This window comes from Carcharodon carcharias, chromosome 26 (assembly GCF_017639515.1).
Source record: "Carcharodon carcharias isolate sCarCar2 chromosome 26, sCarCar2.pri, whole genome shotgun sequence".
Classification (NCBI taxonomy): domain Eukaryota; kingdom Metazoa; phylum Chordata; class Chondrichthyes; order Lamniformes; family Lamnidae; genus Carcharodon; species Carcharodon carcharias.
This window is the reverse complement of record NC_054492.1, coordinates 28,692,572-28,958,536: the sequence shown is the minus strand read 5'-3', so window position 1 is coordinate 28,958,536 and position 265,965 is coordinate 28,692,572. Positions and strand designations below refer to the sequence as shown.

The window sequence follows — 265,965 nt, the reverse complement described above, 5'->3', positions numbered from 1 at the left end:
TCCTTCAATACTGCACTGAGAATGTCAGCCTGGATTTTAAGCTCAAGTTTATGAAATGGGGCTTGTGATCTGTTGTCTATGGTCTGTGGCAGGCTTCCATCTCACAAGATGATGGTTGTGCCATGGTTGTCAACTCTAAGCATCGCCTGGTGTGGCTCAGGAATCCCATCCTGCATGGCAGTCTCTGCATTTGCTGCAGAGAAAGACATTGGGCAAGAAAGTGAACGATTCGCCGGCTTCTGTTCTCTCTGGGCCCTCTTCTTGGCCAGCTGAGCTTTGTGTTTCTGCTCGTCTCTTCCAGTGCCCTTCAAACAGTCAGCCTCCAGAGGCCACGGCTGTCAGAGACTGTCTCTCAGTTGTCAATGTTCACCATCTTCATATCTCGCTTTCAGTTGTCCTTGTAGTGGAGGTATGGAAATTACAGGAGGTCATGACCCATTGGCCAGTTCACCACACAGAAGGTCTCTGGGTATATGGCCGTCATGCATCTGACGAACATGGCTGAGGCCATAGATGTTGTTGCCGTAACAATGAGTGTAAGAATGCTCTAGGACTGTCAAGGAATGTTGATGATATGTCTGAGGCAAGGGGGGCTTAAAACCACGACCTTCTGATTCTGAGGTGAAAGTGAAAAAGTAAAAGTAACCGGTTAGAGGAACCCGTTGAAGTTACCGCTGGATCTGCTGGTTTAGTGGGAATGCTGCCGAAGAGGATCACTAACGGCTGCCAGAAGATGTGAAATTTTACGTATGCAAAATGCCACTTATGGCTTTGATTTGCTACTAACTGCAGCAGTATGTGCAGAGAATGATGTCTTGCCAATCTTGTTTAATTGCTTTGCAGCCTGGCTGTGGAAGCTTGTAACTTAACAAAGACTAGGTGCTTGACCCTCACAGGAGTTTTGTTGGCTTCTTAAGTCATCAACCACTTTTTAAGTAAAAAAGCTACAACGTTCCCCTTTAAAAAGCGGCCAATGCCCAAGAAAAGATCCACAGTGAGTTAAAAACAAAGGCCCCAATAATCTGTGGCATTAAACCAAGCTGGAGCTCTTGCTAGGTCAACACTTCAGCTTCCTGCAGCTATTGGGTCGTAATCATTTTCCTTTCACTCAGCATTTTTTCCAGAACAGGAATGGATCATTCAGCCCCTCAACCTGTTCTGTCATTCAATTAGATCACAACTGTTCTGTAACTTAACTCCATCAACCTGCCTTGGTTCTGTAACCTTAATATCCTATCAGTTTAGCGGTGCCATTTGCCCTGTGATCCTCTGCTCAAGTGGGTACTCTTCACACATGGGGCAGTGAAGAGGTAGCAGGCTATTTGACTATGGAGGGCTTGATTGTCATTGACCACCACTTATACCTTTACTGGGAGGAATGGCAGTCAGTGCTGGGAACCTTGGGTTGCTTTCTTTGCTTCGTAAAGCCGAAGATCTGGGGGAATATGCAGGTCTCTCTTTCCACATTCCCCTCTCCCCCCACTGAAAAAACATCATTCTTATCCCCAGTGTCACTGTGCAGAACTGTAGCTCATAGGCTGAATCATTTCACCTGGATCGCAATATAGTGAACAAATTACTAAGTGACATAAAAACTTCCCATTCAGTGGAGCCTGCCAACTTGCATATGCAAAACAGTTCTTTAAAACTATGGAGATAAATTAAGGTCATCCCGAGTTTGGCTTGGAGAACAGGTTCTAATACAAGAATATAAAATTTAATAAGTGTTGATTACTGGTGGATTGAATTCATTAAGTTTGAATAGAGCACATTGTATATTCTGCCCTTGTTACGAAGGCATCTCATCCCTGATAATGACCTTCAATTCAATAACAGTAGCTTTTTTCTGCCTGACTTTCCCCTCATTATCTTCCTGTGACACTGGGTCAATCTTCCACTGGTGCTGACGGTCCCCACTGCTTCACCCACTTGTTCATTCTTTAAACTTCAACCTGCTCAGTCACTGTTAGCAGGTGCAGTTGTGGCAAGACAGAGTTAACGTGTCGAGTCCGTATGACTCTTCATCAGAACTGGTGAAGGGTTCTGATGAAGAGTCATTCGGACTCGACACGTTAACTGTGTTCCTCTCTGCAGATGCTGTCAGACCCGCTGAGTTTTTCCAGCTATTTTTGTTTTTGTTTTAAATAAACCAGACTAGCTTGAATTCAAAAGAGGGTATGAAATGTTTCACTTAACCAGGAGAAGTTAAGAAACAGTGGAAAAGTATCAGCACCTCTTTTAGCCCTTATCACTATCATTAACACTCCCTTTGTCTTTTTGCTCATGACATCTTTGTCAATCTCTCCTTTGCCTCCACCTATCGCTGGCCTTCTACCCAGCTTCACCTGCCCCACCCACCTTAAACAGTGTAAATTTCATCACATTTCCACTTCTCTGTAGCTTTGAAGAAGGGTCATACATACTCGAAATGTTAACTCTGTTTCTCTCTCCACAGATGCTGTCAGACCTGCTAAGTTTTTCCAGCATTTTCTGCTTTTGTTTCAGATTTCCAGCATTCGCAGCATTTTACTTTTATCATTTTGAATTCGACTGTTCAGGGTATTGTGTTACTTTGCCTGGGTCTTCTAAAATATATGTGTTTTTACTGTTGCCCTAAAGGAGGTGTAACTGGGAGTTAGATTAATCAGGGGAGCTAGGAGCTATTATAGCAGTAATTTGTAAACCTATGTATGTGCTTAAAATCATGTATTTTATTAAATAAAGGTTTAATTTAGTTTTTTAAGAAACCTATAAGGCTTGATGGCCTTCTTTTTATTGAATTCAAAGCCTGCATCTCGGAATAAGCACAAATCGCAAATAGTTACGGCAGCTGCTTCAGGTTTCTCTCTGGGATTGGGGCAGCTTGGCATTTACAACCCACCTGTCACAACAACAGATACTGATAGGGGCCGTTAAACTCCTGTAATGTCCAAAACTCATTCCTGGTAGGCAAAGCAAAAATGAAACATTGGCTTCTGATGTGGGTGACCTGATTAAAAAGAAAGAAAGACTTGTATTTATACAGCGTTTCCCATGAGTAACAAACATCTCGAAGTGCTTTACAGCCAATGAAATACTTTTTGAACTGTAGTCACTGTTGTAATGTAGAAAATGTGGTAGCGAATACTTTTTAAAAATTCATTTGCGGGATGTGGGCATCGCTGGCTAGGCCAGAATTTATTGCTCATCCCTAATTGCCCTTGAGAAGGAGGTGGTGAGCTGCCTTCTTGGACCATGTGGTGTAGGTACACCCACAGTGCTGCTAGGGAGGAAGTTCCAGGATTTTGACCGAGCGACAGTGAAGGAACGACGATATATTTTCAAGTCAGGCTGGTGAGTGGCTTAGAAAAGAACTTCCAGGCGGTGGTGTTCCCATCTATCTGCTGCTCTTGTCCCTCTAGGCGGTAGCAGTTGTGGGTTTGGAAAGTGTTGGTGAGTTTCTGCAACGCATCTTGTAGATGGTACACGCTGCTGCAACTGTGTGTCGGTGGTGGACGAAGTGAATGTGTGTGGATGGGGTGCCAACCAAGCAGCCTGCTTTGTCCTGGATGGTGTCAAGCTTGAGTGTTGTTGGAGCTGCACTCACCCAGGCAAGTGGAGAGTATTCCATCACACTCCTGACTTGATATGTGCTCAGCTATGTGATAATGGTCAGATAAACTGTTTTTCTGATGTTGATTGGGGGATAAACATTGGCCACGTCTCCCGAGGGAACTTCCCTGCTCTTCAAAATAGTGTCACAAAACCTTTACACCTACCCAAGTAGGCGGCTGGGGCATTGGCTTAATGTCTCATCCAGACTGCACCTCTGACAGTGCGGGCCGTTTTGGAGCCTTTATTCACCTCTTGAACTGAAGTCATTTTCCTTTTTTAAGAGTGTGCGTGTGTGTGCGCGCGTGCATGCATGTGTGTGTGTGTGTGTGGAGTTAAACTTAAAACATTGACTGCACTGACTGTTCTGTGAAATAAATGGTTTAAAGAACATCACCACTTCTCCTGTAAACAAATCCATGGATCATCTGCTGCTCAGTTATAAATATATAATGCAATCATATAACTTGCCTGACTGATGGAATGAAGGTTTATTCCCCCGGCACCTGTGTAAAATATTTGGGGCTTCTCAACCCAATTATGTCAATAAAACATTGTTGTATCATTTATACATGGTAACCTGGTGACAGAAAACCATGCTTGACACTGGTAATCTAATTCCACAAAACATGTAAAACAAATCCTGAAGTTATCTTTTGAAATAGCTTGTCTACCTCGATTACCTTTCTTAAATGAAAAAATCTGCTAATAAGGTATGACTTTCTTTCAATTTTCGTTATCTATACCCAGTTGGAAGGTGCAAATAGTAAACTTCCTTCCTTCCTTTCTGTTCTGTTGAAGAGTCATACGGACTCAAAACGTTAACTGTGTTCCTCTCTGCAGATACTGGCAGACCTGCTGAGTTTTTCCAGGTAGTTTTATTTTTGTTTTTTCTTCCTTCCTTTGCCCAGCATAGATATCAAGATAACCCTCGAGTAGGTTTTCCAGCAAGTTGAAATGTTTGAGCACTAGAATCGCACTTCCTCTCTAGACCCAGAACTGTCCATCAACTAAAACCTTCCGGCCTCAGTTTGTGCGGCTCTCTTTGATGACACTGAAAAACATTCTCAGTCAAAGAAAAAACATTGACATCAAAATCCTTGCTTTCTGAAATTGTAGCTCCTTCTGACTGATCTTCAAATATTTGAGTTCAACCTCCATGTCGTATCCAAATGCCCAGAGAGGTCTTTTGTTAATGTTTGTTAGCATTGCAGTCAAGGCCAATATTTATGGTCCACTCCTATTTACCCTTGGGCTAGTGGTGATGAGCCATTTTCTTGAAGCGCTGCACTCCATGTGGCAGGGGGTCACTTTTCTGTAGTGGTAGATACAACTGAGTGGCTTTCTAGGCTATTTCGGAGGGCAGTTGAGTCAACCACATTGCTGTGGGTCTGGAGTCACATATAGGCCAGAGCTGGTAATGACTACAAATTTCTTCCCCTGAAGGATATGAGATAGTTATGGTAATGTAAACATGAAGAGGATCCAAACAATTCAGGCCTTAGATCATGAGTTCAAATCCCAGCAAGACAAGTTGTGACTAAAAGTTGTGGATTAATAAGGTCTATAAAAATTATCCAAAAAAACCCATTTAACATCCTTGAAGAAAGGGAACCTTATATCCTAGTTTGGTTTATATATAATTCTAGTTCATGCTGCAGTTGACTCTTAATCTCCTCTGAAGCAGCCTAGCCAATCAGTTATACTAGAGAGAGACACTAAATGTGGCCTTGCCAGTATTGCCCATGTTCAGAGAACCAGTTTAAATCAAAATTAATTCCTGAATATTCCTCCTTAGCATTCACAATGCATGGTTGAAGGACCTAGGAAACCTGGCAGAATAGATTGGGACATTTCAGATCTATAGTATCTTTGACAGAAAGAGAAAATATGTATGATCATATGGATCTGCAAATGTACAGGAAACAGAATGAAATTCTGGTAGGAGACAACTGTAACTAATAAAAAGTTATACTGAATTAGTGGGCAGTAAAATAATTGGTTGAGGTTTTAGATCCCAGTCAAAAGTTTGCTTGTCGTTTTAATTCTCCACCCCAATCCCACTCTGACTCTCTGTCCTCTGCCTCCTACATTTTTGCAATGAAGCTCAATAGAAACTCGAGGAACAGTTCCACCTCATTCAATTAGGCACTTTACAGCATTCCAGGCTCCAAATTGAGTTCAACAATTTCAGATCATAATCTCTACCCCTATTTTTTTGGATGGTAGCTGTTGGTGATAATTTGGCACGTCTCAGTTACACCCCCTCTAGACCCATTCTTTGTCCCATGGCCATCTCCTTTTTGCCTCACATCTTCACCCATTTTGTCATTTAATCTCTCCTGCCTTCTACCCTATCATAGACCTTTCCTTTGTTCGTCCTTCCCCTCCCTCTTTCCCTGCCTCTGTACTTGCTTAAGATCTGTCACATCTCAAACTTTTTCCAGTTCTGACAAAAGGCCATTGACTTGAACCATTGGGCCCAATTTTAACTCTGTGCAAGTGAATGAGCTTTGAGCAAGTTAAAATCTCACTTGCTAACTTCGTTTCTTGTTGTATGTTGGTTGTTACTAAGGAATGTTTGCAGAGGCATAAATATTTCTGAACAGTAGCTTGTTTATTGGAGGAATCTGTAAATTTGTTTCTTCGATCCTCTCAGGCTCAACGGATCCTATTGGTACTTCCAAAGCACAGAGAGTTCCTTTCACATGTGGTGTAGACTCCAATGGGAATGCTTTCACCCTCTTTCGGGTTCCATTGCATGCACTCCTACTATCCCTCCCCTCCAAGTTCAACAATATGAAAGTCAACTGTCAGGAAGCTTCTCAAAATCAGGATGTTGGGCAGGGCTAAATTCAACACCAACATCAACATCAGCTTCCTGCTGTGTAAAGGAAAAAAATTGGGGCCTTGTTAGTAATTCTGCTTTTTCTTCCAACGTGTCTTCTTTTGATGGGTTTTCTTCTTGGCAGCGCTGAGTTTAATCTCGGCCTTCTTTTCACTTTCCCTATTGGCCAGACTAGGCTCAGGTATGAGCTCAACTTGAGTGAACTCAGTGGTTAAATCTTCCATCATTTCCTCACCTGTCAGCTCCTTTGGAAACTCAGGGGTCTCTATTTTTAAAACTTCTTGGCTTCCACGTAACTGTTTCTTCAGCTCTTCCATTTCTTTTTTATGTTTGTTAGTTGTTTCCTGGAGAATTAAGCATTGTTGTGTTTTGTCGGCTAATTGATTCTTTATCTCGGCCAGAGATTTGCTGAATTCTTTCTGTTCTTCCTCAAACACCTTTTTAGTGGTGCAAACTGGGATCTGAGGGAATCTTGAAATATGTGAAAGTCCTTCAGCAGGTTTCCTTTTTCTTTTTGGAGGTTACTGACTTCAACTTGAGCTCGGTCCTGAAACATCACCTCTATGAATTGCTTTTGTTGAGCCTTTACATACTCCTTTCTCCAAACAGTAACATTTCCTGCTTCTGATTGAGTTGTCAGTAGTCTCTCAAGATTAATCTCTCTTAATTTCTGCCTGATATCACTATTAGGGGTAGATTGACAGACTGATTTCCACACTATACTGGAACCTCTCACTCGTATGTCTTCATCAGTTTGCGTCTTTAATTTAGCATCTGAATTTTCCAGATTTAATGAGCGGTCTCTTCCATTCAGATATTTGAACTTACGTTTCCCTATAACTATTATGGATGCCGCTGTACCCACCTCCATTCGGATAGGTTTTCTGTTGACTTCCAATGTCATGTAGATTGGCTCTGTTTTACCCATTTTTAAGCTGTGTAGTGAGTAAGTATTTGACCCTGTTTCTCCTGGTTCCTCTATTATGTGGATTTCACGATTTCTACCTTTTTGCTTAAAGCTTTGTCTTAATCTGTCTTTACGATATCGCATAATGTGTCCATTACAATGGCAGAAGAAACACCCAACTCGTTAAAATTGTTGTTCGTTTGTAGGGTGTCTGGTTCCATTTCTGATGTTATTATTGTAGGTTTTCTCTGTTAAACCATTGCTTTTTGCTGGCCTGTTAATGGTGGTTGTTTCCTGCCTTTCCGCGGTGCCCAGAGTTTCTGCGCCATTTCTAGCCAGTTCTTCCCTCCCGATGTGATGGACGGAGCCATTTTGTGCTCCCTTGATTGCTTCTGAATCCCTGACTGCACTCTCCATTGTGAGCGCCAACTCCTGCGCCTTGGTGAAGTCTAAATTCATTTCTGACAACAACCATTTTTGAATAGTGTCTTCATTAATCCCACATACTAATCGGTCTCTTAACATGTCGTTAATCGAAATCCCGAATTTACAGTGCTCTGTCAGTTGTTTTAAAGCTGCTACTTAGCAAGTGACTGTCTCTCCAGCAGCGCGACACCTTGAATGAAATTTCAAATGCTGCGTTGTTACTGAGGATTTTGGTTGAAAGTGGCTTTCCACAAGGTTTACCAACTCATCAAAGCTCTTGGAATCTGGGGTGCTGAGTTCCGTTAGACTACGAATTAAGCCGTATGTTTTACTGCCACACGTGAGTAAGAGGATCCCTCGCCTCTTCTCTTCCCCCGATATGTCGTTGGCCAAAAAGAATAACATTCAATATAATATGACCAGACATCGGTGGTCTGATCAAATGGTTCGATACAGCCAAACTGTGGCATACTGGAGGGAGATAACTTCGATGACTGTGATGAAGGCTGTACTTACAATCAGGCTACAAGACACAGGCGATCTACTTCTGGTTAATTTCTATGGCTTTCTTTGGTATCGTCAACTGGTCACATTTTGCTTCGTTGCCAGCTGTTATGTTCCTTCTATCAGGTCACATTGCTCAGCGAACATGGTTTCAAGCCTATTTACTGGTGAATGAGATACTGCAGACACAGAGGCCAATGTGAGATGAAGCACATGCTGTTTATTAACACAAGTAACAGAGCACTAATGCAATATGTGCTTCTCCATCCAGACCCTATTCTAAACTACTGATTAACATTGTAGCCCACGCTACACAGCAATTGGGTAACACAGTCATGTGGTCAACCTGCTCACATTCTCTTAAAGGTGTATTGCACCTCAGATTACCACAATAAAAGAATAAATATACCATAATGTATCAGTCTTTGTTATTCTGTGGATTTTTTTTTGAGACAAGTGTCATGAAGGTGTAGATCTGTTGACCTGTAACAGTCATGAGGATGTAAACTTTGCAAATTGATTATTCCATTCAATCAGTTTCAGGTGTAAGAAAAGAACATCAGAACAGTGGAGGCAATGGCGTAGTGGTATTATTGCTAGACTAGTAATCCAGAGACCCAGGGTAATTCCCTGGGGACCAGAGTTTGAATCCTACAGCGGCAGATGGTGGAATTTGAATTTAACAAAAAAATCAAAATAAAAGTCTAATCATTGTTGTAAAAACCCATTTGGTTCACTCATATCCTTTAGTGAAGGAAATCTGATGTCCTTATCTGGTCTACACATGACTCCAGACCTACAGCAATGTGGTTGACTCTGAAATAGCCTAACAATCCACTCAGTTGTATCAAACCGCTACAAAGTCACAAAAAATGAATGAAAGCGGATGGACCATCCGGCATCGACTAAGGCACCAGAAGCGACAGTGGCAATCTCAGTCCTGTCGATCCCTGCAAAGTCCTCCTTACTAACATCTGAGGCCTAGTGCAAAAATTGGGAGAGCTGTCTCACTGACTAGTCAAGCAACAGCCTGACATATTCATCCTCACGGAATCATACCTTACAGATTATGTCCCAGACAGCAACATCACCATCCCTGTGTATGTCCTGTCACACCAGCAGGACAGGCCCAGCAGAGGTGACGGCACAGTGGTGTACAGTTGGGAGGGTGTTGCCCTGGGAATCCTCAACATCAACTCTGGACCCCATGAAGTCTCATTGCATTAGGTCAAACATGGGCAAGGAAACCTGCTGATTGCCACCTACTGCCCTCCTTCAGCTGATGATTCAGTACTCCTCCATGTTGAACACCACTTGGAGAAAGCACTGAGGGTGGCAAGTGTGCAGAATATAATCTGGGTGGGGGATGTCAGTGTCCATCACCAAGAGTGGCTCTGTAGCACCACAATTGATCGAGCTGGCCGAGTCCTAAAGGACATAGCTGCTAGACTGGGTCTGTAGCAGGTGGTGAGGGAACCAACAAGAGGGAAAAACATACCCGACCTCATCCTCACCAACCTGCCTGCGGCAGATGAATATAATCATGACAGTATTGGTAGGAGTGACCACCGCGTGGTTCTTGTGGAGATGAAGTCCTGCCTTCACATTGAGGATACCCTCCATCATGTAGTGTGGCACTACCACTGTGCTAAATGGGATAGATTTCAAACAGATTTAGCAACTCGACTGAGCATCCATGAAGCGATGTGGGCCATCAGCCGCAGCAGCAGAATTGTACTCAAATACAATCTGTAACCTCATGGCCTGGCATATCCTTCACTCTACCATTACCAGCAAGCCAGGGGATCAACTCTGGTTCAATGAAGAGTGCAGGAGGCATACCAGGAGCAGCACCAGGCATACCTAAGAATGAGGTGTCAACTTGGTGAAGCTATAAAACAGGGCCACTTGCATGCCAAATAGTATAAGCAACAAGTGATAAACAGGTCTAAGCAATCCCACAATCAACGGATCAGATCTAAGCTCTGCAGTCGTGCCACATCCAGTCATGAATGGCGGCGGACAATTAAACAACTCACTGGAGGAGGAGGCTCCACAAATATCCCCATCCTCAATGATGGAGAAGCCCAGCACATCAGTGCAAAAGATAAGGCTGAAGAATTTGCTACAATCTTCAGCTAGAAGTGCCAAGTGGATGATCCATCTTGGCCTCCTCCAGAGGTCCCCGACATCACAGATGCTAGTCTTCAGCCAATTCAATTCACTCCATGTGATATCAAAAAACGGCTGAAGGCACTGGATAATCCAAAGGCTATGGACATTGACAATATTCCAGCAATAGTCATGAAGACTTGTGCTCCAGAACTTGCCGTACCCCTAACCAAGCTATTCCAGTACAGCTACAACACTGGCATCTACCCGGCTATGTGGAAAATTGCCCACGTATGTCGTGTACACAAAAAGCAGGACAAATCCAACCCGGCCAATTACTGCCCCTTCAGTCTATTCATTATCATCAGTAAAGTAAAGTGATTGCACAATGTTCAGCACCATTCACATCTCCTCAGATACTGAAGCAGTCCATGTCCAAATGTAGCAAAGCCTGGACAATATCCAGGCTTGGGCTGAGAAGTGGCAAGTAACATTCACCACACAAGTGTCAGGCAATGACCATCTCCAACAAGAGAGAATCTAACCATCACCGTTTGATATTCAATGGCATTACCATCACTGAATCCCCCACTATCAACATCCTGGGGGTTACCATTGACCAGAAACTGAACTGAACTAGCCATGTAAATGAGTTGGCTACAAGAGCAGGCCTGGGGCTAGGAATCGTGCGATGAGTAACTCACCTCCTGACTCCCCAAAGCCTGTCCACCATCTACAAGGCACAAATCAGGAGTGTGATGGAATACTCCCCATATTGGAGCAGTGTCCAATACTGGATGAGTGCAGCTCCCACAATCAAGAAGCTTGACACTGTCCAGGACAAAGCAGTCCACTTGATTGGCACCACACCCACAAACATTCATTCCCTCCATCACCAACACACAGTGGCAGCAGTGTGTATAATCTACAAGATTCACTGCAGGAACTCACCAGGGGTCCTTCAACAGCACCTTCCAAATCCATGACCACTACCATCTAGAAGGACAAGGGCAGCAGATAGATGGGAACACCACCACCTGGAAGTTCCCCTCCAAGTCAGTCACCATCCTGACTTGGAAATATATCGCCGTTCCTTCACTGTCGCTGGGTCAAAATCCTGGAACTCCCTTCCTAACAGCACTGTGGGTGTACCTACAGCACAGGGACTGCTGCGGTTCAAGAAGGCAGCTCACCACCACCTTCTCAAGGTCATCTAGGGATGGGCAATAAATGTTGGCCCAGCCATTAAAGCCCACATCCCGTGAATGAATAAAAAGAAAACATGCACTAGGAGGCTTCTTAGTCAAACAAAACAAAGTTTATTTACTGTGGCTGCCTGTATCCAGCCAGCCCTTCATACAGCCATCTTTTTTAGGAAACCCCTCGCTAGAAGTTATTCCTCTGCACTAGCCAAACATTGGTTGAACAAATCACATGACCCCCTACTCAGTTGAACTGATCTTAAAGTGACAGTTGTCATATCCAGTTTGTTGTGTTGGAACAATTTGCATTATATTTATAATTTAAGAATATAGGATTAGAACAGTAGGATCTAGGATTGGAGTTGTGATTGCTGTGCTTATATAGGTCTTCAATTAATAATTTGGAAAGTCAACCCAATTTTTATTTCAGCATGTACCCACAGCCCAAACTGTTTAGAATTCATCAGTGTCAACAAAAAATTTCAAATTCTGCTCTTAATTGTATACTAAAGCCTGGAGTTTCTGTTTGGCTGCTGCCGAGATATCATCAGACTCAAAGTTATGCAGAAGATCCCGGAATTTAAAATGTAAATGAGATATGCCTGCAGCCGGTTAGGTTTGAGTTTCCATGATTTTCCATACTGGTTTAAGGTCAATTTGCTCTAAGCATCCCCCACCCACAAAATGGTTGGGACCTCGAGTTTCTGCCCTTGAGTTGCTTTCTGAAATAAGAATTCAGAATAATTTCAGAAACAAATAGCCATAAAGTACTGTGACCAATTGATAGCACTCACCTTTGAACCAGAAGGTTGTATGTTGTAGGTTCAAGTCCCAGTCTAGGATTTGTGTACCCAGTCTTCAGTGGCATACTGAGGGAATTCTGTATCATCAGCGATTATGTTAAACTGAGACCCTGTAAAAGATATACACAGTATTATTCAAAGTTGTGTTGGCCTTCCCTAGTTGGAATTGAACCACATTTAGTTTGGAGCAAGCAATTGTTCAAGGGTTTCTTCTAGGTCTCCTGCAGTTTATAAATAAGATGATGCCAAGGTGTGTGAGCAGGCAAGGAAGATTTGTGACAACTTCTAAACTGATCTGAACAAATTGCATATAAAGACTAAAATAACAGATAGCATTAAGTGTGGAAAATGTTGAGTAATCACATTAGTAAAGGAAAACTGGAGCATGTTACATATAAATGAAGGTTATCAGCCTTAGGTGGAATGAATAAAGATTTTTTGGTGCAATTAGTCAGCATTTACGAAGATATCCAGCCAATTCTACGCTGCTACCAGCAAGACTGATTGAGTAATGGGATGCATGTCAAAGGGATTGAAATGCAAGTTAAAAGAGGCTGCATTAACCTGTAGGATGTGCACTTTTGGGCAGCCATTATAGATAGGGTATTAGAGCCTTCACAAAGAAGTAGCACAGATTCTCTTTATGACACCAGGAATAAGATGAATAGTTTTGATGAGAAACTTGAAACTGGAGCTGCATTCGCTGGAGCTGTGGAGGTTAAGGGGATTGAATACAATAGAATGTCCACTGGTTTGGAACGTAAGTAGAAATATGTAATTTCTATTGGTTGGTGAGTCAGCTGTAAGAATGTGTAAATTGTATGGATGGATAGGTAAAATTTTTGACAAGCAAAACTTCTGTAGTATCAGAGGTAACTGTCCAGCGAATGGAGTTAGTCATATCTCGTCCTGTATAGAGCAGGGAAATTGGGACATGGTAGGGGGGTGGGGGGATTAAGCTGCTATCTCTAATGCTGAGTCATTGATAACTATGATTACCTTGGGGAGTTGGGGAGGATGTCCCAGTTTTTCATGAAAGTGGCCATAGGATCTTTCCTTGGTTTTGTGCCTCTGAAAAAGTTAACACTCCTATTGGTGGTGGTGGGGGCCGATGATGCATCAGGTTCTATTGTTATGAACGGGCTGCGCACTGATGGGTCCACTTCTCTCATTGTCCTTTCTCTATGTTTGTAGAAGCTTAGGAATAGTGTGAGAAATATAAAGGAGGAAGTTAGAATTCTTTCAACCAGTTATTGGATTATTGAAAACTTTACCACAAGTGGTTATTGAAAGAGGTTTGTCACTGAGAATGAAGCACTGTCCTGAATAGGGGAAAAACTGGGGACATTGTTTTACCTGTTGTATCTTCAAAGATTCTGCAGGGGTCTCTAAGCCATTTGAGAAATTATTGTGTATCTATCCCAGTGCTGTACCTGCTCTGGGAATCTATGATGCAAATGTTCCAGAGCAGGTACAACACTGGAAAGTATTGAAAACCCAATCTACAAAGCGCCATCATGAGTATTCTATGAGTATTATTCACCATTACATATATTATTGCACGGGGCAATTATGGCTCAGAGGATTATTTAGCAAGACTTGTATCTTCAAAGCTAACTGTTTGGTTGTCTGTATTATTTCCGAAGGAGTATGAGGTGGAGACACTAAATGAATAAGCAGGAAGGTGCAAATCACAAATGTATCTGCCAGTCCTTGCGTAACTGGTCCTATAGAAATGAATACACTTGACTTGCCTGTGCCCCCTAACGCTTTGGCGAACAGAGCTGCTTACCTTCGGATCTGTTGAGTACTGGCTGAACAAAATCTTCTAGGATTTTATTGCCAGCTCGCACATGTCAGCCGTCGTGACCTTCTTCAAAGAGTTTTTTTTTAAATTCTCTTATGAATCTGTTGAAGAGAAGGGAGTTTGTTGCCTGATCAGAGAGTGCTCAACAGGCTGGGTTCCTTGAACATATCAAGAACAGTCTGTGCTGCTGCTGGTCTGACAGGTTGAAGAGTGAAAGGGAGCTTGTGTAACAGCAGGGGTAGTGTCTCCAGTAACAAGAATTTTTAAAATACATTGATTCCATTTTCTTTTGAGTAGAGTTCTTTTTTGTTATTTTTCTTCCCAAAAAAAATTGAAGTAAGTATTTGATACCAGACACAGCAATCATACAGCACAGAACGAGGCTATTCAGCCCATCGTGCCTGTACCGGTTCCTTAGTAGCACTCACCAATTAGTTCCACTCCTCCTGCTGTTCCCCCATAGTCCTGCAAATGCTTTTCCTTTTTCATGTATTTATCGAATTTCCTTTCAAAGGTTAGTATTGAATCTGTTTCCACCACCCCTTCAGGCAGCACACGTCAAATCACAACAACTGGCAGTGTAAATGAAACATTCTCCTTCTGGTTCTTTTGACAATCATGCCACAGATCAAGTGGCCCTCAGTTCATAAGCTTGCCAAGACCCCATTTCCTCATGAGTAAGCTATCTCTTACTTCTGTTCATCTACGCCACTTTCACACCCAAAGGTTTTTGTGGTTGAACCAGGGGAAAATCAGTCAGGGTCTCAAAGAACAGACAGAACCTCAATTTAACATCCCAGTCAAAGGATGGCACCTCCTACAATGCAGACCTCCCTCAGTACTGTATTTAGGAATGTCAACCTTGATTTTGTGCTCAACTCCCTGGAGTGGGACTTGAACCCACAACCTTCTGACTCTGAGGCAAGAGTGTCACCCAACTGAGTCAGAGCAGATGCTACTGAATTGGTGCCTTGCAACTCTCTGTCCTGCGAATAATAATAATTAATTTTGCATGATATATTTTCCAATGGTCAGAACCTATTATAAAGAGTTGAATCACCTAACCTGTTTTAAAAAATAATAGGCAATAGGCTGGTCAAAGGTTCATGATAGGGCTTACAAGAGAGGAATACTCATCTGACATCAATATTGCTTTAAAATTAAATGAAATGACTCATAGGTCAATGTTTTTCTTATGAACCTTTGGCTGCAGCATTTTACATCCCATATGGTGATTATGTAGGATTTACTTCTAGTAAGCCTTTGGAAATTGCATGTTTACTTCAGAAGTACAATAACACTCCAGTATTTTCCTATATATAATCGGATATGTACAACGTACATATCGGCTCAAGAATTCCCAATCCACTAGGATTGTCCTGGAGTCTCCCAAAATTAAAGATTGATTCCCTCAGCACTGCTGCTATCAACTTGGAAGAAAAATATCTTAAAGCTTTTTAAAAAACTATCCTTTTCCCTCATTTTCTTCAAACACATTCATTTGTTACCTATAAAAATATTGGAAATGGAAGAGAAAAATGCTGTTTAACTGCACGGGGCTGTTGGAGACAGGAGGTCATCTGAAGAAATCATCTAACCAGAGCTGGTAACCTGAATCTCGTCACTTAATTAATGGGGAAATTCTGGGGGACACCATTTTTTTTTCAAGCTACCCTCATATTTTAAGTGACAGAAAATTAGATTTGCATTTGATTAAAATTGCCAGATTCCTGAGCAACCCCAGAGATCCACTTGGTTGGTCCCACTCTCTCAATAAGGCCAATCCATGACATCACTAATGCCCATACAGGGGGGTGAGAAGCCAGACGTCTTGTTTGATAGTTAATAGCCTGCTGTCATAGTGTCTAGTTGAGTTGTTTACTGTTTGCAGTGCATCTCATGGAAGGACAAAATGATGGATGCAGCAGGCCTCTTAAAGGCAAATCTCCCAAGTATGTTGGCACTCATCAAGCAAAGGCGACTTCTCAGGCTTGGGCACGTTTACAGGATGGAACATGGACGTATACCCAAGGATTTCCTGTATGGTGAGGCAGCTGGAGCCAGAAGATGGGTAGGATGCCCAAAGCTAAGCTTCGGGGAGGCTTGCAAGAGTGAGATCAAGGCCCTGAACATTGGTTTTTTGCACCTGGGAGACACTAGCTGATGGTGGAATTAGTATGCGGGTTCAGCAAGTGATTAGGAAGGCAAATGGCATGTTGGCATTTATTGCAAGGAGAATGGAATATAAAAAAATAGGAAGTTTTACTAAAGCTGTACAGGGCCTTGGTGTGACCAAGGATTTTACTTATGGTGGGTGGCTGGGCAGGAGCGGGCGCGGAGCCAATTGCCGTCTGCGATGGGCTGCGTGCTGTCATTTTATGCGGGTGGACCAATTAAGGCCTGGCCGGCATCATGCGCTGCTGGTAGTGCTCAGCGGTACCTGTGCGGGCGGGGGGGCTGGGCTAGGAGGGAGAGTCGGAGTCCGCACTCTTTCGCGCTTGCGCATGAAAGACTGCAGAAATCTCCCTGAGGCACGGAGCTGCCTCGGTGAGATTGAACATGTAATGAAACATTTTAATAAATGACGTTAAAATTGATTTAGACATGTCCCCTCATGTGACAATGTCACGTGAATCGGGGCATGTATGCGAAGGTGGGAATATTAATTTATTTGATTTATAAAAGCTTCAGGAAACTTCAACCCGCCCATGGCTGAGGTTTCCTGAAAAGCACGAAGGCCATTTGGGCTTTTTGGCTTAAGGTTGGATGGACAGCATTCTTAACTAGTTTAATTACTTTCTTAATGGCCTCGATAGGCAGCTGACATTTCGGCAGCCACGCAGCCACCTCTAGCCCATGCCTGCCAAGCAAAATATTCAGATGACGCATGTCGTTTTACACGTTGGCGTGTCGGGCCTGCCCCTGTTTGCCGACAGGAAGATTCAGCCCCTGGAGTACTGAATACAGTTTTGATCTTCTTATTTGATAAAGGATATAATTGTGTTTGAAGCAATTCAGAGAAGGTTTACCCAACTAATTCCTGGGATGAAGGGCTTATCTTATGAAGAAAGGTTGAGCAAGTTGGGCCTAAACCCATTGGAGTTCAGAAGAGAGAGGTGATCTTATTGAAACATATAAATTCTGAGGAGATTTGACAGGGTGGGTACTGGGAGCATGTTTCCTCTCATGGGGGAGACTAGGACCAGGGGACACAGTTTAAGAATAAGAGGTCTGTCGTTTAAGACAGAGATTAGGAGAATTTCTTTGCTCAAAATGCCGTTAGTATGTGGAATTGTCTTCCCCAGAAAGCAGTGGAGGCTGGATCATTGAATTTATTCAGGGCAGAGTTAGACAGGTTTTTGATAGATAAGGGAGTCAAGAGTTATGGGGGTCAGATGGCAAGGTGGGGTCTAGACCACAACCAGATCAGCCATGTTCTTATTGAATGGTGGAGCAGGCTTGAAGAGCTGCATGGCCTACTGCTGCACCTACGTCTTGTGTTCCTATGTTCAGAGGGATTTGGCAGCATCCCCCATGGGCTGGCATGTGCCATCATGATGAACTTTGGCTAGAGTGACTAGGCGACCGGTGTCAACACCAGAAACAATAACCAACGACGACACCTGAAAACCACTTCATCTGCGGCACTTGTGGCAATACCTAGCTTCTCACAGATTGGTCCCTTCAACCATCAATTAAATTGCACCATATGAAGCTACCCTAACCCTAATGGATTTGATTTTCTGTATGTCCATTATCTTACACAGATGGAAGGATGCTGATGACATGGTGCCTGGAAGCTAAGGCTGGCTCTTGTCCCTGATCTATGTCAAGGAATTAACCAAATGACATCAATCAATATTTGTAAGTCTATCAGGGTCACCTTAACCTGGACGAGCCAGTCAGTAACCCGTTTTACACCAGCCTTGAAGTGATGGCGGGTAAAATTGGGATTGTTGTAATTGCATAACCTTCCTTCTTCACTTAATAACAAAATGTTTGATCTCCCATTTACATTTGAGAAACTTCTAGATAATCCACTCAAAAAAACAAGACTGGCTGTAAAATAATTGAAATATTTTATATACAACTTCTCAACATAAACCTTCCTGCCACTATTCTGTTCTACCTTAATTTTGCCACTGTCCTCCCTAAACCTGTTCCTGCCCTATTCCTAATTTGTCCCTATTTTCTCCAACTGTGATTTTACCAATTTTACCCTTGCTCTGCCTTTATCTTTTCTCTATCCTGCCCTTGCCATGCTCCTACCTCTACCATATACCTATCCTGTCTCTCTTCAGCTTGGACTTAGGAAAAGATGGTTACCCCAATTTGAAAACACACAAGTTCTCCAACCTGAAAGGGCGACAACAGCTATTGAGATATGGCACATGCACAAAAAGCTGGATAGATTGCACCTATTTAGGTATAACCCATGGCTTCTAAATGTAAATTGTTCAGGGGTATTGACTGATGTTTGTAAGCAGAAAATGTTGGAAATACTTAGCAACTCAACAAGATCTGTGGAGAGAAACAGAGTTAACAACATTTCATCAGGCCAATGAAGCTGGCTTTTGGTTTTAAAAAGATGTGAAGTTTATTCACTGCACCCAATAAATACTAAAGTCGTTCACAGTCCTTCAGCAGTTATAGAAAGCTGTTAATGCTTCCTCTAATAATCTTGCCTGACAACAAGCATAACCTCCTTAATATAAATCAGGACTTCAGTCACTGGCAACCTGTGCTGCTCTCTATCTATTGGAGCTGGTATTTGTCATCAGCCAAACATTACCGTTAACTGTCCCCAAAACTGAGACAAAATCTAGGATAGTATCCATTGCTGTATCAGATAATCTTCATTCTCACTTTTTCAGTCTTTGACATTGCCTCTTGTGAATTTAATTTTAATATTGAAGGAGACAGCTTTGTTTTTGCCAGTCTCATTATCAGTTATCAAGTTGATAGAACAGTTTCTAACTATAATTAAATATCTTCCTCAGAATAAGTTCAAAGCATTACCTTCTTCCAAACAAACAATATACGAAGGCGGGATATAAAGCAACATAAGGAGGGAGGAGTCAGGCAGGTGAGATCACTGCTTGTGGTTGTTCTTTGTTTCTGATGAACATACCTTACCGGTGATTAGAAAGAAATTGCTTTATATTTTAGTTATCGGGTTTCTGTGTGCAGTTTACATTTACCGTCTGGGCAGACCACACAAAAACAGGCAGGTAGCAGCATAGTTCAACTGTTCTTGCTGTATCCAGCTTTGTTAAAATCTTTTTCTTTCCTATGTTCTTTCAGTGCTATTATAACATAATTCAACTAAAGTGGGAGAGGTTGGTACTTAGAATAAAGGGCATCCTTCAGGAAAACTGATCAAATGCTCAGGAGCAGACAGAACAATGGTTAGGGCAATAAACAACATAAACGAACTATGTGTATATAAAATAGGAAACTTATAACAGCCATCAAATTAGATCACTTGATTAACTAAGTGGTGATGTTCAGCACTCATATATGTGATTAACTAGCTATGATTTGTGCAAGTAGTGAGCTACAGTGCCAAGTATTTCCACAGCTGCTTAATAGAATCAGCCATTGACAATTGGGATCGGTAAAGAGTGAAATAAGATAGAGAATAAGAGTAAGGGTGAGGAAAGTGGAATTAGAGGAAAGAGAGAAACAAGGAGAAGGATAGGGACTGGGAAGGTGGAGGAAAAAACAGGGAGAGGTGGATTAGAAAGAAAGGGAAGAGGGGGTAGAAGAGTGAGGGAGGAGGGAAAGGGGGAAAAGACAACCAGATGGCCTCGATGGGCAGCTGACATTTCGGCAGCCGCGCAGCCACCTTTAGCCCATGCCTGCCGAGCAAAATATGGAGATAACGCACGTCGTTTTACACAATGGCGTGTTGGGCCTGCCCCTGTTTGCCGACTGGAAGATTCAGCCCCTGGAGTACTGAATACAGTTTTGGTCTCCTTATTTGAAAATGGATATAATTGTGTTTGAAGCAATTCAGAGAAGGTTTACTCAACTAATTCCTGGGATGAAGGGCTTATCTTATGAATAGATTAAAATGTAAAACAAGGAAATACATACTGGGCCATCCAGACTGGCCCATAGGGGAATGAGGAGAACAGGTTGTGTTAGTTTGTGCAAGTGGAGGTTTTCTTTTCCATTCATTGGATTTAGGTGTTGCTAGCTAGGCCAGTGTTTATTACCAATCCATTATTGCCCTTGTTCACAGGGCATTTAAGAGTCAACTACATTGCTATGGTTCTGGAGTCACTTCCTTCAAGAGCATTAAGGAACCAGATGGGTTTTTATAATAATTGGCAATGGTTTCATGGTCATCATTTTTCCTTTCAATTCCAGATTTTTTATTAAATTCAAATTTCACTATTTGCTGTGGTGGGATTTGAACCTGGGCCCCCAGAGTGTTATGCTGAAATACTAGCCCAGTGACAATACCACTATGCCACCACCTCCCCACTAAAGTGAGCAGAAGAAAGAAGATTATGGCAACTGTAGCCTACAAATGGTGAATTCGATACCTTATTAATACTGAGCATCTTAATCAAGGCTCTGCACTTGAAAAGCTCCATCATGTTGCACTCAATGTGGGTGGTGTGCTAGTGGTTGGGTGGCTCATCCAGAACTAGAATCAGATTTGCTTCACACGAGCCACTGTTGCTGCATTAGGGTTGAAAACTGTGCAATTCTTATGTCAGTGTAATGACTTGAGAGAGTTTGCAGCCTGGCATTTAGCTTCTGCTGCTTTGCTAGCAGGTCAGACCCCAGGTGTCAACTCTCTCTCTGTTTACCTCAATGACAGGGTTAATTCACAGCACAGGATGGCAATCTGAGGCTGAACTACACTAGCATGAATCTCCTCTCTAAATGGCCGGTATATGTGAGGTACGATTAAAGAGACTGCTTCGGTTTAAAGAGTTCTTAAAAAGGAGGGGAGGTACAGAATCCTTAGCTTGTTCTGTATGTCTGATACTAGGATGCATGGATGTCAGGTTTATCCAATTCATACACAGGTGGGAGCAACCCATGGGAACAGGAAGGGATTTGGCTCTCTTTAGGGGGCAGTACCATTGGATTGGTTTCAAAATGAATTCTTCATGTAGTTTAGTAAACAGCCCTTGTGAGCTTTGCAGAATAACATTGGCATTTTCTATGAATAAATGTCTCAAAATAAAATTCCCCAGTGAATAACTCTTTGAAATGCAGTGACTTATGTAGGTAAATGTAGTCACTGATTGTGCAAATTGAGCTTTCTCTATTTCTTGTATTATGACACAGCCAATGGCAAAGGCTGAGTTGTTCAAATCCCAGAGGGAAATTTGAAACAACTGTTATAACCCATTTTGCAATTTGTATGTTTTGAGATGCAGGCTTTGGAATTCAGTAATAATAAGACCACTGAGCCTCAAGAGATTTTTTATAGAACTAAATTAAACATTTATTAATACGATCTTTCTTGTAAGCACATACATAGGTCTACAAAATTACTACTATAATAACTACAAAATCCCCTAATTAACCTGACCCTCAGTTAGTCCCCCAGTAAGGCAATAAAAAACACACAGATCCTAGCAAAGGACACCCTGGACAGTCACATTCAAAATGAGTTCCTTTCAGCTCTGGGTCCTTGCAGACAGGCTTGAGGCTTACAGGCTAGAGTATATAGATCTTAGAACCCCACCTCCTTTTACCAACAACCTTCTCTTCCTTTACAAAAAAATTCCCTTTTGAATGCAAATTCTCATTGCCACTAGGTTTTTTTTAACTTTAAATCTTCTAACACTAAAACCCTTTCGTAATGCACACTTTACTAATAAGCTTTTAAAAAATAAATACATTGTTTCTGAGCTTCACCTGGTTAGGTGTAATATTTCACCCACTCTTTTGAATGGTCTATTTAAAAATGCAAATTTCCCCCTTTACACCTCACTTTCTATTTCCCTATGTTTATCTAATTATCATTTCAAACCTACTCCTCTTCTACACATCAAAGCTTCTAGACCTGCTGGCTTTAATTGAATTAAGACACACACACTTGGACACAGACACCACTAAGCTCTATTTTAAAATAATTTCCAATAACATTATAGACTTTAGTATATCTTTTTGACACTTGGGATATCCTGAGGTTGTGAAAGGCTGTCTGAGATATTCTTGTTCAAACCTACTCCTCGCAGAAGTTCACAGTCATGTCCGTTCATTGACACAAAAACATGGTCAAGCACTTTCACATTTTAACATGCACTGTCCCACAAACAATGGGGTAAATTGAATCTTTTATGTGACACTGACAGCGAGCTGGCACCAAGTTCTACACCTTCCTCCATCTTTATTTCTATTGTATTCTGTAGATGGTGGAACTTTGGCCTAGGAATTAGTTTGTATCGTGAACTTAGTGTGGGTTCTGATCTCTGATCTGGAATAGGTAGACTTGAGGTTCTTTATGTAGCTTTTATATTCTCCTGTGTTTCCTGGTTTGAACCTGTTGTTTCTGGTTTTGTACCTAAACATTTTGCATGCTTTGAGCAACTGGCTTCTGTCGGTTGTCTCCATTTGTGTATTTGAACAAAGTATATGGATTAGTGATCCAACAAATAGGTAGGAATTGAAGATCCCAGAATATTTTTGAAACAGTTACCAACCTGTTCAACATTTCACACTTTTAGGTAGAAGGACCACCTTTATTATGTTTAAAATCCATTACCCTTAGAGTTTAGAATTAATCAGCGGCTGAAACCAAGGAGATTGAAACTTGGGAGCTTGCTAATTTGTTTGCTTAATATTTAATATACTTAAGTATCAATTACTGGGTCAATTTAACAAATCAGTACTCCTGCATCATTTTCCATCCATTAACTATGCAAATCAGTCACCATACTGAATCTCACAACTTTGCACAATGCTCTGTCCAAGGCAGACTGCTGCCCATATGGAATGGACATGTAGGGCATTGAAGACATGGCCTGCTCAAGTAGTCCTTTTAACAGGCAATGACCCATTTAATTGCTGTTCTTTTCCCTGCTGTTCTAATTATATTTTGCTGTGTGCAACCGTTTATTTTGTTGGATAGACCACCCTTTTTGCATTTCAATGTTATTTTCTTCTGTGTTAATGCTTTTTTTCATTATTCTTAGTGCTTCTGACACTTTTGCCACTCAGTGGGGTGGATATTGACTTTGAGCAGTCATTGATAGTGAGTCTGTAGCCTGTTTTACATCTCTTAACGATTGTTATTTCCATTGACTTCAACAGGCTACACTGTGGCCTACCATTAATCATGAGGCAACATCATGGAGACTTTACTTCTGCAGGCCTTAGATACAGTCGAAATTTCCCTCAACACTGAGCCTCTGGAGGCTTTGGGTCCAAGATCCAATATGGAGCCAATTTCCTCGGAGTCGGGTGCTGTTCATCCCCAGAGATGACTCCTTAATGCTTCCTCAGTTCTCTGACATCTTTGGTGTGAAAGCTGAAAATTTGCTGTTGACTAGAAGACATCTAACTGCTCAAGTGTACTTGGATTCTGAGCCCCTTGGATCAGGTATTTTCCTAATTGTGTGCCTGTTGAAAAGGAGGTGTTACAAGCTCAAGGATCACCTTAGTTCCTAAACATTATCATGTTTATTTCCTTGAGTGATTACAAGCAACCAGCACAGAATAATTCTGAAACTTCATAGACAAGCCTTGCTCTGTGCTCACATTGATCGTTCGGCATCATGGAAAGGTGGCTTCCTTCAGCACATCTATAGAAGAGCACCGCAGCATATAATTGTCAGTGGCAGTTCTGTACCATCAGGTGATCCTGTACAAGTGCCAATAGATGCCAATGGAGTGCTGCTTTGTCAGAAGTGAGGTACAATAACTTCAGCATCATCTACCTGTTCAAATGAATGTTAAAGTTCCCATGGCATTAGAAGACCAAATAGGTCTCCTGTGTTAATGGCATATTAATTGTATTGTTAAGATACACAGGTGAAGGCATTGTTTAATTAAGTACTTAGAGCACTTCTAAAGAGAGACTACTTCCATGACCAGGGGGCACTGCAAGGGCTGGAGTGCATCATTGAACCCGCCCCCTTCCAAAAACATTTTGCTTTAGTTTAAGTTTCCTTTAAATTCTCCCCTTTCATTACAGTGCCCTTTAAAGAGCAGTCAATTTGGTAATTTCAGTGAATTTGAGTAGTCTGGTTAATTTCTCAGGTGCTCAAATGAGTATTAAGAGAGACTGGTGGGACACTGGGTTAGTGGGTAGGAGGCTGACATATATAATGCTGCATTCTGTACATAAACAACTTTCAAGAAAAGGATTTGCACCTGGTTTTATATTTCACCATCTAGCTTGGGAACTATTTATTATCCTGGTACCCTGGTTCCTCCCTCAACCAACACTAACAAAACAAAGTAACTGTTTGTGGGATCTTGTTTGCAAAATGGCCACATCCATTTGCCTGCATAATAGTCATTTTACTTCATTGTATGTGAACCACTTTGAGATGCTCGGAAGAGATGCAATATAGTGTCATATAACTGCAAGACATTTTTTCTTTTAATAATCTTAAGTAATCAGAGTATTAAAAACTGAGAAAACAACATTTTATTAATGTTACCGAATGCAGTTCATGTGATTTTTAGAAAGGTAAAATCACAGTAACCAGGATTTTATTAGTTGAAGACATGGGTATTCACATTACACAATGATGGCGGAGTAGAACATTATACATAGGCAAAAATAAAAATATACATACATATCACAGGGTCTTTAAATACCATCTATTCAGAACATTTCACATGAAGGGGTGTCTAAGTCATTGGCCCACCATATGAGAAGGCATCAACATTATCTAACTTACCCACCCCACTAAGTCAGGTCAATTAGCATTGCTTCGTTCAAGAGTCCCTGTCTGTTACCTGTGTTAGCTATCTTAGATCCTGGTGTTTCAACATGTTCTACTACTTCAGTATCTATTGACTCACTAAAAAGTTTTTTCTGCTCATGTTTCCTTTCCAGGATCATTCTGGGATTGAGATGTTACTGTGACTTTCCTACAAAGTCTTAATTTTTCTGCACGTCACTATTCCCAAGCGAATGTTTGCCCCATCAATAATCTCAACAACATGCACTTGATGCTAGGCACACAGATTAAAATAAGTATATTTTTCCCCAGCCTTCCTCCAGCAAGAATATAGTCCCACAGAAATAAACAGACTTCCATAACCGAGGCAAAATGGGATGACCGAGAAAGTCGACAATGAATCAATGAGATTGTGTCACCTTCAGTTAGATAAGGGCCATAGTTCCTCTGAAAGCATGTTAGATGTGAATCTTTTTACATTAGCAGATTACTTCTACATGCTTTTAATTGTTACTCAACACAGAACATGAAAGCTGGCGTGTGTGTAATACAATGTAGTAATAGATTGCTGGAGTGGCGGTTTCACAGTATGTCTTGTGGTCTCCCAGGCTTCCTCTCACAGAGGGACTAAGCTTTGGCCTCAGCCTTAAGGACAAGTCCAGAATCAGCTCTAACTGATTCAGAAATCCTTGGTGCAACAGTGTTGGATGATTCATTTTTTTTAAATAGTGCTATTAGCTGGTGACACTGACAGTCATGATCAAACCTTTGGGTGAAACAAGGTGGAATGGTAGTGCGTTAGTTGGATCAGGGTTAATTCAGTTCCCATTCTGTCTTCATTTTCATATTTCCATTGTAAAATCCTCAGTCCATATTTATCATGGGAACTGCCTATGAAAATCTGTCCACTGGTGGAAGGGTATAATTGCAATGTGGCAGGTTTACATAGGCAGTTCTGATTATAAATGGAGGTATAGAAATTTATCATGCAAAAGGCTAACAGGTGTAAGATTTTCATATTATACAGATATGATGAGTGGTACTAAGTAAATGGTTGGGGGCTTCTACATGCCTAAATCATGTAAACAGAAAATGCTGGAAATACTCAACAAGTCTGGCAGCAACTGTGGAAAGAGAATCAGCTTTGATATTTCAGGTCGATAACCTTTCATCAGAACCGTTTTGAGTATTTCTGCTATTTTCTCTTTTTATTTCCAACGTCCAGCATTTACAATATTTTGCTTTTGAGTTTAATAAGTGTTCTGTGCATGAACATTTTGTGAAGCTAGAAAAATGATTTAAGTTTCATTACTGTGCCAGTACCTATTTAAAATAAAACCTTGATTTCAAAGTGCTGTGTGGATGGATGTGCTTTGGAGTGTTGCACAGAGGAAGACAGACCAGGGACAATGAACGTCCAACTCCAAATTTGTGTCAGGTTATTTGGCGGTTTAGGGGCATGATTCCCACATGTATATTCAACATGTTATCCAACATTCCCGCTGCTGATCACTGTCTAGAGATCTCTCTCTATGTGTGTGTGTGTGTGTGTCTGTACATGTAAATTCTTTAGGCTTGGGTAAGATGGAGTTTTGGCAGGATTTTCTACCATGTGGCAATCACAAATCCACCCATTCTTGATCTTGACTAAAGTGCTCTCAATCTTGCACACAGACACTCACATGCTGACAGACACATACATGCTTACAAATGTACACACACACTTGCAGGTACACATACACTCATAGTCACACACATGCCCCCACTCAGACACCCCCACACCCACACACACTTGCATGCACACGCGTGAACACATGTGCACGCACACACATGTGCTCAGACACACACTCTTGTCCATGCACACTTGTGCATTCACTCTCACGACTCACACACAAGTTTTGACAAAAATGATGGAATGGTGAACAGGAATAAAATTCCAGGCTCTCTTTTCCACTCTTCCCCCTGGATGATAGCCATGCCCCAGTTACAGCCCATGCTCAAGCTGTCCGTGTCCAAACTATTTCCTGCTCCACAGTTTCTGCCTACATCCGCACTACTGCTTCTGTCCAAACTATTGCCTGTACCTTTAAATGCTGGCCATGCCCCAAATCTACCCACACCCTAAGTAGCAACTACAACCCAATTAATGCCCACACCCAACTATTGCTTGTACTCCAACTGCTGCCAGGCAAGCTCTGCACAGACAGATGATCCAACCAGAATTTTTTCCGACCTGTGTGATTCAGTTCTGTGCCAACCAAGGTAACTGCCAAATTCAGGGTAGTCATATTTCTCCTCACCCTTTTTTTGAAAAAATAAAATCAAGTTTAAAGGCAATAAATTCATTGCACCAGGTGAGCTTGAAAGCGGCCACATATCACTGAGCCGTCCTCTGCTCTGCCCACACCTGGTAAAGGACACGGGGCTGACTGGTTTTCAGCTGGGCAGTCCGGTTGTGTTGGTGGTAATATTTGAACATTGGCCCGGCTTTGAAATCCTTGGACTGAAAACGATCCGCCCGTGCCCCCGAGAATTTGAACAAGCATGTATAAATGCAGATTGGGCCCCTTCATCTCATACACGTGTGTCTGGGTGCACCCTGTTGCGTAATACCTGACTCATTGAAGAAATGTGCCCGTTCTAGGATTGTTCTTGATCAATCAGCCTTTTTTCCTACTTGGCACAGAACTTGTCTCAGTGACTCTGCCCCTATAAACACTTCCTGCGTTCAATACTTTAATAATTGCTGCCTTAGCTGATACAATTTTTGTTTCATTCTCCCCAGCGACAGACAATGATGCTACATTTATTCAGCTGGAGGAGTATTTGTGTACTGCCATCTGTTGGTTTGGCCAAGAATGGTTTCCAACAGCTGATCTGGCAGTCAAACATGGGACTCCTGTATCTTGGACCTATAGGGAGCTACTAGCAGGATTGCCATCACTGTACTATACCACAGTGACCTGTGCAAGGAGCTGACATAAAACATACGCAGCCTCTGGCATTTGTGAATGTCAAAGTCGGACTGCTGAGGGAAAGAATATGTTTATATCCATTATTATTTATGAGGACACACAAGATAGTGATGGTTTTAAATCACTTTATCACCCCTGTGGTGCACTGTGACAACGGCGCCTGTTTGTTTGATGTGCAGGTTCTCTGGTGTTGTTTTGAAGATGAAACAGTGCCCCCTGAGCTGGAAACCAAACGTGTTGTTCAACTTATTTCAGAGTTCGAGGCAGGAGCCCAGTCTTACTGGGGTTACCTTTTAACCTGTAAATTAACAATGAAGAGGATACCCTCTAGTGTGATATGGCGTTTTGCAGGTGTTGTAATGGTGAAGTGAAATCAGCCCTGCACTAGATGGAGGGTGGGTGGGGGGGGGGTGTTGGTTGCGGGGGGAATAAGACCTCAGATCTAGGACTGAACGCTTGTGCGAATTTATGTTGGGGAAACAAATGATTCGGTCCCACAAACAACAGAATAAGAAAAGAGTAAATGAGCCATCGAGCCAGCACCTTCTGTGCTGTGTCATAGACTCCACTACAACCTCCTGAGGGAAAGTTTGGCAAAGCTTTGCTCCGTCCATCCGAAGAATATCCAGCAAAACTCCCTATCCAGCCATGTATCCACCATTTTACACACACGATCCTTAGCGCAACATTCCCATGGCCCCAAACCTTAAGGACTGTCTCCTTCCCAAACCAAATTCTATCACCCCTACCGGAGCCTAGCTTTATAATTCTCAGATAAAAGCAAAAAACTGCAGATGCTGGAAATCTGAAACAAAAACAAAAATACCTGGAAAAACTCAGCAGGTCTGACAGCACCTGCGGAGAGGAGCACAGTTAACGTTTCGAGTCCGTATGACTCTTCACCAGAACATACAGACTTGAAACGTTAATTGTTTTCATCTCCGCAGATGCTGTCAGACCTGCTGAGTTTTTCCAGGTATTTTTGTTTTTGTTTATAATTCTCAGATCCATTTCTAATCAGTTTAGAGATGTGTGAACCAACACCAAACTGACTACTTTAGCTGGGAATCGATTCCAAAGGAGGAATCTTCTGTCAATGCCCTCCCTGTAACAGAGCCTCACCTGCCTGGAGTTCACTGGGTACACTCCTGAATTCCCATGTCTGCTCCTGGGCGGTTGAGGCCACTTCATAAAATGACCCATTGCGCAGGTTTGGGAAGCAAACTTATTTCGATTTCAGGAGAATGGGGGTTTGAACCCCACTCCAGGACTTCAGCAACACTTCATCTAGGCTGATGCCACTGAGGATAGCGCTTCCTGGTGGAAGTGCCACTTTTTGGATGAGACAGTAAACTGAAAGGTTCCCAATTCTGGTTGGAACTCCCGAACATTCATTACCTGAGCTCCTGGCTCCTACTATCCCACACTATCAAACAGACATTTTGCTTCCCATCTCCAATATATTTACAACTAATACTAAGAAATGTTTAAAGAAAATGAAAACGAGCACAATTTTTAAAATGTTTTTCCTTGATAAATGTTTTTTTTTACAGCAATGTGCAGGAGGTTAATATTTAACTCCTGAAGACGTCACCCACAGTCCTGGAGGGATTGGTCATCCTACATTGAACTGGAGATCCTATGGATATAAAAGATCACATGGCAATATTTAAAGCAAAAAGTTCTTAGCCGATACCGCCCTCTGCAGCCAACATCACACACAAAAAAAATCACACATCATTCACCTCCCTTACTGTTTCTGGGATCTTGCTGTGGACAAAAGATGCGCTACTGTTTTTGCTTCCATAGCAACAGTAACTTCACTTCAACAAAGCTGCGAATTGGACATGAGAAATTTTGGGACTTCATGAGGACTTGACAAGACGAGATATAAATGCAATTGATCTCTCACTGACCTCCTCATGTGCCTTTGAAATCACAGGACAAAATGATGGTGGCTGAGGTGTGGGAGCCAGTAGCACAAGTATGCAAAATAAGTATTCTTGGAATTACCTTTCATTTCTCTCTACTGTACAACCTTGACTGACTTTGTCGCAAGAGGTGCAAATGAGACCCATTTAACAGATAGACTTACTCAGATGCTGTACACTGTGGGAAGCCATTATGATGGATTATTTATTAGACTCATTCCGCTAGTCACATTTGGAGCTGTTATGCCAAAGGCATTAATGTGTGTCTGTACCTTGATCCTGTTAAATATGTTAATGTATGTTAAGTGCAGAGTTATTCGTCTAATCCTATCCCTGGTAGCTAACTAGAGAAACCGTAATGTTGGCAGTCACAGGCTGTTCAAAGTATTTGGAGCTGATCAATAGGGTTTAGCCACCCATTCAATTCAAGTATCCTTTTGTGACTGATGGCCTGCTGATTTTGCAAGTGATCGGCTGGATTGGCAGCTTGGAGTTGGAACAGCAGCTGGGTAGATCTTGACTTTGTGCGATTATAACAAGCTGCAACATTTTTCAACTCCCCCGCGTTTTATTTCTATTGACTTCTACCACTCCTTTGACAATGCCAAGGTCTACACCACACGGTATTAATGCTCTTTGTTCAAGAATTTCTGCCAAGCAATTGGGGTTATGTATTGGCAGAAATCCAGCCAGTTGCTCAGTCGGTCTAAGACTGGGAACATGAAGATAATCAAAGGATCTGTGATAGAGTTTCACTGTGAAAGGTGTTTTATAAAACAATTTTCTGTTAAAGGGCTTGCACAGAAGTGGCTTTGTTTTGCATTTTTAGAAGCAGAATAAATCTTATAATTACTGCAAATACTGCTGAGAAGAGAGGCATATTGTCGAAGCCTTTTGTCTTGCGCTCATCGGGGCAAATGCAAGAATGCCAAATTTCAAATGATCACAACAATTATTACTAGAGGAGAAGAAGCTGATGATTGGTGGGCAAGTTAACTCTAATTGGCTGAAGCACTGCCATGGAGAAAGCAACAGGGGACTTGCACCTTGCACCTTTTTTGAATTACCCGGGAGCTTGGGGAGCACATAATTCCTGGTTGCTTTCTCCATGACAACGCCTTAGCCAATCAGAGTCGTCGACCAATCAGCACCCTTTTCTCCTGTAGTATAAATTGTTGTGATCATTTGAAACTTGGCATTCTTGCATTTGTCCTGTTGCGTGCAAGATGAAAAGCTTCAGCGACATGTCTCCCTTTTCAGCAATATTCAAGTTCTATGCTACCAAGCAATTTAAATATCTAGTCTGTAGTGTTCATTTACCTGTTTAATCTTATCTATAGCCTAAGTCTTGCCTAGGTCAAGTGTTTGAGGATGCAAAGATAAAAATACTTTATTGCAGTTATCTGGAGCAGTGAAGTTGTGGGGGGGTGGGGGGGGGTCTCTCATCTTCTTACATTTTCCTAGATATTGGGGTGAAAGGGATGGGAGGATATTTTCGCCATCTACTGAGGGTAGTGGGGGAGCGCTGGCATAATTTTAATAACCAACAATCAACATTCAAACTTCAACTCATTTTCCCAAGCTTTGCAGTTTTACGCCTTTGCAATGTGATTGGCACCATTCTTGCAAAAAGTTCATCAAGTGCAGCTCCGTGCGGAGTAACGTTCCCTTCACTCTTACCTCAACAATGTGTCTCAAGCACCAACCTCAAAGAACATCCCTCAAAGAACAGCCTCCAAGAAAAAGCACTAGAGTTTCATTATTTCCATTGTCCAGACTGGTCTTCCCAAGGCCTGTCTGAATGACATTGCCAATTAGTGTCAAAATAGGGCCAGTATTGAGTCCATAATGATTTGAAACAGGTCTGAGACAGCCCAAACTCATGTCATGTTAGGGCCCTCATAACTGGCAGACAGAGGAAATGATAATCCATTAGATCTTTGAGGTGAAAGACCCATCTGTAGTATCCAGTTGCCCCAACTCACTTTTCTCCTCAAATGTTTTATGTGCGTGTCGACCCTTGCAATGGTATCACATTTGCCATTTACAAGTGTTCTTTTCCCCACATGCACAAACATTCATAAGACAGACTTCACGGTGGGTCTGGTCTACATTTCAGGCAGAACCTACCTCCCAGTGGTGGTTTTCAGCAGAGCAGTCTGTACCTGACCATTACTGAAGATAAATCTCGCTGCCCAAAGTGAGGTGGAAGTGCCCTCTTTAAAGGAAACTCAAGGCTTTACCAAAAACCTTGAACAAATGCCATGGCGAAAGATCACCATTGCCAGCCCCAGCCTGGTGGTCGGCGTTCACTAAGGTTAAAAATTGGGTGGACTAGGATTTTTTTGTGCCCATTGTGCAAGTACTGTGTGCTTGGAGAGTGGAATCTTTTTGCCATCCTTTTCACCCCATTGCCTGCATCTCAAACTCCCAGCTCAGGTACAGCACACCCATCCAGCTGGCACGATAAACTAAGAATATGCCTCAAGGCTAGGCTCAGAAAAACATTTTACTGTTTCAGGTTGAACATTCTGACTTCCCACACTAGACAAGCCTGAAGCCTTTGGAGTCCTGCAAGTGACTAATTGATGATCAATTTATGGACAATTTTGTGCTGTGGGTTCACCGCAAAAGTCAGGGAGGATCTGACTGAGCACAACAGAGGGGGTACTTCCATCTCATCAGTAGTAACTGGAATTGAAATCAGGCCACAGAGGTGAAGGGGCATTGTTTAGATGACTCACCCGAGATGGAGCAGAAATTTTCCATTCTAATGCTCCAATATTTAACCTGGATATTGAAAAATCTGCTATCGTCAGTGCTTTGCCTGCTGTAAGGACACTTGACTTTGAAACAGTGCCTAGCCCAGTATGAAAGTCAGAGTGACTGAGCATTCAATGTTCCTACATCAGCCTAAGTACCATCATTATCCCGATACAATGGTCAGAGGTTAAAATGGTGGAATATAGCTAACATAACAATGGTTAAATTGAGGGGTGGCGAGGAGGGAGCGTCCACGATTGAGGTAGTGATGCATGGACTGTACAAGGAGTTGACTGGATGGGCCTAATGGCCTGCTTTTTTTCTTAGCTCACATTTTTAAACTTAGCTTGAACCCCAGCAGCTGCATGGGCCAAAGCTCACAAAATACACTATTTGTGAGGCACCGTGAATTATTTAGTGTAAAACAATGTTAAAATGGTTCACTAGCACAGAATTTTTAAAATATATATGTCTCTAAGCTGTTGATGAGAACAGGAGTTTAGCTTGCCAGGTACCTGCTGAGACACAGTGTATGGACCATCTAGGGTCTTGCATTAAGTTGTGCACATAACTGAACATTTTTTTTTAAAAAACCAGACATGTGACTTCCAGTTTATCTTTTCTTTTGTGTTGGTGGGGAAGGATTCTGAGAGTTTGTTTTTTTACAGGTCCTATAGGATTGGGGTTCTTATAGTCTGCACGTAACGGTTGCTGATAATTCTGTGATATGTTGGAGGGATGAGGAAGGGTGTGTGTGCCTGTCGGGTCAGGTGCTCTTCGGGATGTTTCGCAGGTTTTTCAGCTCTAATTCCAGTTGGCGTATTTTCACGTCTTTCTGTGTCAGCTCTTCCTTTAATCTCCGGATCTCATCCTGTTGCCGGAAGAACATTCGGAGCAGCTAAAACAAATAACATTTCAAATAAATCAGCCACAGTGACAAGGAGAAGGTGCATTTGTTTCTTATTTATTTATTCTGTTCATCCCCCTCCTACTCTCCTCTCTCCCTCTACACTCCTCTCCAAACCTCCTCAACCCTCCTTTCTCTCTCCCCACCCTTTTTTTTATTCTTTCATGGGATGCGGGTGTCACCAGCTATGCCAACATTTTAATTGCCCATCCCTAATTACCCTTGAGAAGTTGGTGATGGGCTGCCTTCTTGAACTGCTGCAGTCTGTGTGGTGTAGGTACACCCACAAAGCTGTTACGGGGGGGGAGTTTGAGGATTTTGATCCAGCGACAGTGAAGGAACAGTGATATATTTCCAACACAGGATGGTGAGTGGCTTGGAGGGGAACTTCCAGATAGTGGTGTACCCGTCTGCTCCCCTTTATCCTTCTAGGTGGTGGGGGTTGCAGGTTTGGAAGCTGCTGTTGAAGAAGCCTTGGTGAGTTTCCACAGTGCATCTTGTAGATGGTACACACTGCTGCCACCGTGCGTCGATGGTGGAGGAAGTGGATGTTGAAGTTGGTGGATGGAATTCTCTTCTATCTCCTCCTTCCTGTCCCCAGGATGCAGACACTTGATGGCATTCCATAAGTGTTGGCTTGCTTCTGATACCCTTACCCAGGTGCCACTCTTCCTGTGCCAGCCTAGTCAGTGAGTATCTGCTCCCTATTCAGCATCACAGTTGAACCCATCCTCAGTATCACCCAATGTCCATATACTTGCACTTTCTAGCAAGGTACAGTACAACAAATTTCCCTTTTCCTAGCCTGGAGGCATTGAGACAAGTTGTGATAGTTGAAATGTGCCAACTGTGACCAAACACTAAGGAGTGAAACTGGCATCAAATCTGATTGAGTAAAGGTCAGTCTGTTTAGAAGGGAAAAAAGAACAACTACTCGTTCAGCAGCTTTCATAACCTCAGCCAGTGGAGTACATTTGAATTGTAGTCACTGTTGTAACGTATGAAATGCAGAAGTCAATTTTGTGCACAGCAAGCTCCCACAAACAACAATGTGATAGTGACCAGATAATTTTTTTTTATGATGTTTATTGAGATAAATGATAAATATTGAGCCACTGGCGAGAACTCCACTGCTCTGCTTCACCATAGTGTCATGGGATCTTATACACACACCTGAGAGGGCAGGTGTGGCTTCACCTCAACAGCTCATCTGAGAGCCACACCCTATGTGGGTGTAGCACTCCTTCAGTACTGCACTGGAGTGTCAGCCTTGACTTCTGTGCTCAAGCCCTGAAGGGGGACTTGAACCTACAACCTCTAACTCGGAGGTGAGAGCGCTACCAACTGAGCCACAGTTTACATGACCGGTTGATCAATTTTAGTGATTTCAGTTGAGGGAGAAATACTGACCAGGACTCTTTGAAATAGTGCTATGGGCCTTTTATATTCACCTGAGAGGGCAGACGGGGCTTTGGTTTTAGTGTCTTATTCGCAAGACAGGAGAAGCAAACATTTGGGAAGAAATTAAAGTGCGAGTGTAAACTGATGCCTCAGGCTTTCTCCAGACCCACCTCATTCTCTGTCCGAGGTGGCACATTTTCTAATAGATCGATTCCGTTCACTACAACACTTTTCTTGTCCTTTTTAGGCACCTTGAAAGCAATGTTTGTAGATTTGTAGCCTTCCTTCAAAGACATTAGAATTGGATCTGCAACAAAAAGGCACAGGACATAAGAGCTTGTAAAAATGGCAGACTTAAAATATTGAACTTCTGGTAAACCTGGAGTGTGTCACATTCAGATCATGAAACACCTAAGAAGAAATTAATTGACAGGCTTTTCTCTCACAGCCTATTTGTTGAAGAAAATCAATGTAATGTTTCATATCAAACTGTAAATTATTTTTAATGGATAAATTTAGGACATTAGCTTAAACAACAATAGTGTGCATTTATATAGTGCCTTTAACATAGCAAAACATCCCAAGGTGTTTCACAGAAATGTAATCAAATAGAATCTGACACTGAGCTATATAAGGAGTTATTAGGACAGGTAACCAGGAACGTGGGTAATGGGGTAGGTTTTAAGAGACACCTTATAGGAGGAGAGAGAGGCAGGAAGGTTTAAGGAGGTAATTCCAGAGCTCAGGGATGAGATTGCTGACATATTAAATCCTAATAGTTGGATAAAGGATAGAAGTTCAAACACAGTTGAAGGACTGAGATCAGCATTCTCTTCACACAAGTGTGGTCAACACATGGAATAGATTTTGGGCTGAGTAGCAATGGAAGAACCTTAGAATTGTTTAAGAAACAACTGGATAGTGTGATTGGAGGACGGTAGGTTTATTTAATACATGGATAATAAAGGATGGGTCAAATGGCCTACTCCATCTATGACAACTGCTCATTGTATAAACTAAAATTAAGTATATGCAGCTGGAGGGCATCTATTGGATGATTATTTGAGTATATATAAAGAGATACTTATTGACACTGGTGTTGGGTAGTAGAGCTATACATTTGTAATGTTTCACTTGGTGAATAAATATTGACTTCCGGTCATCTCTTTCACCAAACTGGCTGTCTGGAGTTTAACAATGCAGTCTTCCTTGATGCAATTTTCATGACTTGAAGGATACAAAATCCTGCCCCCAAGCAGGAGAGTGTAAGGAGGGGGAAACACACTGCAATTGAGATGCAAAAGAGTGGAGTGTGCAAATTGGAACATGGAGCTGGAAAAAGTCACCGTGGAAGGATAGGGTAATACCATGGAAGGATCTACCTGACATTCCTGCTCCCAATTTCCATCCAGCGAAGGTAAACAAATGTGGGTTTCAGATGAGGACAGGAGCTGATTTGAACACAATACCCTGCATAGTTGAAGATCCTGTTAACACTAATCTCCAGGCTGTCACAATTAGCCACTTGAGTGAGGTGTCATAAGACAGCATGTAAGTGTTTCTCACGTGTTGGTGCAGACTCGATGGGCCGAAAGGCCTTTCCTGCACTATGTGATTCTGTGATTCTGTGCACCACAGCAAGAGTCAGCACAGGGGATTCAGCAGCCTCCTGGTTGGACAGGAGATGTATTTAAGGGGAAGGTGGGGGAGAAAGTAATGGAAGTAAATGTTGGCAGGGAGAGACACAGTAAGGTGGGAGGGAGGCTCATGTGGAGATAATCACAAGCTTAGATCTGTTGAAAGAAAAAAATGACCTGCATTTCTATAGCACTTTCCACAACCCCTAAGGTCTCCGAGAACTTTACAGCAAATGTAGTCGCTGTTATCATATAGGAAACATGGCAACCAATTTGTGCACAGCAAGCTCCCATAAACAGAAATGTGATAATGGCCAGATAACCTATTTTTAGTGATGTTGGCTGAGAGATAAATATTGGCCATAACAGCAGGGAGAACTCCGCTGCTCTTCAAATTGGGGCCATGGGATCTTTTACATCCACCCAAGTAGGCAGATAGAGGCTCATCAGAAAGCTGGCACCTCTGACAGTGTTGCATTCCCTCAGTACTGCACTGGAGTGTCAGCTTTGATTTTGGTACTCAAGCCCTGGAGTGATTCAGAGGAAGAGTGTTACCAACTGAACCATGGCTAACATTTGGGCTAAACTGTTTCTGTGCTGTATATTCTATGCATTTGACCTCCTTGTCAATAAAGGCACTTTTAACTTTTCTATCAGTGTGTGAGCAAAAGTCATTTGGGTCACAAGCAAGCAGGTAACATTGCTGTTGAAGTCATAAAATGTTAAGATGCACATCTAATCTGTGAATGCGAACAGGCACAGATGGCTGATTAAGTCACAATCTGTCCATTGAATAAATGCTATGCCTTCTCATTGTAAAAGCAGGGGTGTACCTCAATGTGTTGTGCTGAACAAAATGTTAGCTGGTAAATTGACACTGGTATTCTTTCTGAATTGCTGTTTCTGTCGCTACCTCCTGGTTGTTAATCATTTAGTATGGGAGCAGAGAAAGAAAAATCTGGCAGCAAGGGTCACCCATCACTGGGTTTTCTTTCTGTCCTTCCTACCTGATATTCCTTTCATAAGAAATATGAGCTAGAGTAGGCCATTGAATCCTTGAACCCATTCCGTCATTCAAGAAGATCATGGCTGAATCTTCTACCTCAGCTTCACTTTCCTGCCTTATCCCCATATTCCTTAATTCCCTTCATGCCTAAAAACCAATCAACCTCTTTCTTGAACATGCTCAAGTTTGAGTATCCACAGCACTCTGGGGTGGAGAATTCCAAAGAGTCACAACTATTCAGTTGCCTAGGCCTCAAACTCTGGAATTCCCTCCCTACACCTCTCCACTTCTCTACCTTGCTTTTCTCCTTTAAGATGCTCCTTAAAACCTACCTCTTTGACCAAGGTTTTGGTCATCTGACCTAATATCTCCTTATGTGGCTTGGGGTCATACTTTGTTTTATAACGTACTGATGAAGTGCCTTGAGTTGTTTCATTATGTTAAAGGTGCTATATAAATATAAGTTGTTGTCGTTGTTTAGCAAAGAAATTTCTCCTCATCACAGTCCTGAATGGCTGACCCTTGGTTCTGAGAGTGCAACCCCTATTGCTGGACTCCCCAGTCAGGGGATGTATCCTCACAGCCCCTCAAGAATTTCATTTATTTCAGTGAGATCACCTCTCATTCCTCTAACTTCCAGGAAATATAAGCCTAGTCTACCCAGTCTCTCCTCCAAGGACCATTCTCCCATTCCAGGAATCAGTTGAGTGCCTTTAATGCACTCCCTCTAAGGCAAATATATCTCTCTTTAAGTATAAGGAGACCAAAACTATACAGAGTATTCCTGATGTGGTCTTTCCAAGGACCTATATAATTGCAGTAAGACTTCTTTACTTTCCTACTCTAATCCTTTTGTAACAAAGGCTAACATACCCAGACTGGGCCCAGTATAATGTCCATATGATAATGACAAAAATCTACCATGCCATGTTTTTATAATGTGTGGTCTGATGTGAGGTGGTCCAATATGAGCAGAATTACAATTCCAAAATGGGACAAGAGGCAAAAGTGAGGACAAGGATGCAATTATGACTAAGGATCTGACATTTGCCTTGTTCCTGATTATAATTCTTTACAACCCTGTCAGACAAATTCACAGATCACAAGAGTCAGAAGTGAAAAATTATAGACCAGTGATTTCCTGGATTCTTCTGGCATTGATAACTTGGACTTTCCCATGGAAAGGGGTGGAGTCAGGAATTTTACAAGTATCTGCCAATCCATAGACAAACTTCTCTCAGCAATTAGCCTCTGACTGACCACAAGGCATAGCTATTTACAACAAAAATGAATAAAGGAATGTACAACATTAAAGACAGCTCCAGTTTAGCAGAAGATTAATATGTTGCATTTAAGGGGATGCTAAATAAGCATATGTAGGATAAGGGAATCAAGGGTTATAGAGAAAGAAAGACTTGCATTTATATAGTGCTTTGCACAACCACCAGGTGTCTCAAAGTGCTCTACTGACATTGAAGTGTAGTCACTGTTGTAGCATAGGAAATGTGGCAGCCAATTTGCACGTAGCAAGCTCCCACAAAAAACAATGTGATAATGACCAGATAATCTGTTTTTGTGTTATGATTGAGGAATAATTATTGACCAGGATACTGGGAGGACTCTCCTACTCTTCTTCAAAATAGTGCCATGGGATCTTTTACATCCACTCAAGTGGGCAGATGGGGTCTTCGTTTAATTTCTCATCTGAAAAATAGTGCCTTCAGCAGTGCTGTAAACCCTCAGTACTGCATTGGAGGGTTAGCGCTGATTTTTGAGCTCAAGCCCTGGAAATGAACTTGACCCCAGAATCTTGTGACTCAGAGGTGAGTGTGCTACCAACTGAGCCATGGCTGACATAGTTTACACTGATTGAGTTAGATGAGGAGGCTTGAGTGGGGCATAAACATTGCCATAGACTGGTTGGGCCAAATGATCTGTTTCTCTCCTGCGTATTTTATGAAGTGCGATGCACGGTGCATTCAGCTCCAGTCCTTAAAATATATTGCATCCTGCAGTGTGAACTGTGAGTATCACCATGGGGATGCTGCTAATAATTAACATTTATTTTTCTCTGATGTGGGCCTGAACCCTAATGTAGACCTTTGAGGTTCATCAGCAAATAATTTAGAAATAGGATGAATGACAATTGTAGTGACAAAGAGTTCTAGGTTGGTAAATTGATACTCAGTTGTTCCTTTAACCTGGTCTGCAATTGTCCTCAGAATGCCATGAATTGAGGTGAAAAGCTTCTTGGGTATGATTGCTGGCAACGCCAGTTGGTATAATTGACACAGCACATAACGCTTTGAATATTAATGGTAAATATTAGGACCTCTGTTCATGCCGCTCAGCCACTCTTCTGCTGTGAGTGCAGGCTCAGTCCCTGGTGTCATCGGGTAGATATCTTCCTGATATGTTTCAGACTGAAATAAAAGAGGAGTCAAACTCAGTAAAATTGAAAGTAATCGCAAAGTGGATGATTTTATTTTGCTGCCTGCTGCTGGTTTTTCAGTGAACAGGATAGAGGACAGATTGATTCTACTTTTTCATTCATTCACAGGATGTGGGTGCCACTGGCAAGGCCAGCATTTATTCCCATCCCTGATTGAACACAATGGAATGGCTTGCTAGGCCATTTCAGAGGGCAGTTAGGAGTCAACCACATTGCAGTGGATCTGGAGTTACATGTAGGCCAGACCAGGAAAGGATGGCAGATTTCCTTCCGTGAAGGAAATTAGTGAACCAGATGGGTTTTTATGACAACCTGTTAGTTTCATATTCACCATTACTCTTATTAGCTTTCCAATCCAAATTTACTAAATTTGCTGAATTCATAATCCTTACTGCCATGGTGAGATTTGAACCCACGTTACCAGATTATTAGTCCAGTAACATAATCAATATGCTACCATACACCTAGCCTTTTAAGAAATCAACTGCATTGCAATTGCCACCAATCTCTGTCAGGTTCAATCTTCCAGCGTAAATCAAACTCGGTAACCTGGAACAGCTAGGAGACTCATTAAAACATTCAAATAATGCCGTGTTACATGGAAGCAAGAGGAGGCCATTCAGCCCATTAGTGCCCGCTCAGCCATTCAATTAAATCTAGGCTGATCAGCACCTCAACTCTATTTATCCACCTTGCTTTCATATCCCTTCATACCCTTACATGACAAAAATCTCTCAGTTTTGAAATTTTCAGAACTCATCAGCTTTTTGAGCAGAGAATTTCAGATTTTAACCACCCTTTTGTGTGAAGAAATGCTTCTTGACATCATCCCTGAATGGCCTTGTTCTAATTTTAAGGTTATGGCCCTTTGATTCATCCCACCAGAGTGAATAGTTTCTCTCCATCTATCCTACCCAATCCGTCATCTTCGATTCTCCAGTTTCACTGGGCTTTTTATCTTGGTCTCTGATGGAATATTCTTTGTTAGAGCAAGGGTTTCTTCTCAAAAGGAAAGAAAAATTGAGGGAGGTGCCATTTAATGCCTGATTTCTTAACCTTTCTCTTAGTCACTTCAGACTGAGTGAAGAAGCTGAGGAACAGGCTGGCAAGTGGACTAGGAGAAGAGCATTGCAGCTGTTCCCCTGCATGTTCTAGAGAGGTGATGGGGATCAAAATTAGGGGAAAACATTACAGGTTACATTCCCACAAAAAATTGCAACCCTCTCTTTCTCACAGGTTTTCTTTTAAATGAAAATTTCCCCATCCTCCATCCCTCTCCCAAGTTTTCTTCATTCCTCTCCTGAAGGTGTTGCTTCAGACTGTTATACAGGGGCCAGCTGCGATTCCATAAACAAGGCGGCCTCAATCTTCATGCGTGGGCTGACAGAAGGCCTGTTGCTTGACCATGTGGAGCATCACTCCTGACATCCACACGCACTTTCCAACATGAAGCCCAGGCTTGTAACCCACCTCCCAACGCAGCTGTATCGGAGCTGATCGTAGTCGGGATGTGTCCCCTTGGCATCATGTGTTAATTTTGCCATGGATAAGAAATCCTGGCCTTGGTTACTTGTCATCTTTACCAACTGGGACATCAGGGAGTTTAACGGAAGCTTATTTGTTTAATTTTGTTGGAGAAAGCTCAGGCACAAGGTGGCTTGTGGGGATTTTCAGAGAAACAGAGCCCAGAGGGACATGCTATTCAGGAAATGATTACCCTGAAGATTAACAGAGAGAGAAATCAATCTGAATACACTTGAACACAGCTTTTGTTTCAATTGGTGTGTTGATATGGCAACAGATTAGAGAGATCCTTTCTTCAGTTGATCAGATAATGTGAATGTCCGTGCAGCAATGGGTTGTACAGATTTCTGGCTCTTAGTGTTCAACTCACTTTAGGACTTTGGCCAAAATCACTGTTAGACAGAGTCTGACCATTAGCATTCCAACAACAGTAACAACAAATTCCATTTATACGATGCCTTTAGTATGATAAAATCTTCCAAGGCACTTCACAGGAGTGTTAGCAAACAAACTGTGACTACAAATGAAAAATCAAATCACCAAATAAAGAAGTAGGATTTATTTGAAGACATTTTTCTTTGAATATTCACTCTAAAAGGAGTTTATTTTCCCTATGTAAATTGTTAAGCTTGATGATGTCATCAGGGGAGCTGTCTTGCAAAAGCTATGGTGCAAAGGGGAACAGGATTTATTTGAGAGGTTTATTGGCTTATCTGGCTGCATGAAGTTGAGTGTTACGGATTGAAAGGTACCAAGTATGTGTCTCCATTGTCTGCTCAGATGCTTCTAAGTCAAGTAATTGTAGTTGTGGTATCATTGAAATCATGCCCCTGGGATACGGGAAGCACATTTTAGCCAGGGTACTGTCACCTGACCAATATTCACCGGCCACTACTTGAAAATATTTATCCATGGACGTTAAGGGATAATCATTGTATTATTAAGGTTAAGGATATACAGATGGAAGGTATTGATTGATTAAGTACCTTGAGCGCATATAAGGAGAGGCTTTCCCCTACCCTTTTTTCGTTAGTTTGATTTATTGATCATTTGTTTTATTCAAAAGAGTCTATGAGGAGAGACTTTTGCGCATCACCAACTGGAAGTTCCTCTCCAAGTCACTTACCATACTGACTTGGAAATATATCGCTGTTCACTGTCGCTGGGTCAAAATCCTGGAACTCCCTCCCTAACAGTGCGGTGGGTGTACCTACACCACATGGACTGCAGCAGTTTAAGAAGGCAGCTCACCACCACCTTCTCAAGGGGCAACTAGGGATGGGCAATAAGTGCTGGCCCAGCCAGCGAAGCCTACATCCCGTGAATGAATTAAAAAAAAATCGGTAGATGTCCAGCTCCCAGCCAAAGCCATTCAGAGCTTTAAAAATGTGGCCCCCGACCCCAACTGCATTCAATGTGCCAAAGGCGGCTCAAGCTTGCTGTGGACTCCCAACCGAGTTGATCCCTGTTTGGACGGAATTTCACATGGGTCCTAGGTCCTGAAACCTCCCTTGGGAACCTCAGCTCCACAATTTGAGCCATCTTGCAGAAATTCCCTCTGTGCTTTTACATTCTGCAAGGGCTTCTGCTGCTCACCCTTCACTTCCTAACCCTCATCAACTGCCCAGACAAGACGTGGCATTCGGTCCTGCTGTCTGGCAGTGGAGGGGGAGGGGGGGTCACGGTGGATTGCTCTCTACATGGGAGTCCTTCCCTTTTCCACTGGGGACTTAGCGTGGAGGGTGTTGCATCCAGCAGTCCTGTGCAACTGCAAGCTGAGATGGTTCACGGACTTCCAGGCCATCTGTATTTTCTGCAGCCTTGAGGAATCGGTGTTCCATGTTTATGGAGATTGCACAGTTGCAGCCCCCCTTTGACTATTTGAAGGGGCTGCTTCTCAAATTTTGATTGCACTTCAGCCCTTTGCTCCTGATCTTTGGTCACCTGGTACAGAGAGGGGGCAGGGAGGGATGAGGACCTCATAGCAAGCCTGCTCCTGGGCCTGGTCATAAGTGGCCATTAATAGGTCCAGACAGTGGGCGGTCGAAGGGGTTGTCCTGTCTGACTGTCTGCCCCTCTTCAGTGGCTATGTTTGTGGCCGGATGGCCCTGGAGAGGGAGCATGTGATGTCCACTGGTATGCTTGAGGATTTTAGTGACCAATGGACACCGCGGGGGCTGAGGTGTCAGTCCCTGGAATGATATTTTAATTTAATTAGCCCTGTTTCCTTTTCAAGTTTTCTTTTTGTTACTTTGTCCCTTTAAGGGGCTGTCACCCCCATTTATTAATTAGCTTATTTCATTGCATGGGTCTTTTTTTTTTTCAAAAGAGCATAAAAGGAGAGACTTTGTGAGTCAGTAGATGTCCAGCTTGTGACCGAAGCCATTCCGGATCATAACAATGGATCTTCCTAGCAAGGGATTAGCAGCATGGATTTCACTTACCCTTCTTGGCACTATCATGGAGATTGGTTCGATCACTCCTTTCAGTGTAACCAGCTTGTAAAATCTGAACACCTCACAGATGGACACGTCCAGCCCGTGTTTTGGCATCACACCTGTAACAGGTGCAAAGAAGCTGTGAGCAAACTCACATTATTCTCAAACTAAATATGAATATGAAAAAAACAAAGTGCCTCCCTAGGGGAAGGTAATGGTATAGTAGTATGGTCGCTGGACTAGTAATCAGAGACCTAGGGTAACGCTCTGGGGACCTGGGTTTGAATCCCACCACAGCAGATGGCAATAAAAATCTGGAATTAAAAGTCTGATGATGACCATGGAAATCATTGTTGATTGTTGTAAAAACCCATCTGGTTCATTAATGTCCTTTAGGGAAGGAAATATGCTGTCCTTACCTGGTCTGGCCTACATATGACTCCAGACTCACAGCAATGTAGTTGACTCTTAAATGTCCTCTGAACAAGGGCAATTGGGGATGGGCAATAAATGCTGGCCTAGCCAGTGACACCCGCATCCCATGAATGAATAATAAAAAAAAGTGCACAGTCTATGAAATGGAGCAGTAAGCCTAAATATTACAGATTGACAGATTTGTACTTTTGGTAGTGTCTTTTCCTGCTTCATGTCTGCCTCGGCCCTGAACTCTGGAGTTCCCTCCCTAAACCTCTCCTCCTCTAAGTCCATAGTAAAACCTACCTCTGTGAACAAGCTTTTGGCCACCTGTCTTACTATCTTCTTATCTAGCATGATGTCAAACTTTGTTTGATAATTGCTCCTGTGAAGCAATGAAATGTTTGGTTACTTTAAAAATGCTATATAAATGCAATTTATTTTTATTCTTTGATGGGATGTGGCAAGGCCAGCATTTGCTGCCCATCCCTAATTGCCCTTGAACTGAGTGGCTTGCTAGGCCTTCCTGAGGGCAGTTAATATTGCTGTGTGTCTGGAGCCACATGCATGCCAGATTGTAAGGACTGCAGATTTCCTTCCCTAAAGAACATCGGTGAACCAGATAGGTTTTGCAACAATCAATGATAGTTGTCACAGTCAGTATTGCTAAGGCTAGCTTTCAATTGCAGATTTAATTAACTGAATTTAAATTCCACCTACTGCTGTGGTGGGATTTGAATTTATGTCCCCAGAGCATTAGCTTGGGACTCTGGAGTACTAGTCTAGTGGCATTACCACTATGCCACCATCTCTACCACCTCCCAATGAAAGTTATTGTCCTATGTAGTGGACAGGGAATTGTGGGGATCATTGCTAGCTTCACAATGCTATTGGGTATGGTTTCATACCCTGCAGCAGTTCAAGAAGGCGGCTCACCACCACCTTCTCAAGGGCAACAAATGCTGGCCTAGCCAGTGACGCCCATGTCCTGTAAATGAATTTTAAAAAACTAATGCAGGCCTTGAGAAATGTTAAGTTCCTGGCAAACAATATAATTCTGGGTGCTTGGTGTAAGGAGACACCAGCTATTATTCAAAGCACTCTGTGATGACAAGAGATACTAATGGTACATCACAGGTAGTTTGGCTGCCAATTGGCTGCTTGCCGGCAACAACCACCTCATGCACCCTTTACATTCAGCCTCGTGGCCATATTTAGAGTTTTGTTGAGTTAAGGAACAATTGTACTCTGGCTTTTTCCAGTGTATTCACTTGCTCCAGGGATCTCAGCTGAAGCTTGGACCACTCACCCTTTTACTGAGCAATGGGGATGCATTATTAGGCAATGGGGATAGAATGGGCACTGGTTTCATTAACCAATGTGGGAAAGCCTCACTGCTTTTCATTAACGTTTATCACAATCATTTATGAAATGACTGGTAATAATGTGAGATCTTACCCATCCCTTTCTGTGGAGCAGGTGAGCGATATTCCATCAAATAGTGGAGGTATGGTTTCTCGGTGCTAATTTCATAATATCTAATATTCCCATCGCCCTGTGAGAAAGAAAACTAGGTAATAGAAGTGAAAAACGCTCATTCTGTTGGGGGTGGGTGCGGGATTTTCAATGTCACTGATTGGTCGGTAACCTGACAGACTGGGTCATTCGTCCCATTTCTGCCATCTTCATTTCATTTGGATGATAGCCGGGCAGGTGAACCACTCTTCCAGGTTACTGTCCAGGCAACATTGAAAATCACACACCATCATCACTGCACAAGTCAGCCACGGTTGAACGTATGATAAGTAATGTGCAAAATAGGAACAGGGAAAGCCGTTCAGCCCCTCATGTCTGCTCCGCCATTCAATTCGATCATATATCATATCATACGCTTCAGCTGCACTTACCCACCTTTCACTCCATATCCCTTGTCCTTACCCAACAAAAAATGATCAATCTTAGCTTTAACATTTTCAATTGACTTCACGTATCTGCAGCTTTTTGGTAGATAGAGTTCCAGGTTTACACCTTGGTTTGAAAAATTGCTTCCTGACTTCTCTCCAGATCTGATTTTAAGTTTCCCTTCCCTTGTATTTGACTCCCCAACCTGGGGAAATGGTTTCTCCGTATCTGCTCAATTTAAACCTGTGTATGCAAACTCAGGGCTCCACATAAAAGCAGAAAAATCATTTCCCCATATATTTTTCCATTTGACAATTAGGTTTTAAAATTCCAATCGGGTAATCCCAGTCCCCCACTGCTATTCTGTCCAGAGACCAACAGAACCCCCAAGCTGACCCCAGGGGACTCTCGCTGCTCACCTGCCAGAGCTACAGCAGGACATTGACTGTGAGAGACCCATGGGTCTAATTGCTCAAAGAAAATCCATCTAGAAATGATGTTGTGACATTAGCAGGTTAATACTTGCCTGGTGATGAGAGCCCTGATACCAGAGAAAGGTTAAGAATCGCCCCTTTAAATTATAATTGAAAGGGTTGCCTTATGAGGAAAGGTTGAACAAGTTGGACCAAAACCCACTGGAGTTTAGAAGATTGAGAGGTGAGCTTATTGAAACATATACAATTCTGAGGAGGCTTAAGAGGGTAGACATTGAGGATATTTCCACTCATGGAAACTAGAACTAAGAACTAGAACTAAGGAGCATAGCCGCAAAATAAGCGGTCACCCATTTCAAACAAAGATGAGGTATTTTTTTCTCTGAGGGATGTGGATCTTTACTCTCCACCTCAGAGAGCTGTGGAGGCTAAGTCATTGAAAATATTCAAGGCGGAGTTGGACAGATTCTCGAATTATAACGGAGTCAAGAGTTCTGGGGAACAGGTAGGAAAGTGGAGTTGAGGCCAAGATCAGATCAGCCATGACCTTATTGAATGCTGGAGCGGGCTAGAAGGGCCGAATGGCCTACTCCTGGGCCAGAAATTTCTCCCCGTCGCGCGGGGGGGTGGACGTGAATCCGATCAAAGCCGCCATTTTATGTGGGCGGGCCAATTAGGGCCCTCCCACTGTGACGCTCGCCCGGAAGCGCTGAGCGCTCCCTGTGCAGGTGGGGGGTGGATTCCCTGAGTGGTTCCCTGTGCTCTTTTGTGCATGCGCATGAAAGAGCGCAGAGATCTCCCTGAGCCACAGAGGTGCCTCAGTGAGATTTGTTTCCATGTTAAACTTTTTAATAAAGGATTTTTAAACTTTTGAAATATGTCCCCTCGTGTGACCGTGTCACATGGGCTGGGACACATTAATGAAATTTTGGAAAAAATTTTACTGATTTTTTTTTTAAACACTTCATGAAACCTCATCCGGCCCATGGATGAGTTTCCATGAAAAATGCAGAGGCCGCCTGGGCTCTTCACCTGCCCCCCTCCAACCTTACGGTTGGACAGGTCAGCTCATTAGATTGTCTTAATTAGTTTTTAACAGGCCTTCGTAGGCCTTTGACAGGTCAGCGGGCGTGCAGCCAAGAACTGACAATCTAAACGACGCGCGGTGACATTGGGACACACACCTGACTTCACCGCACATCATTTTACGCATTGGCAAGCGGGCCCCACCCCTGCCCTCACCCCCGGCTCACCGCCTGCTCACCAACAGGAAAATGCTACCCCGGTTCCTAATTCTCATGATCTTATCTGGAATGAGAGGAGACTTTCCCCACATGGCCACGTGGGTAGAGCTGAAAGATGTGCTGCGTGGTATTGCTTGGTGTTATTACATTAATAGCTCCTCCCTCCACATCATAATTTGTTGTTAAATGACTGATAACCTACCTTTCCAGCTAAGTAAAGCATGTGAGTATCAACATCATAGAAAGGGAATAGGAGCCCAGAGAGTCCATCGATTTCCTCTTCCTTTATTGGCATCGATAAGTCTTCCTGAAGAAAGAAAGAGAATCTGAGTTAAATGAAAGCCTGAGGCCTGGACTAAAGACCTGGAGACATGAGTTCAAATCCCACCACAACAGCTGGGGCATTTCAATTCAGTTAATTAAATATATCAGGACTTAAAAAGCTGGTATAAGTGAACCCCTTGGATCCATTGTAAAAATCCATCTGGTTCACTAATGTCCTTGGGGCATGAAATCTGTTGTCCTTACCTCGGTCTGGTCTATATGTGACTCCAGATCCACAGCAATTAACTCTTAACTGCCCTCTGAGGTTGTTTAGCAAGCCAGTCATCAGTTGTGTGAAAATAAATGCTGGTCTTGCCAGTCCCATGAATGAATGAAATGAAGAAAAAACTTATCACATCTCTCAGAAACACCTGGAAGCATTATCCACTCTGAAGTACAGTAACCCTCGGAAAACACAACTGCAATTTTAACAACAGGAAGATTCCCCAAACAGCAATGTGACAAAATGCCTGGTTAGTGGTGCTGGTTGAGGGATGAATGTTGGCCAAAGGGGAAAGAGAGATGACCCATCTCATGCCACCCTCACATGCCCATTGCTGGTTAATTAAGAATTGTTGGAGAATTGGGCACAGCTCATCTGTACAAATTTTGTTTGATGCCCAATCCTTACCCCTTGGATATAACTCACTGGTAGTCAGTTTAATTTAACCCTTTATTAACCTAAATTTAGAAAAAGTAATTCATTCTCAGGATATGGGTGTCACTGGTAAGGCTGATATCTGATACCCTTCCCTGGGAAAGTGGCACTGGGGTTTTGCCTTGATCTGCTGGTGGCAATTTCGATACAATCAACACTCCCGAGGGCAGGTAAGACTCAATCACCTTGATGTGGGACTGAGGTCAGATATAGGCCACAGTGGGTGAGGACAGCAGATTTCCTTCCCTAAAGAACATTAGCGAGTAGCTTAGAGGCTGGCGGTCACGTGATGAAACTTCCAGGAGTATGACCAACCAGAGTTGGCGGCTCTAATCCCATTGCTCTTTGACCTTGGCACTGAGCAGCCACATTCAGTTCTTGATGCCATTCATCACTTCAAACAATCGCATTGCACAGAAAGCTTCATCCCTACTTCCTGGATTTCCAGTACATTGAAGGCTTGAGAGATTCTGTTGAATGTTATTTTTGTTGCACTGACCTGATCCCAGAGAGCAATTTGTCTGGTGTTCCATCTGGACACGCCTGTGGTAAGCAACCTCTTTGTATTCCCAAGGATCACCACCCGGTTCACTTTGTGGTTCTTGCAGTTTGCTTCCTGCAGAGACAGGGGAGATCACTTCAGTTATGTTTTATATTGTCTTGCAGTAAAATGGACTTGCTTGGATTCTTATTAACCCTTTCAGCTCTTCCCCATATTGGGTATTGTTGAACAGTGCAGAGTATAAACCAGGAAGTGTTGGTTACAATAATGGACTAAATGTCAAATCTGGCTTAGAAAGAAAAATAGAGAGAAAGAAGGATTCAGTTTACTGAGAGAGAAAAATAGAGACAGAGAGAAGTAAAAAATAAATAATTTAATATTACAAAGAAACTCCAGTAACAATTAAAAGATGAAGGAATGAGACTCCACACTTATAAAAATTAATTTTCCGTATCAGAGAGGCAGTTTGGCAGTAATTAAGATTTATGATGTTAAAATGGACACGTTCACCGAAATGGACAATTCCTAACATTCTACAGCAAGTTCAGTCTATATCTATGCTGTCAGTACAGCAACTTTACACCATTCAATACATTTAAATGAGGGGGCCAGACAGTGAGATGCCGTTTTCACACTGTTTACCAAGGAGTAGTGCATCTTGACAGTTACTTCCAATTTTTACGTTTCACCATGCATTTACACTCAGAGGAAGTTGCTGTCCAATTTGTGCTTAAATAATGGTGAGCACCATTTGCTTTACCATGATTTTTGCAGTAAATTCTGATCCAATAATTCTCACTATTATGTGCCGCTGTCTGTTTTTGATGTCTCAAGACAGTCATAATTCACATATAAATATAAAAAGGGGTAAGAGTTGCATGGAGCCTTGCATAGATACAAGTGCAAGGGCTGCTGACTTGGAGCTTCAATGTTGTAGTCTATCTCCAACCTGCATTTCCATCCCCTTCGCCTTTCAGCTTATAATGTTGTCTTATACTTTCTTCTCTAAAGTATATCTACTAAATGAATATTTTTTAAATGTAATATTGAAAAGTTTTTACACTGATACAGGCTACATTCTCCAACATGTTAACACATGCAAAGGCTTCAAGGAGAAATGACCAGCTGAGATACATCTGATATTTGAACCTCCTTGAGTGGTTGCATTATTCATGGCGTAATGTAATAGAGATGCCAAGTGGCAGTTTAAATATTTAACTCTCTGAAATATATCTGCATTGCTTTTTCTGCAAAAATCGAACCAATCAAGAACAACTTGTGGGCTCAGCAATCACAGTTTGACCTCACAAGACATCAGCAATTGGGATGGAGAGGGTTCCTCAAGCTCACTGGGAATGTGGGTAAATATGTCAAGCTGCCCTTCTGAAAGCTGTCAATGACCTTGGTCAGTGACATCAACCCCATTATCCTCCCTGCTGCTTGTATTATATTTGGATCATTCACCCATGGATTCTGCTATTTCTTTTCTAATTTGCTGACTCATTCGGGTTCTAGTGAATATCATAGTTGCTTTCCAATAACTTTAAAATGCCATTCTCAGACAGTGATTCCAGGCATCCTGCTGTTTATCCTCCATAAACTTCAACCCATATGAAACTGTGCAAAGTCTTTCCAGTCCTGTCTCATGTGTTGCTCACTCATTACCCCTACACTGGCTTACAGATGGGGTTGCCAACCCATAGGGACATAGGAACATGGGACTTAGGAGCAGAAGTATGCCATTTGGCCCTTCGAGCCTGCTCTGCCATTCATGGTTGATCTGGTTGTGGACTCTACTCCACTTTCCTGTTTGCCCCCCATAACCCTTGACTTTCTTGTCTATCAAAAATATTTCTAACTCAACTTTCAATAAATTCAATGACCCAGCCTCCACTGCTTTTTGGGGAAGAGAATTCCACAGACTAATGACCCTCTGGGAAAAAAATTTCCCCTCATCTCTGTCTTAAAAAGGAGACCTGTTATTCTTAAACTGTATCCCCTGGTTCTAGTCTCCCCACTGAGAGGAAACATCCTCCCAGTATCTACCCAACAAGTCCTTCATGATCTTATATGCTTCAATAAGATCACCCCTCATTCTAATAGACTTCAATGGGGAAAGGCCCAACCTGTTCAACCTTTCTTCATAAGATGAGCCCTTCACCTGAGGAATGAGTCGAGTGAACCTTCTCTCAGCTGCCTCAAACGTAATGATGTCCTTTTTCAAATGAGATCAAAACTGTACACAAGTGCTCCAGATGTGGTTTTGCCAATGCCCGGTACAACAGTAGCAAAACTTCCCTAGGTTTATATTCCATTGCCCGTGCAATAAGTGTCAACATTCCATGTGCCTTCCTAATCACTTGCTATACCTGTACCAGACACCCAGATCCTTTTGTACCACTGTCTACAATTTCTCTTCATTTAAATAATTTGCTGCTTTTCTATTCTTCCTTCCAAAGTGGACTAGTTCACATTTTCCCCACATTATACTGCATCTGCCAAAATTTTTCCCACTCACTCACTTAACCTATCTATATCCCTTTAGGGGCTCATTACCTCCTTTTGACAATTTACTTTCCTACTTATCTTGGTGTCATCAGGAAATTTAGCTACCTTCGTCCAAGTCACTGATATAGATTATAAATAGTTGAGGCCCTAGCACTGATCCCTGTGGGACTCCACTACTTATAGCTTGCCAACCCAAAAAATTTATCCTTACTCTCTGTTTCCTGTTAGCTAACTAATCCTTTTTCTGTTAAAATATTACCTTCACTTGTTGGATGTATTCCTGGAGCTTTCAACACATGGCCTCCTACCTTTATCCATTCCTCCCAATCAAACAGCCATTTTACCCATCTCCAATATTTTTATAATTAATAAATTGAAGTTAAAGCGAAATGGAAAAAAAACATTTAAAAAATAAAATCTATGATTTTTCTCCTGGGTGTTGCAATGTGTTGGAGATAATCTCTAATTTCTGGAGACTCCTGAAGGTTGGCAACTGTTTCCCAGACCACTTAAAAAATTAAGTATTCATCCTTGTATTTAAACCTCTCTGTAGTGTTCAATAGCTCAATTGTTCTGTGTTTGATTATGCCAGTCTGGTAACTGATCTATGCTCATTGTGCTTAATTGGTTAAGCCTGGGTGATGACCCAGAACTTGAGTAAACACAAGCTGCTAGCAACTAGAAGCTGAGCTGTGAGCATGAGTGCAGACAGTTTGTGATTACAGAGATACTTTGAAGGACTGTAAATAATCCTGTTGCACACTTAGAAACAAGTGTTATCTCTGCATTGCACTGAGATGTATAAAATATACAACACCCTCCATGGGCTTGATAGAGGAGATGGTGGCATAGTGGAATTGTCACTAGGCTAGTATTCCAGAGGCCCAGGCTAATTCTCTGGGGCACATGGGTTCAAATCACACCATGGCAGCTGATGGAATTTAGGCTCAATGAATAATTCTGGGAGTGAAAGCTAACCTTAGTAATGGTGACCATAAAACCATCATCAGCTTTGCTGTTAAAAACCCATCTGGTTCACTAATGCCCTTTAGGGAAGGAAATCTACTATCCTTACCTGGTCTGGTCTACATGTGACTCCAGACCCACAGCAATGTGGTGGACTCTTAGCTGCCCTCTGAAATGGCCTAGCAAACCACTCAGTTCAAGGGCAATTAGGGATGGGCAACAAATGCTGACCCTGCCAACAATGCCTGCACCCCAATAAAGATAAAGAATACTCTCTACCTCTGACATCTTCTTCAGCCCTACAACCACCTATACCCAATTTCACTGAATCCAGGCTTCTGCGTGTTTTCTTCTCGCCTCCCCCACCAAGTCATTCTTTTTAGTCTTTTGTTTGTGGGTTTTCAGGAAATGTCAGTAAATACTATATTTTTTAAAAAAAACAAAAATTGGTAACTTGAATGTGTGTTCTTTGGAATTTGTCTCAAATCAAATGCCCCTGTAAAACAGACTCAACCCACCCTATTACATTTAAATATTTTGCTGTTTTATTTCATAGGAAATATTTTGCTGAACTTGAAAATAAATTAAAAGGAACATTTGTCCTAAGTTCTTAATTGAAAAAAAAAGAAAGTAAGTGACTGTGCGGAGTTCTATGCCAAGATTTGCTGGCTTTCATTGTTTTGGCCTTGAATTCTGAAACTACAGTCACACTGTGACCTTTCACCGGGTAGTTTTATGCACAGAGGTATACTGACAACTAATCTTCCCCCTAGCAACAATAAATAAATTGAATTATTGATACACCCCTTTGCCTGCTGGTCCCCACACTCTGGAATTCCTTCACTAAACCTTCCCACTGTCACACTTCTCCTTTAAGACTCTCCTTGGATCCCATCTCTTTGGCCAAACCCTGTCCTAACCTCTCCTTCATTGGCTCAGATTCATTTTCCTCCCATCCTCCTGTGAAGCATCTTGGGACATTTTCTATGCTAAAGGTGCTATACAAATGCAGGTTTGTGCAAGTTTAGTTCTAAGTTGTAGACAGAAATCTTAAGAAACATAGCAACTGCCTTTCTCCGACAAGCTGTATGTCTGGTTATGCCACAGTTATCAAAATGTTGCAAGCAAAGGAATTTTAAGCACTAAGCACGAAGCTGCCAAGGGAAATTACAACACTGACTGACTATTGGCAAGGCTGCTTTACCAGGAACAGCTTCATACTGGAGCCAGGCAAAAGGCAGAAAGAACATCTCCTTGACCATCTTGCAGAAGGGATCACAGGCTTTCCAGCTTCAATTAATGTTCTGCTCTGAATTACCTGATTTCTGCCATGACAGCAGTTGTGATATTAAATATTTACAACCTACGAGACCCTGCGGTAAGAAGTGACAATTGAACTAGGTTAATAATCCCTGATTGCTGTAAAACTGGAAAGTGCATGAGAACAGGACTGGGCTTGACTGTGTCATTGATCATAGATCTGTATTGTGCAGAAAGAGGCCATTCAGCCCATTATGCCTGTGCCAGCTCTTTTAAAGGGTTATCCAATATTTCCACTCTCCTCTTTCTCCAGTGCCCTTTTTTCTCTTCAACTGTATAATCAATTCCCTTTTGAAAGTTACTACGTCCCTCCTGCACCTTTCAGGCAGTACATTCCTCAACATAACATCTCACTGCATATACTTAAAAAAATTCTCTTCATCTCCTTCCTTGCTAATTTTGCCAATGATCTTAAATCTGTTTCCACTGCTTACCAACCCTCCTGCCACTGGAAAAAATTTATTTTTATGGCTTTTCCAAAATCCATCATAATTTTGAGTGCCTCTAATAAATGCCCCCTTAGCCTTCCTTGTTCTAAGACACAAAACCCCAGCTTCTCACGTGTCTCCACATAGTTGAGGTCTCTTATCATTGTAGGGAATCTCCCCTGTACATCACACGACCCCCCCATACCCCCCCCCCCCCCCCCCCCCCCCCCCCCCCCCCCCCCCCCCCCCCCCCACCCCAAACACCCATCCATCGTGAGGGGGTGGTGGCATGGCAGGAATGCCACTGGACTAGCAATCCAGGGGCCCAGGCTTTAATGCTCTGTGGCTAGGGGTTCAAATCTGATCATGGCAGCTGGTGTAATTTAAATTCAATTAATTTAAAAAAAACCTCTGGCTTTGAAAGCTAGCTTCAGTAATGGTGACCACGGAACTAATATTGATTGTCATAAAAACGCATCTGGTTCACTGGTGTCATTTAGGGAAGGAAACCTGTCCCTATGTGACTCCAAACCCACAGCAACGTGGTTGACTCTGAACTGCTCTCAAAAGGACAAATTCAGGCCGTCTACATCCCCTGAATGAACAAAGAACAATACACCTTGACATCCTACCTAAACTGTGGCACTCCAGCTGGGGCCTAACCAGTGTATTATAAAAGTCCAGGATAACTTCCTTTCTTTAATACTCTGTGGTTCAATGGTCAAAATAGCCTGAGTCAGGCACACAGAACGGTTGCTAGGAGGCCTGAAAAGCTGACTGTTTCTCTCTATGGATGCTGCCATAACCTGCTGAGTGTTTCCAGCATCTTCTGTTTTTACTTCAGATCTCCAGCATTTGCAGTATTCTGCTTTTCGATTAGGGATATTTAGGGTCTCTGTCCTCCATCAAGATGTTAAAATCACGGGCCTAAGCTATGGTTGCCAATCCACTCGGATTGCCCTGGAGGTTCCAGAAATTAAAGATTAATCTCCTGGAGATGCTGCCAGCGAAGCCCATGAGACGAGCTACAGGCAGGGGTATGAAGAAAAATGGGGTGTTTTCCATTTTCATTTTTATGAAAGTATTGGAGCTGTGGGAGGTCTTGTGCTGCAGTGCTGGTGTCTCTACCTCTGGGCCAGAAACTCCAGGTTCACATCACTTCAGGACTTGATGGCCACGGAAGGAGCATTCATAATGCGGCCAAACAGATTGATCATCAGCCTGTACATCTTTCCAATAGGCCTGATGGCAGGCGGTAAGAGCAGGACAGTTTCTTGATTAGCCAGACTGCAGAAGACAAGGGCGAACCTCTGCAGTACTTTGTCAAGTATAATCATGGACCAGTCCTGAAGAAAAAGGTTTGGAGTTGTGAAAAATGGCTCTTTGATTGGGTGGGGCAGTTAGAGATAGGAGATCATGTGATGAAACCTCTAGGAATATGTCCAACCGGAGTTGGCAGCCCTGCTTTCAGGAAGGGAGAAAAGGATTTGCTTAATAAGAGTCTGCTCAGTGCATGAGGTGCAACAAGTAACAGATTGTGTTGACAGAAAATGTGGATGATGTGCACGACAAGACAATGAACGGTGAACACGTTTCACACCATCTATCTCGTGGAAAACATAAGCACCGTTACACCATCCAAAATGTTTGCTGAGATTCAAATTACCTGTCCTAAGAAAGTTGGCAACTGTTCGTTATTGTCCAAGGTTGACACAGCAGCAAGTGCCATCATATTACCCCTGCGAATTCTGAAAGACATGTATCCACAAACATGGAAGGCCTTGGCAAAACGCACTACTGCACAACTTTCATTGTACAACAGTTCGCTAATTCCATGTGCAGGATCCATAGTCCTGGAGAGCAAGTACAACCACAGATGCTCTACAGCGTGGAGGCTAAAGGCCCAGAAATCGCAGGTCTACCGACATGCCGTGACCTCACACTAGTGACAATCCATGGAATCAGTCAGACCTCACACGGCAGATCAAGCTCGGAAACTACTCCTGTCACCTCAGTTCATGACCTAACATCGAAATATCCAGAATATTTTTTCAAAAATTGGCAGTTTCAAGGGAGCTGCAACATGACACTTGCATGGGAATGCAAATCTGTCAATTGATCTGGCACATTTTGTGCAGTGCAAATACCAGCAGCGACAAGAAACGGTGAAAGATTCTACACTGCAGAGACTGTGGAAAACCATTATTGATGGATAGTCTAATTCAATTCAGCATGTCCATGAACACAAGAAACCATTTTGGCTTTATTGGGATGAGTTAGGCATCTCCCAGGGAGTCATTTTAAAGTCAGGCAGGTCACCATATTGGAATCTTTGTAACCTGTTTTCTTCAACACCTTCATCATCACTGACACATAGGCATAGATTGGGCAAGAAGATGCGAAGACGCCAAACCCATGACTGCTACCATCTAGAAGGACAAGGGCAGCAGACACATGGGAACACCACCACCTGGAAGTTCCCCTCCTAAGTCACTCAGCATCCTGACTTGGAAATATATCGTCGTTCCTTCACTGTTGCTGGGTCAAAATCCTGGAGCTCCCTCCCTAAACGCACTGTGGGTGTACCTACACCACATGGACTGCAGCGGTTCAAGAAGGCAGCTCACAACCACCTTCTCAAGGGCAATTAGGGATGGGCAATAAATGCTGGTCTAGCCAGCGATGCCCACATCCCATGAAATAATTTAGAAAAAGCTATTTACAATGCATGTTCATGCTTAGTTACTATTACAAGAGTGTACAGAACTGATGAATCTATGAGTCTCTAAAGCATGGAGGAAATCTACTGCTACACCCAGGTCTTGTGAAGGTAACCTTGTCTGGAGATTTCTTTAATTGCTCACAGTGATCTGTGGGATATTGTTCCCGATTTCATTCAGGACTGCACAGTAGTTCAGGAGCTGGAATGGATCTAATTAATCCTCGGTTATGTCTCACCATTGTGCCTTTGTGTGTAATGATTTCACAGGGCCTTGGTTCCAAGCAGATCATTGTCACCTCGGCTGTAACAATGTATCTCCTATGGGATCCTGGATGTGAACTTATTGTCCCAACTGTAAACTTGGAAATTCTGTACTCACATTTTTATTGTGCACGTTGGGCACATTCTCTTGCAGTTTTAAAAGTTTCCCTATAGATAATTAGATTCTCTCTTGTTGGAGATGGTCATTGCTTGGCACTTGTGTGGCATGAATGTTATTTGCCACTTGTCAGCCCAAATCTGGATATTGTCCAGGTCTTGCTACATTTGGACATGAACTGCTTCAGTATCTGAGGAGTTGTGAATGGTGCTGAACATTGTGCAATCATCAGTGAACATCCCCACTTCTGACCTTGTGATAGAAGGAAGATCATTGATGAAGCAATTGAAGATGGTTCGGCCTAGGACCAAGAAGTGGTGGGGGGGGGGGGGAAGTATCTTTAAAAGGAAAGCAGGATTTTGTAACATGCCTTTAAGGGATTGCAGCAGGACATCACTGGAAGGGAAGTGTGTCATGTGATCCAGTTTTATCTTCACTTTGACCTGTGAGCAGAGCACAGCAGACACAGCCCCGCTGCTGATATCTTCAAGATTTCTATTCATGTATATATGTTCTCGTGCCTAGTTTAAATAAATAAACCTACCAGATGCTTACACGGTCCCTTATGAGTGATTAGTGCTTTATATCATTATAAAAACACACTACCCACATTCAGCAATGCATTACTTTGATGCAGACTCCTGGCCTGGATGTGGATGGATTCTAACTCCTGGTTATATTCTGTAACCTTAAACTATTTTCTGCTTCTTTACACACTTTGATTCTGTGGAGTAACTGAGAAGAAAGGCTGAACCTTTCAAATTAGAGTAGGGCCTGTCCAAGAGGAAGTGCGAAGAATATCATGAATAATCAATGAGCACAGGATCGATTGTAAACCCTGGACAGGAGACCATGTAACAGCTCAAGATTCAGCCTCCACTCTTGAAAACTGAGTGTTTATTCATTTTAATTCCTGTTTAATGAGAACGATTCACTAGGTCTCTGTTTTCTCTGGGCTCTCTTCTCATTGAGCTGAGTTTCTCATTTCAACTCCCCTCTTCCAATGCCTTGTCAAACAATTCGCCTCCAGATGTCACAGCCAGCAGCCACTGTCTCCCAACCTTCTCAACCCATCTGTCTTCCTCTGCAGCAAATGAAGTGTCTGCCATGCCGGAATGGTGTTCTTGAACCACATCAGGCGATGCTTAGCACAGAGTTAACCACCACGGACGCACATCATCAAGTTACAATGCAGGAGACTGCCACCAAGACCTTTTCTTAATGATTGTAGCATGTAATGATACTTATTTACAGCACCAAGTGTTTGATAGGGTAGGCATAGAGAAGACGTTTCCACTTGCAGGTGAGGCCAAGGGCGGAATCTTCCAGGCCCACCAGCAGCCGGAAGCTTGGTGGATGGGGAGGTTAATTTGGCGTGAAGCCAAAAATCAGATTCCTGATGGTGGGATGAACTTAAGCAATTAAGTTCTTAGGTCGACATTCACGATGAACGATGTCAGGAAGTCTTTTTGCAATGCTCATTAAAAGGTCACCTCAATGGAATTAAGTGCCCCATCCAAATTACGTTCCCTGCCAGCGAGAATTTAGAACGTTCATATTCACGATTGCACATAGGTGGTATGCACCTGGCGAGATAGACTTCTTCCATGATTAACAGTGAGTTGCTGCTGCATTATCCTCTTTGGGGAGGGTCTGTAAATGCCAGCCTCTGCTTGAGAGTGGGTGGTGGCAGTGCAAGGTGCGTGAAGGATGATCAAGGAAGGGGGGGAATGGTTAGTGGGAAAGGGTGGAGCATTGGCCGGGCAAAGTGGAAAGGGATAGTGTAGGGTGCCCTTTAAATGTGGTGCCTGGACCTTCGACCCCATGAGGTAATGGTGGGGGCGGTGACTTCCTGCCTGCCCCACCGCGGGAATCAGTAAACTCCATGCGAATGCTTATGTAACAAACTGGACAGCATAAGAGCACATGTGGTCAGCCGTCCTACCTCTCCCAGCGGAAATCATTCCCACCTCTGTGCCCGCCACCAAACTTAGACTTCATAATGGAAGATTCTGGCCCCAAAACTGGGGGCCATAAATAATAGTCACTCACAAATCCAACAGGAATTCAGAATTCTTTATCCCGAGAATGGCAAGAATGTGGAACTCGTTACCACAGGGAGTAGTTGAAGCAAAATAGTGTAAATGCATTAAAGGGGAGCTAGGCAAACACATGAGGGAGAAAGGAAAAGAAGGATACGGTGATTTATGCTCTGAAATAGAAGCAAGGAGAGGCTCATGTGGAGCGTAAAGACCAAGACAGACCACTCGTGCTGCTTTCCGATTTGTACTGTAAAACGTATGTTCCATCTACTTCTGTGGGATTCCCACCCAATAAGTTAAGCAAAAGTGACCTCCTTTTGAGATGTCAGGTTCTAAGGAGGTTCATTCAGCCAAATGTGCCTGTGCTCCCCAGTTAGTCCCACTTCCCCCACTGTTTCCCTAAAGCCCTACACATTTTTCCTTTTTAAGTATATATCCAATTTTCTTTTGCAAGTTAATATTGAATCTGCTTCCGCCACCCTTTCAGGCAGCACATTCCAGGTGAAATTTTTTTTTAAAATACTTATTTGTAGTTCGAATAAAATTGATGGATCTCCCTTAGTATGCTAAGAATTATGCTGACAACCAGTTTAAGATTGTCAGTTGCGCTTGCAATGTGGCACATTTGCGTGTACTGGAAGCTACATATATTAATACACAGGGCCCTGTTCTTTGCAGACGGAAAGAACATGTTCATACATCGCGCCTGTTTCAGCTAAACAAAACAAGTGCCAGCCATTCCCTGGTTCATTCCTCAGGGCAATGCCTTGACCAATCAGAGTCAAGCTGCCTGGCTTAAATTTTAAACAATATTTGGCAGTTAACTGTCATTCACCATCAACTGGTGCATTATCCATGGCAACACCTCTACCAGGGTGCACTTGCCAACCAATCAGCAATTCCTTCTCATACAGTATAATTTTTTTTGTTTTCCCTTATATTGTATTCTTGCTAATTGTCCTGATGAGGCAAGACAAAAAGCTTCAACAAAATGTTTCTTATTTCATCAACACAAAAGTGATGATGAAGAATGACCTCTACAGATTCTGAAGCAATCTGTATCAACTAGCTTTATGAATGAAACAGCAACCCTAGAAAAACTCCACACAGAAAAGTCTGTTGAGAAAACAAGACCCGACAGTCCAGCAGGTGTTGCTAGGGATATCTCCTTGGCAACAGAGAATATCTTAACAAGTGAATATCTGTTTTTTTTTTTGCCATTTTCTGGCAATGTTGTCTTTAGAGTAGATTTTTATCTGGCTTTTCTCCCAGTAGTGTGGTGAGGCCCATGGAATCTGGAATGATTCTTGGCACCAAATAATTAGTGTATTCAATTTACTGTCATTATTGTGCTACCTCCATATAGCTTTTCCTCTCTCAGTAGGTAGTACTCTTGCCTCTGAGGCAGAAGGTCATGGCTGACAGTTATATGCCCACTGCAGCAACTCGCCAAGCCTCTTTCAACAACATCTTCCAAACCCACAACCACCTAGAAGGACAGGGGCAGTGGACGCATGGTAACACCACCAGCTGCAGGTTCCCCTCCCAATCGCACACCACCCTGTCTTGGAAATATGTCGTCGTTCTTTCACTGTCGCTGGGATTCCCTTCCTATCAGCATTGTGGGTGTACCTACACCACATTGCCTGCGGTGGTTCAAGAAGGCGGCTCACCATCACCTTCTCAAGGGGCAATTAGGGATGGGCAATAAATGTTGGCCCAGCCAGTGTTACCCACGTCCCATGAATGAATAAAAAATCGAGTTTCCCAGTCACAGGTTGTCACTGTCACGTATTGTGCGGATAGTAATTCATTGACAATTGAAGCCCTTTTAGCAGTTGCTTATTAAAAATATCCTTTTTAAGAGAAAACACAGCATTGCACTGTGCGAAGCATAACACCATGTTAAATAGGAGCAGGAGTAGACCACCCAGCTCCTTGAGTCTGCTCTGCCTTTTAATAAGATTATGACTGATCTTTGACCTTAACTCCATTTACCCGCCCGATCTCCATATCCCTTTGATTCTCCTAGATTAAAATATCTGTGTATTACAACTTTGAGCATACTCAATGATGGAGCACCCACAGCCCTCTGGGATAGAGAAATTCCAAAGATTCACAACCCTCTGAGTGAAGAAATTTCTCATCTCCATCAGAAATGGCTGCCCTCTTATGCCTCCTATTTCTGGACCCTAGAGCTGAGGGGAACAGCCTTTTGACATTTACCCTGTGGAGCCCTCCCAGAATCATGTACTTCAATGAATTTTCTCTTCTAAACTTCAGGGCCCTTTCTACTCGATCTCTCCTCATAGGCCAATCCTGTCATCCAAGGGACCAGTCTCGTCAACCTCAGTTGCACCCCCTTGAAGACGAGGATGTCCTTTCTTAGATACCAAGGCCAAAACTGTAGACTGGCCTCCAGGTTTTGTCTGACAAAAAGCTGAGCATTTGCAGCAAGATTTCCTTACCTCTGTACTCCAATCCTCTTACAATGAAGGACAACATATCATTTCCCTTCCCAATAGCTTGCTGCACCTGCATGTTACTTTATGGACCCTCCCGCAAATCCCTCTGAGTAGCAACATTTAACGGTTTCTCACCATTTCTAAGTTACTCAGATTTTGTAAGAAACATTTAGTTGTTCACCTGAAGTACTCGGCCGGAGCGTGGTTCAATCACCCTCAGCTTCTTGTCCTTACAGGTGGTGGCAAACAGGCTTCCGTCCGTGTTAAAGGACATGCAGAGGATAACGTCTGAATGACAGTCTATCATCTTCACAGGCTCACCGGTGTCGAGGTTCCAGATCAAGATCTAGGAAAATGAAGCGGTTGCATTGAGATACACACAATCATCTTAAGTTTCAGTGCCTGAACTTGCTTTAGTTGGCATGTATGTCTGGCATCTTCCTTTCCTACTCACTGTGTTTATAGCTGAGATTCCCCATAGACTTTATCAGATGTGAATTACATTTTAGAATTAGATATTGGCTCTATCCTTTTACACAGGCCTCCCCGGGGTTTTGCTGTCCTTTTGAATTAGTGAGGGTTTCTCCCCTTTTTTCAATGTTTTGTTGTTGTTATGAGGGTTAGGCTCATCCAGTAAAGGGCTGTCAGTGTAAAAGAAAGGAAAGTTTTCTATTTCAGACGCTGTATCAAACAATCCCTCGCCGAGTCAACAATAGTTCGAAGCCGAGGCGAGTGGCCTCTGCCCTGCCTTGACAACAAGTCTCAGGACCAACATCAGGAGATCACCAGCCTACTCCATTTACCACACCAATCAGCGGTTTTGCTGAGTGTGGTTGCCAACTGCTACCACACTAGGGCATTCTGCCACTCAAAATAAAATGCCCGACACACGTTCTATAAGATGTCAGAGGAGATTTTCACTCCATCAGTCTGCTGGCTTCATACTCTGGCCGCAGGTTGAAAGGCCTAATTCCCCAGCCCCGGAGAGCAACATTTTACATTTCCCCATGACCAGTTTCAATTTTGTGGAACAATCAATCATTTGTACATGCATTTCTTCATCCAGCCAGTCATGTTGTTCTCTGAGGTGCCACAGAATGCTCCAGGATGGCCCATATTATTGCAGAGTGGTTGAAGTGTCTATGGACAGTTACTGCACGAGATGCAGATAAGGCAAAACTCCTGTTGCCCTGCACCAATGGTGTGGCTGTCATATTTGATTACATAACACAAAGACAATGCTTCATAAATAATCCATTGGCTGAAAAGCACTTGGTGACCTTGAAGATGTGATAAAGCTTTTAAGCAAGAAAGACTTGCATTTACATAGCGTCTTTCACAACCTCAAGATGTGCCAAAGCACGTTACAACCAATGGGGTACTTTTGAAGTGTAGTCACTGTTGTAATCCAGGAAACTTGGCAGCCAATTTGAGCACAGCAAGATCCCACAAACAGTAATGAAATAAATTGAAACATAATCAGGGTTTTGTGATATTTGTCGACGGATAAATATTGCCGAGGGCACTCAGAAGAATTTCTTTGCTCTTCTTTAAATTATGCCATGGAATCTTTTATCCACCCCCCCCGCCCTCCACCAACCAGAGGGCAAACATGGCTTCAGTTTAAATCTCATCTGAAAGACGGCTCTCACTACAGTGCAGCATTCCCCCGTACAATCTTTACTCAGATGTGTCCCAGAACGAAGTGAAGCAGAAGATGGAGAGGAAACTTGTGGAATCTTTTACCTTATAATCATAACCTGCACTAAATAAGATATTATTGGTTGTGGGGTGCCACTCAATAAGGCCCACTCGTCGACTGTGTCCATACAGTTCTAGAATGGATTCTGTCATATTCCGCTTCAGACCACCTTCCGGAATCTCCCATAATCTCACCTGGGAAGAAAAACAAAATAAATCATTTGAGACACAGTGGTTATAAGATTTTAATAAAATATAATGAATTCTCCCTTTTAAGACTGAGATGAGAATGTTACCAGGGCTTGAAAATTGCAGCGATGAGGAGAGATTGGATAGGCTGGGGTTTGTTTCGCTTCGAACAGAGGAGGCTAAGGGGTGACCTGATTGAGGTGTACAAAATTAGGAGGAGCCTAGCTAGGGTGGACAGAAAAGATTTGTGCCCCCTAGCTGAGGGGCCTATTACCAGGGAGCATAGGTTTAAGGTGATTGGCAGAAGGATTAGAGGGGACATGAGGAAAAACTTTGTCACCCAGAGGATGGTGGGCATCTGGAATTCACTGCCTAAGTTGGTGATTGAGGCTGAAACGCTCAACTCATTTAAAAGATGCCTGGATCTATATCTGAAGTGCTGTAACCTGCAAGGCTATGGACCAGGTGCTGGAAAGTGGGATGAAAATTGAGCAGCTAGCTTTTTTTCCCCTTTTTATGGCCGGCACAGACATGATGGGCTGAATGGCCTCTTTCTGCTCCGTAACGTTTCTATGGTACTATGAGGAGAAATGTTTTCTCTCAGGGTGTTGTTAGTATGCAGAATTCTCTTCCTCAGAGAGCAGTAGAGGCTGGCCCATTGAATTTATTCAAGGCCGGTTAGATTTTTGACAGACAAGGGATCAGTTACTGTGGGGGACAGACAGGAATGCGGAGTTGAGACCACAACCAGATCAGCCATGATCCTATTGAATGGCAGAGCAGGCTCGCATGGCCAAATGACCTACTCCTGCTCCTAAGTCCCATGTTCCTATGAGACCACTCAGTGAGTCACCAGGAACAAAACTCTGGCTTTCCTAAGTCCTGAAAGAGAAAAACTAATCAAACTGAGTCCATCCGAGAGACCAAGCAGAATTTGTACTGTCCCCAAATGAGAGTAACCCAAGACAAAGCTTCCATACTGGGGGACTCCTGAAGGGACTTCGGTAATAATTCAGGGACAATATAATCTTATAATGTTGTTAATCAGTTGTGACCCATTGGATTCCACACACCACAAATGGAGATGGGCCTTCCGCCCGATTGTAGCTCATCCCTCCTGAAAGCCATCTTCCTGTTACAGCAGCTGGCTGTTTTACTTCTAATGAGTCCAATATTCTGGCCTGAACAACCCCCCCCCCCTTTCCTTGCAAGAACCGTCCCAGCTGTTGACCATCTCTTCCGTAAAGAAACGTTTCTTGGCACCTGACCTAAAACTTGTCCTCTATCTTGTGCCCTCTTGCCCACCCCCATTTTTCAACCCCCTGAGACCTCTGCACTCCTCCAGTTTTTGCCTCTTGTGCACCTTGCTTCACCGTTGGTGGCTGAGCCTTCAGCTGCCAAGGTTCCAAGCTCCGGGTTTCCCTAACCTTAACCTTCCCATTCCTCTACCTACCTCTCCTCCTTAAAACCTGTTGCCATTAGCTGATAGTACAAGGGGTAAGGGGCACAGATGTAAGATTTTGGGCAAGAGGAGCCGGGGGGGGATGTGAGGAAGAACGTTTTCACACAGCGAGTGACAATGACCTGGAGCTCACTACCTGTGAGGGTAGTGGAAGTGGGGGCATTCAATGATTTCAAAAGGAAATTGGGTGACCACTTGTAACCTGCAGGGCTATAAGGATACAGCAGGGGGGTAGAACTGACTGGATTGCTCTGTAGAGAGCCAGCATGGACTGAATGGTTCAAATGGCCTCCTTCTGTGCTGTAATAATTCTATGGCCTTAAAGTTTTGATCACCTGTCCTAACATCTCCTTGTTTGATCTTTGCCCTTATGAAGCATCTTGGGACGATCCACTATGTTAAAGGTGCTATATAAATGCAAGTTGTTGTTGTTGGGATAGGTGAAGTTTATTGGAACAGAAGAGAGACGGAGAATGTTTCCGTCTCTGAATCAAACGTAAAAGCAGTAAACAGTAAACAAAATGCAAGTGTTGGCAATGCTGCTCTTTCTGCTGTTGTTGTAAACTCCAGCTGATTCCTATTCAGAACAGGTTCCATGAAAAAAACTGACTTGTCACGGGGAATGACCCTGTTAGGAGGTCACCTCCTCACTCTGACTGACTGATGCCAGACCTTAAACAGAGGGTAAACTGCTTCCAAGTCACATGCTTTATAAATAGGTCCCTGCAAAGTAACTTGGAATATGCTCTGCTTCTGTTTGTAGGGGCAGGATGCAAATAAATCAACGTAGCAGGACAGCAGAAAAATAAAGAGGGGACTGAAACAGCCTAACCACAGTGTTAGAAGGCTGGTAATATGGCATGACCGCAGACTGACGTCTCACCTGAGAGATATGCTGCACAGAACACATTATATTAGTGAAACGTCAATGTGATTTTCGAGAAAGTGGCTGCTGGGCCGATAATTTCGCCAACTTATGTTTCCCTGTTCGTATATGTGGTTCCTCTCAGTAACATTTGAATGCATTCACTGGCGGTGTTAGAGAGAATAGTGAGCCATTCTGAGCCTTGACATCGAGCAAAAGGGGCATCCGACTGACTACCTTGGGAAAACAAGGTGATGGCGATGAACTCTCCTCTCCCTAAAACCAGGGGTGGTATTGTCCCAGATTTGCGCTAGGTGTGGTAGCGGGCGGTTAAAACGACATCACTGGGAAACATGCCGTTTCCATGGCGGGCGGGCTCTCATTCGCCCGCCACGCCATCACCTCATCACACTGGGCGCCATATTTAAAGTCGAGCCGCGCGCACACCTCTCAGTGCCTCGTGCCTCCAGCCCACGACTGCTACAAAGAAGACAATGGGGCAGGATTTTTAGTTCAGCGGACGCCCGCAGTCGGCGTTCCCGAGAGTGGCCGGGAAACAGACCGCCAACCGCAATTTCACGCTGGCTGGTCAGTTAACGGCCGGACGGTGTGAAACCCACATTGATAAGCTCAGTGCTGGGCAAGCGCTGAGGTCAGTGTGGGGGGGGGGAGTGCGGAACGAAAGCTCCCTGAAGGCGGAGAGCTGTCACAGGGAGCTGAAGAACTCAAAAACAATAAATAAAGATTTTAAACAATGTCCTGGCATCAGAATCAGTCACCTGAACATACGGATGATGAAAATTCTGTCCAAACGTGTTTATGTTTTTTAAAATTAATATTGGAAACCTCATCCATCTCTTAGATGACGTTTCCTCAGAAAAGGTAAAGGCTGCCTGGCCGATTTGCCCGCTCGCCAAACGTAACATTGGACGGGCAACAAAAACGCTCTGTTAATTACAATGTTAATGGCCTTAATGGGCCTCTTAGTTGTGGCCAGGCGCACTGCCGACTCTCACCTGCGCCCGAAATATCGCGCGAGTGCACGATGACATCGGGACGCTGGCCCAATGTTGTCACGCGCTTTTTCACGCTCAAGCAGGTCAGGCGCGCGCCCGCAAAACGGGTGAAAAATTCTGCCCATGGCCCCAAAAGGCAAAATGACTGCAGCCCCCAGGTTCAATGATGCATCCCTCGAGCGCCTTTTGGACACAGCGGAGTCTCGCCGTGATGTCCTCTAGCCCCCGCTCTGGCTGCAGGATGGGCAGCAATCTCGCTATTCTCGGGCTTGGGAGGCAGTGGCAGTGCTGGTCAGTGCCAATGTCTACAAAAGAGGACAGCCACCCAGTGCCACTACAGGATGAATGGTCTCACCCCTTCCGCCAGGGTAACTCACTCTTCTCATCCCTCTCAACTCTCACACTCACAAACCCATCACACATCCACAGGGATCTCACACCTCAAGGGACAACACCACTAACTCTCACACACACCCTCACATCTCCATCAGGCTCATATCCTCTCGAGCTTGTGTCCTCATCCCATCCATGGCTCCGCTCACCAAACAAGCATTGCACCCAGTGCCATGTGTCCTGCTCACACTCTCTCCATCTGTTTTCCAGCAGGAGAAGCCGGCTCACAGCAGCAAGAAGAGGTCTGAGATCGGGGGTGTAGTGGCCTACATTAGGCCCCTCACTCACTTGGAGAGTGTGCCATTGCACTGACTGGTGAGGACATGGACCATGCCTGTGGTGATGATGAGGTCAGCGGTGAACACCCACGTGAGGATCCTGCACCACATCATCCCTCCCTCGACGCAGCTGAGTGCTCTCTCTCCTGCTTTTGACTCTGCTGCCATGCACTAATTATCTCTACTCTGGTTCACAGGGAGCTCTGCCAAGTGACCAACACCCTCAGCCAGCCAATCCCTCAGCTCCATCCAGGTCCTCACCTCCAGCCAAGAGGACACCTCCTCCATTGAAGAGCTGGAAATAAGCAGCCTGGAAGACCCGTCACAGCGCTTACCCACACCCTCCACCAGCGCAGAGACACACACCTCAGTGGGACCTAGATCTAGGGCAGGCTCCGGTTCACAATCTGATGGTCACCACACGGACACATGTCCAAAGCAGCAGGAGGCAGGTTTGTGTGAGCTCTCCGGGACTCAGAGAACTGGTGGGGATCAGGCATCTGTGAGGCCCGATCAGATGACAAGCCTCTGGATTTGGCCTTCCAACTCATCCTGGAGAGTCAGTGGAAGGCCTGGGAACATCAGGCAGAGCTGTTAGAAGCCTTCAGCAGAGTGGCACATGTGTCAGAGAAATGCATCCACCTGCTCTCTGATGAAGCGGTGCCCACATGTGCGTGCATGGAGGTCTCCATAGGTAGGGTGGCAGATGCCATGGAGACCCTGGTCGAGCAGAAGGCGGAGATGTGCCCAGACCTGCCCTCCATCATGGGAGCCATGGGTGAGTTCCTGCAGTGGCAACATGAGAGGGAAACCTTGATGTCCCTCTAGATGCTCCTTCCCCTCAAGGAGTCAGGCCGGGGTCCAAGGTGCCCGAGGGGAGGAGGAGTGGCAGCTGAATGCCCCGAGGCATCCACTCAGGAATCTCAGAGGCTGACCTCTCCCTCCGATTCCACTTTGCCTGTGACCCCCTCAACCTCGGCCTGTCACCGCTGAGGGAGAGCTGGCCAATGAGTGATACTGGAGGGAGCCATGTGTGTGTGGCAGGGACTTTGGGAGCCCAGTGCAAGCACCTCCCACACACACGAATCCTTCATCCATCATGCTCATCTCAATGTCCCGAGCAGTTTCAGTGCTGCCGGCTGGGGTTTGCTTTCAGTTGTCCATCTGAGCCGACCTGCATCTCCACCCACCCACTGATCGCACTCCCATGCAGCACCTGATCTTGCCCACCACGACTGTCCTTTCACTTTCAATTTGGACAACATGGTCTGGATTGGCTTTTTCATCAGCTCCCCCCTCTTTTCCCCTCCCCCAATAACCCATTTCCTTTCCCCATCACTGTTGAGCACCCACGACATCACCTTCCACCTCCCCTCCCGTGACCTACCAGACACAACCCTTTCCCTTTGGGGATGTCCAGGTGAACATGTACATTCCCTTCCTTCCTGAAAATCTCACCCCCATCCACATTCACCTCCTGACCCCCTCCTTCCCACCCCCAGGGCCCATGTCTGCCTACAAGTCCCCACCAACCACCCTTGCCATCCGTACTATCTCTACCACCAAACCCTCACCCTCCCACCTTCCCGCCTCACTCAAACCCTCAGTCATTCTCACCATTCCCTCATACTACACCCACCCTCAGCTTGCTCCCCAGGAGGCAGTCATGGACCCATCAGACCCCTCTCTTGCACGTTCACCTGGACATCCCACCACCCCTCTTCCCCCCTCCGGGAACCCCCCCTCCGGACCCCTTCCCCCACTGGAACCCCTTTCCCCCTCTGGACCCCTTCTGCCCCCCCTGATGCCCTGCCCTCTCTGCACTCCTTCCCCACTTCGAACTCCTTCCCTTACACCTCCCACCCCTCCTTACACCTACCTCCCCAGTTGCCCTCTTCTCCCGTTACCCCCTCCTCCTCTGTATTTCCTACCCCCTCCCAATCTCACACCCCTGACACTTTCATTCCCTCCCTCCTAACCTCACCCCCGACACCTTAATTCCCCCACTCCCAACCTACCTCCCCCCGACAATTTTTTCTCTCCCAGTCGATCCTAGACCTCCTTCTCCCACCCACTCAACCATCATCCATTGTGAGCATCAACGGTGACCTGCCAACTTCCGTGAGCTGCTTCGCAGCAGAGCCACTTCCATGAGAATCCACCCAGTATGTCATGGGTGTTCCTCCAGTGTGCCGCTGCTGTCGGGCTCCAGCATCTTCTGCTCCTTGGATGTCCGCGATGTAAGCAAGGCCCTGGCGGTTCTGCACATCACAGTTGTCAAGACGTGTTCTACATCGGCGTGTGTTCCCGCCGATGTGGGCAGACGATCCAGACCAGGTGGGAGCAAGTGGTATTGTATTGGGCTGATACATTATACATCACATTATGTCGTCACATTATAGGAAGGATGTGATTGCACTGGAGGGCATGAAGAGGAGATTCACCAGGATGTTGCCTGGTATGAAACATTTAAGTTATGAAGAGAGGTTGGATAGACTTGGGTTGTTTTCGTTGGAGCAGAGAAGACTGAGGGGCGACCTGATCGAGGTGTACAAGATTATGAGGGGCATGGACAGGGTGGATAGGGAGCAGCTGTTCCCCTTAGTTGAAGGGTCTGTCATGAGGGGACAAAAGTTCAAAGTGAGGGGCAGGAGGTTTAGGGGGATGTGAGGAAAAATATTTTTACGCAGAGGGTGGCGACGATCTGGAATTCACTGCCTGGGAGGGTGGTGGAGAGCGGGTTGCCTCACATCCTTTAAAAAGTACCTGGATGAGCACTTGGCACGTCATAACATTCAAGGCCATGAGCCAAGTGCTGATAAATGGGATTAGGTAGGTAGGTCAGGTGTTTCTCACGTGTCGGTGCAGACTCGATGGGCCGAAGGGCCTCTTCTGCACGGTGTGATTCTGTGATTATAATGAGGTTCCCAATGTCCGATGGCTGGAAATGCGGCCCTCCATCGATGGACTGAGCGGACGATCACAAACTGGTTTCGTGACACTGTGAAGCCGATTTTTGGCCTTCTTGCCATATTGTCCACTGACGCCACCAAGCACAGCCGGCACCAACGGGCACAGAAAACCGTGGCTCGGGATTCTGCAGAGAACGGGACAGCAGGTTCGATAAAGCTGCTGAGAGGCCTGTCAGTGTATTGCTGGTTGGAAACACTGTCAAACCACGAGCCAATTTCCACAAATGCGCACTTGGCAGCCGGAGAGCAGTCAAGGCCAGAAACTCCTTCCAACCCCTGAACATAAAGAGACTGAAATAAAATGTGGCACCCCTTGCTGCCCCAAGTTCAATTTAACCAACACAGCACTGTCTGAGGAAGCAAAGTCTAAATACGTTGGTTCGAAGGCTCTATGAGCACCCTGAATGTTTTATAATCTCAGATGTTGCAAGTTCTGGCACCATATTTCTTTTTGGCCTAACTAACACTTTGGATCAAACCTATTACTGGAAAAGTTTACCCTCAGCATTTAATGAAAGTGGGAACAGTGAGGTGGAGCTTGTTGTGAACTCTTTCAAATACAGGGTTTTGTTAGAAAAAAAAACTTACCAATTCACGACCTTTTCTTTGGAGCAGGAATCATGCCTCAAAGATCGGTTAGCTAGGCCGGGCCCACCATATAAAAAAAGACCAGGAGGATTTAAAGGGGCCTTGCAGCTGTTGGCATTCAGCACCAGTGCGGCCGTTGCTATCTCTGAGCTCGCACCCCTGAAACCTCAGTTCACGACCCCACTGGGGGCTCTGACCCACAGATTGAGAAACCCTGCGATAGGCCTCGGTGCCTGCACCTGGGAAGCGGGATTTAAAAAAAAAACAAATGAGGCAGACGTTTCTCTTCACCGTTTTAGTGTCCAGTGTCTGCTGCTGAAAAGTAGACTGGATGGAGCTAGGCTGTAACCACCCCCTCCCCCATTCAAACTATCTTAGTGATCACCAGGGCAAGGGGGCCCTCCATTTAGCAGTCGGCGTCTGTGGGAGGAAAAGGGAAGGTTTGCTTAAAAATGCCAGAAATGCAGGTTAGTGAGCTTGCGGAATGTGTTGTGGGTTCTGACTCTGTTGGAAACTACCTGCAGGACTATGGATTTAGTGCAGGGATATGGGATTAGGCTGGGAGGCTCTTCATTGACCAGCACAGACGTGATGGGCTGAATGGTCTCATCTTGCCTTTTAAAGTTACTATGACAACTAATTCCAGACTTTTATCAAATTTAGATTTCACCATCTGCCTTGGTGGGATTCAAACCTGGGTCCCCAGAGCATTACCCTGGGTTACTGGTCCAGTGACAATATCACTATGCCACTGGAGAAGCGGCAGGGCTGGGGGGGGAGGGGGGGAGGGGGGGAGGGGGGAGGAGCGGCAGGGGGGCGGGGGGTGGCAGGGGGTTGGTGGGGTAGGGGGGGTGGACAGTGCGAGTATTTAGTCACAATCTTTTAGTTATCTTGGTACAGACAAGCCCGACAGATCAACTGGTCTTTTCCTGTCTGTGAACCTTGTATGTTTGTATGTAAATACTTCATGTAAATGGCCCAGATACAGACAGGAGATACTAATTCCTTCCTCCCTTCCCCAACTCCTGTGGCTGTTGGAAGTGATGATGCCAAGCGCTCACAAGAGCAACTTGTTTTAAAGAGTGGGGGGGGGGGAGCAGATGTCACCTGTTACTCATGCCTAGGATTTCCAAAAACACATTTTTTTACGTTGGGGTTCTCAGTACTGGCTGGAAGGTGGTCAGCGGTGAAATGAGGCGGGCGGTGTGCAGTGAAGCTGAATCACTTCACGGGAAGACGTCATTACTTCAGGGAGTTTTACTGATCTTGTCATTTCAGCTGTGTACTTTAATTAAACTGTCTCGCGTTAGGCTGACTAAGAAACTCCCACAACCTGCGATTGCAGACTTTTCAATACCCTTCCGGAGGAGAAAGCCACATTTATTTAACGCATTCACTGGAGTTTTGTGCTGAAAAACATTCCTTTATATTTTTCCAGTAATGACTGCCCTCGAGAGTAACCTTTCCTCATTAACCCCTCTCCTTCTCCTCCCCCTCATGCACTCAGGGTATATTCTCACAGCTGCTCGAGTGCTTTGTGGAACTGGTCATTCTTGTGTGACCCTAGACAGTGCAGACTATTTAGCTTTCGACAATGTCTCAATGAAGCCCAAATATCCACAAAGACAGGGTTTCTCAATCTGTGGGTCAGAACCCCCAGTGGCGTCGTGAACTGAGGTTTCAGGGGTGCGAGCTCAGAGATAGCAACGGCCGCACTGGTGCTGAATGCCAACAGCTGCAAGACCCCTTTAAATCCTCCTGGTCTTTTTTTATATGGTGGGCCCGGCCTAGCTGACCGATCTTTGAGGCATGATTCCTGCTCCAAAGAAAAGGTCGTGAATTGGTAAGTTTTTTTTTCTAACAAAACCCTGCATTTGAAAGAGTTCACAACAAGCTCCACTTCACTGTTCCCACTTTCATTAAATGCTGAGGGTAAACTTTTCCAGTGATAGGTTTGATCCAAAGTGTTAGGCGGAAAAGAAATATGGTGCCAGAACTTGCAACTATGTCAATGAGGTACAGAGGACAGAGCTCCTCTATTGCAACAGTGAGTATACATCAAAAAGTACCTAACTGGCTGTGAAGCAAGTTGGGACTTCCTGCGGGTGTGAAAAGCGCTATATCAATGAAAGTTTTTCTTTCCTGCTATTGCCACAGTTTGGAGCAGGGCTTGAACTGGGAAATTCTGGTCTTCAAGGCTGAGTGTTCCACCAGTTCCTACTGAGCTACTGAATGCACCTCAAATACATCTTGGCAGAGTGCGTCACTAGGGTACGCGTGTGTGAAAGCTCTTGGATTTTCCATTAGACCCTGGGCAGGCCACCCCATGGGGACAAAAAGGAAACCCATTACTCAATGAAGGAATGAAAAACTTGCATTTATGTGAGTCGGAAGGTTATGGGTTCAAGCCCCACCCCGGAGATTGAGCACAACATCCCAGGCTGACATTCCAGCACCATACTGCGGGAATGCTGCACTGTTGGAGGTGCCGTCTTTCAGGCGAGACTTTTAAACAGAAGCCACTTGCGCCCTCTCAGGCGGATGCAAATGATCATTTGGCACTATTTCGAGGAAGAGCAAGGGAGTTATCCCAGTGCCCTGGCCAATAATTATTCCTGCAACAGCACCTGAAGGGGATTATCTAGCTGCCACCACATTGCTGTTTGTGGGAGCTTGTTGTGAGCTTGGCTGTCGCATTCCCTACATAGCATCTACACTTCAAAAGCACGTAACAAGGGTGGGAATTTTAAAATTGAGGTATGGCTCAATGTATACAATGTAGGTCAGCAAGCACAGAGGTGATGGGTGAATGGCAAATAGGACTTGGTGCGAGTTAGGATCCATGTCATCTTGTTTTAGATGAGTTCAATGTTTCAAAGGGTAGGATGTGGGAGACCAGCCAGGAGTGAGTTAGAACCATCAACAAGAAAACAACTGCAATTTCCTTTTGGACAAAGATTCACCCATTTCACAAATTAATGCAGCCTCCCCTCCCCCACAGGAGCTGTGCTTAGGGCAAACATTGAGATATGACAGAAGGGGATGAGGGAGCCTAGCATGAATCTTTTATTGTGAGAGACTGAAAGGAAGATGATTAGGAACTCTTTGTCTAATGCACCGAGACTTGAAAACTAGGTCATCGGGTAATTAATAATGAGACTCCATTTTAAGCCAAATAGGGATCAGCCAATTGAAAAAATTCAGGAAATTAAGAGCCGGCATGATCTGTTTTCCAATAATTGTAGCTAAAATCCCAGGAGATCTGTGAGCAAGTGATAAATACCAAAAGGAAAATGGGGCAAAAAATGTTCAGTTCCCTTGTTGAGGAAGATTGCAAGCAGCAAATATGAACCACCAGTTGAAAATTCACTTTCAGATTCATTTTTCAGCTTTTAATAACAACAGGATTATCATTCGGACTTAAAAACGCTGAAAACATTGCAAAATCAACAGCTGACTATCTAATTGTTCAGCGCCTCTTCATTCTTTAACAATAGCTGGTTGTTGCTGACAGTTTGCAGCAGAACAATAATGAGCTTCACCGCACTCAGATACAGGCAGACAGAGAGAACAAGAGCAATGTGAGGATGACCTGATTCTGTGATATTGGTTGAGGGATTACTGGGGAGAACTCCCCTGCTTTTCTTCAAAATAGTGTAGTGGGATCTCTTCAGTCCACCTGAGAGTGCAGACAGATTTAACATCTCATCCAAATATAGTAGAGCATTCCCTCATTACAGTCCCTCCCAAAGTGCAGCAATCCCTCAGTACCGCTCCTTGGACAGCATGACGCTTCTTAGGCACTGCTCCAACAGTGCGGCATCCTCGAACAGTGCAGCACTCCCTCAGTATGGACCCTCTGACAGTGTAGCGCTCCCTCAGTACTGACCCCTTACAGTATAATACTCCCTCGGTATGCACCCTCCAACAGTGCAGCGCTCCTCAGTGCGGACCCTTTAACGGTACAGTACTGACCCTCCGATAGTGCATCACTCCCTCAGTACTGGTCCTCTTAATAGAAAAAATCCTCAGAAGCTGCTCCCACTCTTTCGATATTACTATGGTGAAAATGTGCAGAACCTGCTTTCTGATGCATTTGTGGAGGAGTGGGAGCAACTCAGAGGGAGTTCCCAGCCTGTAGAATTCAGATGGAGAAGGTGTAATTACACTTCTGTTTAAATTTAGTTCCTGTGCACTGAATTATTAATGTGGAAAAGCTTCTTTTAGGAACTGCAATATTTATAATGACATTACTCACTGAAGTGTCTTCTGAACAGGAAGCTAAGATGTTGTCCACGAATGGGTTCCATTTAATGTCCAGTACGTTTCCCTGGTGACCACAGACTTTTGGGTAAAGAGGGTCAATTCGGCCAGTCTAAGGGAGAAAAAGAAAGGGTGGTTATTCCGGAAATGATTCTATGAAAGATTTTGCATTTATGTAACGCCTTTCATATCCTCAGGGTATCGCAGAACCCTTTGCAGCCAATCGAGTACTCTTGAACTGTAGTCACTGTTGTAATGTAGGCAAAACAGCAGCCAATTTGTGCACAGCAAACTCCCATAAGAGGCAATGTATTAATGACCATATTTTAGTGATGCTGATTGAGAGATAAATATCAGCCAGGATAACAGGGAGAACTCCTCCTTCTTCTTTGAAATAGTGTCTGGGATCTTTTACAAACACTCGAAAGGACAGATGGGGCCCTCAGTTTAAGGTTGCATCCAAAACAGCCCCTACAACGGCGCAGCACTCCCTCAGGTCTGCACATAAGTGTCAGCCTAGATTACGCGTTCAAGCTCCTGGTGTAGGTCTTGAACACACAACCTTCTGACTCAGACCCTGGAATGCTACCCACTGAGACACAGCTGAAACCTAAGAGTAGATTTTGGTTTCTAAAGCAGGCAGCAGGTGTAATTTCCCTGTAAAATCTATTCAGAAAAAGGCTGGAGTTAAATTGGCTTCAGTCATGTTGGCTGCTCCACTGACTCCGAGGATAACCCCGCTCCCGTCCCCAGGGATAACCCTCCCCTCCCCGCGGATAACCACCTCTCCCCTCCCTGGGGATAAACATCTCCCCCCACTAGCAATAGCACCCCCCACCCTACATTTTTTCAAGATAGTCACATGGGTCCTTTTATGTCTGCTTACGAGGAGGTGATGGTGTAGTGGTATTGTTGCTAGGCTAATAACCCTGAGACCCAGGGTAAAGCTCTGAGGACTTGGGTTTGAATCCTGCTACAGCAGATGGTGGAATTTTGAATTCAACTTAATTTGAATAAAAACCTGGAATTAAAAATCTAATGATCTAAAAAGTCAATTGTTGTAAAAACCCATCTGGTTCACTAACGTCCCTTGGGTCATCCACACCTGGTCTGGCCTATGTGTGACTCCAGACCCACAGCAATGTGGTGGACTCTGAAATGACCTAGAAAGCCACTCAATTGTAACAAACTACTACAAAGTCACAAAAAAAGGGAACAAAACTGGACGGACCTCCCGGCATTGACCTAGACCTTCACTGTCGCTAAGTCAAAATATTGGAACTCCCTTCCTAACAGCACTGTTCATGTACCTACACAACATGGACTGCACCACCATCTTCTCAGGGGCAACTAGGGATGGGCAATAAATGCTGACCCAGCCAGCGAAGACCACAATCCATGAATGAGTTAAAAAAAAATCTTGAGAGGGCAGACGTTTAATGTTTCATCTGAAAGTTGGGCACAAGAAAGGAAGACCAAAATTTGTCAAAAAATAGTTAATTATACAAATCCTGTGCCTCTGAAAGTAACTTTTTAAAAGGAATGCAGCAGGGAAAGGAATGTTCAGTGTGTTTATAGAGACGAAAGCTGGGGATTTGCAATGAAACGTGTTGTTGCAGACTCTGATGCCAGGTGGAGCCAAAGAGCTAGAGTTAGTCAGGGTGTAGCTGGGAGTCAGTGCAGCATAAACAAGGCAAAACTCTCAAATTAGGTGGGGAGTAACACAGTTGGAAGTGGATTGGCCCCACCCAATCGATCTCAACGCAAGCAGAGTGCATAACCGGCAGCTGATTCGTTACAGCCAGCTTTATCTTCAAGGCTTCGCCCTGTAATCCAATCCTTTCTTCACTCCCAATAATGTCCTTCCTCAGCAACCCTCTCCAACCCCAGGGCTGGTATCACAACCTGCTGCATATAGCACGTCAGAAACAATGAAATGCCCCACTTGTGTATTCTGGCTAGAGCAGGCAGCCTGCCACTGGCATATTTTATGACTGTGACACAGACGGATGACAGACACAACTTGGGGAGGGAGGGATTGGGTAGGTAAATTGGGGGGGTGGGGGGGTGGGCAGGGAGGTGGGGGTGAGAGTGGAGAATAGAGACTGGGCATGAGGGGGGGAGGGAGGGGGATAGCAATGAGGCTTAAGGGGGCAACAGGGATAGGTCACGACCCTGCAGAGAGGGTGAGGGAGAGGGAGGGACAGGGCATGGGTTTTGGGGGGGTAGGGTCAGGTGCTGGGAAGGGGCAGGGGATTTGACCATGATTCCAGTTCTGAACTTAACGTTGGCACCATTGAAAACTATAAACATAAAAATAAATGGGATCCTCGCTCCTCAGGCCAGGAGCTGCTTCATTTTTTGATTTCAGGGACAAGTGCAGATTTTTGCGAAGGGATTTTTTTTCTTCCGCCAAGGGTGAGACAACTTGGTGCATGAGGGGAGAACATTTCTCCTGAATTACTATTTTCTCCATCCTGCACTCTGGGGTCAGATTCAGGGGTCAGACATGGGTTAAAGCTCTCACCTCAATGCCCCAGCAACGTGCATGAATGAAAACCTCATGAGAGGTCCTGTGTGGTAATCTGAGGTGCAGTACACCTTTAAGAGAATGGAAACAGATTGACCATGTGATTGTATTACCCAATTTGTTATGTAGCGTGGGCTACAATGTTAATCAGTAGTTTTAGAATGGGTTAAAAGCAAAATACTGCGGAAGCTGGAAATCTGAAACAAAAACAGAAAATGCTGGAAAAACTCAACAGGTCTGGCAGCATCTGTGGAGAGAGAAACAAGGTTAATGTTTCAAGTCCGTATGACTGCAAGGTTCCAGGACAGTATGGAAATCAGTCTGTTAATCTACCCCTATTGGAAAAGCAGGCAGAGGACTGAGTCTACTCGGAAGAAACCAGTTAAGAGAGATTAATCTTGAAAGACTACTGAGATCTCAATCGGAAGCAGGAATTATTACTTTTTGGAGAAAGGATTGTGTAAAGTATCAACCTCGTAGAGGTGATGTTTCAGGACAGAATTCGAGTTGAAGTCAGTAACCTCCAAAAAGAAAAAGGAAACCTGCTGAAGGGCTTTCACATATTGCAAGATTCCCTCAGATCCCAGTCTGCACCACTAAAAAGGTGTTTGAGGAAGAACAGAAAGAATTCAGCATATCTCTGGCCAAGATAAAGAATCAATTAGCCGAGAAAACACAACAATGCTTAATTCTCCAGGAAACAACCAACAAACATAAAAAAGAAATGGAAGAGCTGAAGAAACAGTTACGTGGAAGCCAAGAAGTTTTAAAAATAGAGACCCCTGAGTTTCCAAAGGAGCTGACAGATGAGGAAATGATGGAAGATTTAACCACTGAGTTCACTCAAGTTGAGCTAATACCTGAGCCTAGTCTGGCCAATAGGGAAAGTGAAAAGAAGGCCGAGGTTAAACTCAGCGCTGCCAAGAAGAAAACCCATCAAAAGAAGACACGTTGGAAGAAAAAGCAGAATTACTAACAAGGCCCCGAAATTTTTCCTTTACACAACAGGAAGCTGATCATACCGTGTTGAATTTAACCCTGCCCAGCATCCTGATTTTGAGAACCTTCCTGACAGTTGACTTTCATATTGTTGAACTTGGAGGGGAGGGGCAATAGGAGAGCATGCAATGGGACCCGAAAGAGAGTGAAAGCATTCCCGTTGGAGTCTACACCACATGTGAAAGCAACTCTCTGTGCTTTGGAAGTACCAATAGGATCCGCTGAGCCCGAGCCGAAGAGACAAACTTACTGGAGAGCCTAGTGGGCAGATAACTCCTGAGAGGGAGGCCTCGGATAAACCATCTGAAGTCATAGGACTATGATGTTTGACATGTTTGAAGAAGCCTCCAGAGAGACTGAATTTGTAAATAATTTATTTATGTAAATAGTTGATATATTGTAAAGATTGTAACTTGTACCTTCAAGTAAAGGGGGAGGGATGTGGTAATCTGAGATGCCATACACCTTTAAGAGAATGTAAGCAGATTGACCACATGACTGTGGTCATTAATCAGTAGTTTTAGAATGGGTTTTGGTTTGAGAAGCACACACATGTTAGTGCTCCGTCACTTATGTGAATAAGCAGCATGTGTTTCATTTTACAGTGTTCTCTTTGTCTACATCATCTTGATTACTACTCACTTATCAGTCGATAGGCGTGCAACAGTGTTCGCTGAACAAGCGACCTGATAGAAGGAACATAACATCCTGCCACTGCTCGATGAGCGACACTTTGTTCCAGATCCCACCCTGAGCTAAGTTGTCTATAAGAACACTCTCCTCATACATTCTGTTTTAAAAAGTATTGCCGCAAGACACTTAACACTCTGCTAAACCTAAACAGGGAGCCCTCTAATGTTCAACTACAAGAACAACAGCCTGTATTTTTAACGTGCGTTTAACAGAATAAAATGCCCCAAGATGCTTCACAGAAGCATTATTGTTGAATCCTTGGTCACTGGTTTAGTTGGACCAATGGATCTGGGTTGTGTGCTTGTTTTGGGATGACCGGGTTGGTACTATAGATATAGCAGATCAGCAGACAGTTCTTATGTAGAACACATTCCATTTATATACAAAGGAACTCAGCAGCTACACTTGTGTACTTTCAACTAAAACCAAGTCTCTGCATTACGGACTCTTACCCTAGACTACTAACTACAGACTATTAAGGTAGCCTGTGCTACTCTGTCATTGGATAATAAGATCAGATTACCAGTTGGGGAAGTGGTGGTGTCACTGGACTGGTATTCTAAAGACCTCAGTTAATGACGTGGGTTCAAATCCCACCATGGCAGATAGCAGAATTTGTAATTCAATAAATATCTGGAATTAAAAGTCTAATAATGACCATGAAACCCATCTGGTTCACTTTAGGGGCATCCTTACCTGGCTGAGTTAGGTCTTAGAAATGCCCTCTGGACAAGAGGGCAACACCCACAAAAAATAATTCCTCCCCCTTTACTCAAACGCATATTAAAACTTTTCTCAAATTATTTACCCAGATCAGTAGTTTACAAATTCAGTCTTTCTTTGTGTAGAACGTCTCAGTTCAACAGCTTCAGGTATTTTGTGAGGAACTTGCTTTTTCTGGTGTTGTCCGAACATCAGGTTCTTTGGTGGGCACCTGAAAATCCGTTTCCTCAATTCTTGCAGGTACAGCCGATCCTTCAGACACATCTGTCCTCAGTTGCTTTCTTTCAACAGGAGATGTTGACAGAGTCGTGAACATTGGAAGAATCATTTCCTGATATTTTATTTTTCTCCTCCTTATATGACCTATATGTCTCCGTACGATTCAGTTTTCTACTTTCATGTGATAAGAAGGAGGTCCAGTCACTGCACTTATTTCACCTGATAACCAGTTAGGTCTTTCTCCACAATTTTTCACATACACCTCCTCTCCTACGGTAAACTTTCTGTCACAACTATGCCAGTCATGAACAATTTTCTGACTTCCCTGACTCCTTTCCACCTACCTCCCTACACTAAATTTGGCGTTACTATGCTCAATCTCACTCTGAGACAGCGATTTATCAACAATTCCGCAGGTGTGACACCTGTTGTCATGTGAGGGGTAGTTCTATTATGGAAAAGAAAACTTGCTAACTTGGTCGCTATGGAGTCTCCAGTTAATTTCTTCATACCATTTTTGAATGTTTGAATTGCTCGCTTGGCCAGTCCATTCGAAGAAGGGTGGTGTGGTGAAATTTTTACATGAGTAATACCATTGAGGCTGATAAACCAATGAAATTCAGCGCTCGTAAATGCCGGGCTGTTGTCTGATACAACCTCTTCTGGTATTCCGTTGATAGCGAAACTTTGACATAGCTTGTCAGTTGTAGCAAAAGATATTGGTGACTTCACCTCATATATATGCACTCATTTTGAGTGAGCATCAACAATAAGGAGAAATATTGTTATCATAAAAGGTCCCACATAGTCAATATGCAATTGCAAGCGTGGCTTTCCTGGCCACTCCCATGGGTGTAACGGAGCTGTTGGAAGTAACTTGTGCACTTGCTGACACTGCATAAAACTTTTCACTAAGCTCTCTATTTCTCCATCGATTCCAGGCCACCATAGATAGCTGCATGTTATGGTCTTCATTTGGGAAATACCTGGATTGGTGCTATGTGGTTCAGTCAACAATGGCTCTCGTCCTTTTGGAGGAACAATCACTCGAGCTCCCTACAATAAGATAATCCTGGCTGGTTATCTCATATCTTCTGTGAAAATACGGTTTCATTTCATCAGATTCCTGTTCTTGTGACCAACCTAGAAAAATTTGTTCTCATATTCTGTATAAGATCGGGCCTTGACTTGTCCAATCTCTGATCTGTCTAGCACATACCGGGGATGAATCTAAGAAGTTCAATAATAAAATGAGTTCTTGAGGAACTGGAACATCCTCATCGTTTTCTTTCAAAGGCAAACGACTAAGTGCATCAGTGTTTGCAGTCTGATTCCCAGGGCTGTGGATGAAAGTATACTCATACGCTGCCAGAATCAATGCCCATCTCTGTATTCTTGCTGAGGCTATGGTTGGTATAGCCTTGTCCTTGCTGAACAATCCTAGCAAAGGCTTGTGGTCCAAAATGAAAGTAAAATGACGAATGTGTACAGACTGGTGACATTTCTTGACACCAAAGATGATTGACAAGCCTGTTTTTTCTATCTGTGGGTATCCCTTTTCTGCTGCATTGAGCGTTCTTGATAGATACCCAATAGGTCATTGAGCCATAAGACCATAAGACTTAGGAGCAGAAGTAGGCCATTTGGCCCATTGAGTCTGCTCCTCCATTTAATGAGATCCTGGCTGATCTGATAATCCTCAACTCCACTTTCCTGCCTTTTCCCCATAACCCTTGATTCCCTCACTGATCAAAAATCTGTCTATCTCTGTCTTGAATATACTTAAAGACCCAGCTTCTATAGCCCTCTGCGGTAAAGAATTCCACAGGTTAACTACCCTCTGAGAGAAGAAATTCCTCCTCATCTCTGTTTTAAATGAGTAACCCCTTACTCTGAGATTATGCCCCCTGGTCCAAGACTCTCCCACAAGGGGAAACAACCACTCACCATCTACCCTGTCAAGCCCCTTAAGAATCTTACATGTTTCAATAAGGTCACGTCTCATTCTTCTCAACTCCAATGAATACAGGCCCGACCTACTCAACCTCTCCTCATAAGAAAATCCCTCCATACCCAGGACCAACCTAGTGAACCTTCTCTGAACTGCCTCTAATGCCAGTATATCTTTCCTTAGATAAGGGGACCAAAACTGTTCACAGTGTTACACTAGTGCCCTGTATAGTTTTAGTAAGACTTCCCTATTCTTATACTCCATTCCCTTTGAAATGAAAGCCAACATTCCATTTGCCTCCATATTACCTGTTGAACTTGTATGTTAGCTTTTCTGGGATTCATGCAAGAGGACCCCCAAATCCCTCTGTGCTGCAGCTTTCTGCAGTCTTTCTCCATTTAAATAATATTCAGCTCCTCTATTCTTCCTGCCAAAATGCATAACCTCACATTTTCCCACATTATATTCCATATGCCACTTACTAAACCTGTCTATATCCTTCTGTAGACTCCTTGTGTCATGCACACCACTTGCCTTCCCACCTATTTTTGTATCATTCGCAAATTTAGCGATAGTACATTCACTTCCCTCATCCAAGTGATTAATATATATTGTAAATAATTGAGGCCCCAGCACTGATCCCTCTGGCACTTCACTAGTTACAGGTTGCCATCCTGAAAATGCCCCCCCTTATCCCAACTCTCTCTCTTCTATTAGTTAGCCAATCCTCCATCCATGCTAATATACTACCCCCAATACCATGAGCTCTTATCTTATTAAGTAGCCTTACATGCGGTGCCTTATCAAATGCCTTTTGGAAATCCAAACATATTACATCTACTGGTTCCCCTTTATCTATCCTACTTATTACCTCCTCAAAGAATTCTAATAAATTTGTCAGGCATGATTTCCCTTCATGAAGCCAAGCTGATTCTGCTTGATTATATTATGCAATTCTAAATGCTCTGCTATTACATCTTTCATAATAGACTCGAACATTTTCCCAATGACAGATGTTAAGCTAACTAGCCTATAGTTACCTGTTTTTTGTCTCCCTCCCTTTTTGAATAAGGGTGTTACTTTGGCATTTTTCCAATCCTCTGGGACTTGTCCAGAATTGACAGATTCTTGGAAGATTACTACCAGTGCATCCACTATCTCTGTAGCCACTTCCGTTAATATCCTAGTTTGCAACCCATCAGGTCCAGGGGACTTATTGGCCTTTAGCCCCATTAGTTTTCCTAGTACTTTTTCTCTAGTGATGGCTATTGTATTTTTTTCTTCCCCCTCTTTTGCTCCTTGATTAATTAGCATTGGCCATTCAATGGGAGAGCACTGCTCCCACTCCATAAGGAGATGCATCACATGTCAGAACTAACTTTATTCATTAGTCAAAATGTACTAATAGGGTGGATGAATACAACAGCTGTTTCACTTTTGTGAAAGCTTCTTTCAGTGGTGTTTGCCAAGACCAGTGTTGGATTTTCTTGAGTAGTTAATAAAAGGGTGCCAGTTCTGTCGACAAATTAGGAAAAAAGTGTCCATAGTAATTGATCATCTCCGAGAATGATTTGAGCTCGGAGGTGTTCCTTGGTGCTGGTGCCTCTTTATTGGCTCTCACTTTTTCTTCAACTGGGTGCAGGCCCTGTGCATCTACCCTGTGATCTAAATAGACTACCTCTTTCACTTGGAACGTGCACTTCTCTTTTTTTAAACACACTCCCGCCTGTGAAAAACACTTCAAAACTTCTTGCAAGTTTGCCAAATGTTTCTTTTTAGTGAGTCCTGTCACTAACTAAACTACAACACGAGGCAATCATTGCAGTAAATTTTCTACTGTCCTCATGTAATATGGCACAGGCAGAGAATACACCAAAAGGCAAATGGGTATATTGGTACAACCCTTTGTGTGTGTTAATTGTGACAAACATCTGGGAGGCTTTCCCTAACTCCAATTGTTGATAAGCATAGCTCATATCAGACTTCATGCAGACAGTTTCACCTGCCAACTTAGCATACAGGTCATCAATTTTTGGTATAGGGTATCTGTCCAACTTAGCCACTTTATTGACAGTCAATTTGTAATCTTCACAAATTTGAACACTTTGGTGGGGTTTAGTACAGTGACCACTGGCGCTGCCCATTCCAAGAACTGCACAGGTTGTATCACTCCCAGTTTCTCTACTCTATCCAATTCAGTGTCTACCTTTTCCTGCATTACATAAGGTACTGGTCTTGCCTTCATAAATTGGGGGGTAGAGTCTGGATCAACATGATTTTTTGTTTGTAGCCTTTGGATCTTCCTGAGTTTATCTTGGAAAACTAAAGTGTATTTTTGTAGTAGCTCAGGTAACCCAGTGGCTCTCAGTTGGAAGATCTCAGTCCAACCCAATTTAATTTCTTTCAGCCAGTTTTATCCAAGGAGGCTTGGCCCCTCAGCTGCTACCACCATCAAGGGTAATTTCACTGACTGACTTCCGTACTGTACAGTAACCCTGCTTATGCCTTTGATTTCGACATCTTCTTCTGTGTAAGTTTTCAATATGGCTTGTGTTTCTTTGAAGTTTAAATTACATTCCCCATAATTCAGGTATTTAAAAGTATGCTCACCTATCACTGTAGTGGAAACTCCTGTATCCACCTCCATTCTGATAGGCCTATTATTCACCCTCACTGTTACATAGATTGGTTCTGTTCTTCCTACCTTTAAATTATACAATGAATAAATATCTGAATCTGTTACTTCAGGGTCTTCTATGTTATGAATCTCACAGGGTTTTTTCTTTTGATTAAATCTCTGCTTGATTCGATCCTTGCAATGTCTCATGAGGTGTCCATTTCAATGACAGTAAAAACATTCGATGTTTTTAAACTTTGACTCATTACAAGGTTGTCTGCTTCCACCTCTGTTACCATTATTTTGCATTTTTGCTGCTAAGTCATTTCCTTTTATTTGTCTGTAAGCTGTGGCTGCTTCCCGCTTCTCATCAGAGCTGTACATTTTCACACCCTTTCAGGTTGGGACTTCCTGCCCAATATGGAGGACGGTGCGATTTTGCACTCTCTGTATGACTTTCGAGTCCCTCACTGCCCCTTGCATAGCCAGCCTATTTCCTGTGCCTTCTGAAAATCCAAATGCGTTTCAGACAGGAACCTCTTCTGAATTGAATCTTCATTTATACTGCACACCAAACAACCTCTAAGAATTTCAATAATGGATGTACCAAACTCACAATATTCTGTTAATTGTTTTAGACTTGCCAGATAACAAGCCACTGTCTCCCCTGGGGCTCTATTTCTTGAGTTAAATTTGAACCATTGCATCGTTACCGAGGGCTTGCGCTGGTAATTATTCTTTACAAGGTTCATTAAATCATCAAAACTTTTCAAGTCCGGGGCACTGGGTGCCATTAAACTTTGGATCAATCCATAAATCTTACTTCCATACATGGATAAGAGGATCGCTCGCCTCTTCTCCTCCCCCGCAATGTCAGTAGCTTGGAAAAAGAACATGAGGCGTTCAACATAATGAGACCAATCATCCACCATTGGGTTGAAAGGATCAACTCTTCCAAACTGAGGCATGCTTCAAGAGGATTGCTTCGACAATTAGGTCTGAAATTCTACTTACAATTACCATGCGAGGTATACTTTCAGCTTCTGTTTCTCGGTACAATTTCGGTTCATTTGATTTCCTTCCTCACTTTTTCTTGCTTTTTTCACCTTGTTGCCAGTTTGTTGGATCACTAGTTTAGTTGGATTAGTGGCTGCACACTTGTTTTGGGATGACCGTGTTGGTATGTGCAAATCAGCAGATGGTTCTTATGTAGAACACATCCTATTTATTTACAAAGGGACTCAGCAGCTACATTTGTGCATTTACAACTAAAACCAAGTCTCTAGATTACAGACTCTTACTCTAGACTACTAACTACAGACTACTAAGGTAGCCTACGCTATTTTGTCACTGGATAATAAGATCATGTGACCTTCTATTATAACATTCTTCTTAAAGGTATATTGCATAATCAGATTACCACAATTATAAAACAAAATACGTCTCTGCAACATAAGGAGATGATAGGGCAGGTGACCTCAGTTTAAGAAGCATCTTAAAGGAGGAAAGTGGGGTAGAGTGGCAGAGAGGTTGAGGGAGGGCAACCCAGAGCCTAGGGCCTAGACATCAGAAGGTATGGTCGCTAATGGTAGAGCAATTAAAATCAGGGTGCTTACTAGCCATAATTAGAGGAACACAGATATCTCGAAAGGTTGTGAGGCTGAAGGAAATGACAGAGATTGCAACGGGTGATGCCAGGGAGGGATTTGAAAACAAGGGTGGGAATTTTAAAATTGAGGACTTGCTTAACTGGGAGCCAACACAGGTCATCGAGCATGGCCGGGGGTGGGGATGGACTGCAGAGTTGTTGAAAACCTCAATTTACAGAGTGTAGCATGTGGGAGGCCAGCCAGAAGTGTGCAGGAATAGTCAAGTCTTGAAGTGACCAATAACAGGCTAGTGAAATACATATGATTTTCCCCCACAATATTTTAAAGTGAGAACAATGAGTACCAATAATAAACCTGGTGAACAGGTACGAAACATTGAGTAAAAAAATACAGCAACTTTGTCATATAAAACTGCATAAGCAAAATAATCTAAATATTATTCTTCTCACTGCTGCAATGTTTAAATTAGAACTCCAGTTGGTGTGGCAATATATGGCTTTTGGTCCCTGATCCAAACTCCAATCCCTAGTTACTGACTCCATCCCTCTCCTTGGCAACAGCCCGACATTAAGCCAGTCTGCTCACAACCTTGGTATCAAGTTTGACTCCAAGATGAGCTTCTGACCTCATAATTGCACCAGCTCTAAGATCGCCTATTTTCATCTCTGTAACATTGTCTGTTTTCGTTCCGTCTCAGCTCATCGGCTGCTGAAACCCTCGTTCATGCCTTTGTTCCCTCTGATTTAACTATTCCAAAGCACTCCCAGCTGCTCTCCCACATTCTACTCTCCGTTAGACTTGAGGTCATCCAAACCTCTGTTTTAACTCATCCAGTTCCGTTCACCTATCCCACCTGTGTTCGCTGATCTACATTAGCTCCTGGTCAAGAAACATTTAGATTTTAAAATTCTCATCTTTGTTTTCAAATCCCTCCATGGCCTCGCCCCTCCCCACCTCTGTAATCTCCTTCAGCCCCATAACCCTCCGAGATCTCTGCACTCCTCTAATTTGGACCTCTTGAGCATCCTCGATTTTAATCGCTCCACCATTGGTGGCTGTGCCTTCAGTTGCCTAGACCCCTAACTCTGGAATACCCTCCCAGCACTCCTCCACCTCTCCGCCCATTTCGTCCTTCAAGACACTCCTCAAAACCAACCTCTTTGATCAAACATTTGGCCATCAGACCCAATATTTCCAAATATTTTATAATGCTCCTATGAAGCATCTTGGCACACTACATTATGCTAAAGGTGCGATATAAATATAGGGTGTTGTATTTCAGATTCTGCAGCTGTACATGAAAAATACACTATTCACTAGCTTGAGTTACTAGAACACTCTTAACTACCAATAACCTGTTTCTAATAATACATTTATTGTTCTTTAATTCACTATGCTTCAATAGAACTTCATTGGTTGTAAGTACTTGGGATGTCCCGAGGTTGTGGAAGGTGCTATATAAATGCAAGTCCCTTCCTTACTGAAAAAAACAAGCGCAATACATATTGTTAGTAGGCTATTCGGCCCATTGTCCTTGTTCTGGCTCTTTGAAAGAACTATCCAGTTTGTCTCCAGTTCTTTTCACTCCAGTCCTGCGGATTTTTTTACATGACCAAGGCTAGCTTTTCAGCGTTAAAGCTAGCTCTGCTTAGAAGGTATAAATTGGGGTGAGAGTGTTTTCGAATCAATTTTCTAAGAAGATATATAAATATCTTATTTACACCGATTCTGAGTTTGGAACATAATGGGCAGAATTTTGCCCTTGTCAGGCGGGCGAGACTGGGACCGGTCGCACAATCAGACTGTAATTTCACGCTGACTGGCCAATTAATGGGCAGCCAAGTGTGAAACGCACTCTGCAGCGCTCAGGGCCGCCGGGGTGAGGGCGGGAGGAGCGCGAGCGCTGGTGTTCGGGCATGTGCGCGGGTGCATGCATAGTAAAAGCTCCCTGAGGGCACAGAGCTGCCTCAGGGAGCTGAAGATTTCTAACCATAAAAATGAAGATATTTAAAATTATGAAAACATGTCCCCTCGTGCGACTCTGTCACACGAGCAGAGACGTGTTAAATAGGAGTGTAAAAAGTTGTTATTTTTTTTTAAAATCCCGCCCGTGGATGAGGTTTTGCCAAAAGTGCAAAGGCCACTTGGCTTCTCGACCGCCCGACAACCGAACCGTCGGACGGGCAAATAAAAATTCTGCTCAATTAATTGATTAGGGGCCTTAATAGGCCGCTTCATTGTCGGTGGGTGCGCTGCTGACCTCCGTGCGCGCCCGCCGACTGAAATATCGCGCATCATTTTATGCTCGTTCGGGTCGGGCATGTGCCAGCCGATGAGAGAAAAATTCTGCCCAATGGCTCCAGTCCATTAAGATCAGTTGGTAACACTGTGGTTGTTTGCATAACTGCTATTTATATTTCTTCCACAGGGTGGTGGTGTTGCCCCTATAACCAACACTTCATGTACTCCTTGCTTGGTCCAAAGGCAGCGCTCGAATCTCTCTCATCCTCTTGCAAGAAACAGCAATAAACTAGTATTAATTTCCAGCATTCCCATTCGCCTGTTTTCATCCCGTCAATTTTACTGGAATGAAAATTTCATTGATTATACAATGGGTGGGCAGTCTGCTCTTTCAGGTTACTGCCTAACTCGTAATCACCCCTGCCAGTTTTGCATCTTTCAAATTTAAGCCTTGGGAGGTTCCCTATCTGCTCTTGATTTTAATGTATTACTAATGCTCTCCCATTGCATCCATCCATTCGAATCAATGGTGATGGTAACTGCTGTTGTTCTTACTTGCTCCAGAGGTGGTGCTACAACCTTCAACTGATAACGCCTGGAAAAAAGACTTGCATTTATATATCACCTTTCATAACCACTGACGTCCCAAGAGCTTCACAGCCAACGAAGTACTTTTTGAAGTGAAGTAGCTGTTCTAGTGCAGGAAACGCAGCAGCCAATTTGCACACAGCAAGCTCCAACAAAGAGCAATTTGATAACCAGATCTTTCGTGACGTTGATTGAAGGATGAATATTGGCCAGGACACTGGGAAGAAGTCCCCTGCTCTTCTTCAAAATAGTGGCCCTGGGATCTTTTACATCCACACTAGCAGGCAGGTGGGCCTCAACTTAATGTCTCATACAACAAATGGCATCTCAGGCAGTGCTGCACTCACTCAATAGTGCACTGCAGTGTCAGTCTAGATTGTTATGCTCAAATCCTGGAGTGGGACTTGAACCCACAACCTTCTGACTCAGAGATGAGAGTGCTACTCATTGAGCCACAGCTAATCTATTATTAGTTAGCCCTGCGGTAGAACTGAACCCCCTGTCTCAGCCTGTTCCACCCAATTTCAGAAGCACGCACGCCATGATACCTAACTACTAATCAGGAACAAGGCCAGAGGAGATTCGTTAACATGTCTATGGCTGTCACACTACAAGCTTCATATTTTGTCACAATCCCAAATTCTGAGTTGCCCATCTTTTTTTTAAAAAAAAGGAATCAGTCATTTCCTATTAGTATTTTGAGAAGAATTTGCCGATGAACCTCTAATGTCCTCAGGATGGCACAGCAAATTTACCTCATGTCCTTCAGGAGTAGGTTAACATCACTCACTATTATGTAAGGAGCTGGTACAGACAGCAGCAGAGCCACAATCAAATAGTGAGCAGTACAGTGATGTTTTTCCTTGTAGATGGGTTGAAAGGGTTAGTGGTAAGGGTTGAGCGCAAGGTCACTCAGTGCCCCTGTAATTTTTCAGTGTCAATCCCCAATATGAGACCATAATTAGTGTACAAACAACTTGCTTGTTCCTGAGAATAAACTTTTATCAACCTCCACATTTATTATTCTGACCCAACCCTGCCTCTGCCTTGAAATCTTTGCGATGCAACTGGTGTCAATCTTCTAGCACTGCCTCCCCCTGCTCCCTATTCTGAAAGCTGCACTCACTGATAATCAACCACCCACATTCCAATTCACTCTGCTCCAAACAATTACCTAACTGAACCAGTAAATACAGGCCGGCAGTGCACTGTGAATTACAGCCGTTTTCAGATGTCTCACTATCTCTGGCAGCTGCAGCTAACAGTTTTCTGCAGCCTCTGTCCCCCAGCAGTATCGATCTAACAGAGAGCTAAGACCTTGGCTCGCAGATTGGCAATGCCCCTTTGCTGAAGCAGCAGGATCCCTGGCATCAGGAGCCACCTGGCAGGCACCGAGACCCAGATCCTCTCCGCACTGCCACGCTCACACTCAGAGGACCACCAGCCTAGAAATCCCATTGCATAATTGCCCCTTTCTTAAAGAGCAGGTCTGCGAGTATCCAACATGGTGGTTTGCATTTCTTGCATTGGTGTTCATTTGGCACTGAGAGAAAGACTTGCATTTCGATAGCATCTTTCACAGCCTCAGGTCTTCCCAAAGTACTACACAGGCAATGAAGCACATTTGAAATGTGGCCACTATTGTTGTAATGTAAGAAACGTGGCAGCCAATTTGTGCACAGCAAGCTCCCACAAACAGCAATATGATCATGACCAGATTATCTGTCATTTTGTGATGTTGATCGAGGGATGAGTATTACCCAGTTACTGAGGGAAAATTTCCCTGATCTTCTTCAAAATTGCATCATAGCACCTCTTACACCTGCCTGAGGCCTTGGTTTCTCATCTGAGAGATGGCGCCTCCAACAATGCAGCACTCCCTCAGCAGCACTGAAGTATCAGCCTGAAGCTTTGTTCCCAAATCTCTGGAATGAGATCTGAACCCCACAATCTTCTGACTCAGACATGAGAATACCCACTGAGTACAACAGACACTCAGGGTGGACCGCACATCTTATTAATTAGGGTGCCCTGTACTTGCCCAAGATGTGTGACTGCAGCTGGCATATCAGAACCAGTGCTTATGCAAATCAGGGACCTAATTTCTAAGGTTGCCAACCCTCCAGGGTTACCCAAGAGTCTCCAGGAGTTGAAGATTAATCTCCTGGACATTGCTACCGGTAGCAGAAATATCGCATGTCACCATTTGAAGATGACCAGAGAGGTCTCTCAACTGACATTTTGCCTTCATCACAGTCTACCCCTAAATACACAATCCTAAAAACAGGCTACCTGGTCATTTATCTCAGTGCTGTGTGTGCTGTGTGCAAATTCACTGCTACATTTGCCTACATTAGTGGCACTACACCCCGAGCTATGTCATTGGCCGCAAGTCACTTTGAGACCTCCTTAGGATCTGAAAGGTGCCCCATATAAATGCAAGTTTTTTTCTTTACCATTAATTAAAAAGACTGTGGGGGTTACAGTGCAGAGAAGGATGTGGTAGGAGTATGTTAAATGTACAATGTGAGCACAGTGTGATTGTAATTCCAACCCTTTCATCTTTATACAGATCCTGCCATCCTTAACTTCTGTTCTTAATTAGCCAACCGCCCAGTTTCTGTGCTGAATATTTTCACCTGTTTGAACTCTGACTTTTCAACAAATGTATGTGGCACTTCAGGGCAATTTTAATCTCGAGAGACAATCAATTTCTAGGGAGTTTTGAAAACACTAAATTCATATTGGCTTAGCAAAAGAACATGAGGGGAGATGTGGAGAATTCATTGGACACAGCAAATTGTTATAAACTGGAACATGCTGCCTGAAAGGGCGGTGGAAGCAGATCCAGTAGTAACGTTCAACAGAGAATTGGATAAATACTTGAGAAGGTTAAAAAAATACAGGTTCCTGAGGGAAGAGCAGAGGGGGCAGTGTGACTAATTGGGTAGTTCTTTCAAAGGCACGATGGGCTGAATGGCTGTAAGTCTCTATAATTTTTAAACAAGCTGTTATGTCGTTTTACAACTTGCAACAACAGAGGGCAGGGCTTGAAATCTCAATTTTTTTTTATCAGTTAGGCCGTATGTTTACACAAGAGCTGTGAATCTCACTGAGTGGCCGTTGTTACAGTTGCCAACCCTCCAGGATTGCCCTGGAGTCTCCAGGAATTAAAGATTCATCTCCAGGACACTGCTGGAAGTAAATACCCAGGAGACAGATCATAGGATCATGATAAAGAAATAATGAGTGGAATTTTACGCTGGCGAGATTTTACGGTCCTGGCGAAGTCAATGGACTTTTGATTGGCTCGGCGCATTTTACTGCCCCACCCGCATCACGAGGGGGCTGTAAAATTCCGCCCAGTGTTTCTTTTTGCAATTTCCTTTGAATAGTTTTGTGTGTCAGTTACTAAAAAATATTGGAAATGGCCAGTGACTGAGAGTGAAGAATTATCCAATGGGTAGCGAGAACGTTGTTTGCTTTCCCATTGGTTGGAAAGGCAGACACAGCCAATGATGCATGTGTTGGGTGAATAATCGTAGAATGGGATTGGTTGGTGACAGGACATCATGTGATTTCTAAAATTAATCATTCAAGGGATGTGGGTGTCACTGGCTGGGCCAACATTTATTGCCCATCCCTAAATGCCCTTGAGAAGTTGGTGGTGAGTCACCTTCTTGAACCTCTGCAGTCCATGTGGTGTAGATACACCCACAGTGCTGTTAGGAAGGGAGTTCCAGGATTTTGATCCAGCAACAGTGAAGGAACGGCGATATATTTCCAAGTCAGGATAGTGAGTGGCTTGGAGGGGAACTTCCAGGTGGTGGTGTTCCCATGTATCTGCTGCTCTTGTCCTTCTAGGTGGTATTGGTGGTGTGTTTGGAAGGTGCTGTCTAAGGAGCCTAGGTGAGTTCCTGCAGTACATCTTGTAGATGGTACACACTGCTGCCACTGCGTCGGTGGTGGAGGGAGTGCATGTTTATGGATGTGGTAGTAATCAAGTGGGCTGCTTTATCTTGGATGGCATCAAGCTTCTGGCCTGCTGTGGGAGCTGCACTCATCCAGGCAAGTGGAGAGTATTCCATCACACTCTTGACATGTGCCTTGTAGGTTGTGGACAAGCTTTGGGGAGTTAGGAGATGAGTTACTCGCTGCATTGTTCCTAGCCTCTGACCTGCTCTTGTAGCCACAGAATCTATATGGCTAGCCCTGTTCAGTTTCTGGTCAATGCTAACCTCCGGGGTGTTGATATTGGGTGATTCAGCGATGGTAATGGCATTGGATGTCAAGGGGCAATAGTTAGATTCTCTCTTTTTGGGGAGGTTCATTGCCTGGCACTTGTGTGGTGTGAATGTTACTTGCCCTTTGTCAGCCCAAGCCTGGATGTTGTCCCGGTCTTGCTGCATTTTGACATGGACTGCTTCAGTATCTGAGGAGTTGCGAATGGTGCTGAACATTGTGCAATCATCAGCGAACATCCCCATTTCTGACTTTATGATGGAAGGAAGGTTATTAATGAAGCAGCTGGAGATGCTTGGGCCTAGGACACTACCCTGAGGAACTCCTGCAGTGATGTCCTGCAACTGGGATGACTGACCTCCAACAACTACAACCATCTTCCTTTGTGTTGGATATGACTCCAGCCAGCAGAGAGTTTTCCCCCTTAGTCCCATTAACTCCAGTTTTGCTAGGGCTCCTTGATGCCACACTCGGTCAAATGTGGCTTTGATGTCAAGGGTAGTCTCTCTCACCTCACCTTTGGATTTCAGCTCTTTTGCCCATGTTTGAACCAAGGCTGCAATCAGGTCAGGAGCTGAGTGACCCTGGTGAAACCGAAACTGTGTGTTAGTGAGCAGGTTATTGCTAAGCCAAGCACCACTTGATAGCACTGTTGATGACCCCTTCCATCACTTTACTAATGATCGAGAGTAGACTGATGGGGCAGTAATCTACCAGGTTGGATTTGTCCTGTTTTTTGTGTAAAGGGCAATTTTCAACATTGCTGGGTAGATGTCAGTTGTCAGTGTTGTATCTGTACTGGAACAGCTTGGCTAGGGGCACAAGTCTTCAGTACTATTGCTGGAATATTGTCAGGGCCCATAGCCTTTGCACTATCCAGTGCCTTCAGCCGTTTCTTGATATCATGTGGAGTTGGCTGAAAGCTGGCACCTGTCATGTTGGGGACCTCTGGAGGAGGCCGAGATGGATCAGCCACTCAGATTAAACTGCCCAATCCGATCTGGGGCACCTATTTGTTAATACTCCCCAGTGCTCCCACAATTTCACAAAAATGCCTGTTGCCCTCTCAGTAAACACTCTCAGGCCCCTCTTCTGTGTGGTCACACCAGACAATCAACACCAGGGCTCAGCGGGCAGTGCAAGATACCACTGTGTGTTATGTGAAAGTCCCAATGTTGGAGATGACCGAGGGAACTGCTCTGGACCTCTCCCTCCCTTGGGCGGCCCCTTTAAATGGATCAGAATCCCTGAATTTTTTTTCCCCAGGAGCGATCCCTGTCATTTGGTCCCAGCTGCCAGCTCACTGAGTCTAAATAGGAAAACATGTGGAGACAGTGGAAACTGGCATAGGTGCCAATCAGGAAACTTTCAGCAATTGTGTTTTATGTACACTTTCACATCATCGAGGAGAAGACTTAAAATGGTTCTTAAAGTGCACTGTACCTCATTTATAAACTTGTTGGTAGTCCTCTTGCCCCTGAGGCAGAAGATCAGGGGTTCAAGTCCCACTCTGGTGAGCTGAACGCAGACAGTCGGCTGACACTTCTGGTGCAGTACTGGGGGAGTGCTGCACTGTCAGCCTTTTGGATGAGGTTCTGCTCTCTCGGTTGGGTGTCAAAGATCTCATAGCACTATTTCGAAGACGAACGGGGGGGTTCTCCCTTGTATCCTGAGGCCAATATTTATTCCTTAATCAATATCACTAAAGGAAGATTATCTTGTCATTATCATATTGTTTTTGTGGGATCGAGTTTGCTGTGTGCAAATTGGCTGCTGTGTTTCCTATATTCCAACAGCAACTGCACTCCTGAAGTGCCCCATTGGCTGTAAAGCACTTTGAATCTCCAGAGGTTGTGAAAAGCACGCTCTCAATGTATATCTTTATTTATTGCTCATCCCTAAATGCCCTTGAGAAGTTGGTGACAATCGACCTTCTGGCATACAAAGGCTTGCTAGGCCATTTCAAGGGGTAGTTAAGAGACAGTTACATTGATGTGGGTCTGGAAGTGCTAGTAGGCCAGGCCTAAAGGACATTACTGAACCAGATGGGTTTTTACAACAATCTGGTAGCTTCCTGGTCACCATACTGAGACTAGCTTTTTAATTCCAGATTTATTTAATTAATTCACCGTAAATCTCCCAGTGGTCATGATGAGTTTTAAACCCTTGCCTCCCGATCACTAGTCCCAGTCTCTGGATTAATAGCCCAGTAACATTGTCACTGTACCATCCACACCCCTTGCCCTTATGGGTCATGGAGTTTGGTGGGTTGTTAAGGTTTTTGTTGAAAACTATAGCGTGTGATTAACACAAACTGCATGAAGAAATGAAAGCGCTTTTCCCCCATCACTGTGAAAAATTACAGGCTAGCGAGAACTGCAGATGAAATAAATGACCGATTTCAGACAACTGGCATTGTGGGTTGACTGCTTGTTGCCATGGGATCGCTGGGCCTGTTGTTTACACCTCCCTGCTGGAGAATTCATTGAACTTGACATACTTTCCATTAAAAATTGGGGCACCTGTGTAGATAATTTCATTCTTTTGGCCTAGTGCCATCAATGACAGACTGCTCGCAGACTCCAAGTATTAGGTTGTTATTTTCGCTCAGTGTGGATTATGAAGTGGCGGGTTGGTGCGGTGGGGGAGGGGGTGGGAAATGGTGGGGGGAGGTGGAGGGGAGGTGGGGGGAGTCTTTTAATTAAACCAAAGTGCTTGAAATGTTTTTAAGGGGCGTTGCGTTGTGCTGTGTAAAATCTGCTGGATAGTCTCAGCATGGGGGGATTATAATGTTATCCACTAACTGGGATGTGGGCACTGGACAAGAGTGAGCCAATCTGCGGGCACATGGTGATGACCTGTTCTCCTTCAACATCCTCAGAACGTTTCATCGAAGTTGGTCTTTTCCCCCCCAATTTTAATGCCCCCCTCAACCCCACCCCAATCATCCTTTTCTCAGCCGCGCTCTGTGCCCCCTCCCAGCTGTGAAGACTTTGCTTCCCGGTTCTTTGCTTTGTGAGACAGTGGAGCAGGGTCTGTGTTCCCACACTGTCAGGTTAACCTGCCTCACAGAGCTGACAGCTGTGCCCTGTAACTGCTGGCTGGACCCCGGGGGCAGAGACCCAGCCAGATTGCTTCATCCAGCAGCTGGCCCGAGACGTTTGACATCTCTCACATGGTACATTTGCTAGAAATTTCCTGTCGTTCTTAAAGCAGACACTGTGGGCCCCACGTTCTGTGAGAAAAGCGAAATCACAGAACTGAGCCTTTTAGCAAAAGAAAGAACCTGCATTTATATAGCACCGTTCACAACCAGCTGACCTCTGAAAGTGCTTTTCAGCTAATGAAGTGTTTTTGAAGTGTCGTCACTGCTGTAACAAATCTGCACATAGCAAAATCCCACAAAGAGCAAATATTTTTCTTTTTTTTTTTCCCCTCTTTTGCTGTTCTCCTCTCACCATTACCACATTCTGTTGCTCCAGTAATCCCCCTAACAGGAACGCCAGCCTCAATCCCCTCTTTACATCTATAATACTGTTTAATCGTATTTGTGATATCAGGAATGTTTCCAAGCAGAAACATTTGAGGCTTTAGAAATATTCCCAGCCCCCTGTTTAATTTATTTATTTTTCCTTTTTGTTCGGGGGTCTGAGAAAGGGTTTGGCAGTGAATCCTACTTCCTGCACAATCTACAACTCGATCCTGCCTATGCTTGAGGTTGCCATGGCTTCACATTGCCATGGAAATGCTTCTTACTTGTTCCAGCGGAATGACTAGAAAGGAACCTCCACCAGCAGTCTCAGTGACAATGGCGAGGAACTTGGGGTTGATGGCACAGAAGTGGTTGTCATGGACGTTCTTGGTGATGGAGATGCCATCGAAGCAGTGCTCCCGACTCGCAGCCTTCCCGTAAACATTCCGAAACTTGGAGCTGCGATACTGTGGGCGCCATGACATCTGCAAAGCAAGCGGAACAAAGGTGTTAATTTAGATCTCCAAGGGGGCAGCTAACGTTCAGTGGCAGCAAGCACAAGGCAAAGCAAATCCAGCTACAGTCCCCTCTGGTGGCCCATGTCCGTCTGACCATAAACCGTTGGACGTCCAACACCTTTTGCCTCACCAAAGCTGCTCCCTTAACCTGGAGGTGGGCAGACAAAGAGGAGAATTCCCTTGGTTCCCACCTGTAGTGACACTGTAAACCCAATCACCAAGAATTCCCTCCTTGTGACAAAATCATAACTACACACAAACTAACAAGCAAACCGAATCTTATCCCTTAAATCATTGAATCATACAACGCAGAAGGAGGCCATTTGGCCCTTCATGCCTGTTCCAGCTCTTTTAGAGAACTAACCAATGACTCCCAGTCCCCCGCTCTCTCCCCATAGCACTTCAATTGTTTCCTATTCAAATAAACACCCAGCTCTCTTTTGAAAATCACTGTGAAACTCCTTCCACCTCACACCCTTCACCTCTGAAAGAAAATAAATGTTGTCACCCATACAGAGGATTGTGAGAAGCAAGTGTGGGCACCGAGGCAACGAAACCACCTTGCAGCACCGACTGCACTCGTGCCTCACGAGTGTCTTGTGATTTCTGCACTTGTATCTACTGTGATGACATTATCTCTGGTGTGAATGATCACTGCCACCAGATTCAAGGAAATCCCTTAAATCAAATCGGAATAATGTGAACAATTATTGCAATTCTAGTTTAACGATTTCAAGGCTTTAAACTAATCTCCGGGTTGAGGCACCAATTATAAACTGCTTAAGCTTTGCTCTGCCAGCTCTAATCCCATGTTGGAATCCCACACAGGATTAATACCACATAACAGTCCCCAGACATCCACAATATTAGACAACCTTTAGGAGCTTTATGTGTTTATCTCAGCTTTCTGTGTGCCTCCTCTTGCAGCAACTGCAAAATAAATAAAATTCTTCAGCATTTTTCACTCCCTTAGGATTTTCCAAAGTGCTTCAAATCCAATTAAGGACTTTTTGAAGTGTAGTCACTGTTGTAATGTAGGAAATGCAGTGGTCAGTTTATACACAGCAAGACCCCACAAATACTAGAAAATCTATTTCCGTGACGTTGGTTAAAGGATAAATATTGATCAGGACACCAGGGAGAGCTCCTCTGCTCTTCTTCATCCAGTGGTCATGGGATTTTTTTTACATCTACCAAAGAGGGCAAGTTCTGTTTAACTTTTCATCTTAAAATTAGCACCCCCGGCAATGCAGCAGTCCCTCGGTAATACACTGGGAGTGACAGTTCGGAATATGTTTTCAAGTTCCTGGAGTGGGACTTGAACCCACAACCTTCTGACTCAGAGGCGTGAAGATAGCTGTATGGATATAGTACTTCAATGATAGTGAACTAGCTAATTATACAGTAGCATGGAGCTGTGGCTGACAAATTGACCTGCAAGAACTCAACAAATTACCTATAAGCTTATGTTTCCTCAGGGGCAATATTTAGCCTGACAATATGGTGGAATATCTTCATCTGCTAAATCAGCTGCTGAAAATTACTTTTTCTTTTTATTAGTGAAATGTAACAAAAGTGTGTAAAAAAATGACGATAACTGAAAAGAGAGACACATTGCCAAATCTTTTTGTCTTGCATTCCTTGAAACGTTCAAACGATCACAACGATTTATACTGCATGAGAAAAGGGTGCTGACTAGTTGGCAAGTCAACTCTGATTGGCCGAGGCATTATCTTGGAGAAAGCAATGGGTAGGTATAGGCTCTCTAAGCTACATGGCAATGCCTCCGCCAATCAGAATCGACTTGCTGACCAATCAACATCTTTTTCTCCTGTGATATAAATTGTTGTGACTGTTTGAAATTTGGCATTCTTGCATTTGTCCTGATGAGTGCAAGATGAAAAGCTTTGGTAACATGTCTCCCTTTTCGGCAATACTCAAGTTCTGTACTACCAAAGGACTGTAAGTAATGTTAGATGCATTCCTGGCCTGTAGGCCAGTGATGGTACTATGGCGGTTGACACCACTCAGTAATATGGGCAGCTACCTTTGACTCTTGAGGTGGTACCTCACTCTGTTTGAGGGCATGATTGCAGCCGTGGTTACAGTATATGGTTGCCGATATGTAGCAGGGCTGAGATCAAAAGGTAGAGTAAAATAATCATTTACTGCAGATGTCAGGATAACTCCTCACAATGCTGCTAACCAACTTTAAAGAGCTGTTGAAGGAAAATATTTGGCAGTCAAATATAAAAAAATAATTGCCATGCACGTTTCCCTGAAGACAGCCCTCCTCTACCATAACTGTTCTTTCTCGCAATCATGTTACATGTGGAATGTGAAGTTCTATTTGTTCGCAGATGACTTCATTCCTCATGATTTACAGGGTAAATTAGATCAGTTTACAGACAAGAGGGAAACCTATTCTTTTCGACACAATGTCGAGGATTTTCAGTTCCCTGGGATCCGCTTTTATTGGACACAGTGTTGTACAGACAGGCTGACCTGACACTGGACCCCAGTGAACTCAGAGAGCACTCTTCCTGCATGAAGGAGGCAGTCCAAGAGAAAACAACAGTCCCACTCTTCCTGCCGTTAAAAAAAGCCAAAAAAACAGCAACAGGCAAGCGTTGGACTCTCAAAAGTGTTGGACAGCTGGTTCTACAAGAATCCTTTATAGGTTCGATCCCCTAACATTTAAAACATTCACATTTGAAATAAGCACTCATTTATACCAGACAATAAGTGAGAACCATTATCCATTTATGTTAATGTCAACCTCAAAGTTGCCCCTTGTAGCATCTGAAGTGACCCATTTATTTTGGGCAGAAACAGCTGTGTGTGTACTCCTGAGTTCACACCTCATTAAAAGATGCCAGTGATGGCTCAGTGATCGTAGCCTTGTCACTGTGTCAGAAGATCATGGGGTTTATGCACCACTCCAGAGACTTGAACACAATAATTTAGGCTGACACGACAGTGCAGTACTGAGGGAGTGGCCTTTTGATATGTTAAATTGAGGCGCTCTGCTCTCTCAGGTGCACATAAAAGATCTCACGCTGCTATTTTGAAGAGAAGGGCTTTATGGGATATGTGGAACATTCCTTGTTCCAGTCCTACTCCGGCCCCCTCCCACAACTCTTTCTCTGGTACATCGATGATTACTTCAGTGCTGCTTTATGCTCTCATCTGGACCTGGAAAAATTTATTAATTTTGCTTCCAATTTCCACCCCTCCATCATTTTCACATGGTTCATCTCTGACACTTCCCTTCTCTTCCCTTCCTTGACCTCTCTGTCTCAATTTCTGGTGATAGACTGTCCACCAATATTCATTACAAGCCTACCGACTCCCACAGCTACCTTGACTACAGCTCCTCACACCTCGCTTCCTGTAAGGACTCCATCCCATTCTCTCAGTTCTTTTGCCTCCATTGCATCTGTTCTGATGATGCCACTTTCCAAAACAGTTCCTCTGACATGTCTTCCTTCTTCCTTAACCGAGGTTTTCCACCCACGGTGGTTGACAGGGCCCTCAACTGTGTCCGGCCCATCTCCCTCGCATCCGCCCTCACACCTTCCTCTCCCTCCCAGAACCACGATAGGGTCCCCCTTGTCCTCACTTATCACCCCATCAGCATCCGCATTCAAAGGATCATCCTCCGCCATTTCCAGCATGATGCCACCACCAAACACATCTTCCCTTCACCCTCCCCAGCGGCATTCTGCAGGGATCGTTCCCTCCGGGACACCCTGGTCCACTCCTCCATCACCCCCTACACCTCAACCCCCTCCCACGGCACCTTCCCATGCAATCGCAGAAGTTGCAACACCTGCCCCTTTACTTCCCCTCTCCTCACCATCCAAGGGCCCAAACACTCCTTTCAAGTGAAGCAGCATTTCACTCACACTTCCCTCTATTTATTCTACTGCATTCGCTGCTCCCAGTGCGGTTTCCTCTACATTGGAGAAACCAAACGCAGATTGGGTGACCGCTTTGCAGAACACCTTTGGTCTGTCCGCAAGCATGACCCAGACCTCCCTGTTGCTTGCCATTTCAACACTCCACCCTGCTCTCATGCCCACATGTCCATCCTTGGCCTGCTGTAATGTTCCAGTGAAGCTCAACCCAAACTGGAGGAACAGCACCTCATCTTCCGACTAGGCATTTTACAGCCTTCTGGACTGAATATTGAGTTCAACAATTTTAGATCATGAACTCTATCCTCCATCCCCATCCCCATTCAGATTCCCTTTTTTCCAATAATTTATATATATTTTTCTTTTCCCACCTATTTCCATTATTTTTAAATCCATTGTTTTATCTCTACCTTTTAACCTATTTTGATCCCTTCCCCCCACCCCAGCCCCCACTAGGGCTATCTGTACCTTGCTCGTCCTGCTTTCTACCCTTAATGTCACCTATTAGCACATTTCTTAACTAATATCACCACCGTCGACACCTCTTTGTCCTTTTGTCTATGACATCTCTTGGCAATCTCCACCTATCACTGGCCCTCTATCCAGCTCTACTTGTCCCACCCCCCTTAAACCAGCTTATATTTCACTTATTTTCTATTTTTCCTTAGTTCTGGTGAAGAGTCTTACGGACTCGAAACGTTAACTGTGTTCCTCTCCGCAGATGTTGTCAGACCTGCTGAGTTTTTCCTGGTATTTTTGTTTTTGTTTCGGAGTACTTCCTGGTTTCCTGGCCAATAATTACCCCTCAACCAACATCATTGCCACATAGATTATCTGACTTTGTGTGGGAGCTTGCTGTGCGCAAATTTACTGCTGTGCTTCCTACAGTGGCCTCACATCAGAAGTACCTCATTGGTTGCAAAGCACCTTGGGACATCCTGAAGCCATGAAAATCACTGTTAAAATGCAAGTCTTTCCCTTCTCTTCCATTAAATCCACCTCTGTCTATTCCCTCTAGCACCTATCCAATTGTTTTTTGAAAGTTATCATTGAATCTGCTTCCACCGATCTTCCAGCCAATACATTCCATTTTAGTCATCCTTGAGATGTGAGTGTTGCTGGCCAGGCCTGATTCATTTAGGCTAGACTTTTTTAGAAAGAGTCAACCACATCGCCATGAGTCTGATTTCCTCCTCTGACTTAGTAAATCAGATGGGTTTTTAAGTACAATCTGGTGGTTTCATGCTTATCATTACTGAACCTGTTCCAGATTTATACATAAATTGAATTTTATTTTTCCCATCTAGAGCAGTGGGATTTGAGTCCCTGGAATACTAACCCAGTAACGTTATCATGATGCTACATACCCTTCAGCCAGTGGAAATATTCTCCTTATTCACTCCATAAAAATCCTTTATGATTTTGGACACTATGAAACCTCTGCTGTCAGGAAACAATTCCGGTTTCTCTAGTCTCCCCATGTAACTCAGATCCTACGTCCCTAGTACCAAATTTGTGAGAACGTGAACTTTGCAAGAAGAACAAATTGTAACCAATGTGCAAAGAATATGCAAAGCCTACATTTCTTACAGCTTGCACACTGCAGCTGTGTAGGGAAATATTTCAACCAATTTGCACACAGCAAGATCCCAAAAACAGCAAGTGAGATGAAAAACCAGCTCATCTACATGCGCTGGAGTTGGTTAAGTGAGGAATGTCGACCAGGCATTGGCAGGGACCCAGCTCTTCTTTGAATAGAACAGAGCTGGACCTCAGTTTAATACCTCGAAGAAAGACTCCCTTGACAATGCAGCGTTCCTTCGGCCTGAATTTTCAGCTCGGTGGGTAGGCCCGATCGTCGGGCTCGGGTGTGGCTGGGAAACAGACCACCGACCGTGATCAGCCCCTGACCGCGATTTCACGCTGCCTGGCCAATTAACAGCCAGCCGGTCTGAAAGGCACGCTGAAATACTCAGCACTGCCGGAGTGGGGGCGGGAAGAGGGCGGGCGATGAGTTAACGTGGGCGCGGGCCAGAGCTGACAGAAATCCCCCTGCAGGCAGAGAGCTGCCTCAGGGAGCTGAAGACCTGAAACAGCAAAAATAAAGGTTTAAAAGGCTGAAAAAAGTGTCATAATCAATCACCGGAAAATTTAGCTAATGAAAATACTGTCCACAGAAATTTATTTATATTTTATTGCATCATAGAAATCTCATCCCGCCCTTGCATGAGGTTTGGTGAAAAATGCAAAGGCCGCCTGGGTGATTCGCCCGACTGCCAACCGTAAGGTTGAGTGGGCAACGTGAATTTGGAGTCAATTACGTCGTTAATGGGCTTAATTACTCTCTTCATTGTCGGCTGGCACACTTCTGACTTATGCGCGCGTCCACCGACCGAAATATCGCATGGGCGCGGGATGATGTTGGGACACTCGCCTGACATCATTGCGCGCTATTTTACGCAAGGCGTAAAATTCAGCCCCTCGTTTTTTTTTGGTGAAAACAGCCTAGACTATGCACTCATTTCCAATTTCAGTCGCATGGTTTCAGCATCAAGTAATCCCAGGTCACGTACAGTTCAGTTAGATCGAGTTAAGTTCCCTCCTAAATGCCCCAACAATGGGCCTTAGTATTCAGGCCCATAAACGTCCTCCTCATTACCAGCCTAGTATTTTTCTGATTTCCACACCAGCTACACAGTGCTCTGAGTAAAATTGCCATGTAAGTGCCTGATGAGTACAGTTTTGTGCTGTCCACCCATGGAACTGGGCAGAATCTGTCCAAAACCATTTCACGTAGGACTCATAAACCTAATGAACAGCGCTGAAGTTAAAGGAAATAAAAATTGGGAGAGATGTAAAAACGAGCTGTTGACTCGCTAACAGCAGATTTATACCATCATATCCACTGACTCATTAGGAACATTCCATGATTGGTTGGCAATGAATGAAAGTGACTGTTTTCTTCAACTTGATAATTGCAATTTAAATTCCCATTCATTTATTTTAGGGTATTAGTTTGGACAGACCACCTATCAACATCCTGGGGATTACCGTTGACTAGAAACTGAACTGGACTAGCAATATAAACACTGTGGCTACAATAGCAGGTCAGAGGCTAGGAATCCTGCAGCGAGTAACTCACCCCCTGACTCCCCAAAGCCTGTTCACCATCTACAAGGCACAAGCCAAGAGTGTGATGTAACAGTCTCCACTTGCCTGGATGAGTGCAGCTCCAACAACACTCAAGAAGCTTGACACCATCCAGGACAAAGCACACTGCTTGATTGGCACCCCATCCACAAACATTCACTCCCTCCACCACCGGCAGACATTGGCAGCAATGTGTACCATGTCCAAGATACAGTGCAGGAACTCACCAAACCCACAAACACTACCATCTAGAAGGACAAGAGCAGCAGACACAAGGGAGCACCCCCACCTGGAAGTTCCCCTTCAAGCCACTTACCATCCTGACTTGGAAATATATCACTGTTCCTTCACTGTCGCTGGGTCAAAATCCTGGAACTCTCTTCCTAACAGCACTGTGGGTGTACCTATGCCACATGAATTACAGTGGTCCAAGATGGCAACTCATATACACCTCTATCAGGTCCCCTCTCAGCCATCACTGCTCCAAGGAAAGCAACCCCATGTCACATTACCCTTCATAAGGGCAATTATGGATGGATAATAAATGCTGGCCTAGCCAGCGAAACCCACATCCCATGAATGAATAGAAAAACTGCTCTTGTTAATGGTTAACAGTGGTAGCGGATCACTCATGTGTGATAATGATGGCACTGGGCTAGCCCAATCTTGCCAATCACTGGTCTGTACATTTGATGAGTGAAGGGGCAACTATCACTGCTCATTTTGTACCACTACTACCAAGATCACCTGTCCCTTAGAAGCACACTTCTAACATTAGAAGATTTACATGGGATGTTGCCAAGGTGTTACCATGGATAACCAACATGCTATTGGTTACATCGAAAGAGTCATTGTCACTTCATACCAGACATTATCAATGTGATTATTCTTTACATAGGGAAGCACCAACAGGTCAGTCAGATGTTCCTATTTTTAATCCTTTTAAATATTTAAGAGATCTAATTTGGAATTGTCCCTTTGTAACCACAGGAATAGGTTTTACAGTTTTATACGTTATATTTCCTCTCTGTGCTATTTTAAGTAGATTAATGATTGCTTTGCATTAGTACCGTCAGCAATCTGTGCAAACATATTACCTGGTACACTAAAAATAGTCCGCAGGGTGAACTAAATCTACTGGAATTTAAAGGTCGGTGTGAGGCTGCATTTTACGCTACAGCTGCGGAGTCAGTCTAAAAATATTTTACTTCCCAATAATACTACAGTTATAGGGGTAAGGATTAATCCATGCCTATGCCCGGCTTTGGAAGGTTGAGATCAAGGGCAGAAGTTTTAGCCCCTGAAGGGGATAAACACAGGGTTGGATGGGCATGAAAATTTGTGCTGCCAACAGGCATGCTGGATTGACAGCATCATTCCGCACCTGAGGCAGGGTGGGGGTCTGGTAGGGTTACCCATCCCATAAGCAGTGGGAAGCCAACTTAGGGTATTTCGAGGTCACTTAGGCCTATTGTCAGAGGCCAATTGGAATTTTGCAGCCAGGCTGCAGCCTGCCCTGAGGTATCAGTGACCAGCGGATATGGTAGATCAGCAGAAAATCCCAGTGGAAGTCAAAGGTTCACATCTTCTTAGGTTACTATTGAAACCTTTTTTGTTTAATGGGAATGTAATTTTATATAATCTGCAGCAGAAACAATTGATCCATCAAAAGCTTTAAAAAAACACTCACCCAAGAGAGTGCGATCATGTATATCACCCAAGAGAGTGTTCCTTCTTAACAGCACCGTGGGTGTACCTGTACCAGCCAGATGGGCTGCAGTGGTTCAAGAAGATCAGAGGGGCCTTGGTGTGCATATCCACAGATCCCTGAAGGTAGCAGGGCAGGTAGATAAGGTGGTTAAGAAGGCACACGGGATACTTGCTTTTATTAGCCGAGGCACAGAATACAAGAGCAAGGGGTTTATGCTGGAATTTTATAAAAAGCTGGTTAGGGCACAACTGGAGTATTGTGTGCAGTTCTGGTCACCACATTATAGGAAGGATGTAATTGCACTGGAGAGGGTGCAGAGGAGATTTACCAGGATGCTGCCTGGGCTGGAGGGTCTGAGTAATGAGGAATGATTGGATAGGCTGGGGTTGTTTTCCTTGGCGCAGCGAAGGTTGAGAGGGGACCTGATAGAGGTGTATAAGATTATGAGGGGCATAGATAGGGTGGATAGGAAGGCACTTTTTCCATTAATAGAGGGGTCAATAACCAGGGGGCATAGATTTAAGGTAAAAGGTAGAAGGCTAAGAGGGGAGTTGAGGAGAAATGTTTTCACCCAGAGGGTGGTGGGAGTCTGGAACTCAATGCCTGTAAGGGTGGTTGAGTCAGAAACTCTGATAACGTTTAAGAAGTATTTAGATATTCACTTGCTTTGCCATAGCCACCGGGGCTATGGGCCAAGCGCTGGAAAATGGGATTGTTGTAATCAGATCTTTGTTGACCGGCGTGGACACAATGGGCCGAATGGTCTCCTTCTGTGCTGTAAACGTCTACGAGTCTATGAGATTCCCCAGCACCAAGGGGCAATTAGGGATGGGTAACAAATGGTGGACTTGCCAGCAATGCCAACATCCCATGAAAGAAGTTAAAAGAGTCAGGAGATTGTGGGTTTAAGTCAAGCTCCAAGTCTTCAGTTTGTGATCTAGGTTGATGTTTCATTGCAGTCTTCAGGGGTACTGCATCATTTAAGGTGTCACTCTCAGTTGAGATTTTAAAGTGAGATCCTATCTGTCCCTGATAGAAGTGCACATTAAAGATCCCATGACAATATTTTGAAGGAAAGCAGGTGTCCTGCCCGGCACTGATCCCATAAGCAATACCAAAATGGAATAATAGCTTTCTAGGGAAGCTGGATAAGTGCATGAGGGAGAAAGGAATAGAAGGATCTACTGATAGGTTGAGATGAAATGGGGTGCAAAGAGGCTTGCGTGGAGCATAAACAGTGGCATGGACCAGCTGGACCAAGTAACCTCTTTCTGTGCTGTAATTTCAACGTAATAAAAAAAAATCAATTATCCGGTCATTCATCGTATGGCTATTTGTGGGATCTTGCTGTGTGTTAAATAACTGCAGCACTTGCCTACATAACAGCAGCACCTGCACTTCAAAATAATTAACTCTATGTGAAGCACTGAACAGTTTCTGAGACACATGGCTAAGAGCAATATAAATCCCTAAGTTATTCTTTTTCAAAACCAATAACCTGGAATGAGAAAACAAATTGTTAAATCTGCCTGAGAGACAAGGTTAACTGTAACAAAGAGATTTCTTATGCAGGGCTGTGCAAAATGGGAGTGAGATAAAGGGACGTATGCAAGACATTATCTACCCCAGTCTGGTATGGGACCATCAATCTTTCATCATTCAAGTTGTTAAGAAAAGCTATTGGGTGCTTTCCAAGAGACAGCAAGTCCAGACTTCACTTTTCCATTCTTTCTCCTTTTTATTGGTTCCAATAGTCAGGATTCTGGAGTCAGGCCATTGCAAAACTTGAAAACTCCTCACCTCTAAGACCTTCTTTCCATCTACAGTCAGCAGGCTTTTTAAAGCCAAGCTTATATTCACTAATTACCGTATTTCCCGATCCTCTCTCTCTCTCTCTCTCTTTTCCCACTTGGTGGGGTCCTGAACAATGAACTTTGTCCTTTTACTGAGTTTCTCAGGGACAAGGCAAAACCTCCACTGAGGCCCATTATCCCTGGCAATGTTCCTGAATGTTGACTTATCACTGAAGTAAAGTGAAACCTTGTACCTCCTTCACTTCAAATCTCTTTTCCTTTCTCACGCGATTGCTCTCTCGTACTCTCTCTGGTAGGAAGCACTGTAAGTTACCACAATGCTGTCCCCTGCCAACCCCAACATATCAAATCACACTAATTAAACTACTACTACCAGCATTTAAAATCTTAACTTAGTGGCAGATTTATTGTTATTCCAGGACTTCTGGAGAACATTCATTGGAGTTGCCAACACCAGGCAATTAGATTCTGTGACCACAAATCCATTGATTATATACAGTTGAATTTCATTTCTGTCCGGTCATTATTTTTTCATACCTGTGAGGAAGTACGATTTTGTGATAGCCAGTCACTGTTCAGCACTTTCGTAAGTGGCTTCCCTCATTGTAAACCGAGCGGGCAGAATTTTACGCCTCGCAGATGAGCGCGCGCCCGACCCGATTGGGCGTGAAATCACGCAGGATGGTATCGGGCGAGCGTCCCAAAGTCATCGCCCACTCACGTGATATTTCGCTCAGCGGGTGCGCATAAAAGTCGTAGGTGCACCAGTCAGCAATTAAGAGGGCGATTAAGCCCATTAACGGCGCAATTGTCTGCGATTTTTCGTGGCCCGTCCCACCTTGGAGTTGGCGGACGGGCGATTTGACCAAACGGCCTTTGCATTTTTCTTCAAACCTCATCCAAGGGCAGGATGAAACCTCCGTTAGGAAATAAAATTAAAAGAAATACCGGAGACAGCATTTTTTATGAGGTACGCTTTTGGGTGCTTGATTGTGATGGATGGACATGTTTTTCCGCTTCATTTCATTATTTGCAGGCCTGCAGCTCCCTGAGGCAGCTGTCTGCCTTCAGGGAGCTCTCTCGCTGCGCTCACCCACACCCGTAGTGACATCATGGCCTGCCCTCTTCCCCCCCTCCAACCCCACCCTGGCATCGCTGAGTTTTTCAGGCCAGCCAGCATAAAATTGCGGTTGGGGATCGATGGCAGGCGATGCAATCCGTTTCCCAGCCACTCCCAGGCCAGCCAATCGCCTGTGCCCGCCTGCCAAGGGTAAAATTCAGGCCAGTGAATGTTGCTCAGTCTCATCCTCTCCCAGTGTCCACATATGTACACACACTTCCAGCAGGGGTCACTGGATCACCATCAAGCGAGGGAACATTGTCAAATTTTTGCCTTCTAGTCTAGAGATACTGAGACCAATATTAGCAAATTCGATACAGACAGATCAAACCTGGGATTACAATCCACATCAAGGGGGATGGTAGTACGATAGTAATGTTACTAGATTAGCAATCCAAATACCTCGACTAAAGCTCCAGAAACCAGTTCAAATTCCATCATGGCAGCTGGGGGAGTTTAAATTTAATTAATAAACCCATCATAAATTGTCTCTTTAATAATGATCATCCAACTATTTTTCGTAAAAACCCGCTAATGCCCTTCAAGGGAGGGAATCTGCAGTCCTTACCTGGTCTGGCCTACAGGTGACTCCAGACTCACAGCAATATGGTTGACTCTTAGCCCTCCAATATTGCCTAGCAAACCATTCCGTTGTGTCAAACTGCTATAGAAAATAGCACTATAGATGTACCAACGCCACATGGACTGCAGCGTTTCAAGAAGGTGGCTCACCCATCATCTTCTTCAGGGCAGTTAGGGATGGGAAATAAATGCTGGTGTAACGCAGATCCCTGTTGAGATTGTTGTTGCACTCTTGCTTTTCTGTTCACATGAAGAGGTTTTAGCCGCTCCTTGACTAAATGTGGCATCATAAGTTATAAATCACTGGTTGGGTTAGGCCCTGTTGCTGTTTTGGGTGCACACTTTAGGAAGGATATCAAGGCCTTAAAGATGGTGTAGAGGAAGTTTATATAAATGGTACCTGAGGAACTTACATTATGTAGAGAGACTGCAAAAGCTGTGATAGTTCTCCTTCGAGCAGGGAAGGTTAAAGGGAGATTTAATAGAGGTATAAAATATAAATTTATGAAGGATATTGAGCGAGCACGAGGTGAAACTGTTTCCATTGGCAGGTGGGTCAGTAACCTGAGGACACAGATTTAAGGTGAAAGGGAAAAAGCACTAGAGGCAAGATGAGGAGATTTTTTTTTTTACGCAGTGAGTTGTTGTGATGTGGAAAAGTAACTTTCAAACGGGAATTTGATAAATATACTTGAAAAGAAAAAACTTGCAGAGCAGTGGGGAATGGGACCAAGTGAATAGCTGATGGGCCAAATGACTGAGTTGCATGAATCGAAGTAAGGTTGCAATCTGAACTTTGACAACGTGAAGGTCAAGAGGTGAGAAACCAATTCAACACGTTAATCTCAGATGTCTTGAGCTGCTAGCTGAGTGCAGTATAACTCCAATCTGGTGAGCATAGCCAAACTGTAATAGCTCACAGGAGCCTCAGGCGAGTAATGCAGGCACCAGTTGAAGATGTCCTATCTTTTGTACAATGTGGCCAGGCCTTCATTGGAGGAGAGCTCAGGCTGCAGGTAAAAACTATCTTTAAGTACTGATACTTGTCATCATTTCAGCCTCTGCAGATTTCTGAATTTCTAATAATTACATGTGTTCTCCTTGCAATGTGACAGAGGTGTTAATTAAGACAACAGCCCGCTTAATCTTGAACTAATTACTTCTGATCCTAAACATACGCTAATTACCAAGCTCCATATCTTATCTCACTTCTCTTTCCAATGTAATTTATAAGTGACAATTACTAATTGCGCTATCCAGAGTTATAATACTCCTGTTCTGCTAGTTATCTGCAAACAGGTCACCGCAACATACTTTAGAAAGGAAAAGCTTGCATTTTTATTGCAACTTATCTGGCCTCTCAGGATATCCAAAGCATTTTACAATTAATAATTTTGGATGGCAGTGACTGCTGTAATGTAGGCAGCCATTTTGTGCACAGCAACAGCCCACAAACAAACTGATGGGGGAGCGTGGGCCAAGACACCTTACTCTTCGATTGGTGCCATGGGATCTTTCACACTGGCTGAACAAGCTGCACAAACCTTGGTTTTAATGTGTTGAATAAGGGGGTTTTAACACAAACTGTTGCTCTCAGTTATGAAGTGGACTGACACTGTGACCTCGTCCACGATGACTTATTGTGAAACACGCTGTACAAGATGTTTGAGATTTAATTGGAAATAAACGAGTTGAACAAAATATTTCAGAAAGTGGAAAGATTCGCAGGGTGATTAACAGTCTGGAGTGAACAATCCTCACATGATGTTAACCATCTTTCCACCAGCCCAGAATGCGTGGTTAGTATCTGCACAACGAGATGGTTTGATGGGGTCCCGCAAACCACACATTTGAGGGGTGGGGAAGACACTCGTGAATGCGAGTATCCCTTAGAACTCCAACCCAGAGTTCCAGGCCAGAGTTTCAGTCTCTCCTTGCTGAGGTTCTTTGGTGAGGGGTTTGAAACCTATGGTCTCTGACTCAGAGGGAGGAATGCTACCATTGAGCCAAAGGCTCTCTCCCTGACCAAGTTACAATATTATTTTGCATTGTGGCCAGAGGGATCCTTAACAAAAATAATATTTGTACGCTTCCAGCTTTAAAACTGAGCAGAACCAGAAACCCGCTGCAGATTCCAGCAGCGCTATAGCTACAGGAAAACTATAGCTACAGGAAAAGCTGGAAGTGCACAGCAGGCCAGCCAGCATCTGGAAGACTAAAATTGATTTATATTTTGTGAAAAATTCCTCAGAATTCCCAACTGAAATGTTAACCTGATCTTTCCAATTTACTGGAGGAGAGGCTAAACTGAGGCCCTGTCTACTCTTTCAAGTGGATGTATAAAATCCCATGGCACTATTTTGAAGAAGAGCAGGGGACTTCTCCCCAGTGTCCTGGCCAATATTTATTCCTCAATTCAGCAACATAAAAATAGGGTTACCAGGTCATCTATCTTGCTGCTGTTCGTGAGGTCTTGCTGTGCACAAATTGGCCGCTGCCTTTAATACATGAGCACAGTAATGTGGTATATCAATTCCCTTTAGCAGTAGTTAATTGGCTGTGATTTGGGACATCCCAAGTTCACAAATGGCGCTATACAAATGCTAGTATTTTCCATTTTTACTTTCTGCACTGGGTGAAATAGTTCCAGTCTTTTCTTTTAGCTTATCTGGTAGTATAATGAATACCATTTTTTTTTATATTCAAAAATTGACTGAATATCATGTCATTGTGTTGTGTCCACCTCTGACTGCAGCCTATTGTTACAGACAGAATTTGTGTGGCCCCTTCCAGCCCATAGCCAGGATGCTTTGTGTAAGGTGTATTTATTTCCTTCCCCTCAGAGTGAATTTTCCTGATTTAAAATAAATTCCAGCAGTAAGCTTTTTGGTGACTTTTAAAAATAAAGAAGGCTATCTATTATCACTCACTTGCCCCACCTGTTTAAACCGCAGCACCTCAATCACTGGTCTCCCTTGCACTTCCACACAAGCAAAGATTAAGATGAAGCTAAAGTTGTAATTATAAAAATTGAATTTATGTTGAGCAGGCCTGATGTCTTCTTATTTGAGTTGATACTTTAGTTGGAGTGAAGATCTTTTAGAAATAAAGGATTCTCATGAAACTGCAAAGCTTCTTGTAGAAGAATAGCCGGGAGATTAGTTCTCAGGTGGACTTGGAAACTGGAACAATTTCATGAAAGTATAATAATTTTCATAATATTTTTTCTGGTTTATTGTGAAGTAGGCTTAGCGGTGTAAGTATAGTTGGGTCTGTCTGTCTGTGTATGATTTAATTACATTTGAAGTCAAGCAGACTGCAGGTTTAAATCATCAAAAGAAGCTAGGTGCTTGACATGCTAATGAGTAAACATGGATGCTGGCTCAGAATGTAAGATGTGAAGGGAATTTGCATTTTTAGATAAGTGAAGAGATTTAGATTGCAAAGTGATTTTACAGCTAGCCAGATAAGCAAGGCTAAGGAATGTGTTTATTTTTCCCAAAGGTTATTGGCAATATTGGCAACATGGAAGTTTTATATTATGAGGGAGATACAGTTTCAAAGACATATGAAACAATAGAATTTACAAAAGAGAGAAAAATATATAAAGGAAAATGAAAGGTTATGTGTCAGGAGGCCATGTAAGATCTAAAAGGAGTGTGTGAAAAGCCTTAATGAAGCCTCCAGCATCTGTGCGTAAGTCTGCGGTCCCATGGAACTGAAGCTGGAAAAAAGCCATTTGGAATTCCACAGTCTTGCTGAATCTGTTTTAAACCTAAAATTTATTTCAACCATTGCCTTAAGTAGAGTATAACTGGGGGTCATCTTAATTCGGAATTTTAGGAGTTATTATAGTAGTAATTGTAGTCTTATGCATGTGCTTGAAATATTTTATATTCTGTTACTAAATATTTTAATTTAATTTTAATATCTCTAAAGGTCTTGGTGGACTTATTACTTCTGAATTCAGTGCACACACCTCGTAATAAATACAAGTTGCAAAACCGTTGTGATAGCATGACCAAGTTTCCCTTGTGGATTTGGTCAGCCTGGCACACATCATCTGCCATGTTATAACAGCACACACTGTACCTTGGCGGCATTAGAAGACTTTTAGCTAAGATGGTTCAGCTGTTTATAAGACCATAAGACCTAGGAGCAGAAATTAGGCCATTCGGCCCATCGAGTCTGCTCCGCCATTCAATCATGGCTGATAAGTTTCTCAACCCCATTCTCCTGCCTTCTCCCAATAACCTTACCAATCTAGAACCTATCTATCTTGGTCTTAAATACACTCAATGACCTGGCCTCCACAGCCTTCTGTGGCAATGAATTCCATAGATGTTTCAGATGTTTCTGGTGTTTCAGATTTTTCTCACTGGTAAATTCACTTTGTTCGGGTTGTACTGCTGTCCCTGAAAATTAGTTTCAGTCACATGACTGCAGGATTAACACTTCTGGGGTCCAGACCACCATAATGTAATGGCAGTTAACAATGGTCATTCACTCTTATATCTGCCCCAACTTGAACTCAAATATTCTCCCTCGTTCAGAGGCCAACAGTTTAGAGGTCCCATATTCCTCAAATGCTGGTTTATCTTCAAACAAAGGGATGTGTAATCTTCATGGGCAGAATATTACGAGTTGGTGAGCAGGGTTGGGCCTGCTCGCTGAAGTGTAAAATGACACGCGGTGACGTCGGAGGGAACTCCCGACATCACCGTGCCAGATTTAAATTTTCAGGATGGTGTGAGTGCGGCAAAATCAGCTGTGCGCCCGCTGAGCTGTCAATGGCCAACTGAGGCCATTGACAGGGTCAATTAAGTAATTAAAGGACCTGCTCATCCAACCCAGGGGCCCCGTTGATGACCAGAAAAAACATGAAACCTCATCCACGGGCAGGATTTTAAAAATTTTAATAAAGATTTTGTAAAAATTATGGACATGTCCCAACTCAGGGACATGGAAGGGAATTTTTTAATTTCTATTTTTAATATTTTTGAAAGTAGAGGTGATTTCCCTGAGGCTGTGCTTAGTCTCAGGGAGATGAGTGCGTTATTTTGTGCGCATGTGCGAAAGAGCGCACTCTCAATTTTAGGAAGTCACCCCCTCCGCCACCCACACAGGGAGAACGTAGTGCTTCTGTGCGGATGTCACGCTGGGCGGGCCTTAATTGGCCCACCCACATAAAATAGCGCCACTCCTCCGATTGGAAGCGCGCCCGCCCATCAACATCCCCCCCCCCAACAAAGGGGGAAAATTCAGCTCCATAGTTGGCTGCATAGTACCCTTATTCAGGCCCATGTTTAACTAAATATTGACCAAACAATCAAGTACTGTTCACATTTTAAATGTTCATAGTCACTTGTTAAGTTGCAGCCATTTTAACAGGTTTTGTGCCACTTTCACAAAGTATGACCTTACGGCCTGTAATATCCAATATCCTCATTCTTGTACTGAGCAAGACACTGTGTGCTGTGACAGTGGATGCAAGAGCTCCCACAGCAGAAATATGGTACCTCCCAAACCACGAGGGGCCACTACCCTTGCCCCGCACTTCACAATCACAGATCAGTTGATCGTTGAAAGATCCTTTCAACTCCCTTCCAACACTTCCCTTTCCTGCCCTGCCCCTGTGCCGCTCGATAAGGCAAGCACAGCTGCAAACTCGCAGCCCCTAAAAAAATGGAATACAGATGTTCAAAGCCTTTGAATTTATGACCTCTTTCAACAGGCAGACAGGAGAGATGTAAATCCTGTCAGTCTGGGCTGCATTGATGTGCATGTTCCAGAGATGAAAGATCAGATTAACCTTCCTCCACCAGGATAAGCAGACAAAGAAAACAAATCTAACATCTTGTAATATTTTTTGCCTATTTAATTAATTCTTCAGTCTAGAAATGAACCATTTTTTAAAAAGATACTTCTTAATTTGATGATTAATGGTAGGTTGGTAATGAACGAAAAATTGCTACAATGCTGGATTGACATTAACAAGATTTCTCAATTCAATACCTAGCTAATTGTTCAGCTCACGAAATGCAAAGGCTGCAGAGGGTTCTGCATTGAGTGTGTTGCTGTACAGTGTGTTCATATAGTGTCCAAGGTGAAATAACAATATTTATGCTGATGTAACAGAGAGGCGAGTTAAAGTGCAAACTCAGCCTTGAGGAATTGTCTAAAGCCAACAAAGACTGCAACTGCCTTTCAGCAGGTTATCCTTCAGTGAGTTTAAAACTCTGTCACCCACTATCCTCCAACAAGACCTGCTTCCTCCAGTCCTTTATTTAAAAATTCAATTACAGGATGTGGGTGTCACTGGCAGGGCCAGCATTTATTGCCCAACCCCAATTACCCTTGAAGACGTGAAGGGGAGCCATCTTTTTTGAATGCACCTGAGTGGCTTGTTAGACCACTTCGGACGGCAGTTAAGTGTCAACCATATTGTCATGTGCCTGAAGTCACATGTAGGCCAGACTGGGCAAGCACAGCCGATTTCCTTCCCTGAAGGACATTAGTGAACCAGATGGTTTTTTTTAACAACGACCTGATAGTTTCCTGGTCGTCATTATCAATACTAGATTTTTAAATTCCAGATTAATTTAATTAATTGAATTTAAATTCCCCAGTTGCCATGGTGGGATTTGAGTCTCTGGATCATTGCTTCAGGCCTCTGATATATTAGTTCTCTAACATAAGCACTATGCTACTGTACCCTAGATATCTTGTGTAGTCCTCCTGCACCTCCACTTACTGCCTTTTTCCTGGATTCCAATGCCTTATCTTCATTTACAAATCTTATCATTGCCTGCTCCTGACTTTACCACTGCAAACTCCTTATCCTGCATGCTCCCAACTCTCACCTCCTCTGTGTTCTTCTCCTCCCTATTCTGCCATCCATGATGCAGTCGTCACCAATCTTAAGCTTTCTTTCCGAAACTCTTTCCCTTGCTAACTTCACCCCCCGCCCCCCCATCCCCTGCCCAAACATCTGAAATATCCTCAAAGTCCTTGACCATTCCTTTGGTCAGCTCCCTCATTCTTCTCAGACAGATGTTAGAAGGTCCCAAGATACCATTCACTAGAAGAAAGTCTAACCCATTCCACCTGGCTTCTCATATGGATTGCCAGCCTGCCAGGATTCCCTTGGAGTCTTCAAGAAATAAATACTAAACTCCACTGCTGCCACTAAAACTGTATAAAATTAAAATTAAGTCAACAAAATTATGATGGGTCAAGATAGAGTGCAAAGGAGTTGGTTGGGGGTGTAGATTTAGGGTAAAATGTAGAAGGATATATAGAGGATTCAAAAGGAATTTTTTTTCACCCAGACAGTGGGCAGAATTTTGCTTTCAGACAGCCAATCCCCGCCACTGAAACGGGGCCCGCCGCCATTTTGAGTGGGTGGACCTTGCGGCCTGCCCGACAGGAAGTGCTATGCGCTTCCTGTTCCGGGGGGAGGGATTTCCCCATCTGTCTAAGTGTGCTCTTTCATGCACGCGCACACTACTCCCTGAGACAAGGTGCTGCCTCACGGAGATTCGTGACAGGTAAGTTAAGTGTAAAAATAGAAACATTAAAAAATTATTAATATGTCCCCCTCATGTGACAATGTCACACGAGATGGAACATGTTAGTAAAAAAACACATAAACTTTATTACATTTTTTACAAAACGGACATGAAACTTCATCCCGCCAGTGGATGAAGTTTCATGAATAATCTGGAGCCCGCTGAGGCTCCTGGCCTGCCCGCCAGCCTTAAGGTTGGCCGGGCAGGTCTTTAATGACTTTAGTTAGCCTGTCAATGGCCTCAATTGGCCATTGACAGGTTGGCAGGCGGACAGCTGATTTTACTGTCCACCCGCCTTCCTAAAAATTTAAAGGGACTGGGATGATGTCGGAGCTTCCTCCCCACGTCATCCCATGTCATCTTCCCCTCAGCGAGCGGGCCCCACCCCCAAATCGCCGAGGGGAAAATCCTGGCCAGTGGTGGGGATCTGGAGCTCATTGCCTGAAAGCGTGGTAGAGGCAGAAAGCCTCATAATATTTATAGAGTACTTGGATATGCACTTGAGTTGCTGTAAACTGCAAGGCCATGAATGAAGAGCTGGAAAGTGCAATCAAGTTGGATAGCTACTTGTTGGTTGGTGTGTATACAATGGACCAAATCATCTCCTTCTGTTCTGGAAATTTCTATCATTCTATGACAATCCAGGCATTAAAATTGTGCATTCTGTTAATTTTTGTTGAACGCTTTTTGTTGATTGGTTAGAAAAATATCAGACATGGGAACAAAGGCTGCTTGGCAGACAGTCAAGAATCAACCAATCAGGCAATGAAGAAGCTAGTCACTTTCTGATTGGTGTAGGAAGGCCGAGCAGAGAGGGAAAAGATCTCCTGTTGGGGGAAAAAAATCCCTGCACTTTTTTCATTTGGTGCAGTCAATTAATTACTGAGGACGATATCAAGAGGCCTGGGACAATGACAGAAAATGCTTATTAAATTCTAATTTATCTCCCTGTTTGACAAACATCAACTGAATTTCTCTTCATCAAAGTTTTCTTTACTTAAATCACCTTGCCTTTTATGCCTCATTCAATCACAATTCACAAGTTATTGCATTACAATGAAAGCTTTCTCAATGCAAGGGCAAAAATAGCCCTCTGAGAAAAGCAAAAGCATCGCCAAGGACGACATGGTACAAACTCACCATTTTCGGTATCTAGGATCCAAGAGACGTTCTCTCCAGACACTGCAGCTTTGTAATTCGAGGGAATGTATATCTCATCTAAACATTGGCAGCAGACAACAAACCCATTCTATTCTCCTCTCTCTTTCTGACACACATGCATGGACACACACTGACTGTTGTGGCGTTATTGGCTGAAGAACCAGAGAGAGTATTGAATGGCTTCCTATCACTCCAATGTAGGTCAATTGGTAAGCCAATCAAATTCTGCCTTAAGTGTCTCCTCCTTTCCCCCCCTCCCCTGAAAACACCACCAGTACCCAAAGTGGATATTAAACTTTTGTAAATCAATGATTACAACTCAGCTGGAGTATTGTGTCCAATTCTGGGCACCACACTTTAGCATGGATGCGAAGAAAGGGTGGTGGAAGCAGAATCATTAATGATTTTCAAATGAGAATTGGGTAAATGCCTGAAGGCAAAAAAGTTTGCACAACTATGGGGGAAGGGCAGGTGAGTGAGATTAATTGGGCGACTCTTTCAAAGAGCTGCCACATGTACAATGGGCTGAATGGCCTCCTTCTGTGCTGTATTATTCTATGATCTTATAAGATCATAAATCAGTCACTTTTTGGCTACTGTTGAGCAAATTATTTGAAACAGTGCAGGAAAATCAGCCTGACCAGTGACCGGTGTCACCTCCTGGATGGTGTGAGTGTAAACTGAGGACCGGATTGAGTTTGCCTTTGCCTATTCAAATGCTGTCACAGTTCAAAACTAAATCACACAGACCAGAAACACCTTGGTTTAAGGGTGGTTTTTGTTCAGTTACTTGGCGCTATAATACCACTAGGACACAGGGCAAGAGAGCAAATTAAATCACCCTGGGTGCCAGCCCCTGATACCAGGTCCCTGTGGACAGTGCTCATTGGATAAGGACAGGTCAACAACTGCAACAACAGCTTGCTTTTAGTTAGTGCTTTTCACAGCGCAGTGTAAAGTGTCCCGAGGTTCTTCATAGTCTGATGGAATCTGTGATTTCAAAGCTTGTATTTTTTGGATCATACCCAAGCTGAAAGGGATTTCAGGATTTTAGGGAAACTAAAACTAGAACAGAAACTGAAATGGAAACTGCTCGTTTCTTGGGAAACTGAAGCAAGTTAAGCCAGATAAAAAGACATCTGAGGCCAGTTGATCCAGTGGTTCAGAGCAGGCAGTATGAAGGGACACAAAGGCTGGATCTGGGGGCGAACTGAAGGAAAATAATGTTACTGCTACTGTGGCTTCAGCTATTTTAAAGAAATTGATTGACCAGCACCGGCTATGCAGTGTACAAGATGGACCCACACTAAAAGCAGAGCTAAGAAGGTTCTAGAGAAGTGCGGCATTGTGGTGAAGACTGTGCCTGTGGACAGGTTGCTTGGGAGCTATAGAACCATAGTAAAGTTACGGTGCAGAAAGAGGCCATTCAGCCCATCTTGTCTGCGCTGGCCAAAAAAAGAGAAAAAAGAAACTAGCCGCTGTGCTGTCAGATGAGAACAGATGATGGCAAAAATCCTTGAAAAAAAGGAGCTAGAATTCTACCTGAGGAAGATTAGTATCTTGAAAGACTTTGTGGCTGAAATTGGTGCCATATATGATATAAGCTGGATGGACTACCAAGTAAGTCTGTGAGATCTATCTTTGTTGCATCTACTATTTAGTGTGTAATTTATAGTTTGTATTGACCACACTTTGCCTTTCAATTCATGTTTAATTTATGCTGATTTTAGCTTGACAAAGTAAAAGTTAGAAGAAGCGTAAGCTTGTCCATTGGTTTCCTTGTCGGGGTTGTCCAGTAAATTCAGTTCTTTGGGTTTGTTGGTCTCCATGGGAATCATAACAACAGGAGCATTATTAAACAAAACTTGACACTGAGACACATAAGACAATATTCGGACAGGTGACCAAAAGCTTGGTCAAAGAGGATTGGATTTAAAGGAGGAGAGGGTGCAGGGTGGTGGAGAGGCTTAGGGCCTGGGTGGATAAAGGCACAGCCAACATGATGGAGTGATGAAAATTAAAGATATACAAAAAGCCGGAAATGGAAGAGCGCAGACATCTCGGAGGACTGAAGGGCCGGAAGAGGTTCCAGAAATAGGGAGGGCGAGGCCATGGAATAAGTTTGAGAAAAAGGATGAGAATTTAAAAATCGAGGCATTGCTGAATTGAGAGCTAACGTAGGTGAGCGAGCACAGGGGTGATGGACAAAGGGAACTTGGTGCAAGTTAGAACACGGCAGAATTTTGGATTAGCTGCAGTTTATGGAGGATGGAAGAAAGGAAGCCGGCCAAGAGAACATGGGAATAGACGAGTCTAGATCTAATAAAGGTATTGGGCTTGGCTCATCTGTGATGTTTGCCTAGTTGAACAACCTGATACTGCTCGATGTGTAGCCTGGCACATGAAGGCAATGTACAAGAGGAATACAGCACCAAAGCAGCTGTGCAACGGCAAAGAATCAGACCCTTCAAGACACAAAGGAATGATAAGGGTAAGTAAAAAATTCTGATGAAGGGTCAACTGTGTCCTTCTCCACAGAGGCTGTCAGACCCGCTGAGTTTTTCCAGGTATTTTTGTTTTTGTTCTAGATTTCCAGCGTCCGCAGTATTTCACTTTTGAAAAATTCAATCTGTAATATCAGAACAAAAACAGACCTAGCTGATTCTAAAATAATGATACACTTGAGCTCCCCACAACCACAGGAAATCCCAAAGAACTTTACAGTTCATTAAATATTTTTGAAGTGTAGTTTTGTAATGTAGGAAACAGGAGAGCCAATTTGCAGCAGTATCAGGGCTTGATTCTTGGGCAAGTGATGAATATTGGCCAGGACACCAGGGAGAACTCCCCTGTTCTTCCGCAAAATAGCCCCATGGCATACTTTACAGGAGAGATAGATTTTTAGCTACCTCCTTCAGTTATCCGCAAAGTTTCCCACAAGCAACAAAACCACTGACTGAACATTTCCAGAGGAAATTGAGATGAAAGTGTTAGACCCAGCAGTAGACTCAAACAATCAATCAGCGTATAGTATTCTCTGCATGACTGATTCCAGTGCTGGGAACAGTGGCTTGAAAGAGTTCAGAACAGTGGATTGCAACCTAACCCACAGTAATCTGTAGTCAGTGCCTCCTGAGGAAACTGACTTACACAATCTAGTTACTCCAATCTTTCCTCCAGCATTACCTCGAAACTTCCTCCTCAAGCACTCTCGACTGGCTCCCCCCTCTTCCCCTCTCTCTCTCTCTCTCTCTGCTCCGGTCTCGGCTCTGTTCTTCCGTTCCGTGAATGTGACACAGACTCAGCCCAGGAATTCAAACGGCAAAAGAAATGGTCGGCACGGTTTCTGGATTCAGACTGCCAAAAGAAAATAAAAAGGGGCGTGGGCAACAATGAAGGATGGGTGATATCAGGAATCCACAGATTAATTTCCCCACCTCTGTAAATTCTCCTGTAGATATAAGGGGTGAAGGTGGACCTGGGTGGGAGAGGCAAGATAAGCAGAGTCACTTTTGGTGCCAGTTAAACCACACACTGGTTATTCAATTCCAGTACCTTGGCAAGGTGTACCACATGGGATCCAGTGTGTCTCTGCTCATTTCATGTCCCCATTCCTGTCTCCAATTTCACCACCCATGCCTTTTGCATGTGGAATCAGGAGATACAGTCAATAAATAGTCCTTTTGCTTGACTTTGTTAAACCTTAAGAACCTATTGTAGTCAGATCAGAGAGCGTCCCATCTCTCGGCATGTTATCCCTTTTAGTGCCCAGTCACTGTATTAAATGGGAAGCCCATTTGTTTTGATGAGCTCACAGGAGTTACTCTGTGCATCTCCTGGAGGCTCAGGCAGGTTTAAACTAACAGACCGTCCCAAAAGCACAATCACTAGTGCAGCTTACTGACCATTTAACTGGTCAATGATGAGCATCTGACAGAAACGCAAAGAACATCTCAATTACAACCTAGCAAATTTACACCTTTTCCTGCAGCGGCTGGTGTGCTTTCTGGAAGAAAGAGCTTGCATTTATGTAGTGCCTTTCATGACCTCAGAATGTCTCAAAGCTTTTGAAGAGTGGTCACTGTTGTAATGTAGGGAAACGCAGCAGTCAATTTGCAAACAGCAAGCTCCCAAAGAAGCAATGCGCTAATGACCAGATCACCTGTTTTAGTAATGTTGATTGAGGGGAAAATATTGGTCGGAATGCTGTGGAGAACACCCCTGCTCTTCTTCAAAATAGTGCCATGGGATCTTTTCTGTCTAACCAAAAGATGGCACCTCCAACAGTGCAGCACCCTCTTGGTACTGTACTAGAATATCAACCTAGATTTTGTGCTCAAGTCTCTGGAGTGGGACTTGAACCCACAATCTTCTCAGAGGTGCAATTGAGTGCAACCCGCTGAACTCCTGCTGACTCCTGGTTTGCTGAGTTTTCATCCTCTATCAACTTCTCCTGAGCTGTAACTTACTGCATGCAGCCCCTGTTTCCATGGCTTGTGGTGTAGAACATCATCATCAATCTGCTAGCTCCCTCGATTGTGGAGTGCTCCCAGTGTTGTCTAAATGTTACAGTCATGATTTAATCACTCCGTATGTCTGCTCAGTTATACTGGTGCTTTTGTTGTAGGGGCATACCAAACTAGGGATCATAAATATAAGATAGTCAATAATAAATTCAATTAAGAGTTAAGGAGAAACTTCAGCATGGTATGAATATGGAACTGACTACCATATGGAGTGGTTGAGGTCAATAGCATAGGTGCATTTAAGGGGAGAGCTAGATAGGCACAATGAGGGAGGAAGTATTAGAAGGATATGCTGATAGAGTGAGATGAAGTAGAGTAGGAGGAGACCCATATGGAACATAGACACTAGCATAAACCAGTTGACCTGTTTCTGTTCTGCACATTCTATGTTTATGAATAGGAATTCTTTGCTTCTGTGGCTCTTCATGCCTCATCACTACCCTCCCTTCCAAAAGCCTCTACTTTCAACTGTTTTGTCTTCCCCTTGCCAATCCCTCCTGCTCAGTGTCCACTATCTGCCCTCCTCCCTGAATGGTGTGCTGAGATATCTCTCTACTCAAAGAATGTCACAAAAATGTGCACTGGATTTGACTAAGTCCAAGGGCAGAGATTTATGCCCAGCGGGCATGCACGCGCCTGACCCAATTGGGCATAAAATCGCATGAGATGACATCAGGCGAGCGCCCCAACGTCATCACGGACTCGCACGACATTTCACTCGGTGGGCGCGTCCAGAAGTCAGTTGTGTGCCCGCCGACAATTAAGCGGCAATTAAGCCCATTGAACGGCACAATTCTCTGCGATTTTTCACGGCCCAGCTGGTTGGCGGACGGGAGAATTGGCCAGACATCCTTTAAATTTTTAATGAAACCTCATCCAAGAGCGGGGTGAAATCTCCGCTAGTAAAGAAAATAAAGAGAAATATCTGGGGACAGCATTTTCATGAGGTCCGCTTTCAGGTGCTTGATTGTGATACATGGACATTTTTTTCCCCACTTTTTTATGCTTCATTTCATTATGTGCGGGTCTGCAGCGCCCTGAAGCAGCTGTCTGCCTTCGGGGAGCTCTCTCGAAGCGCTCAGCCCCGCCCGCGGTGATGTCATCGCCCGCCCTCTTCCCACTCCCGCCCTGCAGTCATTCCCAGGCAGCCTGTTAATTGACCAGCCAGCGTGGAATCACGGTTGAGGACCGATCGCAGCTGGGGGCCCGTTTCCCAGCTGCTCCCGAGCCACCAATTGCACGCGCCGCTACGGGGAGAAAATTCACGGCCCAAGTGTTTTTCATTTCAGAACATGTAATAACTTAAAGCAACCAGAGAGTGGTAATGCGGTCACCAAGACAACCTTGCTTCCAATAATCAAAATTATCGACTTCAATTGTAAACCTACATCTGTGAATAAAACATCCCAGTCCTTTGTTCTTCTAAAAGCTTCTTTCATATTCTCACCCCTCACCTGAAACCTTCCTCAGCTGCACTATTGTCTCCTTTCCAAAATTTCCATTCCTTTGATTCTGTCCAGCTCCCACTCCACCTGCCTTCAGCTGCCCGGGCCCCATGCTCTGAAATTCTGTCCCTAAACCTCTCTGCCTCTCCACCTCTCTCTCTAGCATTAAAGATCATTCAGCCTTACTACTCACCTCAAGGTCATCCTGCCTAATATTTCCTTCTTTGCCTTGGCATCTGTTTGTCTGATGTTGCCTCTGTAAAGCATCTTGGGATATTTTTCTACATTAAAAGGTACTGTAAAAATGCAAGTTGTTTCAGATGGCCCTGGCACATGCTACCCATCCAATTTATCTCAGTCTCTCTTTCTCTGTGTGTCTGCCTCTCTGTCTGTTGCTCATTCTGTATTTCTCTCTTTCCCTCTCTGCTTCTCTTTCATTCTCCCTCTATGTCTCTCTCTGCTTCTTTCTGTGTGTTTCTGTGTCTCCTCTCACTCTCTGCTTTTCATCCTGTCATTCTTTCTCTGCCTCCGTGTATTTGTGTCTCTCTGCATCTATGCGTCTCTCTTTTTCTACATGTCTCTCTCTGTCTCTATATCTCTTTGCTTGTTTTTGTGTGTTTCTCCCTGTATTTCCTCTCGCTCTCTGCCTTGCTGCCTCACTTTCTCTTTGTCTCTTCTTTCTCTGCTTCCATGTACTCGTCTCTCTCTACACCTTTGTCTCTCTTTCTGTATCTCTCTCTGCCCCTCTGTCTGTGGCTCCTATCTCTCTGCCTTTCTGTGTGTGGCTCTCTCTACCTCTGTGTGTTTCTCTCTGTGTATCTCTCTTTCTCTCCATGTCTCTCTCTCTCTGCCTCTCTTTCTTTCTTCTTCATTGTCTCCTCTTTGCCTCTGTGTATGTGCATCTCTCTCTGTTTCCCTCTGTGTCTTCTCTTTCTCTGCCTCTGTGTGTTACTCCTTCTCTCTTGCATTTCTCCTCTCTTCCTGTCTTTCTCACTCTCTCCCATCAGGTCTGAGAATTAATTCACTGAACCAGCTTCATCCGCAGCACCTTCATTATCCTGGCAACAGGTTTATCACCAAGGGGAGGGTCCTCTTTAAAACCTGCTCATCAACATCTCCCTTTAAGAACCCAGGCCCACTGACCCACACGTCTGTCAACTCAGCAGTAAGCTGAGTTAATATATTATTTTTATAACAGCCGTCAGCCTGTCTCTCAATTCTTTAACTTGGCTTGTGGTAGCCAAACCTGATGAATCAGAGATTATGTAGAGAAAAGACAACGCATCTACTCTAAATCCTAACCTGCCGCAGTAAGAAAATCCTTCTAAACTTATTACTGTTGGAAAATAATGTTTTCATCCTGTCTGTATTACACAAGCTTTACATCCCTTAGTATAACAAAGAAAAAGCTTGCATTTATATAGCACCTTTCCCAGCCTCGGGATGTTCCAAAGATTTTTGCAGCTGATTAATCATTTTTTTAAACAAGTAACTATTCCCAGCCAGTGGCTACAAGAACGACTTGCATTCCTTTAGCGCTCCTGGGGTACAACAAAAGACTTGAAGGGCTTCACAGAACAATAGGCAGAGAAAAGGAAGCAGGGAAAAGGGAAATCAGAAAAGATTTAGGTGGGTGGAGGGGATTGTGCAAGGGAAGAAAGCAGAGTGGAACGGCATAGAAAGAAAGACTTGTATTTATATAGCGCCTTTCGTATCCTCAACAGGTCGCTTCTCAGCCAATGATGTACTTTTGAAATGTGGTCACTGTTGTAATACAGGAAATGTAACAGCCAGTTTGTGCACAGCAGGATCCCACAAACAACAATGACCAGGTGGTATGGTAATTGGTACATGATGGTGAGACTAAGGGCAGAGTGACTTAACAAAGTTAGAACTGATGTCAGGAAGTTCCTTCCACAGAGAGTGATCAACACATGGTGAGGACTCTAATGTAGAGGAATGAAGGGGAAGATCCTGATATCATTTCAGAGAGAGTCGGATGACGGGGATGGGGGACAGTGGGAGGTGTGCGTGGATGGATGAACTGAATGATCTCCCTTATCTGCACCCTCCTCATTGATCGTATTATGGGCTGTACTTGGGACCTCAATGTCATGACTGACCACCCCTAATCGCAAACCCGCCCACACAGGTTATATTCTGCTTCAAGCAACACTCAAGAGCCACCCAATGGGAAGGAGCATCTACTGAGAAGCAGCAAAGCAGTAAAATAAATGAGAACCAAATGCAGGGACGAGCAGGATGGGCTCAATATCCCAGAGCAGCATCGAAACTTGGCAGGGCTGTTTGGGAAGACTGTTTGTGAGTGATGGGCCCTTCAAATGCTGGCTAGAGAGATGCAGGGAAGCGTTCCTTTTTATATCGAATGCAGTGTTCTGTTGCTGAGTGCACTGCTGCTATTTATTATCAGGCAGGATGTTGGCCTGTAGTCAGCTACATTCCTGCTGCATAAAAACTGAAGATTTGATATTGGGGATTATGAACGAGCAGAGTGAAGGTCACCCCTGCTCTGCCAGTCCTTCCAGTCACAGATGTTAGAGTCCTGCATTATTCTGCTTCAAAGTGATATTTGGAAACCTTGCATTGATGTCTGGTAAAGCCATAAGACCGATAGCTTTTAATATTTTTACTACTAGACTCTGTAAAGTTAATTCAATGCCCACTGTGGGACTGAGCTACACAGGTTCAAAAGGTCCCAACTTCAACCACCCCTAGCTGCACCCCTGTTTGATGTGAATATGATGATGCAATTGTGCCACTGTTAGTGTCACTGTCCCCAGGTTGGGGCAGGAGCTGAGGGGGAGTATCTGTCAGTGTTGCTACTCCTGATTGCTGCCCAAGAGAACATTACAAATGTTTGCATTGCAGACCACCTCTCTTGGGGAAAACACAGCAGCTGACGGGCCCATGTGGAGGCAAGCACTGAAATTCGGCTCCGCATGCTTCGAGGACCATCTACACCAAACTCCCAATGTCTGATGTGCCCGGAGGAAGGCCAGATGTGGCAGAGCTGCAGAGGTTCCCCGGGCACGATCAGCAACAATGTGAACTGCCAGTTCAGTGGACGTCCATGCCAATCCTTCATCAAACTCTTCAGCCACTCACAGAAGCTAATGGCATCATTTACAGCTTGGACACACTCAAGCAGGAGGAGTTGACCACAATATGTCCAATGCAGGTGTGTGGAAGTTGAACGATGAGGCTCAGTAGTGATGCCTGCCACAGTCAAATAGGCCGCTGACGCACATATAAACTAGTTCCTTCAGGTGAGGTCCTGAAAGGTGGGTGTTTTCTTCCAGAACGGATTAGCATTATCAGGGAAGCAGAAAGGGAGAAAGAAAAGAGGGACACAAAAGGGGCGTGTTTACCAGTTTGTCTCCTGCTTTTTCCCCTTTAAGAAAATATTTGAATTTATGTAAGAATTTGTTGTTGGAGTTTCTTAGTCACAGAGCAATCCTACCTTTCACCCACTTAAATTGCCAGAAATAGAGAACATCTGGGAACCAAACTATGTATCTGAAAAACATATTGTGGGATCCTGGTCACTTTTGCAACTCCCTGTTCAAGATTCCTGGAGGGAATCATTTCAGTGGGATGATCTTTCTCATATAGCAAGCAGCGCTTGGAAAGCCAGTTGTAGCAAAGCCGGTGTCAGTTAAGCCTGTTCCTTTCAGCCTATCAATGATTTAGATCTTTCTCCACCCAATTTCCACTACCATCCAGGACGAGCCTGAGTCCATTGTGTTCTCATCCGAGAGTACAATTGGAACTGAAGACACCTGAGGAATTCCCCGTATTGTTGCTTTTCCAGCTCATCCCACGCTAAACCTGATGAACTGTGTCACTTTGGAGGCAACTAGCAGACCCGAAAGATGGCATTCATCTTTCTTTGGTTAATCTTTTTCCAGCCTGCAGGATCTAGTTCAAAACAAAAACAGAATTACCTGGAAAAACTCAGCAGGTCTGGCAGCATCGGCGGAGAAGAAAAGAGTTGACGTTTCTTCTCCGCCGATGCTGCCAGACCTGCTGAGTTTTTCCAGGTAATTCTGTTTTTGTTTTGGATTTCCAGCATCCACAGTTTTTTTTGTTTTTATGCAGGATCTAGTTGTTGTTCACAGGGCTGACCTTGTACTCTAAACCCATAAACTCTAGGCATTCCTGGAGGTTGGAAAGTGCTTCAGCAACTGCAGCACATGGCAACGAATAAGTCACATCTGCCTTGGAGCTGCTAGTCAGAGGCAGTAAATCCAGTGGCATTTATCTCATTGCCTGGCCCCAAGCCAACACTTTGTGGGCAGCTATATGTATTTGCATCACTGAGAGAAACTTGCTAATGGCAAAATACTGTGTAACACAGTGTGCATGGTGAAAGGCCCATTGGAAAATAGCTGAGTTTGATCCAGTTGTCACCCAAAGCTTTCCGGCTGGAATTAAGAACAGGAATATGGCAGATATGTATTTCCTCTCCCTAGACTGCATAAGCCATGGCTCTTTTTTTATTCATTAATGGGGCGTGGGTTTCGCTGGCTGGGCCAGTATTTATTGCCCATCCCTAATTGCCCTTGAGAAGGTGGTAGTGAGCTGCCTTCTTGAACCGCTGCAGTCCATGTGCTGTAGGAACAATGACAGTGCTATTAGGGAGGGAGTTCCAGGATTTTGACCCAGCAACAGTGAAGGAACGGTGATATATTTCCAAGTTAGGATGGTAAGTGACTTGGAGAGGAACTTCCAGGTGGTGGTGTTCCCCCATGTGTCTGTTGCCCTTGTCCTTCTAGATGGTAGTGGTCATGGGTTTGGAAGGTGCTGCCTAAGGAGCTTTGGTGAATCCCTGCAGTGCATCTTGTAGATGGTACACATTGCTGCCACTGAGCGTCGGTGGTGGAGGGAGTGAATGTTTGTGGATGGGGTGACAATCAAGTAGACTGCTTTGTCTTGGATGGTGTCAAGCTTCTTGAGCGTTGTTGGAGCTGCACTCATCCAAGCAAGTATTCCATCACACTCCTGACTTGTGCCTTGTAGATAGTGCACAAGCTTTGAGGAGACAGGAGGTGAGTTACTCGCCGCAGCATTCCTAACCTCTGACCTGTTGTTGTAGCCACATTATTTATATGGCTAGTCCAGTTCAGTTTCTGAGTGGATAGTGCTCCTAACTCTGAGTCAGAAGCCTCTGGCTTCAAGACCCTTCCCAAATATTTGAGCCCCTCCAGCGCACTACTGAGGGAGCGCTGCACTGTCTGATGTGCCCTCTATACAATGAGGAGTTAAAGCCCATCTGCTCTCTTAGGCAGAACATCCCATGCCATTATTTTGAAGATTTCCACGGTGTCCTCACCACTACTTAACCCTCAATCAACGCCAGTAATTGGTCATTCATCGCATTGCTGATTGTGGGAGTTTGCTGTCCACAAGATAGCTGCCAAATTTCCTACCTTTCCTACAGTGACTACACTTTTTTTGTCAAAATAAAGCTGGGTAAGAAAGGAACTGAGGCTTTGATGATGTTTGTTCCGGTGGACCTTTCTCAAAACTGATATGGAACCTATACGAACTCTATAGATAAGTGTGGCTCTCGATTCTGCAAACCTTACACTCATTTTTGCCTACAGGGTGTTATATTTTATTGTATTATCTGTAAATATCTGCAAAGAGCTAGGAACTAATTGTTATGTGTAAGTGTTCCAGGGGGCCACTTTCCACAGCTGCACTACAGACTCATGAGATGTGTAACCGAACCCGTTCAAACCAGTCCTTCTTTTGTACAGTGCAGCATGGCAAATGTTAAACATAAAGAGCTCTCATCTTTCCAAATTTAAATGCAATTATTACCAGCATGAGGGAGCCAAAAGACAACAAGAACACATAGCACAGAGCTTCAGTCTTGCTTCACATCCTCCATCTTATCCTCCAGTCACATGAGCCATCGGTGTTGTGACATCGGGAAAGGAGTGGGTGAGATTTGCATTGTTTGTGACCACAGCTTTGCACAGGCTGAACTCCAACCTGCATTGCTGAATCGGCCCTGCGAGTGCATGTATTAAAGTTGACCCTAACAGTAGTGGGTTTGAGCACAGACCGTTCGCACCTCAGCAACTGTGTTTGAGACCATTAAACTGAATAATACATTGCCAAAGGTCTGCGAATGCTCTGCCAACATATCTTTGACAAAACTATTGTCATTCAGGGAAGCTGGCCTCGTCAGAGATTAAGTTAGAAAATCTTAATAACACAGCCTTAACTGCACAGCAGTCAGCACTGTGGAATCATCCAGAACACCAAAATCCCATAACACCACACTACATCTCTAAGCATCGAACGACAAAAAGCCTTAGTTTGAAGTCATGAATGATTTATTTCCTCAGTAAGCAGCACTGCAGTTCCTCTGGAAGAATGCAGCTAACTAATGCATTGTACTCAGCCCCTGCTCTCTGTACTGTGACATTATTCAACCGATTGTGATGTGGTCTTCACGATATTATGGTCCTTCTTACCCCACTGCCTTAGTGGTCTGCTTGTAACTGACCCAAAGAAGGTCTCAAAATCAAAATGCTACACAAAGTGAATGGCCCCCTGCATGTGATTCTATGGCTGTAACTATGTGGGGTCTGTAGGAGTGTGTCAACAAGAGTTACTGCCTGCAGGACAGGAAAAGCCTATTTTTGGGGTGCTGGGTAAGGAAATACAAGCTGATAGTTCGTTACAGAAAGAACTTGCATTTCTATAGCACCTTTCACAACCTCAGAACATCCCAAAACATTTTACAGCCAATGAAACACCTCTGAAGTCCATTCACTGTTGTAATGTAGGAAATGCAGCAACCAATTTGTGCACAGCAAGCTCCCACAAAAAGCAAGGTGATGCTGACCAAATAATCTGCTTTTGTGATGTTGATTGAGGGATAAATATTGACCAGGACACTGGAGGTAACTCCCCTGTTCTCCAAAACACTCCAATACTGACAGAGGAAACCGGGCCTATCCTCCCTCACCGACTGTGAAAAAAGGAGTTTAGTGTTGTTGTTCTTCAGCTGCATTAATTCTCCCAACTATTTGGCTGCATTTAAAGTCAGCCCAGTGTTCCCTGCTCCCTGTGATTCCATAAATAATAAAACACGACAGTCCCCTGCTGATTATCTTGGCAGAGAACAATCGTCCCATCTGCGCCTGCATGGCGGAGTTCTGAAATTTATATCAAAAAATCAGGATAATGATACATTGTTGGAGGCTTGCATTAAATATGCAATAGTCTGACTAATCTAATCAAATGTGACCTTTCACTCCTCTTGTGTATTACAAATAACAAGCTTGTTACCAAAGGGAATCAGAGCAGAAATAACTCAAAACCTCTTTACTTTGTAGAAAATTCTAGAATTAATCATTTATTAAACTTAAAAGTTCTTTGAGGAGCTTCAATCTAGCGGCCTTCACTTTAGGCCGGGATTTTCCAGCCCCCTCGCGGGCGGGACCCCCTCCCAGTGGGGAGGCGGCGCCCCAGCCTGAAGTCCGTTGACTTGCGGCGGGACCGGGAGATGGCGGTGTCAGCCGGTTGCGGAAAATCCCGCCGTCAGTGTCGGGGTATCGTGATTCCCGTCCGATGAGGCTGAGGGACCAGGGATGGACGGAACAGTTGCAGTTTGCCCTCCTATTTTTCTCCACTCCTCTCCTGTAAAGCCACGGAACCTGACATTCCTCCGTCACTTCACCCAAACTATGAGCCTTCGTGTGTGAGCCTAAACAGTGGCTGGCTGTTCGACTGCAAAGGGCATCACAGCAGAGTTCAATGGCGTACTCCCTCACACGGAAGATTTTGAGTGGAAGGTGGGTAGGAGGGGGAGTAGGAACCCTGATCTCCCCCCAGCCCGCTCCCATCCCCACACACCAGGGTGCTGAGACAATCTGTAATGTGTCCTCATGTTGCTCCCAGCTGAGATCCGTAACTCAGCGCATAGCAAGAGTCAAAGCTGAGGTCTTCTGCAGTGTATGGACAGTGCTAAACTAGGCAGTGTTTTTGCCCACTCTGCTTTTTTGGGAGAAACAAATAGCTTCCAAATGTACATCAGAGGAGATTCTGAGATTAATAACTTATTATTTTTAAAGGTCATTTAAAGTGATCCAATCAAACAGATTTCCACATTAGGCAAATTGCAACAGTGAATATCAGGAGGCTCGGGGCCAATTATGTATTTTCAGCTTATGCTATGTATCCAATGCTTTAAAGAGGAAATGCTTTACAGAAAGGTAACGCCTGAGATTTAGGATGTTGAATCTGTGTGGTACAGTCTAGAGTCCAGCGAGTGGGAGCACCCACTTATAGGATGAATCAAAGAATCAGATAGCACAGAGGGAGGTCATTCGGCCCATCCTGCCTGTGCCAGCTCTTTGAAAGAGCTATCCAATGAGTCTCACTGCCCTTGCTCGTCCCCCACAGCCCTCCAAATGTTTCCTTTACAAGTAGACATCCAATTCCCCTTTTAAAGCTATCATTTAATCTGCTTCCATTATTGCCCTTTCAGGTGGTGCTTTTCCAGGTTGTAGCAATTCATGTATTACTTTTTTAATGCCTCAGGTGAAAACCAGGCATTCAGAATGGTTGTTGTGAGGTGAGAGTGACTGCCCTTGACATCAAGACCGCATTTAACTGAGTGTGGCATCAAGGAGCTCTAGCAAAATTGGAGTTAATGGGAATCAGGGGGAAAACTCTCCGCTGGTTGGAGTCATACCTAGCACAAAGGAAGCTGGCTGTGGTTTTTGGAGGTCAGTCATCTCAGTTCCAGGACATCATTGTAGGAGTTCCTCAGGGTAGTGTCCTTGGCCCAACCATATTCCTTCCTTTCATCATAAGGTCAGAAGTGGGGATGTTCGCTGATGATTGCACAATGTTCAGCACCATTCACAACTCCTCAGATACTGAAGCAGTCCATGTCCAAATGCAACAAGACCTGGACAAGATCCAGGCTTGGGCTGACAAGGGGCAAGTAACATTCACACCACATAAATGTCAGGCAATGACCATCTCCACAAGAGAGAATCTAATCATCACCCCTTGACATTGAATGGCATTACCATCACTGAATCCTTCACTATCAACATCTTGGAGGTTACCATTGACCAGAAACTGAAGTGGGCTAGCCATATAAATATTGTGGCTACAAGGGCAGATCAGAGGCTAGGAATCGTGTGATGTGTAATTCACCTCCTGACTCCCCAAAGCCTGTTCACCATCTACAAGGCACAAGTCAGGAGTGTGATACAATACTCTCCAATTGCCTGGATAAGCATAGATCCGATAACCCTCTATAAGCTTGACATTGTCCAGGTCAAAGCAGCCCACTTGATTGGCACCACATCCACAAACATTCACTCCCTCCACCACCGATGCATAGTAGCAGCAGTGTGTACCATCTACAAGATGCACTGCAGGAATTCACCAAGGCTCCTTAGATAGCACTTTCCAAACCCATGACCACTACCATCTAGAAGGACAAGGGCAGCAGATAGATGGGCACACCACCACCTAGAAGTTCCCCTCCAAGTCACTTACCATCTTGACTTGGAAATATATCACTGTGGCTGTGTCAAAATCCTGGAACTCCCTCTCTAGCAGCACTGTAGATGTACCTACAGCACATGGACTGCAGCGATTCAAGAGGGCAGCTCACCACCACCTTCTCAAGGGCAATTAGGGATGGGCAATAAATGCTGGCCCAGCCAGCAAAGCTCACATCCCATGAATGAATAAGAAAAAAACTTCAGTACTAGGCTAGGTACATTGGTATAATTCTAACTGGTGCCATTGGGTCTTCCATCCACCTGAGAGGACAATCTGAGGTTTTGAATGATTCAATCTCTGATTAAGTAGCATTCCAGTTCCCCTGGAAAAATGTAGCTAACCAGTGCATTGAACTAAGCATCTTCTTTCTATACTCAACATTATTCATCCAATTGTAAGATGTACTTCATGACAATGATCCTTTTTGCAGCACTCCCTGGGCTATAATGGATTGCTTGTAAGTGACCCAATGAACCTCTCCAAGGTTGGTTATCAAGTGCGAGAGTTAGAGCCAGCAGGACAGCAGGAAAAGCCCCATTGTGGGGCTGTGATAGAAAATGCATATTTCAATCAAAAAAGAATATAGTGTCATTCACAACCTCAGGATTCCCAAAAAAGCTCTTTGCAGCTCTTTGAAGTACTTCTGAAATTCAGTCACTGTTGTAAAGAACGTGGCAGCCAATATGCACACAGCAAGATCCTCCAAATAGCAATGCGATCATGACCAGAAATTACAGGTATTAGAAAAACACACAGACATCACACACACCTTTTTCCCTGTCATTTTATACCTAGCTGTTGCTTGCAGCACAGTGCCCCAGATATTAATCTTTAGGTGGGATTGCCCGATTGTGGAATCCGTGACAAAGAGAAACCTTTGGGCAATAGACAATGTGGTTCTTGTAGATGAATCTGCCAAGATGAGATTCTCCCATCTGCTCCTTTCCCATTGTCAGAGTGTGAAGTCTGGGGACGAGCTTTTCCAGGTCTCTGCTGAGTCTGTTTACATTGACATCCGCCAAGAACAATGGGATCCCCAGCTGCCCACACAGTCACTGAGAGAAACTCCTGTAGCTCACTCAGCCCAGGTGTCAGTCTCCACCAATTCAATTCTAATGAAAGATCTGAAGTAGACTCGTGATTTCATCAAAATATTTTAGACGAATATCATGCGGGGAAATTTCCTCTCAGTATTAACCAGTCAGTGAATGCTTCCTCAGTTACCATTGAATATAGAACAATGGAAGTCCAAGGACGACTGCAGGCTGGAATCTGAAGGGGTTCGGCTACTTTATAGGGAGAATTTGCTCTCCGTCGGGGGGGGGGGGGGTTTGCAGGAGCTGGCAAGGGCGCGCGCCACCCGCGATGGACTGGGCACCGCCATTTTATGTGGACGGGCCAATTAAGGCCTGCCCAGCGTGATGCGTGCCCGGTAGTGTTGAGCGCTACCTGTGCGGGCGGGGAGATGGGGGGTGGGTGTTGCCTGAGTCAGAGCCTGCACTCTTTTGTACATGCGCGTGAAAGAGCCCAGGAATCTCCCTGAGACACAGAGCGGCCTCAGGGACATTAGTTCAAGTTTTAAAAATTTTAATAAAGGGATAAAAAAAAATTTTAGGATATATCCCCTCATGTCTATGAATTTTATTTAAAAAATTTTTCAAACCCTTAAAAACCTTCATGAAACCTCATCCCGCCCGTGGATGAGGTTCCATGAAAAATGTGAAGGCCGCCTGGACTTAAGGCTGGACGGGCAGCTCAGTTCATTGTGTTATTTGATTGTTAACTGGCCTTAATAGGCCTTTGACAGTTTGGCAGGCACGCAGCCGACTCAGGTGCACACCCGCCGAACTGAAAATATATAGTATGACACCATGTGTCATTTTACACCCTGGTGAGCAGGCCCCGCCCCCGCTTGCCGAGCCAAAAATTCTGCCCTATTTATAGAATAATAGTTACTCAGCAAAGTCTTACAGGCTGGAATTTGATTGAACAAGTCAGATTGCTTATATATAATAAATATGCACAGAAACAAATGTACTTACTATGCATGAAATACTTTAAAATTATGCACATATGCATTTATTGGATCAGTGGGTAACTCTCTTGTCTCTTGAACATTATTTGTTCAAGTCCCACTCCAGAAGTTTGAGCGCATAATCCAGGCCATTACTCCCAGTGCAGTACTGGTGAAGTGCAGCATTGCCAGCGGTACTTCTTTTCAGATGTGATGTTAAATCAAGGTCCAGACTGCTCTCTCAGTTGCAAGTAAAAATACCCCATGGCACTATCAAAGAGGAGCAGTGGAGTTCTCCCTGTGTTCCAGCCCTCAACCATCCAACATCACTAAAAAACAGACTATCTGGCCATTACCTCAATGCTGCCTGTGGGATCCTGCTGTACCCGAATTACCCGCTGCATGCCCTCACAAAACAGTGACAGTACTTCATTGGCCATTAAGCATTTTGGGACATCCTGAGTTTTGTGAAAGGCACTATAGAAATGAAAGTCTTTCTTTCTATTCCATCCACCTCATGGTTGGACAGTTTGCCAAAATTTATAGTCAAGAGTCACCTACAAAGAAAGAGCAAAGTACAAGAGGGCTGAAGGCATCACTGTAATTGTACCATTGCAGCAAAAGCTGGTGCCTACAGAAAAGGAGGCTGAAAACTGGAGAGGAGGAATAAAACAAAATCGACTCCCAAGGTGTTCTGCTATCCAAGTGGTTATTTGCAATGCAACCTGAAAAACTCCCTCCTGTCTGGTTAACGTCTCCCAGGCTACGGGAGCAACATCTATGTTGTGTTTCATTGGGCAAGCTTCCTGTTTGCAAACCCCAGAGAGCAGTGCTGATAGCCAAGTCATGAGGGGCTGTGTGACTGGCCCATTGTCCATCTGAACGAAAGAGATTGTGCAAAAGCTTTCTTTTTTTGGGAGGGGGGTGGAAATTGCGAGCTGGAACGAATGGAGAGATAAACAAAAATAATCGGAGTTGGGGGCGGGGTGGGGGGGTGGTGGGGGATGGGGGAAAAAAATAACGTTTTCAAAAAATCGAGCTTTGAAACCAACAACGGCCTTGAAGCATTCTGTTTGTCCCCTTCTCAGTCTCGTTTCTTCATAATGAGTCAGATCATAGCCTCAACATGATGTCAGAATAAATCTATTTACTCACTTTCTAATTAAAAGAGCCAGCAGCAGGACTTTGCCAAATCACAGTCATTGCCATGATGCAGAGATCGCAGCTTGCCTTCGCTAATAAACAAGGCGCACTCTCTACTTCCTCAGGCCATTCCTGCACACCCTTAGAAACCATTTTGCAGTAGCAGGTGACGTTACGTGGCCGGCTCGGACAAGGAACTAAGAAGCTCAGAAGGTCCTCCATAAAATGGGCAGTGCAAATTTCTCACGAGCAGTCAGGGGGGCTAGAGAATGTTCCAGATTGTTTGCAGCACAGTTAATTAAAGGTTGCTGTCATTCTCAGATTTTCAAAATTTGGATCAATACCCGAGGGTTCATCAGGGCACCCTGAAGTTTTGAGGTTGCCTTCCATCTGTCACTAAATTTCTGTGTCGGTGACTTGCCTTATTTCACTCCAGTGATAAACAACATTTTCACAAAGAAAGCATTGTTCATCTTAAAAGTAGGAGACCCCGGGAGTTTTTTTCAAAATTTGTTCTCGAGATGTGGTCACCTTTGACGAGGCCACATTTAATGACTGCTCCAAGCTGCCCTGAGCAATTGTGTTTTATTTAACGTTTGAGTGACTTGCTAGGTCACTTGAGGTCATTGAAAGTCAACTGGCTGTCACACGCAGGCTAAGCTGGGTGGGAGCGGCAGGACACAAGTGAACCAGTTTTATGTCCATCTGCCAGCTTTCCATGGTCTGTTTTCCCTTGTCCCCACACTCAAATGGCTGAATATTATTGAATTCAATCTACCAACTTGCCTTGATGAGACAATTGAGCTAAAGAAATACTAGTGCCAATGTTAACCTAACCTGTATGGTGGGTTCAGGTCAGGCACTAGGTTTACACCACAGCTGATTTTACCTTCCATTGAAGTCTTTGCAGTGTAAAATTGGGCAGGGTGTAGAATGTGCATCAGTTCCAAACCGTGCCATTCCCAATAGTTGGCTTTGGTTAAAATCGAGGCTTTTGGCATGCAATGGCAAGATTTTCCAATCGAATCAGTGTTCCCAAATCTCATTGCCACTGGATAAGGTTTCCCAGTGCCACTGCAGAACTGTAAAATTATTCAGAGTGAATTTGTCCAGTGTGTAGTAGAACTATATGGATCAGGAGGATCGGGATTCTGGGCTTAGATTCTTGGAGAAATCAGCCAGAGTTTCTGATCCCGATCTTAAGCAATAACCCGCACTGGAAGTTTAAGGAGAGGATAGGTTTGAGTTTGGCTGCGATATTCCTTCTTGTTAAGCGGTCTGCTTGCATTCACTGTTTATCTTTGGCACTGAAGCTAGGCACTGAATGGCTGTCAGATGTTTGGAGAACAGGACTCCAAGTTGGAATCCAAATCTTTAGGAGAAGATGGGAGTTAAAGAAACCCTGGTGCAGAAAAGGAACAAAAATGGGCAACTGGTGAAAACAGCTCCCACTGATTGTTTAAAATAATAATTTCAGCTCATTAAATTGTAAGAATAACCATAATAAATGATAATGGATGAAATGTAAAGTCAGGCTTGCTTTTAAAATATTTGCAGAATGCCTCTGCATTGTGGATAAATGTCACTGAAGGAATATGTCTGGATTTTAAGGAATGGTTGACAATAGCAGATGTTCATCTTGACAGCTGCAGACAGAAAGATTCTTGAGTCAGAAGCTGAGCTCCATTTCTCCTCAGTCATGTCCATCTACAGAAAGGCAGCATTCAGGGAAATGTGGGAGAGTAAATGTAACAAACAGTTGATCTTTTGATAAAGAGACTGGGAGGGAAAAAAATCATTTCAGACATGACTAAGTTCTGGTGGTTTTGGTGGTGGTTTTGTTGCGCTATGGATAGATCCAGAGGTTTAGCAGAAACAAATAAGTGCTGATCCACAGCTAGGATTCTGAAGAGTCCTTTTATGTCCCTGTACCGCTGCAGACCAGCAGGATCATCGTCGATGGAGACTGGCTCACAAAGAGTCTAATTGTAATTATGACTCAGTACAAGTAAAGACCCTTTTTGTGCTTTTGCTGTTCAGGAGTCTTGTTAACCTCTCCTGAAACGCAGGCTCATTGATTACAAACTTTTCATCCCCACCTTCAAATTCATGAGAAATCGTGTCTCTGCAGCTACTTTCTAACGGTCTTTCCACTAAGGAACTGTGTTTCCCTGCTCCCTTAAGTCTAATATCTATTGCAGAGACTTTAACAATCACAGCTTCATAATCTATAGTTAACTAAGGAACTGTGTTTCCCTGCTCCCTTAAGTCTAATATCTATTGCAGAGACTTTAACAATCACAGCTTCATAATCTATAGTTATTCTCCCTAAACTCCTACCCCCCACTACCGCCCTCTCCGTCCATCTGAAGCCTCCTCAAAACCTAACTCTTCAACCTCCACTAACTCTTGCTGCTAATTCTTTTGAGTACCAACCCGTTTCCATCTGTTTCAGATGAAGTTACATTGTTTTTTTTTATAGTTTGCCATTGTGAGATTTGAACTCTTGATCTTAGGGTTACAAACCCAGTACCATATCCACTTGGCTATATAGGCCAAGCCCTCTTGCTGCTAATGTTGCTTCATCTCAGAACCTCCTTCAATGAGGCTAATTCCTGTAAGTGGAAATTGTAACATCATCAGCTGATTGACCAGCTCCCAATTTGCAATCGTGGTTCAATGGGTAGCACTCTGACGAGTCAGCACATTGTAGGTTCAAGACCCCTCTGGGGACTTGTGCACAAAATCTAGGCTGACACTGCACTGCAGAACTGAGGGAGTGTTGCACTCTCAGAGATGCTGTCTTTCAGATGGGCTGTTGAATCCCACTCTCAGGTGGCTGCAAAAAATTCCTTGACACTATCCTGAAGAAAAGCAAGGGGACTCTTCTTGCTGTCATGGTTAACATTTTTCTCTCAATCGACATCATTAAAACAGATTATCTGTTTCATTGTCATTTGTGGGACCAATTTATGTGGTGACCAAGGGCAGTGAAGTCCTGATATCCATTTCAGTGCTCATTTTTTCTGAGCATGACAGAGCTAAAGGTCCCAGGTTCAACTTAATGTCAGCCAGAGTGCCAACTGGAGCTCTACAATCCTTCTTGACTTTCTTGAGCAAGTGAGGGAAAATTGGTCAGCTATGGGGCAGGGAGGATTTCTCTCCTGACCACTGCCTGTTTCCTGCTGGGAAATGCGTAGATATGGACTGAGAACTGATCCAGGCTCTAGTGTGATTCTCTTTGTAGTTAAATAACTCCCTGCTTTCTTTTGAAGGAGGCTGCTCGGACAAAGTATTGGGGCACTGCCAACGTCAGTGGATGGTAAGAGTCAAAGACATCAGTAGAGGAGAGAGGGAGAGTCTCAATGCGAGTGGATATGTCAGGACAGTCCCCATGGTGTTTGGTGGGCAAGTTTGCAAGAACGTGATTTTCCCAGTATATGTGATGGGTGGTAAAACCCTCCAACTGAAGCTGACTGAGACACTGTTAATAACTCTCAGAAGCAGTAAGAAGGAGGCAGTAGAGACTTAGGGCAGCTGCAATTGGGGAAGTACTGAACCCTGAGATAATCAGCATGGTTTATATAGTTTAATCAGGGCCTCTGTAATTGGCACCACTGGTGACATTTTCCAGATAAACAGCTGTCTGGGGTAAGTAAGCGTGTTGGAATTGTGTTATCTTTGACTGTCGGCCATGGCTCAGGTAGCCTCTCTCATCTCTGAGTCACAAACTTCCAGGTTCAAGCTCCACTCCAGGGTCTCGAGCACAAAAATCAAGGCAGTTGAGTACTGCAGTGCAGTACTGAGAGAGTGCTGCACTGCCTTTTGGATGAGATGCTAAACCAAGACCCCATCTGCCTCCTCGTGTGGATATCGATGATCCCATGACACTATTTCGAAGAAGAGCATGGGAGTTATCCCTGGTGTCCAAGCCAATATTTATCCTTCAATCAACATCACAAAAGAACACATTGAGCTGGATTTTCGCAGGGTCTGGGAGACAAGGAGGACCTTAAAGAATGGCAGACACAACCTGATTCCTGGATATCCGGCCCCATTCTTGGCACCCCCAATTTTCACAAGCGCGAGGTAAGGGTGCAGGCTGTTGCGAATTGTGAGCCTACAATCCTGCACTCACAACTTGGCTAACTCCATTGTGGGGATAGCTCTCTGCAATTTTTGTGGAGTTGGGCCAGCTTTTCAATGAATCATGTGTCATGATGATGTGACTTGTGCATGAATGGGATTAATCTTTAATTTCATTGGATGATCACACATATATTGAAGTGTTTAAAAAGGATTTTTAAAAAAGCAAGCAAAGACACCGACACTGACAAAAGCAAGCAAAGATGGATGCCACATGTCACCTGATGTCTGGTATTATATGTTGACCAGTTTTCTGGAGCTTCCAAAGTGGAATACAATGAAGACATGCCCAGACACCCTCATGGAATTTCAGACTTGCTGATGTCAAGAACTACTTCAGAAAGATTTACTCAAACTGTACTGGACCTCATATTTACATTTCTACAAGGCTACCCCTCAAGCAGAGGCAGAAGGTCTATCAGGACAATGGCTATATGGAAAAGTGTTTGTTCTATCTCATTGAGATGAATAATGAAATATTCTGAAGCTACTGGTCGGGACATCATAGACCATAGGATGACAACCACCGTCTATTCAGACATCAGCTAAGCATATACCTTCTGAAATCATTATGGAGAGAGAGGCCATATGAACAGAATAACCATGTTTGAAATCTCTTTTATTAGAGTATGCAAATTGCTAAGCAGTAGTCTGGAAAAGCTGCCAATGAAGCACTAACAAGCTCCCTTCTCTACTCTCCCAAGTTAAGGCCCTATCTCTTTGACAGCTTAAAAATCCAGCACAGAGATAGTGAAATTCTATCAAAAGGAACCTCAGGTGCAAACATCATCAACTTCTGCAAAACATGGTTTGTGTTTTAAAAGGAAATTGTCTCCAGAAATTGTAGTTTTACATGGGCTTCAACTCCTGGAATCTCAAGACCACCATGGAGAAAAATCTGCCTCAGCCACAACTACAATCAAAATACTCAGGCAGTGAACTCTCAAATTTTTACCTTTTTGCATTGAATTTTAATTTGACCGAAAAATAACTCCCTACTGTATAGTTTGTAATGCTGCATGCTTGTGTGTTGCAAATTTTTAAATATTTTTGTATCTATACCCGGGTAGGTTTTTAATAGAATAAAATTAACCTCTTTTTGTTTAAACTCAGGAAAGCTTGCCAGACTAGTTTCTTTACAATCAGCACACAAATGGTTAAGCACAGCCAGTGCATAAATGCCTTAATTCTTACAAATTCAGAAAACCTTGTTACAGTCAGACTTGGAGTGGTAAACTAAGGGAATTATTTTTATACCTCCTCACAGGATCGTAAACATGTTTCACGACACCTTAGCACCTTATTTTTTCATGGGATATGAGCATCATTGACTAGACCAGCATTCATTGCCCATCCCTAATTGCCCTTGAGAAGGCGATGGTGAACTGCCTCTTGAACTGCTGTAGTCCCTGTAGTGTAGGAACACCCACAGTGCTGTTAGGGAGGGAGTTCCAGGGTTTTGACCCAGTGATGGAACGGCAATATATTTCCAAGTCGGGATGGTGTGTGGCTTGGAGGGGAACTTCCAGGTGGTAATGTTTCCTGCTGCCCTTGTCCTTCTTGGTGGTCGAGGTCACAGATTTGGAAGGTGCTGTCAAAGGAGCCTTGGTGAGTTGCTGCAGTGGTGAAGGAAGTGAAAGTAGAAGGTGGTGGATGAGGTGCCAATCAAGCTGGCTGTTTTGTCCTGGATGTTGTCAAGCTTCATGAGTGTTGTTGGAGCTGGACTCATCCAGGCAAGTGGAGTGTATTCCATCACACTCCTGAGTTGTGCCTTGTAAACAGTGAACAGGCTTTGGAGAATCAGGAGGTGAGTTACTCGCTGCAGAATTTCCAGCCTCTGGCTTGCTCTAGTAGCCACAGTATTTATTTGGTCCAGTTGAGTTTCTGGTAAATGGTCACCTCCATCATGTTGATATTGGGGGATTCAGCAATGGTAATGCCATTGAATGTCAGGAAGAGATGGTTAGATTCTCTCTTGTTGGAGATGGCCATTGCCTGACACTTGTGTGGCGTGAATGTTACTTGCCGCTTATCATCCCAAGCCTAAATCTTGTTAAGTCTTGCTGCACAAGGACACGGGCTGCTTCATTATCTAAGGAGTCATGAATGTTGCTGAAAATTGTGCAATCATCAGCAAACATCCCACTACTGACCTTATGATGGAGGGAGGGTCACTGGTGAAGCAGCTGAAGATGATTGGGCCTGGGATACTACCATGAGGAATCTCTACAGTGATGCCCAGGGATTTAGATGATTGATTTGCAATAACCACAACCATCTTCCTTTGTGCTCTGTATGACACCAACCATTGGAGAGTTTTCCCTTGATTCACATTGACTCCAGTTTTGTCTAGGCTGCTTGACACCACACTCAGTCAAGTGCTGCCTTGATGTCAAAGGCAGTCACTCTCACATCGCCTTTTGAGTTTAGCTCTTATGTGTCGACGTTTTCACCATGGCTGTAATGAGTCAGGAGCTAAGTGACCTTGGTGGAACCCAAACTGAGCTTCAGTGAGCAGGTTATTTCTGTGTAAATGTTGTTTGATAGCACTGTCAATGACCCCTTCCATCACTTTACTGATGATGGATGGAGGTGTCGTGAACCCTAGGTTGGATGAGAGACACTTTTGAAAGGTAAGCTCAAAAGGTCTTACCCACTCCTTCTAAGCATCCATAATGAGGCGCGGCTGAGAGCCCAGACATCCATTAGTATGTTGGAACAGCTGCTCCCAAGGGAAAAAATTGCTTGATTGACAGCTTTCTCTCTTAGATCTATTTCTCAATTGCTCAATGTTTATTTACACAAGATAACAAGGTGTCAAATGCATGCAGTTTCTGCTATTGGTACTTTAAAGGGTTGGTTGATTGACACTTTTATAGGGCTGTAGTAAAAAGAGTTTTTTGTTAGAAAGTTATGAATGAATGACTTTTTTTAAAGCATTTTCACAAATGACATTGTTACTATAAGGTTCATTAGCTCTGTACAGCATGTATACTGGGTAATTTGGCATTTAAGTGAATATATTGACATGGAGGGCATGAGGGACCAAAAGGGGGTGGGTAGAGGGGGCGTAAAGTCTTTTAAACAGCCTGCTTCCAAACCCAAACCCTGTGGCTGCTTCTGATCTATTCCTAGGGCAGAGGCCCTGACTCCATTTAGCTACCCCCCCCCCCCACCCGCCCCCAGGAATGAAAATCCTGCCTTTGCAGGCATGTTCTCCCAAGAAGAATGTGCCAAGCCAGGAAATTTCCTGAATCTCGCTACCTGCTTCATGAAAATCCATGATGGTTGCTATATGAATGCAAATCTTTCTTGTTTCTTCATCCATTGTTTAGGAGGGGGATGGAAAACTGACCATGCTGAAAATCTTCAGTATTGTCCTTCTGAAGCCTTCACTCTTTTGGCAGTAAATAAGGGTTTTAAACTGGAAATTTTCAGCATATTTCCTAATGGCTTCTCGGAATTCACTTATGGGAGACAGTGAGGATATTTGTACAATGTTGCCAGGCATGAAAAAGCCTCTATCTATGCAGAAAAAGGGTCTGCCCAAGATTTTTCACTTTCATTCACAAACATGTGCTTCAATGACTCAAATGATGCAACGCACATTTATATGATGGCCTTTCACTTAGTAAACAGTACATGGGGATAGCTCGCTCCAAGATTACATCCTCACACATCAAATCAGCCTGAGTCACTGGACTAGATGTCATCTTACGATGGGGTAAAATTAGTAGTAACAAGGGGCAGTCGGGGTCTGGATTTAACAGCTCATTCACCTGAGTACTGCACTGGGAATGTTAGCTTGGATTGTGCTTAGGTTTCTAGAGTGGGACTTGAACCCTGGACCTTTCCTGACTTGGAGGCGAGAGTACCACTTAGGAGTACTCTTGCTTTTCCTGGGCCCACAAGGAAAATAAGAAAAAGTAATTAAAAAGTAATGAAAATAATGAAAAAACACAACCTTTTTGGGACTGTCAGCTGCGGCTCAAACCTGATCTGACAGGAAGGTCACAATGGATTCCCCACACAGGCCTCTGGTTAAAATAGCACGCTGGCCTGGATGACATCATTGGGTCCAATCTCCTTATTTAAAGAAGGGCCCTGCTGGTTTATCCACTTAGTGTCCTTCTTATCTACTCAAAAGAGCAAGTTAAATCCATGGCCTGCAGTGAAAGAGCGGAATTTCAGTAGGTGACTCAAGGGATGGTTTTAACTGTTCACCCACTCGTCCAAATGTTTTAAAATAATTTCTTTCACGTTTTACATATTTACAGAACTTAATTATGTTCCCTGCAGCTGATTTGTTCCTCTGGAAGGGTGGGGGGAACTGATGTCAGATTTTTATATTTCAGCAATGCCAATTAAGTCTTTTGTAACATAAAAATAGTAAATGATACCAATCACTTGGAGGGTTTTTGAAGTGGAATTGTGTGCTGCCAGGACCAGTCACTGTCCCTTGTGACTGCCACTTTAAAAGACTCGGCGCGTTTGATGGTGAGGTGGGGTGGTGGGAGGAATTCATGTTTTTTTTTGTTATTGAAGCCTGGAAAATGCCTACAGCTGTTCAGTTGGGATTACTGGGCTGGGAGACATTCAGGGGACAGTGTGTAGCTAAAAGCCTGTAACTAAATATGCTTGGTCTGCCCAGTGGGACAGTTAGAGTGAAGTCCTCATGGAATTGATGAAACTAAAGAGGCCTGTTCAACAATGTGCAGTTGTAAGGAAAACAACTTTGTGCTAACGACTTGATCTCCTGCCCATTAACTATAACAAGGGTTTTAAAGGAAACATGTCTCTCTTCTGGTGTAGCTGACCCTCACTGAATATCTCACACACTAATTCTTCTCTTTCTTCTTCTCTTTCTTCATCTCCCATTTTTTTCTCACTTACTTTCTTCCAAAGGTGATTTTTACACAATTTCGTTGACACCTCTGTTTGCCTCTGGTTCTTTCTCACTTCCCCTCCCACTCTCTGTAAGAAACATAGGCAGGATCTCCCTTTTCAATAACTCTCTGTGACTTTGCATGGATCTGGTTGCAGTTGCTATGGCAATGGTTGCGCGTGTTGTTGCCAAGCTTTCTCTCAGCAAATATTCACGCCTATCCACAAATGTTTCTTTATCTGATCTCAGTCTGGCTATTTTGCCCACCAGCAATGCTTGGCAATTGTCTACAAACTGAGCTGTGACAAAGTGTTTCAATTTTAAATTTGATTTGAATGTAGTTTCCTACAGGTCCCTTAGGCACAGACACAGTATTACCAAGAATAAATACTGCCATTGCACCCCTCCAACAAACCTCCTCCCCCACTCTCCCCACCCCCCACGCTACATCACTTGTCAGCTGCCCAAGGCTATTGACTGTTCTCTAGTCACTGAAGAAACTCAAGACATCTCTTCAGATTGTTCTTTCCAATTTGTCATTCTATATCCAAATATTTCAACTACTACTGGATATCCCTGGCATTGCTCCTGGGTAGACTGGAGCCTGAAGCATAGCCATGGTGTACAGCTGCTGTGATGGAGTTGTGTTCAACCTGGCCAGTCTCTTCCTTTGAGGTGCTCAAATAATCAACTCATTGCAACAGCAATTATTCCACTTGGGGGGTGGGGTGGCGGGGGGGGGGTGGGGGGTGTTGCGGGTAGTGGGGGGTGGGTGGAGGAGTCCAAAACTAGGGATCATCACTAATAAATCCAATTGGAAATTCTGGCAAAACCTCTTTACCCAGAGAGAGGTGAGAATGTGGAACTCGCTACCACAGGGGTTAGTTGGGACAAATAGCATAGATGCATTTAAGGAGAAGCTATATAAGTACATGAAGGAGAAAGGAATAGAATGCAATGAGCCGATAGGGTTGGGTGAAGAGGGCTCGGAGGAGTCTTGTGTGGTGCATAAACACCAACATTATGCCTTTGGGCTTTATATTCTATGTAATCATTGGCTGGAAGGCACTTTGGGACATCTTGGAGAAATGAAAGGTGGGGCATAAATATAAGATTGCTTTTTATTTCTCTTTCTTTCACAATATTTTATACTACTTGTCTAAAACTTCCTACAATTTGACCCTCCCCTAATCAACATAAGAGTCACAAAACGACATTACGAGGTAACTAATTCTCTGTTTCTCCAACCAAGACAATATGTCAGCTCAAGGTGTCTGTGCGAAGAATATTCACCCCCAAAGTATTGATGATGCAACTGCCCCAAAAGGGAAGTAAATGTGGCCGTGTGGCTAAGCTATTAAATGCGCTTCCCAGTGTGATATTAAGTCATATAGATCAGGGCTGATCCAGATCTCATGTTAAGAAATTGCAAAAGGCTCTGGCAGAGCGCTCCTTAAAGACAAGATGATGATGAAACAAACAGTGTCTGTTTTTTAATGGCATTTAGTGATTCCGTATCTGCATGAACCTCAAAATGATCATTTAACTGATGTTCTACAAATGAGGATGTGCTGTGTAATTACTGTCATATGCCAGTGGCACATGATTAAAAGAATTGAGATGGGTCACATGGCTTCCTGAACTTTGCTTTCTTATTCCTGCTAACCTCCAGCATATGCTTCTTCCTCTGTATATCCTAATTTGCAATGAAGGCTCTGTTACAACAGGATCAATTTGCATTTATATAGGCACCCTTAATGTAGTAAAACATCCCACTTCACAGGAGCATTATCAAACAGGCTTTGACATTGAGCAACATATTAGGACAGATGACCAAAAGCTTGGTCAAAGAGGTGGGTTTTAAGCTGTGTCTTAAAGGAGGAAAGAAGCAGGGAGGTGGAGAGATTTAGGAAGGCTATTTCACAGAGTAGAGCTTTGGCAGCTGAAGGCAAGGCTGCCAATGGTGGAGCAATTAAATTTGGGGTTTTGAAGGAGGACATAATTGGAGGAGCGCAGAGGTTCAGAGGTTTGTAGAGCTGGAGAAGGTCACAAAGATAAAAGGGAAGGGATGGATGAAGCCATGGAGGTATTTGAAACAAAGTATGACTTGAAAATTCACCTCCACCTCCTGCAGTTAACTCATTCCCAATCAAGACATCAAAAAGTGGAACTCTGCATAGCTTCTCACATTGCTTGGAATTCTCTACCCAGATTGCTGGGGATGCTCAGTCATTGAGTATAGTTAAGATGGAGATTGTTAGGTTTTTGGACACCAAGGGAATCAAGGGATACGGGGGTAGTGCAGGAAGATGGAGTTGGGATAGAAGACCAGCCATGATCTTACTGGATGGTGGAGCAAGCTCGAAGGGCTGAATGACCCATTCCAGCTGCTACTTTTTACACTCTTATGTTGAGTTGCAGATATTACTGTTGTCTCAATGTTGACTCATTGTCAAACTGATGACATTGGGTTTTTTAAGAAGTCTGCATTCTCCCTGTGCCTGCTGCTCTGATAAACATGAACAACTGCAGGAGTAAAAATCAGCCCTTGTTCTTCCGTTTCCTCAGGCCTGCCCAATGCCTGTTCCCAACCCATCCTTTCCCGAGGTTCTAACAAGCCAAGGACTGCCGTTCATCAGTTTCTGAGCTTTAAATGGATATGTAGTCTCTCATGAACATATTAACTCTCTTACACCTCATCTCATCATCTAGCAATGTCCTGGAAACACTGAAGCCATCGTTTCAAGGAAAAGAAGGGTCTTCAATCGACAGTACAAGTCAGAGCAGATAAACTGAAAGGCAGGCTAATGTTGCGCTGCATCGGATGGCTGTCTGATTTGATTTCACTTCACATTTCCCTGGTTCAAGTGTGAGCATTTCTGTGATGGGGCCAGTTCCTGTTATATGGCAGGGCCAAACAGAGATGGGCACCACCACAACCACACAATTGCTAGAAAGTGACTGTCCCCCACTTTACCATTCTGGTCACAAACCTTCCTCCATTTGGTTTACCTTTAGAGTCAGGGAATGAGGCCACCTCAACAGGTGAAGTTCCCTAACTCCAATGGGACTGTCCCATCTATGACACAGCACCCTCTCCAACTTAAGACAGGTCTCCTGCCAGAGGCTGTAATATATAACACATATCAGAACATCGAGTTATTATCCTTCAACCTTGCCAGTTCATATGCCCTCCTTAAAGGGGTCTCACCATCTCTGATTGTTGTTCTGTAATCTTTTCCTTCTGTTTGCAAACAAGCAAATGAGTTCTGTCACTGGAAACTGGTATTGCTGCCAGCAAGGAGGGATCATTGATTGACATTATCACTCACCTCAGTGAACGAATGTATCATTCTGTGTGGAAATCCATCAAGTTTCTTTATCCTTTCATGGGATGTGGTCGTCACTGGTGAGGGCAGTATTTGTTGCCCATCCCTAATTGCCCTTGAACTGGGTGGCTCATTAGGCCATTTCAGGCGTGCAGTTAAGAATCAACCATATTGCTGTGGGTCTGGAGACACAAGCAGGTCAGACTGGGTAAGGATGGTAGATTTCCTTCCATAAAGGAAATTAGTGAACCAGATGGATTTTTACAACTGACAATAGTTTCATTGCACCATTACCTAGGCTAGCTTTCAATTCCAGATTTATTAATTAAATTCAAATTCCACCAGCTGCCATGGTGATGTTTGAACCTGTATCCTCATAGCATTAGCCTGGGCCTCTGGATTCCTTGTCCAATGACAACTTCAAGCCCTAGTCTATGTTGAGTTGGTTCAGCTCAATCAGGGTGGCAGTTAGACGTTACAATTGATCTCAGTACCCTCCAAAAGTTAGAAAGTCAGGTTTCTTCATCCTCATTGTTGTCCAGTGACATCTTTAAGTTGTTTGTCACACACAAGCACTGAATTGGGCTGATCGAACTTGGCTATTCCTGTTCCACTCAGTTGAACAGTTTGCCGACATTCTTTATCTCCCCTCACACATGAAGAACCAACATTCAGAGCACAGACTTCCCTCTGATATTCTGCTCAAGTGGCCATCAAGTGACTAGCACAGCCATCATTTAAAAAAGAACTTTCATTTATAAAGCGTCCTTCACAATCTCTGGGTGTTCTGAGGTGCTTTACGGTCAATTAAGCACTTTTAAAGTAAAGCTATTGTTATAATATAGGAAACACAGCAGCCAATATAAGCACAGCGAGCTCCTATAAACAGCAATGTGATAATGACCAGATAATTCGTTTTACTGACATTAGCTCAGGGATAAATACTGACCTGGACACTGGGAAGAACTCTCCTTCTCTTCTTTCATGGCGGGGGCTCAAACAGCCCCTCAGACAGTGTGACACTCCCTCACAGGGCACTAGATTTTGTGCTCGAGTTTCTGGAGTGGAGCTTAAACCCACAATCTTGGGATTCCCAGGCGAGAGCCAGGGCTGACACCACCTCACAGTGGGATCCTCCAGTATGAATGATGCAATCACTCATCAAATGATTTTACTGTGCAGTGACAGCCACTACTCATAAAACAGAGCTAAAACTAAATACAATTAAAGCAGTCATTATATTAAACCAACATCATATTGCACGCAGTGTCTCAAAGTCTGCAATCTGGAGCTCCCTCTGCCTGTATTCCACTTATAAAAACACTCAGTGATCACTACTATGATTTGGGATACCCTCTGAACCCTGGATTAAATTACTGCCTTATGAAAGCTCCAAGCTATCCGATATCCAACACTGACCTGCTGTCCATCCCCTTGGGTCACTCTCTGGGGAAACATTCTTTCAATATCTCAGCTGAGACTGGGTCTTCCAGAGCTGTGTGCCTCACGTCTTCTGCACTTTAGTATTATCGACTACATGTCGCAACAGACTGGGAGAGGTTCAGTATTTAAAATATCATCCATCTTTATTGAGTTTAAGCGTGTGCATTTTTACTTGGAGACATGAATGAAGGACACAAAGACCACATTGCAGCCTGATGCCAATAAAAAGGAAAGAACATCCATTCCTGAAGCGTCGTTCTTAGCCTTCAGAAGTGCCAAAGTGCTTCCCAGTCTTATTGAAGTGGTGTCACGATTGCTACGTTGGGAGAAGAAGAGGTAATTGAACAATCGGGATCAATTAGGTGGCAAATTTGGACTTCAAAAAGCATGTAGGTAGGGAGGCACGGAGAGGAGAGGGGAGGAAAAGCCAGAATTTTAGAATAGAGCAGTGAGCTGGCATTCAGGACCCCCCATGAAGAAGAAATAGACTTCACATCAAATGAGTTACTGAAATGAGGGCCTGGGTAGGGAAGGGGATACGTTTCACAGATTGGTCTAGTATTTCCACTCCAAAGTTCACATCCTAACATTGACTACTAGTCACGGTTTTGATGTCACTTTCCCACGTTCTCTGATAATGGAGCCCCTGCAGATGCTTTTGATACTTTAAGCCACACATGATGATATCACCCGCGTGAAATATTTTTCATGTTTTATGGAGATTATGTCATAATTGAGAACAGCCAACACCGCGAGAAATACACAAATGGTTTTGGTTTCTTTCGGGTCAGAGGGCCTGAGAAAAGTTTACTTAGGTGAGTTTAAGTGCATCTGCCCTTCAGTTACCATGTGGCATTTAAAGGAATGGTGGTGGTGTCACAGTAAAACATCTTACAAGGTATAGTACCTATTTATAAAATGGAGTGCAGTAAAAGCACTGCCAGTGATACACTGACATCTACGATAAAAATCCATGCTCTTTGTCCCCATATACCGTCTTCCTTGCCCAAAGGTGTGTTGTATTATTGTCTGGCCAGACTCCATTCAGAGCACTCCACTGAGATCTGGGCACCAAACCATGAGAGATGCTTTACTAACTTTGGAGGAGGCACAGCCGCAGGTAACCAGAATGATACTGGGATTAAATAGGTTAAGCTAAGAGAACAGTTTAGATATTGCATTCCCTCGGGGGTAGAAGATTAAGGGGCGACCTAATTGAGGTAAAATTATTAAAAGAAGTTGATAAGGTAGGTAAAGAGAAATTATTTCCTCTGGTGATAGAGTCCCAAGCAAGGGGGCATAACCTTAAAATTGGAGCTAGGCCGCTCAGGGATGATGCCAGGAAACATTTCTTTACAGAGTGGAGTGGAAATCTGCAAATCTTTCCCTTCAAAAAAAAATGCTTTTGAGGCTGGGAGTCAATTGAAAATTTCAAAACTGAGTAGCTTTCTCAAAACTCAGGGGATTTATTTTTAGGCAAAGCTTTTAAGAAGTCCAAAATGGGTATTTGGAGTTTACATGCCTTGGTCTGAAGGAAGCCCATTCTGTAAATGAATTTGTAACTTCAATACTATATATGTTTCATCATGAGCACAACATAGTTGTAACATTCTGTTCTGACCATTTTGCAAGTTGGTCAAATGACACATTTAATGAATGTGAACTTGTAATATTCGGAAAATGAAATTAGGCACTAGTGCCCCAATTTTAACCCCGTGGTAAATGGGTTTTGATACTTTCTGCAGAGCATTAGGGAAACTCAGGCCCCAAAGAGTTAATTGTCAGTGACCTTTGTAGAAGGTTAATTGAATGAACATCCTTTCGTTAGGGGGCCATATGTCAGGGACACTTAATTGCGTGAAGAGGGCAAGCTCATAATGTGCGATGAATGGAACCAAGTTCTCTGGGAAAGTGCTCTGTGTTCTTGTGGCTGGAGTAAAAAGCAGAGAGTGCTTACCCATACTGATAACATTATATAATAAGACCATAAGACATGGGAGCAGAAGTAGGCCATTCGGCCCATCGAGTCTGCTCTGCCATTCAATGAGATCATGGCTGATCTGATAATCCTCCACTCCACTTTCCTGCCTTTCCCCCATAACCCTTGATTCCCTTACTGATTAAAAATCAGACTATCTCAGCCTTGAATATACTTAACGACCCAGCTTCTACAGCCCTCTGTGGTAAAGAATTCCACAGATTCACGACCCTCTGAGAGAAGAAATTCCTCCTCATCTCTGTCTTATATGGGTGAACACTTTAAGATTATGCCTTCTGGTTCTAGACTCTCCCACAAGGGGAAACAGCCTCTCAGCATCTATCCTGTCAAGCCCCCCATGAATCTTATGTTTCAATAAGGTTGCCTCTCATTCTTCTAAACTCCAATGAAAACAGGTCCAACCTACTCAACCTCTCCTCATAAGATAATCTCTGCATACCTGGGATCAACCTAGTGAACCTTCTCTGGACTGCCTCCAATGATGTATATCTTTCCTAAGATAAGGGGACCAAAACTGTTCACAGTATTCTAGGTGTGGTCTAAATAGTGCCTTGTATGGATTTAGCAAGACTTCCCTATTTTGATACCTCATTTCCTTTGAAATTAAGGCCAGCATTCCATTTGCCTTAAGAGCATAAGACCATAAGAGATAGGAGCAGAAATTAGGCCATTCGGCCTATCGAGTCTGCTCCGCCATTCAATCATGGCTGATAAGTTTCTCAACCCCATTCTCCCACCTTCTCCCCGTAACCTTTGATCCCCTTACCAATCAAGAACCTATCTAGTCTTCATGACCCTTCGACAGAACTTGAGTTCGGGTCCAAGAAAGAGTTGAAATATAAGCTGGTTTAAGGTGTGTGGGGGGGGGGTTGGAGAGAGAGAGAGAGAAGTGGGGGGGGGGTGGTGTGGTTGTAGGGACAAACAAGCAGTGATAGAAGCAGATCATCAAAAGATGTCAACAACAAAAGAACACATAGGTGTTAAAGTTGGTGATATTATCTAAACGAATGTGCTAATTAAGAATGGATGGTAGTGCCCTACCACCCATTCTTAATTAGCACATTCGTTTAGATAATATCACCAACTTTAACACCTATGTGTTCTTTTGTTCTATTGTTGTTGACATCTTTTGATGATCTGCTTCTATCACTGCTTGTTTGTCCCTACAACAACACCACCCCCCCCACTTCTCTCTCTCTCCGCGCCCCCCGCACCCCCCCCCCCCCCCGCCACACACACACACACACCTTAAACCAGCTTATATTTCAACTCTTTCTTGGACTCGAACTCAAGTTCTGTCGAAAGGTCACGAAGACTCGAAACGTCAACTCTTTTCTTCTCCGCCGATGCTGCCAGACCTGCTGAGTTTTTCCAGGTAATTCTGTTTTTGTTTTGGATTTCCAGCATCCGCAGTTTTTTTGTTTTTAAGAACCCATCTATCTCGGTCTCAAATACACTCAATGATCTGGCCTCCACAGCCTTCTGTGGCAATGAATTCCATAGATTCACCACTCTCTGGCTAAAGAAGTTTCTCCTCATCTCTGTTCTAAAAGGTCTTCCCTTTACTCTGAGGCTGTGCCCTCAGGTCCTAGTTCTCCTACTAATGGAAATATCTTCCACACATCTATCCAGGCCTTTCAGTATTCTGTAAGTTTCAGTCAGATCCCCGCTCATCCTTCTAAACTCCATCGAGTATAGACCCAGAGTCCTCAAACTTTCCTCATATGTTAAGCTTTTCATTCCTGGGATCATTCTCGTGAACCTCCTCTGGACCCTCTCCAGGGCCAGAACATCCTTCCTGAGATACGGGGCCCAAAATTGCTCACAATATTCTAAATGTGGTCTGACCAGAGCCTTATAAAGCCTCAGCAGCACGTCCCTGCTTTTATATTCTAGTCCTCTCAAAATAAATGCCAACATTGCATTTGCCTTCCTAACTACCGACTCAACCTGCAAGTTAACCTTAAAGGAATCCTGGTCTTGGACTCCCAAGTCCCTTTGCACTCCAGATTTCTGAATTCTCTCCCCATTTAGAAAATAGTCTATGCCTCTATTCTTCCTACCAAAGTGCATGACCTCACACTTGCCCACGTTGTATTCCATCTGCCACTTCTTTGCCCATTCTCTTAACATGTCCAAATCTTTCTGCAGCCTCCCTGCCTCCTCAATACTACCTGTCCCACCACCTATCTTGTATCATCTGCAAACTTAGCCAGGATCCCCTCAGTTCCTTCATCTAGATCATTAATGTATAAAGTGAAAAGTTGTGGTCCCAACACTGACCCCCTGTGGAACTCCACTAGTCACCGGCAGCCATCCTGAGAAGGACACCCTTATCCACACTCTCTGTCTCCTGCCAGCCAGCCAATATTCTATCCATGCTAGTACCTTGCCTCTAACACCATGGGCTCTTATCTTACTGAGCAGCCTCCTGTGCGGCACCTTGTCAAAGGCCTTCTGGAAGTCCAAGTAGATAATATCCATTGGCTCTCCTTTGTCTAACCTACTTGTTACCTGCTCAAAGAATTCTAACAGATTTGTCAGGCATGACCTCCCCTTGAAGAAACCATGCTGACTTTGCCCGATTTTACCATGCACTTCCAAGTATTCTGAAATCTCATCCTTAATAACGGACTCTAAAATCTTACCAACGACTGAGGTTAGGCTAATTGGCCTGTAATTTCCCATCTTTTGCATCACTCCCTTCTTAAACAGGGGTGTTACATTAGCGATTTTCCAGCCCTCTGGGACCCTCCTTGATTCCAGTGATTCCTGAAAGATCACCACTATCGCCTCCACTATCTCTTCAGCTATCTCTTTCAGACCTCTGGGGTGTAATCCATTTGGTCCAGATGATTTATCCACCTTCAGACCTTTCAGTTTTCCTAGCACCTTCTCTTTGGTAATGGCCATCATACTCACCTCTGCCCCCCGACTCTTTTGAACTTTGGGGATGTTACTCGTGTCTTCCACTGTGAAGACTGACGCAAAGTACCTATTCAGCTCCTCCGCCATTTCTTTGTTCCCCACTACTACTTCTCCAGCGTGATTTTCCAGTAGCCCAATGTCCACTTTTGCCTCTCTCTTACCCTTTATATATCTAAAAAAAACTCTTGCAATCTTCTTTTATATTACTGGCTAGTTTACCCTCATATTTAATCTTCTCCCCCCTTATTTCTTTTTTAGTTGTCCTCTGTTGGTCTTTGTAGGCTTCCCAATCCCCTGGTTTCCCACTGCTCTTCACCGCTTTGTATGCTTTCTCTTTAGCTTATATGCTGTCCCTGAGTTCCCTTGTCAGCTATGGTTGCTTCATCCTCCCTTTAGTATGCTTCTTCTTCCTAGGGATGAATTTTTGCTGTGACTCCCAAATCACTCCCAGAAACTCCTGCCGTTGCTGTTCCACTGTCTTCCTGCTAGGCTCATCTCCCAGTCAATTCTGGCCAGCTCCTCCCTCATGCCTCTGTAGTTGCCTTTATTCAACTGTAATACCGTTACATCTGATTCCAGCTTTTTCCTCTCAAATTGCAGGGTAAATTCTATCATATTATGGTCACTTCCTCCTAAGGGTTCCTTCACATTAAGCTCCCTTATCAAATCTACCTCATTACACATCACTAAATCTAGAATCGCCTGTTCCCTAGTGGGCTCCACCACAAGCTGCTCCAAAAAGCCATCTCGTGGACATTCCACAAATTCCTTATCTTGGGATCCACGACCAACCTGATTTTCCCAGTCTACCTGCATATTGAAATCCCCCATGATCACTGTAACCTTGCCTTTCTTACACACCTTTCTATCTCCTGGTGTATCTTATGCCCCACATCCTGACTTCTGTTCGGAGGCCTGTACATAACTCCCATTATAGTTTATTAACCTTTGCGGTTTCTCAACTCTACCCACACAGGTTCTTCATCATCTGACCCTACATCGTTTCTTGCTATCGATTTAATTTCATTTCTTACTAACAAGGCAACCCCAACCCCTCTGCCAACCTGCCTATCTTTTCGATAGGATGTATATCCTTGGATATTTAGCTCCCAGTCCTGATCCCCTTGCAGCCATGTCTCCGTGATGCCCACCACATCATACCTGCCAATTTCAATCTGTGTCACAAGCTCATTTACCTTATTTCATATACTGCGTGCATTCAGATACAACACCTTCAGTCCTGTATTTCTCATCCCCTTTCTCATTGTCGTCCCTTTATCTGATGTGCTTGAAGTTAGATTCCTAGCCCTTTCCAAACACTTTGTCCTATTTTGTGTTCTGGAGACTTTTTTAGCCTCTCCTTGGTTTTCCTTTTCAGTTTTTTCATAATTTTCCATGAAGTTGCCTTCTTTATTACCTGCTGGACTTGTATACTAGCTTTTTGGAATTCACGCACAAGGACCCCCAATTCTGTCTGTGCTGCAGCCTTCTGCCATCTTTCTCCATTTAAATAATATTCAGCTTCTCTATTCTTTCTGCCAAATCTCTAGATACCTTTTATTTGATAAATCCTGAGATTTACAGCTATTAGAATCAGAGTTCAGATTTCTCATTCTTGACGGCATATAAACATGGTACTCCTGGTAAATGTAACCCAAAACCATTTGGCATGTCCTGCCCCTTCTATTGGGCAAATGGCACTTACCTAACATCACCATAGTCATCAATTTCAAAGGCATTATAAACTATTTTGTGGAGTTCAGTACTCACTGATTCCAAACATCCACTAGTTTCAGATAAAGTTAGGACTCCAAGCAGCTTCAGTCAGCTTTTTGCACTGTTAACAATCTCAAGAGGCAGTCAGAAAGTGGAACTACATTCAGATAGTTTTACCATCAGCCCCACATAGTGGGCAGATCATGCTGGCATGATCATGGCTGCTGTATGTGGAGTAACTGTAACTGTGTCCATTCGAGAGGATTTGACAGGGTGGATGCTGACAGGATGTCTCCTCTTATGGGAGAGACTAAAAAGAGGGGGTGCATTTTAAAAATAAGGGGTCCCCCATTTAAGATGGAGATGGGAAGAAAAGTTTGCAGTGGAATTGCCCAAGGGTCAGTGTAGGGGTCCTTGCTCTTCCTGATATACATCAATGACATAGACTGTGATGTTCAGGGCATGATTTCAAAATTTTCAAATGATACAAAGGTCGGAAACGTTGTCAACTGTGATGAGGATAGTCTTCAACTTCAGAAGGACATAGACATGTTAGTGGATTGGGCGCACAAGTGGCAGATGAAGTTCGATGCAGTGAAATGTGAAATTCATTTTGGCAGGAAGAATATGGAGAGATATAAAATAAAGGGAGAAATTCTAAAGGATGTGCAGGAACAGAGGGACCTCAGTGTATATGTACATATGCCATTGAAGATGGTAGGGCAGGTTGAGAAAGCAGGTAATAACGCATATAGTATCTTAGGCTTTATTAATAGGGGAATTGAGTAAAAGAGTAAGGAGGCCATGTTGAGCTTGTATAAGACACTAGTTAGGCCTCATCTAGAATACTGCATCCAGTTCTGGGCACCATACTTGAGGAAGGATGTGAAGGCATTGGAGAGAGTACAGAGGAGATTCACAAGAATGATTCCAGGGATAAAGAACTGTAGCTATCAGGATAGATTAGAGAGGTTGGGACTGTTTTCCTTGGAGAAAAGAAGGCTGAGAGGAGACTTGACAGAGGTATCAAGATCCTGAGGGGTATGGACAGGGTAAATAGTGACAAACCGTTCCCACTCAAGAGAACATCAAGAACTAGAGGGCACAGGTTCAAGATAATTGGCAAAATGAGTAAATGTGATGTGAGGAAAAATTTTTTCACCTAGAGAGTGGTTGGAGTCTGGAACAAACTTCCTGAGAGGGTGGTGGAGGCAGATTCGATCAAGGTATTCAAAAGGGTATTGGATTGCTCTCTGAAAGGAAAGAATGTGCAAGGTTACAGAAATAAGGTAGAGGAGTGGGATGAGATGGAATGCTCTTTTAAAGAGCCAGTAAAGACTCTATGGGCTGAATGGCCTCCTTCTGCACTATAAAGATTCTGTGAACCTGTGAATTTTTCTCTCTCAGAGGTTTGTTAGCCTGTGGAATTCTCTTCCCTAGAGAGCAGTGGAGGCAGGGTCATTGAATATATTTAAGGCTGAGTGAGATAGATTCCTTATCCCTACAACCACACCGCCCCGCCCCCCCCCCCCAACTTCTCTCCCCCCACCCCCCCCCACCTTAAACCAGCTTATATTTCACCCCTCTCCTAATATTCACTCAGTTCTGTTGAAGGGTCATGAGGACTCGAAACATCAACTCTTTTCTTCTCCACCGATGCTGCCAGACCTGCTGAGTTTTTCCATGTAATTCTGTTTTTGTTTTGAGATAGATTCTTGATAGACAAGGGAGTTAATGGGTATAAGGGGTAGGCAGGAAAGTAGAGCTGAGGCCACAATCAGATCAGCCATGATCTTATCAAATGGCAGCCGAGTAGTATCAGGGAGTCGAATGGCCTACTCCTGTTTCTAATTCATATGATTGTATGTCATCTGTTGCGGAGGTGATGATTCACTTAGTAAGGTTAGAAACCATAGAAACCATAGAAAAGTTACAGCACAGGAGGCCATTCAGCCCATCTTATCCATGCCAGCCCGAGGACACCCAGGTGCCCTTTCTAATCCCACCTTCCTGCACCCGGCCCATAGACCTGCAGCTTACAGCACCTTAGATGCAGATCCAGGTACTTTTTAAAAGAGTTTAAAGTTTCTGCCTCTACCACCAACTTGGGCAGCGAATTCCAGACACCCACTATCCTCTGCGTAAAAAAGTTTTCCTCATGTCCCTCCTATACCTTCTGCCACTTATCTTGAATCTATGTCCCCTGATTCTAGAATTCTCCATCAAGGGAAACAATTTTATCCTGTCCACTCTATCTATTCCCCTCATAATTTTGTACACCTCAATCAAGTCACCTCTCAGCCTTCTTTCTTCTAAGGACAATAACCCCAACCTATCCAATCTCTCCTCATAGCTTCACTTTTCTAATCACGGCAACATTCTTGTAAACCTCCTCTGCACTCTCTCCAGAGCTATTACGTCCTTCCTGTAATGTGGTGACCAGAATTGCACACAATACTCCAGTTGTGGCCTCACCAGTGTTTTATACAATTCCAACATTATATCCTTACTTTTATATTCTATACCTCTGTCAATGAAGGAAAGCATTCCATATGCCTTCTTTACAACCTTGTCTACTTGAACTGCTGCCTTCAGGTACCTGTGTACTTGTACCCAAGATCTATCACTTCATCTACCCCTCTTCGTATATTCCCATTTATTTTGTAATCCCTGTAACTGTCTGACCTCCCTAAGTGTATGACCTCACACTTCTCTATGTTAAAATCCATCTGCCACTTTACCACCCACTCCACCAACCCATCTATATCGTTTTGGAGATTATGGCTATCCTCTACATTATCTACTACTCTGCCAATCTTTGTGTCATCTGCAAATTTCCCAATCGTGCCTCCCATGTTCACGTCCAAATCGTTAATATATAACAGAAACAGCAAGGGTCCCAACACCGAGCCCTGTGGAATAGCACTTGAGACAACTTTCCATTCTCAAGGGCATCCATTGACCATTACCCTTTGTTTCCTGTTACAAAGCCAACCTTTTATCTAGTTTGCCACATTACCCTGAATCCCATGGGCTTTTACTTTCCTGACCAATCTGCCATGTGGGACCTTGTCAAATGCCTTGCTAAAATCCATGTTCACAACATCCACTGCACTACCTTCATCAACCCTTCTTGTCACTTCCTCAAAGAATTCAATCAAATTTATGAGGCAAGACCTTCCTTTAACAAATCCATGCTGACCATCCCTGACTAGTTCATGCCCTTCCACATGACAGTTAATCCTATCTCTCAGGATTGATTCTAATAATTTGCTTACCACCGATGTAAAGCTAACTGGCCTATAATCATTTGGCATTTCCTTTGATCCCTTCCTAAACAATGGAACTACTTTTGCATTTCTCCAGTTCTCCGGTACCTCCCCTGTATCTAGTGAAGCTTGGAAAATCATCCTCAGAGCATTTGCAATCTCCTCCCTGACTTCCTTCAGCAGCCTCAGAAACAATCCATCTGGCCCTGGTGACTTATCAACTTTCAAGGATTTCAACCTTTCGAGTACTTCCTTTCTCTTTATGACTATCCCATCCAATATCTCGCAGTGTTCCTCCTGGACTACTCTATCTACATCCTCCCTTTCCTTTGTAAACAGGGAGACGAAATATTCATTCAAAACCCTTCCCACAGCCTCTGCATCGACACACAAGTTTCCATCTTCATCTCTGATAGGTCCCACTTTTTCCTTAACTAACCTTTTAGCGTTAATGTATTGGTGAAACATCTTTGGGTTCTGGATGACGTTGTATCGATTAACAAGTAGAACGTAGCTGCTAAAATAGCGACTTGACCCGGAATAAAGATAGAAAATCAAGGAGCTCAACACTGCCTAGAACAGCAGTTTGCTGGGTTTGTGGCTCTGGCATTTGACTCAATATCCACTCCCACTGGTACACCACAGCTACAATATGTACAATCTGCTCACCAAGGTTACTCTGATGGCACCTACTTCCCCTGTGACCTCTTCCATCAAGAAGAACAAGAGGATTAATGCTGTGGAGCATTGGGAACTTCTAGTAACCTTCAATATCCCTGCGAATGGGAATAAGTAACCCAGCTTGGCAATCGGTATCTTTATGTGACATGTCATAAAATAAGGATCCGATAGTTAATGATGGGTAGAAGCACTTTCCAAGAGCTGCCACAGGCATAATGGGCTGACAGGTCTCCCTCCAAACTATAAGATTCCAAGATTCTTTTAATCTGTGGGAATTTATCTAGCAAAATAAGTCTTTCAACATAATATTAAATGTTTTGCCACATGCAGGTTGGTATTATCCTTCCCTAGTGACTATTACATTCCTTTTAATTACTTTAAGTCTTCCCCACAGCGAGACTAGTAATGACCTCCAACTGTCCAAATCCATCCTAATCTCATTCAACAACAAGATGTAATTTGTTTCAGGAAGTTTTATCAATCCTGGGGTGATTACAACATCAAAATAGTCTACATTTTCCACGAGATCTTACGGCAAGAGTTAGAGAGAAGGTTGGGGTTAATCCACAGATTTTTAATAAAAGGGGTTCAAATGGCCCGAGTTTTTGGGGGGTTTTTTTTGGTTTGAATCGTTGGTGACATTGTTTGTGGAATGTTAGATGATGCACTGTTTACACTGAGAGCAGATTTATACCATCTATTGTACAATGTAAGGCTCAATTTTAAGACTGCAATTACCTAAGGCCACAATGCCTAATAGCTGTATGTACGCATATGTCCAAGGTCACTTCGATTTTAATTCTGTTGGTGAGGGAAGTTTATTAACTGGACAGTAAATACGAATGGCCAACCTCAGATCAAAAACAAACAGATCATAACAAGATCCTATACATACAGCAGCTATTCAATTCCCAGGTTAACTGTTAAATTATTGCCTTTTTTTTATATTTTAAAATGTGATTGTCACCCTCAGCACATACATATAAATGTTCGTTCATGGGCAGTCAGAGGGTGCACTGTTGCAAGAGCTGTGGACATAGTGGTGAGCTACAGATCTCCGCTGAAAGGATCTGAAATCAAATTTGTGAGGAGATATTTTGACATTTTGAACACTTGTATCAAATTACCCCTTAACCTTCCCTGCAGTAAAGACGATATAATGATTTTGTGGGTGTTTTTCAATGATTAATCCCACCACTAAAATAAGGGCAGAATAGAGCAAAACACAAAAGAACCGACTCTCTACCCATCAGCACTCACAAGTTAGTCTGTTCACCTATTGTCTATTTAATGGCCTGGAGATCTTCCTTCACTATTATATTTTCAGCTACATCGTCTTTTTCTGAGGCACCATTTCATTCCAGCAAAACTGTTATGTTAGATCAATGATGCACCTCAGCATTAATGGGTTCTTTATGTTCTTTAGCAGCAATGAGAGCTTTCTTGCATTATTTACCCAGTCCAGGTGCTTTCCAGCTCAGTAAGCCTTCTATGTCCCCTCACTTTGAAAACATCTTATCATCTGGCCTCCAGTGAATTTATCTGCGTCATGCTATTTATTTTGTGATATTGCTTGACCTCCTTTTCAAAACGTTGGAAGAGAAAGAAATATTCATCTCAAATCTTTCATTAGAAACAAGGCAAAAATCATCCCTTCAATTACCCGTCTTCAGAATATTATGACTTGTTGATATCTTGGTTTATATCTGTGTGTGTATCGGTGTTCACTTTGCTCTCTGGCATCCACCAATGATGCTACACACCCAGCAGCTTGGTTTTGTCTTCCTTTGGTTCAACTGGATCCTTCATCCCACCATTGGTGACTGTGCCTTCAGTTGTCTAGGCCCTAAGCTCTCCATCTCTCTGTTTTAAAGAGCTCCTTAAAACCTGCCTCTTTGATCAAGTTCAATTGACCCATTGATCCTAATATACCCTTGTATGGTTTGATGGAAGGTGCTATATAAATGCAAATTGCTGTTGTGCCACTGTGGCTTGCACTAATGATTAGTGATTGAAACAGAGACCATGGCTGGAATTTTATGTCCCGCGAGCAGGCACGCGCCGGACCCGAACGAGTGTAAAATTGAGCGAGATGATGTTGGCCGAAGGTCTCGACATTATCGTGCACTAGTTTGGCGAGCACATGCAAAAGTCGGAAGAGCGCCCGCCGACAATTAAGCGGGCAACTAAGCTCATTACTGGCCCAATTCGAAAGCGATTTTTCGTGGCCCGTCCAACCTTACAGTTTGCGGATGGGCCAATCGGCCAGGCGGGCTTCACATTTTTGATGAAACCTCATCCAAGGGTGGGATGAAATCTCCGTTAGCATTTAAAATAACAAAGAAATATTTGGGGGCTGATTATTTTAAATGAGGTCTGCTTCCAGGAGCTTGATTGTGCTGCATGGACATTTTCTGCAGCATTTTTATATTTTCTTTTATTCTGTGGAGGTCGGCAGCTCCCTGAGGCATCTGCCCGCCTCCAGGGGGCTCAGTGAGAGCGCTCACCAGCCATCAACGCCCGCCCGCTTCCCGTCCCCACCGGCAGCGCTGAGCCTTTCAGGAGATGGTTTCCCGCCTGCTCTCGAGCCTGGTGATCGCATGCGCCCAACGAGCGCAAAATTCAGGCCCATGTTAACATGTGAGATTGGGGTGTACAGGTGGTTGAAGGCAAGGGGAGTACGGAGACAGAGCAAGCAGCTGGGATTGTGACTGCTGTTCATACAGAGGATTAACACCAACACAGGCTACATTGAACCCAATGGCTTTCCCATGTTGCAAGTTCTACACTCATCACGCAGAGGAAGTTCGGCCAAGCCAGGTTCTACTCTCTGCTCAATGTCTCTCTATTTGACTGGATTACTGTGTGGCAAAAATTGTAACACGTTTATTAAAAAAATCAGTCAGTGATTGAGTCCGGGACATTCCTCCGAACCTCCTAGCAACGCAGGCACAGATTCCTGAATGCTGCTCATTCTTTGTATAATTATATTCCATTCAATGGGGACAACACACTTCATTGTAATTAGAATTTAACACAGATCTGTGAGAGGCCTAACAACACGGATAATGCACGTTTAATGTAGCTCGGTATTACACAAGAACTAAACAGAAAACATTGCAGCTTTGTTGGCTGATGGACAGGGGATATTTTTGTCCTTTTTCCTTCCTTTTACCTGTCTGGGTGCCTGGCAGGGAAGTGCAGCACCGCTAAAGAGTGACGTTAGCTGTGTCCTGTAAACACAGCACTGCAGCAGGCATGGAATGAGCAGTGCAGTGTTTACTCAGTCAGTGAGGTGGTCAACCCTTAAAACTCATGCTTGCCTTTGGCATTTCCCCTCCCCCGCCTCTCCAACCAGCTCCTGCTCTCCTTCCCTCCTCCCCTCCACTGCCCCCACCCCACCCCCCACCCTGCACAGCCTGAGACAAGGGGTTCAATCGCTTACAAGTGCTGCTACTGTGGCCCCGCAACAGAGACGAGAGACAGCATGGGGGTAATTCACTCCCCTCAAAAATCCTTTATATGCAGTGGCCCAAGCTGGTGCCAAGTGGAGCCTGTCACGACATTTTTAGAATAAATGTGACCCGAAGCCAGTTTCTGAGCTTGATCCTCTCCAACTCGACATTGCAAACATCATCAATTCCAACCAAATCAAAGTGGAACGTGGAAAAGCTTCGAGAAACAAAGTGAACACAGGTAACTCATTGAGTAAAACGGCCGACTTTAAAAACTGCTCAGTTTCTGAGAAGCTTGGGCCAATTTCATTTCCATTATTAACTCTGACAATAGACACAACAAAGAGCTCCAAAGAAAGGGTGGTACAACAAACAGCCATTTCCTGCCAAAGGACAGAAAGATCTTTGGCATTTTCTTATCTGTCCTCCCCCACCATCCCCCCAGACACAGCCGACATAAATCCAAAACATAAGTGACACTCATTGAGCAATCTCAGCTTCAGTTACATGCTCCCATTTCCTACTTCCTCCCAGCGACATTCCCTAACAATCAAATGCATCATTGTTTAGGGTTCCGACCACTCCTGTGGTCTGACAGCACATGTCTGCAGCCCTGGGCTGTCCATTAACTCTCTCAATGGAAGAGCACAATTCAACTATTTCACACTAAGACGGGAGTTGAGAAGGTGGACCTGCAGAAGCTCCTGAGTGCAACTTAACTGTAATTGCAACAACAAGTTGTCTTTATATGGGATCTTTCATACTTTAAAATGTCACAAGGCATTTTAAAGGAGCATCAGTGAATAAAATTCGATACCGAGCCACCTAAGGAGATATAATTAGGGCAGACGACCAAAATCTTGGTCAAAGAGGTGGGGTTTAAGGAGTGTCTTCAAGGAGAAAAGAGAGATGGAGAGGTTTAGGAATGGAGTTCCAAAGCTGAGGGCCTAGGCAGCTGAAGGCATGGCCACCAGTGCTGGAGTGATACAAATTTGGGGATGTGCAAAAGGCCAGAAATAGAGGAGAACAGATATCGTGGAGCGTTGTAAGGCTGGAGGAGGGCTACAGTGATGCGGAGGGGGCAAGGCTATGGAGAGCTTTGAAAACAAGGAAGAGAATTTTAAAATTGAGGCATTGCTGGTCCGGGAGCCAATGTTAGATTAGTGAACATTGAAGGGACAGCTGAACAAGACTTGGTGGTCATTAGGACACAGACTGCATAATTTTACGGTCCAAAAAAAAACACAGTACATTCTGTAGTTTGTCTAGGCACCTGGGTTTTTGTCAGGGGAAAGACTGGCTGAGGTATGAAGCCTATGTAGTAGAATGGCCCAGTAACCCTCACAGTCTAGCATCCAATTTGAATACCACTGTGTTGAGCCCCGCAGGGCAACTGACATCTATGCAATGCTGCTCAGGCAAGGAGTGAACTCACTGAGAGAGGAGAAGACAAGAGGCAGGGGAGAAAAGAGAAATAAAATTGAAGTATAATTAATTCACCATTAGCCTTGTTTGTTTCTCACTGGCCTGTTTTAATGAGGTTTGTTACAATCCCTAAAGACAGGGACTGCTTTGCTTCAGATTAGGTCACGGCTGCCAATCCAATATTGCTCATTGACGCTGACGGCCAATTAGCAGCTGTTCTTTCACCCCGCAGCTACACTTGGCTCTGTCTCTTTGGTTGCACCCGATGTTTGAACACCTGTGGTGTCCTATCCTGCAAACAAAAGGCTGGGGCTCTTTTCTCTAGAAAAGAGAAGGCTGAGGGTGGCCTGATAGAAGTCTTTAGGCTCATGAAAGTATTTGATAGGGTAGACTTCGAGAAGGTGCTTCCACTTATGGAGGAGACTAAAACTGGACCTCATAGATAAATTATTCTGTTAAATTCATTTACAGATGTGGAGGTCATTGTCCAGGCCAACCTTTATTGCCCATCCCTAATTGCCCTTGAGAAGGTGGTGGTGAGCTGCCTTCTTGAACCACTGCAGTCCATGTGGTGTAGATACACCCACGGTACTGTTAGAGAGGGAGTTCCAGGATTTTGACCCAGTGACCATGAAAGAATGGTGATATATTTCCAAGTCAGGATGGTGAGTGACTTGAAGAGGAGCTTCCAGGTGGTGGTGTTCCCATCTGTCTGCTGCCCTTGTCCTTCTAGATGGTAGTGGTCAGGGGTTTGGAAGGTGCTGCCTAAGGAGCCTTGGTGAGTTTCTGCAGTGCATCTTGTAGATGGTACACACTGCTGCCATGGTGCGTCAGTGATGGAGGGAGTGAATGTTTGTAGATGTGGTGCCAGTCAAGCGGACTGCTTTGTCCTGGATAATGTCAAGCTTCTTGAGTGTTGTTGGAGCTGCAAGTGGAGAATATTCCATCACCCTCCTGACTTGTGCCTTGTAGATGGAGGACAGGCTTTGGGGAGTCAGGAGGTGAGTTACTTGCCACAAGATTCCTAGACTCAAAGCTACCCTTGTAGCCACAGTATTTATATGGCTAGTCCAGTTCAGCTTCTGGTCAATGATAAGACCCAGAATATTGATAGTGGGGGATTCAGCGATGGTAATGCCATTGAATGACAGGGGGCGATGATTAGTTTCTCTCTTGTTGGGGATGGTCATTACCTGGCACTTGTGTGGCGTGAATATTTCTTGCCACTTGTCAACCCTTATTTCTATAAGGAAATCAGGAGGGACTTTTAACCAGAGAGTGGTTAGAATGTAGAGCTCACAACCACAATCAGTGGGCGAGGCAAATGGAATAGATGCATTCAAGGGAAAACTAAATAAACACATGAGAGAGAAAGGAATAGAAAGTTATGCTGATCTGGTCAAATGAAGAAGGGTAGCAAGAGGCTCATTGGAGCATGAACCAGTTGGGCTGAATGGCCTGGTTCATGAGCTGCAAGTTCTATGTACCAATGGAAGGGAAACAGAAAGAACTAGGCAGATGGGAGTCACGGAAGATAAGCTACAATTTAATAGCAAGGACTTTATTCTGTGGAGAATCTTGGACACGTCAAGCTTTGAGGGTAACATTCCTACTCCTCTGTTGCCTGCAGGAAATCTGACCAGCGCAAAACATCAACGCTGGACAAAGATGATTTACCAATGGCTACAGGAGCAGGTCAGAGGCTGGGGTTTCTGTGGCGAGTAATTCATCTCCTGACTCCCCAAAGCTTGTCCACCATCTACAAGGCACAAGTCAGGAATGTGATGGAATACACTCCACTTGCCTGGATGAGTGCAGCTCCCACAACACTCAAGAAGCTCGACACCTTCCAGGAAAAACCAGCCCCCTTGATTGGCACCCCATCCACAAACATTCACTCCCTCCATCACCAATGCACAGTATTGTCACCCTCAATGCACAGTAGCAGCAGTGTGTACCATCTACAAGATGCACTGCAGCAACTCTCCTTCAGCAGTACCTTCCAAACCAGTAACCTCTACCACCTAGAAGGACAAGGCCAGCAGATGCATGGGAACATCACTACCTGCAAGTTCCCCTCCAAGTCACACATCACCCTGACTTGGAAACATATCGCTGTTCCTTCACTGTCACTGGGTCAAAATCCTGGAACTCCCTCCCTAAACAGCACTGTGGGTGTACGCACACCACATGGAGTGCAGCGGTTCAAGAAGGTAGCTCACCACCACCTGAGGGAAATTAGGGATGGGCAACAAATGGCAGCCTAGCCAGAGGTGCCCACATCCCGTGAATGAATTTTTAAAATTCTGCACTCACAACAGGCGATAGACGGCCAAGGCAGAAAGTTTACTCCATCCAAGTCCTCACTTTCTTAAGCCTTTAGCTGAGCTTCAGTTTGTAGCGGACCCACATCTCTCCCAGTCACAGCTATTGCAACACATTGTATATCACATCACAACATCTCAGTAATGAACTGCCCGTTGCTGCTTGCTGTCATGCCAATTAAGTTGATTGTACTGACAGCTGCTGTCAGTGGCTGTCAGTCAGACACAAAACTAGGCCCAGATTTGAAGAAGCTGATCGTGTCGTTTCTGTTGCTTTTCTCCACGACTGCCCTTAGGATGTGGAGCAATCCCCTGGCCCAGCTGCGTGGACCCCCATTAACGCATTCCATTGATAGACATTCCCACTTTGTCCTTACTCCGTGTCATGCCTCACTGTCGTCAAATCCACTGCGGGTGAAGGCCTAGCTACTTTGTTCCAGAACCTTAATCACTGGAGGGCCACAAATCTAAATACAGGACTGAACAAAATGCCCCCAGATTGGCATTATTCCTATATGTGGGGGTGTTGCTGTCCTCATCAGCATCGAGTGGAATGCTATGCTGTCCCAGTATCTTGTAAATGAAGTGTGCATGTGTGTTGGACGCAGGATCAATAAATGATTGTCCTCCAGCCACATGGTACAATGTCACAGAGTGTGGAAAGCGTCATTTAGGAAATTGAAGTTCTGAGTACTGCACTGGCATGTCGGCTTAGATTATGTGCTCAAAGTTTGCAGTGGACTCTGGACCAACGTCCTACTGATTCACAGGTGACAGTGTTGAAAAAAGATGAAAGGCTTGCATTTGTATAGCACCTTTCATGACCTCAGGATGCCCCAAAGTGCTTTACAGCCAGTGGGCTGGTTTTTGATTTGAAGTGTAGTCACTGTTGTAACGTAGGAAATATGACAGCTAATTTGAGCACAGCAAGCTCCCACAAACAGCAATGAGTGAATGGTGTTTTTTACTGACATTGAGGAATAAATGTTGGCACAGGACAACCGGAAAACTCCCCAGCTCTTCCTCAAAAAGTTTTAGGCTTTTGCTTTCCTGCACAGCCTGAATAATGAGTAATGTGTGAACGTTCCAGCTGTTTACACAGCAACTACTCTGGGACTGACTGATTTAAACTGAACTTGGACTCACGAGAGCTGTCAAGGAACAAAATCAAAACTGATTTTCACCTCAGATATCTGAAGAGGTGTAATGGCATTACTGATGTGATTTGTCTGGCAAGCTGTTCCACCTCCCTTTTCTAAAACCACATCCTGTGCATTATAATGTAGTTAATATGCTGGAGCTGCAATCTATATACAGCTGTGATGCACATCTGGAAATATTCCATGCTGCAGCCACTGTCTCACACATACTGAATTTCACATGTGAACCTGATCAGCCACTGCTTCTGTCTAACTCACCCACCCCCAATCCACCACTTCCTCATCAGTGTGTGTGAAACAGAGTAGGCACTGACATAACAACTGGGAAAAGCGGTCGGGATCCAAATCATCACTGCAGAATTTATAATAATCACTCTATAATAATATCAAAAATAATTAATTTATAATAACATCAACATCCTGAAGGTTACCATTGACCAGAAACAGAACTGGACTAGCCATATAAATACTGTGCCTACAAGAGCAGGTCAGAGGCTAGGAATCCTGAGGTGAGTAACTCACCTTCTAAATTCCCAAAGCCATCTACAAGGCATAAGTCAGGAGTGTGATGGAATACTCTCCCCTTGCCTGGATGAGTGCAGCTCCAATAACACTCAAGAAGCTTGACACCATCCAGGACAAAGCAGCCCGCTTGATTGGCACCCCATCCACAAACATTCACTCCCTCCACCACCAATGCACAATGGCAGCAGTGTGCACCATGTACAAGATGCACTGCAGCAACTCTCCTTCAACAGCACCTTCCAAACCAGTAACCTCTACCAACTAGAAGGACTAGGGCAGCAGATGCATGGGAACACCACCACCTGCAAGTTCCCCTCCAAGTCACTCACCATACTGACTTGGAAATATATCACTGTTCCTTTACTGTCACTGGGTCAAAATCCTGAAACTCCCTCCCTAACTGCACTATGGGTGTACCTACACCACTTGGACAGCAGTGGTTCAAGAAGGTAGCTCACCACCACCTTCTCAAGGGAAACTGGAGATGGGTAATAAATGCTGGCTTAGCCAGCGATGCCCACATCCTGTGGATGAATAAAAAAACGTAACTAAAAGAATTATTCTTCTTAATCCTTGAATGCTTGATGTTGCATAAAATTAATTCCATCCTGGAATGCTGGGTGAGTGGAAGGAATTAGCTGAAAGTTCACTCAGCTTTGGCATCTCATTTTTAGCACCTTGCTGTTTGTGGGAGCTTGCTGTGCACAGATCGACTACCATGTTTTCCTACATCACAACAGTGACTACATTTCAAAAAGTTCTTCATTGGCGGTGAAGCACTTTGGGACATCCTGGGTTCATGAACCGTGCTATATAAATTGCTTTTAAATGGATGAAAGATAAATGCGTGAGGGAGAAAGGAATAGAGGGATACATTGATCAGGTTAGAGTAAATAGGAGGAAGAGGCTTTTTAAGCTTTCACGACTCACTGGGGACAATGCGCTGTAATATCAGCCCCACTGTTCCCTGAGCTGCAACAAATGTGAAAAGTTTGACCAAACCACCAGATTGCCCCAATTCTACCTAACTGTTTAACTTAGGTTAACAGAGTCCAAGCACCAGGTTTGTAAACTTAATAAGTAAACAATTGTTTATTGAACAAAATTTGTTAACCAGTGGCAAAAGAAGGAAATATGAATTGCTTACCTCTAACACCATATCTTAAACTCTACCCTCTTCTCAAATCCCAATACACACACATAAGACACATAAGACGCACAAAACATGGATTTTAAGGGTGGGATAAAACAGTTCAATAGCACCAATCCTGAGTACAGGATTCGATAGGTTGATTTTGAGTGATCTCTTCCAAATTCCTTTCAGTTCTTATTGATGACACGAGGTGGTCTGCCAGCACTCTCGGTATTTAGTTCACTGGTTGAGAACTTGCTTTTCAATGTCTCTAACAGTGGTTTTCCCCTTTTCTTTTTACAGGGATTTTCTCAGGGAGAGAACAGGTTATAGAGATATGAGGAAAAGCGATTTTAGATGTTATATTTTACAGACCAGGAGCTTTTTGCTGCTCTGCATTCACACCTAAAGCCTGGTTACCTGGTCAGGAGCCAATTAAAATGCTGTTGTCAGGCAGCTCCCTTGGTCCAGGACTCCTTTCCAGCACCATCCTGTCTTTCATGGCACACTCTGTTCCAGGACTGCAGCATTATATACATCTCTCATCTTGGTCCAGTGGACATGCCTTTCAAACTGCTGCCATTGTAATTTTAATTCACAGTCCAACAGAAATAAAAAGATATGTTCCTTACAAGGCGCATATATGCTGACATAAACTTGTTGGGCTGAATGGCCTGTTTTGGTGCTATAAAAATCTGTGTAAATTCAAGAATTTCTTTCTTTTCAGTCAATACCTTGAGTATGGGATTATAGATGTGGATGTACTACCTCATGATGGGAGTGAATTTGGCACTTTCAGATAAATGGTCATACATATGAACATACAAATTAGGAGCAGGAGTAGGCCACTCAGCCCCTCAAGACTGCTCTGCCATTCAATAAGATCATGGCTGATCTGATTGTAACCTCAACCCCACATTCCTGCCCACCCCCGATAACATTTCACCCCCTTGTTAATCAAGAATCTATTTACCTCTGCCTTAAAAATATTCAAAGGATCTGCTTCCACCGCCTTTTGAGGAAGAGAGTTTCGAAGACACTCAACCCTCTAAGAGAAAAAAACTCTCTTTATTTCTGTCTTAAATGGGTGACCTGTTATTTTTAAACAGAGACCCCTAATTATAGATTCTCCAAGAGGAAACATCCTCTCCACATCCATCCTGTCAAGACCCTGCAGGATCTTAAAGGTTTCAATTAAGTCACCTCTTACTCTTCTAAATTCCAGTGGATACAATGGATATAAGATTATTGTCAGTCCCGATATTGGAGTATTTTTATGATCCTTTCTCCCTGCCTATGCGGTTTTGGACTCTTTACACGTGGAGTGTGAACTCGACAGCAGTGTTGATCACAAGAAAAGAAAAAGTCTTGCATTTCTACAGTGCCTTTCATGACACACAATCGGCAGGATTTTCCACAACCACCCTCCACCGCGATCTTACAGTCCCGCCGCAAGTCCCTCTGGCTGGGGCACCGCCTCACCCACGTTTTACAGCCAATGAAGCAACTTTGAATTGTGGCCACTGTTGTAATGTAGGAAATGCGGCAGTCAATTTGTGCACAGTGAGATCCTGCAAACATAGATAATGGTCCAGTTAATTTTATATTTGGTGGTAAATGTTGGGAAAACTGCTGCGTTCTCCTTTGAATAGTGCCACAGGATCTTATACATCTACCCGAGAGCTCAGGCAGGGCTTCAGTTTAATGTCTCTTCCCAGTAGACGGCACCCCAGACAGTGAAACACTCCTTTAGTGCCGCAGTAAAGTGACGGTCAATATTAGGTGTTCAAACCCTGAAATGGGCCTTGAACCTACAGCCTACTGCTACCACTAGGCTGACATACACTATGCACTCTGTATTTGCCTAATGTCAGGATTAACAAGCTCAGCAGGGTTGGGGTGGGGGTGGTGAGGGGGTGTATGTAGCTGTTCGCCAGTGCAAAGGAGCTGAATTGACAGTCACAGCTCAAATGACCAAAGCACTCAAGATTAACGAGTGCATCCCTACATGGTCGATTTTATCCAGTTAGTGTCCAAGAGCCCCATCACTCGTCATTTTGAGGCTCTCACTTATATTGGCCGGATGAGCTCAGACGGTCAAATAGACGTTCCCACACCGTTTGTCAGATTTAAGTCTGAAAATTGGGCTAGAGGTGGCACAAGTAGGTCAAGCTGTGGGGCTGAGGGGGAGGGTGGGTGGGCCAGGGTGCACTGCAATCATCCCCCTACCTCCCTGGTGCCAACCTCCCAGGTGATTCTAGTGGAGGTGCATTCCTGGGGCCTAGAAAAATTATCGAACACATCCCTTTGACCGAGCCTCTTCTCTTCCATTGCCGAGGAACTGATCAGATCCTGTGCTGCCCAGGCTCCGACCAGTTCTGAGCTAAAATGTCAGCTGGGTTCCATTTATGTCATAGGATGCCAATGACCATCTTAGAAGAGCCCTTTCACCTGAATCAGGACACCCACCACAAGGTCCTTTTTATAATGCAGCTGGCGTCTTACAGGGATGGACCAGCCCTGTTTTGAGCCCATTGTCAATGCCAAGCAAAGGGTCATTCAAAATCAACCCCTACTTCTATTCATTTAGCTCCCATTCACAAACATGCTCATCTAAGTCTATGGCATCCCCACAGGATTGTTGAATGCAGAACAGATTGGGCATCAAACCCAAGGGTCTCCTGATCTGTTTGACTCTGTACCAAGCCAGGAAGAGCTTTCATACAATCAGCCAACCTGAGCAATCCAGACCATAACCCTTTCATGGGATGTGGACAATGCCAGCATTTGTTGCTTACAAACTGAACATTTCAGAGGGCAGTTAAGAGTCACAAGTAGGCTAGAGTCACAAATAGGCCAGATCCCATAAGATTTTCTTCCCTAAATGGGATTGGTGAACCATGTGAGCCTTTACAACAATCAATGATGGTTGTTGAGACTAGCTTTATATTCCATATTTATTAATTAAATTTAAATTCTGCCAGCTGTCTTGGTAAGATTTGAGCCCATGTCTCCAGAAAATTAGCCAGGGCCTCTCAATCACTAGTCTAGTGACATTACCCCCATGCCACCTTCGCCCCTACATTTGGACTAATTTTACTCTTTGTCAAGAGATTCACCTTTCTATAGCTGTGCTCTATTCACTTTGGGGAATTCTTGTCCATTTTTATTTGCTCTGCTCTGCAGTGTTAGACTCTGGCAGCAGCTGCTGCTACTCCATGGAGACATAATGCAAATAAACGTTTGGATAATCCAGGTGTCGGAGCCCCCTCAGGGACTAGGTGGCGCAAAAGGTTAAATGCCGCAATATTCTGCTGCTGGCATGCACAGCTGTACTGTAACTAAGGGGCAATCAAAATAATATAATTGCGGCATTTCTTAATGAACAATCTACAACCAAATGAAGGTCCTGGAAAATACTGTTACCATAGCAACAGTGAGGCCTTCTCAAATGGTCGAGTGCAAAATTGCCTTGTGCTGGAAATAAATCGTTGTTTTAAATTATGTTAAACCCATGTGCTCTTATCACAATTTTACAGATGCAAATTGAATATCTGAATTGTAAATCATATCAGTTTTAATTAATACAACTGTTGACAAAAACTGATAAATGGAGAAAGCTTATTGTTGTAGGAGACCCTTCTTTGACCTTCAGTTTCCAACTTCCAAGAACATAAAAATATGAGCAGGAGTAGGCCATTCAGCCCCTCAAGCCTGCTCCACCATTCCATAAGATCCTGGCTGATCCTTGACCTCAGCTTCACTTTCCCATCCGACCCCCATATTCCTTGATTCCCCTAGAGTCCATAAATCTGTTGACCTCAGTTTTTGAATATACTCAACAGCTGGGCATCCACAGTCCTCTGGGGTAGAGAATTCCAAAGATTTACAACCCTCTATGTGAAGCGATTTCTCCATAGTTCAATCCAAACTGCCTGTCTCCCATTTCAACCTTTCCCTATTGTATGTATGGCCATTGCTCCTTTGAACTTTACTCTCCTTATCTTTCTAAACCCCAAGTGCATCTTTCTTTATTCTCACGCCGCCTCCACCACACTCATCCCAATTCCCCCACCCCCACCCCCACCCCACTCCCACCCCCACACCCCCACCCCCTCCCTTCCCTATCTTCACTGTTGAAATCATGGGCTGAACCATCCCAGATTTGCACTAAGTGCAGTAGCGGGCGGGTAAAACGACATTTTACCTGCCGGCCGCAATGGAAGCTTCTCACACCGCACCATCCCAAACCCGCCACGTTAATTAAGCATTCCCGGAAAACACCCCGTTTCCATGGCGGGCGGGCTCCGATTCGCCTGCTACGCTGTCACCTCACCACTTCATCATGCCAGGCACCACATTTAATGAACAGCCGCACTCAGTGCTTCCAGCCCAGGACTGCAGCAAAGACATGGCCCCGAAAGGCAAGAGGACTGCAGCCCTCGAGCCCCCTCTGGACGCCATGCAGGCCCACTGTGATGTCCTCTACTCCTGCTCTGGACATAGGCAGAGCAGCTACATTACCATTCCGGCTTGGTGGGCCATGGGCGTGGTGATCAGTGCCAATGCTGCACAGAAGAGGTTGGGCATCCAATGCAGAAAGAGGATGAATAAACTCATCCGTGCTGTCAGGGTAAGGCAACCATCTCATCACTCCAAACTCACACACTCACAAGCCCGTCACACATTCACTGGCATCTCACTCACTGCCAGCTCAAGAGACATCACCACCCATTCTCACACACACACCCTCACATGTCCATCTGGCCTCATCTCCCTTGGAGACTGCCTCCTCAGCCCTCACCATCTTGAGGCTGCTTGCACAGATCAACTTGTGCCCCCAAACACCCCCGGCATACCCTCCTCCCCCAGTACAGCTTCTTCCCTTACCTGAGGCCATTTGTCCACCTTCCCCAAGCAAGATCTTACCCTGCACCTATTGAAAAGCCACCCACATATGACTGATCTGTAGGTAGAGACCCAACTATGAGCCCCCTCTAAAAGTGGTGTGGTGCTGTCTGTTAAGTCTGGCGCTGGCGACTGCAAGTGCTGCCTGAAGCAAGGTAGGCAAACAAACCTTGAAGACCCGAGCGCCTGCCAAATACATGCCTTATATATGCTGTTGGGAAACATGTCAGCATGCTTTCCCGCCAACCTGGGCGGACGATCTAGCAAGAGGGAGGGGGGGCGGTGGTGGGGGAATGAGTCCAGCGGGCTGGCCTTATAATGATATGCTGATGTATTACAATGAGGTTCCCCATGTCAGATGGTGGGGAACACAGACCACCATCAGTGGGTGGAGCAGACGGTTGCAAACTGGTTTCACAATGTCGTGAAACTTATTTTTGGCCTTCTCACCATATTGTCTGCTCACGCCACCAAACATGCCCGAGACTGGCGGGCACAGAAAATCCTGGCCCATATCTCACCCACAAGTTCGCCTATTCTAAGCAGTCTTTTCCAGGGCCTCAAGACCATGGAGTTCCTTAGTTCCTCCTCCGCCATTGCTTCTGTTTTAATCCAGAAAGCCAGAAGGTGAAGGATATCACTGTAGCCAATCTTTACTCAACCTTACATTTATTTACAGAGTGAAACATTACAAGCATATGCTTCCTAACTCAACCATGCCATAGTTTCAATAAGTGTCCCTTTATACGTGCTGAAGTGAATCTCCAATTAATGCTCATCGCCTGCATACGACTAAACACAATTAATATATAATTTAATACTTTACACCTGCAATTACCAACATGGATGTGCCAGGTGAATGACCTGTTTCTCTGCTATAAATACTTCATAAAGCATTCGTTTAATCATTATTCCTTACCTTCTCAACTCAATCCTTTTCAACTTTGCAGGCTTAGCTTCATTAAATCTTCTTCAAAAGAATACTGCTCAAAATTGTCGTACACATTTGGGGTGCGAAACTGAATTCCCAGGTGCGTTACCTCTTTTAATGATGTGACATGATTCACACCTCTACTTGTTCAAATGAGGTGTTAATGAATGAGAATGCATGAATTTAAATCTACGAGTAAATGGGAATGTTTTAAAATAAAATCTGGCTTCACTTTGAGAAGGTGGAGTCGGCTTATCAGTTTCTTTCCCTCCTCTCCTGAAGATACAGAATTCCAACAACAACTTGCATTTGTATAGCGCCTTTCACTCAGTAAAACGTCCCAACGCCCTTCACAGAAACAAATACCAACCGGTTATTGATCCAGTGCTGAGGGAGAAATATCGCAGCTGAGTCTACTTTTATTCCCGTTGCACACACAAGCAGTGTCCAGACAAAGGGCTGAATTATTCTACCTCCACCCCGACCCCCCCGAGTGACAGGAATGGGGGTGGGGGGGTGGGGTTGGGCCGGTAAAATAGCGGGAACTGCATCAGGATGGCTCCCTGGCACAGATCTGCCACTGATGATGTTTTCCAGCAGCGGGTTGCAAGAAACAGCGACCACCCGCTTCATGGTGGGGGAAGCCATTTTGCATAGGTAAGGCCCCAATTAGGGGTCATTTTCCAGGCCCATCACCATTTTGCCAGTAGTGGGGAAGCTCCTGATGCGTTTGGAGGCCGCTAGCTTCATAGAGGCGGCATCCCTGCTGAAGCCCAGGGGGTGGGGGTGGGTTGGGGGGGGGGGTGGGGGGGGTGGTGGTGATGAGACTATCAAAGTTGGAGACTCCATGGCCCACAGATGGGGACCGTGGGCAGGAAAGCAACCCTGATGGCCCAGACAATCCTCCCCCAGGGTGGGGGGGTTTCCCCTCCAATCGGCAGGACCCACCACTCTCGGTTATCCTGAATTTTAATTTTTACTTCTGCGCCTGACAGCAGCTTTGAAGCGCTCCCCCAAGGATTACCTACCTGCTTCAGCAGCGCCCACCTCTCCTGGTGGCATTCCTGAAGCTTCAGAGCTGCTGGCCTTCTGATTGGGCTGGCAGCATCAGGGGTCTGCCAGGAGGCCTCAAATGGTAAAATCGCTGAGCCATTCCCACTTGTGATAAGTACGGGCTTGAGGCTTGCTTTTTGAGCTGACATTAGGATCTCGAATCCCGCAGTAAAATTCAGCCTAAAGTCTCTAGATATCAACATGTGACAGCAAGCCCGGCTGAATTTCTACATATCCTGCCCCAGGCCAGGATCACTGAGGCCAAACGTAACCAAAGCCCAGCAACTGAAGCTGCAGTTGTGTGGAGCACAGACAGTTAATCCATTAAAACGTTCTGTATACCTAGTTTGAGCTAACATCACAAAACATATTTCATCAGCATCAGAACAATGTCAGGCCCCATTTTCCAAAGATTATTTCATGCACTTGAAGCAAGATCATCTCTAATCCTCCTTTGTGACAGTCACCAAATATACTGAGATTGACCTACCAAACAGACAAGCAAAGCAAAGAGAACCATCCAAAAACAGGGTAGAAGTGTATTTAATGGACAATACCTTGGCTTGTGGATCCAGCTGTAATTTGATCCCCAAGTACTGTTTAAACTTTGAATCTATTGCCTACAATGACGAGATGCCCTAACCTTTAATAGAATATCCTACTGAATATTTTTTAAAGGGATTCTCTATTGTAAATGCACAGCTGGCACTCTTACTGCCTGTATAGATAACCTGGGGCAAATATTTATGTAGTTACCCCCAATAAATTAACTTGCATTGAATTGTGTTCCCAGCAATCAACATCGTGGTGAGAAACAGCTTTCCTGATTCTTCACAACCTCATACACAGAAACTGCTTGGTCTTTACCAGAAATACAGTGCCCCTTTAAATAGAGGGGTGCTCAGCTTTGATGGAAAGACAATAGGTGGGAAGTCTTTTCTAAGGTCTCACTTTGAGGTGGTGGGCGGGGCGGGGTGGGGTCGGGGGTGGTGGGTGCAGAGGGTCGGAGAGGAGATTGGGTCTGCAAATCCACAGGAAATCCTCGGAAAAAACTCAGCAATGTTTCACTTTGATCAGTCAATCCAGGGGTGTTTTGAAATTGAGAAAGAACTTGCATTTATATACACCCCAGCAAACGAACTAGGAGCAGGAGTAGGCCACTCAGCCCTTCAAGCCTGGTCCACATTCAATAAGATCATGGCTGACATGATTGTGACCTCCCGCCTACCCCCGATAACCTTTCACCTCCTTGTTCATCAAGAATCTATCTCGCCCTGCCTTAAAAATATTCAAAGTCTCTGCTTCCACTGCCTTTTGAGGAAGAGAGTTCCAAAGACTCAGGACCCTCAGAGAAAAAAAACTTTTCCTCATCTCTGTCTTAAATGAGTGACCCCCTTACTTTTAAACAGCGACCCCTCGTTTTAGATTTTCCCACAAGAGAAAGCATCCGGTTCACATCGACTCCGTCAAGACCCCTCAGGATCTTAAAAGTTTCGATCAAGTCGCCTCTTACTTTTCTAAACTCCAGTAGAAACAAGCCTAACCTGTCCAACTTTCCTCATAAGACAACCCACCCATTCCCGGTATGAGTCTAGTAAACCTTCTCTGAACTGCTTTTAATGCATTTGCATCTCTCTTTAAATAAGGAGACCAGTACTCCAGATATGGTCTCACCAGTGCCCTGTACAACTGAAGCATAACCTCCCTACAATTGTAATCAACTTTGTAATAAATGATAATTCTATTAGTTTTCCTAATTACTTGGTGTACCTGCATACTTGATTTTTGTGATTCATGCACTAGGACACCCAGATCCCTCTGTATCTCAGAGCTCTGTGGTCTCTCACCATTTAGATAATATGTTTCTTTTTTATTCTTCCTGTCAAAATGGACAATTTCCCACTTGTCCACATTATACTCCATTTGCCAGGTCTTTGCCCACTCACTTAACCTAACTGTCACTTTGTAGACCCCTTGTCCTCTTCACAACTTCCTTTCCTACCTACCTTTGTGTCATCAGCAAATTGAGCAACCCTGTCATTGAGCATCTGCCCCTTCGTCCAAGTCATTTACATAAATTCTGAAACTCAGAATGACCCAAATGGCTTTACAACTAATGAAATACTTTTATAGTATAGGCACTAGTGTAATGTGGCCAACTTGCCTGAACCCTTGGCTTTTGCCTTACCTCCAGGCTCCTCAATAGAGACTTGCTCACCTTGGAGTCCACCATTGCATATAGGTCAGTTTGGGAATAAGCAGTTTCCCATCTTTACTCTCTGTTATCCTCATTGATCGCACAAGTGACAAAATACGTATGACCAATAGCAGCATGAAACTTCATTGAATGCAAGTCAAAACCAATCCTGATTTTGAACCTCCTGTTTTGCCCATTGACCTAACTCTCTGACAGTCAAAAGTTAGACCACCCAAGACTCTCCAACCTGCCACCGATGTTTTGTCAGGGATTTTGCTTACACATGGGGTCTGACCCTTATTTCAGATGGCATCCTGCATGTTAACAATCGGTGCCTTCCGACTTGGCAGTGAAGTTGCTTCTGAAAACGTTCATGTCTGGGAGATTGTGACCAGATATTTGCCCGCTCAATGATGGTTTCTTTGCCCAAGGAATAATGTTCTTAAATACTGGGAGCAACAGGTTCAGGAAGGAGGTCAGATAGGCCAAGAGAATGAAACTTGAGTCTTGTCAGAGGCCTTTGCTCAAGTGTTGCTATGTTGGTGGACATGGATCTTGCCCCTCCAGCTGTGGTTGCTGCAGTGCAGTTACATTTTGACGTTAAAAATGGTTTAAAAGTGGGGAGTGGGTATCAAAGCACTGGGAATCCCATTTTGCTCCTTGTATAGATTGTACTGCATGTATGGGTCTATACCTTTTGAAACAGTGCACACAACTGTTGAGCCTTGGGAGTCACATCCACAAGCCATTGGTACAGAACACATGCACCATTTGTACAGGACAACTACAGAAACTACATATGTAGCAGCTGCACCAGATATTAGATGAGTTTAATAGCAACTGCTACATCCAAACAATTACTCTGTTATGCTGAAATATAGTTTGCTGAGCAGGGGTGTGTATGTAGAGGAGGTGAGTCTGAAATGTGCAAGAATCTTACACATCCAGACCTCACTGAATTACCACTTACCTGGAATTTACAGCAGCGAATCTGGCCATTTGGCCCAACTGATCTGTGCCAGTGCTTCTTTTCCACACAAGCCATCTCCAGTACTTTCCCTCGCCCTATCAGCATGTCCTTCTACTCCTTTTTCCCTCGTACTTTTCTAGCTTCCCTTAAATGCATTTGATTTACAACCTAAACTCACAGCAGTCGAGATGGCTACAAGGAATGCAAGTAGCTCAGCTTTTATCCAGCTCCGTACATTCAAGGACAATTGCTGCAGAGTGTACTGAATGTTAACCATTTCACTATCAGGGACAGTGGTTCGAACAGTATGTTTGGAGAATGTAACCTATCTTTTCTTTGTTCATGTTTGTTTATCCCTTTTCTGATGAACGTAAAGCTTCTTTTTCTGATGAATTAAAAACAGAAAGCGCTGGAGAAACTCAGCAGGTCTGGCAGCATCTATGGAGAGGGAGAGAGAGTGAAAGAGTTAATGTTTCGAGTCATATTGGACTCAAAACATTAACACTGTTTTTCTCTCCACAAGCATGGCCACACCTGCTGAGTTTTACCAGCACTTTCTGTTTTTATTTCAGATTTAGAGCACCTGCAGTATTTCATTTTTCTTTTTTCTTTAATGAATCAGTTAAATCAAAGTTTGGAAAACTTTCTAATTCAGACACTAAGAAGTCAGACACAGTGCTGGTTAAAATCAGAGTAATACACTCTACTCTGCCTCAGAAGAATATCGTATAATGCTAGAGTGTCACACCATTCAGCCCATCATGCCTGTGCGACACCTTTGAAAGAGGTATTCAATTAGTCCCATGACCCCTGTCCTTTCTCCTGAAAGCTCCCACCACTAAAATATTTATACATACACACGTGCTGACCTACGAATTAGAAGCAGGAGTAGGCCACTCAGCCCTTCGAGTTTGCTCTGCCATTCGATAAGATCATGGCTGGTCTGATTGTAACCTCAACTCCATCTCCTGCCTACCCCTGATAACCTTTCACCCCCTTGCCTATCAAGGATCTATCTACGCTTGCCTTAAAAATATTCCAAGGGTGGAATTGTCCCAGATTTGCACTAAGTGCAGTTGCGGGTGGATAAAACGACGTTTTACCTGCTGGCCGCGTTGGTGGGTTTTCACACCGTATCGTCCCAAGCCTGCCACATTATTTAAGCATTCCTGGGAAACACGCTGTTTCCATGGTGGGCGAGCTCTGATTCCTCTGCCATGCCACCACCTCACCACTTCATCGTGCCAGGCAGCACATTTACAGTACGGCCACGCTCAGCGCTTCCAATCCAGGACTGCAGCAAAGAAGACATGGCCCCAAAAGGCAAGAAGACTGCAGCCCTCGAATGCCCTTTGGACACTGTGGAGGCCCTGCTGTGATGTCCTCTACAGCTGGTCTGGTCACAGGAGGGGCAGCCACTCTGGCCTGGTAGACGATAACAGTGACGATCACTACCAATGCTGACCAGAAGAGGTCGGCCATCCAACGCAGAAAGAGGATGAATGATTTCATCCATGTAGCCAGAGTAAGGAAACCATCTCATCACTCTAAACTCACATATTCAAGCCCATCACACATCTCACTCACTGCCAGCTCAAGGGACATCACCACCCACTCTCACACACACACCCTCACATCTCCATCTGGCCTCATCTCCTCTGGAGGCTGCCTCCTCAGCCCTCACCACCTTGAGGCCACTGGCACAGATCAACATGTGCCCCCACATACACCCTGGGATACCCCACTTCCCCAGTACAGCCCTGACCCTAAAGCCTCTTCCCTTGCCTGAGGCCACTTCTCCCCCTTCCCCAAGCAAACCCTACTGCTACAGCCATTGAAAAGCTCCCCCCCCCCCCAACATATGGTAGGTTGAGACCTACCTGTGAGACCCCCTAAAAGTGATGTGGTTCTGTCTGTGAAGCCTGGCGCTGATGACTGCGAATGTTGACCGAAGCAAGGTTGGCAAACAAACCTCGAAGTCCCGAGCGAAGTGCAGCCTGCCAGGTGCACGTAGTGAAACACGTTGGTGTGCTTTCCCACTGGTGCGGGCAGACAATCCAGCGGGGGTGGGGGGGGTACAGTTGTGGAGGGGAGGCCTAATCATGCAGATGTATTATAATGAGGTTCCCAACATCTGACGGCAGGAAATGCGGCCGTGAAACCATTCGCACCATGTTGTCCACTCACGCCACCGAACACGCCCACACCAGCGGGCACAAAACTCCCCACCAAAGACTTTGCCTCCACCAGCTTTTGAGGGTGAGAGTACCAATTCCAATTTCTTTTTGAAAGTTACGATTGAATCTACGTCCACCGCCCTATCAGGCAGTGCATTCCAGATCATCATCAATTGCTGCATAAAAATATTTCTTCCTCATCACTGCGCTGGTTTTTTTTCGCCAATTATTTTAAACCTGTGTTCTCTGGTTAGCCACCCTTCTGCCATTGGAAACCGTCTCCCCTGATCTGCTCAGTCAAAGCCCTTCCTAATTCTGAACAGCACTTCCCCTCTCCTCTCCTCTAAGGAGAACAATCCCAGCTTCTCCAGTCTCTCCACATATCCGAAGTCCCTCATCCCTGGTCCCATTCTAGTAAATCTCCTCAGCATCCTCTCCAAAGCTTTGATATCCGTGCTAAAGTGTGGTGCTAGAATTGAACAGAATACTCCAGCTGAGGCCTAACCAAAGATTTGGAGAGGTTTCGCACAACTTCCTCACTCTTGTGCTCTATACCTATCTGTATAAAGACAAGGGTCCTATTTGTTTTTGTTAAATAGCCTGCTCAACATGTCCTGTAACCTTTAAAAATGTATGTAAATAATTACGTAGAATATGCATCACAGAAACACTCCAGTCCTTTTAAAATTGCACCATTTACTTTTATATTGCCTCCCATTCTTCCAACAAGACAGCTCTCCATTTTGTTTAGAGTCTACTCCCTTTCACTCAAAGTTGATTGATCCAAATTATATATTGCTTCAAATTTAAATCACGCAGAAAATGACTCCGCTTTATTAATATTGGTTCATTCGGAGCTGATGGATAATGTGATTCTTTTTGTTTCAGACAGGGGTAGAGGAGATCAGCCATTCGGTCACCTCTCGGAATAAGATTGCCAGTGTGGCGCCACATTAGGGACAGTTTGTATCATGGAGCTATGCCAGCCGGTTACTGAGCTGTGATTGTCCAATCTCTTATCATGATGGGCTCCTACCGCCAACACACGCACAGCAGAATTCCATCCTATCAAAGTTCTCTCTGCTTTTTACAAGGTTTTTTTTTGTCTTCCTTCCATCTTCTCTAATGACCCCCTGCTATGTGCCATCTGCCACCTGCTCCCAGGTCAAAATCAGCCTGGAACATTTGATGAGGTACAAGAACTGAGAGAACTGGTGGTGTTTGTGCACAAATACTTGAAGGTGGCAGGACAGGTTAACAAAGCAATTAACAAAGCAGATGGGATCATAAGCTTTATAAAAAGAGGCACAGACTACAAAAGCTAGGAAGTTATGTTAAGGGCGGAATTATCCAAGGTTTGCACTAAATGCGGTAGTGGGCATGGAAAATGATGTTTTACCAGTCGACACAATGGCAGGTTTCCACACTATTGTTTGCATTCCGCCTCGATAATTATGCAGCCACAGGAAACTCGCAGTCTCACTGGTGGGCAGCCTCTGAATCGCCCTCCATGCCGTTACATCACTGTTTCCTCACGCCGGGTGCCCTATCTAAACTGTAGCTGCGCACACAGTTCTCAATGCCTGCAGCCCAGGACTGCTCCAGTGAAGACATGGCCCTGAAAGCCAAGGAGAGTTCAGTGACCCGTCACTGGAATGCCTTTTGGAGGCCCATCGTGATGTCCTCTACCCCTGCTCTGGCCGCAGGAGGTCCAGCAATCTCACCACTCGGCTTGGTAGCGATGGCAGTGGTGGTCAGTGCCAATGCTGCACACCAGAGGTCGGCCATCCAATGCAGAAAGAGGATGAATGATCTCACCATGCTGCCAGGGTGAGGCAACCATCTCACCACTCTAAACTCACACAATCACAAGCCCATCACACAATCACTGGCATCTCACTCACTGCCAGCTCAAGGGACATCACCACTCACTCTCTCACACACACACCCTCACATCTCCATCTGGCCTTATCTCCTCTGGAGGCTGTTACCTCATCCCTGGCCCTCTTGGGGCCACTTGCATAGGTCAACATGTGCCCCCACCACACCCTGGGATACTTCACTTCCCCAATCAAGGCCTAGCCCTGCAGCCATTGAGAAACCACCCACACCTCATGGTTGGACATGCCCGTGAGCCCCCTTAAAAGTGGGGCTGATGTGGTGCTGCCTGTTCAGCCCGGTGTTAATGGCTGCTCGCAAAAACGTGGGCAAAAAAACCTCGAAGACCCGAATGAAGTGCAGGTCACTAGGTGCACGTCGCTTATCTACCATTGTGAAGCATGTTGGCGAGTTTGGATGATCCAGAGTGGGGGATGATTCCGGCAAACAAGGCTTCTAATGAGATGCTGAAGTATTGAAATTGGGTCCCTGATTTGCAGCGGTGGGAAACGCAGCCCAGCATTGATGGGAGCAGCAGACAATTGCAAACTGGTTTAAGAATGGCACAGAAACAATTTTTGGCCTTCTTGCCATTTTGTCCACTCAAGCCGCCAAACAAACCCACCGCCAAACACACCCACCGCCAAACACACCCACTGTCAAACACACCCACCGCCAAACACACCCACCGCCAAACACACCCACCTTCAAACACACCAACTGCCAAACACACCCACCGCCAAACACACCCACTGACAAACACGCCAACCGCCAAACACACCCAATGTCAAACACACCCACTGTCAAACACACCAACCGCCAAACACACCCACCGCCAAACACACCCACCACCAAACACACCCACCGTCAAAAACACCCACCGTCAAACACACCCACTGCCAAACACATCCACCGCCAAACACACCCACCGTCAAACACACCAACCGCCAAACACACCCACTGTCAAACACACCCACCGCCAAACACACCCAACGCCAAACACACCCACCGCCAAACACACCCACCGTCAAACACACCCACCGTCAAACAAACCCACCGTAAAACACACCCACCGCAAAACACACCCACCGCCAAACACACCCACCGTCAAACACACCCACCGCCAAACACACCCACCGTCAAACACACCCCCTGTCAAACACACACACCGCCAAACACACACACCGCCAAACACACCCAACGCCAAACATACTCACCGCCAAACACACCCACTGTCAAACACACCCACCGTCAAACACACCCACCGCCAAACACACCCACCGCCAAACACACCCACCGCCAAACACATCCACTGCCAAACACACCGACCAAAAACACCCACTGTCAAACACACCCACCGCCAAACACACCCACCGCCAAACACACCCACCGCCAAACACACCCACCATTAAACACACGCACCAAACACACCCACTGCCAAACACACCCATTGTCAAACACACCCACTGCCAAACACACCCGCTGCCAAACACACCCATTGTCAAACACACCCACTGCCAAACACACCCACCGTCAAACACACCCACGGACAAACACACCCACCGCCAAACACACCCACCACCAAACACACCCACCGCCAAACACACCCACCATCAAACACACCAACCGCCAAACACACCCACCAAACACACCCACTGCCAAACACACCCATTGTCAAACACAGCCACTGCCAAACACACCCAACGCCAAACACACCCATCGTCAAACACACCCACCATCAAACACACCCACTGTCAAACACAACCACCGGCAAACACACCCATCGTCAAACACACCCACCGCCAAACACACCCACCGCCAAACATACACACCGACAAACACACCCACCGTCAAACACACCCACCGCCAAACACACCCACCGTCAAACACACCCACCGACAAACACACCCTCTGTCAAACACACCTACCAAAAACACCCACTGTCAAACACACCCACCGCCAAACACACCCACCGCCAAACACACCCATCGCCAAACACACCCACCGCCAAACACACCCACCGCTAAACACACCCACAATCAAACACACGCACCAAACACACCCACTGCCAAACACACCCATTGTCAAACACACCCACTGCCAAACACACCCGCTGCCAAACACACCCGTTGTCAAACACACCCACTGCCAAACACACCCACCGTCAAACACACCCACGGACAAACACACCCACCGCCAAACACACCCAATGCCAAACACACCCAATTTCAAACACACCCACCACCAAACACACCCACCATCAAACACACCCACCACCAAACACACCCACCGTCTGACACATCAACCACCAAACACACCCACCATCAAACGCACCCACTGTCAAACACACCCACCAAGCACACCCACCATCAAACACACCCACCACCAAACACACCACCCTCCAAACACAACCACCGAACACACCCATTGTCAAACACACCCACCAAACACACCAACCGCCAAACACACCCACCACCAAAGACACCCACCAAACACACCCACCGTCAAACACACCCACCGTCAAACACACCCACCGCCAAACACGCCCACCACCAAACACACCCATTGTCAAACACACCCGAGAAACACACCCACCATCAAACACACCCACCACCAAACACACCCACCGCCAAACACACCCACCGTCAAACACACCCACCACCAAACACACCCACCGCCAAACACACCCACTGTCAAACACACCCACCGCCAAACACACCCACCAAACACACCCACTGTCAAACACACCCACCAAACACAACCACCGTCAAACACACCCACCAAACACACGCACCACTAAACACACCCATGGCAAACACACCCACCAAACACAACCACCGTCAAACACACCCACCAAACACACCCACCGCCAAACACACCCACCGTCAAACACACCCACCGTCAAACACACCCACCGCCAAACACACCCACCGCCAAACAAACACACCGCCAAACACACCCACCGTCAAACACACCCACCGTCAAACATACCCACCGCCAAACACACCCACCGCCAAACACACCCACTGCCAAACACACCCACCGTCAAACACAACCACCGTCAAACACACCAACCAAACACACCCACCGTCAAACACACCCACTTCCAAACACACTCACCAAACACACCGGCCAAAAGCACCAGCCAAACACACCCACCGCCATAAATACCCACCGCTAAACACACCCACCGCCAAACACACCCACCGTCAAACACACCCACCGCCAAACACACCCACCACCAAACACTCACACTGTCAAACACACCCACTGTCAAACACACCCACCAAACACATCCGCTGTCAAACACACCCACCGCCAAACACACCCACTGCGAAACACACCCACCGTCAAACACACCCACCGTCAAACACACCCACCAAACACACCCACTGTCAAACACACCCACTGCCAAACACACCCACAGCCAAACACACCCACCGCCAAACACACCCACCAAACACAACCACCGTCAAACACACCCACCGCCAAACACACCCACTGCCAAACACACCCACCGTCAAACACACCCACCGCCAAGAACACCCACCGCCAAACACATCCACTGTCAAACACACCCACTGCCAAACACACCCACCGTCAAACACACCCACCACCAAACACACCCACCAAACACACCCACTGCCAAACACACCCACCGCCAAACACACCCACTGCCAAACACACCCACCGCCAAACACACCCACTGTCAAACACACCCACCGCCAAACACACCCACTGCCAAACACACCCACCAAACACACGCACCGCCAAACACAGCCTCCGCCAAACACACCCACTGCCAAACACACCCACCGCCAAACACACCCACTGTCAAACACACCCACCGCCAAACACACCCACCAAACGCACCTACTGTCAAACACACCCACCAAACACACGCACCTCTAAACACACCCATGGCAAACACACCCACCAAACACAACCACCATCAAACACACCCACCAAACACACCCACGGCCAAACATACCCACCACCAAACACACCCACCGCCAAACACACCCACCATCAAACACACCAACCGCCAAACACACCCACCAAACACACCCACCGCCAAACACACCCATTGTCAAACACAGCCACTGCCAAACACACCCAACGCCAAACACACCCATCGTCAAACACACCCACCGTCAAACACACCCACTGTCAAACACAACCACCGGCAAACACACCCACCGTCAAACACACCCACCGCCAAACACACCCACCGCCAAACACACACACCGACAAACACACCCACCGTCAAACACACCCACCGCCAAACACACCCACCGTCAAACACACACACCGACAAACACACCCACTGTCAAACACACCTACCAAAAACACCCACTGTCAAGCACACCCACCGCCAAACACACCCACCGCCAAACACACCCATCGCCAAACACACCCACCGCCAAACACACCCACCGCTAAACACACCCACCATCAAGCACACGCACCAAACACACCCACTTCCAAACACACCCATTGTCAAACACACCCACTGCCAAACACACCCGCTGCCAAACACACCCATTGTCAAACACACCCACTGCCAAACACACCCACCGTCAAACACACCCACGGACAAACACACCCACCGCCAAACACACCCAATGTCAAACACACCCACCACCAAACACACCCACCATCAAACACACCCACCACCAAACACACCCACCGCCAAACAAACCCACCGCCAAACACACCCACCATCAAACACACCCACCGTCAAACATACCCACCGCCAAACACACCCACCGCCAAACACACCCACCGCCAAACACACCCACCGTCAAACACAACCACCGTCAAACACACCAACCAAACACACCCACCGTCAAACACACCCACTTCCAAACACACTCACCAAACACACCGGCCAAAAGCACCAGCCAAACACACCCACCGCCAGAAATACCCACCGCTAAACACACCCACCGCCAAACACACCCACCGTCAAACACACCCACCGCCAAACACACCCACCACCAAACACTCACACTGTCAAACACACCCACTGTCAAACACACCCACCAAACACACCCGCTGTCAAACACACCCACCGCCAAACACACCCACTGCCAAACACACCCACCGTCAAACACACCCACCGTCAAACACACCCACCAAACACACCCACTGTCAAACACATCCACTGCCAAACACACCCACTGCCAAACACACCCACCGCCAAACACACCCACCAAACACAACCACCGTCAAACACACCCACCGTTAAACACACCCACTGCCAAACACACCCACCGTCAAACACACCCACCGCCAAGCACACCCACCGCCAAACACACCCACTGTCAAACACACCCACTGCCAAACACACCCACCGTCAAACACACCCACCACCAAACACACCCACCAAACACACCCACTGCCAAACACACCCACCGCCAAACACACCCACCGCCAAACACACCCACCGCCAAACACACCCACTGTCAAACACACCCACCGCCAAACACACCCACCGCCAAACACACCCGCCAAACACACGCACCGCCAAACACAGCCTCCGCCAAACACAGCCTCCGCTAAACACACCCACCGCCAAACACACGCACCGCTAAACATACCCACCGCCAAACACACCCACTGTCAAACACTCCAACTGCCAAACATACGCACCGCCCAACACACCCACCGTCAAACACACCCACTGTCAAACACACCCACCACCAAACACACCAACTGTCAAACAGACCCACCGTCAAACACACCCACCGCCAAGCACACCCACCGCCAAACACACCCACTGTCAAACACACCCACTGCCAAACACACCCACCGTCAAACACACCCACCACCAAACACACCCACCAAACACACCCACTGCCAAACACACCCACCGCCAAACACACCCACCGCCAAACACACCCACCGCCAAACACACCCACTGTCAAACACACCCACCGCCAAACACACCCACCGCCAAACACACCCGCCAAACACACGCACCGCCAAACACAGCCTCCGCCAAACACAGCCTCCGCCAAACACACCCACCGCCAAACACACCCACCGCCAAACACACGCACCGCTAAACATACCCACCGCCAAACACACCCACTGTCAAACACTCCAACTGCCAAACATACGCACCGCCCAACACACCCACCGTCAAACACACCCACTGTCAAACACACCCACCACCAAACACACCAACTGTCAAACAGACCCACTGTCAAACACACCCACCACCAAACACACCCACCTCCAAACACAACCACTGTCAAATACAACTACCAAAAACACCCACCGCCAAACACACCCACCGTCAAACACACCAACCAAACACACCCACTGCCAAACACACCCATTGTCAAACACACCCACTGCCAAACACACCCACCGCCAAACACACCCACCAAACACAACCACCGTCAAGCACACCCACCGTCAAACACACCCACTGCCAAACACACCCACCGTCAAAAACACCCACCGCCAAGCACACCATCGCCAAACACACCCACTGTCAAACACACCCACTGCCAAACACACCCACCGTCAAACACACCCACCACCAAACACACCCACCAAACACACCCACCACCAAACACACCCACCTCCAAACACAACCACTGTCAAACACAACTACCAAAAACACCCACCGCCAAACACACCCACCGTCAAACACACCAACCAAACACACCCACTGCCAAACACACCCATTGTCAAACACACCCACTGCCAAACACACCCACCGCCAAACACACCCACCAAACACAACCACCGTCAAGCACACCCACCGTCAAACACACCCACTGCCAAACACACCCACCGTCAAACACACCCACCGCCAAGCACACCCATCGCCAAACACACCCACTGTCAAACACACCCACTGCCAAACACACCCACCGTCAAACACACCCACCACCAAACACACCCACCAAACACACCCACTGCCAAACACACCCACCGCCAAACACACCCACCGCCAAACACACCCACCGCCAAACACACCCACTGTCAAACACACCCACCGCCAAACACACCCACCAAACACACGCACCGCCAAACACAGCCACCGCCAAACACACCCACCGCCAAACACACCCACCACCAAACACACCCACCAAACACACGCACCGCTAAACACACCCACCGCCAAACACACCCACTGTCAAACACTCCAACTGCCAAACATACGCACCACACAACACACCCACCGTCAAACACACCTACCGCCAAACACACCCATCGCCAAACACACCCACCGCCAAACACACCCACCGCTAAACACACCCACCATCAAACACACGCACCAAACACACCCACTGCCAAACACACCCATTGTCAAACACACCCACTGCCAAACACACCCGCTGCCAAACACACCCATTGTCAAACACACCCACTGCCAAACACACCCACCGTCAAACACACCCACGGACAAACACACCCACCGCCAAACACACCCAATGTCAAACACACCCACCACCAAACACACCCACCATCAAACACACCCACCACCAAACACACCCACCGTCTGGCACATCCACCACCAAACACACCCACCATCAAACGCACCCACTGTCAAACACACACACCAAACACACCCACCGTCAAACACACCCACTGTCAAACACACCCACCAAGCACACCCACCATCAAACACACCCACCACCAAACACACCACCCTCCAAACACAACCACCGAACACACCCATTGTCAAACACACCCACCAAACACACCAACCGCCAAACACACCCACCACCAAAGACACCAACCAAACACACCCACCGTCAAACACACCCACCGTTAAACACACCCACCGCCAAACACACCCACCACCAAACACACCCATTGTCAAACACACCCGAGAAACACATCCACCGTCAAACACACCCACCACCAAACACACCCACCGCCAAACACACCCACCACCAAACACACCCACCGCCAAACACACCCACCAAACACACCCACTGCCAAACACACCCATTGTCAAACACACCAACAGCCAAACACACCCACCACCAAACAAACCCACCAAACACACCCACCGTCAAACACACCCACCGCCAAACACACCCACCACCAAACTAACCCACCGTCAAACACACCCACCACCAAACACACCGATTGTCAAACACACCCGACAAACACACCCACCGTCAAACACACCCACCGCCAAACACACACACCACCAAACACACCCACCAAACACAACCACTGTCAAACACACCCACCACCAAACACACCGATTGTCAAACACACCCGACAAACACACCCACCGTCAAACACACCCACCACCAAACACACCCACCGCCAAACACACCCACCGTCAAACACACCCACCGCCAAACACACCCACCAAACACACCCACTGTCAAACACACCCACCAAACACAACCACCGTCAAACACACCCACCAAACACACGCACCACTAAACACACCCATGGCAAACACACCCACCAAACACAACCACCATCAAACACACCCACCAAACACACCCACCGCCAAACACACCCACCGTTAAACACACCCACCGTCAAACACACCCACCGCCAAACACACCAACCGTCAAACACACCCACCGTCAAACATACCCACCGCCAAACACACCCACCGCCAAACACACCCACTGCCAAACACACCCACCGTCAAACACAACCACCGTCAAACACACCAACCAAACACACCCACCGTCAAACACACCCACTTCCAAACACACTCACCAAACACACCGGCCAAAAGCACCAGCCAAACACACCCACCGCCATAAATACCCACCGCTAAACACACCCACCGCCAAACACACCCACCACCAAACACTCACACTGTCAAACACACCCACTGTCAAACACACCCACCAAACACATCCGCTGTCAAACACACCCACCGCCAAACACACCCACTGCCAAACACACACACCGTCAAACACACCCACCGTCAAACACACCCACCAAACACACCCACTGTCAAACACACCCACTGCCAAACACACCCACTGCCAAACACACCCACCGCCAAACACACCCACCAAACACAACCACCGTCAAACACACCCACCGTCAAACACACCCACTGCCAAACACACCCACCGTCAAACACACCCACCGCCAAGCACACCCACTGCCAAACACACCCATTGTCAAACACACCCACTGCCAAACACACCCACCGTCAAACACACCCACCACCAAACACACCCACCAAACACACCCACTGCCAAACACACCCACCGCCAAACACACCCACCGCCAAACACACCCACCGCCAAACACACCCACTGTCAAACACACCCACCGCCAAACACACCCACCGCCAAACACACCCACCAAACACACGCACCGCCAAACACAGCCTCCGCCAAACACACCCACCGCCAAACACACCCACCGCCAAACATACCCACTGTCAAACACACCCACCGCCAAACACACCCACCAAACACACCCACTGTCAAACACACCCACCAAACACACGCACCACTAAACACACCCATGGCAAACACACCTACCAAACACAACCACCATCAAACACACCCACCAAACACACCCACCGCCAAACACACCCACCGCCAAACACACCCACCGTCAAACACAACCACCGTCAAACACACCAACCAAACACACCCACCGTAAAACACACCCACTTCCAAACACACTCACCAAACACACCGGCCAAAAGCACCAGCCAAACACACCCACCGCCAGAAATACCCACCGCTAAACACACCCACCGCCAAACACACCCACCGTCAAACACACCCACCGCCAAACACACCCACCACCAAACACTCACACTGTCAAACACACCCACTGTCAAACACACCCACCAAACACACCCGCTGTCAAACACACCCACCGCCAAACACACCCACTGCCAAACACACCCACCGTCAAACACACCCACCGTCAAACACACCCACCAAACACACCCACTGTCAAACACACCCACTGCCAAACACACCCACTGCCAAACACGCCCACCGCCAAACACACCCACCAAACACACCCACCGTCAAACACACCCACCGTCAAACACACCCACTGCCAAACACACCCACCGTCAAACACACCCACCGCCAAGCACACCCACCGCCAAACACATCCACTGTCAAACACACCCACTGCCAAACACACCCACCGTCAAACACACCCACCACCAAACACACCCACCAAACACACCCACTGCCAAACACACCCACCGCCAAACACACCCACCGCCAAACACACCCACCGCCAAACACACCCACTATCAAACACACCCACCGCCAAACACACCCACCGCCAAACACACCCACCACCAAACACACCCACCAAACACACGCACCGCTAAACATACCCACCGCCAAACACACCCACTGTCAAACACTCCAACTGCCAAACATACGCACCGCCCAACACACCCACCGTCAAACACACCCACTGTCAAACACACCCACCACCAAACACACCAACTGTCAAACAGACCCACTGTCAAACACACCCACCACCAAACACACCTACCTCCAAACACAACCGCTGTCAAACACAACTACCAAAAACACCCACCGCCAAACACACCCACCGTCAAACACACCCACCAAACACACCCACCACCAAACACACCCATTGTCAAACACACCCACTGCCAAACACACCCACCGCCAAACACACCCACCAAACACAACCACCGTCAAACACACCCACCGTCAAACACACCCACTGCCAAACACACCCACCGTCAAACACACCCACTGCCAAGCACACCCATCGCCAAACACACCCACTGTCAAACACACCCACTGCCAAACACACCCACCGTCAAACACACCCACCACCAAACACACCCACCAAACACACCCACTGCCAAACACACCCACCGCCAAACACACCCACCGCCAAACACACCCACCGCCAAACACACCCACTGTCAAACACACCCACCGCCAAACACACCCACCGCCAAACACACCCACCAAACACACGCACCGCCAAACACAGCCACCGCCAAACACACCCACCACCAAACACACCCACCACCAAACACACACACCGCTAAACACACCCACCGCCAAACACACCCACTGTCAAACACTCCAACTGCCAAACATACGCACCGCCCAACACACCCACCGTCAAACACACCCACTGGCAAACACACCCACCACCAAACACACCCACCAAACACACCCACTGCCAAACACACCCACCGCCAAACACACCCACCGCCAAACACACCCACCGCCAAACACACCCACTGTCAAACACACCCACCGCCAAACACACCCACCGCCAAACACACCCACCAAACACACGCACCGCCAAACACAGCCACCGCCAAACACACCCACCGCCAAACACACCCACCACCAAACACACCCACCAAACACACGCACCGCTAAACACACCCACCGCCAAACACACCCACTGTCAAACACTCCAACTGCCAAACATACGCACCGCCCAACACACCCACTGTCAAACACACCCACTGCCAAACACACCCACCACCAAACACACCCACCAAACACACCCACTGCCAAACACACCCACTGCCAAACACACCCACCGCCAAACACACCCACCGCCAAACACACCCACTGTCAAACATACCCACCGCCAAACACACCCACCGCCAAACACACCCACCAAACATACGCACCGCCAAACACAGCCACCGCCAAACACACCCACCGCCAAACACACCCAACACCAAACACACCCACCAAACACACACACCGCTAAACACACCCACCGCCAAAAACACCCACTGTCAAACACTCCAACTGCCAAACATACGCACCGCCCAACACACCCACCGTCAAACACACCCACTGTCAAACACACCCACCACCAAACACACCCACCTCCAAACACACCCACTGTCAAACACAACTACCAAAAACACCCACCGCCAAACACACCCACTGCCAAACAAACCCACCGCCAAACACACCCACCGCCAAACACACCCACCGTCAAACACACCCACCAAACACACCCACTGCCAAACACACCCATTGTCAAACACACTCACTGCCAAACACACCCGCTGCCAAACACACCCATTGTCAAACACACCCACCGCCAAACACACCCAATGTCAAACACACCCACCACCAACCACACCCACCACCAAACACACCCACCAACAAACACACCCACCGTCAGACACATCCACCACCAAACACACCCACCGTCAAACACACCCACCAAACACACCCACCGTCAAACACACCCACTGTCAAACACACCCACTGCCAAACACACCCCCTGTCAAACACACCCACCAAGCACACCAACCGCCAAACACACCCACCACCAAACACACCCACCAAACACACCCACCGTCAAACACACCCACCGTCAAACACCCCCACCGCCAAACACACACACCACCAAACACACCCACCAAACACACCCACCGTCAAACACACCCACCGCCAAACACACCCACCAAACACACCCACCGTCAAACACACCTACCGCCAAACACACCCACCGCCAAACACACCCACTGTCAAACAGACCCACTGTCAAACACACCCACCACCAAACACACCCACCGCCAAACACACCCACTGTCAAACACAACTACCAAAAACACCCACCGCCAAACACACCCACCGCCAAACACACCCACCGCCAAACACACCCACCGCCAAACACACCCACCGCCAAACACACCCACCAAACACACCCACTGCCAAACACACCCATTGTCAAACACACTCACTGCCAAACACACCCGCTGCCAAACACACCCATTGTCAAACACACCCACCGCCAAACACAGTCAATGTCAAACACACCCACCACCAAACACACCCACCACCAAACACACCCACCAACAAACACACCCACTGTCAGACACATCCACCACCAAACACACCCACCGTCAAACACACCCACTGTCAAACACACCCACCAAGCACACCCAACATCAAACACACCCACCACCAAACACACCACCTTCCAAACACAACCACCAAACACACCCACCGTCAAACACACCCACCGTCAAACACACCCACCGCCAAATACACACACCACCAAACACACCCACCAAACACACCCACCGTCAAACACACCCACCGCCAAACACACCCACCAAACACACCCGCTGCCAAACACACCAACAGTCAAACACAACCACCAAACACACCCACCGTCAAAGGCACCCACCGTCAAAAACACCCACCGCCAAGCACACCATCGCCAAACACACCCACTGTCAAACACACCCACTGCCAAACACACCCACCGTCAAACACACCCACCACCAAACACACCCACCAAACACACCCACCACCAAACACACCCACCTCCAAACACAACCACTGTCAAACACAACTACCAAAAACACCCACCGCCAAACACACCCACCGTCAAACACACCAACCAAACACACCCACTGCCAAACACACCCATTGTCAAACACACCCACTGCCAAACACACCCACCGCCAAACACACCCACCAAACACAACCACCGTCAAGCACACCCACCGTCAAACACACCCACTGCCAAACACACCCACCGTCAAACACACCCACCGCCAAGCACACCCATCGCCAAACACACCCACTGTCAAACACACCCACTGCCAAACACACCCACCGTCAAACACACCCACCACCAAACACACCCACCAAACACACCCACTGCCAAACACACCCACCGCCAAACACACCCACCGCCAAACACACCCACCGCCAAACACACCCACTGTCAAACACACCCACCGCCAAACACACCCACCAAACACACGCACCGCCAAACACAGCCACCGCCAAACACACCCACCGCCAAACACACCCACCACCAAACACACCCACCAAACACACGCACCGCTAAACACACCCACCGCCAAACACACCCACTGTCAAACACTCCAACTGCCAAACATACGCACCACACAACACACCCACCGTCAAACACACCTACCGCCAAACACACCCATCGCCAAACACACCCACCGCCAAACACACCCACCGCTAAACACACCCACCATCAAACACACGCACCAAACACACCCACTGCCAAACACACCCATTGTCAAACACACCCACTGCCAAACACACCCGCTGCCAAACACACCCATTGTCAAACACACCCACTGCCAAACACACCCACCGTCAAACACACCCACGGACAAACACACCCACCGCCAAACACACCCAATGTCAAACACACCCACCACCAAACACACCCACCATCAAACACACCCACCACCAAACACACCCACCGTCTGGCACATCCACCACCAAACACACCCACCATCAAACGCACCCACTGTCAAACACACACACCAAACACACCCACCGTCAAACACACCCACTGTCAAACACACCCACCAAGCACACCCACCATCAAACACACCCACCACCAAACACACCACCCTCCAAACACAACCACCGAACACACCCATTGTCAAACACACCCACCAAACACACCAACCGCCAAACACACCCACCACCAAAGACACCAACCAAACACACCCACCGTCAAACACACCCACCGTTAAACACACCCACCGCCAAACACACCCACCACCAAACACACCCATTGTCAAACACACCCGAGAAACACATCCACCGTCAAACACACCCACCACCAAACACACCCACCGCCAAACACACCCACCACCAAACACACCCACCGCCAAACACACCCACCAAACACACCCACTGCCAAACACACCCATTGTCAAACACACCAACAGCCAAACACACCCACCACCAAACAAACCCACCAAACACACCCACCGTCAAACACACCCACCGCCAAACACACCCACCACCAAACTAACCCACCGTCAAACACACCCACCACCAAACACACCGATTGTCAAACACACCCGACAAACACACCCACCGTCAAACACACCCACCGCCAAACACACACACCACCAAACACACCCACCAAACACAACCACTGTCAAACACACCCACCACCAAACACACCGATTGTCAAACACACCCGACAAACACACCCACCGTCAAACACACCCACCACCAAACACACCCACCGCCAAACACACCCACCGTCAAACACACCCACCGCCAAACACACCCACCAAACACACCCACTGTCAAACACACCCACCAAACACAACCACCGTCAAACACACCCACCAAACACACGCACCACTAAACACACCCATGGCAAACACACCCACCAAACACAACCACCATCAAACACACCCACCAAACACACCCACCGCCAAACACACCCACCGTTAAACACACCCACCGTCAAACACACCCACCGCCAAACACACCAACCGTCAAACACACCCACCGTCAAACATACCCACCGCCAAACACACCCACCGCCAAACACACCCACTGCCAAACACACCCACCGTCAAACACAACCACCGTCAAACACACCAACCAAACACACCCACCGTCAAACACACCCACTTCCAAACACACTCACCAAACACACCGGCCAAAAGCACCAGCCAAACACACCCACCGCCATAAATACCCACCGCTAAACACACCCACCGCCAAACACACCCACCACCAAACACTCACACTGTCAAACACACCCACTGTCAAACACACCCACCAAACACATCCGCTGTCAAACACACCCACCGCCAAACACACCCACTGCCAAACACACACACCGTCAAACACACCCACCGTCAAACACACCCACCAAACACACCCACTGTCAAACACACCCACTGCCAAACACACCCACTGCCAAACACACCCACCGCCAAACACACCCACCAAACACAACCACCGTCAAACACACCCACCGTCAAACACACCCACTGCCAAACACACCCACCGTCAAACACACCCACCGCCAAGCACACCCACTGCCAAACACACCCATTGTCAAACACACCCACTGCCAAACACACCCACCGTCAAACACACCCACCACCAAACACACCCACCAAACACACCCACTGCCAAACACACCCACCGCCAAACACACCCACCGCCAAACACACCCACCGCCAAACACACCCACTGTCAAACACACCCACCGCCAAACACACCCACCGCCAAACACACCCACCAAACACACGCACCGCCAAACACAGCCTCCGCCAAACACACCCACCGCCAAACACACCCACCGCCAAACATACCCACTGTCAAACACACCCACCGCCAAACACACCCACCAAACACACCCACTGTCAAACACACCCACCAAACACACGCACCACTAAACACACCCATGGCAAACACACCCACCAAACACAACCACCATCAAACACACCCACCAAACACACCCACCGCCAAACACACCCACCGCCAAACACACCCACCGTCAAACACAACCACCGTCAAACACACCAACCAAACACACCCACCGTAAAACACACCCACTTCCAAACACACTCACCAAACACACCGGCCAAAAGCACCAGCCAAACACACCCACCGCCAGAAATACCCACCGCTAAACACACCCACCGCCAAACACACCCACCGTCAAACACACCCACCGCCAAACACACCCACCACCAAACACTCACACTGTCAAACACACCCACTGTCAAACACACCCACCAAACACACCCGCTGTCAAACACACCCACCGCCAAACACACCCACTGCCAAACACACCCACCGTCAAACACACCCACCGTCAAACACACCCACCAAACACACCCACTGTCAAACACACCCACTGCCAAACACACCCACTGCCAAACACGCCCACCGCCAAACACACCCACCAAACACAACCACCGTCAAACACACCCACCGTCAAACACACCCACTGCCAAACACACCCACCGTCAAACACACCCACCGCCAAGCACACCCACCGCCAAACACATCCACTGTCAAACACACCCACTGCCAAACACACCCACCGTCAAACACACCCACCACCAAACACACCCACCAAACACACCCACTGCCAAACACACCCACCGCCAAACACACCCACCGCCAAACACACCCACCGCCAAACACACCCACTATCAAACACACCCACCGCCAAACACACCCACCGTCAAACACACCCACCACCAAACACACCCACCAAACACACGCACCGCTAAACATACCCACCGCCAAACACACCCACTGTCAAACACTCCAACTGCCAAACATACGCACCGCCCAACACACCCACCGTCAAACACACCCACTGTCAAACACACCCACCACCAAACACACCAACTGTCAAACAGACCCACTGTCAAACACACCCACCACCAAACACACCTACCTCCAAACACAACCGCTGTCAAACACAACTACCAAAAACACCCACCGCCAAACACACCCACCGTCAAACACACCCACCAAACACACCCACTGCCAAACACACCCATTGTCAAACACACCCACTGCCAAACACACCCACCGCCAAACACACCCACCAAACACAACCACCGTCAAACACACCCACCGTCAAACACACCCACTGCCAAACACACCCACCGTCAAACACACCCACTGCCAAGCACACCCATCGCCAAACACACCCACTGTCAAACACACCCACTGCCAAACACACCCACCGTCAAACACACCCACCACCAAACACACCCACCAAACACACCCACTGCCAAACACACCCACCGCCAAACACACCCACCGCCAAACACACCCACCGCCAAACACACCCACTGTCAAACACACCCACCGCCAAACACACCCACCGCCAAACACACCCACCAAACACACGCACCGCCAAACACAGCCACCGCCAAACACACCCACCACCAAACACACCCACCACCAAACACACCCACCAAACACACGCACCGCTAAACATACCCACCGCCAAACACACCCACTGTCAAACACTCCAACTGCCAAACATACGCACCGCCCAACACACCCACCGTCAAACACACCCACTGGCAAACACACCCACCACCAAACACACCCACCAAACACACCCACTGCCAAACACACCCACCGCCAAACACACCCACCGCCAAACACACCCACCGCCAAACACACCCACTGTCAAACACACCCACCGCCAAACACACCCACCGCCAAACACACCCACCAAACACACGCACCGCCAAACACAGGCACCGCCAAACACACCCACCGCCAAACACACCCACCACCAAACACACCCACCAAACACACGCACCGCTAAACACACCCACCGCCAAACACACCCACTGTCAAACACTCCAACTGCCAAACATACGCACCGCCCAACACACCCACTGTCAAACACACCCACTGCCAAACACACCCACCACCAAACACACCCACCAAACACACCCACTGCCAAACACACCCACCGCCAAACACACCCACCGCCAAACACACCCACCGCCAAACACACCCACTGTCAAACATACCCACCGCCAAACACACCCACCGCCAAACACACCCACCAAACATACGCACCGCCAAACACAGCCACCGCCAAACACACCCACCGCCAAACACACCCAACACCAAACACACCCACCAAACACACACACCGCTAAACACACCCACCGCCAAAAACACCCACTGTCAAACACTCCAACTGCCAAACATACGCACCGCCCAACACACCCACCGTCAAACACACCCACTGTCAAACACACCCACCACCAAACACACCCACCTTCAAACACACCCACTGTCAAACACAACTACCAAAAACACCCACCGCCAAACACACCCACTGCCAAACAAACCCACCGCCAAACACACCCACCGCCAAACACACCCACCGTCAAACACACCCACCAAACACACCCACTGCCAAACACACCCATTGTCAAACACACTCACTGCCAAACACACCCGCTGCCAAACACACCCATTGTCAAACACACCCACCGCCAAACACACCCAATGTCAAACACACCCACCACCAACCACACCCACCACCAAACACACCCACCAACAAACACACCCACCGTCAGACACATCCACCACCAAACACACCCACCGTCAAACACACCCACCAAACACACCCACCGTCAAACACACCCACTGTCAAACACACCCACTGCCAAACACACCCCCTGTCAAACACACCCACCAAGCACACCAACCGCCAAACACACCCACCACCAAACACACCCACCAAACACACCCACCGTCAAACACACCCACCGTCAAACACCCCCACCGCCAAACACACACACCACCAAACACACCCACCAAACACACCCACCGTCAAACACACCCACCGCCAAACACACCCACCAAACACACCCACCGTCAAACACACCTACCGCCAAACACACCCACCGCCAAACACACCCACTGTCAAACAGACCCACTGTCAAACACACCCACCACCAAACACACCCACCGCCAAACACACCCACTGTCAAACACAACTACCAAAAACACCCACCGCCAAACACACCCACCGCCAAACACACCCACCGCCAAACACACCCACCGCCAAACACACCCACCGCCAAACACACCCACCAAACACACCCACTGCCAAACACACCCATTGTCAAACACACTCACTGCCAAACACACCCGCTGCCAAACACACCCACCAAACACACCCACTGCCAAACACACCCATTGTCAAACACACCCACCGCCAAACACAGTCAATGTCAAACACACCCACCACCAAACACACCCACCACCAAACACACCCACCAACAAACACACCCACTGTCAGACACATCCACCACCAAACACACCCACCGTCAAACACACCCACTGTCAAACACACCCACCAAGCACACCCAACATCAAACACACCCACCACCAAACACACCACCTTCCAAACACAACCACCAAACACACCCACCGTCAAACACACCCACCGTCAAACACACCCACCGCCAAATACACACACCACCAAACACACCCACCAAACACACCCACCGTCAAACACACCCACCGCCAAACACACCCACCAAACACACCCGCTGCCAAACACACCAACAGTCAAACACAACCACCAAACACACCCACCGTCAAAGGCACCCACCGTCAAAAACACCCACCGCCAAGCACACCATCGCCAAACACACCCACTGTCAAACACACCCACTGCCAAACACACCCACCGTCAAACACACCCACCACCAAACACACCCACCAAACACACCCACCACCAAACACACCCACCTCCAAACACAACCACTGTCAAACACAACTACCAAAAACACCCACCGCCAAACACACCCACCGTCAAACACACCAACCAAACACACCCACTGCCAAACACACCCATTGTCAAACACACCCACTGCCAAACACACCCACCGCCAAACACACCCACCAAACACAACCACCGTCAAGCACACCCACCGTCAAACACACCCACTGCCAAACACACCCACCGTCAAACACACCCACCGCCAAGCACACCCATCGCCAAACACACCCACCGTCAAACACACCCACCGCCAAACACACCCACCAAACACACCCGCTGCCAAACACACCAACAGTCAAACACAACCACCAAACACACCCACCGTCAAAGGCACCCACCGTCAAACACACCCACTGCCAAACACACCCACCGCCAAACACACCCACCAAACACACCCACCGTCAAACACACCCACCGTCAAACACACCTACCGCCAAGCACACACACCGCCAAACACACCCACCGTCAAACACACCCACCGCCAAACACACCCACTGTCAAACAGACCCACTGTCAAACACACCCACCACCAAACACACCCACCGCCAAAAACACCCACTGTCAAACACAACTACCAAAAACACCCACCGCCAAACACACCCACCGCCAAACACACCCACCTTCAAACACACCCACCAAACACACCCACTGCCAAACACACCCATTGTCAAACACACTCACTGCCAAACACTCCCGCTGCCAAACACACCCATTGTCAAACACACCCACCGCCAAACACACCCAATGTCAAACACACCCACCACCAAACACACCCACCACCAAACACACCCACCAACAAACACACCCACCGTCAGACACATCCACCACCAAACACACCCACCGTCAAACACACCCACTGTCAAACACACCTACCAAGCACACCCACCATCAAACACACCCACCACCAAACACACCCACCGTCAGACACATCCACCACCAAACACACCCACCGTCAAACACACCCACTGTCAAACACACCCACTGCCAAACACACCCCCTGTCAAACACACCCACCAAGCACACCCAGCATCAAACACACCCACCACCAAACACACCACCCTCCAAACACAACCAACAAACACACCCATTGTCAAACACACCCACCAAACACACCAACAGCCAAACACACCCACCACCAAACACACCCACCAAACACACCCACCGTCAAACACACCCACCGTCAAATACACCCACCGCCAAACACACACACCAGCAAACACACCCACCAAACACACCCACCGTCAAACACACCCACCGCCAAACACACCCACCAAACACACCCACTGTCAAACACACCCGCTGCCAAACACACCAACCGTCAAACACACCCACCAAACACACCCACCGTCAAACACGCCCACCGTCAAACACACCCACTGCCAAACACACCCACCGCCAAACACACCCACCAAACACACCCACCGTCAAACACACCCACCATCAAACACACTCACTGCCAAACACACCCACCGTCAAGCACACCCACCGCCAGGCACACCCACCGCCAAACACACCCACTGTCAAACACACCCACTGCCAAACACACACACCGTCAAACACACCCACTGCCAAACACACCCACCAAACACACCCACCGCCAAACATTCCCACCGCCAAACACACCCACTGTCAAACACACCCACCGCCAAACACACCCACTGTCAAACACACCCACCGCCAAACACACCCACTGTCAAACACACCCACCGCCAAACACACCCAAGGAACACACGCACCGCCAAACACAGCCACCGCCAAACACACCCACCTCCAAACACACCCACCGCCAAACAAAGCCACCAAACACACACACCGCTAAACACACGCACCGCCAAGCACAGGCACCGCCAAACACACCCACCGTCAAACACGCCCACCGCCGAACACACCCACCATCAAACATACCCACCAGCAAACACACCCACTGTCAAACACGCCCACCGCCAAACACACCCACCATCAAACACACCCACTGTCAAACACACCCACCAAACACACCCACCGCCAATCACACCCAATGTCAAACACACCCACCAAACACACCCACTGCCAAACACACCCATTGTCAAACACACTCACTGCCAAACACACCCGCTGCCAAACACACCCATTGTCAAACACACCCACCGCCAAACACACCCAATGTCAAACACACCCACCACCAAACACACCCACCACCAAACACACCCACCAACAAACACACCCACCGTCAGACACATCCACCACCAAACACACCCACCGTCAAACACACCCACTGTCAAACACACCCACCAAGCACACCCACCATCAAACACACCCACCACCAAACACACCCACCGTCAAACACACCCACCAACAAACACACCCACCGTCAGACACATCCACCACCAAACACACCCACCGTCAAACACACCCACTGTCAAACACACCCACTGCCAAACACACCCCCTGTCAAACACACCCACCAAGCACACCCAGCATCAAACACACCCACCACCAAACACACCACCCTCCAAACACAACCACCAAACACACCCATTGTCAAACACACCCACCAAACACACCAACAGCCAAACACACCCACCACCAAACACACCCACCAAACACACCCTCCGTCAAACACACCCACCGTCAAATACACCCACCGCCAAACACACACACCACCAAACACACCCACCAAACACACCCACCGTCAAACACACCCACCGCCAAACACACCCACCAAACACACCCACTGTCAAACACACCCGCTGCCAAACACACCAACCGTCAAACACACCCACCAAACACACCCACCGTCAAACACGCCCACCGTCAAACACACCCACTGCCAAACACACCCACCGCCAAACACACCCACCAAACACACCCACCGTCAAACACACCCACTGCCAAACACACCCACCACCAAACACACCCACCAAACACACCCACTGCCAAACACACCCACCGCCAAACACACCCACCACCAAACACACCCACCAAACACACGCACCGCCAAACACAGCCACCGCCAAACACACCCACCGCCAAACACACCCACCACCAAACACACACACCGCTAAACACACCCACCGCCAAACACACCCACTGTCAAACACTCCAACTGCCAAACATACGCACCGCCTAACACACCCACCGTCAAACACACCCACTGTCAAACACACCCACCACCAAATACACCCACCTCCAAACACACCCACTGTCAAACACAACTACCAAAAACACCCACCGCCAAACACACCCACCGCCAAACAAACCCACCGCCAAACACACCCACCGCCAAACACACCCACCGTCAAACACACCCACCAAACACACCCACTGCCAAACACACCCATTGTCAAACACACTCACTGCCAAACACACCCGCTGCCAAACACACCCATTGTCAAACACACCCACCGCAAAACACACCCAATGTCAAACACACCCACCACCAAACACACCCACCACCAAACCCACCCACCAACAAACACACCCACCGTCAGACACATCCACCACCAAACACACCCACCGTCAAACACACCCACCAAACACACCCACCGTCAAACACACCCACTGTCAAACACACCCACTGCCAAACACACCCCCTGTCAAACACACCCACCAAGCACACCCACCATCAAACACACCCACTGTCAAACACACCACCCTCCAAACACAACCACCAAACACACCCATTGTCAAACACACCCACCAAACACACCAACCGCCAAACACACCCACCACCAAACACACCCACCAAACACACCCACCGTCAAACACACCCACCGTCAAACACCCCCACCGCCAAACACACACACCACCAAACACACCCACCAAACACACCCACCGTCAAACACACCCACCGCCAAACACACCCACCAAACACACCCACCGTCAAACACATCTACCGCCAAACACACCCACCGCCAAACACACCCACTGTCAAACAGACCCACTGTCAAACACACCCACAACCAAACACACCCACCGCCAAACACACCCACTGTCAAACACAACTACCAAAAACACCCACCGCCAAACACACCCACCGCCAAACACACCCACTGCCAAACACACCCACCGCCAAACACACCCACCGCCAAACACACCCACCAAACACACCCACTGCCAAACACACCCATTGTCAAACACACTCACTGCCAAACACACCCGCTGCCAAACACACCCACCAAACACACCCACTGCCAAACACACCCATTGTCAAACACACCCACCGCCAAACACACCCAATGTCAAACACACCCACCACCAAACACACCCACCACCAAACACACCCACCAACAAACACACCCACCGTCAAACACACCCACTGTCAAACACACCCACCAAGCACACCCACCATCAAACACACCTACCACCAAACACACCCACCGTCAAACACACCCACCAACAAACACACCCACCGTCAGACACATCCACCACCAAACACACCCACCGTCAAACACACCCACCGACAAACACACCCACCAAACACACCCGCTGCCAAACACACCAACAGTCAAACACAACCACCAAACACACCCACCGTCAAAGGCACCCACCGTCAAACACACCCACTGCCAAACACACCCACCGCCAAACACACCCACCGCCAAACACACCCACCGTCAAACACACCCACCGTCAAACACACCTACCGCCAAACACACACACCGCCAAACACACCCACCGTCAAACACACCCACCGCCAGACACACCCACCATCAAACAGACCCACCAAACACACCCACTGCCAAACACACCCATTGTCAAACACACTCACTGCCAAACACTCCCGCTGCCAAACACACCCATTGTCAAACACACCCACCGCCAAACACACCCAATGTCAAACACACCCACCACCAAACACACCCACCACCAAACACACCCACCAACAAACACACCCACCGTCAGACACATCCACCACCAAACACACCCACCGTCAAACACACCCACTGTCAAACACACCCACCAAGCACACCCACCATCAAACACACCCACCACCAAACACACCCACCGTCAGACACATCCACCACCAAACACACCCACCGTCAAACACACCCACTGTCAAACACACCCACTGCCAAACACACCCCCTGTCAAACACACCCACCAAGCACACCCAGCATCAAACACACCCACCACCAAACACACCACCCTCCAAACACAACCAACAAACACACCCATTGTCAAACACACCCACCAAACACACCAACAGCCAAACACACCCACCACCAAACACACCCACCAAACACACCCACCGTCAAACACACCCACCGTCAAATACACCCACCGCCAAACACACACACCAGCAAACACACCCACCAAACACACCCACCGTCAAACACACCCACCGCCAAACACACCCACCAAACACACCCACTGTCAAACACACCCGCTGCCAAACACACCAACCGTCAAACACACCCACCAAACACACCCACCGTCAAACGCGCCCACCGTCAAACACACCCACTGCCAAACACACCCACCGCCAAACACACCCACCAAACACACCCACCGTCAAACACACCCACCATCAAACACACTCACTGCCAAACACACCCACCGTCAAGCACACCCACCGCCAGGCACACCCACCGCCAAACACACCCACTGTCAAACACACCCACTGCCAAACACACCCACCGTCAAACACACCCACCGCCAAACACACCCACCAAACACACCCACCGCCAAACACACCCACCGCCAAACACACCCACTGTCAAACACACCCACCGCCAAACACACCCACTGTCAAACACACCCACCGCCAAACACACCCACTGTCAAACACACCCACCGCCAAACACACCCAAGAAACACACGCACCGCCAAACACAGCCACCGCCAAACACACCCACCTCCAAACACACCCACCGCCAAACAAAGCCACCAAACACACACACCGCTAAACACACGCACCGCCAAGCACAGGCGCCGCCAAACACACCCACCGTCAAACACGCCCACCGCCGAACACACCCACCATCAAACATACCCACCAGCAAACACACCCACTGTCAAACACGCCCACCGCCAAACACACCCACCATCAAACACACCCACTGTCAAACACACCCACCAAACACACCCACCGCCAATCACACCCACTGTCAAACACACCTACCAAACACACCCACTGCCAAACACACCCATTGTCAAACACACTCACTGCCAAACACACCCGCTGCCAAACACACCCATTGTCAAACACACCCACCGCCAAACACACCCAATGTCAAACACACCCACCACCAAACACACCCACCACCAAACACACCCACCAACAAACACACCCACCGTCAGACACATCCACCACCAAACACACCCACCGTCAAACACACCCACTGTCAAACACACCCACCAAGCACACCCACCATCAAACACACCCACCACCAAACACACCCACCGTCAAACACACCCACCAACAAACACACCCACCGTCAGACACATCCACCACCAAACACACCCACCGTCAAACACACCCACTGTCAAACACACCCACTGCCAAACACACCCCCTGTCAAACACACCCACCAAGCACACCCAGCATCAAACACACCCACCACCAAACACACCACCCTCCAAACACAACCACCAAACACACCCATTGTCAAACACACCCACCAAACACACCAACAGCCAAACACACCCACCACCAAACACACCCACCAAACACACCCTCCGTCAAACACACCCACCGTCAAATACACCCACCGCCAAACACACACACCACCAAACACACCCACCAAACACACCCACCGTCAAACACACCCACCGCCAAACACACCCACCAAACACACCCACTGTCAAACACACCCGCTGCCAAACACACCAACCGTCAAACACACCCACCAAACACACCCACCGTCAAACACGCCCACCGTCAAACACACCCACTGCCAAACACACCCACCGCCAAACACACCCACCAAACACACCCACCGTCAAACACACCCACTGCCAAACACACCCACCACCAAACACACCCACCAAACACACCCACTGCCAAACACACCCACCGCCAAACACACCCACCGCCAAACACACCCACCAAACACACGCACCGCCAAACACAGCCACCGCCAAACACACCCACCGCCAAACACACCCACCACCAAACACACACACCGCTAAACACACCCACCGCCAAACACACCCACTGTCAAACACTCCAACTGCCAAACATACGCACCGCCCAACACACCCACCGTCAAACACACCCACTGTCAAACACACCCACCACCAAATACACCCACCTCCAAACACACCCACTGTCAAACACAACTACCAAAAACACCCACCGCCAAACACACCCACCGCCAAACAAACCCACCGCCAAACACACCCACCGCCAAACACACCCACCGTCAAACACACCCACCAAACACACCCACTGCCAAACACACCCATTGTCAAACACACTCACTGCCAAACACACCCGCTGCCAAACACACCCATTGTCAAACACACCCACCGCCAAACACACCCAATGTCAAACACACCCACCACCAAACACACCCACCACCAAACACACCCACCAACAAACACACCCACCGTCAGACACATCCACCAACAAACGCACCCACCGTCAAACACACCCACCAAACACACCCACCGTCAAACACACCCACTGTCAAACACACCCACTGCCAAACACACCCCCTGTCAAACACACCCACCAAGCACACCCACCATCAAACACACCCACCACCAAACACACCACCCTCCAAACACAACCACCAAACACACCCATTGTCAAACACACCCACCAAACACACCAACCGCCAAACACACCCACCACCAAACACACCCACCAAACACACCCACCGTCAAACACACCCACCGTCAAACACCCCCACCGCCAAACACACACACCACCAAACACACCCACCAAACACACCCACCGTCAAACACACCCACCGCCAAACACACCCACCAAACACACCCACCGTCAAACACATCTACCGCCAAACACACCCACCGCCAAACACACCCACTGTCAAACAGACCCACTGTCAAACACACCCACCACCAAACACACCCACCGCCAAACACACCCACTGTCAAACACAACTACCAAAAACACCCACCGCCAAACACACCCACCGCCAAACACACCCACCGCCAAACACACCCACCGCCAAACACACCCACCGCCAAACACACCCACCAAACACACCCACTGCCAAACACACCCATTGTCAAACACACTCACTGCCAAACACACCCGCTGCCAAACACCCCCACCAAACACACCCACTGCCAAACACACCCATTGTCAAACACACCCACCGCCAAACACACCCAATGTCAAACACACCCACCACCAAACACACCCACCACCAAACACACCCACCAACAAACACACCCACCGTCAGACACATCCACCACCAAACACACCCACCGTCAAACACACCCACTGTCAAACACACCCACCAAGCACACCCACCATCAAACACACCTACCACCAAACACACCCACCGTCAAACACACCCACCAACAAACACACCCACTGTCAGACACATCCACCACCAAACACACCCACCGTCAAACACACCCACTGTCAAACACACCCACTGCCAAACACACCCCCTGTCAAACACACCCACCAAGCACACCCAGCATCAAACACACCCACCACCAAACACACCACCCTCCAAACACAACCACCAAACACACCCATTGTCAAACACTCCCACCAAACACACCAACCGCCAAACACACCCACCACCAAACACACCCACCAAACACACCCACCGTCAAACACACCCACCGTCAAATACACCCACCGCCAAACACACACACCACCAAACACACCCACCAAACACACCCACCGTCAAACACACCCACCGCCAAACACACCCACCAAACACACCCACTGTCAAACACACCCGCTGCCAAACACACCAACCGTCAAACACACCCACCAAACAAACCCACCGTCAAACGCGCCCACCGTCAAACACACCCACTGCCAAACACACCCACCGCCAAACACACCCACCAAACACACCCACCGTCAAACACACCCACCATCAAACACACTCACTGCCAAACACACCCACCGTCAAGCACACCCACCGCCAGGCACACCCACCGCCAAACACACCCACCGTCAAACACACCCACTGCCAAACACACCCACCAAACACACCCACCGCCAAACACACCCACCGCCAAACACACCCACTGTCAAACACACCCACCGCCAAACACACCCACTGTCAAACACACGCACCGCCAAACACACCCACTGTCAAACACACCCACCGCCAAACACACCCACGAAACACACGCACCACCAAACACAGCCACCGCCAAACACACCCACCGCCAAACACACCCACCGCCAAACAAAGCCACCAAACACACGCACCGCTAAACACACGCACCGCCAAGCACAGCCACCGCCAAACACACCCACCGTCAAACACGCCCACCGCCAAACACACCCACCATCAAACACACCCACTGTCAAACACACCCACCAAACACACCCACCGCCAATCACACCCACTGTCAAACACACCCACCAAACACACCCACCGCCAAACACACCCACTGTCAAACACTCCCACCAAACACACCCACCGCCAAACACACCCACTGTCAAACACACCCACCATACACACCCACGGCCAAACACACCCACCATCAAACACACCCACTGCCAAACACACCCACCAAACACACCCACTGTCAAACACACCCACCAAACACACCCACCGCCAAACACACCCACCGCCAAACACACCCACTGCTAAACACACCCACCGCCAAACACACCCACTGCCAAACACACCCACCGTCAAACACACACACCATCAAACACACCCACCGTCAAACACACCCACCAAACACACCCACTGTCAAACACACCCACTGTCAAACACACCCACCGCCAAACACACCCACCATCAAACACACCCACCACCAAACACACCCACCAAACACACCCGCTGCCAAATACACCCACCAAACACACCCACTGTCAAACACATCCACCACCAAACACACCCACCAAACACACCCGCTGCCAAACACACCCACTGCCAAACACACCCACTGCCAAACACACACACCGTCAAACACACCCACTGTCAAACACACCCACCGTCAAACACACCCACCAAACACACCCACCAAACACACCCACCGTCAAACACACCCACCAAACACACCCACCACTAAACACACCCACCGTCAAACACACCCACCAAACACACCCACAGTCAAACACACCCACCGTCAAACACACCCACTGTCAAACACACCGACCAAACACACCCACCGTCAAACACACCCACCGCCAAACACACCCACCATCAAACACACCCACTGTCAAACACACCCACCGTCAAACACACCCACCAAACACACCCACTGTCAAACATACCCAGCGTCAAACACACCCACCAAACACACCCACTGTCAAACATACCCACCGTCAAACACACTCACCAAACACACCCACTGTCAAACACACCCACTGCCAAACACAACCACTGCCAAACACACCCACCGTCAAACACACCCACCATCAAACACACCCAGCGTCAAACAAACCCACCAAACACACCCACTGTCAAACACTCCCACTGTCAAGCACACCCGGTGCCAAACACACCCACCGCCAAACACACTCACCAAACACACCCACTGTCAAACACACCCACTGTCAAACACACCCAATGTCAAACACACCCACCGCCAAACACACCCACCGTCAAACACACCCACTGTCAAACACACCCACCGTCAAGCACACCCACTGTCAAACACACCCACTGTCAAACACACCCACTGTCAAACACACCCACCATCAAACACACCCACTGTCTAACACACCCACTGCCAAACACACCCACCGCCAAACACACCCACCGCCAACCACACCCACTGTCAAACACACCCACTGTCAAACACACCCACTGTCTAACACACCCACCGCCAAACACACGCACCGCTAAACACACCCACCGCCAAACACACCCACCCCCAAACACACCCACTGTCAAACACACCCACTGTCAAACACACCCACCGTCAAACACACCCACCAAACACACCCACTGTCAAACACACCCACCGTCAAACACACCCACCAAACACACCCACTGTCAAACATACCCACCGTCAAACACACCCACCAAACACACCCACTGTCAAACACACCCACTGCCAAACACACCCAATGCCAAGCACACCCATCGTCAAACACACCCACCTTCAAACACACCCAGCGTCAAACAAACCCGCCAAACACACCCACTGTCAAACACTCCCACTGTCAAACACACCCACTGCCAAACACACCCACCGCCAAACACACCCACTGTCAAACACACCCACCGTCAAAGACACCCACCAAACACACCCACAGCCAAACACACCCACAGCCAAACACACCCACCGTCAAATACACCCACTACCAAACACACCCACCATCAAACACACCCACCGCCAAACACAACCACTGTCAAACACACCCACCATCAAACACACCCACCCGTAAACACACCCAGCAAACACACCCACCGCCAAACACACCCACCGCCAAACACACCCACTATCAAACACACCCACCGTCAAACACACCCACCACCAAACACACCCACTGTCAAACACACACACCAAACACACCCACCCTCAAACACACGCACCGCCAAACACACCTACTGTCAAACACACCCACCGCCAAACACACCCACCGCCAATCACACCCACTGTCAAACATACCCATCGCCAAACCCACCCAGTGTCAAACACACCCACCGCCAAACAAGGCCACCAAACACACGCACCGCTAAACACACGCACCGCCAAGCACAGCCACCGCCAAACACACCCACCGTCAAACACGCCCACCGCCAAACACACCCACCATCAAACATACCCACCAGCAAACACACCCACTGTCAAACACGCCCACCGCCAAACACACCCACCATCAAACACACCCACCGCCAAACACACCCACTGTCAAACACACGCACCGCCAAACACACCCACTGTCAAACACACCCACCGCCAAACACACCCACGAAACACACGCACCACCAAACACAGCCACCGCCAAACACACCCACCGCCAAACACACCCACCGCCAAACAAAGCCACCAAACACACGCACCGCTAAACACACGCACCGCCAAGCACAGCCACCGCCAAACACACCCACCGTCAAACACGCCCACCGCCAAACACACCCACCATCAAACACACCCACTGTCAAACACACCCACCAAACACACCCACCGCCAATCACACCCACTGTCAAACACACCCACCAAACACACCCACCGCCAAACACACCCACTGTCAAACACTCCCACCAAACACACCCACCGCCAAACACACCCACTGTCAAACACACCCACCATACACACCCACGGCCAAACACACCCACCATCAAACACACCCACTGTCAAACACACCCACCAAACACACCCACCGCCAAACACACCCACCGCCAAACACACCCACTGCTAAACACACCCACCGCCAAACACACCCACTGCCAAACACACCCACCGTCAAACACACACACCATCAAACACACCCACCGTCAAACACACCCACCAAACACACCCACTGTCAAACACACCCACTGTCAAACACACCCACCGCCAAACACACCCACCATCAAACACACCCACCACCAAACACACCCACCAAACACACCCGCTGCCAAATACACCCACCAAACACACCCACTGTCAAACACATCCACCACCAAACACACCCACCAAACACACCCGCTGCCAAACACACCCACTGCCAAACACACCCACTGCCAAACACACACACCGTCAAACACACCCACTGTCAAACACACCCACCGTCAAACACACCCACCAAACACACCCACCAAACACACCCACCGTCAAACACACCCACCAAACACACCCACCACTAAACACACCCACCGTCAAACACACCCACCAAACACACCCACAGTCAAACACACCCACCGTCAAACACACCCACTGTCAAACACACCGACCAAACACACCCACCGTCAAACACACCCACCGCCAAACACACCCACCATCAAACACACCCACTGTCAAACACACCCACCGTCAAACACACCCACCAAACACACCCACTGTCAAACATACCCAGCGTCAAACACACCCACCAAACACACCCACTGTCAAACATACCCACCGTCAAACACACTCACCAAACACACCCACTGTCAAACACACCCACTGCCAAACACAACCACTGCCAAACACACCCACCGTCAAACACACCCACCATCAAACACACCCAGCGTCAAACAAACCCACCAAACACACCCACTGTCAAACACACCCACCAAACACACCCACCGCCAAACACACCCACCGCCAAACACACCCACTGCTAAACACACCCACCGCCAAACACACCCACTGCCAAACACACCCACCGTCAAACACACACACCATCAAACACACCCACCGTCAAACACACCCACCAAACACACCCACTGTCAAACACACCCACTGTCAAACACACCCACCGCCAAACACACCCACCATCAAACACACCCACCACCAAACACACCCACCAAACACACCCGCTGCCAAATACACCCACCAAACACACCCACTGTCAAACACATCCACCACCAAACACACCCACCAAACACACCCGCTGCCAAACACACCCACTGCCAAACACACCCACTGCCAAACACACACACCGTCAAACACACCCACTGTCAAACACACCCACCGTCAAACACACCCACCAAACACACCCACCAAACACACCCACCGTCAAACACACCCACCAAACACACCCACCACTAAACACACCCACCGTCAAACACACCCACCAAACACACCCACAGTCAAACACACCCACCGTCAAACACACCCACTGTCAAACACACCGACCAAACACACCCACCGTCAAACACACCCACCGCCAAACACACCCACCATCAAACACACCCACTGTCAAACACACCCACCGTCAAACACACCCACCAAACACACCCACTGTCAAACATACCCAGCGTCAAACACACCCACCAAACACACCCACTGTCAAACATACCCACCGTCAAACACACTCACCAAACACAACCACTGCCAAACACACCCACCGTCAAACACACCCACCATCAAACACACCCAGCGTCAAACAAACCCACCAAACACACCCACTGTCAAACACTCCCACTGTCAAGCACACCCGGTGCCAAACACACCCACCGCCAAACACACTCACCAAACACACCCACTGTCAAACACACCCACTGTCAAACACACCCAATGTCAAACACACCCACCGCCAAACACACCCACCGTCAAACACACCCACTGTCAAACACACCCACCGTCAAGCACACCCACTGTCAAACACACCCACTGTCAAACACACCCACTGTCAAACACACCCACCATCAAACACACCCACTGTCTAACACACCCACTGCCAAACACACCCACCGCCAAACACACCCACCGCCAACCACACCCACTGTCAAACACACCCACTGTCAAACACACCCACTGTCTAACACACCCACCGCCAAACACACGCACCGCTAAACACACCCACCGCCAAACACACCCACCGCCAAACACACCCACTGTCAAACACACCCACTGTCAAACACACCCACCGTCAAACACACCCACCAAACACACCCACTGTCAAACACACCCACCGTCAAACACACCCACCAAACACACCCACTGTCAAACATACCCACCGTCAAACACACCCACCAAACACACCCACTGTCAAACACACCCACTGCCAAACACACCCAATGCCAAGCACACCCATCGTCAAACACACCCACCTTCAAACACACCCAGCGTCAAACAAACCCGCCAAACACACCCACTGTCAAACACTCCCACTGTCAAACACACCCACTGCCAAACACACCCACCGCCAAACACACCCACTGTCAAACACACCCACCGTCAAAGACACCCACCAAACACACCCACAGCCAAACACACCCACAGCCAAACACACCCACCGTCAAATACACCCACTACCAAACACACCCACCATCAAACACACCCACCGCCAAACACAACCACTGTCAAACACACCCACCATCAAACACACCCACCCGTAAACACACCCAGCAAACACACCCACCGCCAAACACACCCACCGCCAAACACACCCACTATCAAACACACCCACCGTCAAACACACCCACCACCAAACACACCCACTGTCAAACACACACACCAAACACACCCACCCTCAAACACACGCACCGCCAAACACACCCACTGTCAAACACACCCACCGCCAAACACACCCACCGCCAATCACACCCACTGTCAAACATACCCATCGCCAAACCCACCCAGTGTCAAACACACCCACCGCCAAACAAAGCCAACAAACACACGCACCGCTAAACACACGCACCGCCAAGCACAGCCACCGCCAAACACACCCACCGTCAAACACGCCAACCGCCAAACACACCCACCAACAAACATACCCACCAGCAAACACACCCACTGTCAAACACGCCCACCGCCAAACACACTCACTATCAAACACACCCACTGTCAAACACACCCACCAAACACACCCACCGCCAATCACACCCACTGTCAAACACACCCAACAAACACACCCACCGCCAAACACACCCACTGTCAAACACTCCCACCAAACACACCCACCGCCAAACACACCCACTGTCAAACACACCCACCATACACACCCACGGCCAAACACACCCACCATCAAACACACCCACTGCCAAACACACCCACCAAACACACCCACTGTCAAACACACCCACCAAACACACCCACCGCCAAACACACCCACCGCCAAACACACCCACTGCTAAACACACCCACCACCAAACACACCCACTGCCAAACACACCCACTGTCAAACACACACACCATCAAACACACCCACCGTCAAACACACCCACCAAACACACCCACCGCCAAACACACCCACCATCAAACACACCCACCACCAGACACACCCACCAAACACACCCGCTGCCAAACACACCCACCAAACACATCCACTGTCAAACACATCCACCACCAAACACACCCACCAAACACACCCGCTGCCAAACACACCCACTGCCAAACACACCCACTGCCAAACACACACACCGTCAAACACACCCACTGTCAAACACACCCACCGTCAAACACACCCACCAAACACACCCACCAAACACACCCACCAAACACACCCACCGTCAAACACACCCACCAAACACACCCACCACTAAACACACCCACCGTCAAACACACCCGCCGTCAAACACACCCACAGTCAAACACACCCACCGTCAAACACACCCACTGTCAAACACACCGACCAAACACACCCACCGTCAAACACACCCACCGCCAAACACACCCACCATCAAACACACCCACTGTCAAACACACCCACCGTCAAACACACCCACCAAACACACCCACTGTCAAACAAACCCAGCGTCAAACACACCCACCAAACACATCCACTGTCAAACATACCCACCGTCAAACACACTCACCAAACACACCCACTGTCAAACACTCCCACTGCCAAACACAACCACTGCCAAACACACCCACCGTCAAACACACCCACCATCAAACACACCCAGCGTCAAACAAACCCACCAAACACACCCACTGTCAAACACTCCCACTGTCAAACACACCCGGTGCCAAACACACCCACCGCCAAACACACCCACCAAACACACCCACTGTCAAACACACCCAATGTCAAACACACCCACCGCCAAACACACCCACCGTCAAACACACCCACCGTCAAACACACCCACCGTCAAGCACACCCACTGTCAAACACACCCACTGTCAAACACACCCACTGTCAAACACACCCACCATCAAACACACCCACTGTCTAACACACCCACTGCCAAACACACCCACCGCCAAACACACCCACCGCCAACCACACCCACTGTCAAACACACCCACTGTCAAACACACCCACTGTCTAACACACCCACCGTCAAACACACGCACCGCTAAACACACCCACCGCCAAACACACCCACCGCCAAACACACCCACTGTCAAACACACCCACTGTCAAACACACCCACCGTCAAACACACCCACCAAACACACCCACTGTCAAACACACCCACCGTCAAACACACCCACCAAACACACCCACTGTCAAACATACCCACCGTCAACCACACCCACCAAACACACCCACTGCCAAACACACCCAATGCCAAGCACACCCATCGTCAAACACACCCACCTTCAAACACACCCAGCGTCAAACAAACCCGCCAAACACACCCACTGTCAAACACTCCCACTGTCAAACACACCCACTGCCAAACATACCCACCGCCAAACACACCCACTGTCAAACACACCCACCGTCAAAGACACCCACCAAACACACCCACAGCCAAACACACCCACAGCCAAACACACCCACCGTCAAATACACCCACTACCAAACACACCCACCATCAAACACACCCACCGCCAAACACAACCACTGTCAAACACACCCACCATCAAACACACCCACCCGTAAACACACCCAGCAAACACACCCACCGCCAAACACACCCACCGCCAAACACACCCACTATCAAACACACCCACCGTCAAACACACCCACCGCCAAACACACCCACTGTCAAACACACACACCAAACACACCCACCCTCAAACACACGCACTGCCAAACACACCCACTGTCAAACACACCCACCGCCAAACACACCCACCGCCAATCACACCCACTGTCAAACATACCCATCGCCAAACCCACCCAGTGTCAAACACACCCACTGTCAAACATACCCACGCCAAACACACCCACTGCCAAACACACCCACTGTCAAACACACCCACTGTCAAACACACCCACTGTCACACATACCCACCGCCAAACACACCCACCATCAAACACACCCACCGCCAAACACACCCACCATCAAAGACACCCACCGTCAAACACACCCACCGCCAAACCCACCCACCATCAAACACGCCCACCGCCAAACACACCCACCGCCAAACACACCCACCGCCAAACACACCCACCGTCAAACACACCCACCGTCAAACACACCCATCGTCAAACACACCCACTGTCAAACACACCCACCGCCAAACACACCCACCACCAAACACACCCACCGCCAAACACACCCACTGTCAAACACACCCACCGCCAAACACACCCACTGCCAAACACACCCACCGTCAAACACACCCACTGTCAAACACACCCACTGTCAAACACACCCATCGCCAAACACACCCAATGCCAAGCACACCCATCGTCAAACACACCCACCTTCAAACACACCCAGCGTCAAACAAACCCGCCAAACACACCCACTGTCAAACACTCCCACTGTCAAACACACCCACTGCCAAACATACCCACCGCCAAACACACCCACTGTCAAACACACCCACCGTCAAAGACACCCACCAAACACACCCACAGCCAAACACACCCACAGCCAAACACACCCACCGTCAAATACACCCACTACCAAACACACCCACCATCAAACACACCCACCGCCAAACACAACCACTGTCAAACACACCCACCATCAAACACACCCACCCGTAAACACACCCAGCAAACACACCCACCGCCAAACACACCCACCGCCAAACACACCCACTATCAAACACACCCACCGTCAAACACACCCACCGCCAAACACACCCACTGTCAAACACACACACCAAACACACCCACCCTCAAACACACGCACTGCCAAACACACCCACTGTCAAACACACCCACCGCCAAACACACCCACCGCCAATCACACCCACTGTCAAACATACCCATCGCCAAACCCACCCAGTGTCAAACACACCCACTGTCAAACATACCCACGCCAAACACACCCACTGCCAAACACACCCACTGTCAAACACACCCACTGTCAAACACACCCACTGTCACACATACCCACCGCCAAACACACCCACCGCCAAACACACCCACCGCCAAACACACCCACTGTCAAACACACCCACTGTCAAAAAAAACCACTGACAAACACACCCCCCGCTAAACACACCCACTGTCAAACACACCCACCGCCAAACACACCCACCGTCAAACACACCCACTGTCAAACACACCCACCATCAAACACACCCACTGTCAAACAGACCCACCATCAAACACACCCACCACCAAACACACCCACCAAATGCACCCACCGCCAAACACACCCACCAAACACACCCACTGTCAAACACACCCACCGTCAAAGACACCCACCAAACACACCCACAGCCAAACACATCCACTGTCAAACACACCCACCATCAAAGACACCCACCAAACACACCCACAGCCAAACACACCCACAGCCAAACACACCCACCGTCAAATACACCCACTACCAAACACACCCACCATCAAACACACCCACCGCCAAACACAACCACTGTCAAACACACCCACCATCAAACACACCCACCCATAAACACACCCAGCAAACACACCCACCGCCAAACACACCCACCGCCAAACACACCCACTATCAAACACACCCACCATCAAATACACCCACCGCCAAACACACCCACTGTCAAACACACCCCACTGTCAAACACACCCACCAAACACACCCACCCTCAAACACACGCACCGCCAAACACACCCACTGTCAAACACACCCACCGCCAAACACACCCACCGCCAATCACACCCACTGTCAAACATACCCATCGCCAAACACACCCAGTGTCAAACACACCCACTGTCAAACATACCCACGCCAAACACACCCACTGCCAAACACACCCACTGTCAAACACACCCACTGTCAAACACACCCACTGTCACACATACCCACCGCCAAACACACCCACCATCAAACACACCCACCGCCAAACACACCCACCATCAAAGACACCCACCGTCAAACACACCCACCGCCAAACACACCCACCGCCAAACACACCCACCGTCAAACACACCCACCATCAAAGACACCCACCGTCAAACACACCCACCGCCAAACACACCCACCGCCAAACACACCCACCGTCAAACACACCCACCGTCAAACACACCCACCACCAAACACACCCACCGTCAAACACGCCCACCGCCAAACACACCCACCGCCAAACACACCCACCGCCAAACACACCCACCGTCAAACACACCCACCATCAAACACACCCATCGTCAAACACACCCACCGTCAAACACACCCACCGCCAAACACACCCACCACCAAACACACCCACCGCCAAACACACCCACTGTCAAACACACCCACCGTCAAACACACCCACCGCCAAACACACCCACCATCAAACACACCCAAAAAACACACCCACCATCTAACACTCCCACAGCCAAACACACCCACCGCCAAACACACCCACCGCCAAACACACCCACCGTCAAACACACCCACTGCCAAACACATCCACTGTCAAACACACCCACTGTCAAACACACCCATCGCCAAACACACCCACTGTCAAACACACCCACAAAACACACCCACCGCCAAACACACCCACCATCAAACACACCCACCAAACACACCCACCATCAAACACTCCCACAACCAAACACACCCACCGCCAAACACATCCACCAAACACACCCACCAAACACACCCACCGCCAAACACACCCACTGTCAAACACACCCACCAAGCACACCCACCGCCAAACACACCCACCGCCTAACACACCCATCGCCAAACACACCCACCAAACACACCCACCATCAAACACACCCACCAAACACACCCACCATCAAACACACCCACCGCTAAACACACCCACTGTCAAACACACCCACTGCCAAACACACCCACCATCAAACACACCCACCGCTAAACACACCCACCGCCAAACACACCCACCAAACACACCCACCATCAAACACACCCACCAAACACACCCACCGTCAAACACACCCACCGCTAAACACACCCACTGTCAAACACACCCACTGTCAAACACACCCACCAAACACACCCACTGTCAACCACACCCACCACCAAACACACCCGCCAAACACACCAGCTGCCAAACTCACCCACCGTCAAACACCCACCGCCAAACACACCCAACACCAACTGGAGCGCAAAATTCCTTTCAGCCCCAGCTGAAGTATTGTGTCCAATTCCGGGCATCAGGCTTTAGGAAGGATGTGAATGCTTCGGAGAGGGTACAGAAGAGATTTACTAGAATGGTACCGGGGATGAGGAATTAGAGTTACATGGATATTTTGGAAAAGCTGGATGTTTTCTCCTCAGAGCAGAAAGGGGTTTAGGAGGAGATTTGATAGGGGTGTTTAAAATCATGAAGGATTTAGATAGAGTAAATAAGGAGAAACTGGTTCCAATGGCTGAAGGGTGAATAACCAGTGGACACACAATTAAGGGGATTGGCAAAACAACCAGAGGCAACATGAGAAAAATCATTTTTATGCTGTGATTGCTTAGGGCTTGGATAGCACTGTCAAAAATTATGACAGACACAGATTCAATAATAGTTTTCAAAAGGAAATTGGGTAAATACTTGAAGGAAAATATATTTCAGGCATACAGAGAAAGAGTGAAGGGGTGGTACTAATTGGATTGCTCTTTGAAAGAACCAGTGCAGACTAAATGGGCAGAAAGGCCTCCTGATTTGCTGCACTATTCTGATTCTGTGATCACTTAAGCTACTCTTGGTGCCCCTTGATCTTACCTTTCCTGTTGGAGGGGTGCTCAGCCCGTTTCTCAGCACCAAGTCACAGAGCTGAGAACAGAACCCTAGCCCCCAACTTGCTATGCCTCATTCAATTAAGTTTCAAGCGGCAACACAAAATACAGATTCAAAGAGGTGACCATGTGTGTAGATGAGCGCAATGCATTTGACGTAGTCTACGTGGACTTTCGCAAGGCTTTTGATAAGGTCCCACATGGGAGACTGATAACGAAGGTAAGAGCCCATGGGATCCAAGGCAATTTGGCAAATTGGATCCGGAATTGCCTGAGTGGCAGGAAGCAGAGGGTGATGGTCGAGGGGTGTTGTTGTGACTGGATGCCTGTGTCCAGTGGGGTTCCTCAGGGATAGGTGTTGGGTCCCTTGCTGCTTGTGGTATATGTAAATGATTTAGACTTGAATGTAGGAGGGTTGATCAGTAAGTTCGCAGATGACACGAAAATTGGTGGGATGGTAAATAGTGAGGAGGATAGCCTTAGATTACAGGAGGATATAGACAGGCTGGTCAGATGGGCTGATCAGTGGCAAATGGAATTTAATCTGGATAAGTGTGAGGTGATGCACTTGGGCAGGACAAACAAGGCACGGGAATACACGATGAATGGTAGGACCCTGGGAAGTACCGAGGATCAGAGGTATCCTGGTGTGCATGTCCACCGGTCCCTTAAAGTAGCAGGACAAGTGGATAAGGTGGTCAAGAAGGCATATGAGATACTTGCCTTTATTAGCCGAGGCATAGAATATAAGAGCAGGGAGGTTATGCTGGAACTGTATAAAACGCTGGTTAGGCCGCAGCTAGAGTATTGCGTGCAGTTCTTGAATCCGCATTATAGGAAGGATGTGATTGCACTAGAGAGAGTGCAGAGGAGATTTACCAGGATGTTGCCTGGGCTGGAGAGTTTTAGTTATGAGGAGAGATTGGATTGACTGGGGTTATTTTCCCTGGAGCAGAGGAGTTTGAGGGGGGACATGATTGAGGTGTATAAAATTATGAGGGGCATAGATAGGGTAGACAGGAAGGAACTTTTCCCCATGGTGGAGGGATCAATAACCAGGGGGCATAGGTTTAAGTCAAAGGGCAGGAGGTTTAGAGGGGATGTGAGGAAGAATTTTTTCACCCAGAGGGTGGTGGGAATCTGGAACTCACTGACTGAAAGGGTGATAGAGGCAGAAACCCTCTTAATATTTAGGAAGTATTTGGATGTGCATTTGCAATGCTATGGCATACAAGGCTATGTATGTGTCCAGTGGTGGAAAATAGGGTTAGAATGGTTTGGTACTTATTTGACTGGTGCAGGCTCGATGGACCGAAGGGCCTTTTTCTGTGCTGTAGACCTCTATGACTCTATGACTCTGACTCTATTGTGGTGATTTTTCTAATGAGCCTTGAGTTTGACTTCAGAGTTTAATGTTGTTAGAACCATTGAACTGAATCACCAGCTCAGATGCCAGAGCTTAATGTTCTACACAAGAACTTTCAATTATCACTAAAGACTGACAAGTTGTTTGAGGCACATATAAATAATATATTTGTTTACTTGCTTCTACTTCCAGCTGGTTCATGGAATTATCTATTGAGTCATTTAAGAAGCCAATATTAATGTGAAATCTCAGAATCTGGGCTTTGGTTTGGTGATATATGGATCTGACCTGTCAGACTAGAGGAGTAAATTACCTTGTTATATTTACCAAGGTCATTCCCTCTCTAGTGTCTGAAATTATTCCAGTGCAAAAGTACAAGAGACACCCTTGCAAATGGAGCAATAGTTGATCAACAGTTCATAATTGTAATTTAAGTAAAATAACATTTTGAAAGCATTGCAGCATATTTAGCATGGGTCAGCTATTATGGCTGCCAATTCTTTTAGGACATATTCTTGGAGCTCTTGTCACATGACCTCATGACTGCAACCATCCCACCCGGTCAAACAGCCTCCAATATTTTTATAACTAATGGAGGGAAGAAAGTAGAAAACAAAACATCGTTTTCCAAATGCTCCTCTGAGTTTTCTCACAGGTTGCTCACGGCATTGTCCGGGGAATTATCCAATGGTTGGCAACACCGGTCCACATGGAAAAAGTCAATTGCTCCAGGAAAGTTTAATTTATTTTCTGCCACACTTTCTCCTAGACCAGCCTCTACCATGCAGTCAGTTTTCAGCCAAGAGCATGCATGAATCAATGGCTGCATTGTCCGCAATTGGTTGGCAGAAATCCAATTCAACAGAAGCCTGCATAAGCTTTTCCTCTTTTCTACCTCCCCCACTGTAGCAAATCTGGTTTCTCCTCCACCTGCACCCCCACCTCCCCTCGACCTCCCCACGCCGCCACCCGCACGCCCCCCCCTGCCTCCACCACCCCCCCCCACCCCGCCCCCCAACCCTCACCATCACAGTCCTCCACCCTGCCCTCCTTTTGAAATAGATTCAACCAGTTAGCAAATCCAAGAGCTGGAGCATTCCACCAGAATGAGGGGTGCAGCATGGAGAAACTCAAGTAGAAGGGGATTTAAGAATCAGGCACGTATTCCTTTGTAACGCTTCAAGGTTAAATCCTGATGGCTTACCAAAGCCAAGTTCAATGGACAAAAGAAAAACAAATAGTTGGTATGACATGATGCTGGGGGTCTGGGGGGAGGGGCTAACATTTCTGTTGTCAATCCCTAACAGGTTGTCATAAATTTGCTAACATTATCAACAGGAGGGATTTAATACCTAGGGTTAAGAATATGGTCTGGTAAGTTATTGGTTACATTGCAGGCTGAATAATCCAGAGGCCTGGACTAATGATATGGAGTCATGAGGTCAAATCCCACCAAAGGTAGTTGGGGAATTTGAGTTCAATTAAATAAATCTGGAATAAAGAGCCAGTACAAGTTATGGTGACCATGAAACAACTGGATTGTGATAAAAACCCACCTGGTTTATTAATGCCTTTAAGGACAGAAACCTGCCATCCTTACCTGGTCTGGCCTACGTGTGACACCAGACCCACAGCAATGTGGTGGACGCCTATCTGCTCTCTGAAATGGCCTAGCAAGCCACTCAATTGTATTCCAAAAGGTGACTCAGCGTCACCTTCTCAAGGGCAATTAGGGGTATGTCAGCTTTGCTAGAAACACCCACATCTTGTGAATGAATAAGAAAATTGGCTCTGGTTGCTATAGAAACATTGTAATTCATTCAGAAAGAACAAGCTAACTACACAGTACACATGGTGGTTGTGGCAGTTTACCCCTCCCACCATATTTTCCAACGTGAGTGTCTTTTTTTAACTCTCTTTCTGTCTCATTTCCCTTCTTCCCACCAATATACTAAGTCAGGGCTTTGCAAATAACCAGGTATTCAGCCCCTCTCCAATGCACTCCTGTAAGCGCTCTCTATGGGAGTTGAGTTGGAGAAAACTGCCTTTTTCTCTCTCTTCCTGCTGGCAACCCGTTAGCCAGACCAAAATTGCAAACAGCAGAACTTTTGGGAACAGGAAGAGGCCATTCAGCCCATGAAGCCTGTTGTTGACATCAACTCCTACAGCTCATTTTGTCACCATTTCCATTGATTCCTTCTCTCACCAGTGTGTGGGGAACTCATGAGTACAATCCTCTTTTTCCACCTAAGGCCAAATATGTCGTTGTGCCGATGCTTTATCCATGTCATGATGCATTTTCCCATAATGTTGAGACAAAGCAAATTTGTAGTCTGACTTCTCAGTCATATCAAGGTAAAAAGACCACATACATGGAAGATTGACCAGATATTAAATAGAATTCAGACAAGAGAAAGAAGGGCTGGCATTTACATAGTGCCTTTCACAACCTCAAGATGTCCCAAAACAGTTTACAGCAAATGAAATACTCTGGAAATGCAATCCAATCACTGCTGTAATGTAGAAAGCACAGCATTATGTGCAACAAGCTCTCAAAAATATTAATATGATTGTGACCAAGAAATCTTTTTTTAGTGATGTTAGTTGAAGGATAAATATTGGCCAGGGCGCTAGGGAGAACCCCACCCTGATCTTCTTCAGTAGCATTACATGGGATATTCTCTATCCAACTGAGAGGGCATTTGGTTTAACATCTCATTTGAAAGATGATGAGACATTAAACAAGACCCTTTGGTCCACAAGATTATCACACACGCTAAGTAGCTGAAGCAAAACAAGTTTCCCAAATAACAATCTGAAATATTTATAGACTGTATTTTTGGCAGCTTTTCATACACTCTTGCTGAGCACTTTTGCCTGTAGGTTGTGATAAAGATCTCTGACCGTGAAACAGACCCGAGTAACTTGTGAACACAAAAGTCACAAGTGAGTTACGATCAAACTTGTAAGTGACAGGATTAATCAATTTTTGTTTGCCTATGTATCAAGCCAAAATTTAACATAGTTTCGAGACATATTTATGTCCCGTTGATCCCACAAGCCTGGGACGCAAAATAAAAGATTTTCAGTACTGCGTGTGTGGTATTGTTTGTACGTATCCCATATGGACATCCAGTTAAAGCATAATATCTGGAAGATGGTATTAAATTATGCTTGAGAAGTGATTGCTGTTGGTGATGCTAATGGGCGGATGTGTTAATAGGGCTGATTTTGCTGACTCCAGCCCTGGGGAACGCACAGGACATAAAGATCAGGTAGTAAGGGTGGAGATTGTGGTTACTGTAAATTCAGGCCCATGAGGCAGTTCGATGAGTCTGGACTGGAGAGTCCTCGGCCTCTTTTCCTCCCACACTCCCAATTCATTTTCCTGTGGGATAATTTTTCCTCCGTGGGCTTGTGTCCAAGAAAATGTAGCATTTAACTCAAAGGCGTCCCCTCCAAAAACATAGGGGGCAGAATTTTCCCCCCGTTGATGGGGGGACATCCAAGAGTGGGCACATGGAGGCGCACCTCCAATCGACGCCCCCGATCAGGGCCGCGTCGCCATTTTACTTGGGTAGGCCAATGAAGGCCCGCCCAGCTTGATGACCGCCAGGAAGTGCTATGTGCCCCCTGTGCGGGGGGGGATGGGGGGGTGAGATTCCCTGAGCTGAGAGTGCGCATGTGCATGATACAGCGCACTCATCCCCCTAAGGCTAAGTGCTGCCTCAGGGAGATCGGCTCCACGTTAAAAAATATTGAAAACAGAAAAATAAAATTTCCCTGACATGTCCCCTCATGTGACACTGTCACATGAGTTGGGACATGTCCATCACTTTCAATTTAATTTTTATTAAAAAATTTATAAACCTACATGAAACCTCATCTCGCCCGTGGATGAGGTTTCACGCTTTCTCTGAAACCCGCCAGGGCTCCTGGCCTGTTTGCCAGCCTTAAGGTTGGACGGGCAAGTCCACTAATCACATTAATTACTTTGTCAATGGCCTCAGTTGGCTATTGACAGGTCGGTGGGTGCGCAGCTGATTCGGCTGAGTCCCCGCCGACCTGGACGTTGAAATGGGGCACGGTGACGCCGGGAGTTCTCACCCCCCCCACCCCCACCACTCACCGACCGGGAAATCCTGGCTGGGGTGTGAGGATAGGAGTCGCCAACCCTCCAGGGTTTTCCTGGGCCTGAGTTTGACCTTTGGCGGGCCCGCGCGATCGGTGGGTCCGGGAGCAGCCGGGAAACGAACCACCGACCACGATCGGCCGCGGGCCGCGATTTCACGCCGTCTGGCTAATCAACGGCCAGCCAACGTGAAACGCGCGCGGAAAAGCTCAGCGGTGCCGGTGGGGAGAGGGCGGGTGCTGATGTCACCCCGGGTGCTGCGATAGAGAGCTGCCTCGGGGAGCTTAAAACCTTCATAAAGGTTTAAAAAGCTGCAAAAATATGTCCAGGCACCACAATCAAGCACCTGAAAATAAACCTCATAGAAATGCAGTCCACAGATACTTGTTTTTATTTTATTTCAGGATGAAGATTTCATCCGGCCCTTGGATGAGGTTTGATGAAAAATGTAAAGGCCGCCTGGCCAATTCGCCCGCCTGTAAGGTTGGGCGGGTCACGAAAAATCAGAGACAATTGCGCCCTTAATGGGCTTTAATTGCCCTCTTAATGGTCAGCGGGTGGGGGGGGGCTTTTGGCTTTTGTACGTGGCCGCCGAGTGAAATATCGCACGATTGTGCGATGGGGTCCTCGCCCAACATCGTCTCGCGCCATTTTACACCCAAATGGGTCAGGCCCGCGCCCATCCACGGGACATAAAATTCTGCCCCCGGAGTTTCCAGGAATTAAAGGTTAATCTCCTGGACGCTACTGTGTTCTACGGATTCCAACAAAAAATTCAGCAAAATAATCATAAGGGCATTAAAAAAAAAACACAGCGTTCCTTTCTTCATTTAAAAGAGAAGTTATCGTTTATTAAATTTAAAAATATTGGAGACAGGGGAAATGAGTGAATTGAAAGCCAGGGCGCTTGGAATCATTTGATGAAATCTCCAGGGATACGTCCAACCAAAGTTTGCAACCCTAACGTCAGGGGTTCCAAGGGCAAGAAGGTGAAAGCAGGTAAGATGGTTTTCAAAAACTGTAAATACCATCCACTCCCATCACCTGCCCTTCCCCAGGATGCTACAGTCCAGTTGGAGCCTCCTGTTGACAACTGGAAGGTTCTGATCTCCACAGTATCGTTTCCCACACCTTTTACTACCTGCCTGTCCGGTGAGCCTAGACCTGCTGGAGAGAGATAGGATTGTCCTGACACTACTGGGCATCTCTGTACTGGGTAGTCAGGGGAAGGATGTCAATGAGATCCACCTCATACAGTCACATTACTTTCCTGTGTGTGCAACTTTAACACACACATCAACCTATTTAGAATAACCGAGTAACAATAATAACAAAGTAATCCTTCGCGACAGTGGGATCTCTTTCGGATGTTTGAAAAGTCTCACAGCCAATATCACAGCCAAAGGGGGGTTCTAGATTTCCACCTAGTCAGGTTGACCTCGGAGTCCCCATGTCACCCTGTTCTAGAATCACCACACACATAAACAAACAGTAACTGATCCCTTATCTCGTTCCTGTTTGTGGGACCTGGCTGTGTGAAAACTATCTGCTGCACAACAATTCCAGAAGTACTTCATTGACTGTGAAGTGGGACAGCATCCTATGGGTGTGAAAGGTGCTGTAGGAATGCAGGCTCTTTTTAAAAAATTTCTTCATGGGATGTGGCATCACCGGCAAGGACAGCATTTATTGCCCATCCCTTATTGCCATTGAGAGGGGCAACTAGGGATGGGCAACGTCCATGAACACAATTCACCGAGTCGGCCAGTGTTGGACGACACTGGGGGATGGGTTGAACGGAGCGACTAACAAAGATTCTAACACTAATACTTGACTCGACTCATTTTAATTTCTTGCCTCTGTCCAGCAAACAGTGGGAGCTGGCTTTTGCCAGCGCACACATGGCTTTGATTTCTCTTTGGCAATTCAGTGAAAAGCAGAGCTGCCAGATAAGTAAGCTCTGGATCCTTGCAGGAGGAACCTCCCCCCACTCCACCCACCCCCCCCACCCCAGTCCAACCTCCCCGCCGACTCTAAAGCTCCTTTTTGACACCTGCCTACACCTCCGAACATATCAAACGCCAGAATTTGCTTTAACAGGGCAGACACTGGACCCTGACCCTTGCTGGCTACCTGCTGAAGCTTCTCGTATTATTCTGTGCAGCCGGGAAGGCTGAGATTGCACAGATCCAGCTTTTACTGCATTGTGTGACTGCAAGGCATCTGCAGCACTCAGTAACACTTAGCAGATTGGAAACCACTTTGCTTCACAGTCCAGCATCTCAGCTGGCTGTAGATTAAACAAAAAAAAATAAAATAAATCACTGGTATGTTCCAGTCTTCTTACCTTTGTGACAGTCATGCAGAAATTATTTCTGGAGTGGGAGGAGGTGTGGGGTGCGAGCACGAGAAGCTTCCAGAAGGTAGTGTGATGGTTCTGCAGGAACGGGGATGAGCCTCTTGTGTTGCTGCTGCTGCAGTGGGTAGGCGTCAGTGATACAGGAAGCCCAAGAACTCTTTCCAATCTGATTAACCCAGCCTAATGTAGCTTATTGATGGCTGTGATGTCAGCATTCATTTCTAATGGATGAGCTCCCTGATAGGGAGGCTGGTACTAGAGAAATCTTCACACGGGGAGGAGAATGAGAGAGAGAAAGAGAGAGAGAGCTTGTGTGTGTGTAACAGCGAGAGACCACAAACAAGCAGGAAGTGGACAGATTTTTACTTGCCAGATCACCAGTGAAACGCTTTTTCCTTTGCTGTAACAATACCAATTCCAGTGAGAGCTTCAAAGAGCCATGGAAAGGAGGGGTGGAGTGAAATACTCAAAGACAAGAGAGCCAGCATTCCTTTCTTTCAACCCAAGGCATGTGGTGCAGTGCTGGGGAGCAAGGGGGCAGGGTTACAAAAGCTGGATACACTGCAGTTTAACCTGCTGCATCCAAGCAGAATAAATTGTACCGGATTAATAATTTACACCAGGCTGCGTGCAGTCTGAATGTGAAGGGTACACAAGGTTGAGGAGAGTCTGAAAGATGCCATTCCTGAATTTCTGAGATTTCCGAATCTGAATCCTACAGCTGGATATATGACTAAAAGCTTTATTTCACAATCTCCTAAACAATAGGTTTCTTTGTGGGCCCCAGCTGTCTGACTAATCGTGAGCTACCTCTGGCTGTTGCTTCCCAGGAGAGCACAGAGTTTTCAACCTCTGGTTCTCAAATTGTCCAGTGAAGTAAACTGAATTGAAAAACTTCTGCACATTAACAACTTGAGGTTCTCAAAAGACTTGATGCCTTTCAAAAAAAAAGTAACACTTTTCCAGTTAAGATTAAGGACTGTGGATGTGAGCCACTCCGTACTATGAACTAAGAGGGCCATTGAGTAGGATCCCTCATTCACTGCTGTCACCTTGATGACAGAAATTCCATGTATTTTACCACAGCAGCAAGAAGTGATTTCATTGTCCAGGAAATTATAACTCCCAATAGCAGCTGCTGGGTAAATACAAAGAAAGACTTCCCTTTATATATAGTGCCTTTACTAACCCCAGGACATCCCAAAGCCCTTTACAACAAATGAAGTACTTTTGAAATGTAATCACTGTTTTAATGTAGCAATTGTGACAACCAATTTGCGCGAGGCAAGCTCTCTCAAACAGCAATGAGATGATCAAAAGATCGTTGTTTTTTTGTGATACTGATTGAGGGCTCGGCCAGCACACTGGGGAAAACACTCTTCTAAATGGCGTCATTGAATCCTTTATGTCCAACTGAGAGGGTAGACAGGGCCTCAGTTTAATGTCTCATCCACAGGATGGCACCTCCAACAATCCTAGCACTTCTACACTGGGGGCGTCAAGTAACTGATGGATGAGACTAGTTGACCCATTTGTTTACCATTCTTCTCTCACTATTTTAGCTGCTACAATTACAGCTTCCATCTATATTGCACCTTTAATGTAGGAAAATGCCTCAAGGCTTTTAACTGAGATAATGACCATCTTACCAACACAGGAGGTATCCATATCCTAACATTGCTGCAGCAGTTTCTAGACTTTGGGCACTGGATCATAGTTACACCGCCCAAGTGTGCGGCCAGTCCTGTGGTCTTCAACTTTGTTGAGAATCTAGAGCCAGTTCAGGGCTCAGAGAATGTGTCATTCTTCAAAACCAGTACAGGAACGATGGCCCATATGGCCTTCTTCTGTACTTTATGACTCCTTTGTTATCCTTGTCCCTTGACCTGTTACTGACTGCTGGGCAGTACTGGTCATGGTCTGATGTTACAATACCATTGTGCCATGATGCAGTGTATTCAACAGGTGCCTTTTTGTAACATGAAGAAACTGGAGTTATATCTCAGCTTGCGATCGGGGCTTTGGCTTTGAAACTTCAAAACCTGCAACAATAGTGCACCTTACCGCATTGTTCAGAAACATTCCTCTCATACCATGAATTATTAAGGACTGAAATGACTGTTATGTTGTCAAATGAGGCAGCCAAGTTCCCATAGAAAGGAACAAAATGTATGACCAATTCATATTATTTCGTCAGATTAGCTGCAATAGTGTAGGCTGGAAAGAATGGGAATGGTTGCATTCACCGATAAAACCGTTCCTTTTCAATATTGAAACATTGTCAATTCAAATTTTCAAGATGGAGACTGATAAACTTTTGTAGGAGTGGGTCTCGGGGGCATGGAGTGAAGGTAAATAGAGTTGGGCACAGATCAACAGTGAATAACCCACATTCACAGCATCAATGGACATGCCTGTGTGTGTCTTAAAGCCATGAATCAGCATATTCAGGAATGGAAGAGAAGAGCTGAGCATTAAGTATTGCGCCTAATTTAATGCTGTGTGCTTTCCTGAGCTGTTCAAAGTGCCCTGTGATTTTGACCTGTCAGAATTATATATGTGTTAGCCCTGATCAATTTATTGAAACAATGAATTACTAAAAATAGTTCCTTCCTCCATTTCCTTCCCTTGTATGTGCTGCAAGTTGATTCATGGGCAGTATTACCGACTAATTCAATCTGTTTGTCGGGTGCGCAGTTCAAATAACAATCCATTTGCATTCCTCAGTCACAGCTGCTTGGCTTTCCAGAGGAACCTGTAACCTAAGATTGAAAAGAACCCTCGAAAATAAGTAACGCTGTTGATTACTTGTTCATTTGGCAGTACTTTGCCTTGTTGTAACTGCCGTTCACCAACCATTGAGCGCATGATGCAAGGGTGCATTTTAAAATGAATTGGAGAGATCTTGAGCTGTCTGTCTGCTGATATAATATCAATTTGTAGATTCAGGGCATCCTCTGCTCCTTTTTCAAAGGCGCTGCTTCTTGCTGGCGTGCAGCTCTGCACAATCCGGTGCCTCGGTCAATTCTGAGCTCTTTGAACACAAAGTTAAAGGTGATGGTTAGAATCACAATTCGACACATTGCCAAGCAACAAAATCGGGGAAGCGAAGCCATTTGACACTGTGATGGTTTAGCAAAGACCTTCATCAAATGTAAGGTGTAAAAGCAAAATACTGCAGATTCTGGAAACCTGAGATGCTGGAAATACTCAGCAGGTCAGGCAGCATCTGTGGAGAGTGAAACAGAGCTAACTCTTCAGGCTGATGACCTCACATCAGAATTTTAAATAAGCTATCTCTCCCCTCTTTTTCTTAGACTCACTTTCAGACTCTGTCCCTCTTTCTGTCTACCTCTCACTCTCTCTTTGTCGCTCTCTCTCTCTTTGCCTGATTCCACCTTTCACTCCGTTCCTTGCTTCCTTCTCTTTCCCTCTCCCTTTCTTTTTCTGTCTCAGTCCCTGTTTTGTGAGTTCTGCTTTCATTTCATGATCCAAGGTATTTTGCACAAAACTGGCAACAATTTGGTGCAAGTTGGCAGTTTCTGATGACGTTGGAATGCTTCCTTCACACCCAGAAACAGGACATTTTGTTAAAGCATGTTTCTGGCAGTCCCTGTGAATGGTTGATTTTGGTGCATTCTGTCGGTCTATAATATTTTGCTGCACCACCATTAGTAGCAGAAGAAAAAGTGGAAATTGGGATTGTTGGTAAGTTGAATGATTGCCTGTATCACAAGTGCATGTGCCAGATGATCAGTGGGACTCCCACATCAGGGATTCCTCTCAAACCCCGAACACCACAATTAGAAGAGGAAAGGTTCATTGTCGAGGACTCTTGCTACGTAGTATTGCAAATGTTTTTTGTGGCCTTAATCTAGATGATTAGATATTGCTCTTGGCACTTCTTAATGCTCACGGTATAGTGAAATGTGGTTAAATTGTATTTTGGATCGGGCACCTGAGTTTCAAGGTAAGGCTACAGAAATTGGGAATGTCCCTAAGGGCAGAGAAGATTAAGGGGAGATTTAATAGGAGTGCTCAAAATTATGAGAGGTTCTCGGAGAGTAAATAATGAGAAACTGGCAGGAGGGTCGGCAACTAAAGGACACAGATTTCCCAGCCCTTCCCCTCCACCTGAGACACACATTCATACAAGCAGTAGGCCATTCAGCCTCTGAAACTTGTTCTGCCTTTCAATGTCTGATCTGTACCACATCTCCATCCATTAGGGGCAACAGTGGCATTGTGCTAATGTTACTGGATTGGTAATTCAGAAGCCCAGGCGAAGGTTCAGGGGGCATGGGTTCAAATCACATTGACAGCTCTCAAACTATCATTGTCACAAAAAACCATCTGGTTCACTAATCCCCTTTAGAAACATAGAAACTAGGAGTAGGCCATTCAGCCCTTCGAGTCTGCTCCACCATTCATTATGATCATGGCTGATCATCCAACTCAATAGCCTGCTCCCGCTTTCTCCCGATACCCTTTGATCCCTTTCGCCCCAAGAGCTATATCTAACTCCTTCTTGAAAACATACAATGTTTTGGTCTCAATTACCTTCTGTGGTAATGAATTCCACAGGCTCACCACTCTCTGGGTGAAGAAATTTTTCCTCATCTCATTCCTAAATGGTCTACCCCATATCCTCAGACTGTGACCCCTGGTTCTGGACTCACCCACCATCGGGAACATCCTTCCTGCATCTACCCTGTCTAGTCCTGTTAGAATTTTATAGGTTTCTATGAGATCCCCCCCTCATTCTTCTGAACTCCAGAGAATATAATCCTAACTGACTCAATCTCTCCTCATATGTCAGTCCCGCCATCCCAGGAATCAGTCAGGTAAACCTTCACTGCACTCCCTCTATAGCAAGAACATCCTTCCTCAGATAAGGAGATCAAAACTGCACACAATATTCTAGGTGTGGTCTCACCAAGGTCCTGTACAATTGTAGCAAGACATCCCTGTTCCTGTACTCGAATCCTTTGGCTATGAAGGCCAACATACCATTTGCCTTCTTTACCACCTGCTGCACCTGCATGCTTACCTTCAGCGACTGGTGTACAAGGACACCCAGGTCTTGTTGCACATCTCCCTCTCTCAGTTTATAGCCATTCAGATAATAATCTGCCTTCCTGTTTTTGCTACCAAAATGGATAACCTCACATTTATCCACATTATACTGCATCTGCCATGCATTTGCCCACTCACTCAGCTTGTCCAAATCACACTGAAGCATCTCTGCATCCTCCTCACAGCTCACCCTCCCACCCAGCTTTGTGTCACCTGCAAATTTGGAGATATTACACTTAATTCCCTCATCTAAATCATTAATATATATTGTGATTAACTGGGGCTCCAGCACTGATCCTTGCAATACCCCACTAGTCACTGCCTGCCATTCGGAAGAAGACCCGTTTATTCCTATTCTTTGTTTCCTGTCTGCCAACCAGTTTTCTAACCATCTCAATACACTACCCCCAATCCCATGCGCTTTAATTTTACATGCCAATCTCTTATGTGGGACTTTATCGAAAGCCTTCTGGAAGTCCAAAAAAACCACATCCACTGGGTCCCCATCATCAACTCTACTAGTTACATCCTCGAAAACTTCCAGAAGATTTGTCAAGCATTATTTCCCTTTCATAAATTCATGCTGACTCTGTCTGATTCTGCCACTGTTTTCCACGTGCCCAGCTATTAAATCTTTTATAATAGACTCTAGAATTTCCTCCACTACTGATGCCAGGCTGACTGGTCTATAATTCCCTGTTTTCTCTCTGCCTCCCATTTTAAATAGTGGGGTTACATTAGCTACGCTCCAAACTGTAGGAACTGTTCCAGATTCTATAGAATCTCGGAAGATGACCACCAATGTATCCACTATTTCTCGGGCCACTTCCTTAATTACTCTGGGATGTAGATCATCAGGCCCTGGGGATTTATTGGCCTTCAGTCCCATCAATTTCTCCAATACCATTTCCCTACTAATACTGATTTCTTTCAGTTCCTCCATCTCACTAAACCCTGTGTTCCCTAACATTTCTGGTATGTTATTAATGTCCTCCTTTGTGAAGATGGAACCAAAGTAAGTATTTAGTTGGTCAGCCATTTCTGTGTTCCCCATTATAAATTCCCCTGTTTCTGACTGTAAGGGACCTACATTTGTCTTTACCAATCTTTTTCTCTTCACATATCTATAGAAACTTTTACAGTCAGTTTTTATGTTCCCTGCAAGCTTACTCTTGAACTCTATTTTCCCCTTCTTAATCAATCCCTTGGTCCTCCTTTGCTGAATTCTAAACTGCTCCCAATCCTCAGGTCTGTTGTTTTTTCTGGCCAATTTGTAAGCCTCTTCCTTGCATCCAATACTATCTCTAACTTCCCTTGTAAACCATGGTTTGGCCACCTTTCCTGTTTTACTTTTGCGCCAGACAGGAATGAACAATTGTTGCAGTTCACCCATGTGCTCTTTGAATGTTTGCCATTGCCTATCCCCCGTCATCCCTTTAAGTAACATTTCCCAACCCATCATAACCAACTCGCGCCTCATACCATCGTAGTTTCCTTTATTTGGGGAAGTAAATCTGCTGTACTTGCCTGCTCTGGCCTACATGTAACTTCAGACCCATAGCAATGTGGTTGACGTTGTGTTGTTCTTCCCCTTGTGCTTACTTAGTAGGTAAACACCAACAACCATGCATAAAGGATTAGTTAAGACAAAAATACATAGGTTCATTTATGAAGGATTTGAGGGGTTGGTAGCAGTATTACACAGTTGGAGAACTTGTACACATGTTTGAGTTAGTAGCTTCCTCAGAACAATCTGAGATGAAGGGCGGAATCTTCCAATCCCGCCAGTAGCAGGAAGCTTGGTGGGCAGGGGGAACTTAATTTGGCGGGAAGCCAGAAATCAGATTCCCGTCGGCGAGGATGAACTTTAGGAATTAGGGTCTCGGGACTTTAAAGGCATTAAAGGTGGTTCATGCTTCCCACCAAACAATGTCAGCGAGCCTTTTTGAATGTAGTTGCAAGCCATGCCCGCTCATTCAAAGGCTGCCTCACCAGAATGAAGTTCACTTTTCAAATGAAGTTCCTTACCAGTGAGAAATTAGAATGTGTACATTTACGGCTGTATGTAAGAGACATGCACCCGGACAACTTGACTTCTCCCTGGACTTGAAGTGAGTAGATGCCGCTTTGGCTTTCTTGGGGAGGGCTCACAAGTCTCAGCCCCTTGACTCAGATCGGGTGCCAGCAGGCCAAGCTATGGACACGGGAGGAAGGCTAAGGGCGGCAGGGTTGGAGGCTATCCAGGAAAGGAAGGCAGATTGTCTGGAGCAGGGAGGGAGGCTGCAAGGAAGTGCCAAGGGTGCAGCGACATGGAATGGAGGGAAGGGTCTTGATTGTTGGATATGGGGGTCCCATATGGGGGGATATGGGTGGGGGAGGAGCTTTCCGGCGAGGACATTGGGAGACAGATGGTCCTAGAGGCCTAGGTCCTTTCTGTCTATGGTCGGGTCCTGGCAGTTGAAATGAAGGTACTGTGCAGCGGAGGGAACAGCCACTGAGAGATGGGAGTGGGATGCACTAGGGTGGGCAGGTCCAGGGTGATGGTTGGGTAGCTGAAGGTTTCATGATGGGGATCATGAACCAAGTGACTCAGCTAACAGGAGGGATGAGGATTAGGGTGGGATGGGGATGGTAATGGGTGTAGGGTCAGAGGGGAGAGAAGGCATGTGGAGGCTGATGGTTATAGTTGCAAGGGAGAGGAATGGTTATATTGGGTGTGTTGGAGTGATGGGGGATGTTGGTGGGTGACAGGGGGAGAGTAGAAGGTGGTGGAGTGAGTCTTGAATGTCATGCACACCATTTTGGGATTCTCAGTTAATCAACGATGTCACTTCTGAATCACATGATATATTGCATCATTTCCCCCTAGTGATGTATACAGAAAACATAAACGTATCCACTTAAAGGTGTACCAGCATATGAAGGTGTACCACCACCTGAAGGTGTACCACCACAGTAAACTCTTAACTGCCCTCTTGCCTAGCAAGTCACTCAGTTGTACCAAACTACTAGAGAAAAGTTGGACCAGATGGACTGCAGCAGTTCAAGAAGGCAGCTCACCAAAACCTTCTCAAGGGCAATTAGGACAACAAATGCTGGCCTTGCCAGTGATGCCCACATCCCACGAAAGAATGAAAGAAAACACTTGGTTCCAATTCAATTGTCATTAGGAAAGTGGAATATATAAGACAAGGAGAGAGCAGTCATGTCCAAGTGTCCTTCTGTGTCACTCAAAAAATCTTCCAGCACAGAAGAGAACCATTCAGCCCATCTTTGAAAGAACCATCAAATTAGTCCTTCTCAACAACAACAACTTCCCTTCAACATACTAGTGTCCCAAAGTGCTTCACAAGTGCATTATCAAACAAAATTTGGCACAAGTCATATAAGGAAATATTAAGACAGTTGACCAAAAGTTTGGTCACAGAAGGAAGTTTTAAGAAAGATCTTAAGGGAGAGATGGGGATGGAAAAGCAGAGAAGTTCAGGGAGATGATTCAAGAATTAGGCCCTTGGCAGCTGAAAACATGACTGCCAATAACAGGGTGAATGAAGTGGGGGATGGCCAAGAGCTGGGGGAACACAGAGTTTTCAAAGAGTTGTAGAACTGGAGGAGATCACAGAGATTGGGCAGGGTAAAGTCATGAAGGGATTTGAAAACAAAGAATGCTAATTTTGAAATGGAGGTGGTGCTAGGAGCCAATCTAGGTCTGCGAGCACACGGGTGATGGGTGAACAGGACTTGATGTGAGTTAGTATTTGGGCAGAAGAGTTTTGGCAAGCCTCAGTTTATGGAGGGTGGAAGGTGGGGGTCCAAGATTCAGCACTCTCTCACCAGCCAGTTCTGGATTATATAAATCATCAGTTCACAGACCTGAAACGTTAACTCTGTTTCTCTCTCCAGAGTATTTTTTTCCCAAAGATATACTTTATTCATAAAATTTGTACTTCTGAACCACATGATATATTGCATCATTATTATTGTTATTACTATTATCATTATTCGCACCAGATGTTCAGCTGAGGCTATTCTATCCATGAGGGCATTGAAATTTGCAGCATTATCTGGAGCTGAGTGGAAGAATCATAGTTCCACTCAAATATCTCCCATTCAGGTCCCATTAATAAGCCCGGCCAGATGATCATTCAACACTTTTCCAGAGTACTATGGAATTCGAAACACAAACAGATTAAGCATGACCTTATTAAATGGTGGAGCACGCTCGAGGGGCCGAATGGCCTACTTCTGCTCCTATTCCATATGATCGTGTATTTCCCCTCTAGCAATGTATACATATATTCCCATGTATTCCCATGTATTCCCATGAATCCCATGTATTCTTTCATGGGATGTGGGCATCACTAGCTGGGCCAGCATTTGTTGCCCATCCCTAATTGCCCTTGAGAAGATGGTGATGATCCGCCTTCTTGAGCCGCTGCAGTCCATCTGGTGCAACTTTTCTGTAGTGGTTTGGTACAACTGAGCGACTTGCTAGGCCAAAGGGCAAAAGTACATTGCAAAACATTTTAAACTTGAAAATTACTGAAGCGCCATGAAATTCGGCTTTTTTCCAGACAGAACGCTGAATTTTATGTGCCCCCGGCAGGCGTGTTTCCCATGGGGGGGGGGCACGTAGAATAGGTCAGGAGCCCACCCCACCACCTTCCAGTCCACCCCTGAGCTTATCCCCATAATACAGGGGGGGTAGGTGGGCTCTGTGATTGGCAGCCCACCTGCCATATTTAAATAAATAATCAAATAATATGCTGCCCACACCATAAAACGTTTGGCATGGGCAGCTTGGTGGGACCGGTCAGGCAGGTTTTTTAACTTAGCTGAGAAGGAAGTGCTGGGGGGTCGCTCTTTGGGGGCTGCCCTTTGCCGATCGCAAAAGCCCCCACCCCCCCTGACTTCCTTCCTACCCACTCCCTCCCTTTTCCTTATCCCCCCACCCCATCCCTCCCCCTAACCAACCCAAGACCCCGGACTTACCTGCTCAGGGAGATCCAAGGCCTCGGGGTCTTTTCTTCTCCAGTAGTTGTGGGAGTGGCAGCCAATACCTTCCTGGTGCTGCCGGGACTCATGGAGCTGGCGGAGAAGAAAAGAGTTGACGTTTCGAGTCCTCATGACCCTTCAACAGAAATTCAGTTCTGTTGAAGGGTCACGAGGACTCGAAACGTCAACTCTTTTCTTCTCCGCCGATGCTGCCAGACCTGCTGAGTTTTTCCAGGTAATTCTGTTTTTGTTTTGGATTTCCAGCATCCGCAATTTTTTGTTTTTATCTCATGGAGCTGGTGGCCAGTTGGATTGGCTGACAATCTCAGAGAGCTTTGTGGCTGCTGGGCGGGATTGGTATGGAGAATCCTGGCTCCACGCCGGCATTGTTCCCGGTGACCAGCACCCTCCACCCCGCTATACTATTCAGCTGAGAATTTCCACTCCTTGACAGCTCCATACAATTGTAATTCTCTTGATATTTACAACATACATTCCATGTTAGGAATGTAGCCTGAGGGCAAAAAAACATTTCCAATTGAAAAATCACGGAAAGTGCAATAGAATTCAACTTTCCTTCGTACAGCATCTTCTGCTCTGAGGTGCCTCAATACAATTGCAATACTTTCATTTGTCACTCCACAGATGCTGTCTGACCTGCTGAGTATTTCCAGCGTTTTCTGGTTTTCTTTCAGAGTTGATGGTGTGTGGCCTGGCCTCACAATGGTGACCTCTCCACATTGTTGCTGCAACTGCACATCAGTCAGATAATGGTGTCGCTGACTCTAGTGTATAACATGGAGAACATTGACAGATGGAATTTGATATAAGGCAATGAGTGACCCATTGGAAAGGGTCATGAAAACCCCAGATCATAAGGGAAATTAATGAAGGATGTTCATTTGAACAGCACTTATCACAACCACAGAGTGTCCCAAAACACTTTACACTTTTGAAGTAGCCGTTGTTGTAATGAGAAAACACAGTAGCCAATTTGCACGCAGCACACTCCCACAAGCAGCATGGTGATCACGCTCAGACTATGTTTTAGTGATGACTGAGTGATAAATATTGGTGAGGACGCTGGTGGGGATGTCTCTGCTTTTTTACGACCAGCTGAAAGGCTGGGCTGGGCCTTGTTTTAACACGGAATCGTCCTGCCCCCCCACGTTCGATGGGCATCCTGGCGGGCACGAGTGGACAATATGGTGACAGGGCCAAAAATCAGGTTCACGCCATTGTGAAGCCAGTTTGTGATCGTCCGCTCCACCCGTCAATGACCGGCTGTGTTTCTCACCACCACACGTCGGGAACCTAAATGAAATACTTTAGCATCTCTTTATAAGCCCAGCTCACCGGAATCATCCCCCCCACTGTGGATCATCCAGTACACATTGGTGTGATTGCACACACCAACCTGTTTCACAACTGAACATAAATGACCTGCACTTTGCTCAGGACTTTGAGGTTTGTTTGCCAACATTTCTTCAGACAGGTTTCGCAGACAGCACCACATCATTTTTAGGGAGCTCATGGGCAGGTCTCTACCTACCAGATCAGCCGTAAGGTGGGGGTGGCTTTTCAGTGGCTGCAGATCTAGGGCTTGCTTGGGGGAGGGGGAGAAGTGACCTCAGGCAAGGGAAGAGGCTGCAGGGTGAGGGTTGTACTGGGGAAGGAGGGTATCCCTGGGTGTGTGGAGGGGGGGGCACATGTTGATCTGTGCAAGTGGCCTCAAGAGGGTGAGGGCTGAGGAGGCAACCTCCAGAGGAGGTGAGGCCAGATGGAGATGTGAGGGTGTGTGTGTGAGAGAGTGAGTGGTGATGTCCCTTGAGCTGGCAGTGAGTGAGATGCCAGTGAATGTGTGATGTGCTTGTGATTGTGTGAGTTTAGAGTGATGAGATGGTTGCTATACCCTAGTGGCATGGATGAGATCATTCATCCTCTATCTGCATTGGATGGCTGACCTCTTCTGTGCAGCGTTGGCACTGACCACCACGGCCATCACCTGCCAACTGGAGTGGTGAGACTGATGGGCCTCCTGTGGCCAGAGCGGGGGTAGAGGACATCGCAGGCGGTGTCCCAGGGATATGTCACTGAATCAGGGGGGTGGGGGGTTGGGCTGCAACCTTCTTGCCTTTTGGGGCTATGTCTTGACTGGAGCAGTCCTGGGCTGCAGGCATTGAGAAGTGTGCGGGCGGCTGCAGTTTATATATGGTGTCCGGTGTGAGGAAGCAGTGAGGTAATGGTGCGGTGGGTGAATCGAAGGCTGCCTGCCAGCGAGACAGCGAGTTTCCTGTGGCTGCGTAATTAACAAGGTGGGAAGTGGAGGATGCGGCACAAAAACCCACCATTGCTGCCAGCGTGCAAAATGTCTTTCTTCACGTCCGCTATTGCACTCAGTGCAAATCTGGGACGATTGAAGCTCTTGGATTTCCTCTCTAAGCCTGCCTGCCTCTCCATTTCTCTTCCTTTCTTTCAGATGCTCCTAAAAATCTCTCTCTCTCTCTGACCAAGCTTTTGGTCGTCTGTGTCGAAACATTTGCTGGTTTGGTTCAGTGTCGAGTTTTGTTTGATGATGCTCCTGTGAAGCTGCTCTTTCCCGTGTCACCTAAATGCACATTGCACAGCATTGCTTAGAATTTACAGCGTGGTAACAGGTCGTTCAGCCGAGCTAGTCAATGCCAGTGTTCACACTCCAAACAAGCAATTCAAAAGTGGAACAAGCCTGACAGTCTATGATGGATGTGGGAGCTAAAGCGCTGTTTCCTTTCTGCATCCATCTAGTCTGGAATAGTTACACAAGTTTCAGGCCTCTGGAGAATGGGATCAGTTTGGTGGGATTGTCCCAGCAGCTCAGCTGAGATTAGTCTTGCTAAGGGAGCAGGTTGGACAGAGTCAGAGTCAAACTTTCACCTCTCAAAGCTCACCTTAGAGCCTGAACACATATTCAGCTGTTGCTCCGATGCAGGACTGAGGGAGCACAGCACTGCAGGAGGACAGAGCTGAGTAAGTGCTGCACCTCCTGTTCTTTGGGCGAGACATCGCAGTGAATTCCCTGCTCCCAGAGGAGAGTTGTGATCTATTTGCGGAAGAGTGGGGGCAACATTCCTCCCTCGACCAAGTCAGATTGAAGTTGTTATTCATCCCATTTTCTGACTAACACGTGCAGAATGTCTCCCCTATGTTTGTCTATATAACAGGAATGCATTGTACGTGAAGCAGCCTGATACTCTCTTGAGACTTGAGAAGTTGCTATCTCAAGATTTTTGGGAGTATAAAATGATTGTACTACACATCCTTAATACTGGAAGCCCTTAATTTTTTTGGATATAAGATCACAGTGATGGGATGAGTTGCCATAGAAATCATTGCTATGGAATTTGTGGTTAGCCAGACAGAAAATGCAGTGATAAGGCATCTTAATGAATGTGTTTGATCGATCTATGTCGCTTTGTGCTAAAGCTGGGTTAGAGGTCAAAGTAGTGGCTATAATCTAATCAACTTTGCATAGCAGTATTTTTGACATAAATCACACATAAAACACATGAATATAATAAACACTGGCCTCTTGTTCCCCTTCATAATCTGAAAAAAACAGATCTTAAGAGTGTAAAGCAGAAAGGGTTGCTGTCATTATCACAGGGTTGCTGTCGAGGTAATGAACATATCTTCTTTGTCTCTTTCTCTGCAATTCTGTGTCTCTCATTTTGTTGTTTTTTCCTCTCTCTGGTCTCTGTCTGTTTGCCTGTGTCTCACTCTCTCTCTCACACACATTCTCTCTGCTCTTCGATCTGCCTGACTGTTATCCTTTTTCTCTCCCTCTTATGTCTGTCTCTGTCTCTCTCTCTCTCTCCCTCTCCCTCTCTCTCTCACATGCACACACTCTCCGTATTGCTCTTTCTTTGTTTCTCTGTCTCTCTCACAGACATACTGACCAGAGCCCACCAGCAGGAGAGCTGGCGTTATCTCTTGTGGGGAAGACCCGCCAGTATTAAGTGTTTCTTAGGTACTTAAAAGTGGCCAGTGACAGGCCCCAGGGTCAAGGATGCCAGGGTCGAAATCCCGCCCCTCCTGAGAGTTGCCAGCCAATCAGAGGCCAGCAGCTGTCCATTGCAGGCAGTGCCAGCGGGATCAGTGGTAGCTGGTGGTTATGGGCTCAGGGAGAGGTGTAGGATCGCCAAGGGACCCAGGCCACAGGTATGTGAAGGCGCTGGTGAGGGTCGTGGTGGGGGGTGCGGGTCAGCAGCAAGGGCACTGGTTAAATGCCAGCGGGGGTGAAATGAGCCCCGAAGACAGGAAGGCCACCCATGAGCCTTGCCATCCCAGACCTAATCGGACAAAAGTGGGATGGTGCTGAAGCTCCTGCCCAGTGCCTCGCTGCCCAGTTAAATGCCCAGCCCCCTCCACCCCCACCACACCAACTTAGCACGGGGAGACATTAAATTCCACATGCTGTCTGCGCATCTCTCTCTCTCTCTTTCTCTCTCTGTATTTCTTTATCAGTCTCTTTAGCATTTACTGTTGCTGCTTCTTTCTGTTTGTCTCTGACTCTCTCCAATTTATACTTCTCTCCTTGCCTGTCTACTTATCCCTTTTTGGCTCTCTTTCATTCTGTCTCTTTCTCCACACCTCTCTCATTCCTGGCATCTTTTAATCCACTTCTCTGTAATTCCTTCATGCTGCTCTTCTCTCCACCTTTGCCTTTATTCTTCTTTCTCTAATTTGGTCTCTCCTTTTCCCTTTGCGTTTCTTTGAATTTCCCACCCGCTCTCTCTTTGTTACAATAGGGACTTCATTTCAAAAAGTATTTCAATGGCTGTGCCGCGCTTTGGAACATCCTGTGGTTGTGAAAGGCGCTACATAAATGCAAACCTCTCTTCCTTTCTTTATATCACTGATTTCCTTATTAACCCTCCTTTCCTGGGGCACAGGCTCCTTTTCTCTTACAAAATGCAAACATTCCCATAGGTTTAAGAGAAAAACAGCAAATTATTAACTTTACTCACAGGTTCATTATAATTTCATGGTATTAATCAACTCAATCTGTACAGGTATGAACTGAGATGATGGATAACTGGATGCTAGTTAAATAATCTATCGAACTGATATTCCCCCTTTTTCCAATCATTTATAATTTAAAAAAAATATTTTTTTCTTTTCCCTCCTATTTTTAAATTTATTTCGATTTATTGTTTTATCTCCACCTTTTAGCCCATTTAGATTCCTTCCCCCCACCCCACCTGCACTAGGGCCATCTGCCACTAGCTTGCTTCCCTTAATGTCCCCATTAGCACATCCTTTAGATAATGTCACCACTGTCAACACCCCTTTGTCCTTTTGTCTATGACATCTTTGGCAATCTCTTCTTTACCTCCACCTATCACTGGTCCTCTATCCAGCTCCACCTGTCCCACCCCCTCTAACAGCTTATATTTCACCTCATTTCTCTATTTCTTTAGTTCTGATGAAGAGTCATACGGACTTGAAATGTTAACTGTCTGCCTCTCCGCAGCTGCTGTCAGACCTGCTGAGTTTTTTCAGCAATTTTTGTTTTTGTTTCAGATTTCCAGCATCTGCAGTATTTTGCTTTTTTCTCTGATAGTTAAGTGGACTGAGAGGAAATAAGATCTTGTGAGCTACAATAACTGAAATTATTACAAAGTTTGAGTTCTGTTCTCCCCCCCACCCGACAATTTATTTTGCTCTCTCCCCCCATCCCCCGTCTCCCAAAGGCTCCTCTTAGGACAACACCACCTCCGCCCCAGCCCCCACCAAAGCCTTGTTGGCAGGCTATTGAACCATGGAAGCCAGCACAGAGAAGTACAATCCATTCCTCACTTTGCATGCACTTTCCAACTAAAGGGGTTACCAGATATCAAGAGGGGGGTGGGGTTGGTGGGGGAGTGGAACCTGCAGAATAATGGGTTAATAATTATGGTAATGAAATAGTGATGTGTATCATGATGTAACATTGACATCAGTAGTTATGTGCAAGAGACTAAGAACAAGACTGTACAAGAGAGAGCCCAGAATGTGCTATAGTGTAAGAAAAGGAGTTTTTCGAAGAAACCTATCGGAGTTAGGCCTAAGTCACTCATAAGTAATGGAAATTCCCAATCCGGAACAGTCACAAATCATCCGAAGAGAGATCCAAATCATGTACAAAGTGAAAAGCAAACCACAAACCAGAAACCCAGCTCATCCCCCATTCACCCCCTCCCCCTCCCCCCATTCCTCCCTCCTCCCCTCCCCCACCTCTGTAGTCCAGGCCAGTTGTAGCATCCCAATTTCCACCCAAGTTAACTGGGCAAAGACCAGGGATTGAGCCGAAGGGCTCCCACTTGGTACATCTAAGGCTGTGATTACACTGCCCCCTGGTGGGGAAACAGTAATTAATGCCTCAAGATGACAGCAATATTAACACGTGAATATTTAAAGAGTTTTCACAACATTCCTTTCACTGCTATTTTAACCAAGCAGTTAACCAGTGCAATTTAAACAGATTAATACCTCTGTTAAAAGTGGAGAAAGGAATTTCAGAGAAAACCTTTAAAGTTTGCCATTAACTTCTGTATTGAGTTTCTGATATTACCCTGAGCAGCAGCCAATGTGACGTCTGTCCAGTGACTGGAAATGGAAAATGTTTAAGGGTAAATGTATCTCTTGAAGGGTCAAGTGTCAACTATCAGGCCTGGAGGTCCGTTATCATTGTTGATAATAGATCATAGTAGAAGGAGGCCATTCAGCCCATCATTCCTGTGCTGGCTCTTTGAAAGAGCCATCCATTTAGTCCCACCCTCTTGCTGTTTGTCCATGGCCCTGCATCTGTTCCTTTTCAAGTACTTAACAAAACCCTTTTTGAAAGTTATGATTGAATTTGCTACCACCGCCCTTTCAGGTATCATGTTCCAATTCATTGTATAAAAAGGGCTCTCAATGTGGCGCATTTGCATGTACCGGAGGCCACATACATTAATACACAGGGCCCTGCTCTTTGCAGACAGAAAGGACATGTATACACTCTGCACCCTGTTTCACCTAAACAATATAAGTGACAGCCATTCGCTGATTCATTCCTCAGGGCAATACTTTTGACCAATTAGGGTCAATCTGCCTGCTTTAAATTTCAAACAATGCTTGGCAGTTAACTGTCAGCCACAATCACTGGTGCATTCCCCATGGCAACGCCTCTACCAATGAGATTCAACTTGTCAGCCAATCAGCACTCTGTTCATATAAAGTATACATTGTTGTTTTCCCCTTATATTGGTATTCTTGTAAACTGTGCTGATGACTGCAAGATGAAAAGCTTCAACATGTCTCTTTTTTCAGCAATACTCAAAAAAGATTTCTCCTCATCTCTCTGATTATTTTGCCAATTATTTTAGATCTGCGTCCTCTGACCCTCCTGCCTCTTTACTCTAACAAAACCTCCATATCATTTGAACACCTCTGTTAATCCTCCCGTTAACCTCAGCTGCTCTAAGGGGAACAAACCTTTCTCCAGTCTCTCCCTCGTTCCTGGCACCCACTCTGGTAAACCTCCTCTGCAGCCTCTCTAAGCGTCGAGTTTGATGCCTCATTCTCTGGGTCTGGCCCTCGCTCCAATGATTTCACAAATTTTCTTGCAAAACTCACAGAATCGGGAATGTGGTTCCTTAAATATGGGTACAAATCCCAAATCTTAGGCCATTAGTATTGGCTGTGATTCAGTATGTAGCGCTGTCACCACAGAAGGTTGTGGTTTCAAGTCCTACTCCAGGACCCGAGTGCTGACACTCCAGTGAGGGACTGAGAGAGTGCTGCACCTACGGAGGTGCCATATTTCGGATGAGACGATGAACCGTGGCCCAGTCTGCCCCCCTCATGTGCACATAAAAGATCCGGATGGCACTATTTTGAAGTGGAGAAGGGGAATTCTCCCTGGTCATCCTGTTCTATATGCACCCTCACTCCACAACAGAAAAACAAATTATCTGGTCATGATGGCATTGCTAGTTGTGGAATCTTGCTGGGCACAAATTGGCTGTGGTGCTTTCCCACATTACAACAATGACTAAAGTATTTCAAAGGTTGTAAAGCGCTTTGGGACATCCTAAGGTAATGAAAGGTGCTACACAAACGCAAATCCTTTTCTCTTCAATAAAAATGGGAATTGATCGAATTTCTGTAAACAACAGGCTCCCACAACTTCATTGTTGTTGGCATTTCCATTCCATAAAAAATAGATGGACTTGTGGGATGCGATGCCCAAAACATGGGTTAAAATCCCCCAAAATATTCATATTTTCAGAACGGAATGGGTGTTCAATGACTGTAAACCAACAAAAATGACTGATTTCAGTGAGGAGACCCCAGCCTCCACAGATTCTTGGTCCTGCAGCAACCTCTGGTGGAGACTTTTATAATTGCAGTTCTTCTGTGTTTTTTTTTGCAAATACAATAAACAGAGAAAGATGAAATATGTCTTAAAACATTAGAATAAAAACTGGGGGGAAACGTAGGGGGAGTTTGCAACACCCTAATTCTAAGCTGCTGATCCCTCTGTCTGCTGCCTCTAACTGTGCATTGAATTGGGATTTCTGTGTGGCTTATAGAATCAAGGTTAAGCTGGGAGAAGCCAGGACTAGGGAACCCAGCTGTGATGCTATTTTTTTTAAATCTGAAATTGATAGATTTTTGTTAACCAAAGATATTAAAGGATCTGGGCCAAAGGTGGGTATACGGAGTTATGTTGCAGATCAGATGTGATCTCATTGAATGGCAGAACAGGTTTGAGGGGCTCAATGGCCAACTCCTGTTCCTATGTCCCTAAGAAAATTTTACCCACAAGTGCCTTTGTTGGTTGAGACACTTGGTCTGTAGCCTCAGGCTGACCGGTGCTGTGCACATGTGAGGAAAGATTTTTTTTCACCCAGGGGGTGGCTGGAGTCTGGAACGAACTGCCTGAGAGGGTGATGGAGGCAGGTTCGATCGAGGTATTTAGAAGGAAATTGGATTGCTACCTGAGAAGGGAGGATGTGCAAGGAGACGGGGATCACAGAATCGCAGAACCACAGAGTTGTTATGACACAGGAGGAGGCCATTTGGCCCATCGTGTCTGCAGCAGATCTCTGAGCATCTTAACTTGGGCAGGGGAGCGGGACGAGGTGGAACGCTCTTCCTGAGAGCCGGTGCAGACTCGATGGGCCAAATGGCCTCCTCCTGCACTGTGAAGATGCTGTGATGTGTGCACATGCAGGTAACTTCTCATCCTGTACAACAGACCCTGCTGTCCATCTAAAACAGCAGTTAGTTCCTTTGCCAGGTTCAGTCTCCATGCCAATTCTGAGTGCCCATGGACCTAAGCACCGAATTTCCCCTGACTGAGGTGGAGGTGGCGCGTGTGAGAGGCAGAGAAATGGTACAATATTCGGTCAGTTCTGAAGCTGGGGCTGAAGCGCAGCCACAGGAGCAGAGCAAAGGGAACTGGCCTCTAGATCAGACAGTGCTTCTTCCAATCTGGCAGTGCCAAGGGCTGCCAACCCCCCCAGGACTGCCCGGGAATTAAAGCTAACCCGCTGGACATTAAAATATTGGACGTGGGCAAGAGGTGAAAGGTCATGTGATGAAATCTCTGGGAATGCATCCGACCAGAGTTGGGTATCATCCGAGGTCTGAACATCATAGCCTTTGGCCTTGGAACAAGTGCAGGTTCCTCCAATGGTACTGGAGCTAAAAAGATTAAATTCTGAGGGCAGGTTACATCGATTTATATTCCCTTGTGTGTAGAAGATAAAGGGTGATTTAATTGAGGTGTTTAAGATAATTCCAGGGATTGATGGGCTAGTTAGAAACTATTTCCTCTGTTGGCAGTGATGGGGAGCGGGGGTGGAGGGAGCAGGTAAGGGGAGTACAGGATAAGACAGCGTAACTTTAAAATTAGCAGTGGGCCACTCGGGGGTGATGTCGGGAATCTCTTCTACACTGGAAGCGGAGCGGAATTTCTGGAACTCTCTCCCCCAAAAAGCTGTTGAAGCTGTGGGTGGGGTGGGTGGGTGGGTGGGTGGGGGGGGCGGCGGTGGGTGTGGGGGGGGGGGGTCAACTGAAAATTTCACAGCTGAGGTGGATAGTTTGTTAGCAGAGATATTAATAATTATGAATGAGCAAGGGTGGGTACATACATTACACAGAGCCTAGAGAACAGAAACAGGCCATTTAGCCCAAATGGATCAGAATCCACATGCTTCTACCCATTCCACATCTCGCCCTATCAGCATGTCCTTCCAGTGCTTTTTACCTCATGTGACCATATTCAACTTATCCTTAAATGCATCTACACCATTTGCCACAACTACCCCATCTGGTAATGATGGAGTTAAGATCCACGCTTCCATTAAATGGCGGAAGAGGCTTGAGGGGTTGAATGGCCTTCCCCCTGCTCCTACGTTCCCTCAATGAGAGTTTCCATTAGGTTCCCAGCATGAACCTCACTGACCACAAAGTTCCACTGAAAACCTTGTATATTTTGGAACAGGCTGGTTCCTCTGAGGTTCCTCCTGCTCTGCCACAGCTGTCCCAGCTCAGGAAGAAGCAGCTGCTCACATCAGCCTCTGCAGGGTGACCCTGGTTCCGTCAGAGTGTGTGTGGTACAGGATACGAGAGCTTGACTGCTCCGTCGTTCAGTGTCCCGCGCTCAGCATGCCCACTACAATCGCACAGCAGGCAGCTGGGTGACCCAAGGGAGAAGCTTCAGTGAAACTGAGATGATGCAGATTTTAAAAGAAAGAGTTCACTCAGAAATTGTGTTTCTAATTTACAAAGGTTACATCACGAAACTGTTCATGAAGGCATTTAAAATGACAAATGGAGTGATTAAATGCAAGTGCTTATTCTCTAAGCTGAAGGGCCTACAAAGTACTTGCACCTACTCAATGTATGCTTGTCAGGACAAAATGCTGAACTGTTCCCACCTTTGCTGTCTCAGGCGAATCCTTGGCAGGACAAGGTCGTGAACTCAGAGGTCTTGGAGCATCACAATCCCAGCAACATACACTCATTATCAAGCCAAAGACGCCTGTACTGGCTCAGCCACATTCACCAGATGGATGATGGTCGCATACCCAAAGACCTGTACGGTGAAATGGCCACTGGGTCTTGACCTCTTGGGCGTCCATACCTCCACCACAAGGACACCTGCAAGTGAGATATGAAGATAGGGAACTCTGACCACTGGGAGGCAGTTGCTGACATCTGGGACCTCCAGAGACTGACTTTTTGGAGGGGCTTTGGCAGAGACAAGCAGAAACGAAAAGTTGAGCTGACTGAGAAGAGAGGCCAGAGAGAACAGAGAACGTGCAACTCCTCAGTCCAGTGTCTTCCTCTGTAGTAAGTGTAGGGGCTGCTATGCTGGAGTTGGGCTCCTGAGCCACACCAGGGCGATGTTGACCACCAGGATGAAAACCATTGCCTTACGAGACAGGAGACTGATGCCACCTATCTTGAAAGTTTGTGACTGATTCTCTTAAAGAGGGAGTGTCGCCTTGTGTGGTTCGACTCCACCTTGGCCTTGTACCTTCACTAGGTGTTAGCATTGGCTCAGTGGGTAGCACAATCTCCTATAAAGTATAAAGCTTGTGGGTTCAGGTCCCACACCAGAGAATTGAACACATAATCTAGGCAGATGGTGCTAATATGGGCACTGAACACATGACCTTGGCATTAGCAACACCATCTGAGCCAACGGACTGCCGCACCCCCTCTTTTAAGCAAAACTAAATCAATGGGGGGAGGTGGGAATGACTGATCCTGATGGGGGCACTGGAAATAAAACAAAAATGTGAAAGGAAACTTACAAAACTAAACCAAAATGTCATTTCCGGGGGCGATGATGCCTCTGTGGTGCCCACCGATCTCCGGAAGGGCTTTAGCGTGTGCCGGTGGACACCGCACGCTCCCTCTCCAGGGCCACCCGGCTGCCAACATGGGCATGGTAGAGGGGCAGGACCTCCTTGACCGTCCGCTGCCTGGACCTGCTGGTGACCACCTGAGCCAGGCCCAGGAACAGGCTCACCAGGGGCACCCTCCCTGCCCCCTTCCGCACTGGGTGACCAAAGATCAGGAGCGTGGGGCTGAAGTGCAACCAGAAATTGAGGAGCAGCCTCGGGCAATCTGCGTCCACACTGCACACGGAATCCCCTTGGCCACAGGAAATGCATGCGGCCCGGGAGTCCGGGATCCACCTTAACCTACGATCACAGAGCGCCCTCCACTGGGGACCTCCCCCACCACCAGGTGGCAGGGCAGAATTCCACGGCCTGTCCTGACAGTGGAGGAAGGAAAGGAAGTGAAGGGTGTGCGGCACGAGGCCACACAGTAACCCCTCCACACCGAACGGAAAGGTACGGAGGGAACTTCCCATGAGACGGCTCAAATTGTGGGGCCGCAGCTCCCGAGGGAGGTGTCAGGACGCAGGACCAATGTGAAATTCGGTCTGAATGGGGCTCAGCTCAGACGGAAGTCCACCACGTGCTTGAGCCACCTTGAAGCCATGGGTGCCATCAGGTCCGAGCACGCCCGCTTTCAGGCTGTGGATGGCTTTGGCCGTGTGCTGGACATCGACAGACGCCCGCCTGGTGAGTACTTGTGGCATCATCCAGACCGCTCCTCCGCCATCCAGCATGTCCCCGACTCTGGTCACCCCAACGGCCCAAACTCCCACTTCCACCAACCCTTGGACTCCATGTGGAAGGAGGTGTGGATTCCTGAGCAGTGGCTCTCTGACAATAGCCGCTACTCCTGACGGGAGAGAACTTGGACATGGGTAACCATGTTCCAGACCTTAACCAGTTCCCTATAGAGGACAGGCAACTCCAGCAGGGAGGCATGGAGACACCCCCAGGCCTATAAACAGGAGCTGCAGGTCATGGTTGGTCCTTGCACCTGGTGGAAGAAATGCATCACCATTGGGAGGGGGCTCAACATAAAGGTATCGCTGCAGGGTCTCGGGGAGGAAAGTCACCACTTGGGTACGTTTTATGACTCAGCAGTTTGGTAAAGCTGAGTTATTTAAAAATCCTAGAGGGAAACTATAAACAACTGTCATAACCTATATTTTTAAGTGGAATGTTTGAGATGCAACTTCAGGAATCAGACCACCAGTTCTTGAGAGGTTTCATATTAAACTAAATGAGACATACACAAATTAACTATATATACATGGCTACAAATTACTACTATCATAACTTTTAACAAATTCCTAAACTAATCTCCATTAAGGCAACAACAACCCATAGACTTAACCAGATACCAGGCAAAGCATTTTCACTTTACAAATTCAAAATGAGGTTCCTCTCACTTTTGATCCTGGGGAGACAGTTGGAGGCTTACAGCTACTTTGACCATACATCGCCTCTGCCCTGCACACATAAAACTGCTGATGTTATACCTAGCACAGCTCATTGAATGTAAATTCTCATTGTATCACCAGCCCCTTTGAACTCCACCTCTTCTAACAATAATATCCCTTTCATAGTACCAATTTTATTAGTAATATAACCACATTGCTTGGTCTCTGCTAGCTAGGTGCCAGATTTCACTCACCTTCTTGAATGTTGTATTAAAAAAAATGCAAATGCATTCTACCTCTCTTACATCTCAAAACTAGTACACATCCAAGCAGCCAGAATCGCTGGTTTTAATCCAGTTAAGACACACCCACAGACCATACCTCTATTTTAAAAGAAAAATATTTTCCAGTAATATTATAGACATTAATAGCTTCATGACATCCCCCTCCTTATTGAAAAATGAACTGACATAATTCTAAAAGACGGCTTCATTTAAAGAACCCATCTCACACTATCTCCTATACTGATTACACTATTACATTACCGGATGCATGCATTAACATAATATATATATACACAAGTCCTTGGTATCAACAGAAATCACTCCAGTTCCATGTCTAGGTTTTTTTTTAAATGTCCCATTTTCCTTTAAGCTTCAAACTCTTGATAACACATCTGAGAACAGATTTTCTCTTCCAGCAATATGTATAATCCATGGATTAAATGGTTATAATAACAGACTCCATTTGAAAAGCCTTGTACTTTTGTCTCAAAATTTGTCCAAAAACTTCAAAGGATTGTGGTCTGTATAAACAATTGTTTCTGATTAATTGTTTGCAATATAAATTTCAAAATGCTGCAATGCTAACACCAAACTCAAAGTTTCTTTTCCGATCATTGAATATCTCCTCTGTTGTATATTCAGCTTCCATGAAAAATACTTTATCGATTTTTCAATTCCAGTGCCATCTTGTGACAGTACATCCCCAATGCCTACATCGCTTGTGTCAATGGCCAACTTGAATTTCTTGGCATAATTGGATACTGGTGTCGTCGTTAATACAGTTTTCAAACTATCGAATGACTCCTGTGTCCATTGAAGCTTCTTGTTATTTTTTAATAGTTCAGTCAATGGAGCAATAACTTGGCTAAAATTTGGTACAAAGTTCTAGTAAAACCCACTCATGCCCAGAAATCCCAAAACTTCTCATTTTGTTGTAGGCCCTGGGAAATCCACGATAGCCTTGACTTTCACATCTCTCAGAGCCACCTTACCATGTCCAATGGTATGGCCTAGATATGTAACTTGCGCTTTTGCAAATTCACTTTTAGCCAAGTTCATCACCAAATTAGCTTCTTGTAGTCGAGTAAATAATTCTTCCAGATGCTGTAAATGCTCCTCATGTGTCTGACTGAAAACGATTAGATCATCAATATAAACAGCACAATTGCTTAGACCTGCAATCACTTTGTTTGTCAGTCTTTGAAATGTCGCAGGTGCATTTTCATACCAAATGGCATGACTTTAAACTGATATAGTCCACTTGGCGTTACAAAAGCTGATATCTCCTTTGCTCTCTCTGACAATGGTATCTGCAAATGCCCTGTTACCAAGTCAATCTTTGTGATAAATTTCGATTGTCCCATTTTCTCAACAAAATACCTTCCCAAAGGTAATAACATATTGGAATACATTTTGCTTCTGTTTCTGAATGAGCTTTCTGATATAACCATTTTAATTGCAAATCATTTTTCTATAATTCCACTCACCTCTTTGAGTTAAACATCTCAGCTGAACTGTCCTGTATTACTTCCTCCTGAACAACATGATCAAATACAGTGCCAGCTAATTAGATTTCAACACCTTCTCCTTGCCTTTGAACTGTCTGCTTACCTCGTTTATCTTGTTCTTCCCTATGAGACTTTGATCTCATTACAACACAATCAGGAAACAATCTAGGGTGTTGCTTCTGTAACACCTCTGTTGAGAACACTTCTACAGGCTGATCAACCACCATAGGCATGACCCACATTTGCAATCTGGCTATATCATTACCCAAAATAAATTGAAGCCCTGCAATGGGCAATTTTTCCATGTCCTCAACTATAACTTCACCTGTCTTCCAACTGCTCTTTAAATTTACCTTCCACAATGGAATAGATTTAATATCCCCATGGACCCCACTTATTATTACTTTCTCCTGCAATACTCCCTTTGAGCAACAAATATCACTGTCCCACAACAATATCACTGTGTCTTAAATTTTTAACGTTTACCTAGTCCACCTTATACACATGGAAAGGCTTCCCCTTCACACACAAAGCCTTTAAATATTTCTGCAACCTGCTCCTCAGAATTCTCTTGAGTAACCTGTGAACACATTCCCACTTCTTTACCTTTCACTTATTCTCCCTGTTTCACCTGTACACAAACCATTAGTTTCTCCTGGGCCTGAGCCTCAGAACCCACACTACTTTTACTTCCAGAGCTTTCCTGTACCCCAACATTTCCAATGGATTTTTCCTGCAATCTCCAATGCACTAACTTCGTGGGCCCCACTTCAATACAATGAAAACATCTCAATTTTTTAATGTCACTTCTAACTTCAGCACCTTCCTTTTTATTGTGAGAAAAAACTTCCTGGGAGATTCCTTCTCTTCCCTGACTACCTACCTTCCTTTCACCTCCTCACTTTTTATCCTTTTCCAATTTGAAAGGGTGATGAATAAAAGGTTTAGCTCTATGAACTAACTCATCATCATCAGCTTTCTCTGCTGCTTATCTTACAGAATCAACCCTCTGTTCCTCCACATGAGTTCTCACTACTGAAGGGAATGAATCTCTAAATTCTTCCAAAAGAATTACTTCACCAATTACATCTGCAGGCTATACCTCTATTTTAAAATAAATATATTTTCCAATAATATTATGTATATTAATATCTTGATGACAGTGCGAACGCACACCAGTGACTAAGCGGGATGTACAGAACCTGAACAGTGACCCACTGCGCCCTCTTGTTCCAGAAGAAGTCATTAAGCCTCTTCCGTATTTTTGTGACCAAGTCTGGGGGAGGGATCAAAGTGACCAGCCAGTACCGCAGCATTGTGGCGATCAGCTGGTTTATGTCCACACTCGACCCCTGGAGGGCAGCACTCAGAGCAGTCTTATCCAATGCCCTGGGCCAATTCACTTGCCAGGATTCCTCAGCAGGACTAAGGTGGACTCCCAGGTAGAGAAGATTTGTGGTGCTCCAGGTGAAAGGCCTGAGCTCCTTCGGGAGGGAGTCCATCTGCCACTCACCATCTAGAGTCCAGAGCATTTGTCCCAGTTGACCCTGGTGGAGGATGCTTCAGAGTAGATTTTCTGGCACTCCTGCATCCTCTGCAGGTCAGCTGGGTCTGTGAACATGAGGAGCACGTCATCAGTGTGGGCCAACAGGACTACCCTCCTGCCCGGCCGGTGCAGAAACAATCCTGACAACCTCCTCTGCAAGAGGCGCAGGAAAGGCTCCCTGCAGATAGAATACAGCCGGCTGGACAGGGGGCAGTCCTGGTGTAGTCCCCTCCCAAAATGAAGCGGCACCATCAGGGACCCATTAACCTTAATCAGACACTCTACAGTGGTGCAGAGAAATTGGATCTGGGTGACGAAACGTGACCCGAACCCAAAGGCTCGCAGAGTCCCAAGTAGCTATTTGTGATCCACTCTGTCGAGTGCCTCCTCCTGATCCAGGGAAAGGAAAGCGCTCTGGGAAAGGCGGATCAGGTTCCGGACTAGATGAATGTTATTGTAAATGGTCCGGCCTGGGACCGTGTAGGATTGGTCAGGGTGGATCATGTCGTTCAGCACGGGGCCAAGGGGCATAGCCCATCGCCCTGGCTAAGATTTTAAACCCCGTGCAGAGGAGGGAGATCGGGCACTAGTTCTTAAGCAGGCAGTGATCCCCCCTCTTAGACAGCAGGGCAATGACAGCCCAGCGCCATGAGAGGGTCTCCTCCCGGTAGCGATACCAGGACCCGTGTGTAGTCATTCCCCAGGACATCCCAGAATGCCCTGAAGATCTCCACGGTCAGCCTGTCCAGCCCCGGGGTCTTGTACCTGGAGAGCCTGTCGAGGGCGCTGGTCAGCTCCCCCAGTGTTAATGGAGCTTCAGGCTTCCCGCCACCTCCTAGGCCAAACCTGCAGCAGGTCCTCCCACAAGACCCTGTGAGCATCCTCGTTGGGTGGATCCAGAAAGAACAGAGCAGAATAGCAGGCTCTGGGTCCGAGACAAGGGATCCGTTGTTGGCCAGCAGTGTAAGGAGCTGCTTATGGACCCCATGGCTTTTTTCCAGCGACTGGAAGAACGTGGAGCCACAGTCCAGGTCCTGGAGGAACCAGATCTGCGACCCCACGTACGCAGCGTGGGACCTGGCAAGTTGCAGGTTCCGCAGCTCACCCTTCTCTCACCGTACACCGTCTGCAGGGCTGGGTCCTCACTGGGCTGACCGAGACATGCCTCCAGGTCGAACACCTCCTTCTCCGACTCTTTGACCCTGGATTTCCGCCTCTTTGTCGACCCCTTCACGTATTCCTGACAGAACATGGAGTGAGTCTCGCCCATGTCCCACCCTAGCGTCAAGGAGGGGAAGCCTCCCCACTCCCTTCTGCAGCTGGCCCAGAAGTGAAGGAGGGTGTCCAGGAACCGCTCATCCCCCAGCAGCAGGTTGTTAAAATGCCAGAGCGCAGACCCCGTCCGAGCGCAGAATGGAGCGAGCTCCGCCCACACCAGACGGTGGTCCGAGCTCGGAGGAACATAGGCCACAAGCGTGTTGGAAGTATAAAGGCCGTCGATTCTAGACACTCCCACTCCAGGCCTCACGAAAGTGAAGATGTTGGATTCAAGGTGGAGATCAACTTCCCCGTCAACGCTGAGCGCCCCTCCCCTCAGGGGTGTAGTTGAAATTCTCCCCCTGAAGAAAATGTACTCACCCTCATCGACGGAGCTAAGGAGAGCGGACACTTCACCAGACCCACAGCAACATGGTTGACTTTTAACTGCCTGTCTGAAATGGCCTAGCAAGTCGTTCAGTTCAAGGGCAATTAGGGATGGGCAACAAATGCTGGCCTTGTCAGCGATACCCACATCCCACAAAAGAATAATAAAAGGGAAACACTCCGCTGCAACACTGTCGGAGTTGCCATCTTTCAGTTCATTTCATTTCATCAATTTCATTAAATCTGATGAAAAGTCATCGAGCTGAAACATTAACTCCGTTAGCTGCTGAGTTTTTCCAGCTTTTGTTTTGTTTTTATAATCAGTAAAACAGATCTAGTCATTGCTGCTTGTGGGAGTTTTTTGCCTGCAAATTGGCTGCTGTGTGTTTCCTATATTGACACATTTTAAAAGTACTTCATTGGCCATAAAGTGCTTTGGGACATCCTGAAGCTGTGAAAGGTGCGATATTTCTTTCATTACTCAGGGCAGTTTGATGTGACCTCAACACACTGTCTCATACAATACGTTCCAGCAATGCTCACTGCACAGGACCTCAGCCCAACTATCTTCAGCTGCTTCATCAATGACCTTCCTTCCATCATAAGGTCAGAAGTGGGGATGTTCACTGCTGATTGCACAATGTTCAGCACTGTTTGCAACTCCTCAGATACTGAAGCAGTCCATGTCCAAATACAGCAAGACCTGGACAATATCCAGGCTCGGGGCTGACAAGTGACAAATAACATTCATGCCACACAAATGCCAGGCAATGACCATCTCCAACAAGACAGAATCTAACCATTGCCCCTTGACATTCAATGGCATTACCAACATTGAATTCCCCATTATCAACATCCAGGGGGTTACCATTGACCAGAAACTGAACTGAACTAGCCATATAAATACTGTGGCTACAAGTGCAGGTCAGAGGCTTATGCAAGTAACTCACTTCCTGACTCCCCAAAGCCTGTCCTCCATCTACAAGGCACAAGTCAGGAGTGTGATGGAATACTCTCCACTTGCCTGGGTGAGTGCAGCTCAAGAAGCTTGAAACCATCCACATAAAGCAGCCCACTTGATTGCCCCCACATCTGCAAACATTCACTCCCTCCACCACTGACAAATATTGGCAGCAGTGTGTGTACC

At 46.0% G+C, this 265,965-nt stretch overlaps 1 protein-coding gene across 3 annotated transcripts; it reads right to left on the bottom strand.

The window, feature by feature from the left end:
• Positions 1–33,364: 33,364 nt before the first annotated feature.
• coro2ba (coronin, actin binding protein, 2Ba) lies at positions 33,365–236,684 on the bottom strand. Of its 3 annotated transcripts, XM_041175109.1 has the most exons (13): positions 236,427–236,445; positions 122,774–122,944; positions 98,325–98,525; positions 76,151–76,267; positions 64,175–64,324; positions 62,610–62,774; positions 49,596–49,712; positions 48,317–48,421; positions 45,993–46,089; positions 44,127–44,239; positions 40,039–40,129; positions 35,234–35,370; positions 33,365–33,653 (listed from the first exon to the last, which is right to left on the bottom strand). In XM_041175109.1, the coding sequence occupies exons 3-13, from the start codon at positions 98,523–98,525 to the stop codon at positions 33,522–33,524; spliced, it is 1,425 nt and encodes a 474-aa protein (XP_041031043.1). In that variant the 5' UTR covers positions 122,774–122,944; positions 236,427–236,445; the 3' UTR covers positions 33,365–33,521. The 3 variants fall into 3 exon arrangements, with proteins under 3 accessions (XP_041031043.1, XP_041031041.1, XP_041031044.1); XM_041175107.1 differs by lacking the exon at positions 122,774–122,944 and having other exon boundaries at positions 236,427–236,684; XM_041175110.1 differs by lacking the exons at positions 98,325–98,525; positions 122,774–122,944; positions 236,427–236,445 and adding an exon at positions 79,935–80,038.
• Positions 236,685–265,965: the final 29,281 nt, after the last annotated feature.

What these genes read in the sequence shown, in the direction of transcription:
- coro2ba (XM_041175107.1), bottom strand. An exon ending in GCTCCGGCCGAGTACTTCAG is followed by an intron (nt 49,713 to 62,609) that starts GTGAACAACTAA and finishes CTGTCTCTGCAG; the next exon opens with GAAGCAAACTGCAAGAACCA. An exon ending in TGCTCCACAGAAAGGGATGG is followed by an intron (nt 44,240 to 45,992) that starts GTAAGATCTCAC and finishes CACCTGTTACAG; the next exon opens with GTGTGATGCCAAAACACGGG.